Source organism: Sphaeramia orbicularis, chromosome 11, assembly GCF_902148855.1.
Source record: "Sphaeramia orbicularis chromosome 11, fSphaOr1.1, whole genome shotgun sequence".
Taxonomy (NCBI): domain Eukaryota; kingdom Metazoa; phylum Chordata; class Actinopteri; order Kurtiformes; family Apogonidae; genus Sphaeramia; species Sphaeramia orbicularis.
In genome coordinates, this window is record NC_043967.1 from 24,117,546 (window position 1) to 24,356,018 (window position 238,473).

General features: G+C 37.6%; 1 pseudogene; it reads right to left on the reverse strand.

Moving 5' to 3' along the window:
• Window positions 1-18,479: 18,479 nt before the first annotated feature.
• Window positions 18,480-137,308, reverse strand: LOC115428144 (CUB and sushi domain-containing protein 2-like; annotated as a pseudogene).
• Window positions 137,309-238,473: the final 101,165 nt, after the last annotated feature.

Genomic DNA, 238,473 nt, shown 5'->3' on the forward strand with positions numbered 1-238,473 from the left:
TGCTCTAGTGTCATGATGTGCAGAAAGGAGAGTCTTGGGAATTATAGATCAAAAAAGACCCAGTGAAATCACTTGGGTAATAGAATTATTCACAGATATATTTTTTTCATTGTCATAAATGTACCAGAGAAGCTACTGAGATATGGACATTACTTATAAGTTCTCTCACGGGATTGTGATGGAAACGCAAGTCGTCACTTTTCTTTCTTACTTTCTATTTTTTTAAATATATGAAACAGTTAATCTCAACATAGTATCTATTCATTCGCAGGCCCGAGGCACCAATGTGCATAACTTCAAATATGTCTCTGTGTACAGATCATAAGCCATTAGTGCATCTGTGGGACTGTTAAAAGTGACAGATTGCATCCCAGTGGTGCAGTACTTAGTAAACACAACTAAAGAGACACCCTGTCAGGGCACACTGATCTGGCCCTTACCTCTAACCTCTATGTGTCTCTACACTCACTGGGATGGAATATGAGGCAACACATGGCTAGACATGCTTACACAAACCATATATAACCAGGCTGTTTTGCCTCATGGGAGTAGGTTTAGGTTAGACTAAATATTGCTTAGTAAATTGCTTCACCTGCTGTTTTCAGCATCAAGATGAATAGTGATCAACACATTAGCCGCTAATAAATGATGCCATTGTGGTTTTGTGCAAACCATAGATACTACAGCTTAAATCTAAGGGTGACCGGGCCTTTTCCATCAGGGCCCCTCGACTTTGAAAAGGCCTGCCTGAGGAGATGAGGCTTGCGGAATCAGTGACATCTTTTAAATCACTTCTTAAAACACATTTTTATAGACTTGCTTTTATGTGATGTTTGTCCCTTTTAATTTTTAATTTTAATTTTTAAAATTTGAATCTTATCCTGTTGATTGTTGGTTATATTCTCATACATGATGTTGTTTTCTCACTCCTTTATTTTTGCATTGATTTGACAGCATCATGTTATGTTCCCTGCCCTCTTTATTCCGATTGATTTAATTTATTCTAGTGTCATATTTCTGCATTGTTGTACACATCTCTCCTAATGTGTTGCTTCTGTTTTAGTGTTCTTACTTGCATCTTGTATCCTGCTGTTGTGCCCTTCACTTTGTCTGTCAAAAGCACTTTGTTTTTAAAAGGTGCTATATAAATAACACTATTATTATTATTATTATTATATTATTATTATTATTATTATTATTATTATTATATGTTTATAGTAGGTGTATAACTGTGGCATTAACATGTGTTTCAGAAATTAAGTTCATATGTAAGGAATTAATTATTTTTGTTGTTAGGATTACGCAGAAATCCTATCAGCAAACAGTGCCAACAAGGTTGTAGTCACCTTTTTTACTGTCAGCAAATAAGATGACATTCACATGGGCAGCTGCAGATGTTTATCTGTTTTTGTTCAAAAGATTCTGTCTGATGTGACAGTTCAGCTACCGCATCTGAGTGTAACCACACTCCAGTACTGTTTCAGCAGTACTCAGATGAGTTTAACATGCAGATGACTCGATATGCAGATGATGCACAGATATGCGTCTCTAACCAGATGACCCCAGGCCACAGACTTACTGTGTCAATGTTGTTGTGAGCCATTAGATTAACCAAATTTTATTCAAATAAACAAAGACAAAACATAGACTAGTTAGTTTGGCAACAAAGAGAAGAGGATTAATATCAAAGCTCTAAAATCCAAATGCCAAGTTTATTATCTTGTCATGCTTGCAGTAAAGTAATGAGCAAAAAAATAAATAAATCTTCCGTCAACTTAGTTTGAAAGAGAGTTCAAACTAAACACATACTAACTATAGTACTTACTTTACTTACTAAACGTGCTTTTCTACTGAAAACACTAGAGCAAATTGTCAGCAGAGCTTAGATTTGACCCAAATGTAAAATCCAGGTTTTCAATGTTACTGTTTTCATACATCTGTAACTGAATCTGTAATAAATGCAGTATCCTTATAGTATTGCAAGTCTCACTTAATTGCACTGTAAGCCTTATTGGATATGTAACCGTGGAGTACTGTAAACTGTAGTATCTTTTAATTGTATGTCTTAATATTTTAGTTCTGTTGATGATATCAGAAGCACAGTGACTTGCCTGTTTATTGAATGGACAATGGAAATTTACATGTTCTTTAGTTTTTTCTGCTCTTTTGTTCGTAAAAAAATATAGAATAGCAACACTTTTTCTTGTGAGTGGGATGCAGTGATATGTCACGATTAATAATACTTGTTTACTGTGGTGTACAACCTGCAATAAAAATTAAAAAAGGCCTAAAATGAAATTAATTCTGAATGGTTGACAGGATCCACAGATACAAAAACCTCTGGCCCATTTTTTACTTAAAATGTATAACCTTGCTTAGTGCACTACAAATCCCTCTCTTCTCCAGCCTTTAGTCAGTGCAAAGTGACAAAGAGATAACAAAGTGTGGAGTGTCGGCCTGTAACACAGCACCAGGTGTTGGAGATAATGTTCCGCTGGAGCATTATTTGGCAGGTGGTGCAAAGTTCATCATAGCTGCAGTTTTGATCGATGGCACATTGCAGATTGAGTCCTCAACCAAGAGCTGTTAATAAATCCTGACTCAGACAAACAGACGTTGTGAAGTAGTGTTAGAGAGACTGGCAAAAATGCCTATTGATCCACTGGACGAGCACAGGACAGTATGCCAAACTGGGTTTTTTGATGTATAAAGCTGATGGTGCAAAAGAGGTAGGGGAAGAATAGAAAATCAAAGACACTCAAGATGTTACTGTTGAAAGTGGTTTGGTTGTACCTTACAAACAAAAATGAGGGATTTTAAGCTATGACACTTCAAAGATCCCTCGAGAGAAATAAATCTCTGCTTTTCTTTTACTATACCCTGTAGCCTGCAGCTCAGCAATGGCCAAGTCCAGGTTTCCCCATAGCTGTAAGTAGGGCTGCTCGATTATAGGAAAAAAAAATAATCACGATTATTTTAGCAATAATTGAAATCACGATTATTAAAAACGATTATTTGTTAACCTTAAAGTTGTTTATTTTTTTCTTGCAAAACAATGTAAGATATACTCTTTAAACATAAATAAAGCTTTTAACCACTAAAACAAAGTATGTTCACTTTTGTACGAAACAAAAAAATCTTTGAATGCAAATAAGTGTACTGTAAATTCAAGTATGTTTCCTATTGTGAATAAATAGTGCACTGTAATTAAACTGCTATAGACTTGCCATAGAACTGTAGCAATAAAAAAAAAAAACCTCATGTAAAGTGCAAATTGTAAATTCAAGAATGTTCAATGTAGTATGAAACATAGTAAATTCAGTGGCGTGCTGTGAGGTTTCAGTTCAGGCCTTCTGTATACATCAGCCATCTAGAATACGCACATTAGGGTTATACAGGTTAGGTTAGGTTAATACGGGAGTTGCAGCGTAAAGAGATTCGGAGACTGAAGATTGCATTGCAGGCGAAGTTGTAAACGGAGTTGTTTTTATGCGTTTTAGTTTTTCATTAGATTATGATAAAGGTGGCGGTGGTTAAACTTTAGATGGTTAAAAAGGTTTGTTGTGTTACCGGTCGGTGCGGACACAACTACGAAACACTTTTTGCACGTGATGTGTTTTTGCTCTTTATCTTCTTCATCAAACCCAAAGTGATTCCATACAATTGAATTTGACTTGCCTTTTTTGTTTACCAAGCACTTCTGCTGTGATTCTCCTGCCGTTTTTCCAGACCGCTAGGTACAACTGTCCTCTTGGGGTGGACCTGCCGGCTAGCTGGCAGCAGTAGCTTAGAGGGGGGCGGGGCAGAGCAGCTCATGGTAGCTTGCGTGCGCGTGAATTAAAACAACTCAAAATTAATAATCGTTTTTTCTCGATTACATAATTTTGTAATTGTTGCGTGTAATAATCGAAATCGTAATCGAATTTCGATTAATTGCACAGCCCTAGCTGTAAGTACACCAGGTGAAAATAAGAGGACTTTTTAAAATATTTTTTACAAATCAGTAGCCATGTTACTTCTTCATGATGTATATTATTAGATTAGATCAAATTAGATTCAGCTTTATTGTCACTGTCACAAGAACAAAGCAACAAAATGCAGCTTGCATCTAAACAGAAGTGCTTAGCAGTGATTAAATATTATATATTACAGCCTAAAATAGCATGATAGCATATTATACAGTGTGCACAGGAAATGTGGTATGAATGCTATATATACATCTACTTGAATGTCTATTATGTATCTAGTTTTTCCTTCCTCACAACACAAGTGCCAGTGTGCTTAAACACCCAACTGCTATAGCAGAAATTTGGATTCATTCCTGGTCATGTAAATTCCTTAAAACCATCACTATGTAAAGGTCTAAATTGTTAAATGATGTATTTTTCATTGCCAGAAAACTGATTTATCATTCACTGTAGGGTTGAAAATGAGGGCTAACTGATTAGCATGCTAATTGATGTAAATATATTTCTTCAAGACAATACACCAACATCTTTAGCATACAATATAACCTGCCTCATATTCATAAATTTTAAGGGATATAAGATGTTTTAAAGGAGTGATATTTTGCTTTTTTAATGGAATTATGCATTTTAAAACATTTCCCTGTGGTCTACATAAATTGTAAATGCTATGCTTGGGTCTGAATTCTTCATTAATTCAACTCCACAGATTCATCTTCAACCCTATTTCTGACTGACACCAGAAAGGTCATTTTGAGCACTGGCCCTTTAAATAAACATGAGCCACCCCCTCCGGGTTGTTGACTGTGCGACTCTGTCCTGTTCAACCAACAACTGAGCATTTTAGGTAATCAGCTCGAAGTTTGGACATATTTTCTGTATGGATTACAATCACTGCTGCTGACAAACAATTATGGCACATCAGAGAAATGTTTGTCGAAGCCTTGACCTTATGTGCAAATGTCGTGACGTAACTAGTTATACACATAATAAATTAAGAAGGAATTAAAACAGGTAGTAGAAATCAACTCGATTTTTGCCAAAATGAATATGCATGAATAGCTTTGCAGCACCTGGAGGGTTCAAATCCAAACTTTTGAATTATTAGGGTCCAAATACACAAATAAATGAACCAAAGACTAATAAAAGTGGGTTTAGCTAAATATGACCCCTTTAAGCACACATATAACAGTTGGCAACCTTAAATCCCTTATTTAAAAGCAACTGTCTACTTGTACAGTACGCTTACTTCGAAATGACTCAACTCCTACAACTTCAAAAACTACCTACATGTGCACATTATCCCATTTAAGAACCTCAGCAAGATCAGCTGCAGGTCTGAAACGCATCTGAAAGGTGAATAATCGTGTAAGGTACTGCGGTAAACGAATCTATGGGAGCCTGTGGAAGGAAACACAACAAAGTGTAACACAGAAAGAACGAGACAGGAATCTAGACAGCGAGATAAGACGATGTGATAGACGTGGTTGGTATATATAACCCCCACACAACACAATCTAGAGGGCTTTTTTCGCTGATGTCTGTGACATGATGATCCTTGACATACGTCAGGTCGTCATTACCATCCTCAGATCAACCATGAGACATTTCCATCTCAACCAATGTTTATCTGTGCATGAGCTTTCTGCGTTGTAGAGTTTAGAGAAGTTTATTGTGTGCCATCAGATGTGTACACGACCCCCATCGCAACAGATATGCAAAGTTAAGGAAGATACAAGCCAACAGTAATAAGTAAACTCAAGAAAAGTCTATTGATTTAATGAAGCCTTTTCATTCTCCTCGCCTTTACATTTGTTTTGGGTGATTTGTATGTGGGTTTAATGATATGAGCACCACTTAGAGAAAATGACAATAGAATCTGTAATGAAAGACGACTTTCATTAGACAATCAGCCTGAACTGTCCACTTGGATGCTTTATGACACCCACAGTGAGGGAATGAGAGAGCGAGCAAGAAAGAGAGAGAGAGAGAGAGAGAGAGAGAGAGAGAGAGGAACTGTGGGAGACAGTGAGAGGGAGAGAAATGCCAAAGTCAGACCCTCCTGAACGTGACCAGACTAGAAATGTTGTGGTGAATTACTGGTAAAGCTCCACAGAGAAATGCTTCCTTTACTCCACCAGTCTGCATTGTCGAAAAACAGGGAACAGTATAAGCCATAGATTTAAAAAAAAAAAAAAAAAAAAAAAACTATTCTGGTTGCACGCAGAGAATATTCACCCACTCAACATTCACACTGTATCCATTTAAAACATCTATGCAAAGTGCCCTCTGCCTACACTGCCAATTCTCTGTATTCACATTCCGAAAATAACTGTCTTCAATGCGGACCTGTAATAAATTATGTTTTCAAGCAGAGGACTTTGGGGATCACAAGTGGGCAGCTTCCACTTCTCGTGCTGCGAGTCTCAAGCTGCCAAGGAAACAATGGTCAAAGAATATGTTGAGCAATCACTCACTCCCATACACTCTCTTGCTGTGACTGGTTTATTGCAGGAAATGCAGCTAACAGCTTCACGTGATGGACGCTGCTGTCAAGTGTTGCTCTGAGAGTGAGTGGGACAAGTGTGTTACTCCCATGGGGGACAAAAGCATACACAGAACATATAAACATACTCTTGGCTGCATCCATGCTGTGTGGTAACACCTACGTGATCTGGAAATTAATTCCACTGCTGAAACCCACATCTAGGCTTCAGTAGCGCTTTTATAATAACAATAATACTTTAAATTACATACCATATTACACAAAGCTCTAGTTTCCTTGGCAGTTAACCCATAAAGACCTAGTGCTACTTTTATGGCAATTCTCAAATGAATTTTTCCTCTCCATTTAACCTTTCTAAAGTGATTTACCACCATTTATTATAATATCTTCTATGTTTTGCATTTTTCAATGTAAATCATGTATTTTTCTACATTTAATGTAGATGTTCATGAAAACTCAGACTTCATTCCATTCAAAGGTTATTATATAAAACAGAGAATACTGAAAAAAAGTCAAATTTTCCACAAAGATAAATAACTGAACGTAAAATAAGTATCTCCATCCACTACCATTGATCCAACTCCATGAGTTACTGGTGAATCAATGTTGTAGAGATGACGGTGTTTGCACATTCACTACGGAGTCTTTGAATGTCCAAATGGGTCATATCTGATGACAATGAAAAGATTAAAAAAATTTTTTTACATCATAATTATAATAATTTACAAGTATTGTTAGGAATAATGCATCAACAGGTATTAAACATTTTATATCAGTAGGTGGTTTTGGTCAATGGTGGAGTTTGGGTCTTTATGGGTTAATTCAAAGCAGTTTCACATAAAAAAACAGCAATTATTGAATGAACTGAATGCTTATTATTTTCTGATTTCTGTTACTCCTAATAATAAATTACATATTTCTGAAATGCGGACCAAACTAGACATTTGCAGACATCATCTGAAGGGAAACAGTGATATTTTCCACAGTTTTTTCATTTTATCGATCAAACTTCGACTGGCTTTGTCTGTCGCCTTCACCCAGTGTATATATTTAGAGTTTTATTTTGATAAACATAGGGTCTTAAATCTATACCTGCTATGACCTATATATGAGTAACAGAATAGAATAGAATAGAATAGAATAGAATAGAGATAGATAGAATGAAGAATAGAATGCCTTTATTGTCATTATACATATGTACAACGAAAGTGTAAGAGACAACTCTCTGGTGGTGCGTAGTGCAAAAGTTTAAGAAAGAAGTGTAGATATATATACAGTATAAAAACAGGCATGTCACCAACCAGGAAAACAGTAGAGCTAAGTATATATTGCACTTGACCCTGGCTGAACACTGTGACATATGTTAAATATATGTCCTTTGTGAGGTATTGTCATTGCAGTGCAGTAAATCTTAGGCTAAGAGTTGATGTTCCTAGGCGAGCAATTTAGGTCTGTTGATAGTGGTTCAATAGACATCAGTCAACATTAAAAGTGGTTGATTAGTCTATAACAAGGTCTTTTTATGTTAGAAGTAAAATATGTTTGTTTGGTTTGGAAACTGTAAAAGGTTAAATTATATTATAACTATTATTGTGTTTTACATTATGGTAACCACAAAATCACCAGGAGATATTTGTACAAGTCACTGACGATGATGCTTTTTTTTTTTTTTTAGGTATTAAAATCTGGTATGTAATGTCAGGGCATTTCTCATGCTTTGTACTATCTCAATAATTTAGTCTGGTACCCATAAATTCACATAAATTATTACCCCAAACTCAAATTTGACAATCCTTCATATTAAGCGCTCTACAAATCTCTTTGAAAATACAAAAACAAAACTTGGAAAAAGGAACATACTTATATTGCTGTAAGTCCCATCAGTAACTAAAGAAAACAGCCTCTGGACCTAAAAAGCAGTTCTGAAGACCATTCACTCTCTCTCAGGTGAGTCAGAGTAACAGCCAGTCAATATATATCTAGTGTTCTGTGCTACTGTCCAATAGCACTTTATCTATTTCTTTCTCACAAACACACATAGACCCGTTCACCTTGTTGAGACAAGTTGACACATATCAGCACTGCAGGTGTAATCCATACGCGAGCTAAATGTCAGTGTCTCGAGTCCGTAGGGTATAGGGTTAAAAGGAAGAGCAGAAAGGATGGGGGGCTACCTAGAGGGATCAAAACTCATTGGGTTCTCAGATCTCCTAACAGGAAAAAATAAGTTGCATTCACCAAGGGAGCTGTGTTGTCAGCAATGGATGAATAAAAAAAAAAAGAAGAAGAAAGAAAACCTCATGGGAAATAGAGTTTGCAAAAGTTACCAGAATGGAAAACTAAGACATAAGTTTGTTCGGGAACATTGTCTGCAAAATGGTGCAACTACTGAGCTGTGATAGAGCAAGAATGCCACTTTTTTTTTTTTCTTTCTTTCTTGCAACAACCAAGAAAGTAATGCAGATATTCAAAGTGCTTTCAAATCCAGATTGAAGCACTTTATGCTCTCTATTTACAGTATCAAAGGTGCTGCAGGACTTGCTTTCAACATCTCAAGGGAACACTGCTGGAAGATGAAAATGTATTATGGTGCTTTGCAAAACAATTGAGTGCCAAAGAAAATTACAAGTCAAATAGCTGTGAGTTCCACTTAGTAGCAAGCGGGTGAATGAGGATCTGGCAATTTGCGAGCGTCAGGCGTTATTTACATTGCCTCAAAGTGGATGGTGATGGGGAAGAAAATCAATGTGGATGCAAACAGTGTAATGGCAGGGTAATGTATTCCCCTGGGCAAGCAGCACAGACGAAGTCCTGTCAGAGTCATGCCGAGTGGAGGCGGAATTCAGTTGCTGTTTTCACCAGATCTTCCTATTGCCACATTCAATCCACATGCACATACTTGCTCCTGAAAGTCAGTCTTCGGGGCTGTCTTTTTCCCGCTGCTTACTCAGAATGCTAACTCTGCAGGGCCGTCAATCAAAGCGCTGGATGGTGCGGTGAACAAGAGTGTAGAAAAATCAGATTCACATATGCAAAGGAATGTGTTTGTGTACAGTAGACTGTTTCTATCAACACACACGTCGACACGCATCAGGAAAACAGGTGGTGGGAAAAGTGACTTGCTTTCCTTTGAGTTGTTGTGGATCAATCAGAGAATGTGTTTTTTGACCCTGATCCCTGGCCTTCCTTCCCTGAAAGGAACACTGGACCTGTCCATCACATATCAATCAATACCTGCAGCACCTAGCAGCAGCATCCAGTATCTAGCAAACCTACAGGCATGTTAACACTGTACATACTCGGATCTGGAACAGGAAAGTACCTGGTTTGGTTTTTTTTCTGGTTTGCCACAAGTATCAGATAATAGGGGCGGGCGGATGAATCCAAATATAGAGGGTATGCACATACGTCACTTCCCCCCCGGGCCACGCCCCTTTAAGTCAGACTGAGTGGCAAAACCCAACCTGCTCAACATGATGGAGTATAGCAGCGTGTACTGACCCCAGTGAATATATGCATGATCTACTGGTACTGAGGAGATTTACGCCTAGTTCAGATCAAGTATTTTATCCAACACAGATACTACTGCTGTGGATGAGCAGGGGACCACTGGATTCTGGGAAATCAGGAGATTTTTCCCACCTGTTTTTAAATTACGACATTGTTCTTGTAATATTATAGCTTTATTGTCGGAATATGATGACTTTAATCTCACAAATGAATGACATTTTTGTTAAATTACGAGGGTTTTTTATAACTACGACTTCATTCTCATAACATTGTGATTCTTTTTGTATTCGACTTTATTCTCATAAAATTATGGGTTTTATATCGATATTTTATGACTTTATACTCGTAGTGACAAGTGTTTTTTTTTTTTCCCTTATGTGGCCCTAACACGCTGTCATAGCTTTATTTTCCAGTTCCTACGTATTTGAAAAACTAGGTTAGCCTCAGTTTAAGTTAGTTTACTAATCATGTAGGAGCACAAGGTTCAGAATCACAAAATGAAGACAAAAACCATGAAAGATCTGATCATGAAACCAAGAGCTTTACTAAGAAGTAATGTTAGACAAAAACAATACGTCATTTAAGGTATGATTTTACCCAAAAATACAGCATAAATTAATGTGAGTTGACACCAAACAAGATCCACAGATCTAGGTTTGGTTTCCTGGATTGGTGGATCCATCTACTTCTCTTTTCTTTGTCTTTCGGCGTCTGTAAAACGATAGCTCCGACTGCTTTTCAAACCTGTTCATACAATCAATCGCACAACAGCTCTTCCCTGTTTTTTATTAAATACTGTTCTTAAGTTTAGACAGTATTGAAGCCAACGCTGCCACTCTACTCCCCTTTCTGCCACTCAGTGGGTGGAACCGCGGTGACTTCCGCCAGTGGTGACGTCACATGCATACCCTCTATTGATACTATCAATACCAAGTCTGTATTGGTATCAGATCGATACTAGCGTGGTGAGATTGATACTTCAGTTTTAGTTTTTCTCTTATACTCATTGCTGCGGTTTCGTCAAAGAGGCGACAGCCAGGTCGCTGGACTCCCTGCTTCTGTCTTAGTGCGGAGCAGACACACTTTAGTTCTCCTCCCCCTCTTGTGTTTCGATGTTGCGCCGTCACATGACTCAGCAGCGCAAAACAAAAGCAAACAAGTAAGCCGCCAGCTCAGGTGCACCTGCCCACCAGCACACACACAACACATGCACAGACTGAGACACAGAGCAGAAGAATGGCATGGAAGAGCAGCGGCATGTTGTTATATTTTCAGGCTGAAAATGAGACAACAGCAAGCTGAATAATTTTATGCATCCACCATAATTATTGAAATATATCAGTATCGGCGATATTGGCCCTGTATTTACTTGGTGTGGATCGATACCAAAATATGCAGTATTCCACACCACTATCATATATTATCCAACAGGAATTAAAAAAAAAAAAATTGTATGTTTTCCTTACAACATTTAACTTAATTCAAGCGTGCTATTAGTATACTTATTTTAAACTAAAATAATTGAATATGCTTAGAGGAAGAAAAGAGCCCTCCTCTATATACAGTAGACCAAAGAGATTATTCAGACCAATCCAATCATGGCAACAGATAAAGACAGAACACCATCACTGGGCTTCGCAGAGTAGAAGGCTCACTAAGCTGAGAGGAATGGTGCTTTAGGTCAGCATCATGATAACACTCCACCTGACCTCTCTAATTGGCCACCAGCTGGGAAGCCGTAATCCCTCCACCTAGCTCTCTAGTTTTCCACTTTCACGTTCAGCCTCCCTCCAGAGGTCATGACCTCCTCTCCAGTTCTCTCCTCTGGTGTCAAGTGATTCATACTGTTTGACCCTGTCATCCATCTCTTAGCTGGTCCTTACTGTTCACTGCTAAATAATAGATAGCTGACAAGTAAGACAAGTCGGAGAAAAAGTTTTGTAAGTTTTAGTGTTCTTACAAAGTGGTACTGTGCTTTGCTGTCAGATTTTTTGTTTTGGGACAAGGCATCGATATTTGAAGTTAAAACTATTTGTGTAAACCCCAAGCTGGCATGACTAGAAAATAATTAAACAATAGCAGCAAGCCAGCTTGTCTGCAACGCGTCCCCTGTCCCTGGTGCTGTCTTTTCCTTGCAATGTGCATGATCAACTGTGACTTTCAGTCTGCATTGCTTGCCAATAGCCCTTCTCCTTTCTTTTTAGTCACTGTCCTCCCAGTGTTTCCCTTGTTCTCCGATGCCGCAGGTGCACCACCACAGGTGCCTCGGGCAACGATTGCCACATCAACAGGACTTGGTACAGATTCTAGCGTCCTGCACAACACGAGAGAGTGAGTTAAAGCCTGGAATAAGAAGTTGATCATGTAAAATGTGCAAAATAAGCCTAGCCAGAGCTGTCTGTGGGAGTCTGGGATGTGATCAACTCTCAGCTGACCACAGCAAGGATTCAAAGAGACTTGAATATCAACCTACAAGGCGCAATTCTCAGCCTGCTCAGAGTCAATCAAGTTCTTCTGTGAATGCGTTTTTACTTATCTACTGAGTGGTTGAATGAAACTGACACATGTTTCCAGGGGCCATCTCACTCTAAGATGACTGATTATATATTCTTTCTGAACCTGTTTCCTCTATCAACAGTTCTCTGTCTTTATCTATGAGCCACTGTGTGTGTTTCGTGTATTTAATAGCTCAGCCAGTGCTACCCCTCGTCCCTTCATGCCAACAGCCTGTGGCTCGGCTTCAAAGTCTCCTCTGTCTTCTGTTGTTTAGAAGAACACTCTTCTCTGGCATGATCCTAGGAATAAACCAGTATTACTAATCCTTATTCAGTGAAAAAGAAAATGCGGTGGAGTTTGAAGGTTTATCCCAACTGAATAAATTTCACTTGAATGCAATTTGTAGTGATGTGTAGGTCAGGTTTTGTTTAATACCTACACGACATGATATGAGAGTCAATCCACAACATCAACCTGCAAAATATGAGTTAATTAACCACTCAGAACCGACCTGCAAACTGCCAACTTTAGCCTGTATTTACATACATATTGAAGCTGTCTATCAGTTGTGGTGCCAATTCTGAATGCTAGTTCTTTGGTGATAGACTGACAGACACTGGCCTTTTCTTCGTTGCTTGCTCTTTTGCTCTGTCACAGATGGTCTCTGCCTGCAAGGGATGGCAGAGTACACCTCCACTGCCCCGTAACATGCTGATATTTGGTAGCCCTTGGGTCTCACTACCAAATCCATTACCAGATATCCAAATATGCTGGTAATAGCAGCAGGAGACACAAAACTATCCCTGAATTTGACTATGTTGTGTGGAAAGTGGCTAAAGGCTGCTCAAAAAGTTGCAAAATTACTTCACGACTAACTTACATGTACATAAGCAAGGTGCGATTTGTTTGGTGGGGGGGGGCAACTCCCCCGCTGGTTTTTACATCACTACTTCTGCTCAATGAATTTCATCCTCAGGGGGGAACAACCAAGCAATTGAAATAACAGGCAGGTTGTGATGAGTTTTCTTACACCTATATCCTACATTACAGGTGCTAACGTTCACCTGAACCGAACTGTCGGCAGTCTCAGAATTTGTGAACATCCCCATGCACTGGGGCGCCGTAAAAGGGGGATGAATGTGTGTTTCCAGTGGATACAGGTTAGAAGTTGTGAAAATTTCGTGTAAGATCTGCTGTATAATAGAGGAGCAGAACCCGGGAGTTGGAGTTATTTAAAGTATGTAAAGTTTCACTTTCGTTTCACACCAGCGTCAGTTACGTTAGTTATGGGCTGCACCACCACGTACATAACTGCTGTCCCTCCCTGACAAAAATAAATAAATAAATAACACCCCCCCCCGTTTTTTTGACAAATCGCATCCTGTACATAAGTACCGATGTGTATGCAGTGTTGGGCAAATTACTTTTAAAAAGCAATTAATTATAGTTACTAGTTACTTTCCCCAAAAAGTAATTGAATTAGTAACTGAATTACTCCTTCATAAATGTAATTAGTTACCAGGGAAAGTAATTATTGCGTTACTTTTTTGAAAAACCTTCAAATATGTAAAAGGAAGCTGATTTTTGAGTGTGTTTCATGGGCCACTTTCTTAGAGTAGAACAGCAGACAGGTACTGCATACCATGACTGTGGTGAGGCTGGGGTCCACCAGGGCCTGGCTGGGGTCCACCAGGGCCTGGCTTTTCCACCACATAAGTGCATATCTGCATTTACAGGAAGAAGATGCTCCTTCAGTTAATCCCACATCTCCACTTTTTTCAGTCGCTCCTCCCTGATACAGCAGTAAATGTCTTCAGTCCAGTCAGTCTGACTCTCAGTCCCCTAAATTAGCTGCGCTCATAGCTGCGTTCAAGCAAATGGGTGTGCTGTGGACAACTCAAACTCGGACATGTCACTAGTCGTTCACGTGAAGGCAGCGTGGACAACTCAGACTCATGGACACACAGGTGAAGGATGAAGGCAGTGTGGGCAATTTGAATATAAGAACGGCTCGTAAACGAAATGGTTCTTATCATTCACTGAAAAGAGCGTTCAAAAGACTCGACTCATCTGCCAATGTCACACTTCTTGTGCCTGGCTGAGTGAGCCAGGACAGATAACAGCTGTTAGATATCAGTGCATTGTAATGCACCCCATTTTACTGCCGGTAACGGCGTTGTAACGTTTCAAAGAGTAATTAATTTGATTACCTGTTACTAGAAAACAATAACAACGTCAGTAACGACGTTATTTTTAACGCAGTTATTCCCAACACTGTTCATATGTATTTGGAAATCTGTATTCCACAAAAAAAATCAAACTGATAGTTAAATAGTCATTGGTAATTTATTACAACTGCGAGAAAGAATGAGTAATCGGTAAACATACACTCACATACACCCATTCACACATCAATCATGTTTCTATCTGCCTGATGGTTTGTTGAATAAATGAACCGGTGCTCTCTTTCATCACCACATACTCTTAGTACAGAGAGCCAGAAACATGTTCAGAGTAACATTTGCTATTCTCTTTAAGAGAGGAGCTCAAACTGCCCAAAAAGTAACTTGATTTGTCGCTCGTCGCTTTTAAGACACAGATAGCTGAAGGGGTTTCAAAAGTTATGAAATCACTCTGTTGTCAACAGTGGCTGCAAGTGGCACCTTGTTCTTCATGAATGCTGACATAAAGGGCTAATTTGATGGAGTCTGAGTGGGTTTGCTAGGCTCAGGGGAAGTAGGCCCCCCCCGACATGAATGCTTTATAGTTCTGTAATGCAGATCATAGACTGCCAGAGCACAAGCGGACCTGCACCCTCTGCTGTATTTGAAAGAGAGATTGACAGAGTGAACGGAAGAGAAGGTGTACCACTACTAACAGTGAAGTCGACTGCATGAAACTTTTCTTAAAGTTATTTATATCCTAGCAAGGAAACTGCATTATACACTTTTAGCAGGCCTGTCACAACTACGGCATAATTTCCTGAGCAATTATTTGAGCAAACTGCAATTATTTGGCATAATCATCATCAACGTCTCCATTCACCAACACAACACCGTCTACTTTTAGACAGTATTTTCTACCATTTGATGGATGCTCTATTAATGAAGTCATCTCTTTGCTCCCCCTTCTTCTGTTATGGTTTAATGGTACCTGGAATGAATGCCACTGACTCTTTAAGTTGAAACGCTTCATTTCTGGTGTTACCGGTCAGTGTCAGTAGGCCTGTCACAATTATCAGCTTAATCCCAAACTGCTTGTTAATATTTTGCATAATCATGACAATTGTCTCCATTCACATAGAAAATCATCTCAGTGAAAGAAAGACATGTCACATTTCATCACCGTTTTCATGGTATTTTCAAGCGTTGGAGATTTGACTGGTGTGACTTTTGTTTATATAGCCTAAAACACATTCATTAAGCAGCACTGCATGGGTATTATTAACCCATAAAGACCCAGTGTGACTTTTGTGGCAGTTCCCAAATGAATTTTTCTCTCTATTTAACCTTTTCTAAGTGATTTATCACCATTTATTATAATATTATCCGCTGTATTTGTATTTTTTCAATTAAAAATCTGGTATCTTCCCATATTTCTTACCCATCATTGTCTGCTTTATGATGGTGATGGTCTTCTTTGTCAACTCGCAGACTGAGTCACTGGCGTATTTTTTTAAGTCTATCCTAGGTCTGCTCCCATCCTACTTTCGACCTACATCAGTCAGAGAACCACAGACGCTTATAATCTGCGTTCTCAGGATCTTTTCTTGTTGTCTGTTCCTAAAGTTAGAACTGAACAGGGGAAAAAGGCCTTCAGGTATGTGGCCCCATTCACCTGGAATGAACTACAAAAAGACCTGAAACTTAAGGATCTGGTTTCGTTGGACACTTTTAAGAGACGTTGTATGACTTAGAGAGGGAGACATCTGGCTGCAGATGTTTTACCTGACACACTTTGTCTACATTTCATGAGCACTTTTTGCTAAGTTTACTTTGGAAGGTTTGACTTGTCTATGTGCTTTTTATGTATTCGTTTTATGTATGGAAGTCTGTGTCTGTAACTAATGTACTGCTGTTTGTCTTGGCCAGGACACTCTTGAAAAAGAGATTTTTAATCTCAATGAGGTTTTCCTGGTTAAATAAGGTAAGAAAATAATGTTTCATTCATTGATCACTATTTTCATGGCATTTTCAAGCGTTGGAGATTTGACTGGTGTGACCCAGTGTGACTTTTATGGTAGTTCCCAAATGAATTTTTCTCTCTATTTAACCTTTCCTAAATTAATTATTATCATATAATCATCTGTATTTTGCATTTTTTCCTGTGAAAAGAATCTATTTTCCTATGGTTAATTCACTGATCATGTAAATGTTCATAAAAGCTCAGATTAAAGTCAAAGGTGATATTATCAAAACAAAAAAAATGAAGAAAAAGTGACTTTTTCAGTAAAATATGTCATTAATTGAACATAAATCCAGTGTCTCCATCCACTGTCATTGATCCAACTCCATGGGTTTATGGGAAAAATGTTGTAGTAAATGATGGGAGTAGATGACGACAGGCTTTTCAGTCTTTCTGGTTGTAGCTGGATATTTTCTTAACTCATAAAGACCCGGTGCTACATCTGTTGCAGTTCCCAATTGATTTATCACCATTTATTACATATTATCTTTTGTGTTTGCATTTTTTTAAGTGACAATTTTGTATTTTCCTACATTTAATTTACTAATCATGCAGATGTTCATAAAAGCTCAGGTTAAAGTTGAGGGTTATGTCAAAAACAGAGAAAACTGAAGGAAATGACTCTTGGCAATAAACAAGTAATAAAACAAGTGTCTCCATCCACTGTCATTGATCCAACTCCATGGGTTTTACTGGTGAATCAATGTTGTAGAAGATGACAGTGTTTCCATGGTAACTACAGAGCCTCTGAACATCCAAATGGGTCATATCAGATGACCACGAAAAGATGACAAACTGTATTTTACACCAATTATTTACGTGTTTTAATAGGATTGGTGGATCAACAGTTTTATCAGTAGATGTTTCTGGTTGATGGTTGATGTTTGGGTCTTTATGGGTTAAAAAATGAGACCCATATTACTATTAATAATAGAAAATTACCAGAAAAAAAAGGCAGAGCAAGCCTGAGCTAGATATTTTCTTGCAAGTTTTCCCGATCCTTGTCATGAGTCAACCTGCGCATTAGCATCAATCTGTGCAGTATATTTTCATTCTAGTATTGCGTGATGAAGTGAGAATGGCAGATGGTGTGAAACTGTACATCTGTTTACAAGTTTTTACACCCAGCCAGCACAAATGTATGAAAGTGTGGCTGAAAATGCTAAAGTAGTTATGTGCACGTCAATTTGCGCCCATATGGATTGATTTGTGTGTGTGTATATTTGTGTATCTGTAGATGTAGGTGTAGGTGAAATAACTCTATAGATGCAGGCTGGCGGTGGTAATCGAGCTCACTAATTACTTCCTGAGCTGAGAGAGTTGTCAGAGAGAGGAGGAGCCGCCACAGATGGTGAGAGACCCCACTGACGCCAGGATATCCTACCTCTTCATCATTAGAGCTGAGCATGTGTGTTTGTGTGAGACTGAGTAATTGAGAGGAAGACTGAGTGTATGTGACCAAGATTGAGTGTTCAAATTACACTTCTAAACCGCACTCTGCTGACCAAATAATAATTATCAGTCTACTTATCGCTTTCATTACTCCTATTGTATGTTCAGTATCGGCTGGACTTAAAAGCTGATGGTGTTTAAATCCGTCTTTGCTCTTGTGCGATTCCTCAAAGACCTCTGGGGGCACAGACACAGTCACTTTAAGGTGTTTGTGTTCCGCCGCTCACCCGTTTCCAGTCATGTTTAAACACCCTTATTCCTCCATCTGTAAAAGTGCCTACGGGCAGGTGGTGCACCAGTGGACTCCTGTTTTCCCCCCTCGCTGTCCCCACCTTCCGAGACAAAAATGCTGCGGGCCTGAGTACTCACCACTGTGAAGAGCCTTCTGTGCCGCTGACCTCCAGCAGGTCATAATCATCCTCCAGCTGAAAGTCAGAGAAAACCAGGGCAATGGTGTCTCCTGGCTCGGCGAGCACGGTCCATGTGCAGTCGCGTTATTGTTGTACTCGGCAGGGTAATTGGGGGTGTAATAACCCCGCTCTGGCCCCGTAGAGTCCCACCACACCATCATCCGCTGTGGGGAAAACATTGTGAAAAGGCTTAGTAAAAAGAGTAATATATAAACAAAGATAATCGCAGATGTGTGTTGTGGTGTAGTGCGGAGATAATTGGAGATGAAAATGTGGAGACAGTAATAGAGCCTTGGTAAATAGCATGTAAACACAACCTTCAATAAAAATCCAGGTATGATCATGACTCGTATGAGGGAGATCTACTGAAACCTTAGATGATGACTAAACTTCTTCAAGGTCAGCTTCAGCCCAAATAGAGAACTGCATCATAAGGACAAATAGTTTCTTGTCTGTTTAAAAATATATTCTTCTATGAATAGAAGAAACAAGAAAGCAGACAGTTCTGGGGCTGACAAGTCTAGATCATTACATTACATAACAAGCGGTGCCAGGCACAACAAACCCTGCCCTTTGCACATATTTCACCCATTATAAGTATAAGTAAAAGATTTTAAAAATTCACAAAAAGTTTGAACTTTGACCTACTGTTCCCAAAATATAATGAGATCCATTCTGGGTCACTAGCAATATATGAAGTCAGTTTGGTATGAATTAAAGCAATAGTTTTGCTGCTACAGACATGTGAGATTTCACCTATTACACTGGTCAACAACAAATTTGTTGTTTAAGTTTTTTGAGCTGATTTAGGATAATTTTGGTGTGCTGAATCCAAAAATCACATTAATTTTGCTCAATCAGGTCAACTTTCTGAACTATGCTACATATTGGCTTTTTAACATTTTTGCTTTCATTTATGGGCATTTTCACATCATATGATACAAAATTCTTTCATATTTCTTGTAATAAACGAGTTCTGAAGATTTTACTTTTGCCATTAATGTTTTTTTATTATTACAGGTGAATGAAATGGCTTCGACTAGAAGATCTTGCAAAAATAAGCCTGACGTATTCTGCTACATCTGCGGTGAATACACCATTATACCTAACAGGAATCCTGTTAGAAAATGATTTTTTTTCTCTGAAAACCTATGTTGGGTGAGAACTATATAAAAAAATCAACTGATAAAGTCACAAAAATGTAATCAATTTTGTGAGTTCAAATTTTTCAAAATCAAATTAGCAAAAAAACTTGACCTGATTGAGAAAAACAGATGTCACTTTTGGATTTAGTGGTGCAAAATGGTCCTAATTCAGTTGAAAAAACCTAGACAACTTGCAAAAAACATTTTTTTGTAACCCACTGTTATAAGTAAATGGGGTAAAAAAAAAAAAAAAATTTTAGAAAATTCCTAAAAATTTGAAACTTTGATGTACTTTTCACAAAATGTAATCACATTTTTTCCCATCTATTCTAGGTCACTGGTAATCTATAAACAAATTTGGTATGAATTCACCCGGTAATGTTACTGCTACAGATATTTGAAATTTCGCCCATTATAGCAAATGGGGAAAAAAAAAAAAAGAGTTTAACAATTCATAAAAAATTTTAACTTTGACCACTTTTCCCAAAATGTAATGAGAGCTATTCTGGGTCACTGGCTGAAAATAACCCATAGGATCACACATTTTTAAAGTCACATGCATATTCTGTCAGGGGACGTGAACTGATAGGATTTTGTTGATACCAACTCTTTTCTCAACTCCCAGTTCAGAACAGAGACTCCTGATGAGGTGAGGTGAAACTTCTTGCTCTATTTGCAACGTGCTAGTTAGTAATAGTCTATAAACCTGCAACGACTCTGCACTTCCATTTTAACTACAGGCTTTTCAGTCTTTCTCTTGTAGCTGGATATAATTTCTTAACCCATAAAGACCTGGTGCTACATTTGTAGCAGTTCCCAACTGATTTATTATAATCATCATTATTATCAAAAACCATTTATTATATCTTATCTTCTGTGTTTTGCTTTTTTAAGTGACAATTTTGTATTTTCCTACATTTAATTTACTGATCATGTAGACGTTCATAAAAGCTCAGGTTAAAGTTCAGGGTTATGACTTGTCAATAAACAAGTGTTTCCATCCACTGTCATTGATCCAACTCCATGGGTTTTACTGGTCAATCAATGTTGTAGAAGATGACGGTGCTTCCACGGTAACTACAGAGCCTCTGAATGTCCAAATGGGTCATATCTGATGACCATGAAAAGATGACAAACTGTATTTCACCAGTTTTTACATGGATTGATAGGATTAGTGGATCAACAGGTATTAAACAGTTTAGATCAGTTGATGTTTTGGTCAACGGTGGATGTTTGGGTCTTTATGGGTTAAATAAGAATGAGGATGATGAATTATTGACAATACCTATTTCTCGTAATGAAACTGCAAGACCATGTATACACAGATCACTTGTGTTGTGGAAACCTGCCATTGTACACTGATGCCACTACATGATAAGGTGCAGTGTTTCCATTGCAGTGACTATTTGCGCTTCTTTCTTTCTGTGGTGTTTTAATATATGAATTAAGATACTGATAAGGAGCATTACTAGCATTGCAGAAACTTCAAAAAAGTCCAAAAAAGGTTTAGAATTTATCCTGTCTAACATTGCAATTCTTGGCCCCAGGTGAGATGCATCTCATAGATACCAAGAAAAACAACACAGAAATGTATGAACAACCCATGATCTAAAAGAAGCCATAAAGCAGATGAGATATAAATCACTTTAATTCAAACTGAAACTGACCACTGTAATGTCCTAAAACAGTTCAGTTTCTTCATATTAAGTCTGAACACAGAGTAGGAACAGAATAGAAAAAGCATGAATTAACCCAAAAGACCAAAAGCATCTACTGATCTAAAATATGTAATACTTGCTGATCCATTAATCCTAAAAACATGTAAATAATTGCTGTAAAATGCAGTTTATCATCTTTTCATGGTCATGAGATATGACCTGTTAGGATATTTGGAGGCTCCGTAGTGAACATGGAAACATCACCATCTTCTACAACAGTGATTCACCAGTAAAACCTATAAAGTTTGATAGATGACAGTCAATGAAGATGCTTGATTTATGTTCACTAATTGATATACTTTGCTGAAAAAGTCAGTTTTTCTTCGTTTTTTTCTGTTTTGATATAATAACCTTTGAGTTTTCATGAACATCTGAATTAAAAATAGGAAATTAAAAAAAAGAAAAATACATGTTTATTGATGTATTTTGCCGATAAAGTCTGTTTTTCTTCAGTTTTTTCTGTTTTGATATAATAACCTTTGAGTTTTCATGAACATCTAAATTAAAAATAGGAAATTAAATAAAGAAAAATACATGATTTACAGTGAAATGTGCATAATACAGAGGACATAATATTATAATAAATGGTGAAATATCACTTAAGAAATGTTACGTAGAGAAAATTTCATTTGGGAACTGCCACAAAAGGAGCACTGGGCATTTATGGGTTAAACTGAATTGAACTGTGAAAAAATTCAGAAAAGTCAGAAAAACATGCCAGCATTCATGAAAGGACTTAATAAGTTTGGAGTCATATGCTCGCTATGGACTGAAAAAAGAACCAATTCTCAATTCCCATCCTCAATTTTGTCATCAACTTACTGAACAAATTGGATAAAACACCAGGAAAATAGAAAGAGTAATGCCCCAATGATTCAGAGAGAATGTCCAAACTGTGGCACTTACAGTAACTTGGTTGTAACTGAGCAAAGTTTTGCCATGAAATGTGCTTTTTTTTTTTTTTTTTTTTTTTTTTTTAAAGATATATGAACTATTTATTATTTATCTTTTTCTGGCTGCAAATTATCTTTTTGCCACAGGCCAAAGTGCAGAATTTTTAAATTCAGGAGCATAAAAAATGTGCAACGAGTTTCAGCATATTGTTCCTTTGTCTGCAATTTCTGCCATAGGCCAGGGAGACAGTCAGAGGATTTGAGAATGCCCTACAGTACTTTTATAGTCAGCAGGAAGCGGGCTAGGGTGTGTGATGCAACTGAATGCAACATGGCGAGAAGTGATTAAATTGTGATTAATTCAGATTTGTGTTAATCAAAGCAACTCTTCCCCTCCTTAACACTGCAATGAGGAGACTATTAAATAATAAAGCATGCATTTAGAGTGTTGCCAGGATAATTCCCTGCCCAGATTCTGATATGTTCATTATAGCTTCCAACAATGCACTATCATGTGATAACTCTAGATTATTTTTTTGGGAAAAGTCATTAAAATATCGTTATAATGCAATATGTACAGGAAGCCAGAGCTCCGACATCAAAAGGAGTTTTAAAAGACATCGGTGTGATATTATTGTTTGTGGAATAGTGTCTGTGCATCTGTGTCAGGCTGGTGTGGGATTCATTAGCTGGAGGCCAGCAAACTGTGTATGGAGTTCTGAGGAAGGGAGGAGGAGCTCAGAGGAACCGGGCCCTGTCTATCATCCATCCTACCTGTCACCACGGCAACCCCCTGAGGGAGGGCAAGGGAGTGTACGGACGAGCGAAAACCTGTGAGGTGTGAACTTGAATAGGAGGGAAACCACGACAGAAGGGCGAGAAGAAGGGGATGAGAGACAGGTGACAACTGAGGATGGGCGAGAGAAAAGTGCAGTGGGGGAGGGGTGGAGGGCTGGACAATAAAGAAAGAGAGAGATGGCAAGAGGGTGACAGGTGATTGTTGCAGTGGGAGTGACAGGAAGTAGAAGGCAGACAGAAGAAAAGGATGAGGAAGTGAATTGATATTCTGCACAAGACAGTTTCTTCACACTTGAAGGGAAGTCTCTGACTCCAAACTCTCCCCTTCACCTCCACTCTCTCCGTCGCTCTTTCCATTTTGTGCCTGCCACTGCCCAATACAACTGTTCAATGACAATGAGAAACTAAACACTATACCACAGGATAGCACTGTCACAATACTCTAATTTAGAACCTGAAGATAAAACTGACGCAACAGTGAGGGGATTAGATGATTTTATTCTAGCATGACGGACAAATTCCTTTGGTTTGTGGCTGAGAAAAAAAACAAAAGGATGGTTGTAAATATCAGAATTTTCTTACCAGTTAATGGTACTGTGTACTAATGTTTTATTCTAACCAGAGTCAAAGGGCCTGATTTACTAATGGTTTGCCCATGTAAAAACGTGCGCAAACTTGAATGCGCACGCAAAAACACATTGAAGCTTATTTACTAACAGGACGCACTGAGGTTTGCACCTCTCAAATGGGCAAAATAGCTCGCGCAACCCATTTAGCGTGTTTGCCCTGATGAATATGCAATATGGGCGTTTCTGCCAGAACATGCAAAATTATTGGGAGGAGTAAATGCAAATATTTATTTAGCACGTCCAATGTGATTTACCAAACCTGAAACTGATTGCGGTGGCTGATTTTGCATCGATATTTAGCGTGTCTGAGAGGCAGGTTTTAACTTTGTGCAAAACTGGATGCAGTAGTTGTGGCGAGGAGGAGGCATAGACACAATGCAGAGAACCAATCTGTTCTGATCACATCAACATTTTTGGAATGACAAGAAAAAAATAATAATAATTTGAGACATATAGCCTCCCACTTTATGGGCCTGCCCCCCCACGCCTGGTCCCACCAGTGGCACATCACCATTAGGCCAGGACCGACTCCTGAGAGACGTCTCTCTCTTTCTCTCTCCCTCTGTCTTTCTCTCTCGTGCATGCACATGTAAGGGAGACCGAACGAGACGGGTTCTAGCGCTGTATAACACACACACACACAAACAGTGATGTCCACGGTGTTGTGACTGGGCTCCTGAACCGCCCATATAACACTGATGTGGAGGGTTTTCTCTCATGCCCACAGACTTAAAAGTTTTCGTTCACCATACAGAGCGACATAAAGAGAGAAGGTATTTATCTCACTGATAACACACTTCAGCATGGATAAACAACAGAGAAATGCCTATTCACCCCTCCGTGTGGAAAAAGAGCATATTTATGAGTGCTGGCATATCCCAGAGCAGTTTTTACAGCACTGTCTCCATGACAACTACCAGTAGCGCACGCAAAATCCTCATTTAATTAGGGTCTCCAAGACTTTGCGCCTATGGTCATTTGCGCAGGCAATCTTAGTTGATCACCCCTGACACACAAATCAATAGCACGTGCATATTTTAGTGCGAACAAGCACATTTGCACCCGTTATTTGCGATCTTAGGAAATCAGGCCCAAGTATCTTCCTGAGGCTGATGAGCTTGTGTCAACAACAGGAGAACACGCTCATCAGCAACAGTTCATGGGGTGATTTTTATTTTTTTAAAGGACTTAGTAGAGTTAAAATGGGTAGTCTACATTTTAAAGGCTGGCATTTCATTCTCACAGCAGAAGACTCCTAATGAAAGGTGCTAATAAAAGTGTTTCGAATATATGTATTAGCAACTGTCCTTAGCACTGTTCAGAGGCTGCGTATTATTGTAAGAATGTATCGGTATGAGCTCAGTTATGCAGACTGCAACAAAGAAACTGTTTTTTTGTTTTTTTTTCATGAAGTAGGAATAATTTTTTCAGTCATCTCATATCTGTTGCTACTACCATCTAAGTCTTTACTTCATATTTGATGTTGTTCCAAAAACTGATTACAATCCTCTTCAAAATATGGACTGGAGTGGTTATAATCTAAGGTAGAGTGCAGGTTCAATAATGGGTTTTTATATAATATATTCATAATCATGTTAATTTGAGTCCAACTCCCAAATACGGGCCTGAACCCATAATATTAGTAACACCTAACACACGGGAACACTCAAAATAATTCTAAAGTGTTCTTCTTTAATATTCTTCAATATTAACAAACTGTATTGCATTAAGCAAAAACATCTCCCAGAGAGGTGGATTAATTTTTTTTGATTGTCACATAAACATCACGACTGACCACTGAATGTTCACTACATTTGAAATTACTATGATGGTCACTGAGATGATGTCTCCATCTTTCAAAGTCAAATGAAATTTTCCAAAACTAAAAAGTTTAATTCTTTAAATTACATCAAATACTGTGATGAAACACAGCTATAGACAGTGGGAAGCCAAAAAGCTGACCACCTCAATATGAGAATGGAGAAAAACACATTGTGTTTTTTCCTTTCCCCCCACTCAGTCCAACATAGATGTCGGAATGCTTCCCACGGTTGAACAGTACATATTTTCAAGCTGTCAGTTAAAATGTCACGGTTTCCATAAAACGTATAGAACCACTTCAACTCCTCAGAGTGCCATGGCAACCAGGAAATAAGGAGGCATGGACAAGCATATGAGCAATAAAAATATTCGCGTTCAGTATGCTTAAAAAAAAAAAGCATCTTTAACATACATCAGAGGAACATGTTTGGGATTTTAAATGGGCCAACTAAAAATGGCCAAGCTACTAAATGTCAAAGTTTTTAATAGTAGAGTGGAGCATATGCACATGCCAACACAAATAGAAATGTGCCCGTGACGATCCAAGTAATAGTGATGACATTTAACAGCAGGCATTCTTCCTGGAGGATCTGTTCTGACTAAAATGGGAGGGATACGTTTTCAAAGAGCAGAGAAGTGATTGATGGACGCCGCTGAAAGCACATGGAGCATTGCAAATAGTAACAGGAAGTGACTAGAAGAGTGATTCTGAACTACTTTCAAGTGGACCCAAAAGGCAGGATAGACTTTTTTTTTTTTTTTTTTTTTAGATTAAACCTGAGAACAAATTGATAAATACAAGCCACCACATGTGCATCATCTGTGCCTACACTGTCCAGTAGCGCTGGCACATTTGTCCTCTCCTGATTCCAGTGGGATGACTGTGCCAACATGTTCTCCCTCAGTCCCAAGAAACAACATGATTTGCTCTTACACATGTGGGCTGGTTCTATAATTGGAGTGACATTAACAATACACTTATGTATTATGAAGGAGCACTTGGGTGTACACACTGACTTTTATATTGCTCTTGGAGCCCTCAATTAATCACAGAGGAAATTGCCAGTTTCTAAAACTTGTTGGCATGTAATTTCTGCTGAAAAAGTGGCATAATCACATCCTTGACTGCTCAAACTGTGTTTTTTTTCCTTTCTCAGGAAGGTGTCTGGGCAAGCATGGAGGAGGAAAGTCAGAGCTGTTACAAGTGGAAGTAAATTATAGAAAAGGTACAAAAGATAAAGAGATCAGAGCTCTATACGGATTGCAAAAAGTTAGGCAAGAAAGAAGCTGGATATTCTTCAATATTAAACTGTATTGCACTAAGCAAAAACATCTGCCAATGGGGTGAATTAAATTTGCTTAGTTCGATTCTTAAAACTAATGTAAAAATCAAGACACTGAAAAGTGAAGCTAAAAAAAGGAAGATGAAATTTTAATCAAGTTGTGCTTATTACAGACGATGAAAACAGTTATCCTTATAAAATTTAGATGCGGTGCAAGTGGTCTCGCACTTAAAATAAGCAAAGCAATCTTTCTCTAACTGTGACACTACGCAAACCCTTGTTTTAACTTCTATTGTTTCATGTTAGGTGCTGAGGATATCTTAAGATAACATCTTAACATAAGATTGCCTTCCATTTTTTGTCTCTTAGAAACAAGGTTAATTAAATTTCGTACTTTTGCAGTGAAACATTTGATATGATATAAAGTAAAAACAGATGAGGAAGTGCACATAAAGGAATTAGATTTGACAAAACTCTATATAGAATGTGGGCATGTGTGTGTATCTGCATGGGACCAGGTGGGTGGGGACTGTGTTGGCGAATGGTGCCCAGCCATGTGTGTTCCTATGTGGGCTTCCTGACTCCCGGCCTGGTTGCAGATGGCACGGTGTCTCAGCACTCTACTCACTAGGCACATTGACACAAACCAAGGGCCACATGGCCACACAGACCACACGTCAGCAAATGGACATACACTAAAGTGCTGGTGGCATGTGGATAGATTTTAATTCTTTAAGGTTTGGGGGTTTTTTTGTAACAAAGTGAGATCCTGTGGCGCTATATACAGTAACATCAGAGGTGCCTGCAGTGAACTATTTTCAAGAACTATGTCATCTTGGGTCAGACAACACACTCTGGCAGGTGTCGCTGCCGCAGGGGTGCTCGCAAACTGTGAGGGAAGGACAACTGGCACAAGCGCCTTACTGGGAGCTACATGAGGTCCTGTCATGGTAAATAAGATATCAGTATAACCACAGAAAACCTTGTCAGGTCATGTGGAGGCATATGCAAATGCATACAACTGTGTCTGTGGGATGAGGTAGTTTTATCAGCCAGTGAAAAATTAATACATGAACAGCTGACTGTGAGGCTCTACCATATGAAAAAGAAAAAAAAACAAAAAAAAAACACTTTTATTTCTAACCCTACATCATTATAAATCATGATATAATTAAACTATAAATTCACAAACAATGTGACTGAACTATGGCTTTTCAAGCAAAGCTATCCTGCAAAAGTAGCTTTAGTATTTAGCAAAGTTAGGACAGTCAGTAATATACAATACAAATGGAGGAGAAAAAAAATGTCCGTCTGTTGCAAACAGAGAAATGAGGTTGATTCGTGGCTCTGGCACAGATTTGGATTCTGGCTCTAGTGGCTCAAACGTGCATGGATGTCCAAGTCCAATAAAGCTGATAGATTAAGTGTCTTTCTCTTGGATTTCATCACAATCTCCTTTCAGCTGCATTACTACCTCCTTCTGGACTACATCAGCCACTGTTGACTTTAGAGTAATTAGTCCAGTTTTGTCCTTTTTTGAGTTGATAGTTGAACTCCACACTTCGATGGGATTTCAGAGATTTCAGCAGGAATACATCACTCTGATAGCAGAAAACGCTGCTCATTTTTGTGATTTTGAAACCTAATTTTACATACTCAGTTTTTTCAACAAAATTCATCTTATATCATCATTCATGCAACACTGTGAGGACACCTTTTAGAGGAGTGTCTCCTGAAAATAAAGAGAATAGGCAGCGATTTTCAAGTCATTTGCAGTCTCTGGTGTCTTGAGTTACAAAGATAAAACCAGAGTACATGCTGATTGTTTCTTGTTGGTTTGTTTAAACATACCTCTTCTTTTTCCTGCTCCTGGGGCGTTTGGGTAAAAGGTTTCCCCAGAGGCTCAGACACCTTTTTATAAGGTCCAGGAGGGAACATACCAAGTGGAAAGTGCATAGAGGGTAGTTTTATTGTTGGGAATGTGAATTGATTTATTGGAAATATTTACCCGTGTTAATGTATTACATTGTGGATATGCATGTATTTATTAGTGTGTTTATACATTTTTGGTAATGGTTTTATGGACATATTTACTGTATATTTTCACTGGTGTGTTTGATGTGAACCTGCGAATGGAAGCTGCCAGTTAGGCCTGATATTCACCTGCAGGTGTAGACCTCACTGTCCAGGTTAGGGTACTTCTGGATTTTTTAAAGAGCACAGGGGTATATGATAGGATTTGAGAGATACTGGGGCTATATTGTGGAAAACAGAGAGAAGGTTGAGTGCATGAGAATATAGGTGAATAGATGCAGGTTTTTTTTTTTTTTTTCATCATTTATTATTTATGTTATGGGGATAAAGAATGTTTATCTATTGTCTGACCCACACTCCGGAGCAAAAGGTGGCAGTAATGCACTAAGAAGAAAAGAAGAAGAAGAAGAAAAGAAGAAGACAAGAAGAAGAAGACGAAGAAGAAGATGAAGAAGACAAAGACAAAAAGAAGAGAAAGAAGAAAAGAAAGGAAGAGAGAGAGGAAGAAGAAGAGGAAGAAACAAAAGATGAAGAAGAAGAAGAGGAAGAAGAGGAGAAGACAAAGAAGATGAAGAAGAGGAAGAAGACGAAGAAGAAAGGAAGAAGAAGAGAGGAAGAAGAAGACGAAGAGAAGAAGAAGAAGACAGATGAAGAAGAAGAGGAAGAAGACAAAGACAAAGAAAGAAGAAGAGAAGAGGAAGAAGACGAAGAGAAGACAAAGAAGACGAAGAAGATGAAGAAGAAATGAAGAAGAAAAGACAAAGACAAAAGATGAAAGAGGAAGAAGACGAAGAAGAAACAGACAAGAAAAAAGAAGAAGAAAGGAGAAGAAGAAGAAGAGGAAGAGGAAGAAACAAAGAAAAGAATGAAGAAGAAGACAAAGAAGACAAGAAGAAAGAAGAAGAAGAAAAGAAGACAAAAGACAAAGAAGAAGAAAGAAGAAAGAAGACGAAGAAGACGAAGAAGAAGTAGTAGAAGTAGATTCCCTGTCTCTGGGTCTCCTCACTGGGCTGCCTGGGCAGTGATGGTCGCATGAGGATTTCATGCAGCATTGAAGCTTTTCATCAAATGGATTCAAGGCTTCTCATGCTCTACTCAGCCACCTACTGGATAAAAAGTATACAGCATGCAAACTTTTTACAAGGGCATCATCGGTTTGATGTGTCTATTTTTCCATACACTGTCCTTTAAGAAATGACAATGGTCATGAGGGAAAATGGAAACAATAAAACTGGGGTGACTACAGGGAATGTGCTTGTGTTGTTGTTGGAACGCTTTCACCCATTTTATTTAAAAATAAATCTTTCAACAAGTGAAGATTAGCTCAGACAAATCGGTCACAATCAGTGATCCGAAAAGACAAAACACAAGGGACCGGGGTTTCAAACTGTGTTTTGCTGTTCAAATCTCAAACCACTTTCTGAATCGGTCATGTGGTACAATCACCTGGCGAGGCTTTGGATGTCAGTAATAAATCGATACAAGCCTCAACATGCACTTCGCAAAATATTCCCTGGATTACTTGACACACGCTCCGAAGCTCTGGTATGGTCAATCCCATTGCTTTTGTTTTACCGCTCAAGCCAGTTTAGAAAAAATTATCAATATCTGACTGAGTGGTTACTAGGGTTGTAATGATACAGAAAAATTTCGGTTTGGTATGTTTTTGGTACAAGGGTTTTCAGTTCGATACGTTTTTGATACGTTTTTGGTACAGTGAAGGAGATCAGTGAAGTGTGTGTGTGTGTGTGTCAAGGTTATAATAGTTTGGGATTTTTCATTATAGTTTTGTTTTATTTAGTTTTGACTTTTTTTTCTCAAATTCAGTTAGTTTTTATTAGTTTTTAGAACAGGTTTGCTACTTTTTATTAGTTTTTGCTTTTTTCTAAACGCTTAGTTTTAGTTTTTTTTATATCTTTTCTCTTCTTCACCGTCAAATTCAAATAAATCCCAGACAGGACTCTGCTGCTGTCTCCCAACTTTAGTCTCCATGTTTCCAGGTAGAGTGGGAACCAAAAGACGACTCTAAACGACAAGTGACGAGAAGTGACGGACCGTTAAATATCATACGGTGCCAGCAGCTAAAATTGCTTGAGGGAAATAAATCGATTTCGTATCAATCTGATGTTAACAAAGACGAAAATGAAAGGAATTTTATCCAGAATTTTTATTTGTTTTAGTTAGTTTTGTAAGCACACAGTACAGTTTCAGTTAGTTATCATTTTTTCTTTTAATTATAGTTTTTATTTATTTCAGTTAACAACAATGTTTTTTCAATTTTAGTTTTCGTTATTTCGTTAACGATAATAACCTTGGTGTGTGTGTGTGTGTCTGTGTGTGTGTGTGTGTGTGTGTGTGTGGGGGGGGGGGGTATGGGGGTGTGCTCTCCGTAACTACAGAAACCTGACAGTGAAACTAAGATATTTCGAATGTCCGACCCAGCTTCAGTGCCTTTGGATACGTTCACACTGCAGGCAAATGTGGCCCAAACCCAATTTTTTTGCCCATATGTGACCTGTATCCGATCTGTTAAAGACAGTTTGAACAGCACAAATCTGATTATTTCACATGTGACCCAGGCCATTTTCATATGTGGTCCCAAATCCGATATGTATCTGATATTTTGCAATGCGACTTCAGTTTGAACGGCCAGGTTGCATTATCCGACCTTACATCATTGAAATGCAACAAGTGTCACAATTCTGCGTCCAGGAGGAGGAGCAGGAAAAACACATTTACTTCTGTAAACACAGTGTGGGCCTATGTGGTCTCGCATTACATCAGGACCTCTTTTGTGCATGTGGGTCACTTCAGGGTTGTATTCAGTTCATATTCAAAACTGATAGAAGTTGCATTTAATGTGTAATAAGAACAAGCGCAGAAAAAAATTGGATTTCAACAAAAAATCTGAGTTGTGCATTAAGACCTGCCATCTGAACGTATGTTGAGCCGCATTATGTGATAAATTTCCATTATGTAATAAAAGTTCAAAATGTAATAAGAATGTCACGTCATGTTGTAATAAAGCCGCATTATGTAATAAACTGACGCATTTCGTAATAAACTACCTCAATGCATTATATAGCACATTTTTTCGCATATGTAGTAAGTTATTACAATTTGAGAAATTTATTACAAAATGCACTTGACACATTTTTATTTTCAAAAAAATGTAATAACATGGTTCATTTTGTAATAACAATCCAAATTAATATAATTTCAGAGCAATTTAGAAGAAATTAGTCACAGGAGCTCCAGGTAATATAATCAGAACTTTAACCACACAGTTTAAAGATTAATTTAGCACATTTACATTTTCCTGAAAATAAAAATGTGTCAAGTGCATTTGTAATAAATTTCTCAAATTGTAATAACTTGGTACATAATGCGAAAAAATTTACTACATAATGCATTGAGGTAGTTTATTACAAAATGCGTCAGTTTATTACATAATGCGGCTTTGTTACAAGATGACGTGACATTCTTATTACATTTTGAACTTTTATTACATAATGGAATTTATTATTACATAATGCAGCTCAACAATGTAGCCTCTGTTTACTTTCTGTTGTCATGTTACTACCCTTATAGGCGCCCCCCTCAAATAAAGTGTTTTTTTTTTTTTTAATAGGGGAACCCCTGCTCATACTGTGTGTGTTCCACTTCAAGGAACTGAAACGGTTCGGTACAAACCAGTGCACCGTCACACCCCGTGGTTACTAATATTTTGTGTATAACATGTTTAATTTTAATGGTTCTGCAAATTCAAATGTTAAAGGATGAGATTTGTTGTTTATTACAGCCTTGACATGTTTTCCTTAGCTGTTGATAGAATATTCTGTACTTCTGTGTATACATACCTCTGCAGTAGGGCAGGGGGAAGTCCCAGGCAGCGGTACCCGCCGAGGTGGCGAGGCAGGATAAGGTGGTGTGACCTTCCAGCACATAGCCTGGACTGCAGCTGTAGCGGATTTTGTCGCCTATGTTGAACGTGGACCCCTGCTGATGGCCGTTGAGCAGCTGTCCCGGATTACCACAAGTATAGCTGGGCAAAGCTACAAGGAGAGGAAGGCAAAGTAGAGAGTTAATGCTAACAAGTACAAGGAGAGTGTAGAACCTGGTGACCAACACACCACCTGTTTAACCCATAAAGACCCAAACCTCCACCATGGAACAAAACCATCTACTGATCTAAACTGTTTAATACCTGTTGATCCACTAATTCTATCAATACATGGAAATAATTGTTGTAAATACAGTTTCTCATTTTCATGGTCATCAGATATGACCCATTTGGACGTTCAGAGGCTCGGTAGTTACCATGGAAACACCATCATCCTCTACAACAGGTCTCAAAAATGGGCCCGGGGGCCAAATCCGGCCCACCAAAGGGTCCAGTCTGGCCCTTGGGGTGAATTTGTGAAATACAAAAATTACAATTAATTTATTAATCATTTTAGTTCAGGTTCCACACACTATAAAAAACATCCTGTTGTTTAATGGAAAAAAACTGGCAGCTGTGGTTTCTAGAACAATACTGTAAAAAACACATCCAGCTGTAAATATTACAGAGAAACATGTAGATTTAACATTTTAAATATGTAGATTTAACATTGGATTTAAATGGTAAATGGACTGCACTTATTTAGCACATTTTCTACACCTTCATGGTGTCCAAAGCGCTTTCCAAAGCCACCAAGTCCTACTGGGAGGAATTTAGGCTTCAGTGTCTTCCATGGACACTTTGACATATGGACAGTCAGAGCAAAGATTCGAACCACCAACCCTTCGGTTACTGGATGAGCCGCTCCACCAACTCTACCAACCCATTAATTTACAAATTTAAAATGTTACATTATTAAATGTTTACTTTTTCTATAACTCTTTTATATATTAAAAAAAAAAAGCAAATACACCGTTATTTCAACATTATGGTCTTGTAATTTAAATGGCACCACATTGTATTTCAATTTACAGTTTTATTTTCTAGAAACAATAGAAATACATAATTTCTACAAACAAATCTGGTTTTGTTCACATACTCTTCCTGTAAGAACTACAGCTATATTTGATTTAATCGTTAGCACAAAAATATTTTCAAATAAACAACTTTGCATTGTATTGTCACTTACAGTTTTTTTATGTTGCAATTTCACAACTTTTTGGTGTTAATTCTACAGTCATTTTTTACAGTGCATACAGACCAATTTAATCTCAAGTGGGTTGGATCAGTAAAATGTTAACATAATAACCTATAAATACTCACCACTCCAAAGTATTCTTTGTCAATGTAAACATTTTCATGTCATTTTACTGTAAAAACACAAATAACCTGAACAAATACGAACATTTTGAAATGTCAGAAGTGCAAGTTTACCAATATTCTGTCTGTTATTAAATGTCTTGTGTATTTGTTGCTCCACTGTGATCTGTAAGTTGTAATTTACATGTGTAAATGAAAAACTGAGACATAATATTGTTAAAATTGCACTTAGTTTTCTTAAGAAATTTCAGTTTGTTCATGTTATTCACATTGTTTTAAAGGATAGTTGGTAGATGTAAACATTTTCATCACATGATTTTACTGTTTTCACTCTAAAACGTAGAGGAAAGTTTGGAGTTAAGCCCACTTCAGATCATGTTTGGCTTAATGTGGCCCCTGAACTAAAATAAGTTTGACACCCCTGTTCTGCAACATTTATTCCCCAGTAAAACCCATGGAATTTAACAAATGACAGGATGGAGACACTTGTCTTTATGTTCAGTTAATGATACAGTATGTTGTTAAGAAAGTCAATTTTTTTTTCAGCTTTCTCTGTTTCTGCTATAACATCAACTTTACTCTGAGCTTTTATAAACATCTACTAATCAGTTAATTAAATATGGGAAATACCAGATTTTTGCAGAAAAAAAGGCAAAATACAGAGGATAATATTATAATAAATGTTGATAAATCACTTAAGAAAGTAATATAGGGAGAAAATTCATTTGGGAACTGCCACAAAAGTAGCACCAGGGCTTTATGGGTTAAGGTGACCTAAAACTAAATGATTTCACAAAATGTGAACCTAACTGTTGTCTGAGTAAGCTATATATATGAATCCAATTGAGTCTTTCACTTTCCTGCCAAACCTTATTTACCATAGGTGCTTACTTACTCACTCCTTGATGCTTCTGACCATTAAATCGAGTCCATTCATGTAGAAGCATACAAATAAATGAGCTGGGTATTGATAAAAACCTTGTCTAATTGCATGTTTTTTGCAAATCAAGTTCAAAATAAGTTCAGCCAAGATTTCCTAAGCCTCCTATTCCTGTAAAAGACACGTGATTGTCTCAGCAAGATGACAGAGACTGAAGAGACTACACAGGCTGCACAGTCGTGTAGAGGCAAGATGGTTTTGTTTGTCTCAAAAATAAATCCTGAAAGCATGAATAAAACTGCCATGACAACACACACACACACACAGACACACACACACACACACGTACCCAGTCATCCAGCTAACAGTCCCAGGCCAAGTCACACACTCCCACACAGTGAGAGCTGGCCAGAGCATGTGCTGGACTTTGGATGAAACTCAGTCTCTCCACAGGAACTGGATTGAACTCCAGAGAGAACAGGATGGCTCCTATACAACTACATAGCTTACAGCCTCACCACTACGCTCAATGCACACCTATTTAGCTGCCAGATGTCTTAACCTTTGAATGTTTTACAAAAGATTAGAACATCACAGTGGAAATCGGGTTATTTTTGCTTCATGGCACTTTATTTTTAGCTTAACGACAAAATTAGTTCGATAACCGTTTTAAGACAAATAGGACAGGATGATGTGGATGAATTTATGTGTCTAGAAAATCTAATGGAGTAAATATATGTTATCCTCATAGTTAGTACATGAACGCTTTATATTAAGGTACACATATTCACCTTTAACTTTTACATATTAGTATTACACTGTCACTTTATATATGGGCGGGGTCAAAGGTGCCACGGATGGACAGCCCACGACTTTTTCATTCATAACTTTTGAACCGGACAAGTTTAAGACAAATATTACACATAATTGGAAAGGTCTAAATGTCATCTTAAACATACTCAAAGGGCAAAATTTAGTTTCAAATATTTTTAAATGAAAAATATCAAAAACTACTGCGTCACAGATGGACAGAAAATTAACATCTATTTTTTGCAAGAATTACAAAGTTCTCAAAAGTGAAGTTCCTATGACATTATCATCCTAAAATGTGTTCAGTGTATACCTTAAACCCTCTATTTTACAACCTGATAATTGGTTAGAAGAAAAAAAATTTGATCATACCCCAATAGTAAGAGTTTTGATAAATGGCAGCGTCATGGATGGACAACAAAAGTAAATATCAAATTAAAGATTTTTATTTCAATTATCAATATCATATACATTTTTTTAAACAATATTTACAACATACAAATAATATTAACATTATATTCAAATGTATTTTGCATAGATATGCAGTTATTAATTTTAAACACTGTGTGTTTAGAATATGACATAAATAACAGTCAAATGTATTTTTAATAAATGTAGTTTATTTTTGAGAGTTTTTAAAATCAACCCAGTATGACGGCGCAAAACTTTGTCTCTTTCCAAACATTCACACTCATTTCACAATTTTTTTCTTTGAAAATACATTTTCCTGAAAATATAAGTAATTACTTACCCAAAAATATAGGTTTGGTGTAGATTATATAATAATCTACACCAAATGTTTTAACCTTCCCTTGACTTCGCCCATATCACTCATTATTGCCGTTGATGACCCAGTCTCTTGTAAAATAAGGTATTAATAAACACACTATAAGAACTAAAGATCTAATATGCACATGTAATGTATGTTATGTGCCAACAGCGAATGGTCTATATGTGTAACTTAATAAAATGTGTGTATCCTAAAACTAAAAGTAAAGTTATGCAGCCAAATACTCAAAATACTGGAAAAAATATACAATAACAGAATAACAGCTTTACAATGACTAATATGCACAATATGATAATACAGCAACTAGTGAATTAATGCAATTATGTGTTCCCATTAATACCGTATCATAGGAAAAAAAATATTATGTAAAGCCTTCATTGTTGGCTTTTTTCATCTTTCCTCGTCCAGTACGCTAAAGCTTCTTTACAGCAAGCTCTAACAAGGACAGATCAATGTGTTTTTGCCCGGCAGCGAACTACACAGAACTTGAGTTGTGGAATTTGGCTGGTAAATAAAGAGACTGCAATCAGGTTGTCCACCCCTTCACACAACAAAGTCAAATTATCTGTGCTAGATTTCAGACATCAGATCATGTGTGTGCATCTCACTTACGTTACCTTTGCTGAAAAGAAGCATAAGCCTTCAGAGAAGCTTTGAATCTGTTCACACCCGGCATTAAAGTGCGCCTACACGACCATCTCCAGTGACCAATCATGATCTCACTTTTCCGCTCTATGTGCAAACAAAAAGCTCTTTTGACACCGTAAACACAGCTAAATAAGCTTGATTTCCTGTAGGTATTTTGGACCTGTCAGATTTAACAGACTGGCTTTAATGTTTCTTTGCAAATGCATCACAAATGAAGAAACTGTCAGAAAGGTGAATGATGAATAAAAGGATGTTTTGCTGCCTTTTCATCTTTAATAGTCATGTTAACAAAGTAGAAAGAAACGACAATTACTGCTTTTAAAGTGAAGTGTGTTTTTACCTTGTACTCACTTGACTTGACTTTGTGAATCAATCATTGTACCTTAAATATGACAACAACAACAACTCTGAGCATTCCATTTATATTTATTGGTTTTCTTCTATGACATATGCTTTAGTGATGACTAGATCGCTTAAAATGTGAATAAATTACAACCACATTATGCAAGCTGTGAATATTCTATTTTCTCACTTGGAGAGAGAGAGAAAAAAGTGGCTGTCATCGACTTGTGCTTCAGCAGTGCTTCATTTATGACACACTCAGAGATTTATTTGGGCTTTTCAGAATTTTGAGTCCCAGGATGCAACTGCATGCATACTGCTGAAAGATTGTGGACATAGTGTGGGTCTATATTTTATTATGTCATTACGTAGCCATATTATGTTACATGTGACCTTTGGACACACTTATACTCTGTATAAAGTTCATACAAGCTGTGAGCGCGGTATACAGTCTAATCTACATAACACATGTAGCAAGGAAATTGGGTCGAGGCCCTTTTGGGATACAGGGGCGCCAACCAAGCCGTGGACTTATCTGCAACTTATGTAGCATATACACATAATGACTCTGAAGAAACATTAAATACACCTGTCATCATATGTAACTTGTAATCTGCCGACACTCTGTCAGTATGCCAGTTTACCCTGTGTGTGCCAAATAAATCCTTCTTTTTTGAGATGATCCACTGGTTTCACATTGTCTTCGGGAAAAAAACTATGACAATAGGCAGCCGTGACCACCTTCAAACGTGATCTTATAGAGCTTTCCTAAACCTACAGTCATGGAAAAAAAATATTAGACCACTCTTGTTTCTTGTTTCTTGTTCTTGTTCATTTTAATGCCTGGTACAACTAAAGGTACATTTGTTTGGACAAATATAATGATAACAACAAAAATAGCTCACATGAGTTTAATTTCAGAGCTGATATCTAGTCATTTTCCATGGTTTTCTTGATAATAACCAAAATCACTTCAGTTCATACATCAATAGTTATGGCATTGTACTGACAAAAACAGCGCTTTTAGGCATTCCATGTTTTATTTTCTGTCTTAGTCACATGATACACTCAGGAGTTAGTACTTGATTGGATAACCATTGTTTCTGATGACTGATGGTCTAAGAATTTTTTCCGCGACTGTAATTGTGAGCCTGACGGCATGTTCAGACTGGGACAAAAACTAGTTTGGAACCTGAACAGTTAATTCTTCTTTGCAATCCAAGACATCATCAGAGGGTGTGTTATATAGGTTGTGAAGACAAGCAGGACGTAGAGGGAGTAAAGTCAGTCGTCGGCTGAGGAGACAAAATCATTGGTGGCAATGTGGGCATCAACAGAACTCCAGGTGAACCTGAAGAGTACTATTTTTTTTTTTTTTTTTCAACTTAAATCTTTAGTGAGTTTCATGGAAAATTATAACAGTAGCCAAAAACAAAAACAAAACCCCAGACAAACAAGGATAAATGAGTACAGACAAATAATGTCGTGGATAGTAACAGTCAGTCTATGGATTTTGTGTTGCTATAGTCCATTATTCCACTTTTATCAGTTGTGGTTCTTGCAGTCTCAGTCTGTCCTGTTAATTTTTTCCATGAGTAATATTTCTTCAATTGTGGTATCCACTGGCCCTTTGATGGAAGGGTACCTTCCCCCAGTACTGGTTATAGTTTTTTTTTTTTTCAGCTCTAAAGAGTAATTTAACCAAATATTTGTCTTTTTATAACCCTGTAAAGCCTGAACCATTAACTCTTTCAATGCCATGGGCCGATTAATCGGCTTTACGAATACAACCTTTAAAGTGCCACGGGCCGATCAGATCGGCTTTGGAGAACACGCCACATTTGTGTACAAACAACCATCCACCCCCATTTCTTTCTCACATTTCCGATGACGTTCTTTCTGTTTCCCCCTTTGAGAACAATCAGATGGGAATTTGAGGTACCGCGGAGCCGAATAATATTTCTATATCTTTTAATGTTTCTTATTCTCCGGTGTTTCATCAGAGGGAGCCCCCATGCCGGGGGGCGGCTGTGGACATCCGGGGCTGTGGCGCCTTCTCTCTCACTGGGGTCCGCTCCTTTCTGGTGGGTGGGGGTCCCAGTTGGCCTCTCCACTAGTTGGGATGCGGGGCTGTGTTGCTGGTGCCTGGTCGCCGGGGTCGGCGGCTGCCTCCTGGTGCGGATGGCTCCCTGAGACAGCGCCTCCTAAACTTGATGTTTTACTTTACTTGTACATTTTTGTTCTGGTCTACCCGTGCTCAGTCAGTCTTCTTAAGTAGTGTGAGCTTGGGGGTTGGCGTGTATATGTGTGTGTGTGTGTGGTGTGTGTGTGTGTGTGTGTGTGTGTGTGCGGGTGAGTGGGTGGGTGTGGGTGGGGGGCGGTACTGATTTTTAAACTGATATGTAAAGCACTTTGTCCTACAGTTTTTATGTATGAAAAGTGCTATATAAATAAAGATATTATTATTATTATAAATTATGCAAATTACGATCAATAATGAATCGGCTGCGTCCGGTGCGTTTTGGATCTAATCAGCAATCGGTCGGATGTTACCGAGCGGTTTCCTGCAGGATTCTCAAATATTATAAAAACGACGCGAAATACTGACAAAACGGCCAAATTCTGTGGCACTTTTAAGGCTTATTAGCCCTTAACTGTCTGGGCCCCGAAAGAGTTAAATCATGACAGAAAATTCCAGTTCTTTGAAACTGGAGCCTTTCTGGGTCCTTCTGAACAACAAAATTTTTATTTATTTATTTATATTTATTTATTATTTATTTATTTATTCAACATCATTTTCCATGTATGAGTTTCAGTTTTGTATCAATTTGATTAGGTCAGAACAGGTCTCAATGCTCAAATATTATTATTTTTGAACAAAACAGAATGTAACACAAACATGTGTAACAAATTGGTAAGTCCTTTTCAAAATTCATCATTAATGACAATCTTGTAGTGTCACTGGAAAGGCCTCTGGTGAATGAATTCCTCCCTTCTGGAGGATTATCCCTGTATTGCTAGTATCTAATTGTATACATCAGGTTTTTCAAGAAAAAAAAAATATCACACTGATCATGTAGAGGGCTTGGCATTATAGGGTTAAGAATTGGTAGTATCCTAAAAGTTACAAAGACATAAAACATCAGGAATCAGCAGAATTGAATATCCAATATTGGTACAGTACGTCCCAAATCATCTTCAAAACACTGTAATATATTGACATTTCCAAAATATATGTGAATTGTCTACATCGTCTTCACCACATTCACACCAACACTCATTATAAGAGCAAATTAGATGCCAAATTAGCAGAAGAATGGCAAAGGCCGACCTTTTCAAATGATGTGAATGTGGGATGATTCGCTGGAAAGCACCAAGGTTCTGACACATCAGAAAGGAGCCAGAGCCAGAACTGTGTCATTCTGGAAGCACTGAGTCACCAGATCACAGAACATCATGGGTGTACTCACACCTATCAACCCAGATCCATGCTAATACCAGGTATGAACAGCCAATTTCACAATTTGGATCTGAATATGTATGATATAATGGTGGGGTATGTCCAGAGATTGAAGACGAAAGTATTTAGTGCTCTGTTCGGTCGTTAGAGACATTAAAGTTACTTATTCACCAGTACCATATTACTTAACCCATAAAGACCCAAACAGCCACCGTTGACCAAAACCACCTACTGATATAAACTGTTTAATACCTGCTGATCCACTAATTCTATTAATCCATGTAAATAATGGTGTAAAATACAGTTTGTCATCTTTTCACGGTCATCAGATATGACCCATTTGGACGTTCAGAGGCCCCGTAGTTACCGTGGAAACACAGTCATCTTCTATAACATTGATCACCGGTAAAACCCATGGAATTTGATCAATGACAGTGGATGGACACACTTTGTTTATGTTCAGTTAATGATATATTTGACTGAAAAGTCACTTCTTCATTTTTCCTCCTTTTTGATGTAAGAAACCTCAAGTTTAATCTAAGCTGTTATGAACATTTTCATGATCATCAAAGGTATGGCAGGTATGACTTCAGAGGTTGTCTGTATGTTTACTGTACAAAAGCCGTTAAATGTATAAAAAGATGTATTTCTGTTACTGGAGATAAATTATGGAATGACATAAATATACATTTAAAGATGTGTAATTCATTAATGGTTTTCAAAACACCGGTTGTAAAGATATTTTCATGGATATGAACAAGAATGATTTTTGATGTATTGATTGGTTACATATTGATTGGTATCCTAAAACTGATTTTGATTTGAATGTAGGCGAGGCATATCAATGAGGTTGACTTAAAATCATCCTCATTGATTGTATGTTCTGTATTATGGGAAGATGACTGAATAGACTTAAACCTAAATTATTAAATAATGGAAAATACCTAATTTGACTGAAAAAAAATGCAAAATACAGAGGATAATATTCCAATAAATGGTGATAAATTATTTAAGAAAAGTTAAATAGAGAGAAAAATGTATTTGGGAACTGACACAAAAGTAGCTCTGGGCCTTTATGGGTTAATACTGATTGTCTAAATTTATTTAACATCCTCTAGTCATGTAAAGTAAAAAAAAAAAAATAAAGGACTTTTTAATGTTATCTCTTCCACTATCTCCAATCACTCATCAGTTACGTAAACGGACATTTCAGACACTTACTCATCATTGTTGTTTTGTATCAAGAGTGTATCATTGCACAAGAGTAATTTTGAGACACAATATACTGTGAGCAGTTTAGTAGTCAATAGTGACAGTGATATCCAAACCCATTAAATGTTTTGTCACAACAATAACCCATGTGAAGACAAAGCATTTCTGAAACTAACACAAAGTAGTCTCAGTTCATAAATTCTTTATGAGTAACTGATAGTACCCAGTTACACACACAGCACCTACAGCAAGGGCCCTCAACATTTTCTTGTTCCTCTAAAGTGCCTCTTAGATGGTAAAATCTGCAATGACTCACTTAGGGTGAGAGACTGCAGCTGCATGTTGCATGTCTAGCTCCATCCCAATCAGTGATTTCACAGCAGGGCGCTTTCCATCATCTGTTGAAGGCCAAACACCTGCTCAGACATCACATTTTCAGCTAAATGACTCAGTGCGGCTGTACTTCTTTAGGACCTGGTTAGTGCTCAGGCGCTCTCCCTCTGACCTAATCCTTTGAATACAAACTAACTTGTCACTTTTAGGCTCTGCTGCACCGTAGCCTTTATTTTGACCTGCCAAGGGCCACCTTATTACAGCTTCCCTTCCATCACTTTCAGATTAGCATATACATAAGGGACCTTTTCCTTTTACCATATTAACTGCAGGGAGGGACTTCGGTGGAGTAGTGCAGAGGCCACAGTACTTGTAGAGAACAGCTGGTGCTTCAACCACTATTTTGATCATGGGAGGCTAGTTCAATGTGGCTCTTGTATTAACCCTTGAACACTTACACAGACAAGGAAATGCATGGATGTAGATTATATTATTTCTGCTAAATATATTTCAGTAATAGTCTTCCATTGGCATGAACATCCTAACAGACTACACTCAGCACGTCACAATATTCATAGCAGAGCGTTGAATGTGATGAACACCAATATGTTTTTGGGACCTATGAACAGAATACTATTGACTCAACCTAATTGAAAGGAAACATTTAAACCGGTGATAACATGCACTAAAAAAGAACAAAAATTGGTAAAAATCTATATTTACAGGTGAAAATGGCTCAGATCACCACTTTTTAGCGTCTTGGTTTCTTTTTTGACATTCCATCAAGTCAAATATTAGTACAAATATGTCATGAAATGTGAATAAGAAATTATTGACGTCTCTACTCATGTTTGGGGCGTGTTTGGTCCACCTTTCCTTCAGTCTGATTCTGCCAAAATGTTCATTTTCCAACGTATTTTACCACAATGACACAACAACCAAGGCTGCAGAGTTACTCTTTTACAATGAATCTCTTGTATGTTTAAGAGGCTTCAGGGCTTCAGTCCTCCCACGGGAAAAGTCAGTGGATGGCAAGAAAAAGTGGGTAAAATATTCTAAATATGATGATCACTTAAGTCTAAACTTAGTTTTTAGGTGGTACTTTCTCAAGTCGTAACATCAGTACAAAAATTCCAATGAATGCTTCAGAGCCACTTGGTTCTGCATAAGTGTTTTTTAATTTAATGTCATTCGGATGACCCTGAACTACTCCTGTCACACATCAACACCCGAACATTCAGAAACTAATCACTTCTATTCCAGCCTCTTTCCGGCTTTGTAGCAATTTTCAGAATTATACTGTGGGTGGGAGATACAACTGGGTAAAGTTACACTTAACAACCATAGTCATATATTTATGGACATAAATATACAATGATGACTCTAATGTCTAATGGAAGTACTGTATACTGGAAAAAAAAGATTTGTGTCAATTAAATAAGAAACATTACACAAAAAATATTTCGATAAAGCAATGGTATATTTGAACAGAATGATTCAAACTTGTTTAATATTATATTTTATCCTTTTCTATGCCTTGGAAACCGGCCACATCTCTTATCAGCCGCTATAGAAAGTTCAACTTTACTAAGTCAGCAAAGTTCTGTTCTGCATCACATTATGAACTGTATACACTGCAAACTAATGTATTGATTTAAGTGGTTTTAACAGCTAAGAATCTCAAGAGACCTTTGCTAAAGTGTGTCCTGCATCAAACAATTTCATGTTAAATGTGTGTGTATAAAAATGCTCTTATGCTGAGTTGAATTTTAACCCCTGAAAAGCCTGAACCATTAAATCATTGACAGAAAATTCCAATTCTTTGAAACTGGAGCCTTTATGGGTCCTTCTGAACAACCCCAAGTTTGTTTTTCAAATTCCATTTCCATGTATGAGTTTCAATTTTGTATCATATTTGATCCATCGGATCTCAATGCATAAATACCATTATTTTTGAACAAACAAAAACATAATATAACACAAACATGTCTAACAAATTGGTGATTTCTGTTCAAAATTGCAAAGTTCTGCATCTTTCCTCATCAGACTGATCTCATGAAATGTATGTGATGCCAATTTATTGCAACTGGCGTGCTATACATACGCATTTTCATCCTTTCTCATGTTATTTAATGCCATTTGATGGCGTGTCAATGCACTAGCCGCTAATTGCTAATCGTGTTAACAGCTAACCCTAACCCGTAAACCTAAGCCTAACCCTGACTGCTAATCACGCTAATCACTAATCATGCTAATCGGTAACCGCTAGCACTAACCCTAACTGCTAATCGCGCTAGCCTCTAATTCGCCTAATGGAGCGTTATTTTACATGGCGTAAATATACACGCTTATAATGCGTACAGATAACACGCAAGTTATAAGTGGCATGTTATCTGTACGCAATTCATGATATCACGTTGTCCTCATTAACCCTTTGATGCATGAATTATGAGAACCTTTGTCAAGATTTTTTTTTTCCTGAGTGTTTTTATTCCTCTTTAGGCGTGAAAAAAACAATGTGATAGAAATTTTTTTAATGAACTGATTTTTTTATGGAGTTATAAAAATGTCCACTCAGCTGGACACCATGCATTTAATTTTTGAAGCAAAGAAACATGTATTTAAAACACAATAACATGAAATAGAAACACCTTAATACAGCTAATCGGATGTTTTCCTCACATTTTTATCATACTACAGTCTACTCTCGTTATACCGCCAACTTCCGTTCACGGCCAAATTGGCGGTATAGCGAAAATGGTGTTACAACGGGTTGCGTCCATAATGTGCATGTCTTTACTATATGAGGTCTATGCTGCCTCCGTTACCCGTTCTAATTGGTTTTCTAAATAAATCTTGATTCTGTTATGTTGTAAGGCAGGGATCGGCAACCTTTAACACTCAAAGAGCCTTTCGACCCGGTTTCCACAGAAAAGACAACACTGGAGCCGCACCCTCGGAGGGTGCCACGGCGGCGCACCTCGGAGGTGCCGCGCCGCGACGCTGGCGGTATAACGGTCGGGAAATCAATGGTATAAGTGTTGTTTGTGCATGGAACTGGGCTGGCGGATGGCGATAAGCGGAAAATGGCGGTATAACGGCGGGCGGTTTAACGAGAGTAGACTGTACATTTATTACTCACTTCATGGTGATAATATGCAAAAAAAAAACTCTTTGTGTAAGAAAACTGTTAATTACAGTCTAATAACAACTAGCAATAGATTTATACTCAAACATGTTCCTGCAGATCAGGTTTATCAAGAACAGCGAAGTTACAGTAATGGTATGAATTGCCGTGTATGAGATGGTGCATAAGCGTCCACTGTGTCGGCTGATATGCAAATAAAACAACAAAAACCCTTGAATATACAAGAGAACAGCTGTAGAATAGCGTCCACTGTAGTGACCGCTATACATGAAAGGTTAATGACAATCTTGTTGTGTCACTGGAAAGGCCTCTGTTAAACGAATTCCTCCCCCCCTGGTGGATTATCTGTGTATTGCATGTATCTAATTGTATACATCAGGTTTTTCAAGAAAAAAAAATCACACTGATCATGTAGAGGGCTTCAAAACTCATCTATCAAATATGATACGTTCGCGTTATGGGTTAAGGATGATGGTTAATGAGGACAGTGAAGATGAAACATAGAAAGAAGTGTCTGGTTACTGAATGTCCAACTTTCACTCATGTGTGCCAGTTCCAGGCCCATGATATTGTACATGCTGGTTTACTGGCATGAATTACTGGCACACCTAAATGGAACAGCGCCATCATTAATGTTATTAGTTACAACCCGTGCTTTCCTGCTATGAGAAGTCAAAATGTCTGCTGTGAGTACAAAAAAGTGGCAGAAGATGGCAGATGTGTGAGAAAGAGGGAGGCTAAGCTGTGAAGGAGAAGACGAGCAGGATGACTGATTTCACTACATTAAAACTGATTGAGGGCACAGCACTGTCAGTTTGGAGACGTGCGAGTACGTGCACGCATGTACTTTACACTTGTATGAGCGTGTGTATATGTGTGTGCATGTATGTGCGTGTGAATTTCTCATCACTCTCTCCATTTCAGGTTATTAGTTTGGGCAGTAAATTAAGTCTAATAGTACCATTACTGGTTCAATCCTAGAACAGTCCTATGCCTGGATCAGTGAAGTGGCAAATACCTTTTTGAACCTGACTGAGAACCATCAATTTTCATTTTTTATCTTTGCGATGTGAATTTATCTGTCACTAATAAACATCAGAGGGTAAAGAAAAAAAAATCAAATCTGAGAGTATTTAATATGGTGCACGGAGGCAGTCAAGCTCAGAGCGGATAATGCAGCTGAAAATGCCGTCGTCGTTCAGTCCATACCTTGTTCAGACACAATAATTTCAAACCAAAAATGGATTTGATAGCAGGCAGAATTTTGTTGCAATGTTCCTAACAGCGTGATAAAGCTTGGAAGTGCTGTGCATCTTTAAGCTAAAAATCCAAAGACTGAGGCAGAGGTGCGTGAAAATATGTGTGTGAAACTTGTTTGTCACTGTTTACTCTTTATTGCGCAGACAGATAGATAGTCGACAGAAAATAAACAACACACAGCAAGGTTCAGAGAATAAATGAAAAAAAAAAAAAATAAAAATAATTGAATATTTGCAAGGAGACTTCACTTAGTTTCCATTAATTTCCTTCCTCACACGTGCGTTCGTACATCAGAATAATGTCATAAATTATTCTACAAGCTTTTTAGCTTTCAAAGGAAAACTTAGCAGCACTTAGTGGCTTCTGTTTTAGACGTTTCTTCAGGGGGTCTGGTTCTGTCATACTAATAGATTCAACCCCCTCCTTACACACACACACACAAACACCACACACACACACACACACACATACATACACACATACACACACCTAACCCCGGCAGCCCTTGGGTGTTCGTCATGGCAGGTCCATAAGTCACGAGGAACGCAGAATGTGACATGGCTCGTCCCTGGGTCCGGATGCTTTAAGCACTTCCACTGCTGAAACGGCAAAGGATGCTCCTCGTCCATCAATGCATCCCCTCTCTACAACACACACTGCCTACGAGAAGCACCGTATGAACACGCTCAAGTGTGTACGACCCCCCTCCCCACACACACAGCATTCTGAGTGGAAGGATCCCTGCCATCCATCACATCATCCATCCTTTACATCACCTACTTATTTCCTTTTATTCTTCCCGTTTTTTTTCCCCCCTCATTCCCTGTGACTAGAACAAAGGGCATCAGAGAAGGAGAGACTATGAAGCAACTCTCCTGTGGAGTAACCCTCGACCCCAGTAAGACTGATACCCTCTCTTCCTGGGTGTTTTCAAACCTGTTCCTCAATTTGTCATCCTCTCTTTCTCCAGGAGAGGGAATCATTATATACCCCTACATACTGCACATCCTATTCGTCAGGAAACTGTGCTTAAAAAAGCTTATGCTGCAAGATAAAGAGATCAGGAATGTATAGCATATTGAGGGGTTACGTAACAGAAAATCGGACAGATAACTGATGCAGGGAGATTAGTGAAGGACAGAAAAATGGAATTCTGCGTTCTTGGAAATCGTCATTTTATGTGGCTCTTAAAGCTGAAAAAAAAAAAAAAGCGCCAAATTTGGAAAATATACACCTTTTATCTGAATTTCTTTCTTCTTGGTCCAAATCAAAGGAGTAAATGCAAATGTATCGACAAATTTTCAAAGAGAAGAGTCAAAGAGAAGAGCAGTATGTCATGTCTGAGTGGTTCTTAACATACACACACTGCTGTGTAAATACTTGTGTTTGGCTAAAATTGGCATCGTAATGGTTTTTTTTATAAATAATTTCGACACACATGCAAATAATACACATACTGTACATATGCAGACATGGCTGGGATGGGGGTGGGGGGTGTTACAGAGCTTACGTTTGTATAATTTGTTACACAAAAAAGTACAGGACCATCAAATTAATATATATTTTTAAGCAAACAAGATTGACAGTGGCCCATGGCCCCGTTCCAAAAAAAGGATGTCCAGAAAGTCCCTGTACCAACTGTCTATATTAAAAACAGTTGTGTTTACGTTCCTTCCAGTTTACCATAATAATGCACTTTGCTGATAGAAATCCCAGTGACAGTATTATGTTCATTATATTTGATTTTATATTTGGCTTCTTATTCCCAGCAGGCATTCCACTGGCATGCTGATATCTGCACATCAAACAGAAAAGATAATTTTTCAACAGCAGCACTCCAAAATAACTTCACAGATAGGCATTGCCACAGCATATGCCTTAGTGGTGCCTTCTGCCCCACAACCATGCCAGCACTAACTGATTTTTTCCTTATTACCCCACCCTTCAAAGGGTGGAAAGGGGTATTGTTTTGGTTTGTTTTGTTTCTTTGTTTGTTTCTTTGATTAACACTCACACAGCAAAACTACTGGTTGAAATTCATACCAAATTGGGTTTATAGATTGCCAGTGACCCAAAATAGATATGATTACATTTTGTAGTAGTAGGTTAGAGTTAGAGGTTAGAGGTTAAAGTAGGTTAAAGTTAAAAATTTTTTTTACAAATTTTTAAAATCTATCTTTTTTCCCCCGTTTACTTATAATGGCTGAAATTTCAAATGTCTATAAAAACGTCAATTTTGTTTCCATTTACTTCAAACTCGACATGTATTCAAATGTATGTAGCAGCAAAAATATTGGTTGAATTCATGCCAAACTGGGTTTATAGATTGCCAGTGACCCAGAATAGATATGATTATATTTTGGGAAAATTAGGTAAAAGTTAAATTTTTTTTAATGAATTTATTTAAATCTTTTTTTCTCCCATTTACTTATAATGGCTGAAATTTCAAATGTCTATAAAAACGTTAATTTTGTTTCAATTTACTTCAAACTTGACACGTGTATAGAGGCAATTGATATAATGACATCAGCACATGCATAGACATGATGACATCAGCTGGATCGATGCCAAAATAAGCTACAGCGTGTGTGAGGGGCGGGGTTTGTTGTGCCTGGCACCACTTGTTCATTATATTTTGTATATAGGGTGTGATATAGGCTTGATGTAATAATTTAAGCTGTATAATTTCATACCTGACACATTTCGATACTTTGGTGCATTTTAGCTGTGTTGCATCCCATTGTGAGGCGGAAAGAGGAACACCAATGCCTCGAGCCCATTGTGTTTTAGTTGGATAGCTGGATAGTTAATTCTTGTTTTTGAAATGTATTTGTGGAATTTGTGCCCAGTGGCACACTGCAGCTTTAAATATGGTTGCATATTCTGGTACCGTAATTACTGTGGGTAATGTTGCAACTGCTATATAATTAACAAATGTGGTGGAGGACATGCTGAGATCACTTTTTTCAATAACAGAAGCAAAACAACAGTGGCAACATACTCAAAAATTCATTAAACTACATCCTTAAACTAAATATTAACGATACTTTATGGTTCAAGTACCAAAAGTAAACATGAAAAATGGGCCATTTACCATGTGGCTGGTAATAGTGCTGAGTCATCTATAATAACACATCATCATCTCATGAGATTTGACATTTTACATAATAACATACGAATCTTCAAGTACAAGTAACGTAAGTGGAAAATATATTTAACAAATTAGCTGTATAAGAAGTAAAATATTAATAAAATAATGATTTCAAAATATAGTGTTGCGTAGAAGTATGAAATGGCAGAAAATGGAAATGCCTGAGTAAAAAAAAAGCATTTAGTTACATTCCATCACTGCCACAGTTGCATCATGGGCTGTTTTTAACATGAGAGGAGGCTTACAGTGTGCATACAAACAGGTAATATGTAGTCAGTCACATACAGACAGACTTAGTGTTTGTTTTTTTTTTTTTTTAATTTATGTATTTATTTTCTTAAATCACGGCATTTTACTGATATCTAATCACACAGCCTGACATGATTGTGATTGTATTAGTTGTGCAGAAGACCTTCGGTTATGAAGTTATCAAAGAAATGAAGTTGCTGTAGTCTTAAGTTATACATTACGGTAAAGAAACAAATACTGTTAATACGACTGTTTCGCTCAAAACAATCCTAATCTAACCAAGGCCTCAACTCTCTAGGGCACCGATAAGGGGGGGTAACATGACAAATTCATGGGGCCCAGCATTTGTGGGGGGGGCCCATAGAGCAATGGAGGGGGTCCAGGAAGTTGTGAAAATTTCGTGTAAGATCCGCTGTATAAGAGAGGCGTAGAAGTCGGGAGTCGGACGTTGAAAGTATGTTAAGTTTCAGTTTCGTTCTCCCGCTAGCGTAAGTGATGTTATGTATGGACCACACTCCCACATACACCCTCCCCCCACTCTGACAGATCGACAAGATACTGAATTTTATGAAAGAGTCCACAACGTTAAACCTTTCAAGGGGCCCACAACTGGTAGTAGCGTCCCTGTCAACTCTCTTTGTGGTTCATGTTATTCCCTTTCTACTCATCTTACTATACGCTCCTGCTCTACCTTTTTGATTCCTTCTCTGTTTGCTCGTAACTTCTTCTCCTTCCTCCTGCTATGCATTTGGTAGTGACATTGTGAGATCGATCCTAACACACAGGTGCATTAGCTCAATAAGCAGTTTCTGCTTTGTCAAGCAGCAATTCAATCAATGCCTCCTGTTCCCTACACATGGGCTGGACAAAAGCTGGCAACACCCATCACTTCTGGTTAGAGAGGCTGAGGAATGCAGAAATTAACTCCCTTTTCCATCCAAGAAATTGATAGCATCCTAAGGTTGCATGTGAGTTAGTGTTTTCCCCTGTCCAGGTACAGAACTGTATAATATTTGATTCTTCAGTCATTGTCCCTGTGCTGGGTTGTGTACTATTTTTTGTCTCTTCACTTAAACTTCAGGGCTATAGTAACAAACTCTAACTGATGACTGTTTTTGAGCTTAACAAATAAAGTTTTTCCAACTTGACAACAAGGAAAAATCACAAATTATAATGAGGGTTTACACCTCTGTATGTATGCACACACTTGCACGTACAAAACCCCTACAAATACACACTGGAATGAACTTCTGATATACTTATTTCCCACGCACACAACAGCAGGTGCAGTTAAAAAAAAAAGAAAAAATCTAGTTGCTGTGTAGGAGGCGCTGAGGTGTGAAGGAGAGCTCATACAGAATTGATGGTTGCCGACAATGTCTGCAAAATGGAATAATGTGCCATTCAGTAGCCATTCACTATATATGAGACTAAACAAAGAGGGATAGGGGAGCATAAGAAACCTCAAGGAAAGCCAGGAGACAGATGAGAGAGAGGGGGGGCTGGGGGCTGCAGGGAGGAGAGATCAACACATCTGTGTACAGCCTTGACTGTGTCTGGCTTCAAGCATCTATATCCCTCTGGCTTTTCGGGCTTATCTCTTCACTGACATTAGTCTTTCAAACAAAATCACAGAAAGCCTGTGGTCACTCCTGCCAGCACAAGTGTAAAAACAAAACAAAACAAACAAAAAAAAATATATATATATACTGAATCTAAAATCAATCTGAAAACATGTGTAGCAGGACAGAATAATTAGCTAACTAAATCAGTATATAGACATGCACAATGTCAAAATAATAATAGCTGCAAGTTTTGCAATATGTATTGTTTATACACCGCCTGAATCAGTGTTCTTTGGCTAATTACAACCAAACTGTAACAAGTTTTCACAAGCTTCTGGATGAGGCTGAGGCTGTGCCAAGGTGGCTTTTATGTGCTTGTTTCTTCACTAAACATCAGCATTTTTCCTTTTTTTTTTTTTTGGCTACTAATATGATTGTAATTTTCAGAAAATAGTTAAGCATCTGTGTACATCCCGATTGAGTTGCTCTCTGAAATCATCACACCTTTATAACCTCAATAGTGGCAAAAGCAACACATTAATCAAAAGTGTTGACTATAAAGAAATGCAGTTAGTAGCCTAGCATGCAAACAAACAACCCATTATGGAACTGCCTCTGTTAGATTAGAATACTTATTGCATTGGTACTTCTGCTATTTAGCTATAATATTACAGAGGTAGGAACATTTGGACAGGGTACCTTCTTTGTGATTCCCCACAATAGTGGCTCACATGTCAAATTAAGCCCATCCATGATATGAGAATGATGACTATGAAAATAAGATATAAAAATTTCTTTCTGAAAGGATGTTGTAATGAACACATTAACTTGTTGTTATGTATAGTCTCATTAATTAGCTTACACGTGATTCTTACCACATACCTCTGATTTCCTCCCACGGTCCAATGTCATGCATCTAAATAGCTTAATTGGTCACTCTATAAGTTGCCTGTAGGTGTGAATGATACTGTTTCTTCAGTTTTCTCTGTTTCTGATATAATAAACTTTGAATTTACTCTGAGATTTTATGAACACCCACATGATCAGTGAATTAAATATACAAAAATACCTGATTTTAACGAAACAAATGCAAAATAAAGATAATATTTCAATAAATTAAGAAAGAGTAAATACAGGGTGTATATATTAAAAAAAAATAATACTATACATTTGGAAAAATTACCTTCAGTTACGCATTTGATAAGTTTTGGAATTTTCTTTTATGGATGGTAGTAAGGTAGGGGATGGGTGGATATTTGTCCAAATTTACAGACCCAGGTTTTCATGCATGAGTGAGCAGGGGCAAATTGCACAGTCCAAGTTAAAACTGGTTTGCGCGAAATAGCGGTAGGATTTAAATCCAATCAAAGGTCATGGGAGGGGACAACTAGCATCCATCTTGTTTTCCACAAAATTGCCAGGTTACAGCATTAACACTTTGGCCACCATGTCAGTTTCATTTCTTTTCCCATGACAGCTGTTCCTGCCTTTCAAAGTGAATTCAACTTGTTTAGGCCTGAAAATGTTACTGAGGACAGGCCAAGTTAGGGTTAGGGTTAGGGTTTTTTTTTTATTAATATACACCCTGTATAAAGAAACATTCATTTGCAAATTGCCACAAAAGCAGCACTGGGTCTTTATGGGTTAAATGTCGACATAAGACTACTGGAATCAGCTTCCACTTTGCTTTTATATATTCCAATCTATATTCAAAGCTAACAGACCCTCCACCAGACCTGTCGCTAACGTACTTGGCCAGAGGTCCATTTCCACACCCTGAATACAGCAAAACAAGACTACTTTGTGCCTTTAAGGACAAGAAAATAAACATCTACAATATCTCATCCGGTAAATTCTTGCTAAACCAGAGGTGGTCAGTGCAGTCATATCCATGCTACAGGGCCTTCTACCCTCCTATTTTATTTTTGTGCATTTTGTCTTCTTGCTTGCTTTTACCATGAGCCCATCCTCTCTAGCCGTCTCTGCAGGTTGCCTTGGAAACAGTAAAGGCCCAGTAGAGGAGGACTTTGTGGAAGGGGGAGTGTTGATGCGTAAACGTGCAGGTTTGTGAGGGATATGAGAAAACAAAACACACCTCTTTGCAAGATTTCTTGTTTGGTGGAAATCTCCTGACAGGTGCATTCCACTAAACAACATATAATACTTTTATTTAGATTATGTTTAAGGCATTCTAAGTCGGCTACTTCGTATATCTTTTGTATTTTAGAAGGATGTAGTGAAAACGTTCTTAGCATACAGCATGCGTATCGATCGACGTGTGTGTGTGTCTGTGTGTATGTGTGTGAAATCGTAGAAAATTTACAATTCAGTGAATGTAGTATTGAAGACAATAATAATCTAGAAGTGCTCCCCTTTATTTAATATGTGACCAATTAGCATTCTCCATACAAGTACGTAGAAGCACCCGCTCTCACCAGGTCAACAGTCAATTCAAATGTCCACTGAGGCCGTCATTGGATTTAACTTCGATTCTTTTTCCATCACTTATTTGACTTGGCAAGGGAATGGTGAAGAAGAAGCAAATGCACAATGGAAAGATTAATCAATAGCTTTATTTAACCTTGGCTTTTCCCCTTAACACATCAGCCCACCTCTCTCGTTCTCTTTCTAGTTGATGCTGTGGTAAAGGGCAGCAGATTACCGCCTCCACATACTTTTTGATGATAAAGAAGCACTGGCTTTTATATCAAAAGTATAATATATCCATCAGCTCAGGCGCCGCTAGCAATTGTGGGCCCCCTGAAAGCTAAAGGTTGAGGGCTGTTCCGACAACAAAGTATCTGTCGGACTTGGAGATGGGGGGTATTCACATGTGGGTGTGTTATGTAATTGCTGTAACTACCGTAACTGGTGTAAAATAAAAGTGAAATTTAACACTTCCGATTGTGCAAATGAAGCCATATTTTGCTTTCATGTATTTTCCCATGATTTCTTACTATCTGTTTTATTTCTAAGGACTAAGTAAGATTAATTTGTTTTGTTGCATTTTTGAAATAAACTACATTATAAAAATAAAGAAATAAACAGGCTTTAAACGTCCTACTCCCAGTTTCTATACTTCTGTTGTACACCGGAGCTTACATGAAACTTTCACAACTTCTAACCTATATGCACTTGGCCCCCTCCACTGCTGAATGCCCCCCCCCCCCCCCCCCAATAATGCTGGGCCCCATGAGTTTGTCATGTTTACCCCATGTTTATTGAAATCTGACAATTTTCTACTACAAACAGGCAAGATTAAATACACTGGTCTACATTTTTTTAGAAATGATTTGCTTCAGAGATTAAATGTGCTAAATGTTACGTATTTTAATAAGATTAATTGGAAAATAAATGAAAAAAATTGCCGGTTTGCTGATGTTTTCAAGGTATATGATTAAGTGTTATTACACATATATATTGGTTTATGTACATTTATATAATAGTTTTATAAATCTTCCACTAAATAGAACCTGTAAGTGAATGTATTCTAATGTGCAGACAGTGTTTTGAAGTAGATCTTGTAGCTCTGAGACAAATATTCCTTTTGAGTCAAACCCATTCTCTTGTTAATTATTGAATTTCACATTTTGACCCAAGGCTGTATCTTGGAAAGTTCAGCCAACCAGCATTTTTTTACTTGATTGTTCTTTATCAGTGACTCTCACGTAGTAAAATTTCATTACTTTTATTCTGGAAGCATTTTCCTTGTAGACCAGTGTATATATTTAAGCTAAAATTGCGGTGTTTATCGAAGAGGTAGAATGAGTACCAGCAATTGGCAGTTATCTGATCCAATAACACTTTTTTTTTTTTTTAAATCCAAAAATACAAACACAATGCACTACTTTAATTTATCTCAGTCTGTAGAGTTGAGCACAGTTTATTTTGTTTTACTAAATTTTTTAGGGCAATGCAAGATGAACAATTTTTTGTTTTGTTTTGTTTTTGTTTTTTAGTGTTATGGACAATTAATTATTTCAATATTCATCATTTACATGTATACTAATGTGTATTATTTGTATAAAAAAACACAGCTGATGCAGCAATTTTACATCTAGTTATATAGTGTGTATGTGACAATATACAACCAGATTTTCTTTCATATTATATTATAGTGTTTAATTTGAGCAATTAGTGGAGAAACATTCACAATGAATAAAGTCCATCCAACTTCCATGTCACATTTTGAATTTTTGTTGAGCAAGACAAGAAGTATAAATCTCAATTTACAATTTAGGCATTTTTTACGTCAATTTAAATGCAAGAAATCAAGTGATCAAATACAGGTTTTGCCCAGCTCTGCAATTCCTCCAGTCCAAAGTGAAACCTGGCAATAAATAGTGTTGAAGTATTTCGGAATTGTACTTTCTTTGTTTGATTTGACATTGAGATTTACATGTTTACTGCAAACATCATTACAGGTATCCCTGATTAAAAACTGGCCTTTCCCCTGAAGAAAATGGTTGTTGTGGTAGGCTGTATATATGATCTAATGGTGTAGAATGACATAAATCACACAGATCAAACCACAATTTTATACTTGTTGAGCAAGTAATTTGTACCCAGGTGGCTCCTCTTCACTACACACGTCCCTGTTTTAAGATCTAACTCATTGCACTGCCTTCTCTGTACACTCCACTTCTCCTGTTAAATCATCCTTATTTCCGACGGCCGTTATTTTTGCAGTCCTGTGCCTGTTCTGACACTGTGACAGATGGCAACGCATTACAGTTTATATTAATAAAGGAGCTAGACACCATATGAGACAGTAACAAAAGACATCCTGAAAAATACTCAAGCATTTTTTTTAGCTTTTTTAGACTTTCCTGAGCTCAAATAACTGTTCTGTTTAGCAAAAGAGGATCAGCATATGAATCCATTCCGATCATTTGCTATATGTCTATAGCTGCCTCTTATGTTGCCCTACAATCATGCCTAGGTCTCCTGTAATATAATAATAAGGTACACTTGACCAACTATTGAATGGTAGGATGAATCATGCAATCATGAAATCCATTGAATTATTCTTTTCCAGTACAGTCCTTATGCTTTGCCGTGTTATAGATTTCTTCACTTCTGATTCACTATTATCACTATGAAGTAATCCCTCCACTTTAACGACTTATCTACCCCTTCCATATACGACACATATTATGTAATCATATTATATACATACACAGAGCTGTTCCCTCATCTTCTACAGCTCCAGCCCTAAAGGAATCAGGGTGACGTGACGTGAAAGAGATTTTTCCTGGTATTATTCCTTATATCCCCACAAATCCCACCCAGTATTCCCCGGGCGAGTCTCATCTTTTGAGTTTCTCTGTAGGGGTTTAGTTCCCTTGGGATGTACCATTCTATAGGCAATTCATCTTTTGTGGGACTTCTCAACTTAGGCAGTCACGCAACAAAAAAAAAAAAAAAAGATGGCTATTTTAGTAACATGTTGTATAGGCCGAGGTTATTATTGTTAACGCAAACTAACGAAATGACGAAAAGTAGAATTGTAAAAACATTTTCGTTAACTGAATAAAATAAAAACTATAATTAAAAGAAAAAAACGATAACTAACTGAAACTGTATTGTGTGCTTACAAAATAACTAAAACATATAAAAATTATGGATAAAACTCCCTTCGTTTTTGTCTTTGTTAACGTCGGATTGATATGAAATCAATTTATTTCCCTTAAGCAATTTTAGCTGCTGGCACCATATGATATTTAACGGTCCGTCACTTCTCGTTACTTGTGGTTTAGAGTCGTCTTCTCGTTCCTACTCTACCTGGAAACATGGAAACTAAAACAGCAGAGTCCTGTCTGGGATTTATGTGAATATGACAGTGAAGAAGATCAAAGATATAAAAAAACTAAAACTAAGCATTTAGCAAATAATGAAAACTAATAAAAACTAGCAAACCTGCTCTAAAAATGAATTAAAACTAACTGAATTAGAGAAAAAAAAAGTCAAAACTAAATAAAACTAAACCATAATAAAAAATCCAAAACTATTATAACCTTGGTATAGACGGAACGATTGAATAAATTATTCAGACACGCCAATATCTGATGGAAATGTCAGTACTGGAAATGCATACATCGCCACTGAAAAGGCAAAAGGCTCCAACAGAGCAACTACATCTGGTGACATTTGAAAGTGATCCAAGTAAAGCCTATAAATAAACAATACAATAATCTCTGTCCGTAAAAAAAAAAAAAAATCGTTCAGGAGCAACACACCGATGCATGTACACAGTATGAAGCCTGTGATACAATTCCAACCAAAGCTTACAAAAATACCCCACTTTTACCTCCCGCTCGTTCTTACACAAATGGCCTATCTCATAAATACCCACTGGGTCCTCCCGTTGACACAACACCTCAGTTTGTTCCCCGCATTCGCCTCATTACGCTGAATAGCAACCTGACAATTAAGGCCTCAAATAAAGCACACAGCGATGCCAAATCATGGGTGAGAGACAAACACAAAACAAACAGGTGTGCCTTCACTTTACGCTTCAGCAGCAATGTGTTGCACTGTGAGCCTGGGCTCGTCAGGCAGATGCAGACAGTGAGACAGAGGGGTACAAATCAACACGAGAAGAAATAAAAAAAAAAAAAAAAAAACACAAATCGGCTAAAAGCTCGGTCTCTTTGCAACTCGTGAAGATATTTGTCCACTTCAGAGCAATCTGAGGAGGGAAGGTTTATTCCACATGACACCTCCCTGTTGTCTCTCTTCCATCCAGTAAATCAACCTGAAATGGCTCAGACTGTTTCACTGCTCTTGGCGCCAGAGTACAGTAAACATTGATTCAGTATGAGTGAAGAAAACCTCAAATAAACACAGCTGACCCATGTGATTGAGTTGTGGGGATGATATTATACAGTACTGCTTGTGTGGCTGCACTAGTGCCTGTGTTGTCCACAGTTTCATGTCTTGCTTTTGTATACTTTCTGTGTGGTGGTAATGATTTAGCTCTGCAGTATGTTACAGTATAGAATATATTATTTATAATGAAATACAGAACACTCAGTAGTCAGTCAGCCTGGCTTCAAACATGCTAGTAACAGCCCTTCTGCTTCAATGCATTTATACGCTCAGATATATGGCTGTGTGGAATGATAATATAGAGAAAAACAACAGAAAAAGAAGAAGATGAAGAAGAAGGAAAAAGAAGAAGAAGGAAAAAGAAGAAGAAGAAGAAGGAAAAAGAAGAAGACACAGTAGACTAGGAAAGCGAATAGGTGGGTTAAGTGCCTTGCTCAAGGGTACATCAGCCAATAACTTCTCTGCTGATCTAGGAAATTGTACCGATAACCCTTCAATCACAAGCCATTTCTCCAACCTTCTAGGCCATGGCAACCCCCAAAAACCTTCATGCCTTTGTCATCCTTATTTAACAATGTCTGCCGTATCTGTTCTATCACTTGGACGCCTGTTTGTTCATAAGCCTTAACGTGGTGCTGGAGTTAAAGCATGAGGATTATATCACATTTACACTTTTTTATATAGGTCTGAATTCTTTTTTTTTTTTTTTTCTTTTCTTTTTTTGGTACTACAGGTTGTAAGTAAAAGGAATATTCACAAAAAAAAAAAAAAGAGCTAGGAGCTTTCATGTGTTGAGTGTGTGATTCAAATATAATAAAGAATAGACCTTTTTCACTGTATCATTTTAGCTTTTAAAACTAGTCAAAGCACACATGTTACTGATATTAGTATCTGTTCCCTTTAGTTGCGCCTGAAGACCCTACCAGTGAACCACTACTCAGAGATAGACATTTTTAATAAGACCATGTTTTCTATTTTCTTACAAATTTTACAGAGATTGTTCTATATCAAAATGTGTTCATTATCTGTATCAAAATAACCCATATTTATATGAATTTGATCATGTTGCACAAACTTATTGACCACTGATCCACACTAGCTGCTTTTCCATTAACTCTCAAATTGCACAAATACAACTTGCACATACAAATTTACCAAATGGAAAAACGACAATTTCACTAAAACTCTTATTTTTCGATTAAAAGTTTATGTACTGGCAAGAGGTGGTTTTTCGGGTGTAGCGCAATTGGTATATCACGCAAAACTGCAATGGAAAGACCTTTCTCCACAACAAGAGTCACGTGAATAAAAAAAAAAAGCGGATGTTGACTGATGTTACAACAAGTGAAGAAGAAGAGTTTTAAAAGAAACATGATGCGGTATGTGTGGACACACCAGGAAACCCAATCTTTTTTAAATTAATACTGGATAGAGGGGTAATATATAATAATAATGAATATGTCTGTAAATCAACTTATTTATGTCTGTCGCCATGTTTATGGAATGATTTCTCATGTCATCTCGCAATAGTAAATAAACAAATCATCGCATTTGTGATTTAATAGAAAAATCGGCATTACGCACTTCTATTTTTTTTTTGACATTTAGTAAATATCGGTAAAGTTTTGCGCATATGTCCAATGGAAAAGTGACTACTAACAGCTCTCTAGACCAAATTCTCAACACCTTAAATGTGACCTTTGACTTAAGGAAGCTAACATACTGAACAAGCAACAGTCAATGTGGTCTGAAGAGGATGAGTGGAGGGAATCGGCCATGGCTGATCAATGAACCCAGCCTGATGAATGACTGCACATTAGAGCAGCCTAGTAAACAGAGAAATGATTAAACTGCAGCAGCCAAGTAGGTACCGCTTGGTTGATATCAATTAAAACAATGAGAGAGAAAGCAATGGTTACTGTTCATAACCGTCAGTGGGTATTTAATCATGGATGCCAGGCAATCTCAGTGATATATTAGATTATGCAGCCTCTTAATGATGAATGTGTTACTATTGAAGTTAGCGTATTCAATAAAGAAGAATTGCTCTGTTAAAGGCTTATTTCCAATGGAACTAATTGGAGAAAGCAATTGAGGGGAGTCGAGAGATCCTGCCGGATATCTGACCTAGAAGACGAGATGATTATACACTGTCTTCCTGAATAACTTTTTTTTTTTACTGCTTTTACAGGGAAACATTTTGTGGATCAATAAATTGTCCTACCAATTTACCTAAGAGAGAGCAGATAAACTGCCATATAGTCACAAAGAACAGATGAGAACTCCAATATGCATAGGCGGAAATCCCAGGGGGGACAAGGGGATAACAATAATAAGGCTGTCCCTCCCAAAAGAAACAAGAAAAGAATTTTGAATAATTTATCAAGATCCTATGAGGGTATGATACAAGTGGTTCTATATATAATAAAAGTGAAACAATGTGTTTTTTTTAAGTTTTGGAAATTCCAACCCTCCCTGCCCCTCTTCCTCACAGTGGTACAGTTCACAAGTTTCTCTTCAACTTTATGTAAATGTATGTGATATAAAACCACAATGAGTGAAAGACAGTAAGTCATTTATCACACCAACTGTTCAACAAGCACATGCTTGTAATAGGAACAGCAACATTTGTCCTGCTTTTTCCCAATTTCACCATATTTTATCAGCATCCCGTTCTAGCTAGTAAACTAGTAGTTAATAGCTACTTTTGCACAGAGATCCAAGAAAAAAGATGGTGATCCCACCTTTTTTCCACCATTGACTGATTTCAACAAACAAGCCAAAGGAGTAACAGAGGTGAGACAGGCTGGACTTTTATACAGTTGACCTGTTCAGGAATCAAAGGGGCGGTGACATAGCGCAGCATATAGTGTGACATATAACTTGCACCTCGGAAATACCCCGATTATAGCACTGTTGCTAACCTCTCCAGAGTCGGCCTGCCTTTCACCGTTCCGCAAATTTTAGCATGGATAAAGTCCTCTGCCCCAAAATGACAATAGCTCGCAGATCTTGGTGTCTCCCCAGTTCAATATCTTTCTGGTTATGTTAATATGTTTGTTTACTGCACCCCCTCGATTGGGGGTCGCACATGCAATACGTCATCAAAACGACACCTTGGTTGCGGAAAATGAGGTGTTCCTTTTACATAGCATTCCGGAAACATGATTCCAGCTTTATCACGTTACTGCTACTACCTCCAGAGGCGTCAAAGAGCTACGATAAAGGTTGGACCAAATAATCCCAACATGTCATTTACACAGACGTCGTTCCGGAATAAAGGCGAAATATTCCCGTAACAGAAGTGCTGTGGAAAATGGGCGGGTTTTCAGAAACAACACACCATAAACATCACTTGATCGTTTAGATTACTGTTTATCAGTGATGATCATGGGTAGGGATGGGAATCGAGAACCAGTTCTTTTTGAGAACCAGATCCCAGTAGCTCAATTCCTTGGAATTGTTTGCCTGCCTGCTTAACAATTCTGCTTATCGATTCCGCCTTTGTCGTGCATGCGCGATGACATCACGCATATGCTGCATTGTTTTGGTCAGAACGTAGCCAACATGGCGTTGAGGCAGAAACGGTCTAAAAAGACGACACCAGGTCCACTGGAACACTGTCAAAGCTTCCATTTCTTCTAAAGGGTGGAATCCCTCCAATATGCTCAAACATTTGTCCACAGCATGTGATTCATTTACAGGAATGTCACGTATTTGATTCGCTACTTAGCGACGCTTGTGAATGTAGTGACAGAGTGAACACCGGTTCCGGTTCCGGTTCCAGTGCGGGCGACAAATGTCATACCCCCTCAAATACAAGTTTCCGAAGGTAGGGGAAAGGAAATGAGGTGCACAACAACGGGAGACGATTTGAGCTGAGTTGAACTGGTTCCATGTAGTGGAAATGCGGCAATAGAGGAATTCGTAAAGCTTCTTAAGTTTCACTTTCACTGCATGCCCGCCCCCCACCCCCACCCCCAAACTGGGGCCGGCATCATCTGTTGTTATTATTTGTACATACTGTATAGGTTATGTTTTCTGTGCAGAGATGGAAATATAAAAGACAGTTAATGCAAACACACCTATTTGCACTCTTTTATTCCTTCACCCAATGAGAATCGATAAGAGAATCGATAAGGAATTGGATCGATAAGCAAAATTGATAATGGAATCGGAATTGTTAAATTCTTATCGATTCCCATCCCTAATCATGGGTGATAAGATCCTCCTGGCTGACTAGGAAATCAACTTACTAGAAGCTCAACCTACAAGGCAGTAGGTGGATGCAGTTAAATACCATGCCCACGACAGATCTAGGATGAAGATTTCAAACATCTCAACAACACTGTAAGGCAAGTTTCAAAGGAGAGTAAGTGAGAATACCAGACAGAACAGTAAAAAGACACAGCATTTTTTTCCCTTGTCCCCCCGAGGATTAAGTCTCTGAGATTTTACTGTTTACACCCACCCCACCCCCCACCCCCAACTATAAATTGGGATTTTCACCCCTCCTGATATGGTGTTGCCTGGACTTTGTGACAGTGACAGTACACGACAGACCTTCACCACCTCCCACTGTCTGAGCGCTTCTGTCACACTGCGCTAATGTAAAACCCCTGCTATGTAATCAATACTGATACGTCTTTAGTACTTGTACACTCTGTCTCAAATTCTCTCCGTCTTTTTGATCAGTGACTGACTCACGAACAGATGACAGATGAATCCTGGCACATTTTCGCTCTCATCTTTCTCGCCTCTCAAGGGCTCTGATCCCTGCTATCAATTAACCATAAGTGGTCTAATTCTCTACAACTAGGAGTCTTACCATAATGCTTGCACCTCGCACAAACTCTTGCATCAACAGTTAGGTGTGAACTGGACCTGCCAATTAGACCTACACACTCCCCTGTTGAGTAAAGCTTTCTACTTTGTGCCGCTTTCATGTTTCAAGAAAGTTCTAAGAGCAAATTCAACACATAATCCTCAAACTTTGATACACACTTGAATGCACTACATACACAGTTTCAACCCCCCACCCCAAAAAAGAGAAATGTGCACATACACATTCCCACCTCTTCCCCAGCTCTGAAACAATGACACCCTAATCCAAGGACAATACAGGCACTAATCCACACAAAACAGGGGCTGTATGTTGAGACAAATGTGGGAGCGAGTGAGAAAAAGAACTAGCGTGCTAACAAAGACACTAGGCTAATCCTGATGTGTGAAAGAGGGATAAAAATGAAAGTTGGGGAGGGCTCTGCAGAGGGAAATATAGCTGAAAAGACAGGGTGAAAGTATGTAAAAAGAGGCAGGAAAGGTTAGCAAAAAATGGATAAAATCAGTAGGTTAAAATAAGAAATAGGCCTAATTCTTTTATCTGGTTCTTATAAATAATTAAATTGCATTGCCACATTTGATCCTTATTGGAAGTCCTATGAAGAGCTACGGAAGCTTCGTTAGTTTTTTGCTTTTTTATTTGCCTGTTTTCAAATCTGTTTGAGTTTTGGTTAGGTTTAAAGTGGGTTTGCTAGTTTAGGTTATCTTCTATTGTTTGGTTCAATGTGGGGCTGATCGTTCTCCCTTATCTAAGGCAGATGAGTCTTTTCAAATGGACTAGATGTGACAGTATTTTCCCTGGACATGTTTACATATTTGGTCACTCTCCACTGCAATGCATAGAGTTGTGTTCATAAGTTTACCCAGTCTCGGGCAAAATTTGTGAAATATTGTCAATTTTTCTCTATTGTTATGTTTTATTTAATGATTGTGCTTTTTTTTTAAATGCCTTGCAGTTTAGTCTAAAACCTGTTTAACCCTTTATCAGGTAACTGACTATTTATTGGTAATTTACACATACATTATAAGACAGTGACAGCAACAGTGACAGTGAGTCAGCAACCTCAGGTCCAATGTGGTCTACAGGGTCTGTAAGGTCCACCTCTGCATGAGTGTAACTGCTTTGTTAGGTACCATGAAGTAATGGAAATAAGTAGTAAGTAATTATCTCTGACACTTTATGCACCTTATATATGCATATATCAAACGGTTTATCACTGACAATTTTGCACATTTAACATTTCACTTATCTCAGGCAGTTTTGCACATGCATTTACCTCTGACAGTTTGCACAATTACATAAATAGATATTTTTCTCTTAGTAATAGTAGTTTGCGTGTGTGTGTGTATATATATGCTCTTTTTCTCTTGCATGCCATTTTTTAAATGCCACATTGTTTTGGTTGTTGTAACTTTCTAGTTAAACTATTCTATTTCAATTTTTATACTTATACTTTTATACTTATCTTAAATTCTTGTGGCATTCAGTGTGGACGGCAAAGTAAGATTTTCATTTTACAGGGAAACCTGTTTCTTTACTGTACACATGACAATAAATGCTTTGAATCTCAAAAGGTACCACAAAGTAATGTTACTAATGTACGTACTGATGTTCAAAGTCATCAGCACTTACGTTGTAATGTTCTAAAAGTGATGTTCTAATGTTCTAAAATACTGTATATGTTCCTTTCACATTACATGTGTTTTTCTTGTATTTTTTAATAAAATATATATTTGTATTTGAATTTTTTTGCCACATACGGACAAGGAACCAAATACGGTAACTACACTGACTTTGATTTTCTACATGACAATATATATATATATATATATTTTTTTTTTTTTTTTTAACTTCACAAAAGTAATAAAGTCTTGTTATGTCCAATAACACAGTAAGGTTGAAATTTTCTATTTCAGAGTTCTTCTATGAGTGCCCTATAAAGAGTTAAAATAAAATACATTTGGTTTGTCTGATCACTAATGTTTTCATTAATTGCCAGGGTATGTAAACTTCTGAGCACAACTGCATCTTAAGTCCAGCCACATTCTGAATATTCCATTTTCTTAGTCCTTGTGAGGGTTGCAGGGGTCCAAGAGTCTATCCCAGTTACCTATGGGTGAAGGTGGAGCACACCCTGGATGTGCATACCTAAAGTAAAAAACAAAAAGCACACCAAACAACAGATTTTTTATTTTCACAAAGTGAATAAATCTGCATTAAGATGACTTCTATTCTTAAAGTTTATGTGTTTTTATACAGAACTGGACTTGCACTAACTCCCATCATCGAACAGAGGGCACCGTTTCAAAAGGTGAACTATCACCTTTGCTTTCAGGAAGGCGGCTGACGGGGGTTATCTCAAGCTGGAATTAATTACATCAAAGTATACAATCCAGAAGGCTGAACAGATGACATTTACAAGAGGCCAACCGAGGCGCTTAATTACACACTTTCATAAAGTGGCAGAATTAGTGTGCCAGACTGGTACCACACACAAACAACCAAGGAATAACAACATAAGCAACCTTTGAGAGAAGTCAAACAAAACGTGTTTCGGATGACATTTCATGCAGTCAGAACCCAATAACGAAGTGCTGCGTCAGAGGAGAAAGGAGAAGGCAATTCAGGTCCCTGATACTTTTTGGGAAAGATGAGCTCATGGACTTAAAAATGCATGGCTGCGGAGTGGGTCGAGTGTTATGCATGAGTGGAGCAAATGTACTGTGTGGCACTGCTTGTGTTCCTCTGACTTCCTTCTTGCAATGATGTGTCTCCAACAGGGTGGAGTAAAAATGTTCCCTCATAATCTAAAGCATCACCTTACAGCTGTGAGACATCTGCCTTTTACACTCCATTCATTTGAAGCAATTTCTTTCTGATTTTTTTTTTTGCTGTTTTTCTATTCTCAACCCCCATTTCTTCTGTAGACCCCTCACCAGTCCACCTGCTGATGTCTCTTTTCCCACGTCTCTCCCTCGTTTTCTTCAACATCTTCCCCTCTCTTTGTTAGGATGCAGCGAGGGTAGACCCTGTCAGTGTGTAGTCTGTCAGTTTGGAAACAGCAGGGAGCACAGAGGGCCTTTCAGGGAAGCCAAAATAAAGACAGGCATGCGAGAAACACCTCAATGTTCACTCTCCCTGACTGCACACAGACATCCTTTAGAAATGCGCGGTATAGAAATGCACACACAAGCAGTATACACACACACACACACACACACACACACGCATACACAACAACGCCAACACAGCCTGTCGCAGTATTTGCCCGACTCTGTCTGTCACTTTGTGCCACTGTCACACTGCTCACACCTCAGTCACTTCACCACAGTCGGAGAGCCTTCCTCTGCTGCGATCTTGCCGACATGTGTTCAGCTCATTACAAAGTCACACACATGCAATCTCAATCCTGGCACAAACACAAAAACATGCACAGAGAGTCATGTACACAAGCACACACAGCTTGCTTGCTTGAGGCATTTGGTCAAACATCCTCATACAACAGGGTCACATTTTCAAAGGGGCCGCATATTTTTCACACTTGAACTGTATGAAAAAACTTGAACTGTGAAAAATATGGACAGAAATACTAAAGCATCTCTGTAGCTCAATTTACTCACTTTATGTTTTATATTTAGAGATGTTTATTTATTTATAGGCCAACTTCAATCAATATAGTCAAACTTTTCATACTGGTGGGGAATATACAGGGGTTGGACAAAATAATGGAAACACCTTAAAAAATCAACAAAATATAATTTAATATGGTGTAGGTCCGCCTTTTGCCGCAATTACATCCTCAATTCTCCGAGGTATTGATTCATACAACTTGTGAATTGTTTCCAAAGGAATTTTAAGCCATTCTTCAGTTAGAATACCCTCCAACTCTTTTAGAGACGATGGCGGTGGAAATCGACGTCTTACTTGAATCTCTAAAACTGACCATAAATGCTCAATAATGTTGAGGTCTGGGGACTGTGCCGGCCATACGAGATGCTCAACTTCATTAGAATGTTCCTCATGCCATTCTTTAACAATTCTAGCTGTATGGATTGGGGCATTATCATCTTGAGGTGAAGGTGTTTCCATTATTTTGTCCAACCCCTGTATTAATGATAGCTGACATCATATTTTACCATGTCTTCCCACAGGTACAAATGCAGTAACATCCTATAATATTTCAATGAGAATACAAAATAAAGTCATTCAAATGAGCTCAAGTTAAAACATGTTCAGTAAAATGCAATTCCAATTTTCCAAATCCATTTTCCTGACAGTAGTAGTATATGTATGTGTATGTGAAGATGATAAGTGAGGTTAACTGTCTACAAAAGATCCAAGGGACTAGATTTTTCATATATTCTACTGATGGGAAACTAAAGGATAGACTGTTGTATGGAGAAGGGCTGGGATTGAATAAATTATACTTTATCCCACTCCTTTTGAAATCTGTGAATGAAATCATACTTTGTTTTAATGTATATGTATAGTGTTTTGTTTGTTTTCTTGCAATCTGTTTCATTTATAAGGACTAAGTAGGATTACTTTGTTTTGTTGCATATTCAAAATTAAAAAAAAAAAAAATGCAGCATTGGACAATCCCTCATTTCTGTATCCTCAATGCATGCTGGTCCGTCACCAAGGATAGCATCTAAGCCATGATACTTTTAACTACTTACATTTTAACAGTTGTGTTGTTGTTGTTGTTTCCCCAACCAAACCCATTTACTTGTTAGGATGTTTTATTTTTTGTGATCTGGTTCCAGCCTCTTCATATTCTGAGTTGCATCATGCTATGTACAAATACTCATTTTTATATAAGCTGCACCAAGTCAGGACTTCACTGTCAGTCCGTTTCTCTTCATTTTTAAGGCAAACTTGTGTTTTTAATGATGTAGTTTTGATTGCTGTTTTACTTTTTAGTAAACGACAATCTACACATGGTACTTTCCAATGCTGCTGTCAACGGACGCTTGCATCTGGACCCTTATACCACTTTTAGTCCCCCCTAGCGCTGTCAAAGTACCTGTGCTGAAACAAGAGCTAAAAAGACCCCATAAATGGTGTACCGAGAACAAAAATAGTCACTTGTAACTGCAGTGGGGACACAAACAGAAGGGAGGGGGACTTTCTGTAACATTTCTAAAGAACTGCTGTTTCTTGCCAAGTGAAGCATTACAGCTGTTGTTTCAGCGATGCTACATTATGAAGATCCATGTTATGTTCAAATTAAAGCCAATATAGAACTGTGCCAATCCTTTTGGCCCAAAAAACATTTCTTCCCCATAGACTACAATGGTAAACTTTATTATCAGTTTTTATAACCTGGAGGTTTGACAAGTTTTTAACCATCTAAGTACCAGAAAAAGAACTGTTAAAGGCTGACATCACTGTAGTGTAGTCTGTGAGCTCATTGGTCCAAGCATTAATGCTCAGGTAGGGGTGATGGGTCAAATATTAGTCCAAGTGCATGACAGGACCACAGGACTACAGTGACTTACAGCCTATATGCATTATTTATTCTCAGTTTTTCAAAAAGTAATTTAGATGTGCTTTTTTGTTGTTTTTTTAAAAAGTAAATAACAGGCCCTGCGATGAACTGGTATCTTGTCCAGGGTGTACCCCGCCTTTGCCCAAAAGTAGCTGGGATAGGCTCCAGCAAGACCCTAGTAAGGATAAAGTAGGTTCAGAAAATAAATGAATGACCAAGTAAATAACAATGTTCTGAAGTGGCATCTATGTGTATTGTGATGTATTTAGCTCAAAGACATAACTCATTTCATAAATTGTATAAATTACTTTCATAAGTTACAATATGTTAAATCTATGTTAAACTCAGTTAAAATGCAGTTGGTTTAAGAATTAATAGGAGTGAAATGTTGTCTACTAAAGGATCTTTGTGTTAGCTGATTGCTATGGTTCTATATAGAGTGAGCGCTCTTCTCTAGAGATGAGCTTTGATGTATTTTTCCGTTCAGTGAGGAATGTCAGTTTTTTGTTTTTTGTTTTTTTTTTTCAACTTTATCAACATTTGCGTATACCGTACAACATTTTAAACAAACAAGATGTCAAAAGGGAAAATGTATTTGAACATATAAGTTTAAGAAAATAATGCATTGATTTTTAAAATACAAAGCATAATATATAAATAGTAAAAAAAAGAAAAAAAGTAAATAAATAAAAAATAATAATTCTGACAAATATAAATAAATAAATAAATGCAACAGAGAGTTCAGTTCGTATTAAAAAATTGTTTATAAATAACCAAGGTGTTAGTGCTTTTTTATTATAATGAGTTCTAAAGATTTAATATAATTTCCAAATTCTAGGAACGTCCGGTTTCTCTGCAATAGAGGGTATGCACATGGCGTCACCGCTAGTGGAAGTCACCGCGGTTCTGTCCACTGAGTGGCAGAAAGAGGGAGACGAGTAGTGGCTTTGGCTTGAATACTGCGAAAACTTTAGAACAATCTAAAAAATGGAGAAGAGCTGTTGTGCCATTGATCGTACAAATAGATTTAAAAAGCACTCGGAGCTATCGTTTTAGTGGCGACCTAAAGGATTCAAAGGATTCAAAGGAGTTTTATTTGTCATTCCATCACAAAGAAGAGAACGAAACTGGTTTCTGCGGACCCGTATTTGCAATATTAATAAAATAAATAACTAATAAATAAATGAATGCATTAAAAACGATGAAAACTAAGGCTAATTTAAAATCAGTAAAATATACATCTAAAATTAAACTTTAAAATACCTACATAAAAATAATAGCACATATTTACAACCTAACCTAACCTATACACAGTAGACGCTGAAGTACAGTGCAAACAGCAAAGTGAAGTGCAAAGCGGCAGTGCAATAAGGGGCAGTTAGGTATTTGTGTATCCATCCCTTGGGTGAGAAGCTACGAAGCAGTGCCTGAGTTCAACAGCCTCACCACTGTTGGAAAGAAGCTGTGTTTTAGTCTGGTGGCCAAAGACAGAAGAAGCAGATGGATCGCTGCAATTCGTAGAAATAACTGGAATCCAGGCAACGAAACCTGGAATTGTGGTTGCCATTTCGTGTCAGGTAATGTTAATTTATGATGCGTTCTTGTGTAAAATCATACCTTAAATTACATATCGTTTTGGCTAACGTTACTTCTTAGTGAAGCTCTTAATGTTAGCATCTGTCATTTAGTTCTATATTTCAGAACTGAAACGTTTTTGTCTTCAGTTGTGTGATTCTGAACCTTGTGTTCTACATGATCTGTAAACTAGCTTAAACTGAGGCTAACCTAGTTTTCCAAATAAGGGGGTACTCTAGCACAAAGCTGTTGTAGCTGTGTTGTATCAAGTATTTGATGTGAACTCTACTTAAATCTCCACAGTACCAATAGATCATCCACTCACTTGGGTCAATACTAAGGGTTCAACTCCAGTAAATCAGTAGTGAACTGTGAACACTACTGCTGGGCCTTTACCTTGGAAATCACCGCCAAGAAAATACGTCTGCACTGGCATAAAACCTCAAAAACAATAGTATGTTGAACTGAAAGCACTCACCAGCTGTAATCCTCTAATTAACGATGACGAGGATGTCAACAACTCTGTCTTTTGTATGCTTTCAGCCTTTGCATTGTGGATTTTCCCAGCATTGAAATCAGGTTCATATAAATGTCAGGATACGGGATTTCTGTCCACATATCAGTGTTCGTAGACCACTTGTTGTTTGGTAGCTTGTATGGATCCATGTCCAGTCCAATTGTCTTTAATTTCATGTTATATTCCACATTTTCCTGGTCTCGCTGTAGTTACTGCTATGCTCCGCCATGTTGAGCCGGTTTGTTTTTGCCGCTCAGTCTGACTTAGAGGAGCGTGGCCCAGGGGGGAAGTGACGTATGAGCATTCCCTCTGTTTAAGTTTAGAAAAACTCTAAGTGTGTCTGCTACCTTTGAGCCTTGGAAAACTTTCACCTTTGTAAGTGTATATATCCGTAAACTGTATAAGTTCTAGATGTTGGTTGTGTAATACCTTGAATCTGTTCTGTGAACGTGTGATGAAGCTAACGTCAATGCTATTCACCCATGTACAAGCTAACTATGTGAGTGCATTACATGTGTAGCGTAATTAGTAATTGTATGTTGGTAATTGAAGTTGTATATTTTTTGTGTGTTGCAGTTACAAAGAAAAAAGAAAAACACACAAGACAGATTTCTACATAAAAAAGAACCTCCAAGTAAAAAAAGAAAGCCTTGTTTAGACTCATTTTTTGTTAGCTGGCTATCTAGCTGCACAGTCACATGTTGTGAGAATAGTACATGTATAGTTTTTTTTGTTTTTTTCCCAATCAGTACAGTATACTCACACTATATTTACAGTGTGCAGAAGTATAGAAAAAAAACTTTTGCATGCTGCGTCATTGCTTCTGGTTTTGTGCATGAACTATAAAGCACTTGAAATAAACCAGAAGCCACAGGTTCACATGGAATGATGGCCTTTACCTGCACGCTTCAGTACACACTGAGTACACCACACTTTATTTGAGTGCGCACTCTGGTGTCTAATTGTGTGAATGTGTGTTGTCGATATTTCCGTGTGTACAACTATAGAGTACGGAGCATTGTTTTCTATCCCTTATCTGAAGAGCAAAACAACAGCTGAACTGTCGTGACCGCAGACTAGACCCTGTCTTGCAGCCCATTCACCCAGAAAACAAATAGAGGGCAAGAAGGAATGAGGGTAGAGACCCAAAAAAATGAGTGTGTCTTGCAGCCCTTTGCAGAGGAGATGTGCCTGGCAATGACTTGCGGGGCAATGGAAACTGTCAAGAGCTCTCTAAGCCCATGTCAGTTTTCTAAAAAGAAAGAAGAAAGGAAAGAAAATATGAAAAATAATCCCACAAAGACTTGGGGATGTGGAATAGGGTATCAAATATTAACAGTGTAAGAAGAGAAGGCTGGAAGGATTTCAGCAACCACTGCACTTGCTTAACTCACCCCACCAGTCATTTTAAGGTAAGAAATGTAATGCATGGTTACCTTTGAACTGAACTTCTTGGGTTTTTCACATAAATTTTCTGATGAGTGTACAGAACATTGAGATTGGACAGAAGGTTCAAACATTACGCTGTAACTGTAAAACTATTGGTGATGTGAGATCCAACTTGGGAAATAGAGTCAGTTAAGGGTCTTCTTTTATAATTGGAAAACTGATGTATAGTTAGTGTTTGTGAAAGTCATCGGGCGCAGGAGACAGCAGTGTGTGTGAGGCGAACTGGTCTTCATTAGGCTGACGGAGAACTGCCGCACAACAATCAGCCATTAATTAAGTGTCAGAAGCATTTAACGGTCAGACATGCTGCTGGCCCATTCCCATGCCAGACACTAATAACAGCTACAATCTGCCAGAGCGGAAGCACTGTGTACACGGATGTGCCAGACAGCCCACATTTTCCAAGAAAATTAGCAGATACTGAGAAACATTAAGACACGATAGCGGATGTTCGATTTAACATCATCCAAGTTCAAGCTCTTAAAACCCAAACTATAAGTGCCTCTTAACACCATCACTGATGCATTCTCCCTCAGACAGAAGCCCCACATTAACTAAAACATTCATATAAGTAGAGTTGGGCAATATATCTAATGTTATGCAACCTGTTCTATGTTCCTGGTCCAAAATGTCACATATCATCGCTGTTGGGCAGAAACCTCGTAAGTCAATTTTTCATCACTTTTTAGTCCAACTAACAACTGAACTATTGGTGTCAGTTGTCATCTGTCCGTCATTGGTAAACAATTTTTCAAGAATCTTCTTCTTCTCAGTCAGAATGACTTGATATTTGTTGTGGAACATCTTTGGGGTAAGGTCTACCAAGTTTGTTCAAAGAATTAGGAAATACTGATTTTTAATTTTTTTTTTATGAATTTCTGAAATTTCAAAAATCCGCATTGGTTTAAAATGGGACACATTTCAAAGTGCTATAAGTTGAAAACAGTTGAAGATATTGATATATTTACTATTGGCTATAGATAGGAAGTCAGTCACATATGGGCTTTCATTTGGTGCGATGACCTTTGACCTTGAGTGACCTTGAAAGGTTAAACCCAGACCGTAGATTTTGGCTATCCAGCTAAAAACATGTACAAGCAAGAGGAAAAGAAACACAAAAATAGTCAGTTCTACAAGAAGTTTTTATAAAGCCCAAACTCTAAAATTGAAATTAACAGCGTGTGCAATATGATGATACTCGTATTACGACTTGATTGATGACACAACCTTTGACCTAAGATGATCTTGAATGGTCAAACAAATGTCAATTAATGCCTTTAAATATACTGTTGGACTACAGGACCTGATACGTATGCGTAACCAGCAGAAAGAGACTCGATGTTGACTTTTTTCACATTCACCTATGCCTGTTCCCTCTCACACACCCAGCATTGGATCATGGGTTGTTTGCAGTGTTAATGTTCCTATGCTTCTGTATTAGCATGCATTTATGGTGATTGTTGTTGTATTTGTCATTATCACCTTTACAGTACTGTGAAAAATCTTAGTCCACCTCTAGCTTTGTTGGTTTTGCAGGGTTGAAATGAGCATACATATTTATTTATTCAGATACAAGAAAAACTTAGGGAACAGCCTTTTAAAAAAACCCTAAACTAAATAGGTTCTAGAAGTTAAAGTTACTATATAATGTGACCCCTGACCCCATGACAAGAAGCAGCACAAACAGACACATCTGACATGTGTTGAATGAAACCTGGGATAAAACATTAGAAAAAGTATGCAATAAATATCATATTGTCTGAAAACAAAGTTTAAAGACATATTAAGCACAAAGAGGTCTCACTAAATACTGCCACTTTAGTTTATTGAAGCTGTTTTTTTTTTCTTCCCTGAAACGTTTGTTGTTATTGCTGTACATACTTCGCATACAGTCACGGGAAGAAATTCTTAGACCATCAAAAGTCATCAAAAACAGTTGTTATGCAATCAAGTACTAACTCCTGTGTGTATCATATGACTAAAACAGACAGAAAAGAAAACATGGACTATCTAAAAGCACTGTTTTTGGCAGTACGATGCCATAGTTATTGATGTAAGAACTGAAGTGATTTTGGTTATTATCAAGAAAACATGGAAAATGACTAGATATCAGCTCTGAAATTAAACTACTATGAGCTATTTTTGTTATCATTATATTTGTCCAAACAAATGTACCTTTAGTTGTACCGGGCATTAAAGAAAACAAGGGTGGTCTAATATTTTTTTCCGTGACTGTATATCCACATCGGAACTTAATAGAGAGACAGACAAATGCATATGTGTGGTTAAAACTGTGTTAAACCAGTAACAACAACAAAAAAAAAACCAACCAAAAAAAACAATAGCAATAGCAACACAGTAGCAACAAAATAAAAGCTGTCAGCTGTGTATTACCAGTTTAAGAAAATAAAAATAACAAAATATGAGAAGAAAGAAAAAAAAAGTGACACTTCGGTTGCATTTTGACTTTTCGTTAATAAGAAAAGCATATATTTGATTTATGTTTTAAATATTACAGATGCATAGACAGACTAACTGGCACCAATAAGACGTTTTACAGATTATCAATATCAATAGAACATGGCTCCAATAGTGGACATTCAGGTGCTCATATGTACTTACTGACTTTAAGGGAAAATAAGATTTTAAATAATAAAAACCAGACCAAGAATCACATAGAGTTTTGTGGTTAATTTAATGTTCAGTTCCGGAGAGAGATGTAACAGAGACAGATGAAATGCTTGATTCCCTAATTCAGGTACTTAATACTTTGACTTAGATGTTCTACCAACAATTATCTCATTTCAAATCTAATTTTGTACATCTGAGATATAACTTTTTTGTGCGTATTACTGAGTCCTTCATGAAAGAATTGTGACATTGATAGGTTTAGTTCTTGATATGATTTATAAACTACATTTGACCTGCTGTCTCAGTGACAAAATCAGTAAATCACTGTGTTACTGTGAGGGCAGATGTACGGTTATTAACAGCTCTGCCAGAATCATCAGGGTTTTGTTGTCCAAAAATGACTGAAATTGTTTTGACTTTTCTTAAAAGCACTTTCTTTGTCAAATTTCATTCTATTACAAGCTGAAGCACAATTTTGGGTGCTATGAAGGTTAAGAAACACACACAAAAAAAGTTAACCCATAAAGACCCAGTGCTACTTTTGTGTCAGTTCCCAAATGAATTTCTCTCTCTATTTAACCTTTATTAATTGACTTATCACTATTCCTGATAAAATTTACTTCTGTATTATGTGTTTTTTCATCAGAAATCACATATTTTCCTACCTTTAATTCACTGATCATGTAGATGTTCATAAAACCTCAGATTAAAGGTCAGGGATATTATATGAGAAAGAGAGAAAACTGGATAAAAAGTGACTTTTTCAGAAAAATATATCATTAACTGAACATGAACAAAATTAATCCATCCACTGTCATTTATCCAACTCCACGGGTTTTACTGGTAAATCAGTGTTGTGGAAGAAAACGTTTCCACATTCACTACGAAGCCTCTGAATGTCCAAAGGAGTCATATCTGACGACCATGAAAAGATGACAAACTGCATTTTACACCAATTATTTACATGTATTAATAATTTTTGTGGTTTAGAAGTTCTTATACATTTCAGATGAGTAGATGGTTTTAGTCACCAGTGGCTGTTTGGGTCTTTATGGGTTAAGTAAAAAAGATAAATCTATGAAAATTATGATAAAAGGATTTTGCAAATCCTGTGTTTTGTAGCAAAATCCATGATCAAGATGCTTGGCACCTGCTTGATCACAGCAATCCCACAAATCTACACCTGTAAGCACAAACATACTTGTTTTGCAGCAGTGAAGGTGAGGATTTCACCCTTATGCTTTCATGAAAATACACAGCAGCCAAGTCACCATTTGTGGAAAACATCAGTAAACAAAAAACACATTTCAATACGCCTTCGAGCGCACAGTAACTGGATTCTGGCCAAGTCTGGAGGCATCTACATGGCCTTAATCGCATACAGTATATTTCCGCTTAGGGCTTCAGCTTTCACATTTCTGACATTTACAATCTAAATTACAAAAGGCTCTTGTGCTGCTATGGAAACAGCACAACTCCAATGACGGACTGGTGGCGTCTAAAAAAGCACAGGACATTTTGATGCAGCGTCTAGACCTGCTGTCTTTCTTTTTTGGAGAGATCATGCATATTTATATTTATACTAAGCTTCACAGAATAATTTTCCTCATGCTAAAAAAAAACACACCCTTTCCAACAGGTGCTATATTTACTCAACATACGGACAGGAATTAAGAGACACGTCACCGATAGTTATATAGAAATGATAAAAATGATAGTGACAGTCTTATAAGTAGTTGTGGTATCATTAGTGTTGACTTCCTCATGACAAGTCTCAACTGAAACATAATGATACGGCAATAAAAGGAAGATTATTTGCATGCATGCATAGAAAGGTGACAAATTAAAGGAAAACCAACACCAACAAAAAGTGTATTAAAGTTGCACATATATGCATGCACACACACACACACACACACAAACACAAATACATGATGCAAATAGCACTAATAAACCTGTCCAGACTCCAGACCAGGGTGCAATCATGGTTGATAGACTGAAAATTATCAAAGCTACATATACAGGGTGGGGAAGCAAAATTTTCAATGAACATTTAGTTGTTTTTTCTCAGCAGGCACTACGTCAATTGTTTTGAAACCAAACATATATTGATGTCATAATCATACCTAACACATTATCCATACCTTTTCAGAAACTTTTGCCCATATGAGTAATCAGGAAAGCAAACGTCAAAGAGTGTGTGATTTGCTGAATGCACTCGTCACACCAACGGAGATTTCAAAAATAGTTGGAGTGTCCATAAAGACTGTTTATAATGTAAAGAAGAGAATGACTATGAGCAAAACTATTACCAGAAAGTCTGGAAGATACTATTAAAGAAGAATGGGAGAAGTTGTCACCTGAATATTTGAGGAACACTTGCGCAAGTTTCAGGAAGCGTGTGAAGGCAGTTATTGAGAAAGAAGGAGGACACATAGAATAAAAACATTTTCTATTATGTAAATTTTCTTGTGGCAAATAAATTCTCATGACTTTCAATAAACTAATTGGTCATTACACTGTCTTTCAATCCCTGCCTCAAAATATTGTAAATTTTGCTTCCCCACCCTGTACCTTCTGAGTATTTCTACATTCTGCAGTACTGGTGATACATGTGAAGAAACTTGAGACTCCATGTATCTGCAGTCAGACTCCAGTTACACAGATTGCTACAACACCAACTTCTTAGGAGGGATTTGAGGAAAAGTAAAGCAAAGCGGAACACAAGGCCAAGGATGACATTACAACTGCTATTTGCACTAAATACATGGAAAGGAATCTGTCATGTGCCCATTTATTTAAAGTATCGGTGCAGTTGCTGTAAAAGTCATGAGTATTTAAACTTGTTTACCTTATCCTTAAAGGAGTGATATTTTGCTTTTTTAAATGGAATTATGCATTTAAAACATTTCCCTGTGGTCTACATAAACTGTAAATGCTATGCTTGGGTCTGAATTCTTCATTAATTCAACTCCACAGGTCCATCTTCAACATTATTTCTGAGTAATGGCAGTAGAAAGGTCGTTTTGAGTGCTGGCCCTTTAAATGCAAATGAGCCACTTCAAGCCCCACCCCCTCCAGGTTGTTGGCTGTGCTGCTCTGTCCCGTTCAGCCACTTGTGCTCATTAATACAACCAACAACTGAACATTTTAGGTAATCGGCTCTAAGTTTGGACATGTTGTCTGTATGGACTACAACCGCTACTGCTGATAAATAATTATGTCGTACTTGGAGAAATGTTCGCCAGAAGTTTTGACCTTATATGTACAAATGTTGTGACGTAACTAGTTATAGATGTAACAAGCAGGAATTAAAACGGGTTGTAGAAATGCTATATTTACCTCCGCCAGGAGGTATTGTGACCACTTTGCTTTGTGTACGTGTGTGCGTGTTTGTTTGTTTGTTTGTTTGCAAGATAACTCAAAAAGCAATGGAGGGATTTTCATGAAATTTTCAGGAAATGTTGATACTGGCACAAGGAAGAAATAATTAAATTTTGGTGGTGATTGGGGGGGGCACTGATCTGCCTTGGCGGAGGTCTGCGCTCTCCGAGTGCTTTTCTTGTTCCTATATGTCTCCTTTTAGGGAATATGTTTATCTCAGCTTTGGGTGTAATTACCTTATTTATTTTTATGATAGTGAGAATACTGATCTTGCAAAAGTAGAAACTGTTAATTTGGCATAATTACAGATAAATGCATTTGTGACTTGCAGGACGTTCAATTTAAAGGAGTGATATTTAGCTTTTTTTAAATGGAATTACACCTTTTAAAACACTTCCCTGTGGTCTACATAAACTCTAAATGCTATGCTTGGGTCTGAATTCTTTGTTAATTAAACTCCACAGGTCCATCTTCAAACCTATTTCTAAGTAATGATACCAGAAAGGTTGTTTTGAGCGAGGAGAAATGTTCGTCGGAAGTCTTGACCTTACATGTGCAAATGTTGTGACGTAACTAGTTATAGACGCAAGAAATTAAGAAGGAATTAAAACAGGTTGTAGAAATCCACTCGATTTTTGCCTAAATGAATATAAAGAAAACTTTGCAGCACCTGGAGGGTTCAAATTCAAACTTTTTGAACTATTAGAGTCCAAATACACCAATAAATGTACCAAAGACTAATAAAAGCGGGTTTAGCAAAATATGACTCCTTTAAAAGTTGAATTTCACTCAAGCTCAAACCACTTCATCCGATCAAGTTGCTGTGAATTTCCACACCAGCCAAAAACAAGTATTTTTCATTGTTCATGTCGCTGTAAACTTGATATTCACAGTGCAGAATCGTATCTTTGCAGAGTTTGACACTTTGACGGTTTTTCATAGTCATCTGCTTAAGGGAGAAAGTTTCTCGGTGCTCACCAAAATATAAACTGAAGGGACAGAATTGATCACAAAACTCTGAAACCTGAAGCTGTCACTCAAAGACAACAGCAAAGACAGTTTTAATTTACATAGTCGCAAATTCAAGATATTTCAACAAGGCTGGAAAAGAAGACATTGATTTAATAAGTTTTCAACAAGGAATTTTCAGTTTTTTGTCAATCATGCTGAAGAACAAATCTTAATTTCCGAGTAATATGTATTACAACATGATTGAATCAGTCTTATAAATAACCTATGCTTTTTAAATCCAGCAAATCAAAAAAGAAATGGGTTTAACATTAAAGCTCAATTTAGTTAAACTGTCCTGAAATGAGACTTGATACAGACAAATACACCAAATATTGGAAAAAACTGGGTTGATTTTATGGCACTACGACCTGATTTACTTGATGAGAGTAACGTGCATATAGACCCATATAAACCCTTGGTTCACTCTACACACTTTAAATGTTCGATGTTAATCTTATACAGGGGAAAAGAATAGAAAGAATGGAACGTGAAATATACTTGTTATTTCCCTTATATTTCCCTATATTTTTACTATTTCTGTCAATGCTGCTGTATGAGTATGTTTTTGTTTTTTGTTTATTTTTCTTTACATACATAGAAGTCATGTACATGATGTAAAATGCTGATAAGATAATGATGACTGAAAAAAAAAATAAAAAAATAAAAAGATAATTATAAAAAAAAAAAAAAAAAAAACCTCTCCTGAAATGGTAGAATATTCTCTGTGAAGATCCTCATTATTATTAATGGTTTAGCTGCTTTAACTGCATCAAAATAAATCTTGACATCCACTTAGGTCCTCTGGAAGCACCTGTTTAAACAACCTCGCTTTAAACTACAGGTTACTGTCAGAACAGGCTCCAAAATAGATAACAGGATTCAGAGACAGTCAAACAATTCAGCAGTCGTGTCATATTCTTATTGAAATGCAAACATCGCCAAACATCACAAAAATAGCAATAACCTTCCTACTTTTTGTTTGTTTATCTCATGCTTTTTCTTCCACAGTGACGATTATTTCACGCTGGGGTTTTCTGCGCACATTATAATCAAGAAGTGAAAGAAAGGCAAAGAGAATGATAAACTAAGCTACAGTTTTTAAAAGCATATTTTGTGCATCTTTTCAATGCAGATATATTTTTACTGCAAGACACACAAGTAAAGCATCTGTTGTTTGCCCAGCAGGTTAAATCCTGCTCCATCTCCACGCAAACACAAAACTAGTCGACCTGTGTATTGTGGAAGGGAGAAGTACGCATTAGCATCGTCGAATTTGATCGAGTTAATGTGCTTCTTGCCTTCGTCATCCCACTTTCATTTAATCAACTCCCTGACTTAAAGGGACGAGCCTCATTTTTCAATTAGGCGCTACACTTACGCATGCTTCACTGCCCTCTCATCACCCTCATCTACACAGCCCCCGCCTTCCTCGACTCTCATGCTAATAGGGAGGAGGGAGAGAGAGCGAGCGAGGGGTAGGGGGCTGGGGGCAGTAGAGGGAAAGTAGATAGAGACGCTATTGTAGATCAGCCCTGATGGATGAAGGAGCAGGTCGGGCTGGTGGAAAGACTCACTCTGCTCATCCTTTTGCACTTTTTTTTTTGTTACTTTATTACCTATGGTCCACATTCACCTTCGACTCAGACACAGACTGAAAATATACAATGAGAAACTAAATTAAAGTTGGATGTATGAATATATGGAAGTAGGCTAAATTAATTCAGAATATAATGCATGCATGTCGTTTTTCCATTTCAGACACCTGCAGTGACTTAATGCTGAGAAGGCAGACTGCTTTAGCCGTTGGCAGAGTTAGGCTGTGGCTGTTTTCTTCGCCTGACCCAGTTGGGAGGCGCATTGACTATGCAACTAAGACACAGGCAGAGGAGAAACTTGGCAACACATGACTGGATAATCATCACGGTACTTTAATATTCAACACAGGGAGAAGGAGCGCTAACATTCAGTTCGCAGAATACAAAAAGGCACAAAGGTTGAGATTTGAGGTAAAGCAGGCAAAGGCGTTCAAGAGGAATAAGAAAAGAGAGATGGAGCAAAAACATACAATTGTTAGGTGCAAGGATGCAAAAAAGACACGAGATAAGAGTTTTGCTTCTATTCCCAGTCGATATTTTCAGAGGCTCAGCAAATGCTTCTAATTCCCTTAGCTCCGTTAGCCCTGTTCTCTATAGCTACAGATTAAACGGGAATAAAGAGTTTGCAAAGAGATGAAGAAGAGAAGAATAAGACGGGAGAAAAAAAAAAAAAAAGAGTCTGGTGGTTGCCATGGTGATGAGAAGAGATTCCGGAGTGGTCTCGGCCATTACAGAGTGTGTTGGGGAGATGGACTGTGCAGCACTTAGGCTTATTGCAGTGTGGGCTGAAACAGAACAGATATCTAATATAGACGAGATGGGCTAGCACCCAAAATGGTGGATGGTAAGCCATCCCTAATAAAAAGAGGCTGTTGAATACTGATGTTTTACCGCCAAAAGCCAAATCAGGCTGAGAAAAAAACAGTTATCTCATTTGAGAAAATGGAAGGACGTTTAGGGATTGTAAACACAAACACAGTAAAAGCACATGTTTATACACAGGAACAAGAATGAGAGATGCAGATAAATGCATGCATGTATATACAGAAAAACATCGTCTTTCTCCACAACATACAAATACTATCATTAACAACAACAACAACAACAACAACAATAACATAACAACAACAATAATAATAATAATAATAATAATAATGATTAGATTTCTATAGCACTTTTCAAGGCACCCAAAGTGCTTTACATTATTGATTCATTATTTATTCGCTCTCACATTCCCACTCTGTTATTGCGTAATAGAACAACATCCTATATGCAATGGACACAGTGTTTGATAGAATGTCATGTAAATGCAATAATGTAAACCTCCATGAAAGCACATAGTAAAATAGCAAAATCTGGTTGCACAAATAAAACAAGCACCAGACAAACTGTACAACAGATAATCGTATCTAGGGATAAAAGAGCATGCTATCATAGACTCAGAGTCAACAGAGAGTCATTTAACAGGTGTGTTGTTTGGTTGCACCATAATGCTGGTGAAAGGTAATATCAGTTTATGAAACCTGAGTGACAGACTGTTTTTAAGTCATACACAGCTGACAGCAGTGTTCCCATCTCACTGGAAAATATCAGTCAGTTATAGCTAAGCCAGTTATGTTAGATAGCCAGCGTGACAGAGTGTTATTATCAGTAAAGCACTACAACAATAACTGTTGGTAGGGACATACGTTAGTAGTCAATGATAATCTTATGGGATTAAACATATCGGTTATGTATAAATACTATAATAAAATTGCATTGTTGTATTTGTAATACATACAGAGGTCGCATTAACTGAAAATATTCCGTCACTGACAGATTTTTTTTAAAGACGGAAAATTTGAAGGCTGTCCGTTAAATTGACAGATTAAAATACTGTCCATAATAGTATCCTACCTGTATATAACCCCACAGTGCTACCGTTCACGACTACACTGAATACAATACTAGTCGCTTTTCCATTGACCCTCAAATTGCGCAAATAGAACTTGCACATAAAAATGTACCTAATGGAAAAATGACAATTTTGCCAAAAGTCGCGTTTTTTGATTAAAAGTTTTTGTGCTGGCAAGAGGTGGTTTTTCGGGCGTAGCGCAAATGGTATATCACACAAAACTACAATGGAAAGACCTTTTTTCGCAACTAGAGTCAGATGAAATTAAAAAAACGGATGTTGACATACCTTACAACAAGCGAAGAAGAAGAAGAAGAAGAAACATGTTGCGGTATGTGTGGACACACCAGGAAACCCGATCATTTTTTAATTTAGTACGAGATAGTGTGGTAATGTATAATAATGAATATATCTGTAAATCAACACCATATTTACGTTCGTCGCCATGTTTATGGAATGACTTCTCGTGTCATCCCATGCTAATAAATAAATAAATCATTGCATTTGTGATTTAATGGAAAAACCGACATTACGCACTTCTGCTTTTTTCGACATTTAGTAAATATCGGTAAAGTTTTGCGCAGATATCCAGTGGAAAAGCGACTACTGATACTTCTTCAAACGACTCACTGTTAGTTCACCTGTAGTAGAGCTCCTGTTCAGCTGATGGTGAGTGTGCATATTAATAACTCATTGTCAAGTCTGTCTCATTGTTTAGCTGACTTTAGCCAAAATTATATGCTTCTTTGCTAGAGAAAAATGTCAGGACAGTCAAGTGTCCTTAGTTATTTTAAAAAGCCTAGTAATTGTGTCGGCATTGATAAACACGGTAAAAAAAAAGAGGGTTGAGGAGGTGGAGGATGACAACAAGCAAGTAGTACTTATAATGTTTATCAGCCAGCAATAACTACAGTTACTGCATCATGAGATGTTTTTGATCATTAAATACTACTACTAATATGTCTCATTATCATTAAAAATTTAATTTCAAATGACGGATAATAATGTGTTATGACAGAATTTTACAACCCTGTCCATCAAAATGACAGAAGATAAAACTGTCTAGTCCAACCTCTGAATGCATATGATGTGTATGTGTATATTCTGTGGTATGTGTCTATGTATGATGAAACTAAGAAACTAGAAAAGAAAATTTCTCATGATCTAAGTTATTAGCTTGAGGTCGTTTCCACTCTGAGGTCGTTTTTCACACCTAATAGTCCAGTAGACTGGGGTTCCAACTGCTTCAAGTATGGTTTCACACTGCACTTTATCAAATGAACCGAACCTTTTGAATAACATATACTAGAGCTGCACAATATATCGTTTGAGCATCGTCATCGCAGTGTAAAAGTGTGCAGTAGTCACATCGCAGGTCCTGCAATGTAGGAGGCAAATGAGCTCAATGTGTTTTCATCCAATTTCAACCTGGGTACCTGACACACACTGCACACAGCGATCCACCAATCACAATCATTCTTAATCAGTTTTGAGTGAGTCGCTGGTAACAACAATGAAAAATGAGCAACGAACTTGAGAAAATCTTGGCGCCAAAAAGAAACTAACATCAGTTATCTGGAATTATTTTGGCTACAAGAAGGATGATATTGAAACATGTGTTCTGTGTTGATAGTGCCTTAAGCTATACCGTATGATGTGGCATTTTTACACTTTCCTTTCTATCCTAAATCTCCTAATAAGTGTGTGTCAAACTTAAAATGTAAAAGAAATCCAGCAGGTATTGAAACTAAAAAATGTTTAATTCTCATATATTTCTAATAAAAGTCTGACCAATCATTTAGTCGGTCCGAATAAAATAATTGGCCGAACCTGACTGAGCCTCCTGTCAATCATCCATTACGGCCGTCCAGCATCCGATCCATTATCTCCGTCTCACATCGATATGTGTACCTGTGAATCTGACGCTTCACTCGTGCTGCTTCTCCTGTCGCTGACCACAGTCTACTGTTAGATGTGTTTGGATAGAACTGACATCCACATATGGACGGGATTAAACGGATTTATGAACAGAAACGACAACTGAGGGGCACAAACGGGAGTCTGATGAATGAAGGATGGAGATAAAAGTCCGGAAGTCAGCTGTACTGGACTGAACAGGTCTGCATAAAGCTCAGCTTTTATGACGGTGGGACTCATACAGGTACATGTACATAGTGTCACACATGTAAGATGATGTAGGATGATAATTGTATGGACTATAAACTCAAATGTCCACGGAAAACTCGCGGAGGCCGCGCGTTCACAGTGCGCGCGCCCATCCCCTGGGCACTGCAGTGAAGACACTGACCCAGTACTGCACAGACCAGGTCTACTGATGGAACAGGAGCCACGGGCCCACGGCAGGTGGATGATGCATCTGATTACTGAGGGAGGGGTCCGCGGACACGCCAAAACGGACCGGACCTCCGCCTCTGCTTCCACCTCCATTTCCATTGTGCATCAGATGAGAGGAGGAGCCTCAGAGCTCAGGCAGAAGGAAGGGGGCGGGGCTTTAGAGGGAGGTGGGTTGTTCATGTTCAAACTTTTACTAAGTGCTGTGAGAAATGCCACATCGGTAGGTATAGCTTTAATGCACCTGTTGCCAAAACAAGAGAAACACAACTAATTTGTTTGAGCATTTAACATCGCACCACACAGATATTATATCCTCCTGAGTATTTTTTCATATTGCAATATTATCGCAGGGTTAAAAAAATTGTAATGTCAGTTTTTTCCAATATCGTGCATCCCTAACATATACCCTTCATTGCCTCTGGGGGCGCTGCATCAAGACTTGCTGAGGGAGAAGACAAGGCAAACAGTGAACAAACCTCACTCTCACTTGGTTAATTCAGGGCAACATCCATTTCAGTTCCGTTGTAGTTGACTTCCTGCATTTGGTTCCCTTGAAGCCAACTGAGACATATGTTTTTAGGTGGATCAGACTTCCCTTCTTTGATCTGCATCAGAGTTCATTCCTACCTCCTCAAAAGGAACCGGACTTTCCGACCGAACGTACCAGAGTTCAATTAAACATGGCTGTGCATGCACCATGAGTCAAAATGGAGTGGAACAAACTGCATATGCAAATGATTGTGTCAAACTAAGCGATCCAGTATGTGTGAAGGAGTCTTTCCAGGGCAACAAGAGCAGAATTTACAAATGCCATCCAAGAAATTTCTAAATATCAGCAACCCCCAGACTTGACGCACTGTGTGATCTTTGATTATGCACAGTCTGTCTGTCCTCAGATTTGCCCCCCCGCTGACCACTGCATACTCCTAACTGTGAACTATTCAAATCAGACAGTGGCCGTATGCCAGTGGCTTCTTGTCAAGCAAGCATTATACAAAGCAGTGTGTCAACTTTTGGGGCACCTTCTTTCTCTCCCTCTCTCTCTGTTTTCTGGGTCGTAATAGTAATAGTAGTATAGTATAGTATAGTATAGTATAGTATAGTATTGTACAGTACAGTACAGTATAATAGTAGTATAGTAAAAAATAGTTAAAAAATATGAAACTTCACATTACTCTTGCTGACAGCAGGTATGAGACTGCCAATAACAAACATAATAATAAAAAAATACAAATAGATCTGGTGCAGGAATTAATTCAGTAACATTAGCATTAAAATATTAATATTTCTTAACTCAGCTTCATTAAATGTTTTGCATAACAAATTCTATGCAAATGTCACAGAATAAACAGACTGTGTTTACTTGTTTATTATAATTTTTTTATTATTATTATTATTTGTTTTTTTTTTTTTTTTACTGTGGCTTATCTTAATATCCTGCTGATTTCAAGCTTGGCTGTTAACTTTAATCAGGAACCAGATAAAACAGGTTTAGCGAAAAGGTGGAGGATTATTATCTCTGGCCTTTGTGCCAAGGAGCCTTGGACTTCAGAGGAACAGAGCAGTCAAAGAGTCCATACGTATCCATGTGGAAATTGCAAAAGAAGTTCAAAGAAAAGAACATAATAGAATGGAACAGAACAGAGTAGAGAGAAGAGAAGAGAAACAGAAAAAGGCTGTGGTTTGGAAAAATATGGAATGAAACACTTAGATTTGTATGTGCAAATGCAGAGTGTCTGTATGTGAGTATGTACTGAAGGTGGTCCTCTGTTCATTAAGTTACAGTGGACTGACTCGGTGCAATACCTGCTGTATCGCCTGTATTTCACACTTTTCAATTAACAATCACTCTAACACTGCAGGGAAGCACCACATGTCAGCTCAGTGGGGTCTCTCTCCATGTGACATGGGTCAATGCAGTTCATATCACCAGTGCCGTGTACGCTAGGTGACAGGTAATGGGGCTGCACTCTTTTACCCACCTCCTTCTCAACAGGCCTCTAATATTCCTCAACCTGTCTCCATAGCACCAACGTCCCATCACGGTTCAGGGTTGACACATTCACGGAGAAATACTCATGTAGAGTGCATGTAGGTGTGGGGTAGTGTAGCCATAAAATACCTGCTCTTTTGGAGTAGAACCACTAAAAATAATCTGAATCAGAACTTTCCCTGTGTCGACTAATTACAATCAAGCTGTATACAAACTATGCTATTAACTGTGAGTCTCTGCCATGTTTTGGTGTTGTTGAACACTACTGCTGCTGCTACTGCTGCTCTCTGAGCTGGAGGGACTTATGGTGCATTCAGGTGAAGCTCGTAAACTGAACCCCTACCCTGCTTTGTAATGCTAAACAGATGGAGACTTCACAGAGCATTCAAGTCCACCATGTAAACCCAGGAATCTATAACTGAATCACCATAAATGTTATTTAAAATAGGTATGTTTTATTTATTTTCCTTTATTGAAATACATAAACCTACATCTTTTATTCCCTTCCATTTTATTCTCCTTGCTGTTCCTTCCCTAGAGGATGTCAGATGTTAAAATCATAACACTGTTCTGGTCATTTCTACCTGGGCAGATTTAAGAAAGTATAAGCTTAAACTTGCTCAGTGGTACCAAAGCCTATTATATCTCCTGCGGGGTAAAGCTGACTAACCAACCACTTTCAAAGCCGACAAACTATTAAGGAGTCACTTCAAATGAACTCAATTATTCTCACAAGCTTAGCAAAAATAATTCCCTTATCACTCACTGAAAAACACTTTAATACATATGTGAGCAATACAAATGATAGTAGTGGAGTATGCAACTTTGAACAGTACTTTATCCGTCAATTTACTGGTGTAATATGTATGATTACTCTAAAAAGCACACTGCTTTTCAAATTATTATCCAGTAATAACCTAAGTATATTACTTTTATAAGCAGTAAAGCATGTGATTCCCTAGAAACTACTAACTTGAACAAATTACAGAGAAATATTTCAACTTGCTCCGTTTAAAACAAAAGATAATTTCATCACCGAAGGTCACAAGTAAGTCAAGTCTGACTGTTTAGTTTCCACTTGTGCGAAAGAAAAAAAAAAAAAAAAAAAAAAAACATGACAGCCCAGCTGCTTCCCAGCGGAGTGAACAAACATCTTCTTGCTCTTTGTCTTGGTTTTATCTAGTCACGCAATGTAGTCGTCGGCCTCCCGAGCCATTTGAAGATGCTCCATTGAGCTACATCCCCACATTCGCAATATTTCAAAAAGACTGACAAACTCCTGTCAGGTAATTAGTCTAATTAGTGATTTCCCATGTATTTCCTTCGCCTCCCTAGGTCCCCCTTCCTCCTGCATGAGACTGAATAGTGCCATCATTAATATCATTCCTCCATGGGTCATAAAGCATTCCATGTCACCATGATAAAGGTCTCAGAAGCGGCTTGGAAATAGAGTGATGATAACCTTGAGGGATTGGATGGATTGAAATAAAACCATTCACTAATAGAATTAATTCAGAGCACGCTTCTAAGTTCGCTCTGGAATATACAGTCCTGATCAAAGTTTTAAGACCAGTTGAAAAATTGCAAGAATTCATATTTTACACTGTTGGATCTTAAAAGGTTTTAAGTAGAGTTTCAAAATACAAGAAGAAGAAAGGGAGTGAGACAAAAAAAAAAATGGAGTCAGCAATTTACTGAAAACAACAATTAAACTGAAATCTGCTGTTCATCACCTGATGAAAAGTTTAAGATCACAGCTCAAAAACCCCCCAAACCCCCCTAAAATAGAAATAAAAGTTTTAAAAGAGGACTCTGTAAGAAGTAGCTCCACCGTCTTGTTGATGACTTACAAAAAATGTTCAGCATGCTTTATTATTATATATATTATTATTATTATTATTATTATTATCATTATTATTATATTATTATTATTATATTATATTATTATTATTATTATTATTATTATTATTATTATCATTATTATTATTGTGGGAGTGTTTCCGGGAGGTTAGTGAGAACGTTGCTCCATGTGGTGAAGATGGCTTCATGGAGGGTATCCACTGTCTGGAACTGATGTCCATTTTTGTTAAGTTCCCATGCCATCCATCCCGAAATGTTCTCAGTTGGGTTTAGATCAGTGGAACACGCAGGATGGTCTAAAAGAGTGGTGTTCTTCCTCTGTTCTCAGTCCTTTGTCAGATGGTCATTGTGAACTGCAGCGTTGTCCTGTTTTTAAACCCACTCATTACCACACAGACCAGGGCCTCAGTCATGAGGGATGACCCCTGCAATATTCCACATAGCCAGCCTTAGCCATTTGACACTCCTGCACAACCTGAAGCTCCAATGTTCCACTGAAGGAAAAAGCACCCCAGATCATGATGGCAATGCCCCCTCCACTGTGGCGCCTAGAAAAAATCTCCAGCAGGATCTCCTTGTCATGTCATAACATTGGAAGCCATCAAGACTGTCAAGGATACATTAATTCTCATCAGAGAATAAAACTTTCTTCCACCTTTCAATGTCCTATGTTTGGTGCTCTCTTGCAAAGTCCAAAAGGGCAATTTTGTGGTGCTGAAGGAGACGAGGCCTTTGAAGACGTTTTTTGTTCTTAATCCTCTATGGTACCATGCTATGATAGTCCTTCTCTGGCAGATGCCGTCTGATGGTTATTGAGATGCAGTCGGCACCAGTAACAGCCTTCATTTGGGTGGAGGTTCGTCCTGTGTCTTGACGGACAGCCAATCAGATCCTCTGGGTGAGCGCTGGTGAAATTTTTTTGGGTCTACCACTTGAGTTTTTTGTTCCATACCCTCAAGATCTTTTAGGGATTTCAAAATGACTGTCTTACAATGGTGGATTTCGAGAGGCCTTGCTTATGCAGCTCAACAATCCGACCACGTTCAAAGAGAGGAAGCTTTTTAGTCTTTTAAAGGCTGTGGTCTTAAACTTATGATTGGCTGATGAACAGCCTATTTCAGTTTAATTGCTATTTTCAATAAATTGCTCACTCACTCACTCATTTTTTTTTTTTTTTTGTCGCACTCCCATTTCTTCTTTTTGCATTTTGAAACTCTACTTAGATCCTTTTTAAAAGTGCAAAATGTTAATTCATGCAATTTTCAACTGGTCTTAAAATTCTGATCAGATGTGCATATGTCATGGTCTACCATTTTCTCTCTTTTACTATTATTTCTCCTTTGCCTTGATATGTTAGAGATTTCACTGAGGAGTATTTTTGCTCATTAACCCTCAAAGACCTTGGTGGCTTCCAAATTCCTTTTTTTTTTTTTTTTCACTATTATTATCATGTGAAAATCGTGTATTTTTCTATATTTTTGACTGATTATGTAAATGTTCATAGAACATAGAATTCAAAGGTTATTACAGTATATAAAAATGGAAAAAACTGAGCTGAACATAAGAACAAGCATCTACAACCACTGTCATTTAGGAAACCATATGGATTTTATGGTGAAAATTGCAGAAAATAACGGCGTAATCATGGGTCACATCTGATGCCACTGAAAAGCTGAGAAACTGCATTTTGCCTGAATTGTTCCAATGTATTGATATGATTTGTGATTCTAAATTTCTAAACATTTTAGACCAGTAAATGCTTGTGGCGCTACTGACTGTATAGGTCTTTGAAGGTTGACTTAACAAAACACACAAAGCCAAAAGCTCTATGAATTATTGACAAGTAAGTAATGATGTAGAAACACATTTTAGAATATACTTATACGGCTTAACACACATAAGCGATTGGGTGCAAGCAAATAACATTAAACTTGAAATTTTCTACTCCTGTGGTTTAAAAACGAAACAAAAAAAAACACAAGTGCAAATAAAAAGTCCTTACCTTCATAGACAGCTTTAAATCCCTGCCCGCTGACCGCATAGTCAGACAGTAGCCACAGTGTGAGCCTGGAGCCTGTACTCACAATGGGTGAAGGCAGCTGGAACCCTGTTAACCTGAGAACAAATGGACAGAAGGACAATAACGGTCAGAAAAAAAAAAAGAAAAGATTCAATCAACAGCACAGTTGGTTGCAAGGTCAGGTATGAAGCCCACTTCCATCAAGCCAGCTGTTCCCTCAGGCATTCAAGGATAACTTTTGGTATAACGAGGCTCTGAATCATCTGCAAATTATTAAAATGCCAAGACCTCAACGGGACACGAAAACCTCAACAGATTTTTCTCCATCAGTAAAGACAGAGTAACTGCAATCATGTGTCCACGGTGAATTAGAAAACACAGCAGCCACTGCGAGCATTAACACAGCTAACAATAAATGTAAAACCGTCAGGGTCTGAGTTCATGCCTGTTTTTTTTTTTGTTTTGGTTTGGGTTTTTTTTAACCCGTAATTTAACCCATTAACCCAGTGTGACTTTAGTGGCAGTTCCCAAATAAATTTTTTCTCTCTATTTAACCTTTTGTAAGTGATTTTTCACCATTTATTATAATATTATCCTCTAAATTTAGCATTTTTCCAGTGAAAATCATCTATTTCCTATTTAATTGGCTGATCATGAAGATGTTCATAAAAGCTCAGAGTAAAGTCAAAAGTTATTGTATCAAAACAGACAAAAACTGAAGAAAAGGTTACTTTTTCATTAAAATATGTCATTAACTGAACATAAACCAAGTGTCTCCATCCACTGTCGTTGATCCAACTCCACTGGTTTTACTGGTGAATCAATGTTGTAGAAGATGACGGTGTTTCCATGGTAACTACGGAGCCTCTGAACGTCCAAATGGTCATATCTGATGACCATGAAAAAACAACAAACTGTATTTACATGTATTAATAGGTTTAGTGGTTCAGAAGTTATTAAACATTTTAGAAAATTAATGAATGATTTATTTATTTTTAAAATGGGACAGTTTGTATAATGTACATTTACATGTAAATACAAGAGATTAAGGACATATTTCCATCTCAAGTCCCATTTGCAGGTTAAAAAAAAAACAGCTTGCAAATAACATCATACCATAACTAAAGTAAGACATACAAAAAGAAAAACAAGCAACAACACATAGTGCACACAAATAGACAAAAACAGGGACCAAGGCAAGACACCAAGCAGAAAGAGATTGCAGTTTGCACAGGAATTATATTTAAATTTCCCACTGACGCTATTACACATGATTTTATTGCATATCCCATTGTTGACATCATTAGATGGTTTTGGTCGCTGGTGGCTTTTTGGGTCTTAATGGGTTAAGGAGGATTTTCCAAGCTGAAATTTTGCTGGTATTCATATGTTTTTAGTTCCCTGCATTGGTATTGGTCCATCCACTGTCATTGATCCAACTCCATGGGTTTTACTGGTGAATCAATGTTGTAGAAGATGACGATGTTTCTATGGTAACTACAGAGGCTCTGAACGTCCAAATGGGTCAAATCTGATGACCATGAAAAGGTGAAAAACTGTATTTTACACCAGTTATTTATGTAGTGATAGGATTAGTGGATCAGCAGTTTAGATCAGTAGATGCTTTTGGTGGATGTTTGGGTCTTTATGGGTTAAGTCCTGAAAATAACTGGAATGTTTTATAGTGTGGTGTATATTTCACATAACATGTCAAATATCTTCATCTTTCTTTCATGTTTCATATTACGTATTTCACCACTGGTCTTGGTAACCTGGCAATTATTTTCAGTTCTGTTACTGACCAGGAGCCATATTTATCAAGCATGTCAGTGCATGAAATAGGCTGCGAAGATACAGAAAATTACTCCCAAGTCCTCTTTTTTCTCCACACCTTTGATGATTTTTTTTTTTTTTGTGTGTGTAATTCTATTGGCTGGTTTGGAGTTCAGTGACGTGTGTCATTAACAGTTGACGTGATACTGTTATTCCAAGTCCAACGGAAAAAAACACGATTAATTATCCATACCACATGTTAGTTATGCATGCATGATCTTTGAAGTTGTATCCAAGTGTTCCAGGTGCACATGACGCGCAGACTCCCCCGCACCATGACGGTAGACAAAAGACACTGCCAAAACATTACCTAAGCCATAGTAGACAAGGAAAATGGTCATTTATTTGGATTTTTTAAATAATGCAATGACATTTTGACAGTGTTGTTACAGAGCCATTGTGAGCCTCCTCCAGCTCTCAGCGCTGACAAATGTTTTCATGCAAAACATTGTTGTCTAATCCTACATTTAGAGAATTTCTGTCTTTTGTTATTGCAACTGTGGCATTACTCTGATGTGGCAGTGCTGTATTATAGTCAGCAATGAAAAAGGCACTGCCCAGAGTGAGAGAAAAGAGTGAAATTCTCCAAAGAGTGTCTAGTCTGTGCCTTCAAAAAATGGTAAAAGTGATGGCATCCTGATATTTCTTTTTTTTTTAAATGTGTATTGTTATTTTTGCATCCAAGAACGTTTCCTAAATCAACATTACATCCCTGTCAGCAAAAATATTTTCAGTTGGTAGATAGGCTCCCTGAAGCAGCAATAACTTGTCAAGGCAAATTCTAAGGTGTGGGAACAGATGAAATAGTGCAAACACTGATTATAGGAGTTAAAAGTTACAACATTTATATTGCAGCTGACATGCAGAAGTGATATGAGGCTGATTCATCAAATATCGACTTCTCACACTCATGCTATCATTAAATATCAATATCAATAATTTCCCCGGGGACTAAATTCAGACTCTGATATCAGCCTGTAAAAATTCATGGCTTACTCCTTTTAATTAGTTGACGTCATGTCAGTTTGTTTAAAAGTAGTGCACAACCACCATCTGACAGGTCAGAGTGTAATTCAGAAATATGGAGTTAAGGCCAAGGATATTCAGTTGCCAAGGAGCGTACAGCAAATTAAAATCAATACAACAATTTCAACTTTAATTCAACTTTTGAATTTTTTTCTTCAAAAAACATGTAGCCAACTTTGACCCACCATGAACTTACAAATTTACAATCACTAAATTTGCCTTAGACTTATTCAAAGCACATATCCATGAAAACACCCACAGATCGAACTGTGTTGGATCAATTGTGTTCTAGGCTTTTAATGTGATGTTTTAACACAGAGAACTCATGAATGATGTTCTTCAGTCTTGCGGATGCTTTTAATATTGTAGTCCTTATTCACCAATGGATGAGTGATGACAAATCCCAGTTTAACTTATCATAGGACCCTAAATACCTTACGCATACAACAGGTTAGCAAGATATGCTGTAATCATAATTTCTTTTTCTTTTTTTTTTTCAGATTTTATGATGACTGATGGTGGCATGATGGTGCAGTGGTTAGGCTAACACTTTCGCCTTGTGTCTAAGCAGCTTGGGAAATTAATGGATGAACTTTTAAATTTGAAATCATATTAAAGATTTGTCTGGCTTTTGTAACCAGTTTTGGTATGAAAGTGAATATGAGAAAGCCCATTTAAGTGGTCTTGGTGTTTGAAATATGCTAGCTGTAATTGGCTAACAGAGTACGAGGGGGAATGCTGCTACGTGATGCTAGTTATTTAGCTAGGTTCATTAATATTTTAAGCTTATTGATTTTTAAATAGAAGTAGAGGCTGTGAAGATTATTCATTTAGTCAACACATTTAGAATCCATGAGTGAGTACTGAAACTTTAACAGCAGGATATAACAGGGTCTTTTTTACCAGTAGGCTACAGTACAGTAATGATAATCAGGAACACTGTAAAGGAGGGGTAAACATGACAAATTCATGGGGCCCAGTAGTCCCAGGGGGCCCAGTGGACATAGGTTAGAAGTTGTGAAAATTTCAGGTAAGCTCTGGAGCAAAAGAGAGGCACAGAAGCTGGGACTCGGATGTCCAATGTTAAGTTTCACTTTCAATTTCACGCCAGTTACAATAGTTACAGCACTTATGGAACACCACCCCACGTATATGCCTACTCTACGTACATACCCCCACTCTGACGACAAATTTACAGATACTTTATTTTATGAAGGGCCTACAACGTTTACCTTTCATGGGGCCCTCAATCGCAAGCAGCACCCCAGATGCTAATGCTAGTTTAACAGCTAGCGACATAATTTATTAATTCATTAACTTATTTATTCATTTTTTACTCATTTATTGATGAACATCCATAATCCCTGTCCTTTAAGTTATTACATAAAGTGCTGTAACAAGTACAAGTAACATGTATTACAAATAAAAAGTGGACTGAATTTATTTTTACATTTGAGCATTGAGCCTTTTCTTGCTAAAAACAGTTTTGAGCGGTCACACTATACTAAATTCAGATCTTAACTCCACTTACACATGTGTACAAATGTACACAACAGGTGTCCACTGTTCATTTGTTGCAAATGACCACAGGTTTCATTTGTGATTTGCAGATTCTAATAAGGGATGATATATTTGCGTGCCTTATTTAGCTCATCCTAGCAATTCCCTCCCCAAGCGCCACTTTAATTTTCATTTTCTGTTCCCACTTGTATTCTCTCGCTGCATCTGTATCCACTCTTTACAATCTATTACATCCTTTCCTTTTATCTTTCAGTGTGAAGAGAGGCCTTATGTTTCACTTAATCCTTAAGTACCACATTGAAGGTGGGGAGAAATTGTAAAACAGCGTGGGAAAGATGAATTGGACCAAAAAGGGAAGAAGACTTTATATATGCATGATTTCACTCCTCTCTGTGAGATTGTCACAGTGGGATATCAGCTAAACGGTGGGACACATGTTCATGCAAATAGCCCCTTCGCTGACCGCAAATTGAGTTGGAAGGAAGCCATCTTGGTTTAGCGGTGCACTGCAGGGATGGGGGTTGAGAGAGGGTATGATGAAGGGGATGAAGCAAAGGTTGGGGGTCTACAAACTGGGAAGGGTTGACATTCAAATGGTGATCATCTGGCATAAGGCAGATTTGTTCATGATTTTTTTTTTTTTTTTCCGCCAACCGAAAGTAAAGTGGATAACACCATAAAACACAAGAACTGGCGTAATATGTGAGGACAGATTAAATATTGCAATGTGATACGGGCTGTGGCAATCTGAGGCGTACAGCCGGTATTGTGAAGAAGCCAGCTGGGGGATTGCCTGTTATCAAGGAAAAGATGCAAGATATGATTGCAACCGAGAAATACAAAAGAATAGATTTGCAGCACAGGTGTCTCAAGTAAATGGTAATTTGATGGAAAGAAGATCGAAGAGAGTGAGGGACAGAATTATGAAGAATAGCACAGAAATGGCTACTACTCCAACAGTATTAAAAGATGAGTATTCTCCAAAATTAGCAGCAGTGACAAAAGTTTAATGTGTTTGAAAACTGGCAATAGCAAAAATGTCCTCTGTCATTGTATTATTTTCACAAAAGAACAGCTCAAATCATGACATGGCTTTTCATTTATTTATTTATTTATTTAATCAGCACCTATAATTGTTTTGAATGACCGTCAGCACTATTCGATCCAAAATGACAGTAAAAATGAGTATTGGAAGAAAATATCTGCACCCTGAAAAAAGCAAAACACTGAGTCAATGTAAAAAAAATAAAAAAAAAGTTCTTCAATTGATCATATCAAATAATTAAGTAGAGTGAACTAAATAAAACTGAACTGAATGAAAATTCGAATGAATTCAATTCAGTTTTATTTTATTAGACGTGACCAATTGTACAACCTTTTTTGTTTGTTTGTTTGTTTTTACACTGATTCAATGTTTTGCTTTTTTCCATGCATATTTGTTTGGTTTATTGTAGACTGTCATGAATGTAAACTGTTATTGTGCTGTTGCCAATAATAAGAAAGGAAAAAAATCACCGTATATCTGAAATAAATAATTATAGGTACAAAAATAGCCATATATTTATCTTCACTATATTTAACAATAATCAGTGCAAAACAACACAATTCAAAAACTTGGGACTGTTAATATTTTAAAAATCCCTTTTTTTTTTACCTATTTATTTTAGTAGCTTTTATTGTATATTTATAGTAGATTTTATTGATGATGTACAGATTGGATGGCACTTTTAAATCTCATTGTACCTGTTAATGTCAATTGTATTCAATTCGATTCGATTCGATCCTATTCTATTCTATTCTATTCTATCCTATTTGATTCTATTCTATTTGATTCGATTCTATTCTATAATAGAGTAATGTATTTGAGGGTAGCCCTTTCTTCGTTGAAAGAATGATCTAAGTCCTCTACATGCACATCTGTAGATGCTTCTGAAAACAGAAAACTCTTGTTAGCGTAGAAATAGAGTTTGCCAATGTCAATAATGCCAACTTCACATACGCTCACAAGCAAATTTTGGAGATTGCAGAGACAGATCGTACCAGACATTTAAGTTGAAACTGGATTTATCATTAAGGCACCATTAAAACTAAAGCCAGTAACCTTTAAAGAAATGAAAATAGTAGAAAAATACAACAATATAACGCAGATACCTGAAAACTTAAGTACAGTGAAAAAATTATTTTGCATTTTATTATTAGCAGTGTCTGAAAATGAGGGTTTCTGAGGAAAAGAATAGCCCTGCGCGCATAGCTGTACACACATAAAACAGTATTCAGCATATGTGGTTTGCATAAGCGCATGTGTGTGTCTGTGCATGAGGAGAGCAGAGGTCTATTAAGAGTGCTTTCCACCTGACTGGCCTCAGCATCATCTCAATGAAGAACCTCTGCTTCCAATTATCCCACCACTACCCATGGGAAAAGGAGGGAGGGAGGGAGTGACAGACAGAGGGACACACACAGAAAGATGGCTGTATGGGAAAAGAGCAGAGAGACTGTAAGGATATAGCAGAGCCTTGAAGAGCAGGTTGTTAGAAGGCAGAATATGAAAAGTAGGGAGGTAAGAGAACCACATCAGCATGAAGGGGGGGGGGGTGTAAAAACTCCAGCCTGAGTTCAGTGAGGATGAGTCATGGTGAGAAACGCCTTCATTAGACTCTAAAGTTATTCAGGGATTCATACTCACGCACTCACATACACAGTTTAACTCATTTCAACATTCCTGTGCGTGTGCGCTTGTGATATCCCCCCCAAATATATGCATGTTTACAGCTGTAAACAGACTGAGACTAAATCAGGTCGTCCGTCCTTTAATCTTATTCACTGAGTTTGTTGAGTGGATGTGGATGTGGATGTGTGTGTTCACGGGTTGGAAGGTAAGCACAGTGCTGAGGCAGCTGATTTTCACCCAGAAGGAGGGAAGAGGGAGGAGAAGAGAGGGAGAAAAAAAAGGAAAATAGATACAGCAGCAAGATTTTGATGGCTGAGTAGAAGGGAGACATTAGCCAATAAATGATGGGTGGTAAAAGAGAGACAGGGATGCCAGAGCTGAAGTGCAGAGTGAAGAGCCATGTGTGTATTTTTTTATATGTGTGTGTCTGTGTGTGTGTGTGGTGTGTGTGTGTGTGTGTGTGTGTCTCTCACCATACTCGACCCTGTACAGCTATAACTTGTCAGTGGTCAAGGCCAAAAGGCTGATGTTCTGTTTTGCTCTGTGTGCTCTAACTCTCCACTGGCTATCACACTAACAGCACCAGAGAAAAGTGCTGAAAAGCCACCCATTTCAGCACATTCACACCCAACCAGGTCCATTTCTTTTTCTTGGATGATATTCCTTAAAACAGTTTTTTTTGTGTGTAGTTTGTTTTTAATAAGATGATAAAAAAAAAAAGCACTCTTTGATCCAAGCTCCAGAGTCTGCTTATATGACTCATTGGTTCTTCTATACATGGAAGACAGCTGAAAGCTACAACCTAGTGGAGGTTAAAATGGCACTGCATTCCCATACACATCATTTGAGCCTTCTAACTAATAGGAAAGCCTTCGCAAGTAATTAGACTGCATTTCTATCAGCCTTCCTTATCCTCTCTCCTCGGCTAAGCTGTAATGTACCACGTCACTTAGCCCAAGGGCGTGATCTGGTCTTGATAGAATGTAATGGGTAGCCCTCAGCGCACTTGATTTCAGTTGAAATTCCTCAATTTAATGTGAAAGCCTCTGCAGATGAGATACCAGTAATCACAGGTTAGAAGATTTGCAAGGAAAGAAGGAGCTGTGGCTTTATGTTTGGTCTATCAGTTTGGTTTGAGATTTTATTTTTATTTTTATTTTTTGGCTAATTAATTGTTTTTACTTTGATTTTTGTAGTTTTACAAGAAAACCTAACAAATGCATGAAATAAACTGTGTTTTACAAAACCATCAAGGGTCCTACAAGTTACTGCCTCCGCCAAAGAGGTTGTTTTTGTCGGCGTTGGTTTGTCTGTTTTTTTGTCTGTCTGTCTGTGTGCAAGATCACTCAAAAAGTTCTGGACGGATTTGGATGAAAATTTCAGGAAATGTTGATACTGGCACGAGGAACAAATGATTAAATTTTGGTGGTGATCAGGGGTGAGGGTGTGTCAACCACTGATCTGCCTTGGCGGAGGTCTGCGCTCTATGAGTGCTTTTCTAGAAAAGACAGCACAGACCTCCGCCAAGGCAGAGCAGTGGTCCCCCCACCCACCCCCGATCACCACCAAAATTTAATCATTTGTTCCTCGTGCCAGTATCAACATTTCCTGAAATTTTCATCCAAATCCGGGGCACTGATCTGCCTTGGCGGAGGTCTGCGCTCTCCGAGTGCTTCTAGTTTAATTACTATAAAACTTTAACAGTTGCTGATTTTACAATTCAGTTTTACTTGTTGTTGCATCAGTCATTGTTGTGTTTATTTAGGTCGTATTTTTTCATTTATATTTCATTTGCTCGTTTCCTTGATAAGATAAACATAAAGAATAAGATAAAGAATAAGATAAGATGAAGATAAGATAAAAATAAAGATAAAGATAAGATAAGATAAGATAATATGCCTCTATATGCTGGAGGGGTTGCGGGGACACAGAGAAAAACCACACCCACATTTTTTGCTCCTGTATGAAAATTATAACTTTGTGGAAAGATGCTGGAATAAAAGAACAGATTTTGGGTTTTAAATTACAGCAACCCACTTTTTCACTTTTGTTAGGAGATCTTCCTGATGATTTGAAAATATCTTCTAAAATACCTTCAAATACCTTCTAAAAATCTTTGGTGCTGCAGCAAAACAAACAATCACTCGAAAATGGTTTCAATTTGATCCACCAGTGCTGGAGGACTGGTTGAAAATTGTAGGTGAAATTCCCAAAATGGAGAGGTTAACATTTATACTGAGGCTGCAAGATGAACTTTACATGATAAGGTGGGGTAAATGGATTAGTTTCTTTAAAAACAATTAATGTGTGGTTTGTCTCATAGTCCTGGGAGTGTTGTGTGAACTGGTGGTCTACAAATTTGATTGCGTAACTTGATTGCTGTTTCATAACTGTAGCCATTATTGTCCATGCTATTAGATTATAACTATTGTCTACTGCTGATTGTTGTTTACGTTTCGTAAAACAAAATGATAAATAACTAATAAAAACTAAGTGTCAAAAAAAAAAAGATAAGATAAGATAAGATAAGACTTTATTTATCCCACCATGAAGAAATTTCACAGTTGACAGCAGCAACATACAACAAGTGTGCAAGGTTATAATAGTTTTGGATTTTTCATTATAGTTTAGTTTTATTTAGTTTGGACTTTTTTTTCTCTAATTCAGTTAGTTTTAATTAGTTTTTAGAGCAGGTTTGCTAGTTTTTATTAGTTTGCGTTTTCTTCTAAATGCTTAGTTTAGTTTAACTTTATTTTTTCTTGTCTTTGCTGTCGTATTTAAATAAATCCCATACAGGACTCTGCTGTTTTCCCCAAATTTAGTCTCCATGTTTCCAGGCAGAGTGGGGACGAGAAGTCAACTCTAAATGTCAAGTGAAAAGAAGTACAGACCATGAAGTGCCATAGGTGCTGCTAGCTAAAATTGCGCAAAACGAAATAAATTCATTTCAAATCAGTCCGACATTTACGAAGACAAAAACTAAGGGAATTTTATCCATAATTTTATATGTTTTTGTTAGTTTTGTAAGCACACAATACAGTTTCAGTTAGTTATTGTTTTTTTTCTTTTAATTATAGTTTTTTATTATTTCAGTGAACGAAAATGTTTTTTCAAATCCAGTTTTTGTCATTTCGTTAGTTTTCGTTAATGATAATAACTTGCAAGCGTGCATTAATAAATTTCCCTAATGCCCTTACTTATTATGCAGATTTTTTTTCTTAGTGAAGACTTTCACTAGTTTGGGCTTTTCATAATCACATAACCATAGCCGGAAAGCGTGCAATTCCACAATAAAGGTGAATCTAGCAGCGACACTTTGTAAATCTCACACAGCGCTTCCCGCAGACTTCACCACCTATCAATATTTAACCAAGGTGCCATCTTTCCGAAAAGAATGGAGGAAATTTCTGCCAAAGAAAAAACATGTTGTAGCACACAGTTGCTTGTTAATATTCATGTGTGCGTGACTTCACGAGGTATTTGCGCATCGTGGCCAAACGTCAGGGGTGGGAGAGTCTCTCAGATGTCTGGCACTGAATACTGATGGTGAGATAATCAACCGCAGTCAGCACCCACTGAGAGACAAACCGCAGTGAAGTCATTAACAAACCAGGGTCTCCAGAGAAAGGGAATGAGCGAGAAGGAGTGAGAAAGGCTGATACAAGGGAAAAAGCAAGAAAGCAAAGGGAAGGTGAGAGAAGAAGGAAGATGGGAGTGGGAGGAGAAAATATTAGCGGTGACTTGAGGAGATTTAAACAGATGAAGCGCTCCAGAGAAAATAGGAACAGCTAAATAAATTTGTGTGGGGGCGCTGTGAAATAGATGCAAAATGTGAGTTAAATAGCAAAATAATGGAATACAAACTTTGATAGACATACAGAGAGAAAACCAAAGCTGCAAATAAAACATGTGAATCATTTTCCATGTCAAAACAATGACAGAAAGCCTCACTCATCAGCCGTGTTCACTTGGGTCGTAAAAAGACATGGCTGGCAACACAGGAGTGATTAGTTGTCATTTGCGGTGCAGAACAGCTAAAGTCATCACATGTGGAATTAATGACTGGGTGTGTGAAAGAGTGGAGGCGCAAAGCCATATCAGATAAGCACTTTTTCATCGATGTAATTCTACCTAAGGCTTGGAATAAGTATGTCATTATTGCACACACACACACACACACACACACACACACACACACACACACACACAACCACACAAATAACTTCAGTTCCCCTGCAGTGTCTGTCGGTCAGCGACTGAGTGATGTGACTGGTTTATCTTAAGGCTATCTGAACTCCATTAACAGTGCATTACATTGTTCTGATGCTATCTGCATCTGCAACACTATAGATACCTGTGAGGCAACGCAGTGGGACGCACAATACTCTGTGCATAAGATTATACACAACTTATTCAACAGATGCTGCAAACAACAATCCATGCAGAATAATTATTTAAATTCCATAATCCTGTACAATGTTGCTTGTTTTGCATTTCTTGAATGGTGGTAGGATGTTGTAGCATATGGAGTACAAGGTTCAGAAGACAGATACGGAATACTAAATATGAGTAACTGGAGTTAGTTAAAGTTGATATCTTATTTAAAGGTTAAAAGTTAAACTGTCTCTGTATGTGACTATCCTTATACACACACATTAGAAGAAACTGCCACTGAAGGCCATCATCAAATCTTCATTGGTACCATGGTCAAGGAGATTGACAAGGTAATCTACAACTGTATATTATAAACCTATTTTTAACCCTTTATCGGGCAAGTGACTATTTTTGGTAATTTTGGCACACATTACAAGACAGTGACAGCAACAGTTAGAGTGAGGACAGTGAGTCAACAATCTCAGGTCCAATGTGGTCTACAGGGTCTGTGAGGTCCACCTCTGCATGAACAGTGAGTAATGGTACTTATGTAAGGAATGATGTTCAAAGGGATAATGTGGATGTGGACAGGTGTCTGGATCAGCACTTATGTTGGTCTAATGTTCTAAAAGTGATGTTCTAATGTTCGAAAATACATGTTCCTTTCACCTTACATGGGTTTTTGTTATATATTTTTTTATATAAACTATACATATATATATATATATATATATATATATATATATATATATATAATATATATATACATACATATATATATAATATATATATACAGGGTGGGGAAGCAAATTTACAATATTTTGAGGCAGGGATTGAAAGACAGTGTATGACCAATTAGTTTATTGAAAGTCATGAGAATTTATTTGCCACAGAAAATATACATAATAGAAAATGTTTTTATTCTATGTGTCCTCCTTCTTTCTCAATAACTGCCTTCACACACTTCCTGAAACTTGCGCAAGTGTTCCTCAAATATTTGGGTGACAACTTCTCCCATTCTTCTTTAATAGTATCTTCCAGACTTTCTCGTAATAGTTTTGCTCATAATCATTCTCTTCTTTACATTATAAACAGTCTTTATGGACACTCCAAGTATTTTTGAAATCTCCTTTGGTGTGACGAGTGCATTCAGCAAATCACACACTCTTTGATATTTGCTTTCCTGATTACTCATACGGGCAAAAGTTTCTGAAAAGGTATGGATAATAGTGTTAGGTATGATTATGACATCAATAATGTTTGGTTTCAAAACAATTGACGTAGTGCCTGCTGAGAAAAAACAACTAAATGTTCATTGTAAATGTTGCTTCCCCACCCTGTGTGTATATATATATATATATATATATGTATATACATATATATATATATATATATATATATATATATATATATGACAATAAAAATTTGGAAAAAATTCACAAAAGTAATAGTCTTGTTATGTCCGACAATAACACACTAAGGCTGAAATGTTGAATTTCAGAGTATTTCTATGAGTGCCCTATAAAGAGTTAATTAATTTCCTGACACACAGGGAAGTCCAACACAGAATGTCTCCAGACCAATAGGGAATTGAACCCAGAACCTTCTAGCTGTGAAGCAGCTGCTAACCACATTGCAGTAGACAGTGAGAGAACACTTTGAGGTCAATAAATTACTAAATTAATGCAACTGAAATCTGTATGAGGAAAAAATAGCAAAATCAAAAGAAATCCAAAAGGATTTGCATGTTAAGTTCAGTAAAAAGTGTTGAACAGCACCAAGGTGGATGCATATGTCACTGTACAATAATGTCTTTGTGTGTTCTAAACTTAAGACTTTCCTTGTGAAATATAGAAAGGATGTTAAAGGACATCATTGCGCAATGTTCATTTATATTTTTTTCCATTTTTCAGCTTAACCCATAAAAACCCAGTGCTACTTTTGTGGTAGTTCCCAAATGACTTTTTTTCCTCTATATTTAAACATTTCTTAAGTCATTTGTCACCATTTATTATTCAAAAATCCTCTGTATTTTGCATTTTTCTAGTGAAAATCAGGTATTTTTCAACATGTAATTTACTGATCATATAGATATTCATAAAAGCTAAGATTTAACTTGAGGGTTATTATACCCCCCCAAAAAAAGAGAAAACTGAAGAAAAAGTGACTTTTCAGTAAAATCTATCATTAACTGAACATAAACCAAGTGTCTCTATCCACTGTCATTGATCCAACTCCATGGGTTTTACTGCTGAATCAATGTTGTAGAAGATGATGGTGTTTCCACATTCACTACGGAGCCTCTAAATGTCCAAATGGGTCATATCTGATGACCATGAAAAGACGACAAACTGTATTTTACACCAGTAATTTACATGTATTGATAGAATTAGTGGATCAACAGGTACTAAACATTTTAGATCAGTAGATGGTTTTGGTCAACGGTGGATGTTTGGGCCTTTATGGGTTAAAAAAGAAATCCACTGTAATGGAGTCATATTTCTATCGTCATTTTCTGCATTGATGCTACTGAAAGAACTTCAAACTCCTCTGAAACAGTTGCCTGGAGCATCTTTCAGGTCAGTGTCTTATTAAAGGACACTTGTGGACAGAGGCCAGTGGACAGAGAATGGAGTTGCCAAACTTCCAGTTCGTCATCCACCTGTTGTTCCTGAGCCTGTGCCCGAGTAATAACCAAGTGAAATAAGTCACATTACTCTGAGATGCAAACTAGATAGTTCCATTATTTACATTACGTTTCCCCAGGGTAGCTTATAGGGAGAGCATGAAGCGCTCCCAACACTGCATGTGAAGATGTAGATGTTCAGTTTAGTAGGATTTATTCTTATTTATGTTCCATTTCTTTCACCCTCTTCATGCTGAGTTAAAAACTGCATTTACTGCCACTTGTATATGAACAGGATTTTTTCATGGCAACAAAACACATTTCATTTCACTAAGTGACAACTGAACATTCAGCTGTACAACGTATATTCACATACACTTGTTGTCACTGTAATATGATATTCTGAGAAAGAAAAAGTCAAGGAAAAAGCCATACTTTATCCTTTTTGCCAGTAAAGCTGTCGCATTGCTTTTATAGTATGTTTCCATGTACCTACAGATCACATTTCAATTTCAGTAGCGAGTATTAATATACATTCAGGGTAACTTCTGTGTTCAATCCTCTTAAAGTATCAATACAGTATGAACATCGCATTCATTCACACTCTTATATAATACTCTTATACAATAAAAATGATGGCAAACCTTGAAGTAATATAATTGAAAATGTGTTACTCTTTTCATGGAATAAGTAACAAATTACATTTAGAGGCATGCATTCAATAATGTTTAGTTAAACACCTTATAAAAGGAACCCTCTCACGATTACATAAACAATTCTAAAAGCATAAAGTAACTAACTCCTGCTGACACTCATGTAGGATCATTAAAGCTTAAATAATCACAAATCTCCATAGAGAATCCTTAACTGAAAAAACATAAATACTGTGACAGCAGAAGTAAAAGAAATGGATTCTTTACTCATGCGTTCTCTCTTTGTAGAGACATAAGTCAATTACTCTTACAGGAAAACAAATCAAGGGTGACAAATGAAACAAGGTAAAGTCCACATGTCCACTGTGTTTTCTTCCACTCCGCACAAATCGCTTTGCAATAATCCTTGGGCAGAAACAATTAGGGATGAAATAAAACTAATTCAATGTCGTGCCACTCTCACCCTTAGGGTGAGTGACAAAGCTAAGTGCTGGCAATGAGATATGCTGTTGTTTACTTGCTCGTGCCGGTGTGCAGTTATTGTGTTGTGCTTTTGTGAGACACACAAACACCACCAATTACAAAAGCAAATATGAAGTTAATGACGAAGTAGAGAAAAAAATTAAAAAAAAAAAAGAGACATAAGTGAAACCAAACAATCCTGCAAGAAAGGCCCAGAACGTCCACTATATTCAACATAGCATATAATTATGGTGCTTCTTTTGACAAATGCAGTAGTAATAGTAGCAATTTTGTGCAAAACAAATAGTAGCAGTGTGAAGGTGCATTTCAGCTTGCAGAAATAAATAGGTTGTATAACACATAGCTCAAAGATGACTTAATATAGTCTTGGTGAGTCAGTCTAACAAGCATCAAGATTTTGATCCATAAGCAACAGAGTTGGCGAAGTGTAGTGATGCAAGTGCTGAGGCATGATGGATATGTAGGGAAACAAACAAACAGATACACACTAATGCACACTCTTATAAAGGCTGACTGCAGAATGGTGTTGCCTTTCCTGTAATTGTATTGTAATTTGACTTTAGCCATTCCTAAAACTCTATACAGAAGACTGGAGGTCTGATATTAAAATAGTGTATTAAGGCCTATTATTTCAGATGATGCAACATTCATGCAATGGTTTTTGGACTTATGAAGCTTTGGCAATCAACTATTGTGGCCACTGTGACAAAATAGTAAAAAAAAAAAAAAAAAAAACAATATCTGTCATAAATGTCAAGCCATTCAGGTTTGCAAATGTGAAGCAAAAATCAGCCAAAGACACATGAAATGGATTTAATAAAGAAATGAGCTGTATTTAAGTTAATAAAAACAAAAGCAGATAGTCTCAATAACAGATAAGATTTAGGCCCTCCCCTTACCCCTACCCCTCTGTTTTGCACGTTCACATGAAGGGGTAGTGTTGTCCCGATTCTTGATTAGACGGAGGGGAAGGGCTAAGGCAGAGGGCTGAATAGTCCTGAGATATTTCAGGACCAAACAAAGTACAGAGGGCTGGGAGAAATTTCCCATAAGTGCAGCAGTGTGATGAAAGAAACACACAAATGTACATATTTTCTTCGTAAACAACTCAATCATTTGATCGACTGTTAATGCCGTTTCAATGTGTTATAGATTGTATTTCTGTGGTTCATTGTTGATAGCTGCAAAAAGATGACCAAAGCCCATGGAACAGAGACAGTTACAGCTACTGACGGCATGGGGAATACTTTTGGAAACAAAGTTGTCGCATCTGTTTATAGCAGTATCGATAACTGCTGATGACGTAACAGGTCACGAAAGATTGTCCCATTTCATAGAGAAATGGGAGGGGTATGGGGGGGCTAAGGGGTGAATAGGGATTGGCCCATACACTAAGAACACCTGATGTTGAAAGCAATCTCGTAACAAATAATGTTCTAACACTGAATTATATGGATTTCAATAGAAATCCCAGGTGATCTGATAATTACATCCAAACTGTACACAGTTACGGAGTAACAATCAGTCTTTACACACTGAGGCAAACACAGCTGCCACATGGCATTTATCAGGGCTGCACACTGTCAAAGCAGGTTTCATGCATTTATGGAAAAAGTGAAATATTACCCCAAACTAGATGAGACTGGAATGGCATTCTGTTTGCAAATTGTTCGGCTATCTACACCGCTTCTATTTGCAAACAATCCTTTGGCCTTGCTGTACATTATACCAAAGAACTGCGTCTCATGTCATATTGTTGTTGTGTTGTGACAGATTGCATAGCCTAGTAGGACTGCACAGTATAGCATTCAAGGACTGATTACATACCATAGCTGTGCATAATGGCTGTATTTGTGCACCAGTATATATACAGTGCTTGAAGCTTGAAATTTCTTCTAAAACCACAGCATGAAGCTTTGAATCTGTGTTTCAGATTTCATCATGTTTACGCCTCTCTCTCTCTCTCCCTATGATCTTCAGTTTTTCTGCCGCTCCACAGAGGGATGCCACAAACTCGAAAACAAGGTTGGGCAGAAGATCTGATTAGCCAGCAGGGCTAACAGGGACGCGGTGACCGATGGAGCGCCAGACCAATGCTATTTACTTTCTACCCGTCGCTCCTCTTTTGCTTCTGTGGCAAGGATGATCAAAGAGCGGCAGAGGGAAGGAGACAGCGGGGAAAAGAGAGAGGAGACGGGGACGTTGGCGCTGCGAGAGTGTGTGTAACTGACGAACAGCAGTTGTGATCTAGAATTAGCTGCAGGCTATCAAAGCTTTCTCCTTTGGTCCTTCTCTACCTGTAGATCTCAAACACAATGGCCTCTATTTGTTGACTGTCTCTTTAAGAATATCTTTAATATGGAGACTGAATTCTGTGTTGCATTTTACTTGTCAGCAGCTTTGCATGTACTCTCTATAGACCCATTTACATTCTTTGTGATGGAATCAATGGTAATGCTTTACATAAAGTGCTAACCCTCCACGTCAAAGCAGGTAAATAAGCCCAAGTGCAACTGGTCACATGCAACAGGTGTCTAATTACATGGCAGGAAAATCCTTTTGACACAGCACAGCTTGTGTGTGTGTGCATTTGCGTGTGTGCATGTGCGCGTGACTGTATGCACACAATGCTTTATCCATTATCACATTTCACAAGGTGTTTGGGTAACTAATTAGACTGCTATGCTCTGTGTCTCCAAGGGACGAAGAGAAAACAAAGGAAAAGGGTGAAATCAAGAAAGAAAAACGTGACTGCAGCAACACGGAGGAAAAACAGAAAAATCAACACGGGCTGAAAAAAAATATGCTAGAGATTTGCCTATAAGCTGGGAAACAAATGGATATACAAGCAGAACATCTGTGCTTCACAGTCCCATAGAATATAGCTTGAGGGAATGCATTTGTTCTGTTTTTTTTTGGCATTTGTTTAAGGCCAAATACCAAAGGTTCTGTGCCACCATATTGTTCTGTGGCTGTCCTTCTGTTCTACTTTTACTGGAAGTCTGTGGCAGTAAAGTGTACAGTTTGATTGGAGCTGAAATACATAATGACAGCACTACATTTCCCATATGTCACAGACGGTTGAACAGACTGATCAGTTGGAGTGAATATGAATTACATCCCTGCAGTTCTCTCAGTAGACTCGTGTCACTTATTTTATCCTTTTTGTCTGTGACAAATTTGGCAGCGAAGACACACACTGCAGGTGGGCTGCAGTGCTTTCACCAATCACAACGGAGACTGCTCAGCAGGTAGACAAGCCCTCGCGGTACCAGGATGTCATTTGAGTTTCTTCTGAATCTTGTGTGCACAGCTGTATGTTAAATTTGGATATCTCCCATGAGGAAAAGTCAGTGTTTGCCACAATGGAACAGTTTCTGAAGTTATTAAGGCATACTTTTAACTTTAAGCAACAATAATAACTTTTCAGACATTAGACACGTATTTGAATGACATTTTAAGGCAGAACGTGATTAACGACATGCATGAAAAACAAACGAAAGACTACAGGCGTTATTTGTAGATGCTGTAAGTACTAAATGAAAAATAGGGCAAAACGTTAAATGTAAAGTATTGAAGTCTTATAATACTGGGGGGGGTCTGTCAATCACAGTAGTAACAAAAGGTGTAATAATAGATGATCCTGTTAAGGAGTGTGGAATCATGGGAGTTGTTTTCATCATCATCAATTGGACATAACTCTGACAAGGCACAAATCATGTTCATAATTGAGGTAATGTATATAAGTTATATTCACACTGTATTTATGATGTATATGTGCATCATTTCATGTCATCCAAATGAAAAAAAAATTCAAGTAGCATAAAATGTAAATCATGATTGGATAAAATAAGATAAGATAAGATTGAATAAGATAAGATAAGACAAGATAAGATAAGATGTATGAAAATGTTACATATTACATGTTATTACTCAAACACATATTTACACAATGAATTATTTATGGGTTTTTTTCTGTTTTTTTTCACTATTCAAAGAGATGCTCATATTTTGGAGGAAATGGCAAAGGAGTGCATCACAACAGAAAGCAAAAAGTACATTTATTCTCTAGTGATCCAACCTAGAACTAAAACTAACTGCTAAAAATATCAAAAAGCTGCAACACAAGCAACGATTCTATTAATGTATTCACTCATTTATTTTTAAATAACCTTTTTTAAAATAAAAGTGACTCTCACAGCAAGGACTAAATAAAAGCCATGTAGAATATTGTTGAACCTGACCACTTCCACAGACTTCATTATGTGTAATTTAAGTTAAAAAAAAACAAAAACAAGAACACACAAAACATTGGAGGGGTTTCATTAAGAAAGATGTATCTGTTGAGATATTTGTTCATTAGCACAATGAGACAGATGAGAATAGCTCCTGCTCATTGAAATGAGGAGTATAATAATGTAATGAAATAATAAGTGGGACAACATCACAGTTTATTCGATCCCAAATTTACTTACAAAGAGGATTCATCAATACAGAGACAAAAAGCCTCTGCTCTGCTTCAGAGATTACTTTTCTTCCTGTGAAATATTAAACCCAGACATGCCGTACATGCTAAACGCTGCTACACATGCGCACTCTGGAGAACACTGTGCCTTAGGTATTGTAATTGGAAAATTGTGACTGACGTGATTTGCATAAGTTGTATTGCAAATCAACAAAATGAATTCCCTGCAGAGCAAAAAGCATAGCATCCACCTCGCACAATCCCTTTGTTAAGTTGTGTTTATCAATTTATATCATGAAATTCTTAGCTTTTGTCTTACTTCCTGCCATATTATGGCCAATTGCTCTGTACACTGGATATTCTACGCTGCCAAGCTTCAAATATTAAACTGGACATTTATGTTAAAATGATGAATATCAACCTTCAGGACAAATGATTTATGTCCCCTGATATAAATATTATCCAAAGCCTAAGATAAAGTTGCTACTATTATAATAAAATGACCTTTAGATCGCTAGATATTCAAAATAAGACATCATTAAGTCAAATATCTAATTTAATACTGGGTCTAATTATGGAAACATTTCACATGGGCATCTTGGCAGCAATTTTCAGTCTCTGCTGCTCTGCATCCCATTAGCTAATGCTGCTCATTTTCAGACAAAATCAGCTACTATTTGCCTGCAGAACAGTAAAGAATATTTTTTTCACTATATTTATGAATGCACTGCACAAAACTGTTAGTGGGATTCTATTTTTATCCCTTAATTTAAAGCATTAATTAAAAAATGTACATCTAAAATTGCATACTGGCTAAAGTGAGCACATGGACCGTTATGGCTCCTTAAATCTCTATTTGTATTCATTTAATTTCATCCCTGAAGGTTTCAGAAAAAAAAAAAAAAAAAAAAAAACAGCAACCTCCCAAAAAAATTTGCTGTTTTCCTTCTATCCGAATAAATGTGGCCGCAGACACGGAAGAGCTGAAAATGACACATCTCTTTGAAGGGTACACTGCATATTTAATCTTTTATCTCAGCATGAAAACATTTCATTTCATGCTGCCGCTCAAGTGTGTCCTGTTAAGAACACTGATAGGCCTGGGGATGTGAAAATGTCAATAGCAATACACACAATGAGTGATACACAGGATGTAGGATATAAATTCACAGCCATCTAGTTGATTATTCTCTAATCTGGGGTTACAGGGCCTAATAATTCTGCCTCACAGGTGAGCAGATGCTATAAATCTCAACATCGTTTCACTTTTTCCTGCCGTGAGATGATGAAAAACAAACTATCACTCTTCCTCGTGTTTTGAGCAGTCTGTCGTTAGAGCTAGCGCTGATAAGTGGCAGTCTCTACATTAACAGCCTGGACTCAAAGGAACGATAAATCCAACAATGTGTGTGTTTATATGTGTGGATGGGAGAGGTTACGTCTTCCTGCACATGTCTGGGTGTTTGTATGGAACAATATGCATGAAAACTGGAATGTGTGGAAATGCTTAAAACTCACAACACACATACACCATTCAATTCATTCTCCTCATTCAGAGAAGCACTTGTTTTACAGTCGTGACACAATGTGTTAACAAATGACATGAACACGTGTACTTCAAACTGAATAAAGAAAGCACATGCATACAAACAGACTGTGAATGTGAGATTGTCACATGGCCACATACTGCAGTCATTTTCCAAAGTATGTGTTGTAGGTGATTGATGGCTAAGGCCTTCAGCGAGGAAGACTTATTGCCATGGCAAGTGTTTAGGTAGGAGGTGCTGCTGTGCGTCACTCACTCTCACCCTGACACTGGCTCTTCACCAGCTCCATTCGTTGACTAACACTGTACATGAGGTTTAAGATGTGGAAGCATACTAATGCTGCCGAATGACACAACACAGGTTATGGAGGAGCATCTAGAATCTTCAGGTCAGTAAAAACACCAATACCAATGCAAGGAACTAAAAATATGTAAGTACCAGTGAAACTTCAGCTTGGAAAACCCTCCTTAACCCATAAAGACCCAAACAGCCACCAGCGACCAAAAGCATCTACTGATGGCAACGATGGGATATTTGCAATATAATCATGTGTAATAGCAACAATGGGAAATTTGTAACATCTTCTTTATCATTATTTAAAAAGCATCTGAAAATATTGTAATTTATGAAAAAATGTAAGGCTTTATATAATTTGATTTGTATTTCTATTGTTTGTACTTTACATTATTATTAGTTATACCGTATTTTTTTTTCTATGTATGTTTATTTCCAGTGTGCAAATAAATAAATTAAACAAATACATAAATAGTATAATTCATGTGCAAACTGCAGTCTATTTTTGCTTGGTGGCTTGTGTTGGTCCCCATTTTTGTCTATTTGTGTACTTTAGTTATGATATTATGTTATTTGTAAGCTATTTTTTTTTTTTTTTACCTGCCAATGGGACTCGAGATGGAAATTAGCCATATGTCTAATCTCTTGTATTTTGGTGTAAATGTTCATTCATACCAACTGTCCCATTTTAAAAATAAATAATCATTCATTCATTATCTAAAACGTTTAATAACTTCTGAACACTAAATCTATTAATACATGTAAAATACAGTTTGTCGTCTTTTCATGGTCATCAGATATGACCATCTGGACGTTCAGAGGCTCCGTAGTTACCATGGAAACACTGTCATCTTCTACAACACTGATTCACCAGTGAAACTCATGGAGTTGGATCAATAACAGTGGATGGAGACACTTAGTTTATGTTCAGTTAATGATATTGTAGTGAAAGGGCATTTTTCTTCAGTTTTCTCAGTTTTTTATATAATAACCCTAATAACTTTATTGTGAGAAATCAACATCAACATGGTCAGTGAATTAAATATAGGAAAATACATTATTTTCACTGAAAAAACACAAAATGCAGAAGATATAATAATAAAAGGTGATAAATCACTTAAGAAAGGTGAAATATAGTGAAAAATTTATTTGGGAACTGCCCCAAAAGTAGCGCTGGGTATTCATAGGTTAAGAAAAGGAACAGAGCAAAATGTAAGCTAAGATATTTGATGTCTTGTTCCTCTGATGGATGTTATACATATCAAATTGGACAAGTCTGAGAACCCATAATCTGCTGAATGGGAATGAGAAAAGAACAGGACATGAAACAATGTTCTGAACATAAATTGAAAAGAAATCTCTACTTTGTGGAGCTGGTACAACTCATCTGAAATGTGAACCCGACTTCACATTGCTCTTTGTAAAGATGTCAGAAGCCAAAATGTTAGGAAAATACTGCTTAAAATTTTACATGTTTAAAAGCTTGTTATATTATTCATAGTAGAAAATCATCCTGAAAGCTAAATATTAACTTAATCTGAAAAATAAATGTAGCAGAGTAAAAAGTACAGTACATATCTCTGAGATGTAGTGGACTAAAAAGCTGCAGATGGAATGGGAATACCCATGTGACATGACATGAATCAAAATGCTTTAACAGTATTTTTCAACCCTGGGGTCGGGGCCCCATGTGGGGTCGCCTGGAATTCAAATGGGGTCGCCTGAAATTTTTAGTAATTGCTAAAAAAAAAAAAAAAAAAACTTAAAAAAGGTACTAATAAAAAATATATGGTGAGTTGAGAGAGAGAGTCACAATCCATAAAAGACATGACAAACTGTGAAGCTGAAACTGAAGCACTGTGGTACTGTTTCTCTTTCAAATGTTCATTGTGGTCGGTTTCAGATGCTGCAGCTCTTTCATAATTCATAGTTTGAGTTCTTGTTTGTTCACTATTAATTGTCAGCCTTGTAAATCCAAGCTGGACTGACTGTACATATCCTGACCAAGGAAAATCCAATTCTCACTTTGTGCAGTAATCTACACCTGGTTTTACTGCCTCTGTCCACAATAATATACATTATGTAGACTAAATATCATCTAAAATTAACCTTTATTTGTAACATAGTATAGCAAACTATCACATGACCAAAAACAAATACATTTTAGTTAAAAAAAAAAAAAAAGTCTCTGTTTTGAATGTCTGGGGTTGCCAGAAATTTGTGATGTTAAAATGGGGTCAAAAAAGGTTGGGAACCACTGCTTTAACACAATTGTCTTTTTTTTTTTTTTTTAGGTGATACCAAACAATAATACTTTTATTTTGAATTTTTTTAGCTGTAAACAGAATCATGTAATTCAGTTAAAATGTAATGAATTACTGCTGGTGATAATACACATAAAAATCAGCAAATATTTAAAAATTTGCATTTTGTAAGTGAAAACTCACCACTACTTGAAAATGTTTCTGCTGACGTAGAACCATACTTTTAGTATTGTTTTAGTGCGACTCTGTCATGAATTTTTTTAGAAGAAAATCAATGTTACCACCTCGAATCCAAAATGTTTAGTCCACCTGACCTTGAGTCAGATTCTGCCAATTCTCATTTATTTTTTAATGGGTCAAACTTAAGTCATTGCTGCACTGACAGGAAAGAGGTAGTTTTGCCTCGATCAGTTATCTGTTTGTCAATCTGACTCTGAAATAACACATTGAAACACTGCAGTGACACAACAACACAGACTGCAGAAGTTTAAGTTTTACTCGAGGGATTCAGCTTTGAATGACGGCAAGAAAAGCTGATAAAATATTATAAATACAGTGTACAATTACATGGATATTGATTGTTGGGTTGGCCTTTATTGGTTGATAAAACCAGTTCGAAAACCTCAAATGATTCTGTATAAGCGTCCTGTGATCCTCAGTTATCCGAATGTCCCTGAACTACTCCCTGTCTCACATCCACACCCAGACTTCCAGATACTGATCACCTCCATTTCAGCTTTGTTCTTTCTGTTTTCAGAATGGAGTCAGAATGTGGATGAAGTTACAGTTTAACCATTAATAGGACACTCATTGAAATACTCTCAAAAATTTCAACCTTAGTGTGTTATTGGACATTGTCGTCTCCCTCCTCTTACCATAAAACATCTGAGCAGCACTTGCTAAAAAGTAAAACACATGTAATAAAACAACTGTATAAAGTCATAAACTGACAAAAATCAAACACTACTACTGTTGGACACTTCGGTACTTTTTCGGTTTTGAAAGCCACGGTTCATTTTTTTCGGTTCGGTACGGAAGAAAGAAAACCCCTCAAAATGTCTTTAATACATTTATGAATTTTTAAAAAATTTTCCCCCAATTTTTGAACACAATAGAATATAGACAAACAGGAATATAATTCTGTTGCTATAAATTATATAGAAAATAAAATGAATTATTAATGTTACTTGTATTTTAAACATTAGTATTGCACTTTTCTCTGACAGGTAGTTTTGAACAAACAACAAAAATCAAACCACAGTTCTGTCAGTTCACATTCTGCATAAAAATACCCAAAAAAAATTCCACATGAAGTGCAACATTAACAAGAGGACAAACTGGTATTCTCTTGAAACAAACTGAAGAGCAACAATGACAACAAAAAATTAACCAAATTATTTATTTTAGGACAGATAACAAACTGTTTAGGCCACTTTGTGTACGTGCGTGCGCGTGTGCAGGGTGCAATTTGTCTTGGGGATTTTTTTGTTTTTTTGGTCGGAGCCAGGGGAGTGTGTGTGTGTGAGGGGGGGTCCGTAACTAACGTAACTAACATAACTAACGCTGGTGTGAAACGAAAGTGAAATGTTATATTCTTTCAACGTCCAACTCTGGGTTCTATTCCTCTGTTATACAGCATGTGTGTGAGAGAGAGAGAGAGAGAGAGAGAGAGAGAAAGAAAGAAAGAGAGCTAGTGTAAGTCTTTCAGAACTACCGTAGTTCATAGAAGCCAAACAACGTCTGTCTTATTAACGTCTGTTTCCCTGTTGTCGTCTTTCACCGGGACTTGAACTGATCCCAAATGGGATTGTAATGATGGTGGAGGGTCTCCAGTCTCTTCCTTCCAGGTTCACATCATATTTTTTTTTTTTTTTGACTTTATATCATTTGCTATTTCGTATTTTGGGTCAATGTGCGCATCCTTCAATATGTCCGTGTGGAACTTGCACAGATTTAAAGTTCCGCATCAAACAACGTCTTTCGTTCATTTTTCTTTTTCTCAACATACTGTGCCGTTTTGGTACAGCTGTGTACCGAACCGAACAAGTGTGTACCGAAACGGTTCGGTTCGGTACGTCTACCGTTATAGACCTACTATTTACAGCTTCAAAATGTCCATAAAATCTCTCTGAATCATTGTATAGTGATTCTAAAAACCTTCATGCTTCTGGACCTCACTGAGGCACAGGATTGGGCCCATATTTAATGTTTGAGGAAATTACCAAAAATAGTCACTTGCCCAATAAAGGGTTAAGTCATTTAATTTTATAACTAAGTGTTAAAAAGGAAAAGCATATTAACTGATGAGATGTGCTTATACAGTGTAACTATTTATTCTCTCTAAGTGTCAATTGTTTGTGTTCATTTTCCTATTATTCACAGAATTAATAATGCTCTAACTTATTATAAAGTCACATTAATGAAGTTAGAACCAACCTGTGTTTACATATTTGCTTTCACATGACTGTTTTCCTCCCATTAATCGGTCACAGAATGAAATAGTTTCAGCTGTGGTATATATCTCTGTTTACTTCCATTCCAAACACGTCCTTCTCTGTTTGTAGTCGCTGGGTTTATTTACCTCAAAGTATAGTAAAGAAAGTGGTTAAAAAAAAAAAAAGGCATATTTTTCCTGCATGCTTACAAGCACTTAAGCTCTCAAGCGCTTGCCAAGAAGTGGAAACGTCTCAGAAACCTTATGAGTTTAAAAATTACAGGGTTAACAGTTTTCCAGCCCACTGCCATTTACTCTGTGCTTAAAAGTGTGTGTCTGTGACTGTGTATTTGTGTGTGTGTGCGGTGTTCATTTTATCTGTATTCCAATAAACCTTGATTTTGTTGACACTGAATCAGCTTTCTGGGATGGGCTGTACACACACACACACACACATGGGCTCAGCTCTCCCTTAGTAAGCACTGCCTGCCTCACACACACACACACACACACACACACACCTCCTGCCTCCTTCCTTTAGTAACACACAGACACACAAACCTCCACTGTGACACTATAACCTCACAGCACTGACTGACTGTTGTGTTAATACCACAACCAGCACCACGCGCTAGTGCTCCTTATTTAGGTCCTATCTACCCTGCAGGCTGAAAATCTGTCCCTTCCACGCCTCCTCTTTCTTTCCCTTTTTTTTTTTTCCTCCCTTCTCCGCCCCTGCCAGACAGCCAGTCTTAAAGTCCCTCAGTTCCATCACTCCATCATTGAAAGGAAGGCATGTATGGGGAGAGGGAGAGAGAGAGAGAGAGAGACGCCTTCACATGCCCCAATAGCTTTTTCCGCTGTTGAAATGTGCTCACACTGTTCCCAGATTGGCAGTTACAATGTGAAATGTGACACAGAAGTTGAAAAAAGATTGCTTTCTGCAGTAAGAAATGTGGTCCTGTTGACATGGACAATGAATAAGCTGGTAGAGGTTCTGAGTCACCCTTAAGGTCAGGTTGACTGCCGTTTCAAGGTCTCGCTGACCCTTTTGCTGCACATAAACACAAAAAAAAAAATCATGAATTCTATAAAAAAAAAAAAAAAAATTGAATTAAGTCTAAAAATATTTCATTGGACAACCGTTATGTTTGTCATAGCCTCGTTTAGACCAGGGGTCTGAAGCATGCGGCCCATCGGATGAATTTAGAAAGTGCAAAAATTCCATAGTCAAGGCTGTTGAACTCATTTTTGTTCAGGTTCCACATACAGACCAATATGATCTCGAGTAAAATAATAGCATTATAACCTACAAAAAATAATGACTCCATATTTTCTTCTCGGTTTGATGTGAAAAAAATATTACACTATGCCTATAAATAATGACAACTTCAAATTTTTGTCTTTGTTTAAATGCAAAAAATAATATTAAATTATGAAAATATTTACATTCACAAACTATCCTTTAACAATAAAAATGTGAATAACCTGAACAAATATGAACAACCTGAAATGTCTGAAGAAAATTAAGCACAAGTTTAACAATTCTCTTCCTGTTACTAAGGGTTTCATGTCTTTGTAGATCCAATCCATAATAAACATGTAGAAATGATAAGTTGAGGCATAATATTGTTAAAATTGCACTTATTTTTCTTAAGAAATTTAAGTTTTTTCAGGTCATTCACATATTCACATGTTTGGATAGTTTATAAAAGTAAGTATTTTCATAATTTAATGGGGTTTTTTGCACTAAAACAAAGACAAAAATTTGGAGTTGTCATTATTTATCGGTTATTATGCTATTATTTTACTGGTCCGGCCCACTTGAGATTAAATTGGGCTGAATGCGGCCCCTGAAAGAAAATGACTTTGAGACCCCTGGTTTCTACCAATAAATGCAGGATCTGCTTTCAATGATGACAGAGGTGGACCACTATCTCCAGCACATTCTAAAGATTCTCAGTGGGGTTCAGGTCTGGAATCTATGGTGGCTTCTTCATGTGTGAAAATGATGTCTCATGTTCCCTAAGGCCTCATGTATCCTGGTATCCTCATTGTGGAATATGTCTGTGTCATCAGCGAAAGAAAAGCAAAATAAAACAGAATCTACTGATGAAAAAACCTGGTTATTCAATATTGAGATTCAGTTGAACTCATTTTTGAGACACATAATGTTTCTGATCCTAAACCTAACCAACTGAAGAAACCCCAGATCATAACACCGGCCAAATGGGGTTGTACTGTAGGAACTAGGCATGAAGGGTAATTACTTCATCCACTCTAGAACAGGGTCAGACTCAGCATTGCCAGATGACCGATAATTATGATATTTGTACATAAATTCACCCTCTGTACAATCAATAATTCCAAAAATCACATAATGTACAATAATTTGACCCCTTCAGTACAGGGCAATTAGCAAACACAAACAGGATCCCTCTTGCACTGTGCCTGATGTTGCGCATTGTCTCATGTGCTTCTTTACAGCCAATCAACGCACGGCGTAGCACGAGTGACGCACGACGTAGCATGGCAGCATGAAAGGTAAACAAAAATTTATGAAGGTTTCAGCAGCTCAGATGAAATGTTATTTGAAGTGACACCTGATTTTCATTTTTGATTTAGAAAGTGTATTTTGAACACAATAAAACTGTATAACAGCTTTCTTCAGCAGGTTCTTAAATTATCAAACATTTTAATGGTTGAAATGGATTGATTGATGTTTGTTCCTAATGTATAAACAGATTAAGTCTCCAGATATTTATAATACAGGACCTTGATACAAGAAGATTAAGAAGATGGTTAAATATGACTGATATTCTGGGTTGTTCAGTGTTCTCGTCCTGCACGCCACACAGGTGGGGGCGCTGTTCTGCAGCTTTTTTCCAACAGTGCTGTTAGTTTATTAAAGGTCAAACTGCCTTATAAGCTCTGCTATACACAGTCTGTGGTAATGTTTTACTGAAGCAGATGGTCCCGAGCACCATCATATCAGGTATGTACGATCATTTTCCTCAAAATATGATAACTTTAAGCTTCTGGTACAATAATTTGTCATTTTCCATCCGGCGACACTGGTCAGACTGGACTCATTAGAGAACATGACCTTTCCCATTGCACTCCATTCCAGTCTTTATATGCTCTCTATCAAACTGATGGTTTTTTAAGACAAGAGAAGCTACTCACTGCATTAGTTAGGGTTAAATAACATGGTTCCAGCTGAGACATATTAATCACTGCAGTAATCATCTAGCGGAAGGCTCTTACCCAATTGCTTAGTTATGCTAATGGTGAATTAGGAAATGAGTCCCAACAATGTGACTACTCAGGTCATTTAACTGCACATAAATCACAAGATAATCATGATACTGTTTACTGAACTGCAATATGTAAAACCATGGAACTACTAACACACTTGATGACAGACAGGACAAATATGAAAAACAATTGGAGTATTTAACGTTCTGACATTAATTCCTACTGTCAACAGAGGGGGCAGCGTTTTACCAGAAAACTGCAGATCTGTTTACACAATGTAGTGAGCCTTCTGCATTGTTGAATTATCATTTTTGCCATGGCAATGTTGTCTCATAGAAAAGCAACATTGTAAATTAGGTCAGTTTTTAGCAACAAATCAACATCATTTGAAATGTTAAGAATAGGCACGTTGTACCCTGATGATGGTAAATGCCTCTCTGTGTTTGCATTTGTGCCATAGTGTTAGAGTGAAATGCTAATCTTAGCATATTAGCGCATATTTCAGCACAGAAAAAGCTAATGAACCTGTAATTAATCATAGCTAGCCATAGTAATCATTGCAGAGTCATCCTTCTCATCATGTTTATAGCGCCAGGCGTGGATGCACATTTCTCTGAATCGCTAATCCTCTGCACAGGACTAATGCTGCGTTTCCACTGCATGGAATTGGCTCGACTCACCTCGGGTACCAAGTCCTATTCCTGGAGACTGTTTCCATTACAGGATACTACTGACTTTACAATACCTGGACGTCATAGCGATGTGGTGCGTTACTTCAGTGTCGTCTGCTCAGAGAGTTGCTGATAAACTCGCTCGTTGCGCGTTGTCTTGTCAAGCTCATGCTGAAATTTTTACGTCTGAACCTCCTCGACAAACCATGGTGTAGTGTTGCAGGCTGTCATCATGTGGATTAACCTACTGCTATATTTACTGTAAACTTCCGCATCGTTTTTTGTAAAATGGCGGGTCACAGAGACGACTGTCTGACCAATCAGTGGTCTGCAGTGTTTACACGTCAAGTTTTAGTATCTGGTCCCCAGTCCTGGAACCTCGGCAGAGGTGATACCAAAAAACTAGATTACTAGGTACCAGATTCCAGGTCCTTTTTCGTAATGGAAATGCAAAAAGGCCGAGTCGAGGCGAGGCGAGCCGAGGTGAGCCGATACCACGTTGTGGAAACGTGGCATAACGTACTCAAAATGTTTGCTATCTCTTCAATAAAGTGTTTTGAAATTTTGCACAATATATAACATATCATATAGGCTAATTCATGCTGATGAAGATCTAGAGTTGGACCCTGAGCACCTTCAATGGCAGCTCACAGTACCTAATGTGTTGTGTGCTAATGCTAATCGCTATGTGCTAATGCTAATTGCTAATGCTAAGTACTGTCTGTATATTAGGGTGGGTAAAATCATAAAGTGAGTTAACCTTTAATCTTTAAAAATGTCAAAATTGTAGTTTCTTCTCACTCTGATGATAATTTCAAGTTCCTCTAAAGATTCAGCCAAGTCTGCTACAATCATAATAGTATTCTCTAACCCAAGTAATAGTTTGTGTCTGATATACTTTTTACACAAACATATTAAACGGACACTTTGTTAAAACATGTCCTCTTATCTCAGTATTGTTTACATGCTTGACACTATGTTTTCTCCTCTCCTAAAAGTCAATTTTTCAATGAAAATATGCTATTTTCTATAGATTCAACAATAAAAACAATAATAACAACAATAACAACAACACAATATAATAATAATAATAATAATAATTTCTAATTCCTGTTTTTCAAGATGTTTCTAATGTCACATGTCATTAAACTTTGATTTTTTTGACTACAGAAAAACATCTTGACAGTGTCAGTCTTTACATCACTCAACAGGAAAGGAATATATATATAAACTCTTCCTTTTCACTTGAAGGGGACTTTAACCTATATGTGAATTGTGCCAATATGTCTACCTCACTACCTTTTAGGCCACTGTTATTTTCTTTTAATGTAATATATTCATGTAAATTTACATTGGCTCCCATTCAGTTTCAGGAGCCATTTTGTTTTCCAAGGTCTCACTATTGTGGTAAAGCACTTCGAACATTATGAAGCTGGTACTTCATATATAGTTTATCATTCCAACACTGAAGGTCAGATGCCACAAAGCATTACAAGTGTAGAAATGCTAGATACATGAAAGTATTTAGACCATTGAATATGAGGATGTTTGCATAAATTGTTTTAGTCATGTATCTCAAATAGTTTCATTTCTCAGTAACGACTAGAATTCTGCGTTGCACAAAAAGCGCAAAATGCTTGACAACCACGGCAATGTATTATTGTGGTACATACAATGACCAAACAAAAACATGCAACTTACTATCATTCTCTATTGTTTATTTTGTTGTGACATGAATCACATCACTCATTGTAGTTCTTTTAACAATGTGGAAGATTATTTGCATTCCTCCACATGGTACAGATGCAGGAATGACATTTCTAGAGGAGAGTGAATGTGACACAGAGCAGAGAGAAAATGAACTAAACGAAACAAGGAACTCATTCCTAAAAGACAAGTTACGTCTGTTGCATGGAAGTGGTTTAAATATGAAAAATCTGACAAACATGAGATCTATAATCTGGAAAATACTTTGCAGTCTAATACCAACAAAAGACTGAAACCTATTTTGTAGCTATAGATGAGAAATATTTTCTATTTAACTTTTTACATTTTGTCCATTTAGATGTTATTGTTACGTTTAACTGTAACATTTGGACTCAACATCGAACAGCCTAGGTACTATTATATAAATTATTCATTCATTGAACAGAAAATGTGATATGCATCATTAACTGGATGAGCTAGGTTTCATTCTGATATCAGGATATAAGGATTTATTAGGTTGCACAGTCATAATCTGCTACAATAACAATATTAGTTTTGCTGTTATGATGCACATTTTGTTAAACAGTTTTAAATGCTACTTTTTTTTCCCCCATACACGTTAATTTTGTATTCTCTCTAAGTCTGTATTAAGTTTTCAAAATGCTTTGAGGTTCACTTTCATTTTGGTTTATGGTTGGTTGGTTTTTTTCAAATATCAATTTCCATGTCTGAGTTTCAGTATTGTATCATATTTGATACATCAGGTCTCAGTTCTCAAATATTATTATTTTTGAACAAATAAAAACATAATATAACACAAACATGTCTAACAAATTGGTAATTCCTTTTCAAAATTGGCAAAGTTCTGCCTCCTTCCTCATTAATGACAATCTTGTAGTGTCACTGGAAAGGCCTGTCGTGAACAAATTCCTCCCCTCTGGTGGATTATCTATGTATTATTTGTATCTAATTGTATCCATCAGGTTTTTCTAGAAAAAAAAAATATCACACTGATCATGTAGAAGGCTTCAAAACTCACGTATCAAATATGATTGGCATTGTAGGGTTAATAAACGCAAAAAATAAAAATAAAACTAACTAACTAACCAACAGGTCAGCAAAGATGTTAAAGTCGTGTTAGTGATGTTGCTACCAGCTGAGAGATATAGAGGAGAATATTAATATCAATGCACTATCCTGTTTGTACACTTATTATGAAGTTCAATCCAGCACTTGTCTGTGTTTGCTTAGCTTGTTGCTTTATACTTCAGAGGTTTGTAAGGAATAATGGATATATATAATCAGGATATGAAAAGCCTCAGTGGTGCTGGGGGGTGGATTTCTGGACAAAGCCCAAGTTCCCAGATTCCTGCTGCTTCCAGCCAAGTTTGAACGACTTATATCAGCAAGTAACTCTGAGGGTTTGCCACATCCCACAGTGAAGGATTTGACGGCTTCCTACACACAACATGAAGGATGCATTTTTTAACCTTTTAATTACTACACAATCTCTACATTAATGCTTTGTTTAACCCATAAGGACTCAGTGTTATTTTTGTGGCAGTTCCCAAATTAATTGTTCTATATATTTAACTTTTCTTAAATGACTTATCACCATTTATTGTAACATTATCTTCTGTATTTTGTGTTTTTTTAGTGATATTCAAGTATTTTCCTACATTTTATTAACTAATCATGTTGGTGTTCATAAAATCTAAAAGTAAAGCTGAGGGTTATTATTTCAAAGAGAGAAAGTTGAAGAAAAAGTGGCTTTTTCAGCAAATCTATCAATAACTGAGCATAAAACAAGTGTCATAAAACATCCACTGTCATTGATCAAACTCCGTGTGTTTTACCAGTGAATCAATGTTGTAGAAGATGATTGTGTTTCCGCGGTAACTACGGAGCCTCTGAACATCCAAATGGGTCATATCTGATGACCATGAAAAGATGACAAACTGTATTTTGCACCAATTATGTACATGTATTGATGGGATTAGTGAATCAATAGGTATTAAATATTTCAGATCAGTAGATGTTTTTGGTCACTAGTGGATGTTTAGGTCTTTATGGGTTAATTAACAACTACGTATAGCCACAGGAGTCTGTTTGTGGAGTTTAGGACATATGTCACTGCAACGTATTTTTCTATTTTTCCATTTTTCCATTTCAAACAGTTGTAAATTCCATTAGACATTAATCCTCCTTCCCAAATGCCAGTGAAGAGCGATGGTTTAATAAAGTGTGAGGGCGACAAACTGACTCACATATATGTTTTCTAACAAGTAGCTGTGACTCATGAGTGCATTGGCTTACGTGCAGCAGAGCTCTTATAGGAAGACAAACATGCACATATGTATAAGGCCATACTGATTTGTCAGCACTCATCTTAAAATGGCAATTTTCTTGATTTAGTATGACAGCTATGAATAAATAAACAGATAAATAAATAAGTCTGGAGATAAAGAGACAGCTTTGAAAGGAAAATCAAAGGTGATCATTTTATGAAGTAAGGCAAAACATTCATGTTTGATGACTACTTGAGATTAAAGGGAATAGTGTATACTTCACAGCCTATAGTGTGCTTTACATGAAAGACTGATCGAACGCAGCAAACAGGACACAAAATGGAGAGCAGCCACAAGAGATAAGATATTAAAAATAGGTGAGGAGGAAATGAGGGGAGTGGGAGAGAAATTGAAGGAAGAGTAGCAAGAGAGATGGAAAGAAATTACTTTTGACACAAGAGGGAGATGAGAGCAAAAGGGAGGGCTGAATTATCAGACGTGCATCTTTGTGTGTGTACGAAAATACACCGGTGTTTGTGAGTGTGCATGGTAAATACACTGTACATGCCTCATCTGACAGAATGCTGAATGGTAAGGGTTTTCTTTCCTATTCCCAGTCTTCCCAGTCCAAGATAAAGCTTGAAGTCTCACTTTTTTTTTTTTTTTTTTTTTATACAAAACGCCTCGTCTGAAAAGTAACAAAACACAAGAACTGCAACCTGCAAAGTCTTGAACACACTTACTGGGTTTTCCAGCTCTTATTTTTTCTGTATTTCTCTTTTGTCTCTCCTCCATTTTTCATTTTCTATCATCCCTGTTATTTTCAAAGCACTTGGTGAGAGAGGGAGAAGGCGAGAGAGAGAGGGAGAGAGGGAGTGCAATGCTTTCCCCTCCTCTGTCCCACTGGAGCATCAATATACAACAGAGCCCAGAGGTCCAAACAGGAGAAAAGGCTGAGGCGAACAGCGCAACACCAATCCATAATGGATTTTCTTCTCTCTTTCATTCGCTTTCTGCGGGGAGAGTCAGTGGAGGCAACACTGGCACAGTATAAGAGGGAGGGGGGCAAGAGGGAGGTAAAGAAGAGAGAGATATTGACAGAGAGGCCGACAGAGACTCAAAACAGTGTCAATAACAAAAGCCCTTAAGAATATTCCTGTCATCTGTCGCTTAGGGGCTTGCATAAGATTTGCTTTAAACTATTTGTAAGGCTAAGCTAATAGCAGAAGGTGACAGGGATTAAAAGCAGCCTTGGCTTACTTTGAACCGATCAGATGCAAAACATGTTGCTAATTATGATAGACTGCACATAACTGGCTGCCAAGAGGTCTGGTATTAGGCTCCAAGCAATAATATCCTGAAATGAATGTGAAAAGCTGCTCTGTTACTGTATGAAATCAGCTAAGAAGTACACAAGGCCAACAATTGAACTTGGCAATATTAATTTCTGGAACCCTGCAATACTTGAAAATGGGTAAAGTTGCACATAAAAGAGGGGAACTGTGTACGCCTTATAGAATTCATGAGAAGCATTCAGATCCTGAGCTGTACTTGTGCTCTCTGACAAGTAGAACAATCCCACAGCTAAAGATTTGTCTGAATTTTCTAGTCTAGATGCATGACTCATGGCAGAAAAAAAAAAAAAAAACAGCAGGGGATTTACAGGTAATGAGGAACTAAGCATGAAGAAAAGAAAATTCAAGCAAATTTCACTGCTGTTAGCTGTACTCACAGTCAAAATAAACAGGATAAAACATGCCTTTTTTGGCCGAGTCTGTTTTGTGCTTGAATCTGGTCATTCATTGACATTAGCGGACTCTATTTCTAAGCTAAAGATAGCATATGTTGCAAGGTTATTATCGTTAACGAAAACGAACGAAATGACGAAAACTAAAATTCAAATAACATTTACGTTAACTGAAATAAACAAAAACTAATTAAAAGAAAAAAACGATAACTAACTGAAACTGTATCGTGAGCTTACAAAACTAACTAAAACGTATAAAAATTATAGATACAATTCCCTTCGTTTTCGTGTTTCTCAATGTCGGATTGATATGAAATTAATTTATTTCGCTCCAGCAGTTTGAGCTGGTGACACCATACGACACTTCACAGTCTGTCATGTCTGGTCACTGGTGGTTTCCAGTCGTCTTCTGGTTCCCACTCTACCTGGAACATACAGACTAAAGCTGGGACAAAGCAGCACAGTCCTGTCTGGGGTTTACTGTAGTGATGAGTGGGTTGGGGTTTTTTTTTTTTTTTTTTTTGGCGTACCGTGTGTGTGCGTGAGTGACAGAGACAGAGCAGAGCTAAAGGACAGAGTCAAACAGGACTAGCATCCAGGTTAAAACTGGAGAGTTTATCACCATGAAAAGGCCTTCCAAGCCCTGAACTGCACAGTTTAGAAGAGGAGAGAGGAGGATGAAAACTAATCTAATTACAGAGGTATGGAACCTGTTAGAATGTTAAAAAACGTTTGATGTTACTAGCTACAGCTAGCTGAACTGAACTGAAGCAAAGTTGGCTAATAATGGAACTGGAGATGATTAAGATATGAGATATCTGCTAAGGTGTGGTTTACTGCTGATGAACTGGGTTACATATGTTTATAAGTGGTTTATATATGTTTCTGTCTGCTTTAACTGCTGGTTAGCTGGTTTATAATAGGTTCCTATCTGCTTTAACTGCTGGTTAGCTGGTTTATATATGTTTCTATCTGCTTTAACTGCTGGTTAGCTGGTTATATATGTTTCTATCTGCTTTAACTGCTGGTTAGCTGGTTATATATGTTTCTAGCTGCTTTAACTGCTGGTTAGCTGGTTTATAATATGTTTCTATCTGCTTTAACTGCTGGTTAGCTGGTTTATATATGTTTCTATCTGCTTTAACTGCTGGTTAGCTGATTATATATGTTTCTATCTGCTTTAACTGCTGGTTAGCTGGTTTATATATGTTTCTGTCTGCTTTAACTGCTGGTTAGCTGGTTTATATATGTTTCTATCTGCTTTAACTGCTGGTTAGCTGGTTTATATATGTTTCTGTCTGCTTTAACTGCTGGTTAGCTGGTTTATATATGTTTCTATCTGCTTTAACTGCTGGTTAGCTGGTTTATATATGTTTCTATCTGCTTTAACTGCTGGTTAGCTGGTTTATATATGTTTCTATCTGCTTTAACTGCTGGTTAGCTGGTTATATATGTTTCTGTCTGCTTTAACTGCTGGCTGCTTTGTGCATCTCCTCTCATGCTTTGCACATCTTCGCATTGTTTCACATAAGTGACGTTGTGTTGGATTGCACCCCCCCTCAACCTGCTATAGGGAATTTATACATTGTACGGTACATTGTGTCTCTGCTCAGTCCATGAGCCGCCCTAACCTGACCCCCAAATAAAGTGTCCAGGGTAGCCCATATCCGCGCCTCACTAATTTATTTGAATAGGATGATGAGGAAGATAAAATATATGAAATAACTAAAACTAATACTAAAACTAAACTAAAACTAAAACTAAGCATTCAGATAAAAACGATAACTAATAAAAACTAACAAACCTGCTCTAAAACTAATTAAAACTAACTGAATAAGAGAAAAAAAGTCAAAACTAATTAAAACTAAACTATAATTAAAAATCCAAAACTATTATAACCTTGATATGTTGCACCCAGTTGCTACACTACAGGAGAAGAAAAGCATGCTCTATGTCTGTATTTTCCAAACTTACGGCTGTTTTCATCGGATTTCCATTTGAGTAAAATACATAACGATAATATGTAAACATGTTTTCAGAATTAAAATAGAGTGAATGTTTCTTGACCTTAACAAAACCATGTGAAAAGCTTCAGTTGTAGAAATGTGACAAAATTAAAATGATACAAAAGATGTAACTAGAGTCAAAAACACTGCAAGATGAAAATGATGTGAAAGATGCAAAAAGATTAAAACATACATTTAATTCAACATTGTTTTGACAATGAAGACTCAGTAAATCCGGATCCCAAGGAAACATGAAACAGTTTTTGGGGTCTCAAAGATAGGCTGAGAAACCATAATGTCACCTACTGGGTTTTGAACAGCTGATTCAAAGCCTGGAGTTTGTGATTTGGTCATCACCATGTCAGTGTTTTGGAGCCAGAAGTGACCATATTTGGACAAGAGCTCAAGGGTTCAGAGGTGAGCTAAAATTAATTGCTATCAGACTGAGGTGGTGAAATGATAAACTCCATCAGCATTGCATGACGGTATAATTTTACCCTCTTGTAAAAGGAACCTGTCAACTGTCAGTTATTAGGTTTATTTGAACTGTTTGTCAGGAAAAAAAAAGTGTTTTATGAAATAAACAGGCTCAACCACAAGACACCAACACAATATCAAAGCCTTAGATTTTCCCTGAATTCTAATAAACTGAGAAATTTTAAAGGTGGACCACCCAATCACCTATTATCTGTTCTACATCAGTGGTTCTCAAACTTTTTACAGTGAAGTACCTGATGAAATATACTTTTTTAGCCAAGTACCTCCAACTCTCGCTTCAACATTTTTGATTGAAAAAAATGAAGCAAAATTTGTTCCTGTGCCAAAGGTGTCTATTTTATTTTCAAAACTATGTAAGCAAATAACATATATTCAACTTTAATGTATTAAAAATAACAAATCTTTGGAAGTAAATTTTGTCCAAAGTATAAACTGAAAAGTGTCCTCTTTTATTGATTAGAAAAATACATTAAATGGTCATTAATGAATAAATGAACCTTTCATCAAGAAAAATTAATGACTTAATTACTCAAATAAACTCATCTTGAATAGCCTAATATAAATAGAAATCTTAAAACGTTACCAAAGCTCAAACAAGTTAATGTATTTATTGTGTTTTATATTTCAGCATTAAATCGCATTATTTATTTTGTATTCAGTACTGATTTATTTAATGTATTTTTCCCCAAAAAATTTCAAGTACCCCCTGGGCTTCTTCCAAGTACCCCTGGGGGTACACATACCTCCATTTGAGAAAGACTGTTCTACATAAAATAGATGAGATCAGAATGAGTCCTGGAAAAAAAACCAAAACAAAAAAAAAAAAAAACCCCAAAAAAAAGATTTTTAGAGTTGTTCAGTGTATACAATGGGACTCAAGGATTTTGGACCCAACTCCAGTGAACGTCAGCAGTGTCACAGCTTTAAGATACTGCCACATTGGTGCGTGTGGGTGTGTCTAGCTTTTGTTTTTGTTTTGTTTGGTTTTTGGTTTTTTGGTATTTAATATATATGTATATATCTTTGCATGGAGCCTATCCCAACTGCAGGTTCAGAAAATGAATAAATAAATGAAACATCCATTTTATAGAATTTTCTTTCCTGTACATATGTCATTTAACTTTTGGTTTTCAGGGTAATTTTTTTTTTCTAATTTATTCTTTTTCTTTTTCATTGTGGTTTTGGTTCTTGTACACCTTGTTCAAAAAAAAAAGAAAAATGCTAAGTGTGGCTCTGAATTCAGGTTTTTTTTGTTGTTGTTTGTTTGTTTGTTTTGACAGGACAGTGACTATTATATTTTCTGTCAGATTTGTACTGCCTGAATTGAGTTTGTCTTTGTTGTGCCACTTTTCAATAAAAATATTAAAAACAACAAAAAAAAAAAGATACTGCCACATTGGGGTCATTTAAGGGCAGGGTCAACAAATGTGTGAAGGGTACATGAAGGTTGGGTTGGAGTCTATATTTGTGTTTAGAGTCATGTGCTTTTGGCTTACAAATTGCTGATGTCAACAAATGACTGGCTCCTGGTACAAAAAGAATCAGAGACAAACTACATCCAAGTCCATAAGAACACATGGACATTACAGAATATATTATCCCTCCACAGTGGGATCATAAAGTCTTATCTATCTATTAAAGAACACAAGATAACAAAAAGCACAGACAAGGATAATCATTGGGCAAAATAAGTGAGTGCTGCATTGTTTTTATAATCTGCTGTTTCCAGTTTAAAGAAACACATACCACTTCATTCCATACATTTCATTTATACATGCCAATTCTGAAAACCCACCAGAGAGGACACACACCCTCATGACTCATGTCCGTGGAATACTATCTTGAAATGAAAGTGAATAGCAGCTCCGTTGCTGTATTAAATCAGCTACGAAGAACGCAAGGCCAGCAATTCAACCTCACAGTGTTTATTTCTAGAATCCTCACTACTTGAAATGTGTAAAGTTAGTGAGCATGAAACACAGCAAGACAGAGAGCCAATATTTCAGTTTGGGATGTTAGCACAAGGCAGCACTTTCTGAGGCTGTTAAATTGACGGTTGCACAGAGGGATGAGACTGTTGATTCAGAAAATGTTTGTTTGAGTCTGCACACTCAAGTGAGCCTCATTTCATTTTCTGGCAGATCTGAGGTACAGTATGTGCCCAGAATCCAAGTGAATGACATGGGTCCTTCTTTTAGTGTCCACAGAGTCAGTTTGGTATGAGTCACCAAAAGACCTATTTAAGTGGCCCCTGACTGGGCCCTGCACCAATGATTAGAGTCATGGGTACTTTGTTGGAGTTGGATCACACTTCTAATACCAAATATCCAAAAAGATGTGTGAGAGTTAACACAAAATAGATATCCCACTGCCTTTACTCCTTCTTCTTCATTTTATTCAATACGGTTTGAAAACATTGTAAAGATACATAGCACTAAACATTTAAATAATTTCCTGTAAAGGTAACAACACCTGCAAACTAATAGATATTGGAACAAACTGATTAAAAATGTAATAACCAGTCCAATAAAATGTGATTAACCGATTGCATAATTCAATGCATAATCAAACAAATGCATTTGCGGAAAAAAATATTAGACCACTCCTTGTTTTCTTCAGTTTCTTAGTGAATTTAATGCCTGGTACAACTAAAGGTACATTTGTTTGGACAAATATAATGATAACAACAGAAATAGCTCAAAAGAGTTTAATTTCAGAGCTGATATCTAGCCATTTTCCATGTTTTCTTGATAATAATTAAAATCACTTAAGGTCTTATGTCAATAGCTATGGCACTGTACTGACAAAAACAGTGCTTTGAGAATTCCATGTTTTCTTTTCTGTCTGTTTTAGTCACATGATACACACAGGAGTTAGTACTTGATTGTATAACCATTGCTTTTGATGATTTTTGATGGTCTAATTTTTCCGTGACTGTAGTGCACATTATTTTTTCAAAAAGGGTGCATATTCACCGCAATAGTAGCATATTTGCGCGCTAAATACATGAAATATGTGGGGCTCACATGATTTCATAATCCCTGCATTGTTTCGCATTAAGTTAAAAACATATTGTATTGTAACTTGACATGAGTAGTGATGTAATATGCGATGTGCAATGTCATCGGCTCGTGCATCCACAGGAGGTAAACTAACCACGAGCCTCAGAAAAAAATCCTGCAAAATGATGAAAAATACAGCTCATTTGGAAGAAAAATATCTGACAGAGCATACTATTTTACACCCCATGCAACTTTATGTTGGAACATAAGAGAAAATCAATGCTGGAGCCACTTTACCAGCGTGAAACATTTGAAAATGGATTCTGCTGCAGCCATAATAATGTTATATGAACATAAAGGCTATAATACACTGTAAAAAACGACTGTAGAATTAACACCAAAAACTTGTAAAATTGCAGCATAAAAAAACTGTTAATGAAAATACAGTGCAAAGTTATTTATTTGAAAAGATTTTTGTGTTAGATGTTGTGTTAAGCTTGAATTAAGCAAAAAAAATCTTGAATAAAGCAAAAAAAAAACTGTCAATGGAACAAAATTGCCTTGGTTAGATTTCTTGAAATAAGATTTTCAAGATCTATTGTCTATAAATAAGTTCTTATATCTCACTGAAAAGTTACTCTTTAGGTGACTATGTCTTATTTTAAGTGTGATGAGATATTTTGACAAGAAATGAGAAAAATACACTTGGTAATATTTTGATTTTTGCAGTGATTTAGAACCACACATGAAAGTGTCCTGGGTCTGATTTGTGCTGTTCAAACTGTCATAAAAAATCAGATATGGGTCACATATGAGCAAAATAAGTCAGATTTGGGCCACTTTTACCTGCAGTGTGAATGTAGCCTTAGTGTCATATTAGCCTTCCAACCTCTGTAAAACTGTACTTGAATAGTCCATCTGTAGAATTTAGTATTTATAACACTCCAGCAGCTGATTTGTTGTTTCTGTGTCTGTAAATAAATGGTCACACACGCTATTTAGATGAACAGTTGAACATTATAGACTTTTTTTCGTCCTTTCATGTATGAATTCACCATATTTCACTGAGATTGGTTTTGTCATTCAAAACTGTGCTGATATTGAGACCAACTTGAATTATTAACAAAATCCTATTTTAAATTACATTAAATATTGAACATACGCTGGCGAACTGTTACAAATAGTCTCTGTAAAAGGACTATCCAATTAAAGTGTTCCCGAAAACTTTTATATGTGTCAACTCTAGGCTTTATAGACAGATATTTACTAGACATGGTTAGAGGTACACTGGTGCCAGATGAATGTCCACTCATCTAAAATATGTATGGGCTGTTTCACGCCAACCATATATTTATTCTCCATTTTCTTTTTCATCAGAGTTAGGGTTGGTTGTTATTGTCTCACTAAATATTTTGAAATGCATGTGTCATAAATGGATTCAGTACACTTAATACGTTGTGAAAGGTTTAAAGGGGAGTTTAAAAACCACTGCTTTAACCCATGAAGACCCAGTGTGACTTTTGTGTCAGTTCCCAAATTAATTTCTCTCTCTATTTAACCTTTCTTAAGTGATTCATCAGCTTTTATTATAATATTATCCTCTGTATTTTGTAGTTTTCAGTGTAAATCATGTATTTTCCTACATTTAATTTACTGATCATGTAGATGTTCATAGAAGCTCAGATTAAAGTTGAGGGTTATTAAGGGATTTTTTCATAATATATCTATTTGTGTGTTCACCATTGTTGGTGTGTAATTATTGTTGAAATATATGTATTATAAGTGATTCACACTATCAGTTAGATCACAGGTCTCAAACATGCAGCCCAGGGGCCGAATCCAGCCCACTAAAGGGTCCAGTCTGGCCCATGGGATGAATTTATGAAATGCAAAAATTACACTGAAGATATTAATCATTTTAGTTCAGGTTCCACATACAGACCAATTTAATGTCAAGTGGGTCGGATCAGTAAAATACTGTCATAATAATCCATAAATACTCACAACTCCAAGTTTTCCTCTTTATAAATATAAACGTCTTCATGTCATTTTACTGTATTTACACTAAAAAAACTATCATTTCACATAAACGCAAATAACCTGAACAACGTTTTGAAATGTCTGAAGTGCAAGTTTCCTGATATTGTGTCTGTTATTAAATGTTTTGTGTATTTGTTGATCCACTGTGATCTGTAAGTTGTAATGTACATGCGTAAATGATAAACTGAGACATAATATTGTTAAAATTGCACTTAGTTTTCTTAAGAAATTTCAGTTTGTTCATATATTCACATTTTTTAAAAGATAATTTTAGTTTTTTCACTCTAAAACAAAGAGGAAAGTTTGGATTTGACATTATTTAATATTATGTTGTTATTTCACTGGTCCAGCCCACTTCATGCAGATTAAATTGGCTTAATGTGGCCCCTGAACTAAAATGAGTTTGACACCTCTGATTTAAATAGTTACTAAGTGTAATATACACCAGTTTTCCTAATCTATTTACCAACTGTTATTTACATTATTAATATTCAAAGCAGATGTAATTTTATCATTAAGGAAGTGAAAGTAATGTGTTATGTTGTATTAATGAGAGGTGGTGGTGGGATTTAATTAGTTTTCTTCTTCCCACCCACTCCTTTTCAAACAATACATATTGAATTTATTTTGTTACTAGTGTACATGGCAATTGCTCTTTTGTCTTGATCACCTTTATTTATTAATTTATTTGCTCTGCTGTTTAGTTCCTTGTACACGTAAAAGTGCAGCTTTTTCTTCTGCTCGAAAAAATAAATAAATGAAATGAACATAAAAACAGGTATGTCCACCTGCTGTCATTGATCCAACTCTATGAATCAATGTTGTAGAAGTGACGGTGTTTCCACGTTCACTACGGAGCCTCTGAACGTCCAAATGGGTCATATCTGATGACCATGAAAAGATGACAAACTGTATTTTACACCAATTATTTACATATATTGATAGGATTAGTGGATCAACAGGTATTAAAGAGTTTATATCAATAGATGGTTTTTAGGTCAGCAGAGGTTGTTTGGGTCTTTATGGGTTAATTTACATATAGGGATGTAACGATTACCGGTATAATATAATGATAAACCGCGGTAAAATTGCAGACGGTTAGTATTACCATTTAAATTGTAATTATCATGATAAACATGTTTGATTACTGCACTTTTAGGGGAAAAAAAACCCATGTAAAGATGCTTTTATGTCAAATATTTGAGTATAGTTTTAATTTATTACAATTTTAATTTACATACTTAATATTTGGAACCAATATTCACTTTTAAAGTCGTCGAAAAGGTTCGTTAAGCATCTTTGTGTTATTTATGCAATAAAGTATATGCATTTTTCAAATCGGATTTTATTTATTTATTTATTTTTGTTTACTGACCTTTTATGTTGATATAGTAGGTTAAAGTGGAAAAAATAATAGGCATATTATATAGATGAAGTTGTGCTGAAAAAAAAGATACCAAATGAGTATAGTAAACATTTGTTTATATAGTATATAAAGGCAAAATGAAAAGTACTGAAAATGGCCAAAAAGGCTAAGACCCCTAAGGGTTAATACTTGAATGTTTCTTCCAACAGAAAGTACATTGTGCCAGTTATTGTATTTATTTATTTTTTCAAAATACAACTTGATTAAATAATTTCAGTGCGTGTATAAGTACTTTTTGAACATTTTGAGCACTATTTCAATAATACGATATTCGAAAATACGAGATTCGAATAATTCAAATTTGATAATAATGATAACCGTGATAATTTTGGTCACAATAACCGTGATATGAAATTTTCATATCGTTACATCCCTATTTACATATAATATCTACTGTTATTGGTATTATCAAATGGGACTTCTCATTACATTATTCAGGTTGTAACACATCAAACATAGCGAAGGAGGATTTCACCGCACAGAAATGTAATTCTGGATAGTTCAAAATAAAATCATTATTCAAGTCACATAAAATAAATGACAAAACTTGCAGACATAGACAGTGTTTACCTTGTGCGCAGGTTCCCAGGGCTGGGTGGCCCATCATAAACCGACAAGATGTCAAAGTCCTCCTCTAGGGCGAAGCCTTGAAAAACCAGCTGTATCCGGTTGTGCTCCGCCGCCACAATCACCCATGTACAGTTGGCATAGTTAGGATAACCGTAAGGGTAGCCAGGGCTCTCTATCGTCCCAATGGGACTGTGTAGTGTGTAACTGCAGTTCTGAGCTGTGAAGAGAAAAAAAAACAGAAGTAGGCAGGAATTAAAAGACTGTAAAGTGAGTTGCAATGAGTAGAACAGTGTATAAACTCGAAAGTACACAGAGTCTTTGACATCCATGGGTGATAATTTTACAAATGTACGCACACAACAACACATTCTCTCAGTCAAACAATTTACACCAAGTGCAGCAACATCCATTATCACCCACAGTGTGCAGCATAAGCCATTATTATAGCGGTGCTAAATGGCTCGCCCTCTACTGCATTCCCCACCTCTACCACCTCCATCATCACAAACTTGTTCACTCACTGGCCCTTTCACCACATTAGTAATAGGTTCCCCCTGATAATACATAACGGAGCTTGGAGGAGAGGCGCCAAAAAACCCACTTATATCAATATACTGACATTAAACATACACCAATAAATGTAAAACTCAGTACTTCATCATTAGAAACATGACAAAACACTTCATCATAACACCACAGAGGAAACAAGGACAGGCCAGTTATAATAGCTGTTCTCATTTTTACCAATTTTTAGCAGCCGTTTACACTGCATTTAATCCAGTGTTGTCCATTGTGTGTGTGTGTGTGTGTTGCAGCGGTACTAATATGGAGAAGATGTTTGTGCTTGTGTGCTTTGTATCCCCAAGCTGAACGACTTGTCTTTGACTGATCTGACCACAGCCAAGACTTTTAATCAATGATAGGGATTTAGTTGTAATTAATCACTAATGTAGACTGATGTGTGATTGCACATTCATTTCGCACCACTCTGCATGCTGTGAGTGTGTGTTTTCAGTGTGGATATACAAATTACATGCATGTAGGTAACCAGAGGTGAAAGAAATATTGAGAACTTGCACTTAGGTAAAAGTGCAAATGGCTCACCGTGAGAATACACCAGTACACACATTTATTCACAACCTTATGTCAGCATGTAAAAATATATAAGTATTAACAGCAAACTGTGCTGTGAGTAGAAGTAGTCACTGTTCCGCAACCGGTCCCAGTGTTTATTATAATATATGATGTTTTTGGATTTATATTGAAACTGCATTAATATCTACATGCACTTTACTGCTGTAGATATTTAAGCTCCAGCTGATTTGAACTCATTTATATACTGTCATCTACACAGTCTGCCCAAAAAAGATATCCCCACACTCTCATATTTTACTTGTCTGCCTTTAGCTTTGATCGCAGCATGCATTTCGATAAGCTTTTGCAGTGTCGCAGCATTCATTTGTTTAATTTTTTTTTAGATGCATGCTGTTTTTGGATGTAGCCCTGACCAACTGAAGCAACCCCAGATGGTAAAAAATATCATATCATGATTTTTAAAAAATAAAAACATGATCTCGATTTTATCACAATTCTTGACATTGATCTTTGAGACTTATTTGCAAGTTTCTGAGCAGTGTACGAAGACAATTTTGTTTCTTTGTTATGCAAGCAAAGAGAATAAAAGGCAAACAAAAAATCAAGATTTGGAAAAAAAAAAAAAAAAATGAATGTTTCAAAATTTTCATGCTTAACCTTTAGGGGTCTGAGCCTATTTTGGCCATTTCTGTGCACTTTTGATTTTGCCTTTATATGCCATATAAAGAAATGTTTACTATACCCATGTTTGGTATCTTTCTATTTAGCACAACTTCATCTATCTCATCTAGTTATTATTTTTTCACTTTAACCTACTATATCAAGATAAAAGGCCAAAAACACACAAAAAATGTAAAATTTGATTTGAAAATGTAAATAATTTATTGCATAAATAACACAAAGGCACTTAACGAACCATTTCAAAGACTTTAAAAGTGAATACTGGTTCCAAATTAGGTATATAAAATCAAAATTGTAATAAATTAAAACTATACTCAAATATTTGACATATAAGTATCTTTACATAGGCATTTTCTCTGGTTTTCTGATTTTTGACACTACGATATGTTGAAAATGTCATGTGATTCAGTCACGGGCCTGTGACCGTGGAGCCCTAAAGGGTTAACAAAATCAATTGTGTTCTCATTTTCTTTCATTTCAAATCTGAAACTTCTGCTTGCAGGCCAAAATGTTTTGCCATTTTAAAAGTTTTGTTTGTAAATCCAAAGGTTTTGCATCTCTAAATCTTTTGCAAAATCAAAAAGTTTTCCTTGCAAATTCAAGTGGTACTTACTTTTGGGTCAAAATTGTTTGCGAGTAGAAAAGTTTTGCGTGTTCAAGTCTTTTGTGAAGAAAAACTGTAGCTTGTAAGTTCAACTGAACGTGATGGGCGGGATCTCCATGAGCAGAAGGGGTGGATTTCTATTGGTAGCTTGCTTTGGATTGACAGTGTGGCTGGTGCCTGGTCCGCCCACTTGAACACAATGGGATCCGGGGCGGCAGTCCAATCTTTACACTCTCCATCAAACTGATGGTTGTTAAAGAACTTGTTGCAATTGAAACATAATAATCACAATGGTAATTATCCAACAGAAGGCTGTTTCTTTTTTGGTTTTCGGCCAGTTCATGTGATGAAATCTGCAGTAACACACCATAGTCTGAGTCAAGGTTCAATTGAATCGAGTGGAGTAAAAACTTTAATATTTTAAAGTAGAAGGATAAACCTGTATGAAATGGAAAATACCTTCACCCATGTAAAATGCGAACATTGAACAGGACTAACACTGATCTGATGTTGACTGTAGTACAATTAACATGGTGATGGCTCCTGCCTCAGATGGTTAAATGTGCCCGTTCTGCTGCAGGCAGGTGCGAAATGAATAAAATCTGATCCAGTAGTAAGTCACACACTACAGTACATTCAGCCTTTGTGTTTTAGCTTTGAAATAAACTGTCCTCAGCCTGTTACATGTGCAAAGTTGTTCTTTTTTGTCCTTTTTCTCCTTTTTAGAAGTATAAAATGAGGAAAGATGTCACGCAAAAGCAAAACGTGTATAAATAATTATTCTCATAGATGAACTAAATGACATTGTTTCACAAGAGTACATGCTATTTATATGAAGAGTATTTTCCCTTTGTTTGCTTCAGCCACAAAACTGAATCATAATGCAGCCTGATTAAAATGTAATTAGGAGAGTGTAATTGGAGGACATCTGTTATCTGCATAACCCACTAATTCAACAATACAAACAATGCAAGGCACGCAGCACATACGATTTTTGTTTTGTTTATATCCATGCTTGTAAATGTGTAAATGTCTATGGTAAATCAATGCATAGAAATCAGCTATAGCACCTGAGGGCATTTAAAACATGCATTAAAAAAAATACAAGAATCTTGCGCAAATACGCTGCAGTGCTGAAACATTTGTTAAATCCCTTCAGGGGCAATATTTATGGGCTGCATGAGAAGCATACAGATTCTGTGCTTCTTTGACGCACTCTCTGATGAGCAGAACGATCCCAAAGCTAAAGATTTGTCCGAATTTCTGGTGAGGAATGACTCACGGCTTTAAGAAATTAGAGGGATTTACAGATAATGGGAAACGACGCAGGAAGTCAAGACAACAGGAAGAGAAAGAAAATACTGGAGCAATATTCTTTGTAGTCTTACTCAGAGAGCTTCCATATGGAAGAGTCATCCTTGTGTAACCACGTCCAATTTGTTGACATTAGCCAACACCATCTCTAAACTAATGGGAGATACTGTTGCACTCAGTGGCACTACACATAGAGGAAAAAAAGGCAGGCATTAAACAACACAGGAAGCATTTTCTCCGGAAAAAGGTAGTCTATTTAGAAATCAATGTAAGCTTTTAAAATGAATGAAGGCTACTGTGACATTTTGAGCTTAGAAATGGAGATGACGTCAACTAACAACCAGCTCACAGCAAAAGACTGACTCCAGAACAAACTAAATGTAAGTGTACATGCACAAGTTAATATTACATACTGAATCTTTACAATAGTCGCTTTTCCTTTGGACATCTGCACAAAACTTTACCGATTTACTAAATGTCGAAAAAACAGAAGTGTGTAATGTCGGTTTTTCCATTAAATCACAAATGCGATGATTTGTTTATTTATTATCGCGAGATGACACGAGAAGTCATTCCATAAACATGGCGACAAACATAAATATGGTGTTGATTTACAGATATGTTCATTATTATATATATTACCCTTCTATCTTGTACTAAATTAAAAATGATTGGGTTTCTTGGTGTGTCCACACATACGCGACATGTGTTTTCTTCTTCTTTGCTTGTCTGTCAACATCTGTTTTTTTTAATTCACCTGACTCTCGTTGTGAGAAAAGGTCTTTCCTTTGCAGTTTTGCGTGATATACCATTTGTGCTACACCCGAAAAACCACCTCTTGCTAGCGCAATTAAAAAATGAGACTTTTGGCGAAATTGTCATTTTTCCATTAGGTAAATTTTTATGCACAAGTTATATGTGCAATTTGAGAATCAATGGAAAAGCAACTAATGAAAAAATGATGAATGACTGGTTATTCAAAAAGAATGAACTGATTTCATTACACAATATTTTAATAAAAAAACAGTCGAAAACTCCAGCAAAGTCACAAGTATTCTACTCACAATCAACTTTTATTTCCTGTCTTACAAGTGTTCAATGTGGCCACCACCTGCAGCACCGACAACATCAATGCGATAAGAGAATTCCTCCCAGACGCGTATCAGCATATCACGATTCACTGAGTTGATCGCTGCTGTTAATCGATCTTTAAGGTCATCGAGGTTAGTGGATAGCGGTGGAACATTTACGCAATCTTTTACTTATCCCCACAAGAAAAAAAAACACACACGGTGGGGTGTGGGGATCTCGCAGGCCAAGCACAAAGAGCAAGGTCTGGGGCCCCCTTCCGACCAATCCATCGTGGGAGCACTTTTTCCTTTAAAAAAGCTCAAACTTAGAAAACTCCTCTTTCAAATGGTCACTGACTCATTCCATGATGATGCTTGAGAACTGAAGAAATGTGTCATGAAATCGGTTCATTCTTTTTGAATAACCCTGTATATTCACTGGTTAGCAGATCAAGTAAACGTTGCATCGTCCTCTTTTTACAATGTTAAGAAATGAAACACCACTTCTAATAAATAAAATGGTAAATGGACTACACTTACATAGTACTTTTCCACACCTTCATGGTGCCCAAAGCGCTTTACAAAGACTCACATTCACCCATTCATGCACCAATGCAATGTACTGCCAGGGAGCAATTTAGGGTTCAGTGTCAAGGACAGTCGGAGCAAGGATTTGAACCGCTGACCCTTCAGTCACTGGACGACCCACGCTACCAACTGAGCCGCTACTTCAAGGCACGTATGAGCTCTGAAATGTCACTGGACAACCACTACATGGTACACACTCTCACACAAAGATCCAAACCCAATATTACTCTTTGATCCGGCTAATGCAGCGGTATCACAGTAGAGTGTTTGTGGACGGAAAAAGGAAAGATAGTGTCAAGAGGTAAAGATCCAACCGGGTGGATGGCATCAGCGACAGGAGGATATAGCATCTCCAGTCACAGTGTATCCATCATCTCACTGTTGACTCCCCAGGGCCTGTCTCATCCGAAAAAAAAAAAAAAAAAAAAGCAGAGGCCTCTTAGCCGTCACTTTTCCGTGCTTCATATGCGCTTGACCTCTTCCAAAAAATGCTAATGTGTGCCTACTTGAACCCTAGCCACTTGAACCACACTTTTGGTTGGTGCACCGTATAACAGTGGTGCAGAGTACAGTTTAGTATAGAGATCTGCATTTCATCTTAGGATGAAATGAATCCAATAATGTAGAATGAAACTACTCATAATTACTATCTAAATGTGACCTAGTATGTTATGCACAGATGCTGAAAATAACTGAGGATCATAATACGGACTCATTTTTCTCCTCTTATTCTCACTCCTCATCCTTAAACTGTAACAAGAGGGAGGAGCAAAAAACATCAAAGCAGGACCTGTCTCCATCTGATTTTTCATTAAAGCTTTTAAACAGACCCAGCAAGTGAGCATCCACCCTTCCCATTACCATCAGTCAATACTAATACCCAGGTAAAACCCCCACTTATGGAATGCCCTTTGTGAAGCAGTGCATGCACAAACGGTTCCATAAAACATAATGCATTTAATAAATGAATATTTAATGTATTGTAACTGTGAAAAAGTCATCTTAGGTGCATATATCAAAATGCTAAATGCCATTGGGGAAACTACATATTTAGTTAATATGCAGGTAGAGGAATTTATAACTGCATCTTGACAACAGCGATGTCATAATTCACCACAGATGCCATTTGATGAGTTTGGTTTTCATGTATTATAATGCCTTTGAGGTTGTGGATGAAAATAATTTTTCTGCAGATTAATATACAGTATAATATACAAAAGGCAGCTATTCGCAATAGGCATAGTTACACTACACAGCCACAGTGCATGCTAGCTACCAGTAGCTAAGCACATCAGCACATGTACAGTATACACGTGTACTAGCACCAATAATGTGTTGGATGAAGAAAAAATAAATAAAGAGTTGTGGGTATTTAACTGGTTGAAAAATGCAAAGCGTAGATGTATGAAAGAATCAGGTGATATGTGTGGAAAAAAGGCAAAAGTAAAAAAGAAAATCAAATTAAAAATCCTTATTACCTACAGCAGGGGTGTCAGACTTATTTTAGTTCAGGGCCACATTAAGCCAAATTTGATCTGAAGTGGGCCGGACCAGTAAAATAATAACATAATAATATATGAATAATGTCAACTCCAACTTTCCTCTATGTTTTAGAGCAATAAAGTAAAATTATGCGATGAAAATGTTTACATCTACAACTATCCTTTAAAAACAATGTGAATAACATGAACAAACTGAAATTTCTTAAGAAAACTAAGTGCAATTTTAACAATATTATGTCTCAGTTTATCATGTAAACATGTAAATTACAACTTACAGATCACAGTAGATCAACAAATAGACAAAGATTTAATAACAGGCAGAATTTTGTTTAAAATTGCACTTCAGACATTTTAAAATGTTCATATATCTGGAGGTTATTTGTGTTTTGTGAAATGATAGTTTTAGTATAAATACAGTAAAATGACATGAAAATGTTAACATTACAAGGACAAAAATTTGGAGTTGTGATCATTTATTATGATAGTATTTTACTGATCCGACCCACTGCAGATTAAATTAGTCTGTATGTGGAACCTGAACTAAAAGGATTAATATCTTCAGTGTAATTTTGCATTTCACAAATTCATTCCAGGGGTCAGACTGGACCCTTTGGCGGGCAGGATATGGCCCCCGGGCCGCATGTTTGACACCTGCGACCTAAGGATGGTCCCAGTTTTTTCTAGCTGTTGTTTACCAGATTGTGTAGTTTCTGACCACCGGTTATTGTTTATTTGTGAGTCTTTTTTTCCTTTGATATGACAGTGAGTAGGTCCTGGGGTCAAACCCAGTGCCGGCCTTCCTGTGTGGAGTTTTCATGTTCTCCCTGTTTCTGCACAGGTTTCCCTCCTGCTACTCTATGTTCCTCCCACTGTCCAAAGACATGCACTGTGATAGGTTAAATGGTCACTACAAATACCAGCAGATCTGAATGTGAGAGTCAATCATGGTTCATCAAGAATTAAGCGGTCACAGAAAATGAGTGAATGTTGGATTTTACAGTCAAATCAGTTACCATGGATATATTAGGAAAATAGAGGCCTTTTTATTTTATTTTATCAAAGGCTGTTCTGTTGACTTGCAGAGGTGTTAGGCTGTGTGTATACAGATATATATGTATTATATATGTTAATTCCCAGTTGAGGATGCAATTCAATATCTATCATCTAAAGCTGGTAGGATAGTCGTCACCAATTTTTCATCAAATCTGTAAAACTCAGAGTGATAACTGAAGTATCACAAACCATTAGTCTTCCCATGATTAACACCTGAATCACTCCCCTCACGCTGAACAACTTCGAAGTGTACTCCATCACAAGCAATCACTTTGTTTACATACCAAACCGAAACCAAAACCGTCACTCGGGCTTTTTCGGAATTCCACGCAGCCGCAGCAGCAAAAACCAATGAAGCCGTTTCCGTGTTTGTGCTGCTGTGGCCCATACACAGCTTTAAGAGAAGAGAATGAAGCAAAATAGAAACAAAATGGTAATCACTTTGGTATTTATGGAATATTCATTATGTCTACAGTCTATCTGGTGACAAGGATATAACATTTACAAGTGGAATAAATAATCATACCCACTTATAGGGATGGGAATCGGGAACCGGTTCTTTTTTGAGAACCAGTTCTCAGTAGATCAATTCCTTGGAATCGTTTGCCTGCCTGCTTAACGATTCTGCTTATCGATTCCGTCTTCGTTGTGCATGCGCGATGACGTCACACGTACGCTGCATTGTTTTGGTCAGAACGTAGCCAATATGGCGTTGAGGCAGGAACGGTCTAAACAGACGACACCAGGTCCACTTACTTGTAACATTGTCAAAGCTTCCATGTCTTCAAAAGGGTGGAATCCCTCCAATATCCTCAAACATTTGTCCACAGCATGTGAATCATTTACAGGAATGTCACGTATTTGATACGCTACGTAGCGGCTCTTGTGAATGTAGCGGCAGAGTGAACGCCGGGCCCAGCTCCAGTTCTGGTGTGGGCAACAAACGTCGTAACTCCTCAAATACAAGTTTCCGAAGGTAAGAAGTGAAAGGAAATGAGGTGCACAACAACAGGAGACAAGCCAAGCCGAGTCAAAGTGGTTCCACGTTGTAGAAATGCGGCAATAGAGGAATTAGTAAAGCGTCTTTAGTTTCACTTTCACTGTACCGGGCCTGGCGTCATCTGTTCTTATTATTTGTACATACTGTATATGTTATATTTCTGTGCAGAGATGGAAATATAAAGACAGTTAATGCAAACACACCCGTTTGTACTCTTTTATTCCCTCACCCAATGAGAATCGATAAGGAATCGGATCGATAACCAATATTGATAACGGAATCATCCCTACCCACTTACCAATGCTGCATTTAGTTTATTTAATATTGTGAACATAAGTGTATTACAGAGGTTGTATCTGAATATCTGACTTTATGGTCCCTAGTGAATCGCTCTGCCTACACTGTCTATACTTTTATGTTGCTGTTATTTACTAGTGTCATGTCCATAAAAAAAAAAAAAAAGAGTCAACATCAGCCCACTAAAAGAAAATGTTGCTCAGTAATGTAGCTGGAAATGACTTTATTGTAAATCGGTGGTTGGTTTTTTGTTGTAGGCATTCTTGCTACCTGAGAAAGACCATTGATAATAAACGATTTCTTCCCAGTGTTGTAAGTACGGTATGTTGTACAATGTGACTGAAGTAAATTCACTTTTTTTTGTTGTTTTTACATCATTTGGAGTTTAATGTTGTAAATGTTGCTGTTAATGTGAGTGGGTGCTACTTCACAAATGGTGCCCTGTAGACATCCACCTCTCCTAGCTCATTTTCATACACACAGCCTGGTCAATAATCTCATCATCTCCTTCATTATGGACCTCGACCAGACAAATGCCAATCAATGGCTCATACAGCGGCTTGATCACAGAGCTGATAGGGGTCAGCAAGGATTGTGAACCTCTTGTATGGAGGCAATGAGACAGGCCGTGCAGATTGGTTTGCATTACATAACAATGCCAGGGAGGTTAATGCAGCTGAATTGTTATGAATCAGTTTGAGATAATATTAAAATAGTAGAAGAAAGAAATGTAGTTTGTAGCCAAACGGTTAGAGAGTAGTTTTTGGAGTATGTTTTACTGCCAAATAAAATCTGTTTTAATGCATGCATTATTAGAAGATGGAACATGCTGCTCGTAGTGACATTCTGTGCTGGGTGATCCTACAAAGTCCATGATTTATGAGAACAATTAAGAGAAGCAAAAAAAAAAAAAAAAAATTCATATGAGAATATAACTCTACAGAGCCTGCCAAGTCCCAGTGAATGCCGTTTTGAAGTGTGAGCGCCAGTGCAAGTGCGGACTCTTAAATCGATAATGACGCACACAATTTGGGATAAAAGACTAAGATAGAGGTTTTAGAGAAGGTGGGTTTTTGGCTGCAGTCATAAACATTTATGCTTGCTGAAAAATAGATGGTCAGAATCAAATTGGACAAAAAACAGACACATCTAGGATTACTTGAGAATGCATTTTAGTAGGCATTAAGGAGCAATTTACAACATAATTATGTTGAATTTTCACATTTTGCTTAACAGTGAGGATTCTTGCCAGATGTTTTTGCTTCACTATGTTTGCATTCTTATTCAAACTCTAGTCCCTGGATCTTTCTCAAAAAAATAGTTGCAGTAAGTGTAAGTCTCTTCTGGACCTATTAAGGAGATTCTGCACTTGAGGCTTGGTTGAAATATTTAAGCCTCCCCCGGGTGCATTACGAAATTAACTACTGGGAGACGGTGACCCACTCTGAAGCCCCTCAGTGTAAATCTACAGGGAAGAGCCCATCCTGCAGTTGACCCTACTGACACTCCATAAAGACCCCATAAACAGACTGCTGGCCGTGCTGTTTTTGTCCGACTGGACCACTGGTGAAGTAGAAGGTCATGTTTTCTCAAAGCTGCATTGGTTCAGGTGAATTAAGTCCCTTATGAATATGGAAGAGGAGCAAATTCCCTGGTTCAGCAATTAAGTAAATTGCCATGTTGTTCTAATGGTTAGTGTACCCGGTGCATCTTCTCCCTCAGCATCTCCATGGGAACTATTTTTATTGGCTTATAGAGCAGAGTTATTCAACATAACTGCTCAGTTCCTATCATAAAAGAGCACGTCCTCAAGTGAATGAGGAAAAAGAATGAGTTGATTAAAAAAAAAAAAAGGTCAACTTTCAAAGTTAGAGCTAATCACACTCACATATTTTGGCTTTGTCCTCAGTTAAATGTGTTTTGGAGGGAGGTGTTCAATGCCCTGAAGGAGGTTTTTAAAATGAACATCCCACAAAGCTTCACAATGGCAGTTTTGGGAGTAATACTTGAAGGTCTGGATAGAAAAGCAGATAAATACCTTTTGAATATATTATTCACCGCTGCCTTAAAGTCTATAACCATCAGTTGGATGAAACCAGAACCTCCCCATATAATACATGGATTCAAAAAGTTTGGGATATTTACCAGATCACATACTTGCTCAGGCTTCAGAAAACCATATTTACTAAAAGATGGGAACCTATGTTACCTTTACTGCTGCAATAATATTTATTGGTGATGCAATAATACTCCATGTTATTAGGGCTGAAAGATATATCGTTATTGTATCGATATCTAGATATGAACATTCAAGATATTAATATCAAAAAAGCAATGATATAAATGATATAGATGTCCCCCGCGCTCACCCTGCATGTACAGCTCTGGAAGTCACAACAAATTTCATTTATTCATACTTTATGTTAATGTCGATGGACTGACAGCAAGTTCTTATAAAATAAAAACTGCTCTTTCCGCATTCTTTTGTATTATGATGTTTGTATTTTTCTGAAAAATGCTTGGTTTTCACTGAACCCGTAGTCATATCGTATCGATATCAAGATATCTGGCATGAATATCAAGATATGAAATTTTGTCCATATTGCTCAGCCCTACATGTTATCAGGTGCTGTCATTCTGCCTCTGACGAAGATTTATATCTACAGCCCTTTTTTTTTTTTTGAGTGAACATTGTTTGCTATAATTGTTATTGCTTTCTTAAATTTCATCATGTGTGCTTGTGGAGGTGTAAGAGAATACATTTACAGCTGTGTAGGGGGAAAAGAAACTAATTGAACTGTACTTGAATATAATTGCACTGTACTGAAAAAAGAGAAAATCTAATAAAAATTAAGTTAAAAAAAAAAAAACTTTCAAAGTTGTAGAGTTCATACTTCATAATTTTTTCAGTGTGTTCTTTGCTTTAGATTTTTCAGCAGTTATATTGGAAATGGAGAAACACCCCTCCAAAATGTGTTATACAATCTGCATTTTAATTTATGCAAATTCCAGAAACTATTCTATAGAGTAATAAATAGATTAAAAAAAACAAAAAGGCCAGGTTCATTATTAAAGGTCTGAATGTATTTGTGTAAACTTTGCACTGAGAACCAGTTGATTCTAATGCTGCTCAAACTCTGACAGTATAAGCTGACTTTGGCATTTACAAGACCGGGGACCACCAGGGATCTATGAAATAGTAATTCTAGTACCATCTTTAGTCAAGTCACAGTCATATCTGCATCTATATGCAATGTGTCATTATGTTGAGATGAGGGAATAATATCCACAGTGGTGGAAAATCAACAACACATTTTCAAGTTTCAATCAATCTCCATAAATCAATCACACATTTTAAATGTATGAAAGAAACAATGAAAAACTCAGAATAGATTTTGTTTAATATATGTTAATGTATCTACAGAACAATATTTATTTCAGAAATTAATGTATGTTTAACTTTCATCGTCAACTACTGCAGTTGTTGCTGTGCCAGTGTACACTACACTACTACATCAGCCACCTTGAACACAGTACTATTACTACAGTGGGAATGAGTCAAAGTAAGTCCCTCTACACAAATCTGTATATTGCTTTCTAAATTTGTAAGGCTGAATATGCAAGATTGCCCTGTGATGAACTGGCAACATATCAGAAATGTACTCTGCCTTCGCCCACTGGTCTGAGGCGCCTATAAGTGGGGGTGGGGTAAACATGACAAATTCATGGGGCCAGCATTTGTGGGGGGGTCCATAGAGCAGTGGAGGGGGTTCAGTGGATACAGGCTAGAAGTTGTGAAAATTTAACCCTTCATGTATTAATTGTGAGAACCTTAGTTCAAGATTTTTTTCTTCAGTGTTTTTATTCTCCTTAGGCATGAAAAAAACAATGCGATCCAGTTTTTTTTTTTTCTGTGGAGTTGCAAAATATCCATGCATTTAATTTTTGAAGTAAAGAAACATGTGTTTAAAACCCAATATCAGTGAGGGATATAAAAACAATGAAATAAAAACATGTTTAATGCTGCTAATCTGATGTCTTCTCACATTTTAACATATTCTAATGCTATTAATTCCTCACTTAATCAAGATAATGTGCAAAAAAACTATTCTTGTCTAACAAATACAATTGATTTACACTCAAACATGTTAGTGCAGATCAGGTTTATCAAGAACAGCAAAGTTACAGTAATGGTATGAATGTCAGGATATGAGATGTGTCCAATATGTCGGCTGATATGGAACTAAACAACTAAACCCATTAAATACAAGAGAACAGCTGGAGAATAACTGTCCACTGGAGTGACTTATGCATGAAAGGGTTAATGTAAGATCTGCTGTATTATAGAGGCATAGAAGTTGGGAATCGGATGATGAAAGTATGTTAAGTTTCAGTTTTGTTTCACATAAGCGACTATACCACAGCCCCATCTACATTGCCCCCCCCACCCCGATACTGAATTTTATGAAGGGTCAACAATATTTACCTTTCATGGAACCCACAATTGGTAGCGACGCCCCCTGCCACTGGTAACTGGGAGAGGCTACAGCACCACTGTGACCCTCCAGAGGATTCACAGATTCAGAAAATAAGTGAATGAATGAATAAAATGTCCGTACTTAGCTTGTGCGCTTCGATGAAGTTTGTGTTGGAATTTGTATTGCTAGTTCATTGATGCTCCTGATTGCGTTCCTTAAGCTAACACTAGCTTGTGTTGCATCCTTTTGCTGCATTAAGGGTTCAAGCTACTTAATTATCCCCTAGGGGCAAATGATTGTACAGCCAGCAGTATACACCCAAAAACAAATGTCAGATACAATACAAAAGCACCAATCACACACTATTTAGACACCTAATTATGTTTAAAAGAAAATTAAAGAAGCATAAAAAATGTTCTTGAAAACAGGTCTTTCTAGAAATCAGAGTCTTGGCATTTATTACACTGGGTTACAAAAAAATGTTTTTTGCAAGTTGTCTAGTTTTTTCAAACTGAATTAGGATGATTTGCACCGCTAAATCCAAAAATTACATCTGTTTTTCTCAATCAGGTCAGGTTTTTTTTGCTAATTTGATTTTGAAAAATTTGATCTTCTCACAAAATTGATTACATTTTTGTGACTTTATCAGTAGATTTTTTTATATAGTTCTCACCCAAATAGATTTTAAGAGAAAAAAAAAATCATTTTCTTTAATTCTTTCCTGTAGGTACAATGGTGTATTCACCGCAGATGTAGCAGAATACGTCAGGCTTATTTTTGCAAGATCTTCTAGTCGAAGCCATTTCATTCACCTGTAATATTAAAAAAAACATTAATCATAAATTGGCAAAAGTAAAATCTTCAGAACTTGTTTATTGCAAGAAATATGAAAGAATTTTGTATCATATGATGTGAAAATGCCCATAAATGTAAGCAAAAATGTCAATATGTCGCATAGTTCAGAAAGTTGACCTGATTGAGCAAAATTAATGTGATTTTTGGATTCCGCACACCAAAATTATCCTAAATCAGCTCAAAAAACTTAAACAATAAATTTGTTGTTGACCAGTGTTATTGATGTAGGTAACTAATACAGATGTCAGAACATAAATCTAGTAATCAACAAATGACCAGCTCCCTGCACTAAACTGACTCTAAAACCACAACCGCATACACAATCATCTGAAATATTAAACCTTTTCATCCAACCATTTGGAAGCACCAGTATGTCTTTGGTTCACTGGTTGAGAGGGTTATTAAGCTGGATATCTGAACTGTTCAACACATATGCTTCGCCCAAAGCCTGAAACAACTCCAGTGAACACGCTGCCAAATGGGTGTACAGGAAAAAGTGCGACCTTGCCGGATCCCCACTGTGTGTGCGCATGTGTGTCGGAGCTATTGTTTGCCTTGCTAGGGCAGTTGTTTAGTAGCGGGCATATAGAGCCGCAGCAGCAGCAGCTCACTGTGACACTTTGATGAATCGATGGTCACTATGTTGTACTCTAGCAGGACAGCAACCCCTCAGAGCAGAGGGAAGGAGAAGAGCTGAGACCAAAGCAGAACAGAGGGAACAACCAACTCACATAGAGCAGTCTGACTGTCTGCCTAAATGTATGGATGTAGAAATAGATTTGGAAGACGTGGTGTGAGAAATAATAGAAGCAGAGGTGAGACAAGGGACAGACTGAGTGAATAAAAAAAAAAAAACAGTGGAAAAACAGAGTGGAAGGAATGAAAGAATGCAAGCCAGAGCGTGTCAAAAGGTCGATGACAAAAAGAGAAACAGCCAATGGGAGGAAATGGGTTGGAAAGACAAAGAAGACTACAATATTTGGGGGAAGAGGCTTTTTACCTATTTCTGCATCTCGTTGCCCTTCCGCAGTGAGGTCACAGACAACACAGTGACATTCACAGCAAGATAGTGCTTAATCTGCACTGTTAGCCCATCCTGCAGGTCTATTTGGAAGGATATTTCAGCAGTGTGTATGTGTGTGTGTATGTTTATGTGGGTGAGGATGCACACTGTATGGTGGGAGTATTTATTATTCAGCGGCATTTGTTCCAGGTTGTTGAGGTGCTAGAGTTTGAGTGGGCAGTCCTGCCCATCTGGACCACTTGGGCCTAGTGCATGCTGGGTCACAAAAGGCCAACCCACCAAAGGGGCTCAGTCTGCATTCTGAATCACACACTAGACTTAACATACTGTACATTGTATAATGCATGCAGAGTATGGATTGGCTTAAAAGTCATTACATTACAATGCATCAATGATTTAATGCACCCATCATTTTTGTCGAACATTTATTTTAACTCTTTCAATGCCATGGGCCGATTAAATCAGCTTTACGAATACAACCTTTAAAGTGCCACGGGCCGATCAGATCGGCTTTGGAGAACACGCCATATTTGTGTACAAACAAACCATTCACCCCCATTTCTTTCTCACATTTTCGATGACGTTCTTTCTGTGTCCCCCTTTTGAGACCAATCAGACGGGAATTTGAGGTCACACGACCGAATAAATTATGCAAATTACTATCAATATCAATAATGAATCAGCTGCGTCCGGTGCGTTTTGAATCTAATCAGCAATCGGTCGGATGTTACCGAGCGGTTTCCTGCAGGATTCTTCAAATATTATAAAAACGACGCGAAATACTGAAAAACGGCCAAATTCTGTGGCACTTTAAGGCTTATTAGCCCCTTAACTGTCTGGCACCGAAAGAGTTAAGTATGTTTTTACCATCTGTATCCTAGATCTTATTCCACAAACTTTAGCACTTAAAACTCATGAAAGTTGGCTGGTGAACCTCTGTCTAATACATGTGAAGTGTCTTATAGCTAGACACTGGAAAAGTTGAATTCATGGATTGTGGAACTCTAATCCTACATAACTATTGAAAGGCTCATGTACACACAACCAAAAACTCATATCTTTCACAAGATATAGAATTCATTTCTAACTTTTTTTGTTTTTAGAATCAAGGCCTGATATCTCATCATAACTGACAAGTGAGATCACACACACACACACACACACACACACACACACACACACCCCTTTTTATTATTATTTTTGTTTTTAAAGAATGTTTGATGATGTATCAGACATACAAAAATGGATGTTGACAAGTATTCAAGTCACTATTAGTTATATTATCTGTCAATCATTATGTTGTTATTCACTTTCATTACTGTTCAAATTCAGAGGTGGTCTGGGGGGGGGCGGGGTTATGCTCAGGAGAGACCCACACAATAATGCCAATTCATGTCGAAAAGATATTTAATGCATTAAAAAATGTTTTTAGCAGTGTCTGGTATCAGAACATGAATTGTACATGACCCAGGACTAGAGCCACATCTGACCCACTGCTGAGTTTATTAATGCTCATTAAAATTCTAGATTAATGTAAAGCTAGTGCACATTAATTTTCCACAGTTTCTATTTTTTAGGAGATAAACTACTGTCAGTAGACGGTTCATGTAAAGCAGGAGATGAGCCTGTGAATGTCACAGGTAAAGTTCAGCTATTCTTGTTAAGCTTTCCCACTGTCATAGGCCAATGACTGTTAGACTTGTTTTTGGATTTCAACATGGAACATTCAGCCTTCCAATGCCCTTTTTTCAGGCAGTAGTTGTAAGCCTGGCCTGAATTAAACTGTTACCGATAAAAGGATCCCCTCCATGAACATTTCTAGTATGACCACTGATAGTACTGTCCTCATATCCATATTCAGGGTAGACTTTATGAATCAGTGTATTTTCATTTGCAATAGCTCCAGCTTTAGACAATCTTCTAACCTTCATTTCAGTTTACAGAAACACTTCCTAGGCATATGGCTACGTATCTAACGTAAAAAAAAAATTGACACAGCTCTTCAAAAGGCTGATCAGACGACACTCACCATCAAACAAAAGACAAGTCACGTGCAAAGTCTACACAAGTCTGCCATCATGTTCCATGTGCCTTTAACACTGCCCTCTTCACCTTCAGATAATTCCCACTGTCTACCATGGATAAAGCAGACAAAGCTTCCTGAGCCTTCCCTGTCAGAGCGGACGTTATTACTGCAGTGTGTTGTGTGTCACTCCACCACATATGTTAGCCAACCTCTCAAACAGCAAGAAAAATGCATCTGGATCCTTCAGACCCAACTGCAAACAATCAGGAACAAAACACAAAATAGTTCCCATGGTGGCTATGTTAAAAAGTACCAACCAAATCCAATTTAAGGTGCAGAGGAGCTCCTGTGTGTTACAAAGCTGGCTGCGAATGCAACAAAAGACCATACACCTACTTCGCTAAACAAAGAACAGAACTTTAACTAAATGCAACTCAGAATGCAGCACGTCGATGGCAGATATCAGTGATTTAATGGATATTTGGGTGAGTGAGATCAGTGTATATGAGTCAAATAAAACCAAGGAACAAACCAAACAATACAAGTCAGCAGGATGTTCAGTCAGAGAGAGAGCACACCTGCTGAGGTGACCCTTTTATGATCTCAGGCCCCACCTTTAAGAGGTGTGACTGAAGAATAGACGGCCCACGGTCTTCTACTCTAGGAACACTGACAACTGGAGAGAAAACAGCACACTGATGAGGCCGTCACAGGCTACAGTCACTGTTGTTCTTTCAGCCTGTTCATCCAGTCGCACCTCTGTTCAGTCTACTGTTACTGACTTATTTTTTGTCAAGACAGCTAAACAATGATCAAATAGTGATTTACTAACAACCTACTCACAATGCAAAGTCTTAACATATAATTACTCATCTCATCTGATATAATCAACAAAAAATTACTAATCACCAATTACCAATTCATATTTTTGTTTGAAACATCCATCCCTAATACTTAGATAATGCCACCTAAACAGTAGTCGAAAAGCTTAATTTACTCTACATAGTTACATGAGCACAGCATCACTATGGAAACAGTTAAATGGCAGTTTATATTATCTTTATTTTAACATAAATCTAAAACAAATCTACGTCAAATCAACTGCTTCGTATGAAAAGTGAAAAATGAAAGGTATTTTGTTTGAGGTATGTTTTCATTCTTCCTATTTCTGTTCTTTCATTTGTAGTTTCATGAGTATTGAATTACATTTAATTTTCTTGAGTTTTGGATTGCTCTATTTTAAGTAGATGAGTACTGTATTGTGAGATGTAGATATCTGAAAAGACATACTGTGAAATACATGTAATATCATTGGTAAATCTTGAATCAATATGTCTCTCTCTCTCTCTCTCTCTCTCTTACTTTTCCATCCCCAGACCTGGTCTTGTCATGGTTTATCAGCAGGGTTATGGTAACACACATCAGTGCATAGTGGTATCTGCTGTCTGCACATGCGTGAGTGTAATCCCTATACCCCAGGTGGGTATAGTGTCATATTTCTACATGTAACTTTACTGCTGAGATACATTTACACTGAATACTAAATGTCCTCCCACTGAGCATCAGCTCTCAATGGGAGGAAATTTCATCTTTTGCAAACATAATCCCGACATCATATTCACATAATACCATGAAAACACAATCACAGTATCAATACAGCGGCAAATCCCCAGTCTTGACTCCATCCTTTTTTCATCCTTTCATCATTTCCTGCTTCGTTCTCAGGAGCGGCCTTCTCATTTATGAAGTTTTCCTTTGGACAAAAGACAAAGACTGGGAGATCATGCTGTTCCGACAGTCAGTAATAGAAGTGTTTCGAATGCTGTGCACACTCGATACAACTGAAGAAAGTGACGTCTTTGAAAGGTTCTTTGGGATTCTTATGTTACAGTTGCATCGCACATTCCGGTAAATGTGATGTTTGCAGCTGTAATGAATGAAATAAATTTGAAAGACCACCATAGATTCCACTGCAGTTGTTTTTACTGTAGAAGCATAACATATATCAATATATCTAAGGGGCTTAGAACCCCATGCTCAATCATTACACAGAAAAAGGCCACAGTAGGTGTAACAAGTGTCTGCCATTAAATGGAGTTCAGCTTTTTCTTTATTCTCCAGAGCACCAGAAAGCTGACATATATGTGGTATACTCATGAAATAGGCTCCCTACGGAGCAAACAGAATAGAATAATTTCCCGCTAAAGAAGCACATCCCATAGGGTTCATTATCTAACAAAGATATACACTATCACATCCGGCATACCCCATGAGAAAACTTCAAACAACTAAATGTTGTTTTTTATATGATTTTATTTCATTATTTATTTATTTATTTTGTCGGTGTATGCAAATAACTGCTTCCCTGGTGGTTAGATAAACCCTTCCGCCCCATAGATCCTCTCAGCATCACTATTTGTCTCTTGACGTGTCAGCGCATATGCACGCCTTGACCGCATCATATCTGAATTAACCTCTAGATGGCTGCCATTAAAATGGAAATGGGTGAGCTCAGCGATCCCTCTCGCCTCCATACATTAGGCTAATGTCCGGGCCAGGACGACACTGTCTGCCATTACGGGGAAGCCAAATGCTGTGGAAGGCACTTGCGATAGGTCTGCTCCCACTTAGTCTTCCGCCCAAAGGTTGTTTCCACTGGCCTTAATGGGAAATGTTGTTTTGTTAAAAGGGCAGAAAAATGGTGCTTCAATTGATATTATGGTGCACACTGGGAGCTTGGAATAGCTTCCTTGTGCATGGATGTGGGAGGTAAAACAGTTATCTGTGTAAGCACACCCAGAGATGAGACTCGGACAAACACATAGCATTAACGCTAACACTCTTTCAGCTGTAAAGCTGAGAATGCAGGCAGATAGCACATTATATATGTATTTTTGCAAACTACACATTTTCAGTTACTTTCATAGATACATTTTTTGCCATGTATCTTTTGTTTCTGTGTATATTAGTCTTGTTTTTAACCAGTGATGGCCTTTTCAAATGTGCCTCTCAGAAATTACATTCATGTATAACTTTAATGGTTATGTTTATGTGTAAATTATACTGAAAGGAAAGTAGTCATTTTATTACTAGGTTAAAGATAGGTCAAGATAAGGGAGCAGGAACATGAAGTGAGAAAATTGCAAGAATCTGGCATCAGTTAACCAAACTAACTTTGCAGTCGCTACCAAACTGACACTACTTATTCTAGCTGATCAGTAGCTAAGAATTCAAATGGGTTCAAAATGACTGAGTATGAATGCATAGGACATGGTTTTTCCTATTTACCATGATTCAGGCAGGTTTTTTGATGGATTTTTGTTGCATGTTTATATCTTTACACCAATAAAAATGCATTTTATCGGTACACATTGTAAAGGTAAGGTAGCAGGACTGGTTCAATATAGCAATAATCTGCAAATATTTGATAAAAAAAGGCTCACATTTATTTATTGTTATTAAAACCAAACCAAGGTATTTTACAAACCTTCATAAAAGTATTTAAACCCAAAAACCTACAGATAGAAGCCTTGGACTTTGTATGTGTCATCCATTCGTGCACTGAGGAATGGTAAAAACACTATAAGGCAGATATGCACACAACAAAAAAATACTGATATAAAACATGTGGTTTGCCAAAACATACAAAAGGAACTTTTTTTTTTTTTTTTTGCCAATCGGGTTGTGACAACGCTGATGCCACAGATGCAGTGCAGTCCCAGATGTGACATTAGCATCTTAGGCTTTGGCATTTCATTGCAGCATTCACAGATCTGTTGACGCCCATGGCAAAGACATAGTTAATGCAAACACAAACATGTAAAAACACATTGTCGCTGCAACATAGCTACAGGGTGGAATGTGTGGGGTAAGAAAAACAACACCCACATGCAAAGATGTAGCCCATGATTAAAGCACCCCAGACAGTGGCTGCATACTAATATATAAAAGAGGCAAACATGCAAAAATGCCCACTTGCATGAGTGCGTGCACACATTCCTGCCTGTTATCAGGGCTCGAAAAAGCGGCACAATGGTGCATGTGTTCTCTCAGACAGAGAGGAAGAGAACGGGGGGAGGCAGGCAGTTCCTTCCAGCTGGGTCATATTTAACCAGCAGTATTATCATGCCAGCCAAAAAAAGGACCTGCAGCTCAGCCACCCACCCAAAAAAAAAAGGAAAAAAAAAAGAAAAACACCCACACACTCTTTCGCAAAATTTAACAGGCCTATCATTCGATCTCAAACACTGATTCAACAGAGCTTTTATTATATGTTTTGTTTACTGTTTAATGTTCCTTTATCCCTCTACCTCTTATTAATACCTTAAATAAACACCCTAATGCCAAGTTAGCGCTACTGCGAACAGTTCTCCTCAGCAACCCACTCACCACAGCTTCAAGGTGATCAATAAAAAAACGGCTCTTTGAGAGTCAAAAGGCGTGTTACAGTTGATGTTCTTTCCTTTCAAAAAGACCCCTGTGTTTGTGGGGGAGTTTATTCATCTCTGATACAAATGTTCCTCCCACATGAAACAGTAAGGTTGGAGGCCTGGAGATATGCATATGTGTGTGTGTGTGTGTGTGTGTGTGTGTGTGTGTGTGTGTTTGTTAGCGATTTGATTTGTGTGTTTCCATCTATACAATGAGGAACAAAACAGGAGTAAAAAAAAAAAACAGAAGAGAAAAAAGGGAGGTGCAGTTCATGGAGCTTCATTCACTGCCTCTGTCACAGAAGCTGTATATGAAGACAAATTCCCTTTCCTCTATTATTTATTATTGCTGGAGTCCGCCTTAACACTTAATCTCACATACAATACACTCACCCACACAGTCAGGCCCATACAGTACTCCTGAATGCACATGCAGTCACACACGTTCCAATTCACACTCATGTACGCACAGACTGCATGCCTCAAATAATTTTTCACTTTCAGTCTCCATGGCACTTATGAGAAAAAGCACAATTATGTGTGACACTAATGTGTGAAACAGTGAAAGTCAATTACCACCTAATTTTCATTCTCCTCACATGTGACAGCTCAGCTCTTTGAGTAGCGGTAGAACCCAACCCGCAGTATGCTGAGGAACTAGTCTTGTGTTTGCACTTAAAAGCCAACAGAAATGAATAAAGACTCCACTTTAGACCAATCAGCAGCATCAGCAGCCAACATGATCAGATAATTATAGGCGTGTTAAATGTATGTGGATGTGATCATCATCCAAAGTGCTGATCTGCCTGTGTGTTTGAGATTCAGGTTCTTATGATACTATAGGGACATTATAGTCGCAGGAAAAAAAATTATTAGACCATTATAAGTCATCAAAAATAATAGTTATGCAATCAAGTTCTAACTCCTGTGTGTATCATGTGACCAAAACATACAGAAAAGAAAACAAGGAATGCCTAAAAGCACTGTTTTTGGAGGTACAATGCCATAGCTATTGATGCAAGAACTGAAGTGATTTTGGTTATTATCAAGAAAACATGGAAAATGGATAAATATCAGCTCTTAACTCTGTAAAGCCTGAACCATTAAATCATTGACAGAAAATTCCAGTTCTTTGAAACTGGAGCCTTTATTCATCCTTCTGAACGATCAAAAAAAAAAAAAATTCAAATATCAATTTCCATGTATGAGTTTAAATTTTGTATCATATTTGATACATCAGGTCTCAATGCTCAAATATTATTTTTGAACAAACAAAAACATAATATACTACAAACATGTCTAATAAATTGGTAATTCCTTTTCAAAATATGCAAAGTTCTGCCTCCTTCCTCATTAATGACAATCTTGTAATGTCACTGGAAAGGCCTCTGGTGAACAAATTCCTCCCCCCTTGTGGATTATCCATGTATTGCATGTATCTAATTGTATACGTTAGGTTTTTCAGTGAAAAAAAAAAAATCACACTGATCATGTAGAGGGCTTCAAAACTCATGTATCAAATATGATACAATTGGCGTTATAGGGTTAAATTAAACTCTTATGAGCTATTTTTGTTGTTCTCATTATATTTGTCCAAACAAATATACCTTTAGTTGCACCAGGCATTAAAATGAACAAGGAATTGAAGAAAACAAGGGGTGGTCTAATATTTTTTCTGCAACTATGCTTTCACATTAAACATATGCTGTTACAGTAGAGAAATGCAGGATGCTTTAACATGAATCATTAAACACTGAGGGTTTTAGCGTTGTTCGAGGGTGAGGTTAAAGATTATGGTTACAGTTAAATAAAGGGTAGATATGTAGTGCTTCAGGATAGGGATTGCCAACAGTGCTCATGAGTGCCTGGTAAATAAATTAAAAATAAAAGCATGAGTCATTGTGGAGCTCAGGCTATAAATAGACTAAATTGTCTCTTTTTTTTTAACAACACTTGAATTACTGTTCGCCACACTAGTTAAACACTACATTCAACATGTTAAAACATTGTTTTGTATAATTTGTAGCTAAGCCTTAACGTTACATTGCATGTGACATTTCCCCATTTTTCCTTCGTTCATGACGTTAGTCGCAGTGTTGATGCCAGAAACAACAGCCTAAAAGCCTGTAACAGAAACACAGCACTTTCATTAAGAATGAGAGGAAAGTGAAACTAAAACCTTGCAGTGACAGGAGCTGCCATTTCCTTCTATGATGCAATTTGAAGCCCCAGTCCAAACAGAGGCACATGAACATGATGTCTGCCTCCAGGATGGCCACCTGTTTGTCACATCCTCACATTTCCCTTGATCATATGTAAAGGCCAAAAAAACTTTTGAGGGAAAATTAATTTAATATGTATTTAGAGTTTCTGGTTTAACCCATAAAGACCCAAACATCCACCATGGACCAAAAGCATCTACTGAGATATAATGTTTAATATCTGTTGATCCACTAATCCTATCAATACATGTAAATTGGTGTAAATTGCATTTTATCATCTTTTCATGGTCATCAGATATGACCCATTTAGATGTTCAGAGGATCCGTAGTTACCGTGGAAACACTGTCATCTTCTACAATATTGATTCACCAGTAAAACCCATGGAGTTGGATCAATGACAGTAGATGGAGACACTTGTTTTAATGCTAAGTTATTGATATATTTTGCCAAAAAACTCACTTTTTCTTGAGTTTTCTGTTTTTGATATAATAACCCTCAATTTTAATCTGAGTTTTAATGAACATCTACATGATCAGGAAATTAAATATAGGAAAATACCTGATTTTCACTAAAAAACACAAAACACAAAGGATAATTTTATAATACATAGTGATAAACTGCTTAAGAAAGGTGAAATAGAGAGGAAAAAATCATTAGGGAACTGCCATAAAAGTAGCTCTGGGTTTTTATGGGTTAATCCAAGTTGCAGTGTCTGACGTCAAAGCTATCAGGACTAAAGACAAAAGACTCCAGTTTGTGGATGTAAACATGTCATGGTCTTTGGGTCTTTGAAGGGAGACCTGGGACTCATCTGTCTGAATGGAGTCCTGTGGGAGAAGTGGCTCAGTTCACTGAATAAACAGCTAGTTTGAGAAAAATCTGTCGGTTCCATAACAATCAGACAACCTCTGTGATGATATTTAACATCTTATCCATAGACTAGTGAATCATACCACCTGATGAGATCTAATGTTTATGGCATTACTGTTTTGTGACACAAGTGACAGTTTGGGGTGTTAGGACAGACAAAGCCCATTTACAGTGGATCTACAGTCTGTTACGGAGCTGAACACATGTTTTCTGTTTCTTTTCACCTTTTTAGTATTAAAAACAAGGTTAGGAGTCCCCGAACTCACCAAAATATGTCACTAATCTCACCCATCACACCTAATAAATCCATTTCGCTCAATCACAAGATCAACTACAGCAAACATTAGGAGAATCTTCAGTGACATCAGAAAACTGATGTAAGTGGACCACAAGGATATGATGGACTAAAACTTGAGCCAATGAGCTACTGGTTAGTTCTCATGTACAGGGACATGAACGATACTGGGGTCTTTTGTCTTCAGTTTAGAATACATTTGATAATAGATGGGGTTGGATCTGTGCCCTGTACTACAGCCATTCACCAAGGGGAAAAGGAAGGGTTTTGGCTTCACTTTTGAGGAGCTGTATTGTATATAAATTAATTATCGAATTTTAAATTATACATGGTTATATTATACTTCAGAAATGAGTTCTTACAAAAAAGAAGAGAAGCAGCCATACACTGTAATACTCTTTACTCTTTAGGTCACTTTCAGTGTCAAAATTGTGACCTCTGCTCCAAGAAATACATGTCGATGTAATATCTCCTAAACACATGGTTACCCAGTGTGTGTGTGTGTGTGTGTGTGTGTGTGTGTGTGTGAGGGAGCGAGGAGGTGGGGTATACATCAACATCTGGGCCTCTCTGAACAGTGTATATTAAATTCGAAGGTCAGGTCATGACCGTCCTGCAGGACTTTTCCATCTATCACCCACAGATGGATCAGTGGCAGATGATCATCCTCATGTCGACTAACTGGAGTACGCTTTAACCTTTCAACTCAGACCCTAAGTGTCCCCAGGAGAGCTCAACTGTCAGCTCAAGTCCTCTGTTACAATTAATGGGCTTCATGCATTACCCCTGGGGAGGTGGTTTGGATTTATTTCACATCCGTAACATTCATGATGCTACACTGCTGCCCTGCTCAGGTCAATAGGTCAGTGGGTTTGATTTTAGCCCAAATATAAAACAAGACATTGCACACATGTTTTTTTTTTTTCAAAGCCTTCTATGGTTTCTTCTTTTTTTAACATAACTACATGTGACACTGGTCCACTTCTGTGTAAGAGACACTTTCTACTCATTTTCATTCATTAGAAATTTAAGCCCTCTGTGTCAACAAGACATGTAACATTAACCAACAGGCAACTACTGTAACCTGAGGTTAAACTGGGCGACTGACTGTGGCAGATACACTTAGAACAGGCTAAACATTCTCCTTTCTGGAAACAGTGTGGCTACATGTATCCACTAAGGCAAGGAAAGGGTATGTATAAAGCACATTTAGAAACACAACACATTGTTGGCCAAAATGGCAAACAAGCATCAAGTGACTAGAATTGTCTCAATAATTTAAGTAAAATTTGACACTGATAGCAATTATGCTAAAAAAATATATATATTATAGTAATTTATATAAGAAGATTTAAAAATAATGAATGAAAAATAACTAAAAAGAAGTCAAAAATGAAAGTAAGCAATCAGGGAAAGACTTTGTTTAAAATGGTTGAAATTCCTAAAAAGTTAATGCAATGTCTTTGTCCGCAGTTCAATCAGATCTTGATTGTTTCATATCAGATTCAATAACTACATTTGTGTCATTGTGGAAATATATATGGGCCTGTCTTTAAAATCAAATAAAATAGCCAGTAAAAATTGTTTTAAAAGACTGGATCTTTACTTTAACATAATTTAAATCCACACAAACTGTAAAAAAAAAAAAAAAAAAAAAAAAAGAAAAAAAAGTTTTCACACTGCAAAATGACCCTGCAAGAAACATGATTCAAAATATTCTAAAATATAACCAAATTCATGTCTATCAAGAAAAAAAAAAAAAAAGATAAGTAAGAATATTTTGTTTGGCTAGATTTCTTCAGTACAAGTCTAGTCTCTGGAAAATTTGAATAAAAAATGTGCAACTGGTGCTTCCTACAGGCAACAAAAATAAATGTATATAAGACAGACTTAATATAGTTAAACTGAGAAGTTGTGAAAGGGACAAAATCAAGGAAACTATTATTCCTCGGTTGGGATATAATGTAAAGTATTGTTTTAATTATTTGTTAGAGCTCTATTTTAGCTGGAAAAGCTCATTAAGAAAGAAATGAGATGCATTTTCTTAAAATTAAATTAGGTTTCCACTGAAATAATCTGATTAAGCTTCTCTATTTCTTTAGCTGTAGTGCCTCTGTCCCTGAAAAAGACCACTGACAGATTACCTATACGTGGGATAAAGAGAGAGGCTGTACAGGAAAGGAAAAAGACAAGGACAAAGACAAGATACCTCCTGCCCAGGATCTAATCTTCAATCTCCAGGATCACTGATATCTGATAAGAACAGTGTAAATCAGGAAGCTAAAGAAACCCCTGCCTGAGCTTTGTGTCTGTACAAGACAGACAGGGCATCTACATCTGTCTCTCACTTTACAGGGATTTACAGTAGCTGCAGAAAATTCCCATGCCCGATAAAAATAGGGGAAAAAAAAAAAAAAAAAATCAGAATCAAGATTGAGACTGTTCTTGTACGGCTTCAATTCACTGATGGCTCCAGGATATGTAAGCTCTGGATTTTTGTCTTATTTATTTATTTTCACATTTAGTTATCCGGGTATGCTTTTGGGAGACGCTCAGATATACCAAACTCTTCCATTGTCAGATACTAAGAAATGTGGCTAAAGCGTTAACATGAATACAGTTGTTCTCTGTCTAATGCAGGAGAGTGATATGGTGGCGCATACTCAGCAAGAGGAGAGATATGTCCACAGTTAAAGATATGATATTTCTACTGCAGGTGGTATTTACCAGTGTCTCTGCTTTATATTCAAGATAGCTTATGTAGAAAATGAGGGTTGAATTCCTTCATGCTCCCACCAATCCAGCTTCCTCACAAGGTAACATGATTTGTGCAGCAGAACCGATTAACACATTCTCCTGTGGCGTGGGAGCGACAGTTGGTAGCGTTTTTGCCCCTCTGAGCTGTTTACCAAACACTGCAGAATAAAAGAGTGACCAGAAACAATAATAGAGGAGAATGCAATTGGAAATACATTTATGATGCATGTATTTACAATTAAATAATGTTCCCACCTAAAGCTAAGACATAGCTTAAACCGATTCAAGTTCGCAATCGTTAGTAATCCTACTACCTTATGTCCGGAGTTGCCTTCTTGTCCTCTTGTTTTTGCATTATATTGTTTTATAGTACTTGTTGCACTGAGCCAATGATACTATAATGTTATTACTTTTCCACAGACTATGGTTGAAAATCAGCTCATTAACTTATTCCAGAAAATGTACATTTTTGTACAAATGACATATCGATTGATATATGTTGTAGTTTGTAAATAAATGAATCAATGCATTTTAAAAAGCCTTGCATCCTTTTGAAATAATATTACTTGTACTGTTTGAAGTCTTTTGTCTTTGTTTTTGTCCAACTTATGTCACCTGAAGGAAAGCTGTTTGTATGGAAGCTTAAAATAAAACATGAAAGTAAACAAAGTGTGCTATGGTTGGATTAAACCATGTTTTTTGAGTTTTATATAAGATTTTGGCCACCATAACTTTCTAATTGAAACAATATTACATGAATTTATGCATTTAACATAAATAAAGAGGTAAAAATAAGCATCCAATATCCATTCACTGATTTTCTGAACCACTTAATCTTCTGGAGCCTATTCAAACTACCATTAGGCAAAGGCTGGTTAATGTACTGTATGTAAAAGACTTGCTTTCAGAGTTCATTGGATGATATTTTACTATGTATTATTAATCAAACTGGTAAACCATTGCTATATTTTTAACTGATAAAGACACAGTGCTACTTTTGTGTCAATTCTCAGTTGAATTTTTCTTTATATTCAACATTTTTTAAATAATTTATCACCATTTATTATAACATTATCCTCTGTATTTTGCATTTTTCAATGTAAACCATGTATTTTCCTGTATTCAATTCACTGATCATGTAGATCAGGGGTCTCAAATTCATTTTCTTTCCGGGGCCCCATTCAGGTTGATTTGATCTCCAGTGGGCCGGACCAATAAAATAATAGCATAATAATCTATAAATAAATGACAACTCCAAATTTTTGTCTTGATGTGAAAAAAAAACAAAACAAAACACGAAATCATGAAAATACTTACTTTTAGAAACTATCCAAAGAAAAAAGATGTGAATAATCTGAAAAATCTGAAATTTCTTAAGAAAAATAAGTGCAATTTTAAAAATATTATACTTCAACTTATCATTTATACACGTTCATTATGGATCGGATCTACAAAGACACTAAACACTTAGTAACAGGCAGAAAATAGTTAAAATTGTGCTTAATTTTCTTTAAACATTTCAGGTTGTTCATATTTGTTCAGGTTATTCACATTTTATTGTTACAGGATAGTGTGTAAATGTTAATATTTTCATAATTTAATTTTATTTTTTGCACTAAAAGAAAGACAAATATTTGAAGCTGTCATTATTTATAGACATAGAATAATATTATTTTTTTCAAACCGAGAAGAAAATATGGAGTCATTATTTTTTGTCAGTTATCATGCTGTTATTTTACTATAGATCACATTGGTGTGTATGTGGAACCTGAACTAAAATGAGTTTAACAGCCTTGACTGTGGAATTTTTGCACTTTGCAAATTCATCCCACGGGCCGGATTGGAACCTTTGGCGGGCTGCATTTGGCCCCCGGGCCTGTTTCAGACCCCTGGCCCTGATGTAGATGTTCATAAAGGCTCATAATAAATTCAAAGGTTATTATATCAGAAACAGAAAAAAAATGAAGAAAACGTGACTTTTCCAGCAAATATATCAATACCTGCATGTAAAAACCAAGTGTGTTCATCCACTGTCATTGATCCAACTCCATGGGTTTTACTGGTGAATCAATGTTGTAGAAGATGACAGTGTTTCCACGGCAACTATGGAGCCTCTGAATGTCCAAATGGGTCATATCTGATGACCATGAAAAGATGATAAACTGTATTTTACACCAATTATTTACATAGGTATCGATAGGATTAATGGATCAACAGTTATTAAACAGTTTATATCAGTAGATGCTTTAGGTCTTCGGTGGCTGTTTGGGTCTTTATGGGTTAATAGATAAGAGAGCAGGGAATCAAATTACACTTTATTTCAAATTAATTGGATGTTCCCTGTCGTGTCACCAAATGCTTCTTTAACCGACAAAATTCATGTGCATCTGGCTGTAAGTTCATAAAGTCTAAAGAAATGGTCTCGTTTGTTTTGTGCGTCTAAAAGTCAATGGACCTTTGCTCAGCCTGACTGCGTTTATGACCATTTTTGGGGGGGCCGTCTGCAAGTGTGGATGAATTTGTGTGAGTCACTGTGTGGCTGCGATCAGTGTGACGAAGCACAGCGACAGAGCCCTGGCCATCTGGAGACAGATGACAGTGTGAATCACCAGAGAGGAGGACGGAGGAAGAAGGAGGCATGGCAGCGGAGGGGTGGATGAAGACGGAGGAAGGAGAAGGAGATGGAGAAGGTGGGAGAGAGAGGTGGGAGTGGATGACACGGCGACAGGTGGGTGAAGAAATAAGGGTGCTCATGAGGACAAAGAATTAGCATCATTTGGAAGTTGTGTACGTGTTGCCATGCACATGTAGAGGCAAAGACACACACATACACACACACACACACATATCACATCTCTCAGTGGCCTTTTCTGAGCTTGCTAATGACCTGCTTGTCAACACTTTAATCTAATCATCCTAGAGTGAATGGGGGTGGCAAGTCTCTCAGACTCAAACAAACACACACATGCCCACAAGCTTACTTGCACGCTGTTAGTTGTTGAAATAGAAGTCTGCTTGATGCCTGATAGGAAAATGAGCCCTCCAAATAGATCATTTACTATAGAGAAGAAAATCACAGTGCACTCAGAAGGCACAGAAACATAGGGCCCAGATTATCTCTCAGCTGGTGTAAGCTTATCAGTCCTCTACTCCAACAGTCGTCTCTGATCTCTACCGCTTATTTCCACTTCCTTTCTTCCGATTTGCCGTTGTTTTCCTTCTCTTCCAATCTCTGTCTTGACTTGAACCCGCCCCCCTATCAGCTTTCACCCTCCCTCTGCGAGCAACAACATGGCAATGTACATCTGCTTGGTATTCCAGACGTTTCTCAGTTTTGAGTAAATAGATAATGTCATCTGTTTCTCAGCTCCTTTATTGCTCAACGGCGAATGTAGAGAGCAGATGGTCGATGTGAAGCAACAGAGCATGCAGGTAGAGCCAGATTTGTGATTCTGAGTTGAAGGTAGACAGGTGAGAATCAAAAAGGAAGTGGGATGCCCATATAATCAGGATAAAGAACACATACTTGACTCAGCGATGCCAAGGTAATAGGTCTACAGAGAAGTTTTAAGCATTGTTACCACCGTGAGTGTGCTCATAAATCAATTGTAGTCTGAGAGTGTTCTTAACTTTTACAGGTCATAGCTCAATTGTATGTTATTTTCCTTCCATTTCTTTTAAAATTGACACTGCAGAACTTGAATGATGGTGCATGATGTGAAGTACCAGTTACTTAAAAGGGGTCATCAGGTTGAATCAGGTCCGCAATCCACAATCAGGAGAGTAATCCTGCTTTTTTGCATCATTTAAACCATAAAGACCCAGCGCTACGTTTGTGTCAGTTCCCAAATGAAATGTTCTCTATATCTAACCTTTCTTTAGTGATTTATCACCAATTTTTTATAATATTATCCTCTGTCTTTTGTGTGTCATCACTATAAATCAGGTATTTTCGTGTATTTAATGTACTGATCATAGAGATGTTCATAAAAACTCAGATTAAAGTTGAGGATCATTACATAAAAAACAGAGAAAACTGCAGAAAAAGTGACTTTTTTAATTAAAATCTATTATAAATTGAACATAAATCAAGTGTCTCCATCCACTGTCATTGATCCAACTACATGGGTTTTACTGGTGAATCAATGTTGTAGAAGATGACAGTGTTTCCATGTTCACTACGGAGCCTCTGAACGTCCAAATGGGTCATATCTGATGACCATGGAAAGATGACAAACTGTATTTTACAAAATTATTTACATGTATTGATAGGATTAGTGGATCAACAGGTATTAAACAGTTTAGATCAGTAGATGGTTTTGGTCAGGGATGGACGTTTGGGTCTTTATGGGTTAAAAGACCACTGGACTGGATCATGCATATACAAATTTGCCAAAATAAACAAATCTGGATTACCAGTGCCCTGAATGAGATGACATATGACAGTATAAAGAACAACAGGTAGAACAGCAAACAAGTATTTCTACTCAAAGAGAGAGAAAAAAATATTTAAATAAATACATAAAAGAGAGCAAACATTGTAATTTTAATTTAAGTTTCTTTTAAACTACAACAATGCTACACATAAAACAGCTAAATAGTGTTTCATGTGTGAGGTTTGTGGCAATGTAATTAATATACAGTGATAAATGAGTCCAAATTTAACAGAGAGTTGTTTGGGGCAAATGTTTATTACCGTGCTGTACTGAAAGGATGAACTGATAATCTAATGTCCTTTGTCGCTTCAGAATGTAAAGTTTCATTACAATTTGTTTATGATCTCCAGCCTGTTAAGATGCTTATTAATTAATTAATTTATTTATTTTTGATCATGGGTGTCCTAGTCCTACCAAAATCACAGTTACATCAAGATCAAAACCAAGATTTAATCCGATTCCAGAAACCTTTTTCCTGCATCTAACCCCAATCCACTTTAAAGATCTGATCCACACCAAAAGCTTAGGTCCAACCAGATTACTTCAGACCATCAGAACCCCCATATTATCCAAGAAAGACGAAGTGTGATTTTCCTTTTCGTTCTCTGAACTCTCTTGTATCCAAAGCATTAAGCCTGAACAGGGTCATGTGATCTTACGAAACTGGGATCGGTAGTCTAGTGTCTGACTGAGGGTTCAAAGTCAAGGCAACATGAGCGAAATCCCAGCAGAATCCCAGTGTAGAGAGCGGCTCGTCCTCTGGTGAGGAGCAGCTGCTACTGGGGCTGTTGGCGGGTGGAGCTGTCCATGGTGCTGAAAACAACTTCAGCTGAGCGGCAAATTCAGCCGCATCTGTCGCTGTCCGTGGTGCTGAAAATGTTCTTTGACCAACTCCCTTAAGTCATTAAAAGCCTCTGGCAAAAACACTCAGCTTTTTTTTTTTTTTTTTTTTTTTGATATAGTTTGTTAAACACTATTCTTGTAACATAGTCATCCAAATCACGTGACTCTTAACCGTTAATTCATCGGTGAACTGGGAATACAAGTAATCATTATCAGCAGTATTTTATAAAATGTCCTTCCAATCAACATCCTATCAGTTAAGTCTGTTAAAATGTTTTGTTTGTTTTTTTAAGTTTGACTTCTGGCCAACTTCAATGAATCCACACCAATGTCTGAGCTTCACATTGTAACCCGGAAAAGGATGTGCGTGTAGACTACTTATACATACACACTTTGGCTGCGTCTTTCTCTGCAGGAGCCTTATGACTGTGCGAATCCAAGCAAATGTCATGAAGTAAAAAGATAAAAAGGAAAAGGGCATCAAGCCCTCCAGTCCTTATAACATTACCGCAAGTTGCATCATCAACACAACGCAGTGGCTTCATAAAAGAGTGCGTAGTTGAGAGGAGAGGACCACGATGCGTGATCTTGCGTGTAAATGGACATGCTGAGCGAGTTGTCTCACGCGCCACTGACGAATAAGCTGGTTGGTGTGTTGTGCTCGGGTTTGTGCACAGCGGGGTGTCAGTGTCCGACCATGCACCAGATAAGCGTCATCCTCAATCTGCCAGCTCACTCCTCTCCTTTTCTGGCCTTTGCGTTTTCCCCTCTGGAAGTTCCAATGAATAGAGGGTGATTACCACTTATTGAGCGACGACCCCACTGGGACAGCTGGTTTTGGTCTCGACTGCTCCTTTTAATGCCTCTTTGTCAGAAACCTTTCACATATCTCTATCTTCGTCTGTGTGTCCGCTGGGAATGATAATAAGGTGACAAAGAGGGTTGAGTCTGATAGATGAAAGGATACAGTATTTAAGCACCATCATCTAGTGGTGACAAAAAAAATGAATGATCCACCTTTTGATTTACCCAACAAGGATGTGGAAACATGCATCTGAACGTTCATTAACGGCCAAGTCTCGCCTTGGTTTGATAAAGTATGTAAGTAGAGAAATGCCAAGTCTCGTCTTTTCTCTCCGCTCCGCCTCTCAGCATAGTGTGAGGCTCTGGTGCCGCTCAATGGGAGGATGGGGCAACTGCTGGTGGCTGCAGCACCGAGGGACGCTCCAGACCACCTCGACGCCAGTGTGTGATATTCAATAGCATATTTACTGACACCGTTTAACCGTAAATGCTGTCGTTACATGCGGAAGATGGATAGTCCAGACTTCCATGCTCTTTAGTAATATGTGCAATAAGTTAGTGTTAGTTTACTGGCTCCAAAAGTAGACTCAGAGAGTGGGCAATAAAGAGCTCCCCGGACGCAAATAAAGCCTCCTACGAATACAGCTGCAATGAGATTTACTCTACGGCAAAGTCAACAGAGGTTTGTCAGTATCAGAGGGATTGAGCTGAGTGTAATAAACCAACACCTCATTGGTAAAGATATCCACCTGGGTGGCTGATGATCTCAACTATATGGCGAGTGGGACTTACTTTTTCAAGCTGATACTGTACAAGACAAAATCCGGCCTAATGTGCTCATTTTCCAATCTCTCGTGGGTTATGTGCTGTCCAACCAAAGGTATGAGTGGGCGAACACAGAGCCATGACTCACTGTCAAATTCATATTGTGGCCGTGGCAGTATTCTTGGCTTTTGCTAAAAATAGTGCCCGTGCTGTGGTGAGGAGCCAAGACAGTGATAAAACGGTTGGCTTTCTTTGCCAAAAAGGACCTGCTCGGGATGGCAGAAATCATTGCAACCCCCCCCCGATCCCCTTCCAAAAAAAAGAGAGAGGGGAGAAAAAAAAAACGAGAAAAGCCTGATGCTGGGCTTTAAATAACGCCACGAGATTCCTGTAATGAATGTCCACGAAGGGCTACCGGCAATAAAAAGAAAAACATGGATCTGTAACTGAGTGTCTCCTCTCAGAGACACATTAGGGATGCGAATAAAGTAAATTAATAGTAATGATAATCTGTTGAATGGCCCAGCTCTGGTTGCAAGATTTTTCCATTTGCAATTAATCAAAGACAGAAAAGCCAGAGTCAGTTAATTAGACCTACCCCTCTCTCTCTCTCACACACACACACACACACACACACACACACACACACACACACACACACTACACAAACAACACAACTAACGCGCGCACACGAGCATACAGTAGAGTGTTGTTCATAGATGCCATAGATGTGAAGAAGTCGAGAGGGGTCTGGCCTAGGGACACTAAAAGTCTGAAAGAGCACCCCCTCTTCTCTCTCTCTCGCTCTACACACACACACACACACACACACACACACACACACACACACTGGACACTGAACAGCATAATAATCAGCCGCCTGCTTGATCACCTCAACTGTGCGAGCAGCGCGCAAAACGCTTTCCCCCAGAAAGCACCATCCACTTAAGATATTCACTCAAACCACCATCCAGCTCATGTTTATTTTAAATTATTATTATTATTCCATCCTCTCTCCTCCTCATCGCGCACATTCCTCTAATGAAAAGCATCCACACAGTTAGGGAGAGACAGAGATGGAAAGAAGCCCCCTTGTGCAGTTCCTCAGGAGCCACTGTCACCAAAATAGCCACCCAACCCGCCACCTCTTCTCTATTAATAACTTTGGGTGCTACAACAGCGACATCACAGCAATCCAAAATGCGCCTTAGGATGAGTGTGTGTGTGTGTGTGTGTGTGTGTGTGTGTGTGTGTGTGTGTGTGTGTGTTGGTGATGCTGATTTGCATTCAGTCAGAGAACGGGGAGAGAGAGCGCGGGTGGGCGGTGGAGTGGGGTTCGCTTGCTGCATTTTGCATGTATTTAGCTGTTCAGATGGGGACTTACCCTTTACTGAGGCGGCCAGTAGCCCCATATATAAGAACAGCACCCGGCTCCAATGGTGTGCCTGCACTCCCGCCTTCATTAGAGCAAAAATCCGTATTCCGTCCCCTTTCCTGGTCCTGCATGCGCATTCCGGTCTCCTCGCAAGTCCTGTAGCAGCTCCGTCCCGGTTTGAAGCGGCGGTCATGGCAGGGCTTTTTTTTTTTTTTCTTTCCTCTGTGGTTTCGCAGGCACGATAGTTCTCAGATGGTCAGAAAAGGGAGATTCACTCGGTGTCGGTGCTGAGAAAAATCCCAATGCATGGAGGAGGCTCGGATCTCGCAGCTGGACTGAACCATGTCATGCGGGGACCGAGGGGTTCAGAGTCTCTGTCTGAGAAGATAGATTTCACACCTCAAGGGGGGGAAAAGAGTGAAGGCAAAAAAAAAAGAAGCAAAAAAAACAAAGGGGGGAGAGAGAAAGATATGATTAAAGTGGTCACTGATCTAACGCACGCGTAAAAAAAAAAAAAAATTACAAAAAATCCCTCATCCGCTCCAAATATATCATTGATATTACAGACACGCGTCAAAAAACCGGGAGATCCCTCCTTCAGTTTGTCCCGCAGCACTTGTTTGTCCTTCTCTTTAATTTATCTCCAGTTAACAGCATTTGCGGTTGTGATAATCCACCTTAAAACTCGTCATTAGAGCGAGATCAGAAAGAACGCACGACGGAGGATGGAGAACCACCAGACACACACACTCACTCACACACACACATAGGTTATCCGAATCCAAGAAAGAAAAAAAATCGTATTCGTTTTAAGAAGTTGTCGACCAAGGTAGGAGTGTAGTTGGTGATCTCAGTGTAGTGTCAGGAATATGCAGTATGGAGGTGTGTATTCCCAGTTATCGCAGGCAGCGCTTGGCTACAGCGTCGTTTCGGGTCTGTGCGACGCCAAGATTCAGACTGCAGACCTGCTCCTTGTCTGCGCGTCTCTCCCTCCCTCTCTCTCTCTCTCTCTCTCTCTTTCTCCCTCCCTCTCTCTAACTCTCCTCTACGTACCTCTCTCTCTCCCCCACTCACTCACTGTCTCTCATCCTACACGCTTCTTGGAGCATTTTGAGAACCGTCTAACTTATTGCGCTCGTAAATTATCTCCTGACTTCTTATGCCAGTTACATGATCAAACTCCAGATTCTGCAGTTACTTCAGATCAGTATCAGTTAATAACACTAATACTGATACTGGTGCTGATACTAATGACAATAAGGCTATATGAAGCATTAAATTCGCCGTGTTATGTTAAGATTTAGGGTTGCGTTGCAAGGCCATTGTCTCCATCCATTAGGACCAATCATAGGATTGCGTGGCAGTTTAACATAGATGTCCACTCCCTGCTCACTAAACGTGAAATTGATGCTTAACAGGCTGGAACCCTCGCCAGTAAATTTGAATGTCATTCCCACTTTTGTAGGTATAATTAGTTTTACGCAAATTCACGATGCGTGGAAACAGGCGGGATAATGAAATGCGCATTGGCCTTCAACCTTACCTATATGGTGGAGATCGTAAATGGACTGCTCATGCGCTTCTTTGTCTTTATCAGCGAAATATATGTGTATTTTTTTCCCCCCAAGGAAGTGGCAAGAAGTACTCTCTATTATTTGTGTGTACGCAACAAGACCCCTTTTTACGCAGACTATTCTGTTCCCAATGTGGGGATTCATTGTGTTTCGCTGGCACATTATGGTGGACAAAACTGCTAAAGCATCAAGGATAACATGTATAAGTCAATGATAAAGTGAGATAATAATAATAATAATAAAATAATAATAATAATAATAATAATAATAATAATAATAATAATAAATTGGCCTATGACTAGGTAGTCGACTATATAGGCAGTAGATCTTCATTCAGTCATAATAATAACTTAGATAAATATGATTTGCATTCCAGAAAGAGACCAGCGGTGTCTATTTTGTCTTGTCTGCTACTGACATTGTGCAAACATTCCCTGCAATGTTGAATAAATGGTGAGATAAACTAGGATTTGCAGTGTTTAAAGCTGTGAAACGGTCTAAACCGCCGCTGAATGATCATTTTTAGAATTTTAACCGGTTACTATGACAGCCGTTTATTATCCCAGGGTTTCCCTTTAAAACAAGCTTGTTTAAAAAAACAAACTCTTGAACACAGTGGGGAGATTGACAGGACTGTGAGCGGCTTGTGAGCAACAGACTGAAAATGATGTCTCTAGAGGATCCGTGGATGATGCCACAAACTCCAAATCGGTTCGTGTGCGCCTATCCGCCTTTTCCGCGCTCCGCCACGTGGATCCACCCTCAAGCGCCTCCGGACATGTTTGACATTGTTTGCAAAAACATCTGGATGAGAGCAGAGAAGACCAGAGGGAAGTACGGGCGAGGTTAGAGTTCGTCGGAGAGCTGGCCTAATGACCAGTGCAGGCCTTTGGACACAGAGCTGAGTTCCAGGTGAGGCTCAGGTGGACACATGTAGACTCCAGCTGCTTAACCTGCCCACACAGATCAATGAAAGACTTCCATTCCCCTCATTAAAAATGAATGAATGCACCCCAGAATGGACCAAAGCAACTTTATTGTGAACTCCAAACCCTAAGTTAAATATTCAATGGCGGATTTCCCTCCGTTTGAACATGTAAAATGTTCAAAACTATAGGAATACTCTGACCGGGTTTCGAACCATGATCTCTCATATCATAAACCCCAGCATTACTTATTAGATTAAGCTATCCGTCTGTAGATACTTTCAGGCGCAAATGTATGCATTGGAAAGGAGTTAAATCTAAAGTCTAATCATGAAGAGACAACTGTCTATTCCAGCAGCATTTGGATCTGCATACCAGAAAAACAAATGGCCAGAAGGTATGTAATGAATCATTATACAGTGGGAACTATAGAACTGCATGGACTGAACATTAAATATGTTTGAACACAGCCAGTGACTGAGTCATTCATACAAAGTTGTCAAACATAGGCCAGTACCTACTGTTTCCTGTTGTTTCTAATTTTAAATTTTCATTTAGTGGTTTATTCCAAACATGCAATGAAATTTAACATATATATGAACAAGCAAAGCATAAATAATAACACAAAAATCAACAATCAGGACAATCTTAGACAGAAGAACAGCACAGTAGTTTCATTTACATGCTCGAAAAGGGGTGGGAAGAATGATTTGGAATGAAATGGAATTCAATGCCATAACTGAGGACAACCTTATTAAAGCCAAGCCTTTGCTTTGGTTCCAAAAGTGGTCACATTAGTGAGGTGAAATTGTATTAATTCTAATAATAGATTAGATTTCTATAGCGCTTTTCAAGGCACCCAAAGTGCTTGACATTACTGATCCATTATTAATTCGCTCTCACTCTCACTCTGGTGGTGGTAAACTACGTTTGTATCCACTGTTGCCCTGGGGCAGACTGTACAAAGCATGGCTGCCAATTCGCACCAAACGGCCCCTCCGACCACCACCAAACATTCATACGCATTCGTAGACCAGTGTGAGTGACACTAGAGGCAAGGTGGGTGAAGCGTCTTGCCCAAGGACATAACGGCACATGACTAGGGCAGAGTGGGATTTGAACTGCCAACGCTTTTGTTATTGGACGACCCCCTCTACCTCCTGAGCCATGGAAACCATTTTATTAGTGTACGATAATAAAAAAGAAATATAGTTTTATGTGATTAGAAGCATTTATAATGTTAACTTTGCTTCACCCCCTTGATCCTGATCCTGGACCCCACCTTTTTCCTGTGCCCCCCTCCCCCTTCCATTTTTTTCTGGATTTGCCATTTGCCATTTTTTTAATGAGCTCAGAAAAACAGGCCTGTTTCCAGCTTTGTGCCAATATACTCTGCAGCAAAACTAAGAGGGCTGAAGTATTTAACTTTAGAAGGAATTTGCCATGTGAAGGAATGCATCAGCCTTCAGTTTAATCACAAGTATTCAACACATTTGGAGATAATATAGTTTTTACTGGACAGGAGGAGGATGAGAAATTGTGTTTGCCTCTGAGATGTAATATGGCAGAATTATAACACTGCACAGACTAGACATACGTATATTTCAAGTATATCATTTGTCTACTTGAGCACAGTATTGAAATGAAAGTACTTTGTTAATTTGCACCTCTGAAATGACCAACAAACATGATAAGTATCTAATCATCAGTTTACAGAGGAGAGAGAGCTCTGACTTTTGAGATTCATTAAATACATGTCAATTTTTTTACAGTATGTTTGATTGAGTGCAGTCTGATATGATGTTATGACAGTCCAAGTAAATGGTACAACATTTGTGAGAAGTGGAGTGGAAAAGTGGGTACTACGAAATAGAAATAAACTTAAGTAGCTTAATATTGACTGATAGTTTTCCATATTAAAAAATTATCCGACAACCTTTTCTGTGTTCAAGGCTATTCAGCATATCACATGATTCCTCAGTTTACAATTTACAGGCTTACAAAAATAAGCAAACCCATATTCTGTAGCAAAGGATTAAATAGATAAATGATCCGGTGTTTTCATGGTGTATCCATTTAACTAGAGTAGAGTGGGCTGGGAAACTGTGTCTCTGGGACAGTAAAGAGCAGCTCTGGGGCTCCACAGGGGACTGTTTTGGCTCCCCTCCTGTTTACATTGTACACAGCAGATTTTAAGTACAACTCTGAGTATTGTCACATCCAAAAATATTCTGGTGACACAGATATTGTGGCATGTATCTGGAACAGACAGGAAAGGGAGTACAGGGACCTGACTAAAGCCTTCCTAACTGGATACAAAAACACTGCCTCCTACTGAACACTTCCAAGACCAAAAAAATGGGCCCAATCCCAATTCACCTCTTAGCCCTCCCCCTTACCCCTTCCCCTTAGCCCTTGCACTTGGCACTAACCCTTGAAACGGAGCTGCAAGGGATAGGGGTTGAAACATTCCCCTATGAAATGAGACAACCATTCCTGACCTGTTATGTCATCAGCAGTCATTGATGCCACTATTAACAGGTGCGGCAACTTTGTTTCCGAAAGTATTCTCCATGCCGTCAGGTGTAACCGTCTCTGTTCCATGGGCTTTGGTCATCTTTTTTGCTATCAACTATAAACCACAGAAATGCGATCTATAATACATTGATACAGCATTAAACGGTCGATCATTACCATACTTTCCGGACTATAAGCCGCACCCACCCCGTCTCCAATGTCTCACCATCGATTCATTGATGCCAAGCTTACGTGCAGCAGCTCTATTTCCTTCTTCATCAGCCGGATCGATCGTTAGCCCAGAAAACATAAATTAGCCGCATCATTTTAGAGCGGTGGGTTCACAGTGTGTGGAAAAAAGTAGCGGCTTATAGACCGGAAAGTACGGTGACATGTTTATGAAGAAAATACGTACATTTGTGTGTTCCTTTCATCACACTGCTGCACTTTTTGGCTGTATTTACCTCCATCTTGCCAATGATTCAAACAGAATTATGGGAAGTTTCTCCTACCCCTCTGTTCGTAGTGTGGTCCTGGAAAATCTGGAAAATGATTTTGAAGGCTATACAGCCCTCCACCTTAGCCCTTTCCCTCCATCTAATTTCGGGACAACACTACCCCTTCATGTGTACGCGAGGGGGAGGGCCAAGGGGTGAATTGGGATTCAGCCATGAAGGTGGATTTCAGAAGGTCTAAACCAGTGGTGATTTCTCACAGACTGCAAGGTAGGCCCGGCTTCCCCTAAAATTACGAAAATTAAATGGTTAAATATGTACGGCTGTGTTGACATTTTATTGACTACAAATGCGTTAGAACACGTTCATCTCAAAGATGAGTTTGTTCAGAATCAGCTTTATCACAAATCAACGGACTCGATGTTGTTCACTTCTCATACATTCCCGTTGCGCTGTTTTCTCATACATCTCTGCTCAGTGCATTTGCTCATAGACTCCGGGCGTCTATGGGCTTCAATGGGACTGAGTGGAACAGTTTTCTTCATTGCCTCAAAACTGGACGGTAATTGGATAAATGCCACGATGTTGTCCTGCCCCCGGACGCCGGGCGTCTGTGGGGGTGAATGGAGCTGTGGGCGGAGCTCGGCCGGGCTGGATGCCAGAATCCCACGTGCTGATTGGAGGATCAGTCGAAAGGCTGAATCCCGTTTGATTGACAGCTAGTTTGAGATATACTCCTTCACTGACACAGTTCAGTTTAATACCGTCGCACATTCTGCTGTGAAATCAAGAGAAACCACTACGAAATTACTTGTTCATTTCTTGCACTGTAAATAAAACACACTCATTGTACTTCCTTGTTTCAATTTAACATAATTTCAGCGTTTTCTTGTTTCAGTTACATAATTTAATCATTTCTTGTTCGAGTTGAATATCGTTTTGTAGATAGTTAAATCAATCAAACTGTCGGCTAGGTCGGAGTGAAAGGAGCATCTCTTATTTAAAAAGGCTGAAGTCTTACACCCACAACACAAGGGGCCAAGGCAATCTAAGCAGAGAGGACACTGGTCCAGTTCCTGGAAAAGACGCCTACTTTGTACGATAAGGTCACTGACCATTTTCTTAAAAAGGAACGGAGGGCCAAATGTATGTTTAAATAACTTGACAATTTTTTTTTTTAATGTAAGCCAACAATGAGCTTCCCCTGTCTGAAAGACGAGCAGCCGCCACTGGTCTAAACCCTCTTCACAGCCAGTGGGGTGGACACTGAGGTACTGGAAACAAACAAATAACTAGACAGCAAGACCCTGAACAAAAGGCAATCTGCTGAAAGGGACAGAGTTGGCTATTCCTCTTCAATTTTTGTTTGCCTTTAGATGCTGGATGTCTTTTACCAGTCGGCCGTAGCCAGTGTGTTGATCTATGCTGCTGTCTGCTGGGGAGGCAGAATCAAAGAAAAGGATGCAAAACGGCAGGAAACACTGTTGAAAAATCTGTCAAATTAGTCTCATGACTGATTAATTGTGCTTTTGTTCGGTTTTCTTTGTTTTTCTTGAGATGATGGAAAAGTGAGTTTCCCCACTGGGATCAATAACATTCATCTGTACCTGTATCTGTAAATTACCAAAACACCACAAAAAACCAAAGTGTGTTTTAACTGAATTCACACAGTCTCAGTCTAATTGTTTTGACAAAACAGTCTATGCCTGCAGAAAGAGGATGGATTAATGGATAAAATCAGATGTTGAGGCTTATTTCTAACCTCGATCTCAACATTGGGGATTGAGTGTGTTACTGTGCGGTCACGGACCCACTGTATAATGTTAATGTACACCATCTGCTTACCGGCCGCCTGGAGCTACCATGACGTCTCCGTTATCATAAGCGTTGCAGGTCTCACCGGACCGTCTGTTCCGCATCGGCAACTCGACAGTCGACAGGCTGGTGACTAAAGAGTAGCCTCATTAAAAAGTCATGCATTGAAGTGGGTGCTACACATCCAGGACAGAGCCGTGCACCCAGTGAATCCACCCTTAGGCAAAATCCGGCAAAAAAAGGCTGGCCCGGTAAATCAGTAGACTTCATCCTGATTTACCTATGTGGTCCATAGTCTTGTGTTTGGTTGATAGGAAGCATTTCCAAGATGCTCATTTCATCAAAAGGTTACTCGCTGCAAATGTTCATTATACCAACAGGTGCATCTTAAAATATGACTTTAAAAGGCAGAAATTTTGCCAATTAAATCAATTTCCTGGTGCAAATTACCTTTTCATTATACAACCACAGAGAAACCATAGTGATCCTGATTTTAAAATAAATGTCACCTGCATCTAACATCTGAAAAAAAAAAAGTCAAATATGAAATTACCTGATCCTACTATGAGACATTTTCTCTCTGTATGAAAAAAAAGTAGAATCCAAGACAGTATTGCCATGTTTATTTTACAGCGAGTGCCAGTATATTAGTCTACACACACTTTCATATGTGTTTTTCTCTCCTTGTCTAGAGCTGAGAAGCAGCAGAAAGACCCAGACAATTTGGGCGTGAGCACATGGAATGAGACGGACAAGCAGCAATTCCACACCGAGTTCACCTTTCCCTGGCCTTATCTCTCAGGCCACAGACATCCCCATGTTGCCTCCCCCTGTACGTGCACTGAACCCTGTGATGGTCAAAGATAGGAAACCAAATGTGGAAGAGGCAAAGATGAAAACAAATTTGGTGAGTGTTATGGCTGTGGAGACTGAACTTGTAGGATTCCATGCCAGTTTGTATTGCATTTTAAGGCAGCTATATGTAGTATTTCTGCTTCAGATTGATACCAGAGTCAGAATATCTTTGTCATTGTACCAAATACAATGAAACTGAGGTAGAGCTCTCTGGTTCAGTGCAAAGGATTAAAAGACAAACAACAAATACCAGTAAAAAAAGTACAGTAGAATTAAGTAATTTACATTAAAAATATTACTAACTAAAAATATTTGTAAAAAATAGAATTTAAATAGTGCAAATAACATGAGAAATAGTGCAATTGTGATGAGAAGACAGATAGACTACCTGACTGACCGATAGGTGAAGATAAATAGTGTCAATAATGTGAGACTGTAAACAGTAAACAGATATTGCACGTTATCGAATATAATGAGATGTGATATTGCAGCAAAAATCAGTGTTATTGCAGGTGTTCGACTGCTGTTAGGTTGACTTGTTTATTGTGGTGATAGCTCTGGGTAAGAAGCTATTCCTCACTGTATTTGTCCGGGTTTTGCGTGACCCGTTGCGCCGGCCTGAGTACATTAGCTCAAACAGATGGTTGCTGGGGTGACAGGAGTCCTTGATGATGTTACACTGTAAAAATCAAAATCTTACCATGTGTATTTTTCTCATTTCTAGTCAAAATATCTCATCACACTTAAAATAAGACATAATCACCTAAAGAGTAACTTGTAAGTGAGATATAAGAACTTCTTTTTAGACAATAGATCTTGAAAATCTTATATCAAGAAATCTTACCAAGATAATTTTCACTTGTTCCATTGGCAGATTTTTTTTTACTTAAATAGTGAAAATTATCTTGGTAAGATTTCTTGAAATAAGATTTTCAAGATCTGTTGTCTAAAAAGAAGTTCTTATATCTCACTGAAAAATTACTCTTTAGGTGATTATGTCTGATTTTAAGTGTGATGAGATATTTTGACTAGAAATGAGAAAAATACACCTGGTAAGATTTTGATTTTTGCAGTATGGTGGCTCTGCTGAGGTAGCGAGAGCTGGTGATGTCCTCCAGGCTGGGCAGAGAGCAGCCAGTGATCTTCTGGCCTGTGTTGGTCACTCTCTGCAGTGCTCTCCTGTCCGCTGCCGAACACCCTATGTACCACGCTGTGATCCCGTACGCCAGGATACTCTCTATGGTGGTTCTGTAGAACGTCACCAGCAGCTTCTCCTCCAGTTTGGTCCTCCTGAGCCCCATCAGAAAGTGGAGTCACTGCCGAGCTTTACTGTTTGCTAGGGCTGCATGATATTGGAAAAAACTGGGATTGCGATTTTTTTAACCTTGCGATATGAAAAATACTCAGGAATATATCAATCACTCAGTCAAATTTTATTTATATAGGGCCAAATCATAACAAAAGTTATCTCATGACACTTTACATATTGAGCCAATCAAAACCAGGCTCTCAAGCCAATTTACAGAATATATAATATATTATAGCTGTGTAGTGCCAACGTAAACGGTCAAACTACACTCAAGGAAAAAAGAAACGCACCATTTTCATTTCCTCGATTTTTTCAGAAATATGACAGCTATTGCAAAACTGCAAACTACAATGAGTTCAGTACTATTCTGAGTCAAAATTAAATGATTGTTTTCCTGGTTCCAGTTAATTGAATTTGATTAGCAATAAGAACTGTATTTCTGTATTCCTCACCCATGTCTGCTCATGAGTGAAACTCACAGATGAATTGGACCTCTCCTCAGTTGTGCACAACCATTCCCTATAAAAGACACCAAAATGGAGCAAAAACACATTTGTCCACAATGCCACGGCTACTGCAACCAGAGAGAGATTGGGCCATTGGCATGCTTCAAGCTGGATGGAGCAGACGGGCCGTAGCCAGGGTGTTTGGAGTCCACCACTCTACCGTTGCACGCCTTGCTGAGCATTACCACACCACCAGCTCCTCCAACGACCGTCCCAGATCTGGTCGACCACGTGTTACAACCGCTGCACAGGACCGGGACAATCAGCTGTCACATCTCCGTGACAGGTTTCAGCCCGATGTGGCCCGATCTCTCTCTGGCTGCAGTAGTCGTGGCATTGTGGACAAATGTGTTTCTGCTCCATTTTGGTGTCTTTTTATAGGGAATGGTTGTGCACAGTTGAGGAGAGGTCCAATTCCTCTCTAAGTTTCACTCATGAGCAGACATGGGTGAGGAATACAAAAATACAGTTCTTATTGCTAATCAAAATCAATCAACTGGAACCAGGAAAACAATAATTTAATTTTGACTCAGAATAGTACTGAACTCATTGTAATTTGTAATTTTGCAATAACTGTCATATTTCTGAAAAAAAAAAAATCGAGAAAATGAAAGTGCGTTTCTTTTTTTCCTTGAGTGTAATTAGTTGTGTTACTGCTCGTTGTGGCAACAGATACAGTATAAGGCACTGTTGCCACAGAACATGCGTTTCAATATCATCCTTCTTGTAGCCAAAATAATTCCAAATAACTGACGTTGCTTTTCTTTTTGGCACCAAGTCTTCATTTACGGTGATTTTTTCTTGTTCATTGCTCATTTTTCAGTGTTGTTACCAGCGACTCACTCCAAACTGATTAATAACGATTGTGATTGGTGGATCGCTTCACGCAATGTGTGTCACATACGCTTGAAATTAGATGAGAATACATTGAGTTTATTTGCCTCCTACATTCCAGGACACGCGATGTGACTATTGCGCACACGTACATTGCGATGTCGATGCTCAAATGATATATTGTACAGCTCTAGTGTTTGCAGTCCAGGAGAGGCTGTCAGAGATTTGCACGCCCAGGATACAGACAGAGTTGACCCTTTCCAAACAGTCCCCATTGATGTAGAACGGGGCTGGGTCTGCTCTGCCCTTCCTAAAGTCCAGGAGGATCTTCTTGGTTTTTGTGGAGTTCAGTAGGTGGTTGTTTACTGAACACCACGCTGTCAGTCTGTTGACCTCATCTCTGCAGTCAGACTCATCCTCCCCTGAGATGAGCCCGACCACGGTGGTGTCATCCGCAAACTTTATGATGGTGTTTGAGAGATGGGTCGGAAAGCAGTCATGTGTGTATAGAGTGATTTACTGTCATTAGAATGCTTAGAATAAATACCTTTGAAGTTAGGTCAAAAATGCTAATGTATTGTGTCATGACCCTGGGTCATAAGTTGTCTATTTATTGGTATATGTATATATGTTTTCTGTTCCCAACTCTGTGTTCTGTGTGTGACCGTCAGTCTTCGTGGGCTCGTGTGTTGCTGTGATAAGATTGTATATAGCTGTAAATAGTTTTTTTGAAAATCAATCCTTTTTCAGGTAGGGGAGGTCAGCTCTTTTGTTCTCCCGTTTTCTCCTGTTTTTTGGTTAGGAAGTTAGGTTAGTTTTCTGTATTTTATTTCTTGCATTTATTTTGAGTAGGTAAGTTAGTTTAAACTTGGCAGAAGATATTTTGTTTGTTGTTTTAGCCGCTCCCTCCCCTAACCCTTTGTAGCCGGATGACGGTGGAGTGAGTGAACAGACTCAAAAACAGAAGTATAAATTATATTATCTTCCTCTCCGTGTCAAACCAAATTCCTGAACAACCATGCTGATTGGTCCGTCACCAGGTCAGTACTGGGACATCCTTTGCAAATGACATTTATAATGACAGATGATCTTAAAGAATGAGCCTAATGGACTCGGTTTTGACACTAAGCTGACCTTTTGCCTCTCAACATCTGTGTCCCATTATTCTTGCTTATCCAGAGGTGAAGATGAACCCAGAAACGAACAAAGGACTGAATGATAAAATCCCTATATGTGCCATGTTAATAATGTATTACATTATGTGTTAATGTTGATTAACTCAGCACGTTAACTCTTGTATGCATGTAATACTTAAGCCATTTGCCTGACCTGTGGTTTCACATATGTGTGTCCTGATCATGTTCACGGTGAATTATGTGAAAGTAAGAGTATCACTGCTTATAGCATGTCTGAATAATCATGCTATTATTTTACTGATGCTCAAGTGAGGTTACAGGTGATGTATAAAGTTTAAGAGGATCTTATTTGAGGATGCAAAGTTTTCTTACAAGGCTAAGCCACAGTCCTCTCCCCCTCTGTCTTCCCAAGAGGGAAGAGAAACGTGATATTTTTGAATATTCACGAGGAGGCGTTTTCCCGCCGAAAACAGACAAAGAAGGCAACGCCCCAAGGCATCGATAACTCATCTATATGTACGAGGAAGGCGTGGCAAGCTGGTTTTTGGACAGAACTATAAAAATGAATGAAACCAACTTCTCAGAGGAGTCTTTTCCATCTCGAGAGTCTTTTCCACCTCTCCCAGGCTCTCACAGAGAAGAGCTTTTTCCACCCTCGCTGCTCTCACCTAAGAGCAGAGAGCTTTCTCCAAGGAGTCTTGACCATCTCCTTGGCTCTCAGAGCTGTTCTATCCTCTAAGCTCTCCAAAGAGCTTTATCATCTTCGCTGTTCTCCATCTTCTCCTGGTGAGCTTTCCAGAACCAGCCGCCAGAGCCAGCTGTGAACCTCCTCCAGCCAGCAGAACTTCAGAACTTCAGAGCTTCAGAACTTCAGAACTTCAGAGCTTCAGAACTTCAGAACTCCAGACCTTCAGGCCTCCAGCGCAAGCACGTCGCTTCACAGCCTGTTCCTGCTTCGAACTACGTCAGAAGACTTCATCCATCCGCCGTCAAGGCCGTGCCAGTTGCTGCATCCGCACCGCAACAACTTGTAAGAAAACTTGCTCCTGATTTATCTGAGTTGGTGTTATTCCAAGTTAAGTAGGTTTACCTCAACGTAACCTCACTAACATTATAATCTCTTGAATATAGCTGTCTGCCAGCTTAATTTACATATTCTCCTGTCCATAATCTCCTGCTCCTTTGGTTGTATTTGTCTCTTGTCTTTATGTTATTTGTGTGTCTTAGTTTAGTTAATAAAGTATTCATATGTATATAAATCCATTGCCTCAGTTGTGCTTTGTGTACTATTATTCACACATGGGTTCACTGTGCAGTCCACGAACTATCACCTATGCAAGATTTCCAAATTATTGTTTTGAGTTGATTTAAGTTTAAGTTTGGTTATAAATCTATAATTAAATTAATCAATAAATCAACACTCAATTAATAAATAATTTGGTATCCAATTCTTGTTACACCTTCCTTAGTTGTTTAGAAAAAAATAATTGTAATAAACATTGTAAACTTTAGTTTTCGACTGACATGTGTGCTTGGGAGCTGGGAGGGGACAAAGTTGAGCACATTATGTTCGCCCTGGTAAACCCCTAGGCTGGGGCGTAACAATTGTTATTAATTTATTTACAGTGATGGGAAACAGTGGATAGCACTGTCACCTCACAGCAAGAAGGTCCTGGGATCAATACCAACCAGGTCGACGTTTCTGTGTGGAGTTTGCATGTTTTCCCTATGTTTACGTGGGTTCTCTCCAGGTACTCCCACCATCCAAATACATAGGTAGCTGGGATAGGCTCCAGCATCCCCCGTGACCCTAGTGAAGATTCAGAAGGTTCAGAAGATGAATGAATGTATGAATGATGGGCCGGTCTCAGTGCCACAGAAAGTGATCAGGTTGGACGAAAACCACTAAAAAAACAACTTTAAGAGACAAATCAAGGGACACAATGATAAAAGATAGAAGCAGTGTCATTTTCACCACTGGACACAGCTCTAAATGAAAAGAACAGATTTTGATAAGGTGGATTATGAGGCTTTTGAACATCTAATGTTATTATGTGTGTTACGCCCCGGCCTAGGGGTTTACCAGAGCGAACATAATGTGCTCACACTTGTCCCCTCCCAGCTCCCAAGCACACACGTCTGTCAAAAACTAAAGTTCACAATATTTATTTTTTAACAACTAAAGGAGGGTTCGGCTAAAACAACAAACAAAATATCTTCTTCTCTGTTCAAAACTAAATTTCCTAACCAAAAATAAATGAAAGAAGGTCCTGGGTTCGATTCCAACACCAGTCGACAGGGGGTGGGACCTTTCTGTGTGGAGTTTGCATGTTCTCCCCGTGTCTGCGTGGGTTCTCTCCAGGTACTCCGGCTTCCTCCCACCATCCAAAGACATGCACTAATAGGTTAATCAGTTAATCTAAATTGCCCATAGGTGTGAATGTGAGAGTGATTGTTTGTCTCTATATGTTCAGCCCTGCGATGAATTGGTGACTTGTCCAGGGTGTACCCCGCCTTTGCCCCTATGTAGCTGGGATAGGCTCCAAGCGACCCCCATGACCCTAGTGAGGATAAAGTGGGTTCAGATAATGAATGAATGAAAAAAAATAAATGCAAGAAATAAAATACAGAAAACTAACCTAAACTCCCTAACCAAAAACAGGAGAAAATGGGAAAACAAAAGAGCTGACCTCCCCTACCAGAAAAAGGATGAAATTTACAAAATATGCCATTTACAACTATGTACAAAATCTCTCAGACACACTCAAACACACGACGACTGACAGTCAACACACACAGGAAACTTGGTTGAGAGCTGGCAGGAGGCAAGGAGAGAGACAGCAGTTGGATCCAGGGCCATTTTTAAGGGGGCCAGGCAGTCCCGCTCCACCAATCAGGAGCTTCACCTACATGAAACAAGACAGACACAGAAAGGGTACAGCACACCTACAGGACTGGGGGAGAACACACACACTATACAGAGAACATATATATGTCGAGGCCCAAAACGGAATCTGTCCCGATTCAGAATTGGGCCGGCCCAGAATGGAATTCCATTCTGGGCTGGCCAAAAATGGAATTCCATTTTGGGCCGGCCCGATTCTGAAGCGGGCCGGCCCAGAATGGAATTCTATTATACCGGCCAGGTTGAGATAGGATTCCATTCTGGGCCGGCCTAGAATAGAATTCCATTCTGGGCTGGCCCGATTCAGAATTGGGCCGGCCCAAAATGGAATTCCATTCGGGAATCGGGACAGATTCCGTTTTGGGCCTCGACATATATACACAAAAATAGACTGATTATGACCCAGGGTCATAACATGTGAAGTTTGTTAATCCACATTTCCGACTTAACAGTGTCAGTTCTGACCTTGTTTGGATGATTCTAAAAAGATCTTTACTGCAGCTGTTGACAACACAAATCTTATAGAATACAGAGGTGGTTTGTGGTTTCACTGTGTCTAAAAACAGCTAAGCTAATAGAGCTATAATGAAAACTATCAGCTGATGCAGCGTGTAAAGATCAGAAGACAGTTTTATTCTGACCAACTGTTACAATTATTTCAGTGAGTGATACAGACCGTGGATACATAGTGTTTTGATTTGAGGAGCATTGTCATTTAAATTTTACTTCAGGTCATTGTGTTGTCTTAGCATCACAACTAACTTCAACTTTAATATGCAAGATAATAATGATATAATGAGAAAAAGGAATCTCTTGGTATTTCCACCATAGTAAAAGCCAATGATGGAAATTACATAAAAGATGGAACAAGGTGAAACAAACAATGAAGGAGTAAAGCCTCTTTTTTCTGTCATTAAACCCTTCTCTTTGTATGTGTTTAAAATACCGGTGTTGAAACTGTTGCTGTCACAGAATTCATTTTAATGCCCTATAGACAGACACATAAAGGTATTGCATTAAAACGAATCGCTTTTATATACTTTCATTAACTGAAATAAAAAAGAAAAAAATATGACAGCATTCAAGAACTAAATGAAAGTCAAGGAAAAAAAAAAAAAATCAGCATAAACTAAAATTAAGTAGAACTGAAGATGAAATCAGCTTCCATTTCATTTCCCTGAATGTCGATGATTCATACTGAACAAGAGTGAGTGGCCTTGCACATACTCGACCTGTAGTAAAAAAACGTTTTTTAAAAAGCATATTCAGTGCCAGGCATTCGGTCCACCTTTCTGCTACTATACATCCATGGTTGCCTTGTAACATCTGAAAAATGCGTAGAACAAATGAAAACAGAATAAAAACCAACCAATTCGTCAAAGTAAAAATAAAAATAAACCTGCCTGTATATTCACACAACTAATACTAAGTAGAAAGCAAAAAATAAACAAAAAAATAAAAATGAAAATAAAAATAATAACTATGAAATTACTATAACTTCCTTAGATTTGAGGTAAAATCTAATAACAGGATTTTAAGAGCTTATATGTCGTATTGATTTTCCAAAGTGTCAACAGCAGGGAAACACACTAAGGACTACCAAAACTAACAAATCAACACTATATATGTATCCACTGCATCACTCACTGAATAAAGTATAGACCTCATTGTTTACACACATCTATATTATAATATCATCACGTATTCTTTCCGAAACAAAAACCTCAAAGTGTGATTTTAACTGACTGTCAAAATACCTGGCTATGTCTAATATTTTTCAAGTGCAAGCTTAGCTTTAAACCTATAAGTCATCTCTGTTTTCTGTATGATTTGTGTTGTCAGTAGCTGCACTAAAGATTTGTTTGGAATCGTCCAAATAAGGTCAGAACTGTTACAGTCTGAACTCAACAAATGGATCATCGAATGGTGAACTTTGCCAAGATAATAAGATGACATAGTAACTTTGTACCTTAGCCTCAGTGATTCCCAATCGTTTTTGGCTCGTGACTATTTTAAAATCACAAATTTCAGGTGACCCCATTTGAATTCCAGGCAACCAAGGTTGAAAAACACTACCTTAGCCTATAGTAACTTAGACCACAAGCCTCACAATCGAACTCTTTTCATGTCATTTGCACTACTTAAATTCTATTTTTTACAAACATTCTTAGTTGCAATACATTTTATTTTTTAATGTAAATAACTGTGCCTTTTTATTCATATTTGTTGTTTTGTCTTTTGAATTCTTGCACTGAAACTGAGAGCTCTACCTCAATTTTGTTGTATTTGGTGCAATGACAATAAAGAGATTCTGATTCTGAACTCAGTCATGTGGCGCAAACGCTGCCATTTCCAAAGGAGAAAAACAGCATTAGTGCATCTGGCTTGTATAATTTTGCCACTTTCTTTGATTCTAAAAGTTGTTTCTTAGCAGTTTTCTTCTCATCTTGTCTCTTACTGACACTTTGGCAAAAAAACCCCATAGTTTTCCTCACCATGGGAGACCGGCAGAGTGACTCACTACTTCTTGTAGTGGTCACATAAATCCCCAGGGCTGTCAGTGTAAATACATTCAATGCATAACTTAAAAATCCAGCTTCAGAATTCTTTAGTCTCAGCACTCTAATGATATTTATAGGTAATTATTTAATATTTGAAAGCACAAATACTAAATTACTAATTTAAAAGAGTTAGTGATTATTTTGATGTCAGGGGAGCAATGTGAAAGACAAACAGAAGAACTGAACATTCCCTTAACACTTTTTTCACTTCTACAGTCCAACAGCAGAGGAGGCAAACTGAGTCAAAGTGAGGATGAGGAAGACATAAGCTCTGAAAGTAAATCCACTGATGACGATTTGGCTGCTGTCAGTGTTCTCTGTGCTACCACTGATAGTGATGATGTGCTGAGTGACTTCAGTGACCGTAAGGTGGAGGAAAAGGTACACTTACAGTCATCTAATGAGCAGGATTCCCCACCTTTTAGCACCGAAGAAGACTTTCCTCCGCCGCCTATGACTAAAGCTGGCGTGCGCCCATTTCCCATGGAGGCTGCAGCCACAGGGAAGCTGCACAGCCAGTGGGAGACTCCCCTTTCATTCCGATCACATGCCATCCCCACCACCACTTTGGCAACTGGTGCGACTGCCCCTGCGCAGGCTCCTGTCCAAGGCAAAGCAAAAGCACCTCAGGCAAAGTGTAAAACCAACACACCAGCAGCAGCCCCTGAGCAGCACAAGGCTTAAGACCTACTGGCTGACTTTCGGGCTCTGTAGCCCCAGAAGAAACCATCAGTGCCGGAAGAATCGCATGATGGAAATCCCAAGGCCAGGGATTCAGAGGGAAAAAGATTTACCTAGTCACTGTTTCACTGCAAGGAGAGTGGAGTTCTGCACCAGAGAAGGATAGAAAATGTGCCCCATGAGGACTCCTCCATCTGCGCTAGAGATCAGAAATCTGTGCTGGACCTTCAAACATTTGGCTGGGCAAGCCAGCTCATCTCTGCTCCCATCAGCTGTGAAGCACCGAAGGCCAACAATGAGCTGCCTCCCAGATCTAATAAATCTGCTATGTGTAGTTCTTCCCTGTATATGCCTCTTCCTCTAAATATTATGATTATCACTGATATAACGCTATGCCAGTTTGGAGTTTTATACCTCTTTGAGAGTACAAATACAAAGATTTACACAAACACAAACAACCCTGCCTGAGAATATATTATTGATATTGATGACACTGCCCTACTCAGCTAATTAAAGTCAGGAGAGAGGCTGCAGCACCTGTCCAAGCACAAACACTGGGTCTGAGAACCTGCTGAGTGGAAATGGTACACAGTTTTTTACCCTTTTCTCTCAGCTATTTTCAAGACTACAGAAGAAGATTAAGGCCACTGGAAAAAAAAAAAAGAAAAAAGTCCAATATTTTAAAAATGTGTTCTGAGAAAAAAGTCAGAATTCTGACTTTTTTCTCAGAATTCTGACTTTATTTTCGCTAGCTAATGCATACAGGGTTGTGCTTCAGCTAACTATCAGCATTAGTAGGCATGCTACTAAGTAAAGAAAATGGATACACACAAGAAAATCTACAATTGCTTTTCCTGTTTACTGAGCACTTCCACACTATTTTATTCCACACTATTATTGCACTGTAAATAAACATACCTTCCTGTCATGAAGAACACAGGGCCTTCCATCCACAATGATAATGATTCTCACAAGAACTGCTAGCCACTTAGCACTTACTTCTCCTGCTTCTACAACAAGCAAAATTCCCATCTGCTCATCTAATAGTGAAAATGGCTTCTGCCAGAACCCCCCAGATGCATAAAAAGTCACTGAAATCCATCATTATGTCAACCTGCTGTACTCCTGCATGTCATAAAGCAAAAGTGACACTCTTCCTGAATGTCAGAAAAAGAAAAAAAAAAAAGAATTATGAGGAAAAAAAGAGAGGATTCTGACTTTTTTCTCAGAATATTATTAATAATAAAAAAAAAATGTTGGACTTTTTTTTTTTTTTTTTCCCCCCAATGACCCTAATCCTCCTCCGTACTGATGGCAGGGCTTTTCTGCATATTTGATTCTGATTGGTCAATGGGAGCATTCTACGGTCTACTGTTTTCATCAGCTGCATTGGTGTCCAGCATCACCCTGTTGGGGTTTATTTTGCTACAGTGACTCTACATAATCCTGTAATTATTACACAGCTTTGTTGAATACTTAATTCTTATTGGTGAATGACAGCATTCTTCCGTTTGTTATTTCTAGGTAACACTATTTTTTTGCTCTTTTCAGTTCCAGTGGTTGAATCTAAAATATTATTTCTTACTAAAGATGCAACATCCCATTCTTTGGACCTGTCAGGGGCTTGGGATCTTCAAAGCGAGACCAGAGGCTCTTCTGTTTGAATGGAGTCCTATGGGATTAGTGGCTCAGATCCTTGTATCAAAAATTATTTTGTGAGAAATGCTGGATCCATAACAGTTAGACAACAACTGTGATGTTCGTTAACATCCCACGCATAGACTAGCAGCTTACAAAACCACCTAATAAGGTCTAACATTGATAAAATGTTGATTTTGTGAGACAAGTGACAGTTTTAGATGTTGTGACAAATGAGGTCCATGTATGTCAGCTCTACAGTCTTTCATGTATCCAAACCATGGACCAAACACACACTCTGTTGTCTCACAAGATATTCAGTGAAATTTGGGAACTGATATGACTGGCTCACAGTGATACACATGTTAAAAGCTAAGGCTAATTAGCAGAGGGTTAGCTGTTACATTTTCATCAACAGTCAAACAAGCCAAACTGAAATATTTTATAGTAGACACAATTCTTTTTCAATCTATATGGTATCTTTTGAGTCAGTATATCTGTTGAATTATTGATATCTTTGCAACAAGTACAATTCAAGATCTCTGCATCACCGTGTCAGGGTTTATTTTGCAGTAATGACTGACTTGTTTTACATTATCCCAGAAGCCCTTGTTTATGCGTTCAAGCAATGTAGCAAAGCTTCAGTAGTTTTTTCATGATTTCACTTCAGGCCTATGTCTTGATCGCATTGGTTGTACTGATAGCTTAAGAGCCAAATCAAACAACCTTATCAATCAGGGGCAGCACTCTGTGCCACTGGTAATCCCTAACAAGTCCACCCACTCACCCACACACTCACACACAACTGTGTGTAGGTGACTTTGCATCTCTGTGGCAGTGAAGTACTTGGGTGACTCAGTGGGAAAATGTTTTCGTAATGATGGCGTTATTGTGCAGTAGCAAAGTGAATTACAGTAATCTTTCCTTATTGACTGTTGCTTCAGAGCAGAAAAGTGGACACATATGAGTTCAGCCGACAAAAACTCAACTGCACTGTGTTATATTTAAAGGGCAGCATGGACTGTGCAGCACATGTAGCACCTGGTACTACTTTATTCGAAGGGTTCAGTGTTTAACTAATGCATGACTCATAAGGATTTAATGTATAACTTAACACTATATGTATAATGAATTCCCGTTGCTCACTTTGAACTAATGCGATGTGAATACTGCACATGATGTAGAATTAGCAAGATTCATTTCAGAACCATTCATTGAGCTTATCTGTAGGAAGAAGAAGTGCTATAATATTTGTTTTAATGTTATAAGACTGTATGAAACATTTACATTTCACTACATGACCCCATTGTCTGAAGAAGCACCACAGACATGGGGCTACACATGAAAACCTGTCTGGAGTGGATTTGCTCTAATTTCAGTGCAAAAGGTAGAAAGTTCACTGTTACTGCTATAAATTATATGATGCCTTCAATTTCAGCATGGAAACTTGAAGGTTAGATTAGGTTTCCCACTGCAAAGTGTTGCTTAACCCATAAAGACCCAAACATCCACCAAAACAATTCACTGACATAAACTGTTAAATACATGTTGATCCATTAACCCTAGCAATACATGTAAATAATTGGTGTAAAATACAGTTTGTCATCTATTCATGGTCATCAGATATGACCCATTTGGACGTTCAGAGGCTCTGTAGTGAACGTGGAAACACTGTCATCTTTACAACGTTGATTCACCGGTAAAACCCATGGAGTTGGATCAATGACAGTGGATGGAGACACTTGTTTTATGTTCAGTTATGATATATTTTGCCAAAAAAACAATCTTTTTCATCAGTTTTCTCTGTTTTGGATGTAATAACTCTCAACTTTAATCTGAGCTTTAATAAACATCTACATAATCAGTAAATTAAATGTAGGAAAATACTTGATTTTCACATAAAAATGCAAAATACAGAGGATTATATTTGAGTAAATGTTGATAAATTACTCAAGAAAGATTAAGAATAAAGAAAATTTAATTTGGGAACCACCGCAAAAGCAGCACTGGGTCTTTATGGGTTAAACAATCATAGATTTGGTTTTTTTTAGAATTTAGCTAGACCTAGAGTTAAGACAAGAACTCGGTAAAGACATTCCTTGAGGGAGTTCATAAGGTGAAAAACTGTTCAGAGGAGGGACTGTTGAGAAGTTGAAAATTTCAATAAAGCAAAAAATTAGATGGCATCCTCCAAACTCTGAATGACAGTGAGTTACTGAAACAGTTCAGATTACATTATGTAGGGATGATGTTTGTGGTTGACTACCAGAAACTGGGGAAAGTTAACACATTTTTCTCCTGTTTACAAATAGCTTGAGTACTAAAATGACCAACATGGTCATTTTTGGAATGAATGTCAACGTGCATTGGCTACTATGCGAGTAGGCTCATGTAAATATGGGATGTAATATATTCAACAAACATACTCATGACAGAAAATAGATTTCAGAATTCCCTTCAGTCACCAAAAGTGTCTGCTTTTATCACATTTTTAAGAGTATGCCACACACCATGCCTCTATAATCAAACAGTGAAAATTGCTTCTCTTGTCCTGGCACAGTTTGCTCTGACAATTTTCCTAAAATGCTCCTAAGTTAGGACTCCTAACTTGAGAGTAAAATGTTTGTGAATAAATTAGGCCTTTGTAATAATTTGTCCTCTCCACACTGGCCATGAAGTAATACCTAATAAAACTAAGAGGTGGGGGGGAAATGCTGCTGCCATAGCCTCTAAACTGAAGTATGCCGTATCAATTTATGTATGAACTGTGTGAATTCACAATCACATAAAGCGCCTTGATAGTGAGCACCGAGAATTCATGATGCATGTTGCATTAATTCAAGCATTCAATCATAGTCAGTTATGCATTAGTTAAAATCTAATAAATATACTTATTCTAAGTTATTACCCAGTGCTTCTTTCATGCATTACATTTGAGTCATGTCTTGTGATACCCTTTGGTCTTTAAATTATTCATGACCATGAATTCCTCTCTAATGAAGACATATTTTTTATATGGGGAAATCTATGTAAATAATAAAAAGATAGTGTTCAGCTATACTCTGAAATCCCCTCCACTTCTTAGTGAGGACGTAGCTTTAGCCGAAGGCAGCGTTGCTCTGCTCAATAAATGTGCATACGTGATACATACTGTTGGCAGTGGTTCAGCAGCGTGCAGTCGGTGCTGATATGATAGAATCCACTCTGATAGCATGGCCCTGTTGATTCAATAACACTTTGCTAATTCCCCAGGGGGGGCACTGCTGAAAATTTCTATGCAGCATTAAAGAACACAGTTCGACTTAGCTTAACCTCAGCATCACACAACATGACATAAACAGACAAGATGATGTACATGTGATATGAGTAGAGGGTTAACCTTTGCCCTCTTTGCTGTACATGTTGTGGTTGCAGGTACAGATGGTGTGGGAATTAATGCCAGGTCCTGGGCCAGTGTTGCCAAGGTGGGCATGAACCAAGCAGCTGCCCCTCAGGAGAAAGCCAGACATTGTACTGTTCAGCAGACAGTTACCATTAACAGAGCCAATGGTAAGTTTATAGCTTGGCATCTTTATTGAATGTATGAGTGTGTGTTGGGAGTTGAGCGTGTAGAGGGGTGGGTGTTATGTTTCACGGTGGGCCACATGAAGAATTCATCATGATCATCACTGCTTGAGCGCATTTATTTTGCAACGCTCGCTAAGCTGAAGGCTACAGTATGTCCTCCTACCCTTTATGCTCCGAAGGTCCCATGTGTGGCATTTTTAAACATCAGTGCATCATTGTCAAATTAATTGTGACATTTTGTTTTGTTTACAACATGCAAATTAGATGTGAGGATGACTGGTGGTCTCTGTCTCACACCATGTATGTGACAGCTATTAATCTATACTTTTTATCAAGCTTGGCCCTGAACACTGACAGATGATGATACACTTTGCTGAGGTCTTCTACTGCCATAAACTATAAATTGACATTTTAAGGACTAGACAATGAAACTGGTCAGTTTTAAAAAGGAATCTAGCAGAAATGTGTTGAAAAGGTTAGGTTACTCAATACTGTCCTTTAAACTGTGTCTGCTGCGAGTTTGTGCTTTAAAATGTGCACAAATATTTGCCTCTAAAGTAAGTCTTTCAGCAGATGACTGACAATATAATTTATAAAGACTCAGATTGTTATCTTTACCAAAAATAGGTGGAAAACTGAATGTCACACACATAACTCCCTGATCCAAGTACACAGGCTGCTACTCTGCTGGATTTTTACCTCCGCCAAGGAACAGCGGAGGTTATGTTTTCATCAGGGTTTGTCTGTTTGTTTGTTTGTCTGTTAGCAAGATAGCTCAAAAAGTTATGGACGGACTTGGATGAAATTTTCAGCAAATGTTGATACTGACACAAGAAACAAATGAGTACATTTTAGTGGTGATGGGGGGGAGGGGGGACCATATTTGGACAAAACCCATGGAAATGCACCAATGAAAGTCCAAGGGGTCAGAACGTGTGAGGACTTAGGTGATATAATGCTAAACCCTAACTTACTGACTTAAAGGAGTGATATTTAGCTTTTTTTTTTTTTTTTTTTTTAATGGAATTATGCATTTTAAAACAATTCCCAGTGGTCTACATAAACTGTAAATGCTATGTTTGGGTCTGAATTCTTCATAAATTCAACTCCAAAGGTCCATCTTCAACCCTATTTCTGAGTAATGAAAGGTTGTTTTGAGCGCTGGCCCTTTAAACGCAAATGAGCTACTTCATGCCCCACCCCCTCCAGGTTGTTGGTTGTGCTGCTCTGCCCAGTTCAACCAACAACTGAACATTTTAGGTAATCGGCTTAAAGTTTGGACATATTTTCAGTATGGACTACAACCGCTGCTGCTGATAAACAATTATGTCGTATTCAGAGAAATGCTCGTCAGAAGTCTTGACCTTATATGAGCAAATGTGACGTAACTAGTTATAGATGCAACAAATTAAGCAGGAATTAAAACAGGTTGTAGAAATCCCCTCAATTTTTGCCTAAATGAATATAAAGATAGCTTTGCAGCACCTGGAGGGTTCAAATTCTAACTTTTTGAACTATTAGGGTCCAAATACACAAATAAATGAACCAAAGACTAATAAAAGAGGGTTTAGCAAAATATGACCCCTTTAACACTGGAAAAGTCATCAAGCAGAAAGCAACAAAGTCATTTAATGGTCTTATTATTGTAACCCATTAAGCACTACTACAGCGGAGCTATCTGTAAAAAAAAAAAAAAAAAAAAAGAGCTGCCACACAGACCTGCCAATCAAAGTCTGACACAGCAGACAACATAACCTTCTGTTTGACCTGAGATCTTATTTTTATAATGTAAAGATGGATCACCAGATCACTTTGTAGACATTCCTAATAAAATGGATGAGACTGGAATAGTCCTGAAAAAAACATGTTACCCTAGTTTTTTTTTTTTTTTTTTTTTTTTTTTTTTTATTAAGAAGGTCAATATGCCACCTGATATAGTGTGGCCACTACATACTGTACCTGAGCTGAATAATAAGATGGGCCATGTTTCGTTGATCACACAAACTAGATTAGATTTTACTGATGATCTACATTTTCAACAAAACTGAGAGTTCAGATCTGACAACAGGAACTGGGGGGAGATTTCCTTTGAAGTGGATATGACATTTCCAGTGACCTGCAGCATCACAGCGCTACTTATCCTGTGTTATTGCCAACTTAAACACCATTCAGCTGATCAGAGGCTCACTCAAATATCTGGTCAAGTCAGCTTTCAGTCCAAAGCTGCTGATGTTGCACTGGAAAAGACTTGAGCCACTTCTGTGGTGTTATGAGATTTATAAACATATTTACTGTCACTATAGAGCTGTAGATGACCATTTATGTTTTATTCCATTATATTTCTTAACCTTTTCCTGTGTAAGTGGAATGATGTCTCTGTTTTTTGGTTTATTTGTGACTACGAACAAAAAAATTCTCAAAATTAGCGTTTAGTAGGGTAAAACTCCTTCCCTGTCCACATGAATGCAGTTACTTTTCTAAAATGAATTTTTTTTTTTTTTTTTTTTTTTTTTAGAAAATTCTGTCCATATGACCTTTGATTTACAAAACTAGCCACACCTGGTTCAATTTGTGATCAGCTCATCATCAGGCTCTGCAGAAACCTGATAGTGATGTAATGCTTCCAGGTATGATGGAAGAGGGAAATATCTAAAACATGCAGGATACCGGCCCTCAAGGACCGGAGTTACCCACCCCTGATATAGACAGTAACCGATGTTCACCAAGAACTATACAGGAAAGGGGACATTTCACTAATGGACACAGAGCAACAAGTGTTTTACACATTTGGGAAAAAACCCCAACAAAAACACAAACAAAACCTAACAAAATGCACAGTGTGACTGTTCAGTACATAGTTGATCTACCCTGTGATTGTTATGTAGAAAAGGCTGCTAACATACATTTAGCATACTGAATGTATGCTAGTAGCCTGAGGCCCACCCTGGGGATTAAGTTGACCGGCAGCAGGCATCTTTTTTTTCTTTTTTTTTTTTTCTTTTTTTCACAATGGGTACATTCATGAACATAATGTGAAATGGTCAGTGCATCATTTGATCTGTCATGTATAATTTCAGAGATCACAGCAGGAAATCACCGACCCCGACCTGAAAAAATAACCAATAACTATACTGTTAAAACGTCGTATCACAGTTAGGGATGGGAATCAAGAACTGGTTCTTTTTGAGAACTGGATCCCAGTAGCTTGATTCCTTGGAATCGTTTGCCTGCCTGCTTAACGATTCTGCTTATCGATTCTGTCTTCGTTGTGCATGCGCTATGATGTCATGAGTACACGGCATTGTTTTGGTCAGAACGTAGCCGACATGGCGTTGAGGCAGAAACAGTCTAAAAAGACGACACCAGGTCCACTGGAACACTGTCAAAGCTTCCATTTCCTCAAAAGGGTGGAATCCCTCCAATATGCTCAAACATTTGTCCACAGCATGTGATTCATTTACAGGAATGGCACATATTTGACACGTTACTTCGCGACGCTTGTGAATATAGCGGCAGAGTGAACGCCGGGCAAAGTTGCGGTTCCGGTGTGGGCAACAAATGTCATACCCCCTCAAATACAAATTTCCGAAGGTAGGGGAAAGGAAATGAGGTGCACAACAATGGGAGACGAGCTGAGTTGAACTGGTTCCACATGCGGCAACAGAGGAAATAGTAAAGTGTCCTTAGTTTCACTTTCACTGCAACCCCCCCCGCGAATTGGGAGTTAATGCAAACACACCCGTTTGTACTCTTTTATTCCCTCCCCCAATTGGAATCGATAAGAGAATCGATAAGGAATCGGATTGATAAGCAAAATCGATAATGGAATCGGAATCGCTAAATTCTTTGTCGATTCCCATCCCTAATCACAGTATTAGTAAGAGTAGTAGTATTGATACAATTTTAACAATATCTATTCCTACGATAAATAACTACAAATTGATGCAAATACTCAGACAAATTATTGTTTCTGTTTGTCTTAAAACTGTGGACAGTGTGGATAATATTGGATGGAGGAAATGAAGAGGTTTTAATCTGTCATGAAAGTTAAGTCATGAAGTTAGGCTGTCTTAAATGGTGGCTCAGGTTGTCAAAGTATATCCTTTCCATTATGTGGATTTGTCCATAATGTTGGTCTAGTCCACCTCCCAAAGGTATCCATGCTGACTTCGATCTACTGCAGGTCATACACTGATTTATATACCTGGATTTGATGTTTCAGATATAAGTCGATTACAGAAAGTAATAGCATGCACGAAATGGAGAAATGCCATTGCTTTAGTCTCTACATTTTCCTTGTCCACATGGATATGCACAAACTGATGTTGAGAAAAATCTCTATTTTGTGTCTTAAAATACCATTTATGTGTGGATGAGAGGCCCAGACGTAGAGAAATAAAATTCATTTTGCAAAATATCTGCATCAGTGTGGATGGGGAGGACGTCATGGCGGTTTCAAAGCATCATCAGTCCAAAGAGTACTCCACTGGCTTTGTCAATTAGTAACAACAAAACGCAGACTCTGAAAACGAAAGCATTTAATTTGTTTTCAGTGGAAGAAAAACCCATCTTTGAAGCATTTGTTTTGGTGAGTGATTACGGAATTTCAGTCAAACTTGCATTTTTGTCTGATATTAAATTAAATCAACTTTGCTGAAAGCAGACCGATTAGAGGAATCCTTTTTTCCCTCCATAAAAAAAGCCTATTTTGTGATGACTTTGTTAGCATCAGCCGGCAGTCCCTAGGGTTGCTAGGAGACAGAGGTTTGACTTAAACAGCCAAAGCAGCCCTTTCAGGGTCCATTTATCAGGGAGATAGCGCCACATTAAAAAACCTCTTAACCAACCATAATCAGCAGTCAGGACAGTGATATAACTCTGTTCTACTGGCTGGCTCTCAGTCATACCTAAAAAGCAGTCAAATATAGGGAATTTATTTGGCAAGATGCCCCAAAAAAATCTGTAAATGTAGTTCTTAAAAAAGGCCTTTGTAGCAGCAAGACATAAACAAAAAATATGTCCAAAATCACTGATCTGCATATGTTATTGCAGTGATTTTTTGGCTGTTGCAAGTAGTGAGACTCAACAGTGAAGTCGCGGGGTGGATATGGTTGAAACATTTAAACATTCTGTACCACTGCCACTCATTCCTTTGTAAACCATCCAGTCATCCAGATTATATTTAGACATGTTTTACAAAATCACTGGCATGAACATATTCTTTTTCCTTCTGCTGAGGTGTTTATGACTTATGTAGAACTCAGTTATATAAATAAAATGACGCATACTTTTTAATAGAACTTGTGCCGAAAAGTAATTTAGTGTCTGTCAGTTTTAGCTTGAATATGTTCAAACAAATGAAAGGATTGGAGAGCGGAATGGTGTTATCATTAAAATAAGTAATGGAGTTTGTGTTTTCTTTTAAACTGTCAAACACCAAAATATCTACTGATGTAAACTGCTTAATAACTTTGAAACCACTAATCCTATCAATAAAGTTTAAAAATGCACAATAATTTGGATGGATGGATGGATGGATGGATGGATGATCCACCAGTAAAACCCATGCAGTTTGACAAATGACAGTGGTTGTAGATACTTTTTATGTTCAGTTAATGATTTGTTTTGCAGAGTCATGTAATATAATAAATTATGAAAAAAAATATGAATTTGCTGTGATCCACATAGTCAGTAAATTACATATACAAAAACACAAGATTTTCACTGAAAATTGTAAAATGCAGAGGGTAATATTATAATAAGTGGTGAAAGCTCACTTAAATGTAGAGAAGCGGCCACAAACACAATTCTTGTTCTTTAAGGGTTCATTTCCTTGGGACAAATAACAATGCATTCACTCTTACAATCAGCTGATCTTAACCCATAAAGATGCAAAAAGCCACCATCGACCAAAACCATCTACTGATATATACTGTTAAATACCTGTTTATCCATTAAGCCTATCAATATATGTAAATAATTGGTGTAAAATGCAGTTTGTCATCTTTTCATGGTCATCAGATATGACCTTTTGGATGTTCAGAGGCTCTGTAGTTACCGTGGAAACACCGTCATCTTCTACAACATTGATTCACTAGTAAAACCCATTGAGTTTGCAGCGTAGAAGTCTCTATGAACATAAACAAACAAACAAACAAAAAAAAGTTGGGTGCCAGAAAGGAGAGGGGTTAAATTACACCTCAACTTGTCAAATTTATAACATATTTAACTTAAATGAGAAAGAAAAAAAACAAAACAAAAAACAGCTGCTCACTTCATTGCTACAAAAAAACCCAACAACATATAATCAGACCACACCATAAACTTAAGGTTGCTTACTTTTCTTTCTTTTAAATCAGTGATTCACAATCTTTAACATGATCAGAATCAAAACATTTCAAAAGATCCATGAATTCAAACAAGTATTCGATCAGTATACAGAAAATTAAAAATACATTATATTAAACTTAGGGAGTATTCCCAGTCACTCAAAGTTCCTTTAACACATGGAGACACGGGGGAGATGATGGAAATGTGTAGGGGTATGTGGATGTGAGAGAGTGAGTGTGTACGGGGGTATTGTGGGTCAGTCTTCAGTTCAGTTCAGTTCAGTTATTTCCAGGGGATGATGGAGAGTATGGAGAAGAGTTCAGTTCAGTTTATGGCAGTGGTTTTCAACCTTGGGGTCGCTTGGAATTCAAATGGGGTCGGGTGAAATTCCTAGTAATTGATAAAAATAAAAACTTACTAATAAAAAAAATTCTGGCGAGTTGAGAGAGACAATCCCAATACATAACAGACATGACAAACTGTGAAGCTGAAACTGAAGCACTGTGGTTCCGTTTATCTTTCAAATGTTCATTGTGGTCGGTTTCAGATGCTGCAGCTCTTTCATAATTCATAGTTTGAGTTCTTGTTTGTTCAGTATTAATTGTCAGCCTTGTAAATCCAAGCTGGACGGACTGTACATATCCTGACCAAGGAAAATAAAATTCTCACTTTGTGCAGTAATCTACACCTGGCTTTTCTGCCTCCGTCCATAAAAATATACATTATATAGACTAAATGTCATCTAAAATAATGTTTGTTTGCAACATAGTATAGCAAACTATTACATGATCAAAAACAAATTAATTTTAGCAAAAAAAATGTCTCTGTTTTTAATGTCTGGGATCACCAGAAATTTGTGATGTTAAAATCGGGTCACGAGGCAAAAAAGGTTGAAAACCACAGGTTTATGGGGTTGATAGTGTATGAGTGTGAGGGGGGAAAGAGATGGATGGATCCAGTTTTGGGCAGGTTGGAGGGTAGGGATGTATGGGTGTTGGTTAGGGGAGGGAGGGAGGGGGAGAGAGAGAGTATGGGTGTTGGTTAGGAGAGAGAGAGAGAGAGAGAGAGAGAGAGAGAATGGGTGTTGGTTAGGGGAGGGAGAGAGAGAGAGAGAGAAGCAGGAACTCTTCAGGGGAGGGGAGGGAGGGAGGGGGAGAGAGAGAGAGAGAGTATGGGTGTTGGTTAGGGGAGGGAGAGAGAGAGAGAGAGAGAGAGAGAGAGAACCAGGAACTCTTCAGGGGAGGGAGGGAGGGAGGGGGAGAGAGAGAGTATGGGTGTTGGTTAGGAGAGAGAGAGAGAGAGAGAGAGAATGGGTGTTGGTTAGGGGAGGGAGAGAGAGAGAGAGAAGCAGGAACTCTTCAGGGGAGGGAGGGAGGGAGGGGGAGAGAGAGAGAGAGAGTATGGGTGTTGGTTAGGGGAGGGAGAGAGAGAGAGAGAGAGAGAACCAGGAACTCTTCAGGGGAGGGAGGGAGGGAGGGGGAGAGAGAGCGAGAGAGAGTATGGGTGTTGGTTAGGGGAGGGGGGAAGAGAGAGAGAGAGAACTAGAAACTCTTCAGGGGAGGGAGGGAGGGGGAGAGAGAGAGAAAGAGTATGGGTGCTGGTTAGGGGAGGGGGAGAGAGAGAGAGAGAGAGAGAGAGAGAGAACCAGGAACTCTTTAGGGGAGGTAGGGGGAGAGAAAGAGAGTATGGGTGTTGGTTCGGGGAGAGAGAGAGAGAGAGAGAACCAGGAACTCTTCAGGCCAGACAGAGGAGAAGCCAGGAGAGTTTAACGGTAAAAGAGGACTTATTTGCTGGAAAGTGTCCTCCGACCCAAGGAGAGGGCAGCAGCGGAGTCCGAACAGGAACAAAGGAACGGGTCCGCCTGCTCCAGGGATTCTAATTCGCCTCAAAAAACTCCAGGGTCCACATCAGTCCACTTCCAAATCACTCAAGTCATTTTAAGTGTCTTCCTCCTTTCCTTTTCATTCTCACTTCTTCTACCTCTCAGACCTCCTTCCAGTCTCCCTCCTTGGTTTGAGTTTCCCTCCACACTCAGCTCTCAGGTGTGTCTCATTTGTAAGTTTCCCTTCCCCCTCCTTACCAGTGATGTCACTGTCACCTCCTACTTCCTGCTACAAGTTTGATCAATGACAGTGGATGGAGACACTTGGTTTATGTTCAGTTATTGATATATTTGCTGAAAAGTTTTCTCTGTTTTGATGTAATAACCTTTGATTTTAATGAGTATCTAAATTAAATATAGGAAAATACAGGATTTACAAAATACAGAGGATAATCTTATAATAAATGATGATAAATCACATATGTAAAGGTTAAATACAGAGACGAATTCGTATGGGAAGTGCCACAAAGCTAGGTCTGGGTCTTTAGGGCTTAATCTGGAACTCTACAGTGATGGAAAAAATTATTAGACCATCAAAAGTCACCAAAAACAATGGTTATACAATCAAGTACTAACTCCTATGTGTATTATGTGACTAAAACAGAAAGAAAAGAAAACATGGAATGCCTAAAAGCACTGTTTTTGGCAGTATAATGCCATAGCTATTGATGTAAGAACTGAAGTGATTTTTAGTTATTATCGAGAAAACCATGGAAAATGGTTAGATATCAGCTCTGAAATTAAACTCTTATGAGCTATTTTTGTTGTTGTACCTTTAGTTGTACCAGGTATTAAAATGAACAAGAAATTGAAGAAAACAAGGGGTGGTCTAATAATTTTTTCTGTGACTGTATGTTGCACCATTTGCTCAAATGAATCCCAAACTGAGACAGAGCTGAGCTTTGAGGGGAACATAATTATAATCAATGAGTTTTACAGTCTGGGGTCCAATGAAAATTCCAACTTCCAGCTACGCATCACTTCGAACAAAATCACATTTTTCTGGTAGTGAATGTATCTGAATTTCAATCACTTTTTGATACATTTATAGAAATAAAACACTGCAAATGGGTATGTACTTTTATTTATTTATTTTTATTTTATCTTTATTTAACCCATAAAGACCCAGTGCTACTTTTGTGGAAGTTCCCAAATGATTTTTTCTCTCTATGTAACCTTTCTTGAGTGATTTATCACCATTTATTTTAATATCATCCTCTCCATTTTGCATTTTTTCAGTAAAGATCAGATATTTCCCTTTATCTAATTTACTGATTATGTACTTAAATCATCATGCTGAGATGACATTTAAGGATTCTTATTTCAAAAATAGAGAAAACTGAAGAAAAAGTGACTTTTTCAGTCAGATCTCACATTAACTGAACGTAAAACAAGTGTCTCCATCCACTGTCATTGATCCAACTCCATGGGTTTTACTGGTGAATCAATGTTGTAGAAGATGACGGTGTTTCCATGTTCACTACGGAGCCTCTGAACATCCAAATGGGTCATATTTGATAACCATGAAAAGATGACAAACTGTATTTTACACCGGTTATTTACATGTGTCGATAGGATCAGTGGATCAACAGGTATTAAACAGTTTAGATCAGTAGATGGTTTTGGTCGCTGGTGTATATTTGGGTCTTTATGGGTTAACCAGGAAGTCCCATTAAGATTAGGAATCTCATTTACAACAGAGACCTGGCCAAGGTAGCAGCCGTACAAAGTCCAAACAACATAAAACACATACATGATACACAATGAGCAACAAAACACAATAACAACTATTTAACCATAATGGCATCAAGAAAAACAGTGACATTCCTCCTTCACTGCATTCTCCATGATTCTTTTAAAATCATTAATAGAAATGAATATATGTAGTTTTACAGTTTTTTGAAGATTATTCCATGACCATGGTGCATGGTAGGAAAATACTGTTTTTCCAAAGTCTGTCAGAACTCAGGGAACAGTCAAAAGCAACCGCCTGGAGGAACGTAAATGAACTTAGTTGAACTACTTAGTTGAATATAACTCTGAATTTGCAGCTGAATCATTGCTGATCACCGATAGGTTTATCTCTGAAAAGTCGTCATGTCCTCTGGAGCGGCTTTAGGTTGCTAACTTTTCTTCTGTTTTTTTTTTTTTTTAATATATATTTTTACTTTAACATACTTCATCCAAGCAGTAGAGAAGGAGAGTTTAGGTCAGGACATTTTTCGTTAGATACATTTACTACGTGAGCAGGGCCGTTAAAGGTTTGATCATCCCATAGGCTTTATTGTGATTCAGTGGGGATTGTACAGTGTCAGGTAAGCAGAAAGCTTTGCAAGGTTATTTTCTCCCCTCCACATGGAAACAGAACATCTCTATTCTTCTCTGTTTCTCACTTCCTTCTCACTCTGCCCTTTTCGTCTTCTACCTATTTAAATTTAGGTGTGCTTTCTGTCTTTTTTTTTTTTTTTTTTTTTGCGATGTGTGGTGGTGACAATGACAGCAAGGCTTACTGCACTCTGAGGTTTGCCCCTTTGGCCCTGGATCTTCCGATCCAGCAGCATAATTACTGAAGCTGCGATGCACATTCCCCCTGGGTGGAAGTGGCAATATGGGGGTCTCAAGGTGTCAGCTGAGAAATGAGATGCAAGGAAGCAAGCCTGAGTTAAAAAAAAAACAAAAAAAAACAGACAGAGCGAGAGACTGTAAAATGTGTGACGGTGATGGAGAGAGACATTATAAAAGTTTTATTTTTGGCACCAAAACAGCTGATGCAGAGACGCGAGTAAATGTTTATAGAGTGTGTGAAAAAGTTATGAGAACTATTTCAGAGAGCGGCACATTTTCAAATCTCCATCTTTGTTTCATCGTCTCTCACATGGAAGTACACACACGTGGCGTCTACCTGTTCCTGCTCTGGTTCTGACCATAACCTAAATATTCTGCTATTAAAATTTAACAGGAAAGAGCAAAGAATAAAAAAAGAATGTTTTAAGGATAGGAGTGTCGATGAGCTATGTACTATGAATGAATGATCGCTTCAACACTTAGAACTATTTTTGTGGCAACTTCCAAATAAATGTTTCTCTACATTTAACTTTTCCTACTGGATTTACGTCTATTTATTGTAATATTAACCTCCGTATTTTGCCTTTTTTTGTGAAAATGAGATCTTTTGACATTTAATTTACTGATCATGTGCATGTTCATTAAAGCTTAGAATCAATTTGAAAGTTATCTACGGTGGATGACAAGGGCCAAACACATTGCAACGGCCCAATGTGTCTCAGTTAAGAGAAAACAGCTGCAAGTACAGAAACGATGTAAATTCACAAACTGAAACACAAGTCAAAATGAAGTACAAAAAAGAGGAACATTTATTATTCTCTGGCGGGTGGCCTTGTCTTCCTTCAAGTGTATAACTGAGTGCCTATGTCTATGTGAAGCTATATTGTTTGGTCGCTCTTTACTTTTACGATCTTTTTCACTGTAATATGATGTTGTCATTGATGTTGTTTGTCATTACTCTGTTGTTGTTGTTTTTGGTTTGTTTGTTTATTTGTTTGATTTTCCCTTTCTTTATGTGTTGTTGTCTTGTTGTCCACAATGTCTTAACAATCACTAATAAAAAAAAAAAAAAAAAAAAAAAAGAATGTGGTGCAAATGAAAAAATGCACTACAAGACATAAAAACACATGCATAATCATCAAATTCTGCAAATAGAGAAACGATTCAAACCAAAAAAACATCTGCAAACGAAAAACGCTGCATAACCAGTCACTACAACGGAAGTGCTCCAAACCTGTAGGGGGCGCTGTCAGCAGAATAGCTCAATGCACAGACACACAGGATGGAGAGAGAGACGGAGAACAGCTGACTTTCAGTGTTTCAAACTATAGCGGGAACAAATTGAAGTTACGACGTATAGCGCGGTCATGTGACTTTTATTTGATTCTATTTGACACTAGTCTGTCATCTATAAATGTTGGCTGGCTGCAGATTTGGAGCATTTCCATTGTAGTGACTGGTTATGCAGCGTTTTTCATTTGCAGATTTTTTCTTGGTTTGAATCGTTTTGTGCTTTGCATCATTTCTCTATTCACAGAGCAGTTAAAAAGTAAGTAATTTATTAATCCATTTAACAAAACATGATTTATACATATATACAGTTTGGATTTTTATATTAAACATGGGCGAAAAGGTGTAGGCTGAAGCAGCAGCTTATTTATGCCTACCTCATTTACAAAAAGGAAAGTTACAGAAACAAAACAAGATAACAAGATGGACAGTTTCAAACAATATTATACATAAACAAATAATATAATCTAAGCAAAATCATACCAAAAATTGGCTTAAATTATCCTGATATTTCATATTTTGTGATTCACTTTTTATTTTATTATTTTTTATTTTTTCTTTTCACCCATTAAACATTTTACAGTGATACAACAAATAAACAAAACATACAAACATACAACAAACAAGAAAAAACAGCAACCAAAGAAAGAACACAAAATCCAAAAAAAAAAAAAAAAAAAATTACAAAAAACAGAGTACTGTCAATTTTGTTATACAGGATATGTTATTATATTATAACTCTGATATTTTATATTCATTGAATACCTTAGTTTTAAACAAATCATTTGACGATTATGCATTTGATTTGTTTCTTGCGGTGCATTTTTTCATTTGCACCACATTCTTCTTTTGTACCTCGTTTAGACTTGTGTTTTAGTTTGTGAATTTCTGTACTTGCATTGGGCCGTTGTAATGTGTTTGGCCCTTGTCGGCCACCATAGTTATCATTTCAAAACCAAACTTGTTCAGCAAAATATGTTATTGTCTGGACATAAAAACAAGTGTCCACCACCACTGTCATTTGTGAAATTACTGAGGTTTTACTGGTGAACTGATGTTGCAGAAAAAGATGGTTGTCCATGTTCACTAAACATGTAAATAAAATATGTTTGACGCTGCTGAAAAGCTGAGTTTTACTTGAATTATTTAAATGTATTGATAGGATGAGTTGTCCAAAGGTTATTCAGCATTTAGATCACAGCTGGTGGCTGTTTAGGTTTTTGAGGATTATAAACCATCAAAGCATCTTAGATAGAGAGAAAATGTTTCAATTTAAGCAATGCCAAGTGCTTTATTCTTCCTGTTTTCACTTATCCACCATAAGAATTGTTTAGCATTGATTTAAACCACTCCTGTCTCAGTAATCAAATCCAAGATATTAGATATTGCATCTGAGAGAGAGCAATTAAGTGAAGCTCCTTTTATTGTGGTGGGGAGTTGGCATACCTCTGCTGGCAGTTGGGTGTCACACTATTGAAACACACAAACAGACATACACATACAGAAAAAAAAAAAAAAAAAGCAGCAACAAATTGACAATTAAAAATGTTCCACTCTTGGCAGACGGAGAAAAAGAAGCAAGTGGCCAAATCGTTTGGTTGAGCCGCCTGATCGATGGGCTGTTGCAAATGTAGAATTGTCAAAAACAAGGCACGTTTGGAGGGATGTGAAAGAACGGGAGGTTGGCGAGAACGAGGCCTGTGCGTTTGAGCTCGTGTGCCCTTCAGCTCGTGTAAGTGTGTGTGAGTGGCACAGACACAGGCCAAAGTTTTCCCTCTTGCATTCTTCTCTCTTTCCCCGGCTAACAAGCCTGTCTGCAAGCTGTTGCTAGGCTACACAGGTCTGTTGTTATTCTCTGGCAGGTGGCCTTTTCCTCCTTCAAGTGTGTAAATGAGTGCCTATGTCTATGTGAAGCGTCAGTGTGTGATTGATCGGACTACAGACAGGCAGGGAGGATATAGAAAAGCACAGATCAAGAAATATGATGAGAACTTGACCCTAAGATCTATAAATGACATCAATACTGTGCTTACTCTTTAGATTTTCAATGTTTTGTGGCTTGTGGGTGCCTTACATGTGTTTCGTTAGCATTTTTTGGGTTGGTTTAATTGAGCTGTTGATGCAGCAGGGGATACATGTGCATCACAGCTGGAAAACTGCAAAGAGAGGGATTTCAAGACAGTAAAAGGGCATTATTTCAAGGAAAGGCAGAAAGCTGCTGCTGACCATGTTTTTATTTTTCTATTGGACTGACATCAGGGTTCCTACAGGTTTCTAGACTTTTTAAAGACCTTTTTAAGATGACTTAGAACAGAATTTAATGCCCACTTCACAGCCATACTGGTAAAAATTAATGACTTCTAGAATTTAATGTATTCTTTTATATCAGAAGAGACTGAATATTATGTACATACAGGGTGGGGAAGCAAAATTTACAATGAACATTTAGTTGTTTTTTCTCAGCAGGCACTACGTCAATTGTTTTGAAACCAAACATATATTGATGTCATAATCATACCTAACACTATTATCCATACCTTTTCAGAAACTTTTGCCCATATGAGTAATCAGGAAAGCAAACGTCAAAGAGTGTGTGATTTGCTGAATGCACTCGTCACACCAAAGGAGATTTCAAAAATAGTTGGAGTGTCCATAAAGACTGTTTATAATGTAAAGAAGAGAATGACTATGAGCAAAACTATTACGAGAAAGTCTGGAAGATACTATTAAAGAAGAATGGGAGAAGTTGTCACCCGAATATTTGAGGAACACTTGTGCAAGTTTCAGGAAGCGTGTGAAGGCAGTTATTGAGAAAGAAGGAGGACACATAGAATAAAAACATTTTATTATGATGTAAATTTTCTTGTGGCAAATAAATTCTCATGACTTTCAATAAACTAATTGGTCATACACTGTCTTTCAATCCCTGCCTCAAAATATTGTAAATTTTGCTTCCCCACCCTGTACTGTACGCAGAAATGAATGTTCTGTGATCATTTCTCACCAACAAACATTACTTTCTTTGCTGCTTTGACATTTAACAGACACATTTAAACACAATGGCATCATAACTTAAGACCTACCATATCAAATTCAATACCTTTTAAAAACTTTAAGGTATTAAATTCAGATTAGTAAATTCTAGACTTTTAAGACTTTTTAAGACCCCGCCGGAACCCTGAATATTATTTTGAGAGAACATATATAATTTTGGCTTTCAGATAAAAAAAAAAAAAAGTGGCTTGCATAGTATCTCAACAGAGAAACAAGGTATTTTTCTTGTTCCATTTTAAAACTGTCTTAATGAACAGTGGCAGCACGGTGGCCTAGTGGTTAGCAGAACAGCAAGGGTTTGACTGGGTTTGACTCTCACTTGGACCAGAGCCTTTCTGTATGGAGTTTACTTGTTCTCTCCAAGCTTTTCCATTTTTCCCACAATCAAAGACACGTAGGTCTACATCAAGGTTATTATCGTTAACGAAAGCTAACGAAATGACGAAAACTAGAATTGTAAAAACATTTTCGTTAACTGAAATGAATAAAAACTATAATTAAAAGAAAAAAAAACGATAACTAACTGAAACTGTATTGTGTGCTTATAAAACTAACTAAAACGTATAAAAATTATGGATAAAATTCCCTTCGTTTTCATCTTTGTCAAAGTTGGATTGATATGAAATCGATTTATTTCCCTCAAGCATTTTTAGCTGCTGGCACCGTATGATATTGAATGGTCCGTCACTTGTCGTCACTTGTCGTTTACAGTCGTCTTCTGGTCCCCACTCTACCTGGAAACATGGAGACTAAAGTTGGAAGAAAGCAGCAGAGTTCTGTTTAAGATTTATGGGAATACGACCGCGAAGAAGAGAAAAGATATGAAAAAATATAAAACTAAACTAAAACTAAGCATTTAGAAAATAACGAAAACTGATAAAAACTAGCAAACCTGCTCAAAAAACGAATTAAAACTAACTGAATTAGAGAAAAAAAAAGTCAAAACTAAATAAAACTAAACTATAATGAAAAATCCAAAACTATTATAACCTTGGTCTACATGTAGTTGAATTATCATGTCAATGCCCCTGTCCATGGTGCTGATGAGGCTCTGGAGTTGCCAATACTATGCTATAATAATGCTATGTGCTAATGTTAATTGCTAATACTAATGCTAGGTGATGTGTAAAATGGTTAGATGGGTAAAATGCAATAACCGGATTTCCCTATGGACATAATAAAACAAGTTAACCTTAAATCTTTAATAGTGTATAGGTGTAAATGAGCCCAATTTTCTTAATGTTGTTTTTTTAATTTTAAGGGTCCAAGGGTCTCGGTCCAAATCAAGGCTAAATGCAAATATAGCTCAACCTGACATTGTTTCATGTTGTTGTGGAAATGTGATGCCACTTTTCCAAACTTCTGTATAAAAACAGAGTAGAGCAGTAGAGTCACGTCCCGGTTGCGTCTAATCAGCAGTCGGTAATTAAAGCTGTCAGTCACAAATTTAACATCGGGACCCGCCTCTGACAAAACCACAGCATCACAGGGTATATTCTGAAAACACAAGCAATGAGTAGATGCAGAAGTCACATGTCCTCTCAAACCACTTAACCCATGAAGACCCAGTGCTACTTTTGTGGCAACCAAATACATTTTTCTTTCTATTTAACCTTTCTTCACCATGTAGTATAATATCTCCATTTAGCATGTTTTTTTTCTGTGAAAATCAGGTATTTTTCTATATTTAATTTACTGATCATGTACTTTAATCATCATGCTGAGATTCCATTTGAGGGTTATTATACCAAACACAGAGAAAACTTGAGAAAAAGTGACTTTTTCAGTAAAATCTATCATTAACTGAACATAAACCAAGTGTCTCCATCCACTGTCATTTATCAAACTCTATGGGTTTTACTGGTGAATCAATGTTGTAGAAGATGACGGTGTTTCCATGTTCACTATGAAGCCTCTGAACCCCAATAGGTCATATCTGATGACCATGAAAAGATTACAAACTGTATTTTACACCAGTTATTTTCATGTATTGATGGGATTAGTGGCTCTAAGGTTATTAAACATTTTAGATCAGCAGATGCTTTTGGTCGCTGATGTATATTTGGGTCTTTATGGGTTAAATTACAATATGATGAATGGTAATTACGGAATCATGGAATGATGGTAAAAAAACAACAACAAAACAACAAAAAAAATGTCAAGCACCACATCTTTGATACAGAGAAGATTTTTTTTCTTGAATATATTCAGTCTTTCTAGTGTGACTGGTTCTGCAGTTAAACATTGCTCACAGGAGAAAAAAAAAAAAAACACTTAAAAGCCCCTAAAGAATATGAACTGGTTGTCCTGTTTATATGAGCTACTATGCCTAATAGTCTCTGAGAACAATCTATATATTGGTTTTGAGGTGGACTCCAGAGACCCAGACATTGTTATAGGTCCAATCGATGTGTTTGTTCATAATCAGGAAATCAGATTTCTGCCGCTTTCTTTTCCAACCTCTGTTAACCCTTCATCATCTTGGGAGACCGTTTACCTAGGGCTGGTTTGAAGCTTCACATGAAGTTTTTTATTTTCAAATATAAGAAAGGTAATAAACAAGAAAGAAAAAAAAAGGTGTTGCAGGATTAAAAAAAAACAAAATGAGCAAAATATATCATCAGGTGTGAGGCGGATTTGACTTGTTGTGCATAAATAATGTCTCAAAGATAACTTGCCAAGTTTTGAGGCTTTTGGCTTTTAGAACTCTTCAGTCTGCACTCTTGTTTTGGATCAAACCCCCACCCACGATCTGGCCTTTTCAGATGCACAAAGATGGAGGATGGTGCTATGAGTGAACGCCTGGCAGCACGAGATACTTTACTCTCCAGCCCAAATGCAAATGACAAAGCAGCATTATTATTATTGTTATTACCACACTGCTTTGAAACGTGATGAATTACCTCTTCTCTGCAATTGTCGACTGGATCTGTGCTCTAATTAGCTAATTTGCTCATCTCTGCAGTGACTTTATTATTAATATAATTTACAGGCCATCAGAATATATAACAAACTTGATTAATGGAAAATACTACTTAATCAGAATGACTGGACTTCAGTGTGCTTTGTTTTTACAGAGTGTGTTATTGCAGATCTGGGTGACAGCCCTTTTTGTGTTTATGAGGATGTTGTTACTGTTAACAGTTCGGAACGTAACAAGAATTCTCATTGTTGTGCCCTGTTGACCAGTGGATCTCAATTTTCAGCTTAAGACAAAAAAAACCAAAACAATTTCATGTCTCTTCAGAACCAACTTTTACAAAACACACGTCATGAATCACCATAATGCTGACATTTTTACCGCCTCTATCCAATTCCATTCTTTTTGTTATGTCATTTATTTTTTATATTGTTATTTCTTTTACATACTTTTCATTTTTTCCACATCTTTTCACTTGATTTTGTTATGTCAGCTTTTGTAAATTCTTCCAGAGAACACCCATCTTCTACTTCAATTATGAAACTGAATTCGTATGTTGTACACTGTTACTCATAAAGTTGGAATAAGTTTGTTTTCAGACACATTCCTCTTTTTATTCCTTTTTATACACATCAGTAATCACCTTTGTCCAGTCCCAGTTACACTGTATCTATCAAGAATAAATCACATTGTCACAGTCATTTCATAAGGAGAGGTACAAATATTTCATTATAACACCAGTATATGTTGTATTACTGTTACATATTCAATTCAGTTTTATTTATAGAGCACATTTAATGTACAAGGCAGACTCAGTGTGCTTCACAGCAGATATATAACATAAAAACATAAAAAAACAAAACAGGTCTTTACAGAATTAGTTGGATATGAAAACAAACAACAGTCAAATAAACATTAGAAGAAGGAAATGGATTATCCTGGGCATCCCCTGTCCTTAGACCCTCCTTCTTCTCAACAAGGAAGAACTCCAAAATCCCAGTGGGAAAAGAGAAACCTCAGGGAGAACCACAGCGAAGAAGAGATCCACTCCCATGGACGGACAGGCTGTAGATGAAACCAGGACTGATGGATGTCCATTTGCGGATGTAGTTCCAGTCTGTAAAGATACAGCAGGGCGGGGGGGGCACATGAGGGGGTCCATCCAGACAGGTGAGGGTGAGGATTTTACTCTGACCCTGGCCCTGAATTTGGAAAAGGCAAGGCTAGGCAAATGCATTTGTATAGCACAATTCATACACAGGGCAATTCACAGTCCTTTACAAAAATGGAAAAGAGACAATTTAAAACACACAATTACAATTAAAACAGAATCAAACATAAATAATAATCAATTAAAATAAAGTAAAAGAGAAGAGGGCAGAGTGAACTCTTTCAGTTGTTATATGCACTGTTGAACGGCTGGACTTAAACATCGTCAGAGTCGAGGCAGGTATAGAGACATAATAATAGTCATGTTTCAATTAATTTCATTTCAGTTTGATTTTATTTATATCACCCAATATGACAAATCAGAGATTCACCTCATGCAGCTTCACAGTCTGTAAAATATCCAACACACTTGGTTTGAGTGAGCAGATGAAAGAGTAAAAGACAACCTAAGAGTAAAGAAAAACAGAGGGACATTGTGTTTGAACAACAAAACTCATAGACATCTCACCCAAAATAATTCAAAATGTACTAAATCCAAATGGAACTCAAGTTAAATATGTCCTCATAACTGTAGAGGCTATTTCATTATGATTTTTTTTTTTTTTTGTGTGTGTGTGTGTGTGGGTGTTTCTATACATGTTCCTTGCATTTTCTAATTACCACTTAATATAGAGGCTGAGAATTAAAGATGCATGCTCATTAACACTCGGAAAAAACAACAAAGTTAAAGGCAAAAGGAGTCTTCTGCACAGCTCTGTGCCTACAACAGAGAAAAAAAACACACAAAAAAAACAAACACATACCTGTTGTTAAAGCCTTGCATGTGTTTCATACTTATAGGAGTATCTGTGAAGATAGCAGACATTACTTCTTCTCATTCCCTTTCTTCTTCTTCTCCTCATCCTTCTTCTGAAGCAGAAATACTTTATTTGTTACATCAGCACTTACTGAAGATTTTTTTTTTCCTGTCATTTAAAAGCATTGGATCTTTTATGAAAAGAGCTAAAAACACCTTAAGTGAATCTGAAAGATTTTCTGCAATACTTAGGAGTTTTCCGTCACTTTTTTTCCCCTAATGCAATACTTCAAAATCCACTTAAACATACACCAATGGGAGATATGGCTACAAGCTAAGGACTGAAGTAGTTCCTCTTGGTTCTCATAATGGTTCTTGACATGCACATTAGGGATCTGATAATCCAGCCTTATTTGTTCTCAAAAAATTTCCTGAAGAAAAACAGATATTTAAAGCCTCCATCTCCCCTTTTCAGATCATCCAAACAGCACTGAGTTCATGGTTATAGATTCACAGATAGCAGAAGTAGTGTTCTGTGTGTTCCTTTTAGCCTTTCATTTTCAGGAGCCACGGTTCAGATCCACGGGGAAAGTGGCCAAAGTTCCAAATGTTCAAATCCTACCCATGGGAGTTCAATGTAAAGGGTATTTTTTCATCCCACTGATCCCGTATTAGAAATGTCAGTATAATAGCAGCAGCTCACCAACACTGTCAGGTAAATATCAGCTTTATAAGACCTATAAAGACCCAGTGTTACTTTTGTGGCAGTTCACAAATGACTTTTTCCCTAAATTTAACCTTCCTTAAGTGATTTATCACCATTTATTGTAATATTATCTTCAACATTCTGTGTTTTTTTCAGTGAAAATCAGTTCTCAAATGAATTTTTCCCTATATTTAACCATCTTTAAGTGATTTATCACCATTTATTGTAATATTATCTTCTGTATTCTGTTTTTTTTTTTTTTGTGAAAATGGGTTCTCAAATGAATTTTTCCCTATATTTAACCATCTTTAATGTGATTTATCACCATTCATTTTAATATTGTCTTCTGTATTCTGTTTTTTTTTCAGTGAAAATCAGTTCTCAAATGACTTTTTCCTGATATTTATTCTTCCTTAAGTGATTTATCACCATTTATTGTAATATTATCTTCTGTATTCTGTGTTTTTCCACTGAAAATCAGGTATTTTCTTATACTTAATTCACTGATCATGTAGATATTCATAAAAGTTCAGATTAAAGTTGAGGGTTATTACATCAGAAACAGAGAAAACTGAAAAAAGTGACTTTTTCATCAAATCTATCATTATTTGAACATAAACGAAGTGTTTCCACCCATTGTCATTGATCCAACTCCATGGGTTTTACTGGTGAATCAATGTTGTAGAAGATGACGGTGTTTCCACGCTAACTACGGAGCCTCTCAACGTTCAAATGGGTCATATTTGATGTCAAAGTGCATTTTACAACAATTAGTTATATGGGTTGATTGGATTAGTGGACCAACAGGTATTAAACAGTTTAGATGCATTTGGTCAGATGAATGTTTGGGATTTTACATCTTAAGCACCATTTCTCTAATATTCCAGCATAGGTGTTTTTGTTTGTTTTTTTTACTTTTATGTTATGGAATCCATCCAAAGCAATTCATCCTGATTGTTTTCTTTAAAATATTGCTGCATTGCTTCCTCACTTCCATTGTATTTCTGAATTATTACGCACAGACAGTTTGGTGAACTCATCTCTTTACTTATTCATTCAGTTTGCCAAAGCTAAAGCCACCCAACCTGGTGAGACTGTTTATCAGTGAAGAAATACCTCAGATCTACTCCTCGCTGACACATTCTTGGCTGTGAAACCAGTTAAACATCAATTCCTTCTATCTCATCCCGAGGCTTATTCTTTGTCTTTTTCTCTACCTCTCCTATCTTGCCATCTTTCAATCACTTGTTCATATTCTTCTAATCACTTGTTTAATCTTCTTTCTTCCTCCAGCATTTCAGAGGGCGAGCGCATCGAACCAGCGGTCCTCCAGGATTCAGATGTCCCCGTTTTCCCTTCCAACAGGTGAGGCCGCTAACAATCTCATTTGCGTCCGTCCCTGAAGTTTCAAGCCAGTTCTAATCTACGTCGATGAATTTCTCTCCAACTGTAATTTACGCAGGACTCTGTGCATGTATACGGCAGCTGCGACTCCACTCTGCATCGATTCTTATTTGATTTCATGAAAGTGTCAGTTTGCATTACATATAAAACTACTGCCATTGTGTGATAAATGTTCCTCAGTAGAGATTAAACAATCCTCAGTGAGAATGATGCTAAATATAAGTAACATAAAACTGGAAAATGCTGCACTCGTGTGAGTCAGGATTGAAGCGTATTATAGATGTGTCACTGTGGATGTATTGGTTTGGGCATTGCTGCTATGTTGCAGTCTGAATACACATACAGAAATGTGCATGTGTGTGCATTTGTGTGTAAAAACTTGCCTCGTGCTTTATAACTGAAAATGGGAAAAAGGGTTTTATTTGTCCGGGTGTCACTCCTGATGGATGCCCCTCATAAGACAGGCACAATCAAGGATCATTCCTCATCTTTCCACCCACTCCTTACCGTTCCTCTCCACTATATTTTATTCCCTAAGCCCAACATTTCCTTTTTCCCCTTCTTTTTGTTGGCATCAGTAACTAGAGGTGTCAAAGCAAATTTCATGCTGCCACATGTTATGTCTGTTCTGTCCTAATTGAGAATGATGTAGGTTGTCCTTAGTAATAAATCTTTTAACCATTACAGCAGTGAAAAATGGCCAAATTTTGCTTCAGCATCATATGTAGATAGTTTAATGTTTTGTAACATAATGTGCGTGGGTAAAAAGGTTCTTTAAGGCCACATCATTGTTGTGGTATTTTTTTAATAGTTCTGATATACCAACTACACATACTTCTATCCTTTGAATGTAATATGTTGAATGGAGGCTATTTAATCCTCAAAGACCTAAACAGCAGCTGGAGACCAAACACATCTACTGATCTAAAATGTTCAATAACTTTTACAACAGAACCTCTACCAGTATATTTAAATAATAAGTGATGCCAGGTACAACAGTACCCGCCCCTTGCACGTATTGTAGCTTCGGCTGTGTTCCAGGCAACCCTGTAACTCGTGTTTTTCCAACCTTCTACTGGTGGAAATGCACTGGAGTGGGAGTCAAACCTGTGACTTCCCACCTGTGAACTCGTACTAGATCGATGTACTCCCAATTCCGATTTCTGACATCACGTAGCAGTAGCGGCCCCCATGGATGTGGTGTTTATGCAGATTGTTTATTAAAACAAGGTATTGCTCTGATATTATTGATCTGAAAATGTTCTGCATAATCAGCAGCTACTCTGGCGTTAGCTAGTTTTCAGTCCAATGAGTGCAAGAATAAATTAATACCAAATACGAATCCAAATATACAAATAACATAAAAGGTATAACAGCTTCTCTTGCCTTATGCGCCATTTTGACTCCTCTGTTTCCCTCAAAAAAGCAAAGAGCAAACACCTTTGGCGATAGAAATGATTGTAAATGAGCCTAACATACGGTCCACCATTCTGGTTTGTTTACATCAAGCTACCTTGCACTTAAGCAGTTTGGCGTGACTTGCCTGGATCGTTACAAAGTCGTGAGTCGTGGTTTGAAGTCGTGACTTACGGGCTTAAAAACCAGCCTGGATCGCAGCATTATTTTAGCTGATATCAACATGTTTATGCATGTGATGATGTCAGCATATCAATGGCCTCTGTATATGTGCCAAAATTGATGTTTTTATAGACATTTGAAATTTCATCCATTATAAGTAAATGGGAGGAAAAAAAGATTTTAAAAATTCATACAAAATTTGAACTTTGACCTACTTTTCCCAAAATGTAACCACATCTATTCTGGGTCACTTGTAATCTCAAAACCCACTTTGGTATGAATTCAACCAATAGCTTTCCTGCTACAGACATTTAAAATTTTGCCCAATATAAGTAAATGGGGAAAAAAAAAAAGATTTAAAAATTCACTAAAACTTTTAACTTTGACTTACTGTTCCCAAAATGTAATCATATCTATTCTGGGTCACTGGTAATCTATAAACCCAATTTGGTATGAATTCAACCAATACTTTGGCTGCTACAGTGTTCACAAACAAACAAACCGAACCAAAAACAATACCCCTTGCCTTCCCTTCGGGGGGTAATTAGGGTAAAATACAGTTTCTAAGCTTTTTAGCAGCATCAAATGTGTCTTTTTTGGAAATTCAGAGGCTCCATTGTGAACTTGAAATTTTCTGCGACATTGATTCTCCAATAAAAACGCAAACTGCAGTTAAACATTCTGATAAATGATAGTGGTGGTAGATGCTTGTTTTTTTACATTCAGTTAATGATATACTATACAGCAGTGTGGAAAAGTGCTTGGCCAATATTAGGTTTGTTGATTTAGTGAAGTTCTAATGACCACTGAAATGCATTTCTCAGTCTCTATATTAAGATATATTCTATATGTGAAGTACACTGAACAAAAATATAAACGCAACACTTTTGTATTTGCTCCCATTTTTCATGAGCTGAACTCAAAGATCTAAAACTTTTTCTATGCACACAAAATGGTGCAAATAGTAAATGGTGGTTTTCTGATTAGGTGGTAAAACATGACAAATTCATGGGGCCAAGCATTTGTGGGGGGGCCCATAGAGCAGTGGAGGGGGTCCAGTGGATACAGGTTAGAAGTTGTGAAAATGTTGCGTAAGATCCGTTGTATAAGTGAGGGATAGAAGTCAGGAGTCGGACGTTGATAGCATGTTAAGTTTCAGTTTTGTTTCACGCCAACATAAGTTACACTAGTTATGGACTTCACCCCCACGTATTTACACCCCCCTACACACAACGTTTACCTTTCATGGGGCCCACAATTGGTAGCAGCGCCCCTGGCCACACCTGTGAGGTGGACGGATTACACTGGTCAAAAACAAATTTATTGTTTACGTTTTTTGAGCTGATTTAGGATAATTTTGGTGTGCTGAATCCAAAAATCACATTAATTTTGCTCAATCAGGTCAACTTTCTGAACTATGCTACATATTGGCTTTTTAACATTTTTGCTTACATTTATGGGCATTTTCACATCATATGATACAAAATTCTTTCATATTTCTTGCAATAAACGAGTTCTGAAGATTTTACTTTTGCCAATTTATGATGTTTTTTTTAATATTACAGGTGAATGAAATGGCTTCGACTAGAAGATCTTGCAAAAATAAGCCTGACGTATTCTGCTACATCTGCGGTGAATACACCATTGTACCTAACAGGAATCAAGTGATCAAATGACTTATTTTCTCTTGAAACCTATTTTGGGTGAGAACTACAGGGTGGGGAAGCAAAATTTACAATATTTTGAGGCAGGGATTGAAAGACAGTGTATGACCAATTAGTTTATTGAAAGTCATGAGAATTTATTTGCCATAAGAAAATTTACATCATAGAAAATGTTTTTATTCTATGTGTCCTCCTTCTTTCTCAATAACTGCCTTCACACGCTTCCTGAAACTTGCGCAAGTGTTCCTCAAATATTCGGGTGACAACTTCTCCCATTCTTCTTTAATAGTATCTTCCAGACTTTCTCGTAATAGTTTTGCTCATAGTCATTCTCTTCTTTCCATTATAAACAGTCTTTATGGACACTCCAACTATTTTTGAAATCTCCTTTGGTGTGACGAGTGCATTCAGCAAATCACACACTCTTTGACGTTTGCTTTCCTGATTACTCATATGGGCAAAAGTTTCTGAAAAGGTATGGATAATAGTGTTAGGTATGATTATGACATCAATATATATTTGGTTTCAAAACAATTGACGTAGTGCCTACTGAGAAAGAACAACTAAATGTTCATTGTAAATTTTGCTTCCCCACCCTGTATATAAAAAATCAACTGATAAAGTCACAAAAATGTAAGCAATTTTGTGAGAAGATTAAATTTTTCAAAATCAAATTAGCAAAAAAACCTGACCCGATTGAGAAAAACAGATGTCATTTTTGGATTTAGCGGCGCAAAATGGTCCTAATTCAGTTGAAAAAACCTAGACAACTTGCAAAAAACATTTTTTTGTAACCCAGTGTTATCTCAGCAAAGGAGAAGGGCTCACTAACACAGATTTAGACAGATTTGTGAAATATATTTGAGAGAAATAGGCCTTTTGTGTAGATAGAAAAAAGTCTTATATCTTTTGAGTCCAGCTCATGAAAAATGGGAGCAAAAGCAAAAGTGTTGCGTTTATATTTTTGTTCAATGTACCAATGTACATGCAGCATTAAAAACAAAAGTTTCAGGGATAAAACAGCATCTATAAACCATAGAGGTAGTATTTAGTGTGATCTCCCTTTGCACTTATCACGTCTTTAACCCTTTTGTTCAGACAATATGAGATTTATTCCATTAATTTTCTAATGTATTATACCAGGTTTCATTCAACACATCAGATGTTTCTAACTGTTTGTGCTGTTTCTTGTTATGGGGTCAAGAATCAACATAATAGTGAATTTAACCTTTAGAATCCATTTATTTCAGTTTTTTATGTCTTTTATAGCAGTGCACATATTTTCTGTATTCCACTTTAGAAATGGATGTACAAATGCTTCTACAAACATCCAAATAAACTTTTTTGCACACCTTTGTAGAAAAGGATGTCAGTTTATAGAGGAGCTTCATCCTAAATTGTGCAGATCTGTACGCCAAGTAAGTTGACTTTTTGATCCTCTTTCCTCGTAGCCAAAAAATTAAAAATTCAAAGAAACATGGAACAACCAGAGGAACAGCTATTACTTAGTTTACTTTATGAATGATTGATTGTAGTGGTTTCACTGTGGTTACACTTTCACCTGGAGGAAGTTCATTTATGTATTCTGGAGGAGGTTGGTTCATAGTTCAGGGAGAGTGGATCCTCCTTTATATTTAAGAAGCAACATAGAGATAAAAAAAAAAAAATTAACCCATAAAGACCCAAACTTCAACTGCTGATCAAAAGCATCCATTGATCTAAACTGTTTAATACCTGTTGATCCACTAATCCTATCAATGCATGTGAATAATTGGTGTAAAATGCAGTTAACCAGCTTTTCATGGTCATCGGATATGACCCATTTGGACGTTCAGAGGATCCGTAATGACCATGGAAACACTGTCATCTTCTACAACATTGATTCACCAGTAATACAGATAAAGTTGCATCAATGACAGTGGATGGAAATGCGTGTTTTATGTTCAGTTATGGATCTATTTTACTGAAAAAGCCACTTTTTCTGCAGTTTTCTCTGTTTTTGTTTTAATAACCCTTAACCTTAATCTGAGCTTTCATGAACATCTGCATAATCAGTAAATAAAATATAGGAAAACACCTGATTTATACTGATAAAAGACTATATACAGAAGATAATATTATAAATAGATGGAGATAAGTCACTTAAGAAAGGTTAGATACTGAGAAAATTTCATTTGGGAACTGAAGTAAAAGTAACACTGGGTCTTTATGGGTTAAATATAGTCACTAGTTTAAATAAAACATTACCAAATTTTGACTGTTGACCCATAAGACAAGGACTCAAGAAGAACAATGTGGGGAAAAGTGGGAGAAATGGTCTGTTCCGTACAACGACAGAATAAGGACGATCTTATTGATAACAACACCGGAGCATAGAGAGTGGTGGTTCCCAACCTTTTTTGGCTCGTGACCCCGATTTTAACATCACAAATTTCTGGCAACTCCAGATATTCAAAACGGAGACTTTTTTTTTGGTTGTTAAAATTATTTGTTTTGATCATGTAATAGTTTGCCTATACTATGTTGCAAATAAACATTAATTTTAGATGATATTTAGTCCATATAATGTATATTTTCATGGACGGAGGCAGAAAAGCCAGGTGTAGATTACTGCACAAAGTGAGAATTTGATTTTCATTGGTCAGGATATGTACAGTCAGTCCAGCTTGGATTTACAAGGCTGAAAATTAATACTGAACAAACAATAACTCAAACTATGAATTATGAAAGAGCTGCAGCATCTGAAACCGACCACAATGAACATTTGACAGATAAACGGAACCACAGTGCTTCAGTTTCAGCTTCACAGTTTGTCATGTCTTTTAGGGATTGGGATTGTCTCTCTCAACTCACCATATATTTTTATTAATACATTTCAAAATTTTTTATGAATTACTAGAAATTTCAGGCAACCCCATTTGAATTCCGGGTGACTCCATATGGGGATCTGACCCCAAGGTTGAAAAACACTGCTGTAGAGACATGGCAATCCACTATGTACTTTTTCTTTTGAGGTTTGCATTTCTTTATTTCTTACTTTATTTTCTGGTCTTCCTTCTGTATGTCCATATCTGCTACATGTTTTGAAAAAAACAACAATAAAATAAAAGTATTAAAAAAAACATTACCAAATTTCAATATCATTTCTTTTTTTTTTCTCCCTGATTCATCTATTGACCAGAAATGTGAAATGATTCTTCAATGGTAAACATCCTCCCAGATTACATTCCAGATTATATCACATTGGTGCAATGATAAATTCCAAGCTTCATCCTCATTTCTCTGTATTATATTGTATTATATTATTATATTGTATTGCATTGAACTGTACTGTTTTATAATGTATTACACTGTCTTGTTCTGTTCTGTACTGCACTTATTCCACTGTATTGCTTTGTATTGCCCGGATCACTGTTATTTATTTATTAAGTGGGGACTGCAGATCAAAATTAGCACTGACGCTAACTCTGGCATATTTACATGTTTATACTGAAATGGAATGCATAAATGTGTTCATTAATGTGCACTGTCCTGCCTGAATAAAGATATATAATAAGAAAGATATAATTACACAGTCCTCTGCAGCTGAAATCTCTCCGATGCGATAGACCCGATGGGATGACGTAACGGGTCATGAACACTTGCTGCAAACATGTTTCACTCCTTCCCTAAATACTGCCAGGGACAAGTACATTCATCAGCTGTAAATGTGTGTGCAGACAATCCAACGCTAATTGACGCCCACAGGGGTCGAGTACCCACACTCTTGTTCCCACAATAAATTTGCCAGTATAGGATTAGACCTATGGTACCTACAAACATTCCAGTTCCAGCCATGAATAGACCTCATAAAAGTTATAAATTAGCTCGCTCAACTTCACATCCCTCTGCCACCGGTGAATGAAATTTAATCATGTTCTTCTGCAACCTCTGTCAACCCCTGCCCTTATCTGTAACCCAGCAAATTTTAGTCGGTTAAATGTCAGATTCCTAAATAACAAATCACCTTTATGCCACATTTTTATTACTTTTGATGCCTCAGACTTTTTTTTTTTTTTCACTGTAGAGACACGGTTATCGCACTAATATTGAAGAATGGCTGTTGTTGTTTCCGCACAGACGTTTTACTTAGTTTAGGACCAAACTCTAAGGACCAAGTGGTGATAATTCAGTAGTTATTTACAGACCATCCCATGCCAAACAAGGGTTTTATCCCAGAATTTCCTGAGTTATTTTAAATTATTGATTTTCAGTGATGTAGGTGTACATGTCTCGTGCCCTCTGGTTACCGATTCTATACATGGATCTTTTACATTCACTCAGGCATTAAAGCAACCCACACACACACTAAAGGTCACATTCTTGACTTGTTTATTTTTTACAACCACAGTCCAGGCAAATCTATGACTGAGGATTTCTGTAGGTCTAATCACTAGGCTGGCTTCTAATCACAGTACACTGTTTTTGTCAGATTTTTAATTTTAAAGGAGTGATATTTTGCTTTTTTAAATGGAATTATGCATTTTAAAATGTTTCCCTGTGGTCTACATAAACCGTAAATGCTATGCTTGGGTGTGAATTCTTCATTAACCCTATAATGCCAAATGTATCATATTTGATACGTGAGTTTTGAAGCCCTCTACATGATCAGTGTGATTTTTTTTTTCTTGAAAAACCTGATGTATACAATTAGATACATGCAGTACACAGATAATCCACCAGGGGAGGAATTCATTCACCTTTCCAGTGACACTACAAGATTGTCATTAAGGAGGAAGGAGGCAGAACTTTGCCAATTTTGAAAAGGAATTACCAATTTGTTAGACATGTTTGTGTTATATTATGTTGTTGTTTTTTTTTGTTCAAAAATAATAATATTTGAGAGTTGAGACCCGATGTATCAAATATGATACAGAATTGAAACTCATACATGGAAATTAAGAAAAATTTGGGCTGTTCAGAAGGACCAATAAAGGCTCCAGTTTCAAAGAACTGGAATTTTATGTCAATGATGTAATGGTTCAGGTTTTTTAAAGGGTTAATTAAACTCCACAGGCCTATCTTCAACCCTCTTTTTGAGTAATGACACAAGAAGGTTTAGGGTTAGGGTCGTTTTGAGCGCTGGCCCTTTAAATGCAAATGAGTCACTTTACACCCTACCCCCTTCCAGGCTGTTGATGTGAAAGGCTAAGTACAAAGGCTGAACCCAAAAGCAAGACCACAAAAACCCAGTAAGGTTGAGTGTTTTTATTACACACTATCACAGGTGAAATAACACAACACAGAGATAATGTTAATTCTGTGATGCCACCGAGTCTGGGGATAAACGTCTGGGCTGCGGGTGGATACGGCTGACGACCGGCTTGGCCGAGCCGGGAAAACCCCAACGGAATCCCCAGGTCAGTAATCCAGGCGATGGTCGAAGCACAGGTAATCGGTGGAGGCTGAGGTAATAAAGGGAGAAGGCAGAGACAGAGTCGGGTACACGAACCAGGTCGTTGACGAGCAGGCAGGATAGGAACAGGCTGAATCAGTAGTCAAGGACGAAAACGGCAGACAAACGAACGGGATCCAAAAACGCTGGTGAGTGAGCACAACAAGTTGTAGAACACAAACTGGCAACTAAACAGGGGAAGACTGAGGGTTTAAATACACAGGAGGGTTGGAAGACAATTGGACACAGGTGGAGATAATCAGGGAGGAGTCAGGTAATCAGGGAAAAGGTGAACACGATCAGGGAGAGGAAGTAAAGACAACAGACAAGACACATGAGGGAAACTTAACAAAATAAAACAGGAAATGACAAACAAAACAGACAAGACAGACAAAGTCCAAAAGCCGACATGACAGTTGACGCTCTGTGTGGTGCATGCATTTGTGTTCATTAATACAACCAACAGCTGAACATTTTAGTTCATCGGCTCAAAGTTTGTAACTAGTTGTAAAACATAACAAATTAAGGCGGAATTAAAACAGGTTGTAAAAATCCACTCAATTTTTGCCAAAATGAATATAAAGATAGCTTTACAGCACCTGGAGGGTTCAAATTCGAATTTTATGAACTTCTAGGGTCCAAATACAAAAATAAATGTACCAAAGACTAATAAAAGTGGGTTTAGCAAAATATGACCCCTTTAAAAAGACTGTAGTAGAAGGGATTTACAAGCATCAGGCAACAAATCTAATCCTGACCTAGTCTTATACGTCACTAGAGACAACTTATGAACCTGCTTCATTGTCCTTGTTATCTGTCGGAGCCTGCAAAGCAGCCATGTGCAGTCTTGGTTTTCTTCCGAGTAAATGTCTCAAGAGATTATTGCCACAGTTGGGCTCAGTATTTTATTGATTATTAACAGCTCCTTAGCAGAAGGCATTATTCCATCTGCTTTTAAACACTCTGTGGTCCAACCAAACCTTCATTCATCTGTTCTTAATAATTGTAGGCCAATTTCTAAACTTTGTCGTTTTTAATCGTAAGTTTTCAACAAAGTATTTTCTATTTTTATCTTATATATATCATAATCACATCTTCTAAAGATTAACTGGAGCATTCTGACGATAACCTGTAATGTTCTTTATTCCACTGACAGGGGGAGGAGCACCATTTTAGTTATTTTATATATTATTGTATATGTATAGTGCAGCCTTACTCCAAACACAGATATTTCAATTCAGTTGAATTCAATTCAGTTCAATTCAACTTTATTTATACAGCACATTTCATGCACAAGGCAGACTCAATGTGCTTCCAACACGTATATAACGTAAAAAAAAAAAACAATCATAAAAAAGAGAGTGCAATTGCAAGTAAACAGTCACATGTGCACATACTTAAACTCGCACATGCACACATACCCTCACAAGCATTCACACAACTCAACAGAATGCTGTCAAAAAAAGGTACGTTTTTAACCTGTTTTTAAAAATTGCTAGTGATGTTATTCCGCCATGTTGGAGCTAAATCTGAGCCTGAATGCTGGCAATGACAGTGGAATGTGTTTAAAGTCACAAAGCCTAAAGCACAACCAAAACAATAAATCTATTTCTAACCGAAGACGTCTGATAAACAAATGCGCATCCGGTCATTTCTTCATGCATTCAGGGCCTTATGCAAAATCTATCATTCTATACATTCAATCAGAGGTTAGTTAAAATATACATAATTCAAGTGATGGCAATTTCATTTAAATACTGGTTTATTTGTAAAGATGAAGTAAATCTTTTCTGTTACGACAGAGTTAATATAGTGTGAATGACTTATGAAGGAAATATGACATATGTCCATGCACATTTGCAGTCCATGAAAATATAATTTGAGACTAATTACAGTTTTAGATCACAGGGAACATAGCTTGTAAACACACACAAATAAATGATGACAGTAATAATTGTGACAAACCCACAAAAGGTGAAAAAATCCCATTTGTAATTATCTCTGATCATCAACTTATCAACAATGTGCAAGACAATATGACATGTTTTCTATCTTTATCAATGTGTCTGTTATATAAAGAAAGCCATGGATTCACAGCAGCTTAAACCCTGGTTTTTAGTGTGAAACTACAACTAGCAACTGTAATCTTTGAATCATTCTTTTTCTCGCTGTGCACAGTGAGAATGTGAGTATATCTGCGTGCAGCCCCTCTATCAAAGCCACTGTATGCTGATTGTTGTTCAAATTACAGTTCTGCCCAGAAAATGTGCCCAAGCTGTGGTCATTTGAATGCAGAATTTATAATTACTGCAAATTAAAGCAGTCCACACTGGCCTACGTATTTATTTGCCATCTGTGAATGAAAGTGTGTGTGCTTGTGATGCGTCATACATCTAATAGGGTGGGTATAAAACTTTGTTCACCTTGTGTGTGAACAGCAGTCGCTGGAGGGGCCCATTTCTCTGGTAGCTTCAAACACAGTCTAATAGCTGCATAAAGGACACAAGAATCACGCTGTCTCCCTTTTTTCCTTTCACCTCTTTTTACTGAGGGAGAAATATGCCTTGTTGTGGCGAAATGAGTAAAGATTTGACTGAGTCAATGAAACCCTTTATTAAAATTTAACAAAGCTGTTTAAACTTACATGGCACCGTTGTGTAGTTGAACCAGAGGAGCGGGAAGGAAACCACAAAGAAGTAAATGAGTGGAAAAAAGGCAGAGAAGAAGGGAACGGATCCTTTTGGGGAGGTTTGCAGTTTTCCGGTTAGAGTCTTGAAACTCAGAAATAGGGGGTTGGATTTTTGGCTTCTAAAAGACCAGGGAAAGAAGAAGCTGTACCAGATAATGTACCATAAATAAAGCCTGTGTAAGGGATGGCAATACAAAAGTCCTTCTCAGATCACACAGTACCTTGATGTCATCACTGACTGGGGGAGAAGGTGACAGTTTTCCTCTTCATGATTTGACATGTTAAATGAGTAAACATGCTCCCTGTGGTGCATGGAGGCACACAGGCAGCAGCACACCTATGCATGGAGCTGGCAGGAATGTGGAACGCCTCCACCCATCCATTCAGATAAAGACAGAGAAGAGGAGATGAAGGCACAGGAAAATACAGCAGTGATGTAGACAAGAGACAAAAGTGAAGGGGAGGAGGGGGATGGATGCTTTATATGTTATTCCAAAACAACTCTACATTTATGCAAAGCTCTAATATGTTTTTTAAGCGGAGCAGTTCTGCAGTCTATTTTTTTTTTTTTTTAAGTTTTATTTTAATAGTATTATCAACTTCTATGATTTGTTTTATTATTTTATTGTCTTAAAGCTTTTTCCAACAGGTCATTGTATAGTTACAAACTCACATGGAGCTTGTTTGGTTACGGTCTAGTGATTTTGTGTGAGATTTTTTTGTGTTAATGTAAAGTGCAGTGTTATCTAACTCTATCTCTTAGATAAAAGTAGTGTTGTACATGGATGGTACTGTAGAGGAGCAGAAGGGAAGAACTGAGGAGTTGTCTGCATAGAAATAATTGCGCAAGCTGTTCTGGAAGTAGCGAATAGAGACAGTTGTTCACTTAGAAATGCAACTAATCAGCAAAACCCACCAAAGAACAGACCACAGGGAAGCCAACAGTATCTGTTAAATTTGTAAAAATGCTTTAAGCAGTTCGGTAATAAGCTATAGACCTACACCCCATGATCAGTTCATCGCAATTATGTCCCCCTAAATCTTACACATCTTTAACATATAAAAAACATAACATGCTGCACACTTTTAATCCCCCTTGGCCAAATATAGAGTAAGATTCTGTTGAAAGTTACTGCCCTATAATTGAGATTAGAGTGTCTTTGTGTAAAACTTAGTACACACATATTTATATTTGAAAGTACTCAGATATTGTAACTGCACAAGGCCATTTGACCTTGAAAAAGTAGGTCAAGGTCACATATTTCCAGTAGATTTGTGCTCCATGCCGAGATGTATCCACAATATAAATTTGGTGCAGATATCTCAATTCATTCTTCAGATAATGCAATTATGTCATTGAATGGACAGACAGATGACAAAACAATTAGTAAAAATGATTATGTAATATACAGACTAAGCCACTCAATAAAACATACAGAAAATAAAATGAGCCACACCATCACCAGCTTTAACATGAAACGTGTACTATATTTGGATGTCGGTACGTTTACTTATTGTTTTATTGCTACTGTTGAGTAAAAGATCTGAGCACGTCTTCCCTCAGTAGTCAAACAACAAAACAACACACAGTGCAGCCACCTTCAGATGGGGGGGATGAGAAAGCACAGAGCTCTAAATTATCACATACTATATACTGTGTTTGAGCATAGCTGAACACAGTTGAGTTGACCTATTTTTCTGTGAAGAGGTGATTGCTCCGATTCTTTTAAGTGCTACCTTTTAGCAGAGGCAGGCAGTAATTCGTACAGTGCCGCTACAGAGTGTCGATCGGATCACTTTTTAATAATTGTAAAGCCATCAGACAACATTAACATGAATTCGAAGGAGTGATATTACATGCACTGAGTGATTTATCTTGGTGGTATATCGACTGTGTGAATACAGAGATCTAAAGGTGATATATAGGGTGCCGTTTTCTGCCAAACACCTGACAATCACCGTCCTGAATAACACACTGTATCCTCATAACCGTTAGAAGGCTTAGCTGTGGGTCTGCAAAAAGCTCAGCTCTGTGCAGTGGAAATTTAGGCTCAGATTGAATAAAGAACCAAAATGAAGAAAAGAAGTAGTTTCTCAGCAAATCCCTCTTTAATATTAATACCATGTTTCATTGTGTTTTTTTTAAAAAACCTTTTTGCTATTTTAAACTAGTTTAAATTGTTTATATTTTATAATTTCTTTAAACCAGCCACTGTATCAAAACCCACGTATTTGGAAATGAATCATTTTAATGTTGAGTCAGCAAATAGAACAGTGAAGGTATTTTTTATGTAAAACTGATAACTAGTACTTAGAGATGAAAGAGAAACGCACAGTCTGAGAGGCAAACGTCCTATTGATTGTATTTTTTATGGATGATTAGTTTAGCAGCATTATTTGCTTCAGTGGGGTGTTTCATAAAAGTGAAACCCTATGAATTCTGTTTTCTATAATCAGGTTTTCAGCTTCCTTTCAGATGCATCAAAGAAAGAGAAAAAAAAGCCTTTGAAATGAAGTCAACCTTTTTCAATCCCTTTTTTCCTTGCTTCTTTTCATCAATGGTCATCAACTTTGTGCCACTCTATTTGCTCGGAATTTCAAATGCCATTTTCTCCGTGCCTCATCTGCTGAGCATGTGGGATGGAGGCTGACGGCAAAGTGAGCCTTGATAACCGGAACTCCACAACAAACGGCAAGGGCGACTGTTGGCATCAAACTGTCACAACCTGATCTGTGTCAGACACAGGGGCGAGGTGAGAGGTGAGCGCTGCACCATTTTATGGTTCAGCAGTGCCATTTTGGGAACACAGAAAGAGAAAGAAAATAGAAGAAAAGGCGCATGACTTGTTCTATTTTCTTTCCATGTCTATTAGACCTTTTCTTTCCTTTCTCTCTTCTCTGCCACCAATTCTTTACACTGCAAACCTCATCTGACCTGCCTTTTCATCTCCCTGACACCTTTACCTCCGACTCCCCTCGGTGGCCTTTTACCTCGAAAGCATGTGCACACCTCTGTCAACTCATGTCTATTTTTAGGCTGAGATTAACTGAAAATGCATCAAAAGACAGTGTGTCTTACGAAATTTTATTTTTTTATTAAAATGTGAATGCTTTGTTTTGATTTTTTTTTCTTACAGGATACTAATATAGAATGTTCAGTACCTTTTTCAGATTTATTTATTGAGGACAGTCAAGTTTTGGCAAGAAAGCTTGACAAAAAAAACAATGTGATTGTTTTTTTTCTCTTTTTTTGTCTGTAAGGAAGTGTGAACAAGAAAGAAAAAAAGAGTTTTCTTCATTCTTTTTTGCTGACCATCAAAGCGACAGCATAAAAGGCATATCACTGCCAGGCCAATATTTTCCTGTCATCCAAACAGCATTCTAATGTTATCCTCTCCTTGATATTTTTTATTTCATCATTTGGATGTGAGACCCAAAGACACATGCAGCAGCACAGTGATACGAGCATGAGTGATGTGGATGCATACAGTGACGTAAACATACATTCATAGATTTATGAGATTTGACCCATCACTCATAGATACAAATACACATACCATCTGCTACGTGCAGCTAATAACGCCTACAGACACATGCACAAGTGAATGCAGCTCCTGTATTCTACAATGCAAACCGGTGTCAATGAGGACAGTCAGTCAGGAATCCAGCATGGTTTGACTGGTCCCAGATTTCTTCCCTTTGCCCTCTAGTGTCTTAAATATTTAGACTGTTTGACATCAAATGCATACATGAATGTCAATGAGGCTCATCGCGGCCCTCTAATCGCACACACACTCACACACACAAAAAAAAGTCTGGGCATGAAAAGTAGCAGCAGCAGCAACAGCTCATCTCAGACACCAAAGATGGGAGCAGGGCCCTTTGTAGTTTATAGCTTGGTTATTGTACAGTCAAGCTCCATTTTTGGACGGCTTGATTCAAGATAGGTAGAAGATTGCTTGTGGACACTGTGCAGGCTCGGAGTCATCTTGTGATTGTTACTTCAGAAAAATTGTTTCTCTAGTCCTTGACACACGTAGGAAGGAAAAGGGCAATTTGAAGCATCTTTTTTTTTTATGATGGTGTCATATTCTCCATGAAAGGGAAACCTGTAATAAGGCACTCTGAGTGCAACCCTCTGAAGCACCTGTCTATCAAGGTCTAATAGAAAATACACATCCAGTTCCCTCACACATTAAAATGGAAGACATCTACATAGCCTACATGTTTTGTGCAGTAGCTACTACTTAGGAAGTATTTTACCTTCAATATTGCAGTGGCTTTGTTTGTAGATGTTGAGCAAAGCCGACCTTTAGAAAAACATACTTTGTAAATTTTATCAAATTAAACAAAAAAGCCACTCAATTGAGATCAAGTATTTCAAGTATTAGACCTATTATTAAAGTTTAGCTTCATTTCATTAAAAACTGTAACTAATAAGTAAGTTTTAAACATTATCCTTGTCTGCATTTGCAATTCTGAAATATGTTTTCTTTTGGCCATCAGCAAGCTATGGAGCCCAGGAAGGGACGTGGAAAAAATAAAAACTATTGCGTTATAATGCAAAAGTATTGCATTATGACATCAGCGTATGCACTTTTATATTGTAGAGTGTCATGCACACTTTTATGCACAGAAAATACAACAGACTACAAACTTACACATATTCTACATGGTTCATACTTTATTCTATAAAAACACCATGCAGTATAAGCGTCAATTTACACATGAAATAAAGTAAAACAAGTAAAAATTAGAGAAAGCAGAGAGTGCTTCAGTCATGTAGAAAGTCCAGTAGGAAATGGAACTGGGTTAACTTTACCTTTCTTCTTCAGTTGTTGCTCCATCAGTCGGTCCATCAATCACAAATCCATCCGTAAACCTCCAGGGTGGTCTTGTAACTTGGGATGACCGTCTTGCCTAAACTTTCCAACACTAGATCTGATCCTGTATGCGCTCCGTTTCTCCGCTCCGTGAATCCAGTCTGCTGTGTGTGTGTCCCCAGTCACAGAATGGCCTATTTTCCAGCTTCTAGGATGGGTGCCCGTGAAATCTTCAATGACATAAAGCACAGTGTCTCAGGTTTTAGAAACCGTTGGAATTTTTCCGATCAGACAAATAATGAAAGAGTTACGGTCATCTGAACTACACATGCATAGGGCACAGGGCAGGGCGGTGTGTTATACTTGACACGGTTGGATCCGGACTGGATCCCAAAGCAAAACTATTGCGTGATAACACAAAAACTATTGCATTATTCCGCAATAGTTTTTATTTTTTTTCATGTCCCTACCCAGGCTCCGTAGCAAGCTAATGCTACTGTTAAATAAAACACCACCTGACTATACTGTTATGTTAAACAACCCCAAGTAATTGTAGCTACCTGATGAAGATGAACACATATATAAGCATGTGATGGTACCACTACTGTCATTCTCTAGATGGTCTGACAGAACATTTGGTCAAAATGTGGATTAATGCTAATATTGGCTAATGTAGCTCAAATTTACTAATGTGCCAGGTATTGTATTAATTTTGCTAAACCCACGTTTATTAGTCTTCGGTACATTTATTTGTGTATTTGGACCCTAATAGTTCAAGAAGTTTGAATTTGAACCCTCCAGGTGCTGCAAAACTATCGTAATATTCATTTTGGCAAAAAATCGAGTGGATTTCTACAACCCGTTTTAATTCCTTCCTAATTTGTTATGTCTATAGAGGGTATGTACATACGTCACTTCCCCCCTGGGCCACACCCCTCTAAGTCAGACTGAGTGGCAAAACAAACTGACTCAACATGGCGGAGTATAGCAGTAACTACAGGCAAGACCTGGGAAAAATGTGGAATAACATGAAATTAAAGACAGTTGGACTGGACATGGATCCATACAAGCTACTAAACAACAAGTGGTCTACTAACATTGATATGAGGCCGGAAATCACGTATCCTGACATTTATATGAACCTGATTCAACGCCGGGAAAATCCACAATGCAAAGGCTGAAGCATACAAAAGCCAAGGAGTTGTTGACATCCTCGTCATCGTTAATTAGAGGATTACAGCTGGTGAGTGGTTTCAGTTCACATACTATTGTTTTGAGGTTTCTGTCAGTGCAGACGTATTTTCTTGGCGGTGATTTCCAAGGTAAAGGCCCAGCAGTAGTGCTCACAGTTCACTACTGATTTACTGGAGTTGAACCCTTAGCATTGACCCAAGTGAGTGGATGATCTACTGGTACTGTGGAGATTTAAGTAGAGTTCACATCAAATACTTGATACAACACAGCTACAACAGCTTTGTGCTAGAGTATCCCCTTATTTGGAAAACTAGGTTCGCCTCAGTTTAAGCTAGTTTACAAATTATGTAGAGCACAAGGTTCAGAATCACACAACTGAAGACAAAAACGTTTCAGTTCTGAAATATAGAACTAAATGACAGATGCTAACATTAAGAGCTTTACTAAGAAGTAATGTTAGCCAAACGATATGTAATTTAAGGTATGATTTTACACAAGAACACAGCATAAATTAATGTTACCTGACACGAATCCAGGTTTCGTTGCCTGGATTCCAGTTATTTCTACGAATTGCAGCGATCCATCTGCTTCTTCTGTCTTTGGCTTTAGGTCGCCACTAAAAACGATAGCTCCGAGTGCTTTTTAAATCTATTTGTGCGATCAATGGCACAACAGCTCTTCCCCATTTTTAGACTGTTCTAAAGTTTTCGCAGTATTCAAGCCAAAGCCGTTACTCATCTCCCTCTTTCTGCCACTCAGTGGGGGCATAACTGCGGTGACTTCCGCTAGCGGTGACGTCACGTGCATACCCTCTATAACTAGTTTCATCACGACATTTGCACATATAAGGTCAAGACTTCTGACGAACATTTCTTCAAGTATGCCAATAATTGTTCGTCAGCATTAGCGGGTTGTAGTCCATACTGAAAATATGTCCAAACTTCAAGCCGATTACCTAAAATGTTCAGTTGTTGGTTGAATGGGACAAAGCAGCACAGCCAACACCTGGAGGGGGTGGGGCATAAAGTGTCTCATTTGCATTTAAAGGGCCAGCGCTCAAAACAATCTTTCCGGTGTCTTTACTCAGAAATAGTGTTGAAGATGGACCTGTGGAAGTTGAATTAATGAAGAATTCAGACCCAAGCATAGCATTTACCCAGTTTAATCTAGAACATCCCGGGAACTGTTTTAAATGTTATAATTAAAAAAAAAAAAAAAAAAATCTCAAATATCACTAAGGAATAATTTACTGTGTGATGCTAAGCCACACCTATCTTTAGGTACCCTATAAGTTCTGAACTACCTCCCACTCCTTTTCCAATCTGGTCAAATATAAAGGCATCATATGATTGACAGTTTCTTTTCCATAGAATTTCGGAATGCTGTTTCTCTCATATTGCCACTCTGTTCTTCTTTACGTGTTCAAATAAATTAAATTTTCAAGTGTAATACCACTGACAGCCAATGGGTACCACCCCCTATAAAGCCTAGCTCCCATAGACCTACTCTGAACTTCTTTCTAAAGTCAGTGGGGTCTATGGATGGTCCATCTTTAAATTATTGTTCTATTAATAAGCTTTTAGCAAGAACAGAAGGCTTTAATGTCTGCAGCTGTGAGTTTTGATTGACAGGTGTATATGACAGCTCACTTGCCAGCCAAATTAAACCCTCAAGTCCTGTGTCTATTAAATATGCATATTTTTCCTAACAGACTGCACTACCGTAGTTATGGTTAAAGTTACACTTACAAGACTGTAAAATGACTTTGTGACATAACTGCTTGTTGTCTTTCGTGGGTTAAACTGACATTTATCATTAGTCTACCCATGACCCTCTAGTGCTCCTGCAGCTCTTTCCTGTTTTGTCCAAATACAGTAACTTCTTACTCCAAAAAGACCCCATCATGATCAAACTCCTGACTCCAAAATGACACTTCAAAACTAATGGGTCACATGATGGTACTGCCTACTACTAGTTTTATTCTGTAAAAAGAAACTCAGAAAGTCAAACTTGGCAGGCAGTTAGCTATCAGTCAAAGCCCACACAGTCTGGCAGAGATGGATGGGGCCTACCTGTCACTCAGAACGGCCATGCCTGTAATTATACAGAACATAACTTAAAGCCTCACAATAATGAAAACAAGTGAATTAAATAAAACTAAACTCTGTGTTCAGTTGTCATGAAAAGGGAAATTAGCTACTGAGACCAAAACTTTTCTTTTCTTTTCTTTTCTTTTCTTTTCTTTTCTTTCTTTTCTTTTCTTTTTCTTTTCTTTTCTTTTTATTAAATGTAAAAATGTTTCTGCTATGTGAAGCCCTGTACTTAGGAGATATTTCAGGTGATAACTGGACTCTGAAAGATAAAAACTGTTGTTAATGCTTTTGGCAGTGGGTAAAAACACTATCACTAGAAACTGGTTAAAGCCTGAAGCTCCCACAACTGAACAATGTATCGATATCGTACAGGACATCTACATTCTGGAGAAACTGACATTTTGGTTT